General features: G+C 39.7%; 1 protein-coding gene and 1 pseudogene across 2 annotated transcripts; one reads left to right on the forward strand and one right to left on the reverse strand.

Moving 5' to 3' along the window:
* The first annotated feature begins 59,778 nt into the window (after window positions 1-59,778).
* On the forward strand, window positions 59,779-197,332 carry PREP (prolyl endopeptidase). Of its 2 annotated transcripts, XM_012753164.3 has the most exons (15): window positions 59,779-60,075; window positions 70,014-70,088; window positions 99,098-99,231; window positions 100,367-100,497; window positions 103,618-103,827; window positions 107,832-107,953; window positions 122,505-122,610; window positions 138,298-138,489; window positions 142,438-142,635; window positions 148,689-148,792; window positions 183,930-184,066; window positions 187,460-187,554; window positions 190,374-190,505; window positions 193,191-193,347; window positions 196,603-197,332. In XM_012753164.3, exons 1-15 carry the CDS (start codon window positions 60,031-60,033, stop codon window positions 196,895-196,897), a joined length of 2,133 nt encoding a protein of 710 aa, XP_012608618.2. In that variant the 5' UTR covers window positions 59,779-60,030; the 3' UTR covers window positions 196,898-197,332. The 2 variants fall into 2 exon arrangements, with proteins under 2 accessions (XP_012608618.2, XP_075859206.1); XM_076003091.1 differs by lacking the exons at window positions 59,779-60,075; window positions 70,014-70,088 and having other exon boundaries at window positions 100,367-100,499; window positions 103,622-103,827.
* On the reverse strand, window positions 172,515-174,062 carry LOC105864881 (large ribosomal subunit protein eL8 pseudogene; annotated as a pseudogene).
* Window positions 197,333-260,310: the final 62,978 nt, after the last annotated feature.

Here is a 260,310-nt window from a genome sequence, read left to right on the forward strand (position 1 = left end):
ATAACATATGCAACTTCTGTGTGTGTGTGCATTTTTCTGGATTTTATAGCTCTTATCAGATTCTCAAAGGGGCCTATAACCCAAAAGAAGAATAAGGAATATAACTACATTGAAATCTGCACGTAGACAAAAAACAGTCACATTTTAATGGATGCCCTTCAGAGTGATCTCTGCATGAAATTCTGTTCTTAGAGAAGCCAAGCAGAGATATCAAAGTATTTCAGTACGTCATAAAGCAGATTGTAGCCTTCTCATTTTTCATGCACTGACTCCTTGGACAGAGCTACAAGAAGTTTCCTATTGCATGTTGCACAGCTGTGATGGCACAGGGCACCCTTACTCGAACCCCGACATAATGTACATGCTGCCCCTGAGTAGTTTCTGAGATGATTAACTTCCATTAAGCAGTTTTCTTTGGTATGTGTTAGCAAATACGGTAATTTATGCTCAAAAATCTGAAAGCGGTAGCAATCTTTTTTTTTTCAATAGATTAAGCAGTGGAAAACAGAAAAAAAAAACATTTAACTTTAGGACTTGACTTACTCAGCACATTTGGTTGTTATCAAAATCAAATCATGAAAGCAGAGTTTTTATACCACTTACTTAATGTTTGCTGTCATTATTAAATAAACTCTCCAGTCCTTCATTGCATTTGAAAGGAGATTTGTTTAAGTACTACTTATTTGAAGATCATTAAGTCTCTGGAGTTCAAGGATAACAAGGGCAATAATGCCATGGTGATACTATCTAACTTCTTTTATGGCATCAGCTTTCCCATAGATTTTATTTAACAAATGACTTCGTTGTGAAGAAAAGCTGTTATATTAATCTGTCTGTCCTAGCCTTCACCTCCCAACCAGACAGTTAATCGTACAAGGGGAGTTTGAGGGATAACTAGAGAGCACACATCATCTATAAGTAATCCCTCTGTCAGATGGCATGTGGTTCAGTGTCACTACGATTTTCCTTCTGAGCTGTTAACTCCCTGTTCTTTCCACCTCAGAAAGGCATAACTGTGTTTTTTAAATTCATGAAAAACAAGATGTGTAGCTAATCTAGGAAATAATGCAAAACTTGCTTGCATTTGGCAGGGTGTGGGGGATTTGAGAGGGTTTATTTTGCTCTGAGACTATCAGGAACTTACATGATTGGACTAAGTCTTTGTGTCCTTATTGGAACAATTAAGCAGAGGTCTTCAGGGAAAAGGTTTTCAAAAATTGAGGTTTGGCGTTTTCTGGTTTTTTAATTTTACTACCTACACAAGACCATTTCAAAAACCATTTAAAATATTATAACCACAAACTGTTCAACCAAACGAAAATGAAAGTAGGCCATTTAGAGGTTTTTTGTCTGAACTAAAGCAAAATGTCTTCGGCTAATAATTTTAACCTTTGGGAGTTTACTGGTTTCCAAAAGTAGTTACTTAAAATTAAGAAAGAAGCATTTTCAATATTATATCTGAATTTGTAATTTTTCTTTTGCAGGATATATGGAGTATAGTGGGGTTTTTTTCTTTGTTTGTTTGTTTTGTTTTGTTTCGTTTGCTTCTCCTTAGGACTAATCTGACCTTCCTGAGCAGTGAAACCCCAGATTAGACTAGTGCCAACTGCCTTTCAGGCCCATATTAGGAACTCTGGGAGGTGCTGTTTAAATGTGAATTTTCCAGCACTCTTTCATGAGACAGATAGGCAATGCTAAAGTGATTTGGGCATATTTGATACATCCAATCCCAAAAAGAAAGAAAACAGGAAAAGCTTTCAAAAATATGTACATCAAAGTGAAAGTTAGTGGCAAATGGGTCCATCCATCTAACTTAAAGGTGTCAAAGAGCCAGAGACACATCACACTTTACTAGACTTCCTAGATAATGGCACATCTGCAAGTCAATTTAAAGAAGGGTGAACAAGCCTTCAAATGAAGACGTTTTTCATGCTTTCTAAAGAAAGCAAGTATCCCAGAAATAAACAGAGGCCACTTACACCCCGTATATTCTGAGGATTCCCTCAGGCATTGTCGAGGTCCAGTATGGGACCTGATTAGTCCAAAGAGAATTATAACATGTATGCATACCAAAAAGAGAAAAGAAAGAACGAAAGAAAAGGAGAAAGGAAAAAAAGAAAAACATGTATTTTCATTAGATCGATATTCACATTTTAAGCCCACTATAAGTTGAAACTCGCAGATGAAAATAACGAAGCCAGCTCATGAGCTATGTTTTGGAGGTGAGCCACACCACCACCCAAGTGAATGCTGAGCTGCATGCTGGCCAGCGGGCCTAGACTTCACCACGTAACATCAGCTCCCCTCTATCACAATTTGCCATGGCAATTGAATTGCCAACTGTAAAATAAAGCAGAGGCAGCCAGGTAATTTGAAGACTTCTTCCTCGCTTCACAGAATTATATCAACATGTACAAAAATGTAAGTGTATAAGCACATATACATAGTCAATTCTCAATTACCTGTAATAATATTCTTACCTCCACCGAACACAAAACTAATTTCTAATTGAGTTTGGAAGGCATTTCAAATTGCTATATGTTCTAGTATGCATTTTGCTTAGTTTCATTTTACTATTATAGCACATTCTGATGGAATCAGAGTGCTAAGTGATAATTAATAAGAATGACTGAAGGAGTGGCCTGAAATGTTTAGAGTATTTACAAAATAGATGGTCAATAGGAAGACAATGAGACTATGCAAACATTTTCTTTTTACTGTCTTCTTTACTCTTAATTAATTCTTTTCTAATGGCAATTTAACCTTATATGCATTTTCAAATAACTTTCCACTGTGATTTTTCCATAGTGATTTCCACAATGACCAAATGTGCTAAGTAAAATATTAATTTTTAATTTCTTCATGGCAGAAGTAGATGCCTTGGAGTATTAGTGTTTCTGTTTATAATTGATAGCTTTTCCTACTTACAAACCAGGGTTGAGTTGGTGACAATTTTTAAAGAAATTGACTTTTGACATATTATAAGTTTTCTTAAGATGAATTAACTTATAAACATATTTGGCCTTTAGGATTTTCCTTCAAAGAAAAATATGGTTAGATCAAACACACACACAAAAAGAATAGACGGATAACACTAATAACAATTACTTTTATGTATTTAAAAATGTTTCTCCATATTTCAATAGAATTAATAAGCTAATAATAAGGTAGGGCTTGGTGCCTCACACCTATAATGCTGGCACTTTAGGAGGTCAAGGCAGGATTGCTTGTGGTAGAGAGTTCAAGAGCAGCCTGAGCAACACAGTGAGACTCGGTCTCTACAAAAAACACAAACATTAGCTGGGTGTGGTGGTGTGCATCTGTAGTTCCAGCTGCTTGGGAGGCTGAGGCAGAAGGATCACTGAGCCGAGGAGTTTGAGGTTGCAGTGAGCTATGATCATGCCACGTCCCTCATACCCCTCCACTCCACAACAAAGTAAGATCCTATCTCTAAAAAAACAAAACAATTATTAAGATAATAATAAGATAATTTCATGTCTCCTTTCTTACAACTTGTATAAAATCTTGATAAAAGAACATAAAAATTGCATCTGAATAAGTCCCATATGCTTGAAAATTTTGAGTTTTAGCTTACTCTTTTGTAATCAGTAGATAACTTTTAGCAAATCAATTCAAACATACAAAGAAAACAAAGGATTAGTTTAAACAAGTTGTTTACAATAATAAGTATAAAGGCAAATTGCTTCTCCATGAATAAATGGATGTTGCCGTTGGTAAATCTGTATGACAAGTCTACAGTAGGTAGAAGTATAAGAATATTAGCTATATTCAGTAAGGGCAAGATTCCAATTTTAGGGTTTTGATCCCTGTTTTTACTCTTTCTACCTATTTTTAAAGGAATATGCCATTATTATCTGGTCACCAGACTACATATTTTTTAAATTTACATTTTTATTGATGTATTTTTGCAGTACACTCGGGAAGGATGCCAAAATGTTGACATTGTCATCAATAAAATATAATGTGAATGCTTTAAAGGAAAGAGTGAGAGAAATAAAGGAAGAGAAACTATTTCATGTCTGTACCCATATCATTGCCATCATTAAAGTTGAGTTACAATAAAAGTCGGAATAGATAAAAGAATAGTACACACGTGTATCCAATCATATTTATCTCAAAAATATGTCAAATTTCCATCTAAAATGTCATGGTATTTATTATTTTGAACCCAACTAAAATTGCTTCTTACTGAAGATTTTGGACTAGGCTCATGTAATTTGAGTGGTTATAGACATTTATTGGTCTAATATGAAGTTTTCAGGCATTAGTATACTTATGATGTAATTTCTCTTAATTTTCACTAAAACTTATTAAATTTTATACTTTTCTGCAACCTAAAACTACAATCTATGTCTATCATGATGTGAGATATCTTTAAAATGCTTTTTTTATTACTAAAATATTTCTTATACATTGCAAGTTATTTAAATATGTATGGGGCTAAAATTGGTGTTATGAAATCAGTGTTCCACTTTTTCTAGGAGACATATCATAACTGTGAATAGAGTTTCCAAAAAGAGTAATTGGTCATTAGAACTCTATATTCCTTCAAATAATATTGTAAAGAACATTTTCTTGTGGGGACTAAACAAGAGGGATTTTTCTATCTATTCCTACTCCTTCAATTTCTGGAGACAGAAAAAACGTGTTACTTAATAATATCACTCTTTTATTTGAGAGCAAGTAAACCATTGCAAAGTCATGTGCCAATAGTTGGTGTACAGTGTCCGTTTCCTAATATTACCATAACAAATACCAAAAATTAAGTGGACTCAACCAACAGAAATTTATTCTCTCACAGTTTTGAGGGCTAAAAGTCTGAAATTAAGGTGTTGTCAGTGCCATGTTCTCTCTGACAGCTCTAGGAGAGCTGTCCCTGCCTCTTTTGGCTTCTGGTGGTGTTTGACAGTGATCCTTTGCATTCACTGGCTTCTACATCCTTCCCTACTGTCACACAGCCACCTTCTCCTTGGGCATCTTCACATGGTCTTCCACTGTTCTTGCCTCATGTCCAAATTTCCCCTTTAAATAAGAACACCAGTCATATTGGATTAAGGTCTACCCTAATGACTTCATAAAATGAGGTACTTATTGTACTTATGAGAATCAATGGCCTCTTTCAAGACCCCATCTCTAAATAAGATCACATTTTGAGGTACTAAAGGTTGAGACTTCAACATATCTTTCGGGAGGTTCAGGGTTCAGACCATTAACTTGTTGGTTAATTTTTTGTCCTAGACAAGAGAGAGTCCTGTTGCAATATGGATAAAAATAGAAACCATTTATAAATATTATGGCAGCAAGGAGAACTCAAAAGTTAAAAATTAAAAACTATGAAATTTCCTGAAGAAAGTAAGTAGTATTAGATTGAACTATATGAAATTACTGAAATATTCAACCATTTTTGATGTATAAAATGGTAAATTCATATGCTCCAACTTAATAAATAATTGAAAGAGAATAAAGAAGTATCACAGAAGCTGGGGAACAAAGTAAAGATAGGCAAGGAAGTTATGGAGGAGCTAGACATGGATAGAGGAAATAAAATTTTAAATAAAATAATTCTCTCACCAACATTAACTATTAACTGGGAAAGGTGGCTTATGCCTGTAACCTTAGCAATCTGGGAGGCTGAGGTGGGAGGATCACTTGAGCTCAGAAGTTCAAGACCAGCCTGAGCAAGAGAAGACCCCATCTCTACTAAATATAGAAAAAAGTCATCTAGGCATGGTGGCATGCACCTGTAGTCCCAGCTATTGGGGAGGCTGAGGGAGGAGGATCACTTGAGCCCAGGAGTTTGAGGTTGCTGTGAGCTAGGCTGATGCCATAGCACACTAGCTCGGGCAACAGAGCAAGACTCTGTCTCAAAAAAAAAAAAAAAAGGGCCAGGCATGGTGGCTCATGCCTGTAATCCTAGCACTCTGGGAGGCCAAGGCAGGTGGAAAGTGCCTGTAGTCCCAGCTACCTGGGAGGCTGAGGCAGGAAAATCACTTGAGCCCAGGAGTCTGAGGTTGCTGTGAGCTAGGCTGATGCCATGGCACTCTAGCCCAGGCGAGAGAGTGAGACTCTGTCTCAAAAAAAAAAAATTAACTATCATTTTAATTTCTGGAATTTGTTAACAAAGGGTATTATATATCAATCAGTGTCTAAAAAGATATTATAACAGAACAATTATAATATTATTTGTTGTTATTCATTTGATTTTTAAGTCACTTTATCCACTAGAATTTTTTTAATCTAAGAAGTCATAACTGTTTTTTAACAAATGAACTTAGGTCCTTATCTCACCCCCTATACCAACTCAAAATAAAGACTTAAATGTAGGACCTGAAACTATAGAACTACTAGAAGAAAATATAGGGGAAAAGCTTCGTGACATTGGTATGAGCAATGATTTCTTAGATATAGCCCTAAAAGCACAGGTGACAAGAGTAAAAATAGACAAAAGGGATTGTATCAAACTAAAAAGTTTCTGCATAGCAAAGGAAAACCTAATAAAGAGAAAACTGACAGATTAGGGGAAAATATTTGCAAATCATACATTGGATAAAGGTTGTTAATTTCCAAAATATATAAGGAACTAAAACAACTCAATTGTAAAATAAATATCTCTATTAAAAATGACCGAAGGACCTGAATGGACTTTTCTCAAAAGAAGACATACAAATAGCCAACAGGTATATGAAAAAATGCTTAACATCACCAATCATCAGGGCAATGCAAATCAAAAACACAATTAGATATCACCTAATATCTGTTAGGAGAGCTGTTATCAAAAAGATGAAAGATAACAAATGTCAGCTAAGATGTGGAGAAAAAGGATCCCTTGTACACTGTTGATTAGAGTGTAAATTAGTGCAGCCATTTTGGAAAACAATAAGGAGATGCCTCAAAAAATGAAAACTAGAACTACCATGTGATTCAGCAATCCCACTTTAGGTATATATCCAAAGGAATTGAAATTAGTTATGTCAAAGATAGCTGCAACCCTATATTCATTGCAGCACTATCCACAATAGCCAAGATAAAAGAACCAACCAAAGTGCCTATCTATGGATAAATGGATTTTGAAAATGTGGTATATATATATGTATACAGTAGAACTTGTGTAAAGTTAGTCAGCCTTAAAGTCAGCCTTAAAAAGAAGGAAATTCTGTCATTTGTGACAACATGGATGAATCTAGAGACTTTATGCTAAGTAAAATGAGCCAAGGACAGAAAAGACAAATAAAGAAAAATGCTGCATGATCTCACCTATATGTGGAATCTAAAAATGTCAAACTCATAGAAGTAGAGAGTAGGGTGGTAGTTACCAGAGGCTGGATGGATAGGGGTGGTAGATAGTGAAAGAGGAGATGTTGATGAAAGTGTACAATTCAGTTAGACAGGAGGAATAAATTCTGGTCATATAGTGCACAGCATTATAGTTAATAATAATGTATTGTACATTTCAAAATTGCTAAAAAAGTTCATTTTAATGTTCTCACTAGAAAGAAATAATAAGCATGTGAAGTGATGAATATGTTAATTACCCTGATTTGATCATTCTGCAATGTATATGTATATCAAAATATCACATTGTATCCTATAAATACATACAATTATTATTTCTCAGTTAAAAATAAAATAAAATAATTTATAAAAGCAACATCAGTAGAAGCCAGAAGATGGTGGAATGATTAAAAAATAAACGATGCTTGCCAGAAGAAGGAATGCAGTGTGGCAAGGCAGACTTTGACCATTGATATGTTTAAAATGCAAACCAAATAGATAAAAAATTATAGGAATATCTGTCAGAAAGAAAAATTGCATTCAACTCAGTTTTGTTTTTTAACCTAAATAATACTTTTATTGATTGATTGATTGATTGATTGTGAAGAAGGTAAAATCTGTCAAAACTGAAAGGAGCTATTTCAGGAATCCTAAAAGTTTCACCTTCAAACTATTTTGGAGCTGTTGCCTAAACGCAGTTGCAAAATATCTCAGATATCATTTGAAGGCATTGTCTGCACAGCCTTCCCACACCTTCAGACCACATGGGAAGAGATTTCTAGCACAGCCAGGGCCCAAGAGAGACCCGTAAATGAGGTTATTGATGCAAAACTCTATGGATTAAGTTCAATACCTTGAATTACATGGGAAATGGACAGGAGCTGGGGGCAACTAAGAGAACACAGGTGTGGCATGTCCAGAGAAGCCCACATTCTTAAGTCTACAGGCAGCCATATTCTATTCAAGCTTCTTTCCCTGGGTGGTCCAACTAACAAAGCTTCCTGTCATAAAGCTATCGCTCAGTACAAGGCAAGTGTATTGTGAATGCCAGGTTCAAAACAGTTCATTGAAAACTTCTTGGTGAAGTAATTAAAGCAGTCTGAGCTTTGGGAAATCCTCCAGGAGGGAGCTGATTTTGAGAACAGCTTTCCAATTCACATGTTTCATGAGCCAAGGCTTAGCTTAATTCAGATGAATAATACACACGTATGCACACACATACATACCCCACAAATTGTGGGATTAAAAAATAGAATTGAGGTCAGGGCTAGACCACAGCAGAGGTCAAATGGTTAAAGAAAACTAGATATTATGTCTCCAGATCCATCTGTTTATTGGATTGTTTTGCTTGATTGCTGCTACTTGTATCTCCAGATATAAATCTATATTAGAAAAATTGCAGGTAAAGTTGCCTGCCTACCAACCATACAGCTCAGCCTTTTTTCTCCTTTGGGCAAAAACTAAAAAATAAATTATCTTTTTTAAGTAAATGAAAAGCAAGAAGAATTTTATCTTCTGCCAGTCTAAAAGAACAAAACAAAATAAAATGAAATCATTGTTCCTAGAGACCTTTGAAACCAGAATGGACAAACATCTACCATCTCTCTTACAAACTATCCTTTGCTTCAGGTCAGGTGACAAGAAAGATAATATTTCAAAGTCCCTTCCATTCTATCATTCAATATTTTTGTCATTTATGTGGTTGTATGTTTTACTGTTTTTTAGTTTGTAAAAGTTACCTTTATGGTACTTACATCAGACTCCTATAATTCTGCTGTAACAAAGTACCACAAATTTAGTGGCTTAAAACAACACAAATTTATTCTCATACTGTTCTGGAGGTCACAAGTCCAAAATTATTTGATTAGGCTAAAGTCAAGGTGTCAGCAAAGCTGGTACCTTCTGGTGGCTCTGAGAGAAAAATCTGTCCCATTGCCTTTTTCAGCTTCCCATGGCCACCTGTGTTACTTCGTTTGTGTCCCCTACCTCCATCTTCAAAACACGTCACTCCTGTCTCTCCTTCCATGATCACATCACCTTCTCCACTGATCTGACTACTCCTGCATTCCTCTTATAAGTACTGTTAGGATTACAATGGGCCCACCTGATTAATCCAAGATAATCTCCCCATCTCAAGATCCTTAAATTAATCACACCTGCAAGGTCCCTTTTTCCATATAAGGTGGCATTCATAGATTCCAAGAATTAGGATATGAGTATCATTGGGATCTCATTATTCATCCTACAACAGTATTTTTTCATAAAATGGGTTGATGTCATTCTATGACATTGTTCTCTGCTTTCAAATTAAAAAAAAAAAAAATCCTACATGTGCTAAACACTGCTAGGTACTACTATTGCTTCAAAATAGCAGGAATACCAGGGCATAGTTTATGCCTTTGAAGAGTTTGTAATCAAGCTGGGGAGACATATTCATGAGCATAGTAAGCACATAGTAAGCACAATGTTACTGAGTATCCACTCTGTGAGATGCTGGGTGTGAAAGATGGATGAGTTATGGTCCCTACTCTGAGGGGAATAGTAGTACAGAGAGTGGAGAATTAACTGTGGGAAGAAAGTCTATGTTTATAGAGAAAGACTGCAGTTGTACACTCACAATTAATTTACAGATTGGATTAGTGTGATGGAAAAAGCAGTGGATTGGCAGAGTCCAGAAATCTGGGCTTTTCCAACCACTTGGCAGAAATTAGTTGTGTATCCTTGTTAAGATCATGTCTCTTCTCTGATTTCTCTGAATCTTAGCAACTTCCTGGTTTTAATAGTCTGTGAGTTTTCTGACTACCTTTCAGAATTTTAATGAAGAACTGCTGTCAGTACTGGAATTGATGAAAAGCACAACCCTAGGAATTGAAAAGATAGAGAAAAGAATTCAAGATTGCCCCCCCCCAAAAAAGAAGGCAACAGGAATTGTTATAGATACTGGGATAGTAAAGAATAGAGTGGATTAATAAAGGCTGAGCTACATTGCCTCTCTACCCATTATAGAACTTTCTAGAACAGCCAACATATGTCCAGTTTGGCTTTGCTTTGCTACTACCATAATCTACAGTGTGAGACATACCTTAATTAAACTTAACACTCCTGACTGTTGAGATGTCTAAAGAAGTTAAGAAGTCAAATTATTCCCTGGAGATAAACATTAATTCCTGTCTAAAAACTAGGACTTCCTGGCAATGGGCACAAAGTTTTCTAGATAAAGCCTGAATATTCCAGAACATTCATGAGAAAAATAATTTTAATTTATATATTTGATGTATATATTTAAATTTATTTTTAAAATAATTTCCCAATCAAGGGGGCTGTGAGCAAATATATCTTGATCTAGTTTGGTGGGAAAGGCTTTACTTGAAGTATCTAATGCTTACTCAACAACTTAATGCTTTTACCTTTCCAATAGCCCAACATTAAAGTGTCCCTGAGCCCTTTTTATTCTCACTGAAGTAGGGTTAGTGGGTAAATATCAATGAATGGAAAAGAAATCCTAAAAGAAAAAAAGAAAACTCTTTCTCACAAATAGCCTGAAGGGGAATTGTTATCACACTGGGAGATTTGTGACTGCCTCCCTGTAGTCTTGCAGTGTGAGTTTTAAAGACTGCTGCTGGTGATTGGTGGCATTAATGTGCTTCAGGAGAAAAATAAACAACTTTGCACTGATTTGTTGATATTTGTGGAAAAGGTAGAGGGGCTTTCTTTTCAGCCCTTAGAGTAAAAGGAGGAAAAAAAAAATTGGCTCATTTGAGTGAAATGATATAACTTATAAATGGTGTTTTCAGGAAGTTTCTGATTTGGCCAACAGAAATTGTGTGTCAGCTTACAGGTTTTATTTTTTCCACAGTTGTAGAAATGATGAAAGTACAGATTTTACTGGAAAAATAAAATAAAAATTAGATTGAAATGGCTGTCCTGGGGAGCATGTCTTTTTTTGCTAATCTCCTGGGAACAAGCTACTCCACATTTGGTGAGATACAAACACACAAAGAAGCACAGTTCCTAGTGTGAAGAGAGGTGGAATACATACGCATACACTTTGTTGGTTTCTTAAAATGCCCGTTGCAAATCTGGAATGGACAATCCTCAAACACAAGGCTATTTTTTGTTCTTGTACAGTTGAGGTCTGTTTAAATGCACAGCCTTAGAGTACAATAAATTCCACCAAGTTCCCTAATGGATTTATTTTTCTTAAGTTCTTTATATGAGGAACATTACACCATTTGAACCAATGACATGAAACTGTTGAAGAGAAGATTTAGTCACTTAACAGGTTAATTCATAAAAGTGTGGCTCTACAATAATTGTTGCATTGAGCAAGTGGAAATACAACATCTGATTAGTACTACTCATTTCCTTTCTTAACAGCAGGTTAAAATAGATTGACATTTTGCAGCTCCACTGCAGGATTTACACCCTGTTACTAAAGCAATCAACAGCCTTTGATTGATGAATTAATTGGCTGATGCCAATTAATTCAAGGGATCTTTACCTAAGATTTCATGGAATTTATCATTGCTGCTCATAAAATTTACCTTTATACTCCAGACTTTTTTCCTCCATTTCTTCCATAGACTTGTCTTAGAGCCAGGCACTGGCTACCTAATGGTTAGTCGCTATCTTTGGATGTTTAGTAAAATTGATATCGTCCTACTTACAGACACTAAAAATATATTCCATTTTAATATTTTCATGTGTATTCTACCTCAGTGCTATGAGAGCCACAAAAGTGTTCAAAGGAAACATCTTTAGTTATTTTTCTGTTTCCTAGATTACAAAGTTCTGTCTACTTCAACAAATATTTATCAATACCTAAGCACAATGAGATATTTTCCATGTTTACAGTAATTTTTGCCATGCATAAAGCACTTTTTTATCCATTATGTCATTTGATACTCACAACCACCTAGAAATTAGAAAGGTCAAGTATAATTTTATCACTGGAAAAAGACAGAGGTTAAATGTTTTGCTGAAGATTGTGCAACTCATTCATTACTAGCAGAACCAGATCTTCAACAACAGTCTTCTGGTTTCCAGCGCAGGGTCCTCCCACTCCATCAGGAGTGTTCAAATTCTATAGTGAGGAACCTCCTCTGAGCCTACCTAAAAGAAGCATTGCAAGGAAGTAAAACAGGGGCACTGGGCACCATTCTGAATTCTCTCAGAAAAAAATAAAAGCCTTGTTTTTATCTATTTTACATGTTGGGAAACTGGATAAATTTTTGTTTGAACAAGGAGATCATTGGCAAAAAAAGGAAAAAGAAGAAAAAAGTGGAAAACCACTGCAATTACCCTACATACTATACTGCCTCAAATTGCCTAGGAAATACTGGCACAGTGATAATGTTAGTTCAATCATTTTTTTTCCTGGTACTATAACTGATTTAATCAGTTTTGGAGGGGAAAAAAAGGCAATTACAACAAAGAAAAATATCATCAATCAATGCCTTAAGGCATTAAGAACCTGGTTGTCTGTTAACACAAGATTGGATCATTTTTTTAAAAATTGTATGTCTGCCTTCTGCAATCCTATCTATTAATAATGGCAAAATGGTGATTTGGGTGAACACAGAGATCTGGCCATAGACGTAAGCAGTGTTGGATGAAGACAGGGAGGATGTAATAGACCTTCACCTTCACCTTTTTAAGGTCCCAGGTTGGCCTTTCATCACCCAGGCCAGCCTGTGCCTCTTTAGGATGCTGTATTCTAAAACCATGTGAATAGTTTGCCTTTCTGTCTCCAGAGAGATTTATTGTGAGGCACATTAAAATCAGTTGATAAATGAGACTTTAAGAAATAATACATGCCTGGAGGCCTCTTGAGTCCTGAAGCAAGAAAGATTTGAGTCTGAGGCTACTATGGTCCTCGTGCCTCTCTCTCCCCTGCCTCCTCCCAGCACATGGCGAGAAGAGCCCTCTTCAGGAAGACAGACTGGAGCCCAGCAGAGATGGATCTAGCCTGGCAGCCTCTTCTCAGTACCCATCACTGATGTTCTCAGAACAACTCTGGCTTCCGTAGACCTTCTTGTTATTCTGTAAATCTTCCAATAAAAACCCTCTCCTAGCCCAAGCTGATATGAGTTGGTTTTTAATCACCTGTGCTTAGAAAAAAGCCCTGACTAACATTGCAGTAGTTTAACGTGGTAAAGACAGCAAAGATTTTAGACACAAGCAACTCTGAATTTGAGTCATGACCATTCCAGCCATGTAAACTTGGGCAAGTTATTTAATTTCTCGAAGCTTCAGTTTCTTCTTCTATTGAGTGGTAATATTACTAATACCTCTGTCATAGAGTTACAGTGATGACAAAATGAAATTACATGGGTGAAAATGCAGCTGTTCTTTCCTGATGCTATCTTCACTAGGAATATTTCCAAGGCCCCCAATTTATTAATTATTCATTCATTCAACACTTATTTATTAGATAAGTGTCAACTATATTGTATCTGGCATTGTCAGAGGAAAGTTAAAAAAAAAATAAAGGAAGAATATAGGGTCTCTGACCTTAAGATGTTTGTGGTTTCATTGGAGAAGCATACAAATTATGGGGTTAACTGGTATTAAAAAATTTTTGGCATAAATATGAATTAACAAAACATGAGGGAGTGGTCAGGGAAGTCTCTTAGAGGAAGCAGAATTTGAGCCAAGGCATCCTAGTAAATACAGTTTTGCAATAGATTTCCAGAGAGACACTTACAAAATGTAATGTCCTTCGTTATCTGTCAAAACTGTTAGATTCTTGGTCCTTCTGAATGAAAATTTTAATATCAAATGGCACTCCTGGGTTGTGCTTTGAGTGACTACAGTCTTTGGGGAATCAGCTATTTGTGCATGTCAAATTTCATTCATACCCAAGCATCTGCCACAGTTCTTACTTTTCTGTTCTAAATTTCTGTCCAGTATTTTATTTCCTAAAATGCCTTACATAGGTGATTCTAAATGAGTAAAATGTAAATAGATATGCACAAAATATTTTTTTAGATTTCCTCTAATAGCATTTGGACTATGTGAGCGCCCCCAGAATCCCTTCTGTCTAATTGGGTAGAGACCACATCAGATTTGAACTAATAAGAAAGTGACATCAGCTGATCATAAAGCTAATTTTGTCTAAAGAAATAATAATATATGGTCAATATACATAAACACTTGCTCAAGAAGCAGACATTAAATGTATTTCTAAGATTTTTTTTTACCTCTATTCATCCCAAAGTCAACACATTTTTTGGAGAAAAGAAATTAGGTGGTGGTGGTCCAGCATATGTCTTTGGTAGACTTGATAACCTCTCTGAGCCTGAGTCTCCTCACCCGTGAAATGTAGACAGCAATAGTATGCATCTCACAGAATTTAGTGAGCACGAAGTGAGAGAATGTAATAGAGATTTAGGGTAATGCTTGGCATACACTCTGGTGGGTATTTTGTAAATGACTCATTTATGATAAGCAGTCCTCAGCCCTATATATATGCTAGAATCACCTGGCAAGCTTTTAAAAAAATGGACTTTTCAGACCCACCACAGAGATTCTGATTTTGTTGGTCTGAGGGGAAGCCCAGACACTGGTAGTTTTTAAAAGCTCTTGAGATGGTGGTAATGGATAGCCAGGGCTGAGAACCACTGCCTTAGACTTTGGCATCTCCTACAGCTCCTCCATAATTTTTTTTCCAGAGGAAAAAATAATTTTATTTTATTATTTTTATTTTTAATTGACAAATAAAAACTGTATATATTTACAGAATATAACATGTTTTGAAATATGTATATGTTGTGGAATAGCTAACTCAAGCTAATTGACATATGCATTACCTCACATCCTTATCATTTTTTGTGGTGAAAACACTTAAAACCTACTCTCTTTGCACTTTTCAAGTATGTAATATACTGTTACTATAATCACCATATTATACACTGGATCTCTTGAACGTACTCCTTTTGTATAATTGAAACTTTGTATTCTTTGACCAATACCTTCCCAACCTTCCCTCCTGTCCCCAGCCCCTGGCATAGTTTGATTTTGAGCATGCCACTCCCCATGTACTACCCCCTAACTTACCAGTTCACTCTCTCTCCTGTCTTAATAAGAGACTTTTTAACCCACAAGTACCCAGTAATTCTATCACCTTTACACTGACTCTCACCCAACCCTTTCTCTCCTTATTCAGCTTAAATTTCATGGTTTGTCATTAATATCACTCCCTTGCATATCTTCTCAGCTCCTTTGCCCCCTCCACTTCACCCACCTTCTCTGATGTAGTATCTGATCTTCAAAGATAGCACCCAGTGAAACATGCTTCACACCATTCAGGCTCTTTTGTAGTCACTTGTCATGCTGAATCTGGCTGACGCATGACTCACTTTAACCAGTTGAATGCAATAGAAATAATACTGTGCCAGTCTATGGCTACGACATAAAAAGGTCTGGCCAGCTTCTGTATTTGGATTAGGGGGAGCCCTAAGCTACTGTGTAGAAATTCAGGTACCCTGATGGAGGAACCACATCGAGACACTCTATGAAGAGGCTTTCATGGAGAAAAGATGCCCAGTCATCCCATATTTCTGGCTGAGCCCAGCCTTTCAGCTGTTTCTGCCAAGGCACCGGATCAGTTAAGCCCAGATAGCTGCAGTCCCAGCCAATATCACATGTTGCAAAAGAACAGCTTGGTCAACTCACATAATTGGGAGAAATAATACATTGCTATTGTTTTAAGTCATTAAGTTTTTGGAATCCTTATAATGCAGCAATGACAAATGTAACAGAAATTGGTTCCTACAAGTTTGGTGCCAATATAATAAAAACCCAAATCTTTGACATTGGCTTTGGGACCAGACAAAAGCTAGGAGAGCCTCAAGAAGTCTATTAGTGAAGACTGTAAGGGCAGTGAAGAGGTTGCTACTGGAGGCTGGAAAACAAGGGGAACTAGAATACTGGCCCAAATATTAGGAAAAACTGTTATGTCATCAGAAAAAGGGTACCTAATGAAGGCTAGATCTGGCTACAGAGTTTTTCAGGGAGAATGAGGCTTTTGTCTAATGGAGTATATCATAATTTTGAAACACAGGAACCCACAAAATTGCTAAAGGAATTATATCTACTTGGACTGAAAGGAACAGAAACAGTTCAAAAAAAAAAAAAAAAAAAAGAGCCTATTAGCCCCCAAATTCCTACAGGCAAAAATAAGGCTGAGAATGGTATTCAAATAGAAATATTTACCATTTCTTATGAAAAAGAGGGTGATCTCTGTGGAGCCAAGAGCCCAAAGAAGAGAATGAAGAGCCAAGGAGAACTACTCTCAGAGAGCAAAATTCTACTCTAATAGATGTATCTCCCTTGTCTCTAGGAGACGAGCAATTTGTGGCATGTGCCCAGCTGAATTTCAGAACTGCTATGGACCAGTAACTATTATGTGCTTCCTGCTGTACCTCAAAATGAGTGTCTCTTGTAGTTCTCCTGTTCCTGAATCACTACTGTGTGTTGGATATGTTGGGAGGGTCAGATATTGTCTCTTTACTTCATAGGTGTTCAGATTAAGAGGAGATGTACCCAAGGAGCCTCATCTAAACCACATGAAAACATCCTGGACTTTAAAGCCTGAGCCTGTTGCTGTAATGAGATGAAAGTTTTGGAGTGTTTGGAAGGGGGTGAATATGTTTTACATGTAGAAGAGAAATGAATCAATGAAAGCCAGAGGGTGGATTCTGGTAGCTAATGTCCAGAAAAATCTTGTGGTCCTCTCCCACCTTGAATCAGCAGGGTGTGGCAGAAGTGATGCTGTACCAGTCACCTGGTCTCCGTATTCCTGAAGTCTTTGTTCAATAAAAAGTGATCAAATACTTTTAAAAGTGATTCTTTTAAAATGTGGGTCAGACCATGTCACTCCACTACTCAAAACCCCCAATGGCTCCCATCTCAATCAAAATTAGAACACTTTTACTGCTTGCAGGGACCTCCCACACTGATCTCTCTGGTCTCCCTTTCACTCTGCTCTAGCTACTCTGGCTTTCTTAGGCCTTCCAGGTGGGCACCAGGGCTTTTGTACCTACTTCTGCCTAGAATGTTCTTCTAAATATCTTTCTGCTTTCTCCTTCAATACTCAAAAACACACTTTCAGGCCGGGTGCAGTGGCTCACGCCTGTAATCCTGGCACTCTGGGAGGCTGAGGTGGGCAGATTGCTCGAGGTCAGGAGTTCGAAAAACACACTTTCAGTGGCATTTTCCCAGAAAACTTTTTCTAAAGTTGCCCAAGAAGTCCCTAATACCCATTTCCTATAGCAATTACACTATTGTGTATACATACAGGAAGGTCTCCCTTCCTGTCTCCACTGATATGCAAGCTCCATGAGAGCAGTGATTTGTCTCTTTTTTTTTATTCATACTTGTTACATTGTCAAGAACAGTGCCTAGCACATAGTGGGTAATCAGTTTGTATTTCTTGAATAAATGAATGTGTAGCCCTAATAAAAATTCAAATTCTAGAGTTGCTGATACGCACAACAACATGGATGAATCTCAAAAACACATTTATGCTGAGCTCAAGAAACCAGACACAAAAGAGTACATGTTTTATGAATCCATTTATATAAAACCCTAGAAAAGACAAAGCTAATCTATAAATATAGAAAGCAAATTAATGATTATCAGAGCCTGCCAATGGGTGAGGAAATTAACTGTGAAGAGGTACAAGGGAACTTGTGAGGGTAGTGAAGATATTCTTTAGCTTGGTTGTGCTTTCACATATGGTAAGTTATACCTCAGTAAATTTTATTTTCTACATTTGTATTTATAAAAATATAAATTCTGTAGTTAGGACCATGGGTCACCAGGTTATGTGAGCAAGTGCCAGAAACATGAGAGTTAATTTATGTCTTTGGGGTAAAAAGATTCACAGTTATTTTGAAGGGAAAAAAGGACAAATCTCACGAATTGTTATCTATAATAAACACAATATTTAGAGAGCATGATATAAATTATCCTTCTCTTCCCACCTATGTGAGGAATAAATTGTGTCTTTAGATGTTAACCAAATATGTCCTGTCTCAGGTTTAGTTCTTCAAATATTTTTCTTCTTTCAACAGGATTCATTCATTTCTCTTTCTTAATAAATAGAATGTGTAATGAAATTTCAATTAAAATAAAGCCAAGGTGGTAAGATGTTAATTTACAGGGAGGAGGACAGAGTACAATATCCTGTGTCTCACTCCAGGTTCTAACAGGAAATTCAAAAAGGGGAATTTAATATAGGAAACCAGTGTGAGCCAATACTAGAGGAACAGTGAACTTAAATGTTTCAGAATACCTGAGAAAAATGACACTTTTTTAATCCAAGAGTTTTTGAGGACTATGCTCAACAGCTAATGAATCACTAAGTTTTATTCACGTCCTTCTTTGCTTCTCTGATCTCTGTCCTTTCCTTCCGATCCCCAGATCCAGGCCCTGGTTATCCTTTGCCTAGAAGATTGTGGCTGTCTCTGACTTGCTTCTGGACTGCCTGTCAATTTTATCAATTTTAAAAGTGATTCTTTTAAAATGTGGGTCAGATCATGTCACTCCACTACTCAAAACCCCCAATGGCTCCCATCTCAATCAAAATTAGAACACTTTTACTGCTTGCAGGGACCTCCCACACTGATCTCTCTGGTCTCCCTTTCTAATCAATTTTAAAAGTTAGATAGATCCATAATACATATATTTGAATACATTACATAAAAATAAATTTTAAAAAAATGTACAGGAACTAAATTTTTTAAATGGTAAAACATTTCCATGAGACTCAAAAAGAGACTAATTAATGGAAACTGACTTCTCCTAAATGGGCCTCTATCCTCGCTAAATTAATCTATAAAGGCAAAAATTGTTGATACAGCAACAGACCAAATTAATCTCCAGAGAGATATGCTAAGTTAGAAAAGCCAATCAAAAAAGACTGTATACTATATGATTGCATGTCTGTAATATTCTTGAAATGGCAAAATTATAGAAATGTAGAACAGGCTACTGGTTGCACAGGATTCAGGAGGTAGGTGGGAGCAGGAGGGAATTAGGTGTGGCTATAAACAGCAACAGGAGGGATCCTTGTAGTTGAAAATTTCTGCATCTTGACTGCATCAATGTCAATATCCTGGTTGATATTGTTCTATAGTTTTGCAAGATATTACTACTGGGAGATACTGGGTAAATAACATACAGATCTCTCTATGTAATTTATTACAACTACATGTGAATCTACAATTATCTCAAATTTAATTTTGAAAAGTGAACCAATTACTTAACCACTGGAGGGGAAAAATCAAGTCATTCCCCTATTTCATACTTGATATCAAAACTACTTTCAGGAAATTGAAGAGTTGAATGTAAAAACAGCTCATAGCTACCATTTATTGAGCAATTACTATGTGCCAGATATATTCATGTATATTCTCATTTTATCCTTCCAACAAACTTTTACTAGACCTATTATTATCCACATTTTACCAAAGAGGAATATTAGCTATTTTCCCAAATTCACACATTAAAAAAAGAAAAATCTATACATAGAAGAGAAATAGTACACAAGTACGTTAACCTTGATTTGGATGAATAAGAATCTAAGTGTTTTAATTTTTTCTTCTGTAATTATTAATATATGCCCTGGGTTTTCTGTAATGAACATGATTTGTATTTTCTTTTTAATTTAAGATTGGCCAAAAATAAAGTAAGGAATTTTGTCAGGTTCAAGTAACAAATCAGAAGGGAATATGGCTTACAGAGCACAACACAAAAACTCCAGATTAATATAAACTAGTTCTAATTATTGCATCTAATTACAAGAGAGGGCTGAGCATTAATAATGCTTAAAGATGTTTTAATAATAACAATTAGCAATTACAAAGGAGAAATTTGGCAACATTTGGAAAATGACTGAATAGACACGACTATTTTTGAAAGGTGGATTTTATAATTACTAATTACTTTTTTTTCAATTTCAACCCTTTTGAAGAAGAAGTGACAGGCAGTCCAGAAGCAAGTCAGAGACAGCCACAATCTTCTAGGCAAAGGATAACCAGGGCCTGGATCTGGGGATCGGAAGGAAAGGACAGAGATCAGAGAAGCAAAGAAGGACGTGAATAAAACTTAGTGATTCATTAGCAGTAAAGAACAATGGGCAGAGAAAAGCCAAAGCATGATGTAATAGAAAAAAATAACATTGGCTATGGTCTTGGTTTTGCCACAATCCAGATGTAGATCTTTGGACATCATTTAACATTCTCTTGGCTTTGCTTTCCTTATCCCTATGATGAATGGGTTGCTCTATAACTTCTAAGGTTCCTCCCAGATCCAACATTTGGGGCTGGGTGTCCAGAATGATAAACAGAAGTCCTGGGGAGGAATTTGATCCCAACTTCTGGGATTTAGATGATTCTATTCAAGCTGTGTGACCTTGAACAAATTACTTAATCTCTCTGTGGCAGTTTCTATTGCAAAATGGTAGTAATAATAATAACTGTGCCTATCTCGTGGAGTTGTACTGCTACATAAACCTGGAGGGCAGTGCCTGGCATGTTGTCTCAATATATGTGAGCAATTAAAGTGCCATCTATTCTTAGAATTAAGAATTAAGCAAAGAGACTCTCTAGACACTAAAACGTTCATCATAAAATTCAACTTTTACTACGTCTCCTCCTATATATTATTGGAGCAATTGTTAGATGATTATAGAAAAACGACATGTAGTTATCTAGGATTTTGAGTGGCTGAGTCACCAGACTTTCAGAGTTACAGCCTTCAGATACTACTTCCTAAAGTGAGTGCTCACTGTCACGTCCACTCTTCCTAGCGCAGCATTGTCACATCCTAATATTTGTCATAGGTATTACCCCAAAACAACAGAACATAACGATCTGAGTCATTTTGCAAAAAAAAAAAGTGTTGATCCAGCAGCTATAACTGTCAGAAACAAACAATTCTGAGCACAACGATGACTGTGCACCAGACTGAGAGAGGCGTAGCTGTCCTGCCAGTGCTCAGGCCCATTGTCATCACTTGCTTCAGAGCGTATGTATTAATAGCAAGAATGGAGCGAGATGACAAATGTATACACATATGTGACTTCCCTCACTGCCCAAGCCTGTCCTCACCTGAATCTTGGAATAGGGAGGGCACTTCGAATAATGTCTGCCAAACAAACAAACAACAAAAAAAAAATAGTCATTGTTTGCCTGGGGCTACAAGAGGAAAAGTACAAGGGTGTCAAGCTCTGGGAGAGGGCACCAGTGAGGAATCATTATTAGAACATATGCCTTGATATTTAATTGTAGGAGACATCTATATAAAAAACTTAGAGAAACTTTTATCATTCAAGATTCAATTGACTGGATTTTGTAAAATTTGTGATTTCAGAGCCAGCTTTCCATCTCACCTCCTGTGAGGTTGCATGCATTGGGCACCCTTCCAAACCGTCACCCAGACCCCCACCAAGGGGACTTTCCAGCCCAAAGTCAGGGTCATTCTCTTCTGTCCAGTGCCTTCAACTTCACTTTCACGGCCAAAAAAAATGCTGATTTGGAAATTTCTATAATGTAAGGGATAAATGGCAGCTACATGATTATTTCTTTGTTTCTCTCTCTAGTGGCAAAGAATATTTTGGCTCTATCACTGCTTTTAAAGCTGTTTCCATAGTTGTTAACATTACCCACTGACTAGGCAGAATATTTATATCAAATCTGAACATCTCTTTTTTAAAAGGCTCAGAAATGAAGAAAGCGACTCAGTGTTTGTTCTTTCCTGACCACCTAGAACACAAAACACCACTGTCAACCTCAGGTGTTAAAACTCGACTGTCATGAGCATCCTGCCTTATATGAAATACCTTGAACATTTGCTCTTGGTAACACATTGAAATTTCTCATCATCTATCTTTTTGTTTACGGACATTAGTAGATATGATCTGTAGTTTTGATGGTTTTTTTTCTTTTCTTTTTTTTCCCCCTCCGGCTGACAAGCGAAGCTGCTGAGGAGAGGGCGGGTGTTGGAGAAGCCACTGAGGCAGCATTGGCAGTCTGTTCCTAAGCTCAGTCATTGCAGTGATGGCAGCAGCCCTTCCGGTCATTTAAAAAGTGCCTATTTTCCTGTAGTAAATTCCTTTCTTCTTAAATTACCTGGAGATATTTCTCTTTCCAGCTCTGAAACTAGACTAATAATTAACACAATTTTTTAGGACAACGACCCCTAGGGATGGGCCTGACACAGCATTTACAAAGTGAATTACTTTGAGGTATAAAAACACTCATTGGAACTGGTTTTCTGGCTGCCTTACGTTTTCTAAGTTGAGTTCTTTTTATTGGTATTTCCATTATTCCTGTTCTCTCCCAATTTTGTTTTAAGAGATGGGGTCTCTCCCACAAGGAGGAGGCGCAGCAGAAAAAAAAAAAGATGGGGTCTCTCTCTGTTGCCCAGGGTGGAGTGCAGTGGCATCATCATAGCTCACTGCAACCTCAAACCCCTGGGCTCAAGCCATCCTCTTGCCTCAGCCTCCTGAATAGCTGGGATTACAGGCATTGTTCTCCAATTATTGGGGGGAAAAAATCAGTGAATAAATATAAACAGCTCAGTCAGGAATTCTTATCTCAAGAAAAGGAATTTTTCTTCATGCTCATTTTCTTACCTACTAAATAGTTGAAAGAATGATGATATTCATGAATCTTGGTGGGATCATGGAAGTATTTGGTTAAGCCAGTGATAAAATGTTTATTAGTAACACACAATTTGCCTAGACTTTACAGAGCATGACATGTTGTCACTTCTCTATTATTATGCCAGTTTCAAATGTGAGGAAATTGAAACTCAGACAATTTTAATCAAGGTAAAACAGCAAGTGGCCAAGCAAGAACTCAAACCTCAGACATTTTGGCTCCGAACACCATGCCCTGTTCCCTATTCACACTGTTCCTCTCTGCATCAGAGATCAGTACTTTAGTGATCAGATCTGAAAGTTTTAGGAAGTATTTTACAGTATTTTTTATATAGTCACATATATATGTATATATGTATGTGTATGTGTATATATGCAGGAGGCACAAAACTCTTAACCCCAACAGTGCAGGGCCATTAGGTTTTCAGCCATGTTTCTTACTAAAGTTTCTACAATATCAGGATATATTTTAATCCTGATCCTTTATACATACATTTATATGATATATATTTATGTGTGTGTATGTATCTATATGTATATATGCATGCATGTTTGTGTGTATGTGTACATGTTCCTTGACTGACACTTGGTTTTATTAAATACTTATCTTCACCTTTGGATTGCAAAGAAGGTAGGGCATTTGGGGCTGAATGCTCCAATTTTATTTTTAAATTATCCGTATATCTTTAAGCTTGATGCTCATCCTCATAGGCATCCCTGTTTAAATAATCAGTTTCTTCTCTTTCTCTTCTTGTCTGCCCTACCCTTGGGCATTGCTCTTTCATATCAAAAGCCTTCCTGAAATAATGAAGGTAAATCCTTTCTCCCTGAGGGATATCTCCAATCTCTCCAAGGGCTTCATTTCCTGCGTAGTGTGTACCATCCTTAATCACTTGAAGGATCTTTTGAAAGAGCTTTCTGTGACTTTTTTCTGCTTCCTTCCTTTATTGAATGTGCAGGCTTAGTGAAGGCATGAGTAGAACTGTGCCTATAAGTAGACCTGTGGCGGCAGAGCCAAAGATGGAAGGTAGTGAGGCAGATTCTTCACCTCAGTGCACCTTAAACTTGAGGGAAAGTGTATGAACAACAATAAAATATTAATTCTCTTGTTTCTTTATTTCTCTTCTGCTAGCTGAGAATTAATTGAAATACAAAATCTTCACTGTGTAACCAAAGACCAGCTATGGGGATTGTGTTCTCTTGTTTCAGCTCGCTACATTGGATTTTTTTTAAAAAGATTAAATGACATTTTAGAATGTTCTTAAACATGGGGTACTCTGCATTATACAGTGTGGAATAAGGTTGTATCTATCAGTGTAGGGTTTTAATCCAGGAATGTCTTATCTTTCTCTCTCTCATTCAGATTTGGACATGTGAAAAGGGAAGAAAATGCTGTCAAAAAGTCACTTAGCAAATCTGATGCACGCAAACCTGTAAAGAACAGCAAACATTAATACATTAATATTGGATGATGGAACCTGGACCAAAAGATCATGACAGGCTAAAACTATAGACCAGAACCAGTGGGGGAAAATTATAGTGATTCAGGCAAAAGCCTGCACCTTTGCACACTAAAGCACCTCCGGAGGTTAGGCAAGGTAAACATTTATTGAGTATTTTCTTGGGACTGGACCCTCTTCAATGTGCTTCTGTTTGAATTATCTTATAAATTATAGTAAAAATCTAGCCAGGTATGGTGGCTCTTACATATAATCCCAGCATTTTGGGAGGCTGAGGCAGGAGGATCACTTGAACCCAGGAGTTTGAGGTTGCAGTGATTTGTGATGACGCTATTGCACTCCAGCCCAGGCAGCAGAGTGAGACCATCTGATAAATAAATAAATGTAAAAATCATACTATAATACTACAGTGGGGTAAGTTAATGCAACATTAATGAGAACAGGGGCTATGTAGGTCCTAACTGTATTACATTTGTGTTCATGTTATGAATGGGTGCACTATTTTCTGGTTTTATCATAGTAAGTGTGAGGAAATGCAGTATTTATGGTTTTCAGTAACCCCTACGCTGCTGATATGCTACATATGTAGAACTACAGCATCTAGAACGAGTAAGATGGTAACCACACCACCTTCTGCTGAGACCACATGGGGAGTCCTGCTTCCACCTTTAGAGACAATTCTATAAGTGAAAGATGGAAAATAGGACCACCTTCAGAAGAAAATAGAGCAGTGTCTCATTTTAAGGGAGGCACAAATCCTAAAGTCACCACACTAAAAATCATGTCTGGTCAACTTTATCTTTGAAAATTTCCTAAATCAATTTTATATTTCCAGGACCAGGGTCAACGGTAAAAATTAACTCCTTTTGTTTCCCTGCATAAATTTCCTATAGGTTCCCTTTTCCTGGTTCGCTGTAACTCTGGTAAGGTTGGTGAGTCATAAGGGGATCAGAAAATGTCCCCTCAGAATATCTCATTATTTCCTATTGATTATTTTGAGATGAAGGCAACTGAGAAATAGTAGCTGTGAAAAAGGCTTTCTGCCCTTCCTCTTTCTGCTTAAAATCACCGTGTATATTTTCCATGAGAAAGGTACCCTCCTGTTACCAAGAAGAAGGGAACATTCCTGTCACCAGAGACAGGAAGGTGGGGGGTTCTTGTGGAGATGAGTCTGTACAAACAAGTCTTACTGAAATAATTCCTGTCTTCCATTAGTTTCCCTCATATATTTTCTACTCACTCTCCCACTAATTACTATCCCTAAGAGACCAAACCCCTTTCCTTTGTCCTGTCATATCTTTACAAATTTATTGCCCTTTGTTAAAATGGGATATAAGCCTTTGTGTCTAATTGCTTCTTTGAGGTTTTTACTTCTTTCCTATGAAGCCCCTCATGCTACATAAAAATATTTACATCAAATGAAATTTGCATTCTTTTTTCCTGTTAATGTGTCTTTTGTCCACTTAATTCACAGACTCCAGCTATAGAATCTAAGAGTTTAGAGAAAAAGTTTTTCCTCCCCTACAAGTGTAAATGGAGAGGGGAGAAAAAGAGGATTCTCTTCTTACCTTTGTTGTTGTTATTTGGTGCAACACAGATATCACTGAATTTCTATGTTAAATGAGTTTTTTATGCAACTCTGCTGTTACCAGGAGAGTAAGAGAGGCTCCAAACCATGTCATATAACTCAAGAAATTAGGAATATTGAGCTTTAGGATAATATAATCACAGTAGACCCCATAGGTACCTTAAACTATTTGAAGGATTATCCATTGAAAGAGGAATGAGAATAGAGATGGTCATTTTCAAACAACTAGTCATGGCTGTCTGGAGCTCTGTATTAAAAAGAATGTGAAACAGCATCCAAACTTGGTGGGAAAGAATTCTGCTTGACAATGATGTCTGTCAAATGCTTGAAAGAAAGCCAGTGCCTGTGTGTTGAGAACAGAATGGCTAGAGTTGACATATACTAGCACTTGAAAGAATTTATGTGGGGTTTGCAATGCCATTTTCTGTCACATACACTGAAAAATCTAGAAAGTTAAAAAAGAGAAAGAATTAGCAGATTTTCAGAAATGAGAGAATTGACAACACTAAAGAGCATTCTCTTTCATTCTTGGTAGGTTTCCACTTTCTTTTGCATTTCCTCATAAAGAAATGCATGCATCCTTCCATTAAATTTTCTTTTTTGGCTTTAGCTAGTCATCTAGATTTCTGGTTTTTGCAGCCAAGCAATCCCTAAGAGGTCTATGTCTCAGTAGGGGTATATTTCAATCCCATTTCATTCAATTCAACCAATGTTTACTGAATGAGTATTTTGCCTCTTATATTCAATAGTTTGGATCCAGTTTTGAATCTGGCCTGTGACTGGAATCTATGGAAAATGCAAAGGGAATGGCAGGCATAGATTATGATGAAACATAAATAAATGAAACAAGATAGAACATAATGTAGAGTTCTTAGTTCTTCCTACCCAGGCTGTATGTTTTGAGTTTTCTTTAACATTCTGTCCAGTTGGGTGCTGATGGGCACAAGACGTGAGTGGCAGTGCCGAGACCCTGCCCCCTCAAATTGTCTCATGTGCAAGCCCGAGGGGTAAGAGGAAGTTTGACACAGGAAATGACAGCCAGCAGCCGGGCTCTCTGATGATGAAGAACACTGTCCGGTGAAGCCCTTTAATTAAGCAAGATCTTTTTTTTTTTTTAATTTGTTTGGAAAAATACTGCCTTAATCTGTGAAGAAAATAAACCTCACTTAAAGTCCTGAGTTGATTCACTGTCCATAATGACTGAGATACAAGGAGAGCTTTTATCCCACAAAAACCATTACCAGGACACAACCAATTAATAAATTTACCAAAATCTCCATCCCAAATTAGAATGTGTACCTCTAAGCAAAGTCTGAGGGGAATAATAAACGCATGAACAGTTTTTATTTGTTTTCTATTAATAACTGCAACTTCCAAAACAAAGGAAACTCAAACCCCAAGTCAAAATTTGGGAAACTCTTTTAATTGGCCGTGAGCAGCCAGACTTTCTCTTCTGAGTTATGTGTGCTTAAATAATCCTATCAGCTTGACCTCATATGAGCAAGAGAACTCAAGGGCACATCTTTTGAAGTGGTCATTTTCAGGTATCTTGAAAAATCACAGTGTCAACCCTAAGAACATCTAAATGGCATTTCCTTCTGCATCCCTACCAGTTTAATCGAAATACCATCCCTAAGAGGTCTATGTCTCAGTGGGGGCATATTTCAATCCCATTTCATTCAATTCAACCAATGTTTACTGAATGCCTATTTTGCCTCTTATATTCAATAATTTGGGTTCAGTTTGAATCCAAATGTGTGGTGGGAGTAGAATAGTAGCTTTTCAGTATTCATTATCATAACTATGATATATATATGTACATATATACACACACACATACACTCACATATACACACACACACAAACACACATATACTCACATACACACACACACACACACACACACACTTCTACCCACATTATGGAATTACTGAAAACAATGTGTGGCTCAGACTAACCATTCCATGTTGTAAATATATCAAAATGGCTCTGAGAAGCAAAGATAGCCAAGCATGAGTGTCACATATGAGCTGCTGCTGCTGGCAAAGCCTTACTTTCCATACATGGACTGTATCACAAGAATCTAGCCTGGAGGTGCCAAAGTAATGGATGACTCTTTCTTCAGCAGATCATCTTGGCCATTTATAGCTGAAGGAATGTGCTAATGACAATGCCTGCTCTCTTTTGGAACAGGGTACAGCAATGGATCTAATTACCAGCTACTTTAGTGAAAAGCAGTAATAATAAATAAAAGACAATGCAGTGATTTATCCTCATCAACGACTCTTCTATCTTTTCATCAGGATAGTAATGGTCCAAAGTCTAGTGTTTTGCTTTAAGCATTGGAATCGAGGATGACTAAAAGTATAAGTGAGTAACCCTGAAGAATAATTCCTCTCTGTTTCTTAGAAAGATTGGTCCACTGCACACATGGCTTTCTTTTTGCTCTTCACAAAAAGAAAGCTTTTTGTAGAAAGCTCTACAGCTTAGGACTCATCTACTGATTACATACTTACTGCCAGGCCTGTCCCTAATATTTTCAGGCCTGGGGCAAGAATACAAATAAAGGGCCATATCACAAATGTCTAGATATTTAAAAGTTATAAATCAAGCTAACAAACTGCTAAATGAAACAGATTCTATCCTTCTACCTTGATAAGTTTACCTAAGTGACTTGAGGGCCTGGGTCAAGATTAGAATTTTTTTGATTCTTTGGAATTTTGTGCCAAAACATTCTACCTATACCCTATTACCTCTTTATTTCCACTCCTAATACTGTACCACAGAGAGGAGTCCTACATCCACGCATGTGGACACCCTGGCCCATATGTCCACACTCCACCTGACCCACTCCACCCCCCCATAGCCATTGCTCAGTCATCCCTCAGGCTCTGAGGTCAGGCCACTTAATGTTGCTCTCCACCTTTGGAGGAACAGCCACGGGAGGAGCCTTGCACAGGTCCTGAGAGCAGGCTTAGAGACCAGCAAAGGATGGCTGAACATGAGAGTGAATCTGGGTGATACAGGAGGAAGCAAAGAATGTCAATTACAGCCTTGAGGCCAATTGCAGCACTGGGGACTGTAGCTGGTCTTGATAACTCACTAACCCTCCTTATTATTTTTTAACACCACCATGAAGAATCTGTGACAGGATGGGGTAAACTTAATGTGGCCATGAGTGGATCTGAGCAGTGCAAGAGACAGACTGAAGCACATGCTGCCAGTATTTGCCCATATTCCCTTAGCACTGACTGTTTTCTTGCACATCAACCAGATTTCCAACTAACAATGCCTGTGACTCTGCTTCAACGGTTTCTTTGGCCATCAGCACCTCACTCTGCCCATGTGCCTAGCGAGCCACAAGTGCCAGGGAATTAATGCCTTCTGGGAACCACCCTCAACGGATGACTGGAGGGAGTAGCTGTAGAGACAGTCGAGCTTCCTTGATCCTTGGTTGGGGTGACTCTGGAGTTAGGTCTCGACAGCCTTTCAGAGCTCCCCAGCGGGATTAAGCTCCAGTGGTCCAAGGAATAACTTGCTTGATAGCGCACACTTTGCTATCTTACTGCCAAAGGAGCCTGTTGCAGTTCCTCAGAACCCTGGAATCCTATGTCCTCTGGTTACCAACTCTGGTTGCTGAAATAGCTCATTTATGATTACCAGCAGATATGGAAAGCACCAAGAATCATCCCAGCAGATTCTTGAGTTTTAGACATTCTCCTCCCTGCCCTCATTTTGTAGCAGCACCTCTATCTCCTAATAATAGTCAAGGTTAATTACTGCTTCCAATATAGAAACGTCTTTGTTTGCCTGCTTATCTACTGTCCAGAGGAGCCCAAAATGAGCATTCGCCACAGATGTATTGGAGACTTTGATGTGTCCCCTGTATGCAGCACTCCCACCTTGGGGACCAGAACTTCTAGTGCAGTAAGGGCAGAAGTTGCTGGGATGGGATACGCGAGTGCGTTACTGGGAGTGATGGTGAGTGGTACAACTTCTACTACCCCTCTTCCAATGTTGGATCCCAGATCCACATATTCTACACATCTGGGACAGCACCACACAATGGCTGATGACCAAAAGTATATAACACCTCTTATCCCCACCCTGTCTGATACCATCCCCAGGGACAAAAGTACAGAAGTAACACAAGGTGATCTTCAGCTTTATTAGAAGGATCCTTAGTTGCCACTAGCAAACGCATCTCTAATTCAAGCAACAATAACCAAAAACCATTAAAGAATATTAGGTGAGAATCTTCAGTAGGATGAGAGATTTAGGCTCAGAAATGGCACAGCCAGGGAAAATGCCCAATCCCCACCATGGGCCTCTCTGACTAGAAGCTTATATCGCTGACCCCAGGACCAGCACCACTGCTATCTCCAAACTAAATGCCTCTGCTGTTTCCTCTCCATAAAATGGATTCTGCAAAGCTCCTCATGTTGCTTGCCTCTAAATTAAAATGTTGTATAGTATATCAGATCAGCAGACCACATTCTTGGGCCATACCTGCAAGGAATGCTGGGAAAACAACTACTGCCTTACTCATGGGGAGCCAGGAGTTATAAAGTGGGAAATTCTCCACGCTCAAGAAAGTTGTTCAAAAGATTGTAGTCAGCAAAAAAACATGCAAGTGTCCCTTATATCACCCAGAGAGCTTATTCCCTAGGCCTAAAACCCAACCAATTAATAACCTAGTTTGACTAAAGATTGCCAGCCATTCCCCAGAAAGCATTCTCTTCTTCTTCTTAGTAATGTAACTTTCTCCGAGTTTATCTGGGCACATGGCCACCCAGCTTCTTGTGCAGGTGGGACATGTGACTAAATTCTTACCCATGGGATCTAAGAAAAACATGGTATCTGTAGCTCCTAGATCTTCTTCTTTTCTCCCTCACCCGATTTATTTTTTATTTGTATGTATTCGTGTGGTACGAGTACAGTATTGCACTGTGGTGAAGCCAGGGCCTTCAGTGCATCAATCACTGGAACAACACACACTGTACCCACCAAACAACTCCCAGCATCCAACCCCCTTTAACCCCCGACCTCTTGGAGTCCATGTCCATTATTCTGCACTCTGAATCCATGTGTGCACATTGTTTAGCTCTCACTTATGAGTGAGAACATGCAGTTTTTATCTTTCTGTGTCTGAGTTGTTTCATTTAAAATAATGGCCTCCAATTCCATCCATGTTGCTGCAAAATACATGATTTCATTCGTTTTTATGGTAGAGTAGTATTACATTTTCTTTAGCTCTTGGATCTTTCCTTAAAGATAAAGGTGCTTTAACCTGTACTTCCTCTTTTCTTCTCCCTCTGGCTTAGAAATAGCAGCAACTGGACCAGCTGCTTTGGACCCAGATATGGAAACAAACAGTGATGATGGCAGAACCAACCCACCAGCCTGGCTTCTGGATGACCTCACAGAGTAGTGGTGACCTGCAGGACAGGGTGCCTTTCCAGCCTTATTACAGCACCCTTGGACGATTACATGAACTAGAAATAACTTCTATATTATTTAAGTTGACATATTGTTATTGCAGCTTAGCCTTCATCATTTGGTCTGATATGCTTGGTCATTCCAAAGATAACACAGATTTTTTTTAGCGCTTGAGCTACCTGAAGTACTGGAGGGAAGCTAAAAGGTAAGAGGTATTCTGGTTGCCTTCCCAAGTAATGCATTACAAACAGGACCCTGTGGTAGACCTCGGTGTTATCATGTATCTCCAAGTCAGTGCTGGAATATAGTAGACACTTAATGGTTGCTACCGAGTTCTCTGACCCTTGTTTCTCAGGAATCATAGCAGCTGAATGTCCTGAAGGAATATTATTGTCCTTAATCAGGCTTCAGGATGTTTTTAAAAAAAACTCTCACAGAGAAGATGGTAAAATTGTTGTCACAGGTGGATTCCAGCTTAAATTTACTCAGATAAGAACTGAGCAAAAAGGAGGGAACTAGGTTTGAGTCTGATCCTATATAGTCTCCAAAATATATAACTTATTTAGGCGGAATTCTTATAAAGATGAGGTGCCTGGTTTATATTTGAAACCTTTAGGAAAGAAACTTTTCTACAATATTTCAATGGATGCTAACCAAAAAGACTGTGGAGTTCTCCATCCACGGGGGCTGGCAAGAAGGGAAGCACCTTGCTTAGATAAGGTGAGTGGTGGAAGGAAGTTTCACAAGTTCCACAGCATCACAGGGAGCACATGGTGCTGAATGAGCGGGGAAGTAGGAAGGTTTGGGGTTAAGGAGAATAAAGGAACTATCAAAGGACAAAAGATGAGACTTTTAGCGGTGACTCTACTATAATGTCTGTGACTCTGTCCAGCTCCCCTTACGTCAAACACCCATCCATCCATTCATTCATTAGGTTAGTGATGTTTATTGAGCACCAACCATGTGCCAGACACTATACAAGGCACTGAGGACATAGCTCTGAATTAAACCGTAGTAGAGGCAGAAGATGTAAGTGACAGAGGATGTTCTCATAGATAGGATGGTTGGGGAGGCTCTCTGAGGAGGGGAAATCTGAACAGAGACCCAAATGAAGAGAGGAAGGGAGCCTTATCGGTGTATATCTGGGAGCTCCAGGCAGAGGGAGCACACAGGACAATGACTCTGAAGAGGAGTTTACTTGGCAAATTTGAGGATTAGAAAGGAAGCAGTGTGGCCAGAGTATGGCGTGGTAAGAGAAAAGTTATTGGAGAGGCAGGTAGGCCTGGGGCAAGGTGATACAGGCCTCAGAGTTTATGGTAAAGGACCTGGCTTGAATGTTTGCAGAACGTTCCCTGAGCACTGAGCACAGGAGTTGGGTCTCATTCACCCCAAGTCCCCCGTAGTGCCTAGCGCAGAGCTTTAATACTGTGCATACTGTGCAAAGAAACTGGAACAAACATCAAGTAAACTCTGGAATAAACTGTAAATGGGCACGTTAGGTATACCCAGCCATGGAAAATACTTACATAATGTTTACTCAGAGATTTTGGCAATTCTCTGCACAAATAAACTTGTCTTTAGCAATCAACCAATTAACTTTGCTACAATAAAAAAGTGATCATTTTTATTTCTATGTAACTACTGATCTTGGAACTTGCAAGGCAACTGCTCAAAATAATAAATGGCTGAAATGTCCTAACACCTGAGTAGCAATGGTACAAGTCAATTTTGCTCATTTTGGCAGATTCAATAGAAGCTGCCTTTGTTGGACAACCTGCTTCTGTATTTTAGGGAAATTGATTCATGAGACAATTACCCAGGAAATGCAAAGGAGCACTACCTGCAGAAAAGACTCCACATTTTGCTAGAAATATCTTTCATACCCAGGTTCTCTAAGGAAAATTATGAAACGACATTGCTTAGTCTAGAAATTGTCTTCAATGTATATTAATTTATTGTTTATGTTACAACTTCTCCCTTTCCTTTTTTAAGGAAGATGTTTAAATGAGGAATTTTCTTTTTTCCTGAGGCAAGATTGGCCTTTGACTCAAAGTTAGATTAAGATAGTCTATAAAGGACATTGAGGGCTCTGTGATGGCAACAGGAAAGCCCAAGAAAAGAGAGAACCTTGCTGAAGGATCCAACCCCAAGAGGGAAGGGCGGGCTCTGGTGGGGGAGGAGGGAGGAAGGCAAAGAGTGATGAAGACGAAGGAGACCTGGAAGTGACTATTATTTCAAGAGATGGCCTTGATAAGCTTATTGTAGAGCATGGAGCTTGGTCAGTGACCTCTCACTGGACTCAGGTTACGCGTGCTGTCATCATTCAGTCGTCACAGAGCTAGTCCCGTCCTTTTGAAAGGCACGCATGTGGTATAGTTCAACTGAAACTAGGTCTGTAATAGCATTAGGGTTTTCACCTGTTCTGTGTAATGTCCATACAGCTATTTAAGGCAACTCTATTTTCTAGACACCTACCACCTGCTACACCAAGTAGGGTGTTGTGGTTCCCAATCTCAGCATAATAGTGGGGGATGCTCAAGCGTAGAGAGAGGGTGATTGTTGCAGGGACGGAGAAGGCATTATAAGGAGGACAAGAGAAGGGATATGCATGGGTGGTTTTTATTTCAGTAAGGCAATTTCTTAGAGGTTTTACTGTCTTTACAGAAGTTTTTATAATAGTTTACAAATATGTATCTTTGAATTGTTCTATTTTTAATAATTTCTTCATTTTGTTTTCTCTTTTTCCCCCAGAAGAGATGCCATCTCTTATTTTCAAAATCTCTTTAAAGAACTTAATTTTGTAGTGCCCTCACGACCAAAAATATGTCAATTTAGTGGGGCAAGATGTTTAATTGCTTCAGAACATTCACATTTTGAAAAATAAACATGTTTCTTTTTCTCCTTGGTCAATTTGGCACCACAAAGTAACTTATTTGTGGCTGTTATTTGTCTCTACAATTTCCCTTAATAGTAGGTTTCACAGTCTTTATTTTCATGAAGCATTTCCTTATGTCTGGACCAAATCCCTTTTTGCTCTAATTTGAGGCCAGTGACTCTGTGGAGTTGCTCACAATTGTCTATTGAATAGACAAACACTTGGAGTTTGTTTTGAAAACTCACTTCAGCCTTCTCTTTACTAGAATAAACAATCCCCAGCTTCCACGGCCCTCCTTAATGGCATCATAATGCACTCATGAAAATGTGCTTATGTACAAAATTGGACATAGTTCAACAATCTCAGGACTAGTTAAAAAAATGCAATACAAAATTGATTTAACTTAATTCTATTATCCCTTGTATTTGAATGGTATTTTAATTTACAAAGTATTTTTTATAAACAGTGGCTCATTTTACCTTGATAACAAATCTGTGAGATGAGTATTACTTATTTTTCTTTTCTCTTTTCTTTTTTTTTTTCAAATGAGGTCACCAACTCCTGGACCATACTGCCAGTAAGTGGGAAAACAGAGAGTCAAGTCCCACTTTTCTAAGACGTGGACTGGGGGGATTTTTACTACCCAGCAGCTGCCTACTACATGCAAAGCCCTGGGCTTAGTGTTGCAAAGGATATAATGACATCTTATATATCAAGAATATACAAGGGGTCTTCAAAAAGTTCATGAAAAATGTGTGTTATGAAAATACTATGCATGTATTCAAAATTATTTAGCACCAAAATAAATTCATACGATCTTGTTACAGCATGTGCTAACAGGAACTAGTTTGAGGCTCTAAAAAAGATAAGACAAGCATTTAAAAAGAATCCCTATCAGAGCAACATAAATTCTGCTAAAATCGGAGCAAGAATAAACATTTATGGTGAAGCGTGGGTGGAAGAATGGTGAAATCATTGATGCTTTACAAAAGTTTATGGGGATAGCGCCCCAAAGAAATCAGCAATTTACAAATGGATAACTCGTTTTAAGAAGGGATGACATGGGGAGGCACAGTGGCTCACACCTGTAATTCCAGCACTTTGGGAGGCTGAGGCAAGAAGATCACTTGAGCCCAGGAGTTGAGGACTAGCCTGGGCAACATAGAAAGATCCTGTCTCTACAAATAATTAATAGTAATAATAATAAAAGACGGGATGAGACAATGTTAAAGATAAAGCTCACAAGCGGCAGACCATCCACATCAATTTGCAAGGAAAAAATTAATCTTGTTTGTGCCCTAATTGATGAGGACCAACGATTAACAGCACAAACAATACCCAACACCACCACAGACATCTCAACTGGTTCAGCTTACACAATTCTGACTGAAAAATTAAAATTGAGCAAACTTTTTACTCCACAGGTGCCAATATCTTTGCACCCAGATCAGCTGCAGACAAGAGCAGAGTTTTCAATGGAAATTTAAACAAGTAGGTTCAAGATACTGAAGCAGTTCTTTGAAGAACTGTAACAGAAGATAAAACATAAGATAAAGCATAAAGCAATTGCCACCAAAAATTGCAAGTGGTCCAGTCAAAGCAAAAGTGGACCAGTCAAGAGCAAAGGTTAGCCTGGGCATTGTGGCTCATGCCTGTAATCCCAGCACTTTGGGAGGCAAAGGAGGGTGGATCTCTTGAAGTCAGGAGCTTAAGACCAGCCTGAGCAAGAGCGAGACTCCATCTCTACAAAAAATATAAAAATTAGCCAGGCTTGGTGGTGTGCGCCGGTAGTCCCAGCTCTGGGGAGGCCAAGGCAGAAGGATTTCTTGAACCCAACAGTTTGAGGTTGCAATTAGCTATGACGAGGCCACTGTACTCTAGCCTGGGAGACAGAGAGATCCTGTCTCAGAAAAGAAAAGAGAGAAGAGAAGAGAAGAGAAGAGAAGAGAAGAGAAGAGAAGAGAAGAGAAGAGAAGAGAAGAGAAGAGGAAAAGAAAAGAGAAAAGAAAAGAAAAGAAAAGAAAGAAAAGAGAAAAGAAAAGAAAAGAAAAGAAAAGAAAAGAAAAGAAAAGAAAAGAAAAGAAAAGAAAAGAAAAGAAAAGAAAAGAAAAAAGAAAAGAGAAAAGAGAAAAGAGCAAAGGTGATGGCAACAGTTTTGTGGGACGGTCAAGACATTTTGCTTGTTGCCTCTCTGGAGGGTCAAAGAACAATAACAGCTGCTTATTATGAGAGTGTTTTGAGACAGCTAATCAACTCGTTAGTAGAAAAACACCCAGGAAAGCTTCACCAGAGAGTCCTTCTCTACCATGGCAATGCTCTTGCTCATTCTTCTCATCAAAGGCAATTTTGTGAGAATTTCAATGGAAAATCATTAGACATCCACCTTAAAGTCCTGATTTGGGTCCTTCTGACTTCTTTTATTTCCTAATCTTTAAAAAAAATCTTTAAAGTGCTCCAATTTTTCTTCAGTTCATAATGTAAAAAAATACTGCATTGACATCATCAAATTCCCAGGGCTCTCAGTTCTTTAGGGTTGAACCAAATGGCGGGTATCATTGCTTACAAAAGTGTCTTGAGCTTGATGCAGCTTATGTTGAGAAACAAAGTTTTAATTTTTTAATTTTATCTTTTAAACTTTTTGAAGTCCCCTCATATGAATAATCAATTTCTGCAGACCAGCTTGTAGAGGTAAGGAAAAAGGTCTTGGGAAGGAAGTGGAATGAGTTGAGCTCTGAGTGTTAAGTAGGGTTTGAGCATGTGGAGAAGGAAGTTAAGAGCATTCCTGGTATGGGGGACCTGCCTATGCAAAACATGACCTTGCAAAGATCATTGCATGGTGAGTTTGTCTCTTCTCACAGTGGAGAGCATACTTTGAGAGGTGATAAAGTTTCATGATGAAGAACTGGAGCTGTAGAGTCCCAGAGGCCTGGATTTTAATCCAGGTTTCACCGTGTACTATCTATATGGTCCAGGGCAATTCCTTTGTCTCTTTTGCCTTCATTTTCTCATCTGTAGCATGAAGTATTAAATGTAATAATTGATGTAAACACACAATGAACTTTAGTTATCATAGCACTAAAGGTACTAATAATGTGCAGCATTGAGTAAGAATAAAGGGTACAGGTGTTCCTAGTTCATATCTCAGAGCATCTTACCTCTCAAGGATATGACATGATTCCAAAGCAGTCTTATCCTCACCACCCAGCTCCCCGTGCTAAAGCATAAGATCATTCTACTTTTTGCTCTCATTTAACAGGAAAGAAAACTGAAGAATGATTTGGTGAGTGAACCACTTATCCTTCCTACAGAACCTAAATTGCACACACACACAAAAACTAATAGGATACGAAAATAAATCAACTTCTTAATTATCCTAAACTGTCATTTACTTTCTGTCTTAGACTGCAAGTTTTGCATATTTGTTGTGCATGAGTTGAATTTTGTTTAAATAAGGTTGGCTATTTCTATAAAAATTCACCTCTCGTTTGTGTCCCCAATCCTAAATTAGAAATAAATGAATACAGTTGGAATTACAGCTCATTCACGGGGATTTGAGTCTTACCCTGAGGGCCACCAGCAAAATGTGTCATGTATGTGAAAGCTTTCTCTCATGTGTGCGTTGGACAAAAAGAAAAATGAAATAATCAATTTAGGGCTCAGTGGGGAGGGCTAGTGTTGGAGAAGTGAGAGAGGCAAGTGTATGTTGCTGTGAGGTTGCTCAGTGTCTCTATTTTGAGGTGGAAGAATGGAGTACCACAAGCAGTCTTCATTGCCATGGTGAATGGTACATGTATACAGGCTAGTAAATAATCATGGTTCCACTTTTCTTTCCCCAATGGACTAAGTGTGGCAAGAGGAATGTCATTTGGAATCATTGAGTTAGATTTATTAGTTTTCTATGGCTGCAGGAAAATTCTTGGTTGAAACAATGCAAATTTATCCTTTTACAGTTTTGTGGAATAAAAGTCCAACAAGGGTCTCATGGAGCTAAAATCCAGGGGTTGGCAAGGCTGCATTCCTTCTTGAAGGCTCTAGAGGAGAATCTGTTTCCTTGACTTTTCCAGCTTCCAGAGACTGCCCTCATTCCTTGGCGCCAGGTCTTCTGACTCTGTCCAAAGCTGGCAACAGCAAGTTGAGTCATTCTCATGTCACATCCCTCTGACCTACTTTACTGCCTCCCTCTTCCATTTTTTTTTTTTTTTTTATACACATCCAGGAAGAGAAATCCCTCTTCCATTTTTAAGGGCTCCTGTAGTAACATTGTGCTTACATGAATAATCTAGAATAATCTCCCTATTTTAAGGTCAGCATATCAGCAATTTTAATTCCATCTGCAACCTTAATTCTTCTTTGCCATGTAAAGTAACAAGTTTTAGGGATTAGTTCGTGGACATCTTTGGGGACTCATGATTTTGCCTAGACAGTGGTGCCAAAAGACATTCCCAAAACCATTTTATTCAACAGATATGATGCATTGAGCAGTTAAGTTATAAGACTCTCTTTTGCCTAAAAATACCTAGTAAAAATTGTTAAGCCTACCAGAAATGGACACCTTGGTGGTTAGTATGAATTGTTACATTTAATCCTTCATGTTATCTGGAATAGCAGCTCTGCCTACTAACTTGGAGAGAGGCAAAGAAGACAAAAACAGTCAATGTGATATGCGCTATGCTTTTCTTCTGCCATCCAGCCTTATGTTCTTTGTCTTTATCATGTGTACTAAGGGCTTCTCCCACCAAAAGGACCATCAGCCCACACTTGAGAAATACTGAGAGCTTAAGTACCAAGTTCTGATGAGCTCTGCCATATCCACTAGCAATCTCCTTACTGCAGCTAAAGTGGGCTCATAATGACCCCAGCTTTATCCTTTGTTGGCTTCTCCTCTTTTCTAGGTATTAAACTTTCATTTCCAAAATGCCTCAGGATAACAGAACCCAAACTCTGACCTGATTTAAAGAAAAGAGATACACCCAGGCATACTTTTAAAATTCAAGTCATGACTCAGTCTATCCAGGTGACCTGAGATCTTCAGAAAAGGAGTAGCTCCCTCCCTCCGCCACAAAAGAAACAGATATTAGAGATATTTTAAGAAAGAGAAATTCAATTATAAAATTACAAAATATAATACATTAAAAGTCCTGAGAGAACTTGAATGATTTTTCTTCATTCATTCCTCTTTTGTACCAGAGGAAGGACCAAATCACTTACATCAAAGAAAATTGTCATGTTTTGTTTTTAAGATTTTTCATTCCATCAGAGGATAAACTCCACAAATTTTCTTGGCAATTCATTCCAAAGTTTAATAATTCTTCTGTCTATGATGTATTCTGATTTAAACTAGTTTGAATGCACATACTCTTTTATTCTTAGTAGAAGTGTAGAAAAATCTGGTTTTAAACTTTATTCAGAGGATGTTTAGATATCTGAGGACCTTTATCACTATTTATCTTTGCTAGGTTTGCCAGATCTAAATTTAGAGAATATGGTACATATTTTGACAAGATTTGTGCTAACAGTAATGCCCTATTGGTGTCTAATCTGGACTCAGATAGTAGGTGTGTGGCGCATGTGCGTTGAGTGTGCGTGTGTGTGAGTATGTGTGCGCTGTTCTTTTAAAAACAGAATTACCACAGAACCCCGTCCATATGGGATATATGGAATCCCTGCCAAATTCCCTTTTTTTCCAAATCAAATAATCCCAGTCCCATTTACTTTTGTTTTGAAAGTTCAAATTTATAATCATCAAAATGAACCATTAAAGGAAGCAAGAACCACATGGACACTCATAGATAGCTGGGCATCTAGAGTGATTTAGAGTCAAGCTTTCCTAGAAACAGGAGAACAAATAAATGAGTTTTTGTTTATTTCCTTCTAGCATTACAACTCTGCAAGACAGAACCAAATATACCAACAGACATTTGAATACCCAGTAGATTCGTAGCACTGTGGACCAGACAAGTAATGAATTTTGTGACTTGCTTGAAACGTGCAGAGATAGGACCTATCTCAGGGGTGTCAGTGGTGTCATTGACTGACAATTTATGAGCTTCCCATTAACCCAGGTGGACTTCAAAGGTGGACTTTTGGTGATTTTTCTCCCTAATGAAGTCTTGAAAATACTCAGATATGATTGACAGAAGATAGTCATCATTCAAATATAAGCTTCTGTCCCCTTATAGGCATGCTGCCTATAATGCCCTTTAAATATTTTTTATAAATCCTGTAATTATTTTATGAAAAGCCCAATTATATTGCATTGCTTATGTATTAAAAGCATTAATTTATTAACCATAAATATTTAAAATATACTACACTTTTTATAGCCTTGTCATTAAATTGGGCAATGGCCTGGGTCCTCTCCCAACTTCTAGGAGGCTCGATACATATAAAATCCCATCTTGGCTCTGAGCCTTTCACTAAGCACCCACAAGCTCCCACTGGCACAATGCCAGTGTCCTAAAAAAGCAGGATCTGCCTTTATTGGCCTGATGCTTTGATGGCCTTTGATCAGGCCATTGTACCAGAGCAGCCAAGATGTAAAGCAAGATGTGGCCTTTCAGTAACCTTCCTTTCTTGTGTGAGAGTAAGACAAGTTAATTGGGCTTGACAGTACAGATGACCCTTTCAAGTCCGGTAAAATGAGACTGTTGTGCTTATCACAGGTAGATAACCATTAATATTGCTTGTACTGTCTTTGGGAAGAGAAAGGGGTTTGTTTGTTTTAAATGTTTTTCAAGGAAGGCAACAAAGATTCCCAGGAAGGGTTGCCTGCCCAGCTCCATCTAAGGAGACAATAGGGCCATTTGAAGGGTTCAAGACACATTGAAAGGTAGAGGACACACTTCCATTGATAAATTATTATTATTGATAACCCCTTCTTTGTTCTTTATTTCACATAATTGTCTAAGTTCAGCCTTCAGGACCTAGTGGACTCACTTTAGACTTGTCTTTAGAAAGCTACCTCTGAAAAGTGAGTCTTTTTGTGTTTTAGCAGCAATGGACTGTCCCAGGCAATCTGAGCTGATATTGTTTATACTTCACTCAGCAATTTGTTTTCCTTACAATATATTATCACGATGTATTTTTCCCCTTTGTATTAGTTTGATTCTTTTTATGATCAATACCAGTGACCATGCATGTGCTCCCCGAGGGAGAGGGAGATCTCTCCCATAGAAGGATCATTTACTCTTCTCATTAGGCAGAATTTCCAAGGTTGCAAGATGGCACCATCGTCTTCTCTGTACAACAACAAAAATATTATAGGCTGCTCTCTAGGAGTCAAAGGCCCTTTCGAGTCATGACTACCTCAAATGTAACTGACTATTCTGTTTTCACCAGTGTTGGTCCTGTTCCAGTCTCAGCAGTTCAGAATCTAATTGAGAAAGAAAGGGTGAAAGGGAGGAAGATAGTGGGATGATATGGAGTTCTTAGGCAGCCTGCAGTGGGTTTCTGCTCCCTGTGAACACAGCCCTGGAGTTAAGGACATGCTCTATGGATTGATGTCATGTGTCTCATGTCAGTAAGTGGAGATTTCCAAATGACTCTAAGATTTGCCAGTAAAATAAGAAATCTAAGTTTTGTTGCCTAGCACTAATGGAATTTCATCATTAATAGTGTTGGCAGGGCTTCAGAAAAAGAGGTTTGTCCATTTATCATACTAGGCTTTGTCAATCAGCAGCATTTTCTTTTGCAGAACAACTTAACATGAATATCAAATGCCAGGCAACATAGTAATGCTATTTTTGGAAATATTTCTTAAGAAAATAATTCAAGAGGAAAAAATTATATTATTGGAGAGTTTCTCTAAACAAAAAGATTTGCTTAGAGCAGCATTATACTACCCAAAACTGGAAAGAATCTAAATTTTCAATAGTAGAGAATAACTGAATAATGAAATACCAATGCTGTGGAATATTAAGCAACCATGAAAATAATAAGTGTGATGGGTGGACATGGAAAAATATTTATGAAACATAAAGAGAAAAATAATTTTTAATTCAATCTACATAAAATACTATTATTATGAAATAATTATATAAATTGAAAGGGACTATAAATACATATAAAATGCATTTTAAAGGGGTTTTTGTCTTTTTATAAGTTCTGATATAATACTGCAAAACTTATTTAATGAAAAATAATTTGTAATAAAATTAGTTCATATTTAGTGAATGAGTGATTGTTGGCAGGGGTACATTTTCTTATATTATCATAGATAAGGGGATATTAGGAGATTTGTTTAGGCACCAAACTTATTCCTGAGAAATTCTTTTGCCACCAAAGGTATTAAGTATGGTGTACTTGATATATTTGAAAAGATCAGGATGTTAAATTCCAAGTCTTCCCTTCTTGACATAATCAGTGGATAAAATCTTTTTTCATCATCTAAAAGACAAAAACCAGAATTACCATGTGCAGTTTTAGAAAAATAGTAAAAGTGTGTTATATAGTTAAACAGAACCAATTTGCACTCATTTTGAAAATTAGTTCAAGAGCTTTTAATATTGTTTCAACTTTAATAAACTAAATAAACTAAGAAAAATCTGAGTAGAGCATAATATTATCAGTAAAGCAAAAATTAGTTTTTTAAAGTTCTGCATGTGACAAATGTGCTTGGATGAATACACTTGTTTACTTCTTTGTTGTTTATGATAGTCTGTCCCTTGATATCATAAGCTCCTTTGAGGATAAATAATTTTCTTTTCCACCATTTATATATACTCCCCCATAGCTCCAGCACCTAGCCCAAATTGGTGCTTAATAAATATTTGCTTAAATAAGTAACAAATGAACAAGCCAAATTTCAAACAAATCTTTTTCCCCATTTAATTTCTATATATGTTATATTAGACTATGTTTAATAAAATAACATTACCATCTTCCATAGAAAGCCAAAAAGAATTCAACATTTTTTAATAGAGCCAATTCTACCACATGCAGAGCCAGGGAGGACCTCTACTTTTACATTTTATATACTTCTGACTTGTTTTAATTTTTATTATAAAAAAATACATTATTTCTATAATTTTTAAAAATAAGATTTAAAAAAAGACTGAAAATGTTTTGGTATGAACATTCACAGTGTAGGAATTTACTGTTCCCAAAAGGGTGGGGACCAAAGGAAGTTTCAAAGGTGCCGAAGCACAGAAACTGTTTAATGTAAATGTTAAGATTCACGTAACTAGAACTTAGAAAAATGCTGTTGATCCAGATCGCCCCAGTCCATTGCTAAAGCAATTTAAAAGATCCATGTTTTCTTCCTCCTTTAAAGCAACAGATAATTTTTACTAGTCTGTGGAGGTCAGGTTGGGGGAATCATGGTGTTTTGCACTGCCTAAGTATGAGCATATCTTATAACTCCCTTTAGAAGAAGGGAGAAAAAAATGTAAAGAAGTGGGAGCTCTTTTTCCCCCAGCAATTTTATTTCAGGTTAGTAAGAGCTTACGAGACAGTTTGCTGTCAAACTTTCCTAAGAGTCTCAAAGCTGTGGCTAAACAGTGAGGAGACTTGACTTCAAATTCAATTTATGGTGACTTGAAAATGAGCTAAATCTTCCCATACCTTATGAGTGGGTTGTGCAGAGTGATTAAAATGATTTTCTTTCAGAGGCTACAGAAAGAAGACGGAAATAGGAGTATCTTTACAGTAAGTAGTCACACCCAACGCTACCCCAGCCAAGTGATCAAGGTTACCAGCAACAGCGGTAAGTCTTGCTGATAGCATGTGCCCTTGAGATGCTGTGATAAGAAGGGCACTTCACTTCTGGGGTCTTTCTCCCAAACACTCATAACTCTGGTCTAATCATGAGAAAAACATCAGACAAATGCCAATTGAAGAACATTCTACAAAACACCTAACCAACTCTCCGCCAAACTGTCAAGCAAGTAGACACAAGTATGCAAGTTTTGATTGTCTGAGAAATATGCACTAGTCTTTGTGGATTAATATCACTCAAAATGTTCTTTTGTGACATGCTCTTACAATAAATTTTGATAAAACAAAAAAGAGCTATATCTTGAAGATCAGAAGAGACCTTGGAAATATACTCATCCAAACCCTTCATGAGTGAGGAAGGAGCTAAGAGAGCCAGAAGGCAAACTCCACACCCTCAAACTATGAAGATTCCCTATCACAAAATGCCAATTGAACAAAAAGACTCTATTTCTAAAGTATCTACCATTTTGCACGCCATCTACCCTTCCTTTGGATTGGTTAATTCCTAGGGAAGGATGAGACTCACAGCCAAAAATTAGGTATAATTGCCCAATATTTTCCAATGACTTAAAATTCAGCATAGCTGAATAAAATACTTTAAAAATCACTTATATTTCTTCATTCTTTGCTTTAAAGTTGCTATATAGCCTTGGAGTGTCAGAGCAGGTACATCTAGACTTCTACTGGCTCAAAGTTTGAGCAAGCTTTCAACTTATACCCAGGAGCATCTCAGAAAGAGAAAGTACTGACCACTACTTTTAGCTATGTCTGTCTGCCTCAGTGACCCACAAGGGGATGTCAGAAACAGTGCCAGCTTCAGGGAAAGAAGATTCTCTTTTACTTTCACATCACTTTTTGGAGTTACTGAGGATGCCTGATGATATAACTAAAATGTCTTAAATGAGGCTACCTTGTAGGCAAGATTACTAGATTTTTATAACAGCTCTGCTGAAGAGCCAAGTAAATCCATTCTAGAGACAAAAAAGCAGATTTCTTGATTTCCAATCCAGTACTCTGTAATTGTGGTAATTTGAAGTGTTGGAATAATTTCTTATTATTTAATTGAACATCTCAAGCAAATCATAAGTTCATCCAGACATTGTTAGATTTCATGAAAAAAAATGCACAATATCAAACACTGGATTCAAAGATTGTCTGGATATGTTCACCATGAGCTACATTCAAAATATTAGAACTGCCCTGCCATCTAGCAAAGATGTGTTCTTTCTTACTGAGAGTTTCTGTCTAAATTATTTTGGCCTGTGAAAGGGGATAATAGTGTTCTTAAATGTTATTCTAGAATATGACACCAACACAAAATACAGTGGTCCCTCAATATCCATGGGGGAATCTAAAGTCTGCAGGTGCTCAAATCACTTATATAAAATAGCATAGTATTTGCATATAACCTACACACATCCGCCTGTATATTTTAAATCATCTCCAAATTACTTGTAATACCTAATACAATGCAAATGCTATGTAAATAGCTGTTATACTGTATTTTTTTATTACTGTGTTGTTATTTTTTATTGGGTTTTTTTCCCAAATATTTTCAACCGAGAGTTGGTTGAATCAGTGAGTGTGGAACCCATGGATATGGAGGGCTGACTGTAACGTAGTAGATATTTTCACTGAGAAAAAAGCCCCTTCACTTTAACATGTTTCCACAACTCTAGGCCCTGAAAGGGAACAAGTAGCTACTTTGCGTTGGCTGACTCACCACAACTATTTTAAAGTATAAGAAATAGTCATATTAACTAGATTCACTCAGAAATCAAGGGCCAGATACACCACGGAATCCACTATGATTATATGTCCTGTGCCTGAGCTTCTTAAATACAGGCAGTCAAGACAATCCAGGATGTAGAGGGTCAAAGAGTAACCTACTGTACTGCTGCCTACCTTCTCTGTTTGATGGCACATCTGTCCAGCAATTATTAGATAGATAGATATAGTTAGCTTCAAAAGAGAATAATGAGCTCGTTCTAGGTGGAAGAAAAAGATTGTCCTAAATTAGGTGATGAAAGTTATCTTAGAAAAGGATTTCATCAATAGACATTTCCTTTCAAAACTATCACAATATTTTATTTCTTGTAATATACTCCAGCCTTTTAAATAATAATTAACATCATCAACTTTGCCACACAAAGAGAAATCATTGGTTGAGGAGAGCAATTTGGAAGCAGATATACAATTTCCTTTTAATGTGTATTTTCTATTTTTCCAGTTGTAAAAGTTGTAAAACTTTACAAGTTGTAAAACTTGTAAAAGTTGGGCATTATATACAGAAAAAATGACACCTGAACAGGTAGGCAGCCATAGTGTTCCACATTCTAGGCCTGTGTGGTCCTGCAGAATGTTTTGTAATGAGGAAAACATACTGTATCCATGCTGTCCAATCTGGTAGCCACTAGCCAGACGCAGTTACTGAGTTGTTGAAATGTGGCTATGTGATTGAGGAACTAATTTTATTTGTATTTGAATTACATTTACTAATAGCCATATCCATATGTGGCTAGTAGGTCCTCATTGGCCAGTGTAGTTCTAGACAACGTGTTATATCCTCTCTGGAAGAAGTGAGAGGAATACGATGCCTGGATGAGGGTAAGAGCTAGTTTAGGTACAAAATAATAAATGTGAAGTTTGGAGAGTATAAGGCTTTGTGCCAGTCATTTCACCATTCAATCTGTTCAACTGTAAAATGGGAGTTTTTGACCCATCTGAAAATGATGTACGTACTTATATAAAAGCTTAAGAGTATTTTTCAGATTTTTGTATGAAGCATATATTCCTGATCAACCAAGACTATATCTTTTTTTTTTTTTCAACCCTCCTTTGTCTATCAGTTGCTCTATAATCTTGATGATTACTTGATGATGATTGATTTAAACTAACGTGCTTTTTTTTTACCAGGCATGGTGGCACATGCCTGTAGTCCCAGCTACTGGGGAGGCTGAGGCAGTAGGATTGCTTGAGCCCAGGAGTTTGAGGTTGCTATGAACTAGGCTGACGCCACGGCACTCACTCTAGCCTGGGCAACAAAGCAAGACTCTGTCTCAAAATAAATAAATAAACTAATGTGCTTTTTTTTAATACAAAGAATTTTATAAAGATTCAAACATTGCCAATAAATAATTGAATCTCCTGATCAAGGGATCTGATTATCTTACTCACTTAAAGTTCCATGTTCACATCAACTTCTCTTGTGTCCACACTAAGCCTCTTTTGTTCATATGAAAGCCAAGTAGAGATGCCAAGGAGGCAGTTGAATGTATACAAGTCTGAAATTTGGGAAGAGCTCATACTCTCTCTTTAATTTTCATAGAGTAACATACTCTCTAAATATTCACTTTATTAAAATTGCAAATTGCTTTAAGAGACTCTGCCTGCAATATAGCTCCTATCTTCAAGAGTCTTGTCCACAGCATTTTACCCAGTTTCATACATCATTATTTTGTTAACAACATTAAATGAAATGGAATCAAGTGGCATAAATGCATTTGCACTGATATTTAAATTAATTATCCATATTTATTTTTAAGTTTGTGTTCTAGCACATTGCAACAAAACCTATGGATAGTAAACATTTCAGTTCCTAAAACAGCCCATTCATTTCAAACTGTTAAATATCAGAACAATTTTAATAAACAAATAAGGCTTTACATCTTTCAAAAGTTCTTTGTAATTCATTTTAATAAGATATGAGCTATGATAGAATGTCAAATGTAATGATATTATAATGTTGCTATATATATCAATTTTTTTCCAATACACTTAATATAAGAATATCAAACTTGTGCAACATTTAAAAAGAAACTCCTGAAGGTGTTAGTCTACCCTTCCACATCTAAGTTAAAAATAAAGATATAAAAGATCCATTCTGAATATTACTTAATATGGAAGTTTTAGTATCCTAAGACCTTTACTGGCATTGTAAATATGTAAGAAAACATTAAACATTTTAAAAGCCCTACTTTTCAGTTCATATTACAACATATATTGTACAGGTATTCTTTCCATCACAAAGTGTCTTTAAATGTGAAGATTTGTTTTCTCATCATGTTTAAAAAGAAGAAAATTAATTAAATGTTCTCTGAAATTTGAAGAACAGATCAAAACGCAACTAGCTTTCTCTTTTCGTTCCTCACTGAAAATTGAGTTTTTGCTGCCACCTGTTGGCAATAATTGCAAAGAATAAATCTTGTCTACACAAATCACAACCTTTCCATACCTGAAAAAGTCCTTGGAAACTCATCCATACTGCTCCCTTCATATTCTGCAGGGGCCTGGATGTGCCAAGGGACTTTCCCAGTCACTCGCAGGGAGACAGACTAGAGTATAGATTTGGGCCTTGGAGTTCAGTGTTTATTTTCCTATACCAGTTATCCTCAGACTTGGGTAGGTGGCAGAGCTGCTTGCGAGAATAACTGAAGGGCCTTTGGGAAAGAGCTCAACTCTGTCACAGAAGAGAGTCGAAGCCCACAAGACTGACCTAAGAGGACATGGGAGATCCTGAATGCGGGTTCATGTGTGTCAGAGTGGCTGAGGGTCCATGTCTGAGTCAGAAAGAGAAAGAGTTGAAGCAAAAGAGTCGATGAAAATTGCAAGAGCTCTTCACACTCTAGGGGACTAGGGGACACTGGATTGCTAAGTGGGAGGAGACAGCTCCTGAGAGGACTCAGCCTATTCACAGGCACCCTTATCGCCCTGGCAGGGGCATAAATTCCTGCAACACTGGCATCAAGGGCTTAGCGGGGACCATTGCCACAGTGGCGGTTTCTGTGACTCAGGAGCACAGATGTATGATTTTAAAATGTCTGAATCTGGACAAAAATGAGACAAACTCAAGGGACGTACACAAATAAAAACAAATTCTTCATCAGCAAATTCCCTGTCCCTCCTTGCCTCTGCCGAATGTCAGTGTTAAACTCTTGATGAGGAGAGTTATCTACAAATCTTGACTTTCCCACTTTCATCCACACCTTAACAGTGTTATGAAAGATGACCCAGAAGACACTGCTGAGTGAAAGGGTGCGTTAGCAGGGTGACACAAGCGAACAATGAGGCCTTTGATGGGGAGCCCCGGGATTTCCTAACAGCAAGTAGCTAATCAATGGTTATAAAAGTAGTAACCTCATCTCCCATTAAAAAAATATATATATGTATATATATATACACAGGCCTCTTTCTGTAACTCCCAGAAAGAAACCCTGAGAAGAGCGGCTCACGGCGCACTCCAATCCAGACATGTCGAACATCTTTGCCCTTCCTGAGTGCAATGTGAAGAAAGCATTGACACAGAGGAAATATTTTTGTTGGCAGTCAGTTCAGAGTATGTTGACATCCTTGTTTTTAACAATCCACTGGTCAGTCTGGGTGTGGTTACTCTTTTGATAGTTTAGTCTTGAGGAAGTAGGTCAAGTGAGCCAACGTTGTTGCGTTCTCCTGAGCGTGACTGAATCCTTGCTTTCATTATGCGTGTGTTGCTTTGGAATTGCAGTCTTGCTGACACAGAGTGCCACCTACTGAGTCACCAACCAGCATTTCTGGTTACCCCAACTGACCAACAGGGTTGGACTCTCTCCTCAAAACAGGCTGAGCCGGCCAACCACACAGCCTGTCGTGCTGAGAGTCATAGGGGGTGGGGGTGGGGTGATCAAAGCATGAATTAGTTGAGGAAAGACAGGTGGCTAGGGTTGAGATAAATAATCCAAGAGGTCCTATATACGATTGCATGAGGGAATTAGAAAATGAAAAAAGACCAGAACTGTGAGATAATCAGAGGCAAGCCGACAAAGGGCTCTGAGGGGAAGGTGTGAGCATTGGTTCTGATTCATAGCTCACCAGCTCTTCCCTCCATCACTGTGGCAGAGACTGCCAGCTGTCCCCCAAAATCCATTTCCTCTTCTTCCTGGGCACAAAACTGGGCTCCAATTTCCAGGTTCCCTTGTGAAGTTTGGTGTCGCTATGTGATGGGGTTCTGATTAATGGAATGCAAGAGGAAGCAATATGTGCTACTTTCAGATCTGGCCCTGAAAGCCACCTAGTCGCAATCTTCTTCTCCCCTCCTGAATGCCCGGGATAGTGACACTGGAAATTGTGTGTTAAAGGTAGCACAGCTGCAGGCAGCTAGGGTCTCTGCAAGGGGCAGAGCCCACCTTCTGCCTTTCCTGTCTCTAGTTGCTGACTTGGAACCACTCAGTCCCGTAAGGTGAGAAAGAAATGAACTTTCTGTTCTTTAAGTCATTGAATTTTTAGATCTTTGTTACAGCAGCAAAGCCTACCCTGATGCATAGTTTTTATCACATCCATGACATTATCTAATTCAGACACTACATGAGCTATTTACATAAAGCCAGTGTACAACTTTCCTAGTTCCCTATCAACAATGAATATAGGAGACTTGCATAATTGGACCAGTTTTCTTCTCCAGCTTCATCTCTGCTCACTCCCATACTGCTCTGTAGATTCCAACCATACCAAACTCTCCCATTTTCTCACATGCATCCCTTTCCCTCAGCTTCCATTATTTCCACAGGATGCTCCGTTAAACATCTGCACCTACCACCTCAGCCCTACCTCAAGATCTGTAGCCGGTAATTCTTACTAATTTTTCAAAATTCAGCTTAGACATTACTATCTTGGGGAAACCTTCTCTACTCCTCCAAGACTAAGCTAGGTGACCTCTGTGCTCCCACAGCACCCTGTCTTATAGGTCCTACTGCACTAAATTGTAGTTACCTCCTGCATCCAGGCTCTGTGAGTCTCCAGCTCCTAGCATAGTGCCTGTTATCTGGTAGGCACTCAATAAATATTTATTAAATGAAAGACTTGCTCCTGCAGTGGACATCAAAATCCTAATATGAGATAATATTTGAGAAAAAGTCAACATGTTTTATATCTTATACTTCCATTGTTTAATTCAGTGCCTGTGCATAGATGTTACATGTACATATCTGTTAAGTGACTATCTTTGAGAAGGACTTATATTTTGTTTATTAAAGGAAAAACTGGGTTGAATTTGGATACATGACCCAATATTTGTGTTTTATCTTTAAAATGGCTTTTTAAATCCATTTTCCTACATCTATTTCCATATACATAAGAAGCATAATTTTTCCTGAGTGATAATTGGAAAAATCCAGAAAGATCGGTGTAAATGAAACAAATACATGTGAGAAATGAATGTCCCTAAAAATGAACATATAATTTAAGCAAACAGGTTTAGAATTGAGGCTAAGATGTTAATCTGATGGGCAGGAGATTTTAGTAGGGCATCAAATCCTGGAGGCCAGCAAATAAAAATCTGATCAAGAATTCTTAAACTTGTAAAAAGCCTGTTAGAGAAAAGCAAATGTCAATGATGGAAAGGTATATGTGTATACCACACACACATAATCATATGTTCCGGAAAAAATTCTGAAGAACTAAGTCTAGGCAGGCAAAGAAGGAACTGAAAGCAAAGAAAATCCTATTCTTTTTAATATTTTTAAATATTATGGGAAATTTAGAGTTGCCAAGTAAATTCTCATTAGCACACTTTGTGTTTGTACTGTATTGTGATGAGATATTGCCTTATTAATAGATGATGTTTTTAAAATATTTGCATGTTCTTTCTAAAGCAGAGTGGAGACAGACAGTCTTGGGTTATATGCACAGGATGAATGAATGCTCTCAGCAGTTGTAGGTGGTATGCACATGCAATTTCATGTTATGACATGAGAACAGTCTTTTTTTATTTTTTGGAGACAGCGTCTCACTCTGTCACCCTGGGTAGAGTGCAGTGGCATCACTGTAGCTCACTGCAACCTCAAACACCTGGTCTCAAGCAGTCCTCTTTCAGCCTCCCAAGTAGCTGGGACTATAGCTGTGTGCCATGATGCCCAGATAATTTTTCTATATTTAGTAGAGATGTTTAGTCTCACTCTTGCTCAGGCTGGTCCGAACTCTTGAGCTCAAGCAATCCTCCCACCTTGGCCTCCCAGAATGCTAGGATTACAGTCATGAGCCACCACACCCGGCCCATCAGAACAGTCTTAATCAATTTGTATCATTGCAACTTTTAGGGCACCTCAGGGAAAGGTTTCCTAACTCCTTCTTAAGGATCTAGGTGACATACAGCTCAACATTCTTGAGGACCATCAAAGGATCCATGCTTAAAAAATAGAGTAAACCTGGCCGGGCGCTGTGGCTCACGCCTGTAATCCTAGCTCTTCGGAGGCCGAGGCGGGCGGATTGCTCAAGGTCAGGAGTTCAAAACCAGCCTGAGCAAGAGCGAGACTCCGTCTCTACTATAAATAGAAAGAAATTAATTGGCCAACTGATATATATATAAAAAAAATTAGCCGGGCATGGTGGCACATGCTTGTAGTCCCAGCTACTCGGGAGGCTGAGGCAGAAGGATCACTCGAGCCCAGGAGTTTGAGGTTGCTGTGAGCTAGGCTGACGCCATGGCACTCACTCTAGCCTGGACAACAAAGCGAGACTCTGTCTCAAAAAAAAAAAAAAAAAAAAATTAAAAAATAGAGTAAACCTCAGACTTTGGCCTTAGAAGAAAATGTCACTGAAGGGATTAAGCCATGAGCAAATGAGCAACCTTAAGAAGGGAGGTCACCATAGAAGAAAAAGGAACCCAGGCTGATAGGAATTGGTCAATCGATCCATCAAGGGTGAACTCATCAAAGTTCTAGTACTACTTGACAGTAGGAGCCACCCCAGCTTGGAGTAAGTCTGAGTCAGGCCAGCAGAGGGCAGTGCAGTAAACTTTGAAACACCAAAGGGCTCTAGGGCTTAAGAGAATATGAATTGCCACTCAAACTGTTAGTGAATAAGGAATGAGGGACTATCTGTGAGATCAGGGCTGCTTTGAGAAGATAAAGGAAATGACCAGAGGTGAGCCCACATTTCTGATGAGAAGGTTTTAGAAGTTGAACAATCAGGAATTAGTCTCCACTTCCAAGAAGATGGATCAGTAAGCAGCTGGTCCCTTTATCTGATTCCAGAGACAGGAAGAAAGTACCCCAACAAATCATGTTCCAGACACTCTCCCAGGAATCTGCAACTAGCACCCCAGATCATTCTGCTCTGGTTAGATCCCGACACTCGGCTCTGTCTCGCACACCCTTTCTTGACACAGGTTTGACAGGGAGCTCGCACGATGGTGCTGTGGATCATAGGAAGCCCTTGCCCACTGGATAAGGTTTAAACTTGTACTTAAGAGTACACAGACACATGTACACAGATAAGATCAACCCATAAAGACTATAACATTTGATTTTTATAAATACAATTAAGTATTTCTTCAACTGCTGCCTCTATACAAAGCAGGAGAAATGCAGTTCTGTTCATTTTTCATAGCATTGCCTCCTTAACTTCAAAGAGCACTTTCAAGAATATCTCTAGTTTTAAAGAAATATCTACCTGAAGTTTAGCAATCCCATCAGTTTTACTTTTTTTTTCTTCTGTTAAAGTCAAGCAAATATCCTTGACTTATTATGGGTTAAGACTCCTAATAAACCTGTCATAAGTTGAAAATACTGTAGACCAAAAATGCATTTAATATCCAGATAAACCCATCATAAAGTCAAAAAATCATAAGTCAAACCATCATAAATTAGAGACCATCTATAGTTATTATTTTAAAATAGTATGTATTATATGATCTTTTGCATACATACACCACAGTTTATTCAATCTACTATTGATGGATATAAGTTTTGTTTCTAATTTGGTGCTATTATGCACAAATAATGCTATAAACATTCTTGTGTGTGTATTTTGGTGCACATGTGTATAAGGTTCTCTTAAAAATACCTGAGTGAGGCCGGGCGCGGTGGCTCACGCCTGTAATCCTAGCACTTTGGGAGGCCGAGGCGGGCGGATTGCTCAAGGTCAGGAGTTCGAAACCAGCCTGAGCGAGACCCCGTCTCTACCAAAAATGGAAATAAATTAATTGACCAACTAAAAATATATATACAAAAAATTAGCCGGGCATGGTGGCGCATGCTTGTAGTCCCAGCTACTCGGGAGGCCGAGGCAGTAGGATCGCTGAGCCCTGGAGATTGAGGTTGCTGTGAGCCAGGCTGACGCCACGGCACTCACTCTAGCCTGGACAACAAAGTGAGACTCTGTCTCAAAAAAAAAAAAAAAAAAAAAAAAAAAAAAATACCTGAGTGAAATTACTGGTTGTGCCATTTGTGAATATTTAACTTTACTAGGTAAAGCAAAACTGTTTTTCAAAGTGGTTTTACCAATTTACATTCCCCAAAATAGCAATTGTTTTTGCCTAATCAGTTCTATTCCATTGGTCAATTTTTCTATCCCTGTTCATGTACCATATCATCTCAATTACTACAGCTTTATAGTAATTAAATATAAAGCTATATTAGAAAAAGAGCTTAATAGAAAATGACTCCTTCCTTCCTCAGAAGTGTCTTGACAGTTCTTAGCTTTTAATATAAATATAAATATATTTATATATTTCATATAAATCATAGAGTCAACTTGTCAAAAATAAATAAATAATTAAAAGTGTTGGAATGTTAAATGTGGTTATGTCTATAAATCAATTTATGAACAATTGGCATCTTTTCAGTATTAAATTAGTAATACATGAACATGGGATATTTCTCCATTTATTCAAGTTTCCTTTAATGTCTTTTGGACAGTATTCTAATTTTCTATGGTCTAGTTTTATACATTTTTTTAGATTTGTTCCCAAATACTTCATACCTTTTGTTGTTATTTAAGTATAGTCTTTTTAAAAATTAATTTTTCTCATTTTTTGTTGATGGATATCCAGAAATGCATTTGACTTTTGTATGCTGATTATCTATCAAGCCACAATGCACAACTCTTATTATTTTGAATATTTTTTATTAGGTTTTTTGTTCTCTAAGTAAACAATCATATCATATAAAAATCATGATGGCTTTATTTTCTTCTTCCAAATCCTCTACGTCAATGTGGAGTAGAAATGGTGATATTGGCATGTTTATTCTTCTTTTGAGACTATATAGGGAATGTTTCTAAAAATGACGTTAGTGATGAGTTGGAATTTTGTTTTTTGTAATTAATCAGAGTAAAGATGTTCTATTCCTACTTTTCATTGAGTTTTTCCCCCATGAGTGTGTATAGAATTTTGTCTTAATCTATAGAGATGACAAAATGGTTATCTACATTCTTGCATATTTCATATTTCTTTTTCTTCATATTTTCCACCTCCTTGACTCTGTGTTGCATTTAGAGTAATTTCTTCAGAGCTTACTTTTCAGTTCACGAATTCTCTATTAATTTGATATTTAACCTATCCATGACTTTCTAAATTTTTTTATCGATCTCTTTATATCTAAAACTTATATTTTAGTTTTGCCAAATCTACTTGGTCATTTCTGTACTTTCTTGCAACTTGCTACTTTGGAGATGACTTTTTCCCTTGAAACATTTCATATCTTGGCATTCTAGTGTCTGTATTTGATTTTTCCAGTACATAAAACCCTATGATGCTTGTTATTTCTTCTTTCTCATTTTCATGATAAAAGTCTAGGTAGAAAAAGGGAAAATACTTCAAACAGAAGGAATTTAATATAAGAAATTTGTTATACAAGATGGAGGTAGAGATAGAGACTAGGAACAATCAGAAGCCACTCTAGTGCCTAAGGTTGAAGGAGCAAAAGGTTAGGTGGTGTCGTGCAGACTCCATGAGTACAACGCCACTGATCCCACCAGCACCATCGTCACTGTTCTGATGACCACCTACTGCACGGCGAGCCCCAAACCTGTACTCCCACTCATTCTGCTGTCAGCAAGAGAGGGCTTAGAGATTTTAAATTGTCTTACGGATTGGGGCAATCCCCAGATGAGTAGGTACTAGACTCTCTGGGTTTTATAGGACACTGACTTTCCAAAAGTGCAGATAATAATGGACAGAAGACTGAAACTTCTCCTACACATACATATCACATAGCAGAGGCTATAAGGCTACATAGTGGCCTATAGTGAAATTGTTAAACCATAAATGTCAAATAACACCAGCACAGTGAACTTGAATGTAGGTTTAGCTCTTTAGACTTAACTAAATCAAGATTGATACTGGTGAGGACTGCACGAGAGAAGCATAAGTAAATGGAAAAAACAGGCTAGTCATGACCCAAGTAACTCCAGAGAAACTGGATGGATATTGAATGGGGTGAAGAACCTAGAGCATGTGGGTCCCATGTACCACTTAGTTTAAATTAATTAGAAAAACACCACGAGGTTACATCATTAATTATCCTAGAGTTTAAAAAATTCCAATAGAACTTTTAAAATTTGTAACATTAATATTCTAAAGGCTGTAAGATAAAATGTTGCTCCATGAAAGACTAAGTGTGTCCAATCCTGATCTCCAAGTTTTCATGTATTTAGTACTTGTCCACACACTATCTTTTAGTGCTTATCTTTACCTTTCTTGGTATTAGCAAATCTGTGATGCTATTTCTCCATCTTGCTTTATCTGTCTCATTTTTTTCTCTCTTTCTGTTCCTTCTATCTCTCTAACTTTATAGCCCATAATTTTGATCTGACACATTTTCCTATTACATATTGTATTTATTGAATAGTTTTAAGTTGTCAATTCTAAATATAAAACAGCAGATGAATAAATCATTGCATATTTCTCTACTTAAATAAAATACATCCATATTTCATGTGTGTGCCACACCTGATATTTCTCCTAATACCAGCATAAGAAAAAACATTCCTTTCTCCTGATGTAAAAACACTCCTACAACAGGAACTTCCTTAGAAATGGTATAAATAAGTTCCATGAACTGATGTAGAAAAATACTCCAGATTCATTCTTGATCTACTTTTCTCTGCCCACATTTTTTTACCTGCATTAAATTTAGACCTACCCTCACATTCCAGTAGTTAATTCAGCCAGATGCTAAATTGAGAAGGGGAGAAATGAGGTGAAGACCTAGATTTCCCAGCTGTAGTTGCAGACACTTTGCATACTCTTTTAACCATATGTCTATATTGAGAGAAGGGCATTAGAAGGGAACAGTTACAGTTTCTGAAAAGGCCAGATCTATGAATTACGGACAATAGGCTCAGTAATAGTTCCCAGAACCAAATCTGAACCTTGTAAATGGTTTGAAAACAGAAGAAACTATGGAGACAGTCCTTTCAGAACATAGATAATCACTCCCCAATCTTACCTTCATCTGCCCATGAGGTATAGACCACCTCCCCTGGGGCAATTTCATTCTTAATTCAGAGTTAGTATTGAGATTCCTATATCTCCACTTTTAGTTCTCATTTAGAATCAAATAATTTTTAGAATTATTTGAAACCACCTGACCCAATTGTCTCAATTTCTAGATAAAAATACAGTTAATGTCAGGGCCTGAAAGAGAACTTTACTCTTATCCTAGATGCTAACACCCAAGGCATCAATCTCTAAGGGGTGTTAACAAGATGGCACCCTTGCATGAATTAGAGAAATATGCCTTACCCGAGAAGGTGCAGACCCTTGAAAATAAAAGATACCCCTTCCTCTAGGTGAATGCAGCCAGCAACTATCTGCTCTGTGGCAAGTGGAGAGAGAGAGTGAGCATCCTCGTGCATTTACTGGAAATCCTCTCTTGGAGACTACAATGTGTGTGGGGGAGTTGCTCAGATAAGCAACTTGAGGTGGAGTGGAGGCAGCCAGATAACAGTGAATGATCACTAGCCTGCCTCCTTTGGAGGGTGACTCTGCTTTACTGAGCAGGGTACAAAGTGTGAGGCCGGGCAATAGAGGAGAGGCTGAAGGCTGCTCTGGAGGTCCTTTCGTATCTCTGCTCATCCCCATCCCAAGGGACTAGGGTTCTTGGAACGGGTTGTTCTAGCTTAGGGTATGAGTTGTCAGTGTCAATTCTGTAATACCCCTGAAAACAGTCTGTAGTGTCAGAGGTCAAAGAGTGCTCTGGTATTTATTCTGGAGGTAGCATTGCATTTTCATTCTGAGATGGTTCAAATAGTTCCTTTCTCTTCATTTTCTATGGACAAGGTCAACTTTGCAATCAATTGAGGAATTTGAATTTGGGCTCTGCCTTTGCTGTGTGATGACTTCAAACAAATTCCTTTAAAGTTGCTGAGATTCTTTTTCCTAATATGTAAAATGAGCTTTGCATAAGGATTAAAGGAGATAATACATATCAAGTCCCTGGCATACACGGGAAGTGCAATCAGTGTGGCCAGTGGGAGGGGACTGGGTGCTCTCCCATTGTCCCTTCCATGCCACCTCACTCCAGCTGTAGACCCTCTACTGCTGGTAGCCCATTGCACTGTCTGTGCCACTACAAACCTTTAGCTTTCAGGGCCCAGAGGAGCTGGACACTAGGCTGGCTGACTGGAAGGAAACAGAGGATGATACCTGAGGCCTACTTTGTTCTTTGGGTGCCACAATTCCCATACATTCTACCTGGAGTGTCCTCCTATATTGAAGTCCCTCCTACTAATGGGTGCCCCTGTAGACTGTAGAGTACTTCTACTTATTTGTGAGCAAGAAGGCTATCAGAGTAGTTAAGAATGAGCACTGGCATCAGAGTGATCTAGGTTCGAATGGCTATATTTTTTACTATCTGTGAAGCCCTGGGAAAAGGTCAGCTGGCAGCTCATGGTTCAGGTGACAGCCAGGCAAGGCAGGGGTGAGAATGGGGACCAGAAATGCTGGGCTGCAGTGTGCTATATCCCTGTGTTTGTTTGCACTAAGTCTGGCATCAATAGTGTGAGCTGTCCCAGAATGGAGGCTTCTGAGGTTGCCCAAAGAGGGGGTGTCCGAGATCAGATGCAGAAAATGATAACTACACATCCCACCATGAGCAGAAACGGTGAACTAAAGGTGAGGCATGGAATTAGGATGATAACACTAAATAGAAGACACCCGTTTACAATAGTCGCCATGTCCACTTGGAATTCAGGACGCGAAGAACTTTCTAGTCACACCCACACCCTCTCCCAGAACTTTTAAGAAACCAGGGATAGAAAACACACTGGACACACATTCCAGCCTTGATGACTGGGCCTGTAATGCCTCTTCCGGCTGGTCCAGAAAGCAAGACCAGAAAACATCATCACTAGCCTGAGGATGATGTAATGTAACTCATAAATTTTCATACGTTTGAGGTCAAGCATCTTGTCTAATATCTTTTTCCCCACAGCGACAACAGCAGGAGCTCAATAAACAAACATATTAGCAGGAGGAGAACAGAGGAACCGGCGGGATGAATAAAATAGCCTTGATGATTTCAAGGCCTCCCTTCATTGGTCCCCTCAAATCTCAAGTAAGGGCTCATCCGTTGTCCCAACTCCTCAAAGCATCCCCATTATCCGGGTGCTGAACCATCCAGCGTCCGCCAGGAGTCGTGGCGTGAAGGGAGACGTGTTTCCTTCCCAATCACCGTGATCCATTATTTCTTCCCTTGCGAGACGAGAGTCGCAGGCAGTGGAGATTAAGCCACCTCAAGCCCCTTCCAAGACCAGGTCTCCCTTCGCCGCGCCTACCCTGCCTGAAACGGGAAGGCTGGAGAAGACGGGGAATCCACTCACAGATAAACCCCGTCCCGGGGAGGGACGCAGCCAGGGCGGCGCGGCGCGCGGGCCGGGGAGAGCCGGCGGCCGGCGCGCCTGCAGAGGGAGCTGTGCGCCCGGCCGGCCGCGCGCGGCGCAGCCCGCTCCCTCTTGCAGCCGCTGGGCCCGCCCGCCGGGGAGGAGCTCGCGGCCGCGTCAGCTTCGCCGTGCTGCGCGGAAGTTCTCGCGGGCAGCGCGGTAATATTTCCGCCCTAGCGATAGATAATCCCCGCGGTGCGCGTAAAAATTTCCGCGCTAGCCGTAGTTCTGCCGCGCCAGCGCTGCCGGAGACCGCCGAGTCGCGCGGACTCTGCCTGCACCCAGCCGTGCCCCGTGGTCAGCCCGGCCCGCTCTCCGCCGCTCCCGGAGCCCGTGCCCCCGCGCGCCCCCGGCCATGCTGTCTCTCCAGTACCCCGACGTGTACCGCGACGAGACCGCCGTGAGTACCCCCTCTCCGCCCACCCGGATCCCCGGCGCGCGCGGCTGGCCGCGGCCTCCTGCGGCTTCGACCCCCGCCCCCCCCACGAGCCTCCCCTCCCCCTCGGCCTTTGTTAGCGAGGAACCGGCCGGGGTCGCGCCTCCTTCCCAGCGCAGGGCGCCCCGCTCGTGCTCGCGGTCACTGTGCGTCCACTGGCAGCCGAGCCTGTGGTCAGTGATGCTTGGCCGCTTCCTAAAATCAATGGGGTCAAGGGCAGACGGCCGCGTAGGGATGGGCATCTTTAAGGAGGTGGGGAGACAAGAGGTGTCAACTGCTTTTTGACTGGCAAAACCTCTTGCCTACACGTGGTGGTAGGAGAAAGTGTGCGTTGGGGTGTGTGATGCAAGATTTAGAAATGAAAACAAACTTTTAAAACTTACAGTTTTAAAATCCTTAGAGTTGAAGCTTATTCATTCGATTTAAAAACGTGTATGGAGTGCCTGCTCTGCCCCAGGCCACTTTCTGGGTGGGCGTTGGGCACGAGGGGTGCAAGAGGCCAAGACAGCAGTGGGGAAGGCGGGGCAGTGAGCCCATAGTGTGGCCTTGCTGAGTCAGGTTTTATTAAAGAAGAAAAGGAGTTGAAAGAGGGTGAGAGGAGGCTCTAGAAGGAGCAGAGCAGTTGTTTTACACAGTGCCAGAGTTAACCACCATTTGCCTAAGCAGTAGGCGAACTCAAGGTTAACTGTTGAGATCCGGTGGTTGGAATGCTGGACAGACACCTTTTTTGTGTAAGAGTTAATTTGACATCTTAAGAACTTGATTAAATCCAAATGTTGTGGCCATCCATGATTCTCTTACTATAGCCAAATTTCTCAGATTACGTAAAGTGTACTCAGAATAAAAATATTTTTGTATAATAGAGTTGTGATTTTTTGTTGTGCGATTTCCCAATTTATGCCACAAATTCTGTACTTTATATTTTTTCCGTACTTTCTTTAATTTCAAAATATAAAGGGAGTACAAATCTTCTTGTTACATGGATAGCTTTTCTGATGCTTCAGTCAGGGCTAAACTGTGCCCATCACCTGAATAGTGTTTATTGTACCCATTAGGTAGGTTTTTATCCCTGCCTCCCTCCTCCTACCGACTGCTTGATTGCCAATGACTTTTACTACCCTCTGTGCACATGTGTGCCCCTTGGTTAGTTCCATTTTATTAGCGAGCACATGTGGTGTTTATTTTTTCATTCTTGGAATACTTTGCTTAGGAAATGGACTCCATTCCATCCAAAAGGCTCCAAAATGCATTGATCCATCCTTCTTTATGGCTGAGTAGTACTCCATGGTATACATATATCACATTTGTTAAGCCACTCATGAATTGGTGGGCACTTGGGTTGATTCCAGATCTTTGTGATTGTGAATTGTGCTACAGTAAACATTCCAATGCGGGTGTCTTTGTGTTAAACTGACTTATTTTACTTTGGGTACATACCAGTAGTGGGATTCCTGGAATGAGTAGTAGCTCTGCTTTCAGTTCTTTGAGAAATCTCCCTACTATTTTCCACAGAGGCTGTACTAATTTGCAGTCCCACCGAGAGTTTATAAGTGTTCCTTCCTGTCTGCATCCACACCAGCATCTATTGTTTATGTACTTTATAATAAAAGCCATTCTAACAGGGATAAGGTGATACCACATTGTGCTTTTAATTTAGATTTCCCTCATGAATGGTGACATTGAGCTTTTCTTCATGTTTGTTGGCCATTTGTCTGTCTTTATAAAAACTTCTATTCATGTCTTCTGCCCACTTTTTGATGGGGTAGTTTGTTTTTAATTGCTAATTTGCTTGAGTTCTTTGTAGGTTCTAGATAGTACCCCTTTATCCGATGTGTAGTTTGCAAATGTTTTCTCCCATTCTATAGGTTGTCTATTTGCTCTGTTGATTATTTCCCTAGCTGTGCAGAGCCTTTTAATTTAATCAAGTCCCATTTATTTATTTTTGTTGTTTCTGCAGTTACCACTGGGGTCTTCTTCATAAATTCTTTGCCTAGACCGATACTTAGGAGAGTTTTCCCTACATTTTCTTGTAGCACTCTTACGGTTTCATGCCTTACATTTAAGTCTTCTATCCATCTTGAATTAATTTTTGTGAGTGGTGAGAGATAGAAGTCCTGTTTCATTCTTCTGCATGTCTCTATCCAATTTTCCCAGCACCGTTTATTGAATAGGGCTTCGTTTCCCCAGTGTTATGTTGCCTGCTTTGTCAAAGATCACTTGACTGTGTAGATGGTTTCATATCTGGATTCTGTGTTCTGTTCCATTGGTCTGTGTCTCTGTTTTGTGCCAGTGCCATGTTGTTTTGGTTACTATAGCCTTGTGGAATAGTTTGAAGTCTGGTAATGTGATGCCTCCAGATTTGTTCTTTTTGCTTAAGATTGCTTTGGCTATTCATGCTCTTTTCTGGTTTCAAACAAAGCATAGAATTATTTTTCCTGTATCTGTGAAATATGCCATTGTTGTTTTGGTGGAGATTGCATTGAATCTGTAAATCACTTTGGGTAGCATGAACATTTTGAAAATGTTGATTATACTGATCCATGAGCTAGATATGTTTTTCCATTATTTGTGTCATCTGTGATTTCTTTTCTCAGTGTTTCATAGTTCTCCTTGTAGAAATCTTTTACCTCCAGGGTAAAGTATGTTCCCAAGCATTTGATTTTCCTTGTAGCTATTGTGAATGGTACTGTGTCTTTGATTTGAGTCTCAGTTTTACTGTCATTGGTGTATAGAACTGCTATTGATTTCTGTACATTAATTTTGTAATCTGAGACTTTGATGAATTTATTTATCAATTCCAAGAATGTCTTGGTGGAGTCCTTGGGATTTTTCTAAATAGAAGATCATGTTGTTAGCTAAAAGGGATAGTTTGACCTCCTCTTTCCTGACTTGGATAACCTGTTTTTCTTTCTCTTCCTTATTGCTCTGGCTAGGATTTCCAGCACTATGTTGAATAAGAGTGATGACAGTGGGCACCCTTATCTTGCTCTAGTTCTTAGGGGCAATGCTTTCATCTTTTCCCCATTCAGTATGATGTTCTGTTGGTTTGTCATATATGACTTTTATAATTTTGAGATATATTCCTTCTATGCCTAGATTGTGGAGGGTTTTTATCATGAAAGGGTGTTGGATTCTGTCAAATGCTTTTTCTGCATCTATTGAGATGATCATATGGTCTTTATTATTGCTTCCTTGTATGTGGCGAATCACATTTATTGATTTACGTATGTTGAACCATCCCTGCATTCCTAGGATGAAGCCCACTTGATCATGGTGGATTATTTCTTTGTTGTGCTGTTGGATTTGGTTTGCTAGTATTTTATTGAGTATTTTTGCATTTATATACATAGGGGATATTGGTCTCTAGTTTTCTTTTTTTATTGTGTTCTTTTCTTACTTTGGTGTCAAGGTGATATGGACTTCACAGAATGAGATGGTGTGGAATTTCTTCTTTCTCAGTGTTATGGAGTAATTTCTGCAGTACAGGTACCAGCTCTTTCTTATAGGTCTAGTAGAATTTGTCTGTGAATCCATCTGGTCCAGGGGTTTTTTTTTTTTGTTTGTTTTGTTTTTTCGGTTGGAGGATTTTTTGTTGTTATTCTTTCAATCTCACTGCTCATCATTCAGGTGATCTATTTTTTCTGATTGAGTTTTGGGAGATTGAGTGTTTTCAGGAATTTGTCCATTTTCTGAACTTTTTCTAGTTTATGTGCATAGGGATTTTTGTAGTATTCATGGATGATATATTTTGAATTTCTATGGAATGAGTTATAATATCTCCTTTTTTATTTCTGATTAAGCTTATTTGGGTCCCTTCTCTTCTATTCCTGGTTAATTTAGCAAGAGATCTTTCAATTTTATTTATCTTTTTGAAGACCCAAATTTTCATTTTGTTGATCTTTTGTTTTGTTTTATTTTTTTCTATTTCCTTTAGTTCTGTTCTGACTTTGGTTATTTCTTTTCTTCTATTGGCTTTGGGTTTGATTTGCTCTTCCTTTTCTAGTTCCTTGAAATGTGTCATTAGGTTGTTAATCTGTGATCTTTCTGTCTTTTTGGCATAGGCATTTAAAACTGAATTTTAGGACTGCTTTTGCTGATCCCATAGATTTTAATACCTCGTGTCCCATTCTTCATTCAGTTTGAGGAAATTTTTGATTTCCATCCTTATTTCGTTATTGACCCAATAATAATTGACCAGCAGGTTGCTTAATTTCCATGACTTTATGTAGGTTTGAGTGTTTCTCCTGTGATTTATTTCTAGTGTTATTTTACTGTGGTCTGAGAAAATACATGGTATGATTTCAATTTTTTTAATTTGTTGAGACCTATTTTGTGGCCTAAGATATGATCAATCTTGGAAAATGTTGCATCTACTGATAAGAAGAATGTATATTCAGTAGTTCTTGGGTAGAATGTTCTGTAATTATCTGTTAGGTAAATTTGGTTTAGAGTCCAGTTTAAATCCATTGTTTATTTATTTTTTTTCTTTGATGATTTGTTCAACTCTGACAGTGGGGTGTTGAGGTCCCCAGCTATTAGGATTGCACTATTTATTTCTTTGCTTCGCTTTAGTGAAATTTGCTCTATGTATGTGGGAGTGCTTGTGTTAGGAACATATATATTTAGGATTATTATGTGTTGTTTTTCAGTTATTCTCTTTACTATTATATAATGACTCTCTGTGTTTCTTTACCATTGTTGGTTTAAAGTCAGTTTTATCTAATATGTTACTGGCTATACTTGCACTCCTTTGATTTCCATTTTCATGGAATATTTTTTCCATCCTTTCATGTTAAGTCTGTGTGCATCTTTGTGGGTTAGATGTGTTTCCTGGAGACAGCAGAGACTTCTGTTGTGTTTTTTCATCCATCTAGCCAGCCTGTGTCTTTTGAGAGGAACATACAGACCATTAACATTTAGTGATAGAATTGATGTGTGGGATGTTGATCTGTTCATCATGTTGGGGAGTACCTTATTCCTTTTTTCCTCCTTTTGTGCTATTGTTTTATTTATAAGAGTTGTGAGTTTGAGGGGTTTTTTGGGTGACTTTACACTGGTGGGCATCCGTTGTGCTGATTCATGTATAATACAGTTCTAAGTATTTTCTTCAGGGAAGCTCTGGTCATGGCAAATTCCCTCAGTGTTTGCTTGTCTGGAAAATACTTAATTTCTCCATCAATTGTGAAACTTACTTTTGCAGGATTAAAAATTCTAGGCTGGCAGTTCTGTTTCAGAATATTAAGGATGGGGCTCCAATTTCTTCTGGCCTGCAAGATTTCCACTGAGAAGTCTTGAATTTGCCTGATTGTTTTTCCTTTATAGGTTATTTGTTGCTTTCATCTGGTTGCTTGTAGAATTTTTCTTTCATTTGACTGGCCAGGTTGACTCCTGTGTATCTTGAGGATGTCTTATTTGTTCTGCATCTTCTTGGTGTTTGATGACTATCTTATATCTATGTGTGTGAATCTCTGGCAATACCACATAAATTTTCCTCAATAATTCCTTCAAATAGGTTTTCCATACCTTTAGCTCTTCTTCTTCTCCCTCCAGAATACTTACGATTCAAATGTTTGTTAGCTGTACATAGTCTCATATCTCTCTCAATGATTGCTCAGACTTTTTTATTCTCTTCTCTGTCTCTTTGAATGACTGAATAATCTCAAGCTTGTCTTCAAGCTCTGAGATTCTTTCTTCTGCTTGGTTTAGTTTGTTGTTGATGCTTTCTACTGTGTTTTAAAATTCTCTAAATGACTCTTTCATTTCTTTAAGTTCTGTTATGTCCTTATGTTGTCTACGTCTTTACTGAGTTTTTCATTGATTTCCTAAAATATTTCTTTTTGGCTTCTTTTTCTTGGTTTTCAACTTTCTTTTCAATTCCATTCATCTTATTTGCCATCAATTTACTGAAGTGTATTTCTGTCATTTCAGCAATTTCCTTGTGGGTGGAGTCCACTACTATAGATCCATTGTGATCCATTGTGGTTGTCAAACTATTTTGTTTTTTCATGTTGCCAGGATTCCTCTGCTGGTTTCTTCTCATCTGGTCCTCTTCTCTCTCCTTGGAGTTAATATGATTGCAAGGCATCTATTTTCCTTTGGTAGGAACTTTCATTTAGTTAGGGGAAGTGGGGAACGGTAGATGGAACTTTTGAGTCCTGCTGTGGAATGTTGACCTGTTAGGTGGGGCGGTGCACTGAAAGCTGTAGAACAGCTGTTTGGTTTTGACCCATTTCCCTGTGATTGGCTCAGTTGAAGCCTGTGCTGGATGGTCGTGTGGGATTTGGGGTCATTCCCCAGATCGTTGTTGGAAGTCTGAGTGGGGGCTGGATGTGACCCTCTCCATGATGGGTGTTGCTGTGAGGGATTGCTCTGCCCAGTGGAGGGGACAGTGGCAGCTGAGTGAGTCTATTTAGGCAGTTGACATAGATGACCAGGCTATGGGCATTCACACGAATCAGGTCCAGAAGTAATGGCTGCTCAAGGCTGGGGGGTCCCAGGTGAAGTATTGGATCTTGGGGAGGTTCTGTTGGCCCAGTGGCAGCGGTGGTTACTCAGGGGTGGGGTCTTGGGGTCAGGCACAACCCTGGAATCAAGAGGATGGTGTCATATCCCTGTGGGGGCCCTGGAGCTACAGGGTGCAGCAAGAGCTTCAGAGCTGGCTCTGGGATTTACAGGGCAGAGCCGCGTAGATGGAGTGTTGTTCTTCCAATGCGGAGACTGCTCTTGCCCAGTTGTGTAGGCAGGTGTTTGTCTCAGTGGCCCGGGGACCACGTATGTGGGCCAGAGCTGCTGGATGCCCAAGGTTCTCCCACCCCATCCCTCTACCTAGGACCTGCTTAGGCTTCCTAGTGGTGCCTGTGGCATCTGATTATCCTCCTATCCTTAGACTCCATGCAGGGGTAGGCATGCCGAACCCCCAGTCACAGTCACAGCACTGGGGAGCGTCGGTTCTGTCTGCTCCCTCCCCAGCCCAGCGGGGGCGATGCAAAGGCTATTGCTGGAAAACTGAGTCCCAAGCAGACCTGGTGCTGTGCACAGAGTGGTCAGGATGATGTCAGCTGCAGACACTCAGAATTGGCAGCCACCAGATATCTGCTACACCTGTTCTCTGGTGCAGTGTCTCTGTGCAAACTCTGAGCAGAGGTCTGCAGTGGAGGAGGTCACAGGTTGAGCTGCCTGCGACTTTTATTCCTCTCCTACATAGTGGTGCCCCCCTCTATTCTGTTGTCTTCCCCTCCCCTCAGCAGTGTAAATTGTACTGGGACATCCAGCTTAATCTCTGAGATGGTAGGTGGTGCTGGTGAGTAAGAATCAGCAGTGCCCTGTTTGATTGAGTCAGTAGATGCTGTAATGGGCCATACAGTTCTGCCTGTCAGTAGTTGATGCTTGCAGGAAAGAGCCAACATGCTGTGATGTTCTTCTGTGTCTGTAATAGGCTGTAGCCCCTCCAGAGAAGCACTTGAATGCCCCAGGCAGTGGGAGGGGTCCTGTAGCTCCCAGAGGATTGCTTGTTCTCCACCACAGCAGAGATGGGTAGAGGGGCAAGGGTGGGTGGGGTTAGGTGGGTTGAGCCTGCCTTCAGGCTCTGCAGAGATAGGTACTAGAATAGTCTGGCCAGAGACCAAAGGTTGGAGCCCAAGGCACTGGGGAAAGCCTCTGGGAAGGGGGCCAAAGCACCCTCACCAAACCAGAAAGTCTGCTTGAGGGAAGGGGGCCATCTGCAATTCACTGACTAACTATCAAGAGTGAGCTCCACCTCTCTCATTCTTCCGCTGCCCCAAGGGTATACCACCATTGCAAATGGGCATCTGAACTCACGGAGCTCAGCAGCATTGGCGCCATAGGTTAGGAACTTCCCAGCCCAAGGAGCTGCCCCAGTCTCAAAGTGCAGCTTTCCTATGGGGGGATGGGTGCTCCGCCAGTTTGCTGCAGCTCAGACTCATGCAGCACCCTCCCATCTGTTCTGCCCACGTGGGCTCCCTCACCTCCCAAGTTCAATTCTCAAATCTCCCCTCTGTGCCCCCAAGCAACCCGATTGAGTCCTGAGCATACGGGATCTGGCCTGTGTGTCTGACTCGTGGGCAGGTATCTCCAGGCAGTGCTGGTGGGCAGGGCAGTCCCAGATCAAGCCCCCCCCAAGTCCACTGGAGGTACTCAAGGAGAAGGGTGTGGGCCCCACTCTCTGTGGAAACTTAAGACTGGAGGGTGCACCAGCAGAGGGGAGGCAGCCACTTTTGAAAGTCTCAGCTCAACTGACCCTCTTAGCTGCAGTGGGCAGAGGAAGAAAAGAGTATGAATGGAAGAGAGCTGGCTCTCCAGCTCTTCTGGTTCCTGTCCCTGGAAGGAAGCCCTGTGGAATGTCCAAGCCATGGGATTACACAGGTTGTCCAGAGCCCACTGCACTCTGGGCAGGTGTTGGGAACTGTATGTGTGGGAACAGGTGATGCGAAAACTGAAGGGCTGGAGCTCCCTTGGTTGATTGAAGGGATGCTACAGGCGGAGAAGCAATATGGGATCCGCCTTCTCTGCTCTGGGCCGTGGTTACAGGGTGGGGGTACCTCGAAGGGGCTGGAAGTCCAATGCTTTATTTTCAAGAAGGTCCCAGTTCAGTGGTTGCAGCAGCACTTGGGCTTCCAAAGAACTGGGCAGCCCGCCGACTACTGGGGATATGTGGGAAGGAAGAATGAAACCCTCACCTGCCCCCTTCACTAGGCTCTGAGCTTCTCTGGGGTTGATCTTTGCTGATATCTTGTTTTTATTCCTGTTGTGCTTCACAGTTTCTTTCTGTGAAGTCCCTGGCAGGCTCTGGCACCTTTCCCTCTGGACTACACCTGAGCTGTGCCCCTTCCGTCCTCTCCTTTATCTGAAACGCTTTCTTCCCGCCAGGACGATCTGGCAGCCCATGTCTCTAGTCAGCCATCTTGGGCCCCCCACACACACCAGGCTAATTTTTCACAGAGACAGGGTCTCACTATGTTGCTCAGGCTAGTCTTGAACTACTGGTCCCAAGCGATCCTCCCACCTAGGCCTCCCAAAGTGCCAGGATTATAGGAGTGAGCCATTGCACCTGGCCTAGATCATTTCTTTAGGCATAATCACCTGGGGAGTGGTGAAGAACTGGTCCCGCTTGTTCCTTGGAACTCCCCCCATGGGTCTGTGAGGCCAGGCCCAGGAATTTGGGGTGGGAATTCCAGAAGGCCTCCCATCAGCCAGGCTCTGCCCACACTAAGCAATTTTATTCCTTCAAATATCAGGGTAGTCTGAATGAGTGATGCTTTTGTGCCTGCTTTTTGTAAACAATGAAAGAAAACACTCCATAACAATAAAAAGGAAAGAAGGCTTTAGTTTTAAAATGTTCTTTCATTGCATTTAAATCAGCTTCTATAGCTGGTGTCAGAATCATGCACTACATGCATATCAGTAACTTGCTTTTTGGCAGTTTAGACTTAAAAGCAAAACTGATCCTATAGGGAGAGATTCTAATCATTGGGGAGCTCAGCAGGAACAGTAAACCGAGCACACGTGTGATAGCTCCCTCACAGACGTGCCCTTCCTGCGTGCCCACTGCATTGTGTCATTCTGTGCTGGCCGCTGACAGCACATTTTCAAGTTTCTTTGGCACAGTGGCAGGTCTTTGTTTTGTGTTGTACAGACAGAGCAGTTTCCTGTTCTGACCTTTCATCTTTCTTCTCTCTCCAGCTAAAACATTCTTTTCAAGAAGGGTAGCTTGACACCTTTGAGAACTTGCCAACTTTGGTTCATGTGGTAATTTGGGCAGATACGTTGCCAGTGAGCCAATTAGTTTTTTTGTCTGTCCCTTTACTATTTCTCTGTCACATTCAGAAAATACCAATTTTAATTGGGGTTAGACACTGATTAATACTACATTTTATCTTTTGCAGGTACAGGATTATCATGGCCATAAAATTTGTGACCCTTACACTTGGCTCGAAGACCCAGACAGTGAGCAGACTAAGGTAATTTTGACTCATAATTAAAGATACAGTAGCCATAGTCACTAACACCAAACTTCAGATGTCAGTAACTGTAGTTTTTCCTTTCTGGTGTGTTTTTCCTGTGTTTTCTGCCATGGGATGGTGAGTATACCTGTTGGTATCACCACTTTTTGTCAAATGATTCACAGGGAAAAGATGAAAGCTACTTAGTCCCAGAGAAAATTACATACCTCTTTTGAACAATGTTTATAGTTTATAGAGACACCAATGAACCAACTATTGGAAATGTAAATATCAGAAGGAAGGAAAACTGATTTTGACCAAAGAAAAATGAAAGCTTAGAGAAAAATATGAAAGAAAGAATTGCCTCATATATATTTTTCCAAGAAAAGAAAATCTTACATATCAAACAAATATCAGATCTTGAAAACTGAATGCTGGCCTTACATTGCGTATTGATATTAACATAACAACTATAAAAAAAGCTAAATTATAAATATGAAAACATTCTTATATTTTCTAGAAGTAAGGGGGTAGAGAGGAGAATTTTCTGCTATGTCTAAAAATATAAAGCTTTCATATTCTTTTGGAGAAACACACAGTATTTTGAGGGCCCAGCAGAAATCTCATTAATGAACCTGGCCCCAGATGCTATGCCCCACAGATATTTTTCCCTCCTTGGGGTGCCTGGGACTTGTCATTTATATATACTTTATGTGATTAATTATGTTTGCTTAGGTGGGGGAATAGTGTTTCTCAAGTTCACCTTAAGTTCTTTGACTCTTTGCCATAGTACATATCGCTTAGTATGTATTACAGGTTCTAATGTGCTCATCATGCCAGAAATTTATTTGAGCTTCTTTAGAATTCCAGAGTACACGTCCCATTTTAAAAAAAAACTGTTAAATGCACGCTGGGTAGGTTTCTAGGCCGGCCTCGAGAGCCTGTGTCTTAGGGCTGTGTGTGTCTCATGGTCCCTTACCACCGTGTATTCCAGGGTACTTTGGAGGTGTGAATTCAGATTTGCCAGAAAAGTGTCCCCTCCTGGTGTGGACCTGGCTAGTGGAATTGGGATTCTCCCCTTGCTCGTCTCCCCACCGTGACAAGCAAAGGAGTGGGGTGAAGAGAGAAGCTGAGGCATGGTGATCTACGGGAGAGGAGCAAGTAGAGGCAGGAGCGCATCTCACGATCATCTCTTGTCTTCTTCATTTGATCTCATGCACTGGCTTGCCTGCTCTCCTTTCTACCTTTCTCACCTGTCCTTTGTGACTAGCGTCTCTCTCCTCCTTTGCCCACTGCCAAGCTCTTACAGCTTCTCTTTCATCCTTTGTGCCTGAAGTGAACACACTACCATTTTGAGATTTTCTATTGGTTTTTGGTTCTGTCTGTAAACCTACATTCTCTCCCTTCTCTAATTCCCTTCAAGAAAGACAGAAGTCTCATGAGTGGGAATGATAATTGGGTTTTAATTTCTCTTTTATGAAGTACTGGATTGTAGATGTGGTTGGGTAGAAATTCCAAAGGGAGAAACAGAAGAGTGTCTTTAGGAATGGTGAAGGCGCTAGCTGTGCAGATAAGATTTAGGGCAGTGGGGAGCAGGTGTGGGGTCACCTCCTCACTGCCTGTCTACTGTGGGTCACCGTGACCATCCAGCATGGGCCTCGCTGAGACAGGGGTTGGTCTCAGGAGTGGAGAGTCACAGGCGGCTGCATAGCCTGTAGTGGATTGGAAGCACCAGGGAAGAGAATGAACTTCTGTGTGTCTCTTGGCAAACTGTCCCCAAGGACACGGTTTCTTTGCCAGAGGTATGGGGTACAATCTGGATTTCTTCAGCCTTTGATGGTGACTGAGTGATTCAGCACTGCTGAAATGACCCAGGTTTTATGTGTTAATGAATGGACACTTTGCTGTTCCTCAGTTGATAATGACTGGTCATCTGTGGATGATGACAAGCCGCGTATTAGTGATGTCAAGCTTCCAATTAGTGGATGAAGCTTTGCTAATTAGTGATCTTACAGTCAGCCCTTGACAGAAGATGATGTTGGAGTATGCATTGTCATTTTTGTGGTATCCATTGATTGGATGTATACATGTATTGGATCCCAGGAACTTTACTGGGAACTTTGCATACCCTATCTTGTTTAATTCTCAAACTCTGAAATAGATCTTTTTATTCTCCTCATTTTATAGATGAAGAAATTGAGGTATGAGTGTTAACTTGTCCATGATCACTCAGCTAGTAAGTGTGTAGTCGGGAGTGGAACCCAGGTAGCCCAGGTGGGTATTACACAGTAAAAAACAAATAAAAGGAAAAAGACTCTGGGAGTAATAGCTTTATGGATGCAAGCTATAGGAATGTATTCATGTCTGTGCTTGCCATGCAATTCTGCAGGCACCCGTGCCTGGACCTTGGGCCAGCCCGTTCCCACGCTGACCTGTATGGACAGTATACCCCAGGGCACCTGAGGCTTTCCCTTTGCATCTTCCATACATACCTTTCTCACTCCTCTCTCAATAGGCGTGTTACCGATAAGGGCTAGTATATCCCTGGGATCTGATGAGTTAAATTTTGGTCTCAGACTGAAAAGGTAGGGTGGGTTTTACAAACAAGCAGAAAAGCAGCACAAACGTTTTCTACTCATAGTTGTTAGCACATACTCAAAGGTGTATTAGCCATACCTTGGTGTAAGGAGGAGAATCTTAACAGACTCTAAAACAAAGTAAAAGCTGCTTATTACATTTTCCATAAAAAACAGTCAGAAAGTAAGAAGCATTTGTTAATCTTTTATAAGATCTGAAATGCTATTGGTAGGACTTTGTTTTCATCTAGTGTTGAATGTAGGTTAGCCAATTCTGACAGTGCCTGGCAGTTAATAGCTATGTCCTCTATAAAAGAATATCAGAGCAGACTTGTAACTTAGAATTAATGTCAATAATGTATATTACTTAATCCACTATACTCAAATCATTTCAACATGTCATCGTAAAATACCTTAATATTTTTCAAATTAAGTTTTCGAAATCTGGTGTGCATTAAAATGTGTTTACAGCACATCTCAACTCAGACTAGCCACATTTCAGTGCTCAGGAGCCACTCATGGCTATTGTATTGGACAACAAAGACATGGACCAACCTTTCTTAGAGATGTAAGGAATATAAATAAATGCAGAGTTTATCACAGGAATTTAAGAATAGTTTAAATTAATTAATAATAGTTAAAATAATTAATAGATTAAATAAAGCTATATAATTATCCTAATTGATATTAAAAAGAAATTAAAATCCAAAACTAAAAGTAGGAATAAATGCTTGAATAAGATGGCAAATATTATTCAAAATAACAACTTAAACACTAGGCTAGAATGTTCCCTGGCACTACTATTTTTATATGTTTTGCATAGCTTTGACCAATGCGATAAAAGATGAACCAAAATTTGGTAGGGAAGAAAATGAAATTATCATTAATTATAGATTATACGCTTATGTATCTAGAAAATAAGGGAAATAATTAAAAACTTATTATAATTAGTGAGTTCTATAAAGTGACTAGGTACAAAATAAATAAGATCAGTAGCAGTCATTTATATTATCAATAATAAAAAAAGATCCCATTTGATAGCAACAACAAAAAGTAAATACCTGAGAATGACGAGGAGATTTCAAGCCTATTGGGACAGCAGTCATGTCACCGTCAGAAATGTGGAGATACAGATAAGGGTCAGTTTAGGGCATTATTTGTAATAGTGAAAAATTGAAAAGAATCATTTTCAACAATAGTGAATCATAATACAGTGCATCTGCTTGATGAAATAGTATGAATCTATTAAAGTGTTGGGCTGTAAAGATTGCTTACTCATATGAAAAAGTGCTTATGGTAGAATTTTAAGTGAGAGGAGGATATAAGATTGGGGTGCTCTGAATTATTACAACTTAAAAATACCTTTGTAAAAACTGTTCTGAGAAGATCTATTTGGAAATACAAACTAAACACCAACCGTAAAAGAAAAGCTCTGGGTTAAATATACTTTAGATACCTAGAGAGCGTGATAATGCTCTCGAAGTGCATGAACCATAGTGAAATCTCACTGGTATGAACGGGATGTTACAGTAACCATGGAAGGTCCAGCATGAAGGGCCAGAGAAGGAGGTTTGCAGTCCTTAAAAATGATTTGAAGGCTAGACTGTTTCAGCAGTCAGTCAGCCCATGCTTTGCATTCCCTAGGCATTTCCAGGCTGTCCTCTGCAGCTTGTGGAAGGAAGTTTGCAGCAGTCTTGCTGCACCCTGGTGTTTTGCTAACTTGAGCTTCCTCTACTAATAACAAGGCTCTGCTTCCCCACCGCCACTCCCTGACATTAATGTGCACGTGGATGGCTTCCTAATCATTACCTTCCTGAATTTCCCTCTGCTATACATACTTACCCATGGCAAACAAGCAAGCAGACCCCAAACCCCACACTTTGCCTTCACTCTTCCCAAGTGCATGCTTCCTCTTAGTCTCATGGCCCCTTCAGATGTGCCCCATTCCGATCTGACTGTATCATGGGCCCTCTACAAGCCACTCTCCACGCCTCTTGACGCAGTTGAAACTCCCCTTTTCTTTGTCAGCACTCTCTGCAACATCTCCCATCAATATCAAGTGTTTTCGTGAAGATCAGTGGGGGTCCAGTTGCCAAATCCACTGATGTTTTCAAACATCAGTGTATATCCTTTACCAGGGAGATGGACTTCACGTCTGGCGGAATGGCAGAGACTTGGGGAACACTGGCAAGGGGAATGTTCTTCCTCCTCAGCCCTGTTTTGCTGATATTGCTTTCGCCATCAAGGAAGGCAGTGTCTCTTAGATCACTGGGGGATGCTAAATTAGTATTGATTCTTCCTGGCCTCTTTACCCTAGTGCAGCATTTGCTTCCTAATAGGGATGAATTCTACTCTTTACTTCTCTGGCTTAGTTTTGCAATCCCAAGGTCCGGATTAAACCAATGTCCTTGAAACCTCAATCTCTCTCTCTTATTGTGTCTTCAGCCTTTTAGCTGAATGTTTTAGAAGTTACTAAGTTGCTGGAGGATAGATACACAGAGAAAGGAAAAATTTATACTTTTCAAGGCATAGCAGCTGCCTTAACTGTAATTGATTGTCAAGTCTGGCTTTAATAGAACTGTGTCCTGGGGCTGGGGCACATGAGTTAACAAAATGTAGACTATTGGCTGCATATGTCTAATGACTAAAATTTTTTTTTTCCCCGAGAGCTGCCCTGGGCAAAATGAGAGTAACAACAATACCATTTAGTTTGTGTATGTTGAAAAGAGAACTCTTAACAGGAATTTTTTAAAAGGGCGTTTTTGTGTACATTCATTTTTTCTAAAAATAAGAGAACCATTTGTTTCAGAGAAATATACAACATAGATTTTCTTTTCATGCATGCTCCCCTCCCATCTGCTCACTGACTGAATAGTTAGAGGTAGCCCCATTAGACCTGCTGATAAGGAGCTGTGGACAGTAGGGGAAAGAAACTCTTCAGGATTGCAGGATAACAAATCTGGAAATGTCACCTTCTTTTTCCCTGTCCCAGGACTGTTCTTTCCTTGGCAGGAAAGATTTAAACCTAAAGGACTTCTGATCATCTCTAGAGTATTTAAATATCCTAGGATTTCTGTGTGGAAATTTTAATGTCACACAGGTCAGTAGGGAACAGTTTAGGGAGGTAAACACCTACTTTCTCTGGTGTCCTTCCTTGTCTATCCTCAAGTCATGTTTTTTGTTTGTCTGCTTTTGTTTTCATTCTTTAAGGTTAACCCTGAAAGTGTGTAGTATGAGGAGTTTCTGCTCTGTTCTGGTATCAGTGGGGCCCACCTGGACCGTGTGTTTTCCCTAGCCTGGATGCAGAGCCAGCCTCTGGAAGACCTGGTGCCAAGCTAGTCATGCAGGGACTCATCTGTCCCATGTCATTGCCCCTCTGGTCACTGCATTGTCAGGCTGAAGGGAAGCCGGTGGAGTGGAAGGTGGCTCTCAGGACGTTTAGTGCATGAGGGGCGAGTTGAATGTCTCTAAGACAAAAACAGCAGTTGAAGCTTACTGTTTGTTGGAGCTGATGAACACCAGAAATTAAAGGTGTAGAAGGCTGGTTTGGGTGCGGAGTGTTCTTTGAAGACTTCAGGAAAGAACTGGGAATATCTTCTGTGTGGAGACTCCCTTCATCCTGTGAGTCTGGAGGCATTTCAATCAGTGTTGTTTTCTGTTGTGAAGCAGTGTGGAGGAGTGGGCTGTTCACAGAGGGAACCAGAAGTCAGAAGATACAAACTGTAACTCCTGTTCTTCTATTTTCTTATTCTGTGGCCCTCACAAGCTGCCTAATCTGGGATTCATTTTCTTAATCCATAGAAAGACTAAAATCACGTTCATTCATTTAGCTCCAAGGTATAACGGCACCCAGGTGAGAAGATGTATGTGAAAATTCATTTTATGTACACAGCAAAGCTCCAAACGAGGGTGGTGCTGCTTGGGCAGTGCAGGTTGGGCACTGCTGCTTAAATGTGTGGGACACAGTCGTGACTCCAGTTCCCTACTTGCTTAGTCAGAATGTTGAATTATAAGGACTCTTATCTCTCTATTTTCATCCACACCACTAAGCCAATTTTCCTTTTGAATTCTAGGTTTTTCACAAAAAGATACATTCTGAGCATTGATTTTTCTATGGAACCGTGACTTGTAAGTGTGGTTTCATTGTTCTAAAATGTAGTGATTAAACTAGGCCAAAGATTACTTCAAAGCTATTTGGTAGCATCCCTTTTAATTGGTACCTTGTGAACCCCACTGGCAAAACTGGCCTGTAAAATGCTTTCCATCCATTCATTAATGTTTCATGTAAGGGCCTGGATTGAAAATTACTGCTATTATGTCACCACTTCTTTATTGGAGACAGGAAACGCTTTCAATAAATATATTACCACATATTATCTCAATCTCCAAGATTTTTAAGGTCTTAAATATCTTATTACCTCCAGTGGGAATGTTTAGCCTTATTACAGTTTGTAGACATACTTCTCCTAAGTCCACAATTGAAATATGTTTTTGGGTAACAACTTCCTTCTGACCTCTGGATGGGATAATTGTCAAAAGTATGAGGAAGTTGCTGATACTGGGCCACTCTTCTCTTTTAAGCACTGCTTTCCCTTTTTTTCCCCCCCTTTCTCCTTTTTCTTGCTTTCTGTACTAGGGTTTTGGTTTTGTTTGTTTGTTTGTTTTTAATTTCAAAATGTTAAGGGGGTACAAATGTTTTTATTACATAGATAGCTTTTATGATGATTAAGAGATATTAGTGTGCCCATCACCCACATAGAGTGTCCATTGTACCTACTGGGCAAGTTTTTACCTCTCCTCTCCCCCCCTCTGCCTCCTTAATTTCCAATGACTTTTACATCTCTCTCTGTGTCCATGTGTACCATCAATTCATTCCCAGTTATTAGAGGTACAAATAGTGTTTGTTTTTTCATTCCTCACATAGTTCACTTAGGATAATGATCTCCAATTCTATCCAAGTTGCTGCAAAAGACATTATTTCATTCCTTTTTATAGCTGAGTAGTACTCCATGGTAGAATATATACATACTCCATATATATATATATATATATATATATATGCATGCCACATTTTGTTACTCTACTCATGAATTGGTGGACACTTAGGTTGATTCCACATCTTTGTGATTATGAATTGTGCTGCAATAAACATTAAAGTGTGGGTTTTTTGGTTTTTTTTTTTTTTTTTTTTTGTGAGACAGGGTCTCACTTTGTTGCCCAGGCTAGAGTGAGTGCCATGGCGTCAGCGTAGCTCACAGCAACATCAAACTCCTGGGTTCAAGCGATCCTCCTGTCTCAGCCTCCCGAGTAGCTGGGACTACAGGCATGTACCACCATGCCCGGCTAATTTTTTCTATGTATATTAGTTGGCCAATTAATTTCTTTTTTATTTATAGTAGAGACGAGGTCTCACTCTTGCTCAGGCTGGTTTCAAACTCCTGACCTTGAGCAATCTGCCCACCTCGGCCTCCCAGAGTGCTAGGATTACAGGCGTGAGCCACCGTGCCCGGCCATAGAGTGTGTTTTTATTAAAATAACTTATTTTTCTTTGGGTGGATACCCAGTAGTGGGATTGCTGGGTAGAATGGTAAGTCTATATTTATTTCTTTGAGGAATCTCCATACTGTTTTCCACAGAGGTTGTACTAATTTGCAGTCCCATCAGTCCCAACAGTATATAAACATTCCTTTTTCTCTGCATCCACACCAGCATCCATTGTTTTTGACTTTTTAATAATGGCCATTGAGACAGGGGTAAGATGATATCTCATTGCGGTTTTAATGTACATTTCCCTGATGATTAGTGATGTTGAGCATTTTTTCATATGCTTGTTGGCCGTTTGTCTAACTTCTTTTGAAAAATTTCTCTTCATGTCTTTTGCCCATTTTTTAATGTAGCTGTTTATTTTTTTTTCTTGCTGATTTGTTTGACTTCTTTGTAGATTCTGGATATTAGCCTTTTATTGGATATATAGTGTGAAAATATTTTCTTTCATTCTGTAGGCTGTTTACTCTGTTGATTATTTTCCTTGCTGTCTAAAAGCTTTTTAATTTAATGAAGTCTCATTTATTCATTTTTGTTTTGGCCATAATTGCCTTTGGGGTCTTAGTCATAAATTCTTTGCCTAGCAGATGTCTAGAAGAGTTTTTCTTACATATTCTAGTATTCTTATGGTTTCATGCCTTACCTTTAAGTCTTTTGTGCATCTTGAACTAATTTTTGTGAGTGGTGAGAGATAGGGATCCTGTTACATTCTTCTGCATGTAACCGTCCAGTTTTCTCAGCACCATTTATTGAAGAGGGCTTCCTCTTGCCAGTGTATATTGTTATCTGCTTTGTCAAAGATCAGTTGGTTGTAGGTAGATAGTTTTATATCTGGGTTCTCTGTTCTGTTCCATTGTTCTGTGTCTCTACTTTTATGCCAGTACAATGCTGTTTTGCTACTATAGTCATGTAGTGTAATTTAACATTTATCGGGTGTCAGGCGGGTGGGAGGGGCAGGCGTGGGCAATATATGTAACCTTAACATTTGTACCCCCATAATATGCTGAAAAAACAACACAAAACAAAACTTCAAAACACATGCACACACACAAAAGACATATTAAAAGACCACACCCCATGTAGGTGTCCTTAATATTTAAGTCTGGTATTAACATGTGTTAATCTTTGAAGAGGAAACAAGGAATAAAGCTAAGGAGCTCTTTAGCATTTTTTTTTAGTGTCTGTTTTTGAAATATGAATGCATGGAATTTTAAATTAACAAGAGTGTTTTTAGTTAAACTGCACAATCAGTAATGGTTTGGAAAGACATTTGATTATAAACATTAAATATACTGAATAAATTAAGATGTAATCCAAAAAAAATCTTGTAATATGAAGCCTTCAGATTTGTTCTTTTTCCTTTAGATTGCTTTGGATTCTGAGGCTCTTTTTTGGTTCTAAGTGAAATATAGAATTATTTTTCCTAGATCTGTGAAATATGAGATTGGCATTTTGAAGGGGATTATGTTGAATCTTTAAATCATTTTGGGCAGTATGGACATTTTAACAACATTGATTCTACCAATTCACAAACAGATGTTTTCCCATTTGTTTGTGTCATCTGTGATTGCTTTCATCAGTGTTTCAAAGTTCTCCTTGTAGAGGTCTTTCACCGCGTTAGTTAAGTATATTCTTAAGTATTTTATTTTCTTTGTAGCTGCTGTGAATGATATTGAGTTTTTGATTTTATTCTTTGCTTGACTGTTATTAGTATATAGAAATGCTACAGATTTCTGTGCATTGACTTTGTAACTTGAGACTTTGCTGAATTTATCAATTCTAGGAGTTTGTTGGTGGCGTTTTGGGGGTTTTCTAGATACAAGATTATATCATCAGCAAAAAGAAGTAGTTTGACCTCCTTTTTCCTGGTCTGGATATGCTTTATTTACTTCTCTTGCCTGATTGCTCTGGCTAGGACTTCCAGCAATATCTTGAGTAGAAGTGGTGATAGTGGGCACTCTTGTCTTGTTCCATTTCTTATCAACAATACTTTCAACTTCAGCCATTCAGTATGATGTTGCCTGTTGGTTTGTCATACATGGCCTTTATAATTTTGAGGTATGACCCTTACATGCCTAGTTTGTTGAGGGTTTTTATCATGAAAGGGTGCTGGATTTTGATGTATGCTTTTTCTTCATCTATTGAGATGATCATATGGTCCTTGTTTTTTGCTTTTGTGTAATCACATTGATTGATTTACATATGTTGAACTATCCTTGCATTCCTATGATGAAGCCCACTTGATCATGGTGAATTATTTCTTTAATGTGCTGTTGAATTTGGTTTCCTGGCATTTTGTTGAGGATTTTTCATCTATTTTCCAAAACGATATTGCTCTACAGTTTTCTTTTTTCATCATTGTGCCCTTTCCCAGCTTTGTTATCAAGGTGATACTGGCTTCATACAATGAGTTAGGGAGAATTCCCTCCTTATTGACGTTGTGGAATAATTTTTGTAGGATAGGTACCAGTTCTTTGTAGGTCTGGTAGAATTTGGCTGTCAATCCATCTGGTCTGGGGCTTTTTGTTTTGTTGGGAAATTTTTAATTACTGCTTCAATCTCTCTGCTCATTATTGGTCTATTTAGGGTTTCTGTTTCTTCTTAGGGTCTTGGGAAGTTGTTTGTTTCTAGGAATTTGTCCATTTTCTCTACATTTTATATTTTATGTTCATAGAGATTTTTGTAGTATTCATGGATGGTATTTTGTATTTCTGTGGAATGAGTTACAATATCTCCTTTCTCATTTCTGATTGAGCTTATTTGGGTCCTTTCTCTTCTATTTCTAATTAATCTAGCAATAAATCTATTGATTTTGTTTATCTTTTCAAAAACTAACTTTTTGTTTCATTGATGCTTTGTATTGTTTTCTTGATTTTAATTTCATTTAGTTTTGCTTTCAGTATTATTTCTTGTCTTCTGCTGGCTTTGGGTTTGGTTTGCTCTTCCTTTTCTAGTTCCTTGAGGTGTGACATTAGGTTGTTTATTAGTGATTTTTATGTCTTTTTGATGTAGACATTCAAGGCTATGAATTTTCCTATTAGGACTGTTTTTTTTCTGCATCCCAAAGATTTTGATAACTTGTGTCCTATTTATCTTTCAGATCGAGGAATTTGTTAGGTTTCCATCTTAATTTTATCATTGACCCAAAGGTTGCTCAAAAGCACGTTGTTTAGTTTCCATGACTTTGTATAGATCTGAGTGTTTCTCCTGGAATTGGTTTCTAGTTTTATTCCAGTGTGGTCTGAGAAGATACATGGCATGATTTTGATTTTTTGAATTTACTGAAACATGTTTTGTGGCCTAAGATATGCTCTGTCATGGAAAATGTTCCATGTGCTGATGAGAAGAATGCATATTCAATAGTTTTGGGGTAGAATGTTCTATAATTGTCTGTTAGGCCATTTTTCCTAGAGTCCTGTTTAAGTCCATTGTTTATTTATTTTCTGCTTCAATGATCTGTCCAGCTCCCTCAGTGGGGTGTTGAAGTCCCCAGCAATTTTGATGGCACTGCTAATCTCTCTGATTCAATCAAATAGGATTTACTTTATGAATCTGTGAGCTCCTGTGTTAGGTTCATATATATTTAGGATTGTTATGTCTTCTTATTAAATTGCTCCCTTTACCATTATATAATGACCATTTTTGTCTTCCTTTACCATTGTTGATTTAAAGTCAGTTTTGTCTGATATGAGAATGGCTACACCTGCTCTCTTTTTGTGTCTGTTTGCATGGAATATTTTTTCCATCCCTTCATCTTGAGTCTGTGTGAGTCCTTGTGGGTTAGATGTGTTTCTTGGAGATAGTAAATACTTGGGTTTTATTTTTGCGTCCATTAAGCCAGCCTGTGTCTTTTTAGTGGGGCATTCAGACCGTTTACGTTGAGTGTTCATATTGACATGGGATGTTGTTCTTTTCATCATGTTGGGTGGTACCTTCTTGCTTTGTTTTCCCTCTTGTACTATTGTTTTATAAGATCTGTGAGCTTTAGCTTTGGGGTGATTTTACACTGGTAGGTATCTATTGTGCTGATCCAGGTATAATGCAGTTTTGGGCCTACAGGAGTAGGGCAGATCTAGTAGTGATAAATTCCCTTAGCATTGGCTTGTTTGGAAAAGTCTTCATTTCTCTGTTGTTGTATTTTTTTGTTTTTTGTTTTTTTAAGAAACGTAGTTTTGCAAGATATGAGGCTATCTCTGTGGTTTGGGGGGTCTATGCTGTGGGCATTTGCCTAAACTGGGTTCAGGTGTGAGGGCAGCTAGAGGCCAGAGGGTTCCTGGTGGATGTTGGGCTTTGGGACAGTTCTGTCAGCCCAATAGCACTAGTAGAGACTTGGGGTGGAGTCTGGAGGTTCAGACAGAGCAGAGTTGCAGACACAGCAGGAGCACTGGAGCTGCTGCGGGAGCCTGGGGTCCCAGGGGCAGTGCTAGAGCCTCAGTGGAAGGATCCATAGACTCAGTGACAGTGATGGGGCCTGGGGCAGAGTTTCCAGGCCCTGTGGTGAAGCCTCGGGGGTGGAATTAAGAGAGACTAGGAGCCACATGGGTGGCCCACAGGGTCATACCTCAGAGTAGGAACAGCAGAGGTGGAGCTGTGCAGGGACCTAGGAGGTTGAGCAATGCCAGCCGTGGCAGCTCCAGCGGCGCGGGAACCATGGAGATGGAGCCGCGCAGGGCAGCTGTCATGGGCAGTTTGGGTGTCATGTGGGGTGGGGCTGCAGTTGGACTGCCAGGTGGCTGGGGTTCTCCCCCGACCCAGGTACCTTGGAGGCAGTCACTATAAGGGCTCTCAGGTGGGGTCTGTAGTGTCTGAGGTGCCACCTCTGCTCAGATCCTGCCTTGGGGAGGGGTGCTCAGCTGCCAGTCGCAGTGCACAGTACGTGGGAGCATGTGCTGTGCCCTCTCCCTCTCTGCCATGGCTCCCTCCTTTCCCAGTGGGGGCGATGGGAAAGGCGGCTGTTGCAAAGCTGAGCCCCACGCAGACCTGGGCCCTGTACCTGAGAGCTCAGAATGGCATCAGTGGCGGTGCCCGGGTATCGGTTACCGCCAGATCCCTGCCGCCTGCTCTTCAGTGTGATGTTGCCGCACCGGCCCCTAGGAGCTCCCAGATCAGTCCAGAGGTCTGAGGTGGTGGAGGGGTGAGGGTCCCCCTCACTACTAGGGCCAAAGGGCCTGTGGGGTGAACGAGGAGGCCAGGGCTCTCTCCTCCTGACTTTCCCCGCGTGTGGATGCCTCCCCACGGTTCCCCTCCATCTTGCGGAATGAATCATGCTGTCACCTTCTCCTTCACTCTGAATGTCCCCTATTGCTTCTCCGGTGTTTTCACAATGCCCTTTCTAAGAAGAGCCATTCACCTGTAAGTTTTGATCCTCTCCTTTTTTTCTTATAGAGTCTCGCTCTGTCACCCTGGCTAGAGTGCAGTGGTGTCTTCATGGCTCACAGCAACCTCAAACTTCTATCCTCAAGTGACCCTCCTGCCTCAGACTCCCAAGTAGCTGGCACCACAGGCATGTGCCACCATGCCTGGCTAATTTTCCCTTATTTTTTATAGAGATGAGGGTCTCATTTTTGCTCAGGCTGGTCTCCAACTCCTGGCCTCAAGCAATCTTCCTGCCTTAGCCTCCCAAAGTGCTAGGGTTACAGGTGTGAGCCATCCTACCCAGCCTAAAAATTTTTTAAAAACTAAAAAAAAAGGCTGGGTGTGGGTGGCTCACACCTATAATCCTAGCACTCTGGGTGGCTGAGGCAGGAGGATCGCTCAAGGTTAGGAGTTCAGAGCCAGCCTGAGCAAGAGTAAGACCCCGTCTCTACTATAAATAGAAAAAAATTAGCCAAAACAACCAAAAATATATATGAAAAATTAGCCGGGCATGGTGGCGCATGCCTGTAGTCCCAGCTCCTCGGGAGGCTGAGGCAGGAGGATTGCTTGCTTGAGCCCAGGAGTTGGAGGTTTCTGTGAGCTAAGCTGATGCCATGGCACTCTAGCACAGGCAACAGAGTGAGACTCTGTGTCAATAAAGAAAAAAAAAAAAGCTGAGAGGCTCACATTATTGGAGTTCAGAGTATATGTACCTGTAGGCACAGCCTGATCTAGGAGTGCACATAGAATCTCTGGGAACCTGTCTTTATTTTTGTTAGTGATCTGCTTTTCTTTGCTTGTTTTGTTTTCCCACAGCCTCTCCTATGTGGTAGAGAAAGATGGGTCTTGTCTCTTTAGGTTTCATACAATCCTTACAGCCAAATCTCTTAAGATGAAGTGACGTCCGTCTTCCACTCTATCTCTGTCCTTGAAAAAGGATTCTGATTGCTTTGCCTGGGTTCACTGCTGCTATTATTTTGACTGTTGCCTGTAGATAAGAATTGATAGAAAGACTCTGCTCGTGAAAAAGAACAGAGTTTACTTATATAAAGAATGTAGAAGGGAGTTGGTGTAGTTAGAATACAGACAGAGGTATCAGTAACATTGTCTTTGACAGATGAAGGTGTGAGCTGCTGGTACCCAGAATCCTCACTGAGAATGCTCAGTTGCAGGTGATAGGATCCGATGGAGAAAGAGGGTAACCCTCAAACTGTCTGAAAGCATGACTGTCACTTTCCAGATTCAGTGTTTTTATTTGAGTATAAAGCAGCACCTCCCCCTGGACCAGATGTTCCTCATCAGTCTCGGTGTGGTCACTGCCTTCAGTGCATGGCATAACCAGGCAAGAGCACTCAGTCTCCCAAGCCTGTTCCCGACACACTCCTGCATTCAGTACAGCGGGACTGGGAGAGGCCGGCTCCCTGATGTGTGTGTGTCATGCGAACGAGCCAGCTGCAGACTCATCCTGCATGGATGTTGTGCCAGCCCTGGTCTACTGAGGAGAGGGCACGCACCCTTCCCCAACTCTGTGAGTGGCGCCTCCCAAAGGCACCAAAAAGAAATAGACGTCAACTCTGACAGTTTTTGCCATATCCCATGAACTTTAATGTGTAGTAGTCTTGCTTTTCTGATTTTCTGAATATTCTTGTTGTAGTTTGGATTGCCTCATCTATACAAAAATTATTCAAGAGAGGGTATATGTGTTTAATTTCTTCATGATCACGTATTTAGTTAGGTTTGGATTTGAGGTGGAAATCACCTCTCCCTGTCAGATTTGTGGTCAGCAGAGTTTACAGCAAAGAACTGAGCCAAATGGGGTTAAAATGTCAGCTTGGAGTGGGCTCTTGGTTATGACTAGTATCGAGAATAAGGCTTGAGTCTTAGGTCAGAGTGAGAGTTCCATTCCCTTGCCCTGATTGGCAGCAACTGGCCCTAGGGAAAGAACAGGTTGATTTACCCATGGGGGACAGGCTGAAAAGGTAGAAAGTGACCTGGCTGGGCTTCTAGAAGGCCTCGCCTGGTTTGTTGATCATATGCGTACCTAGCTGGAAGCTGAGAGCAGATGGTCCCAGAGAGAAGAGAGGGGCCTACTCTGGATTTTTGACATGAAAAGACAATTCCAAACAATTTGGGGTTCTCACTGACTGAACTAGCTGTTTCTCCATCTTGGGAATGAGTAGGGAGCTTGTGGGGCCAGGAAGAGAAAAGCACTGAACTTAGTTGAGGTTAGTGGCATTGTGGTCACAACTGTGTCCTGAATAACCTTTTCTTCTTGGGGTTTCAGGTTTCCTTTGTTTTGTAAGCATTCAGTGAGTTCTGGAAAATATGGGACACTCTGCGTGTGTGGGGGGGGTATAGATTCTTTGGTATAGATATTAGCCTTCGAAAGTACGTTATTCCTGTTCTTTATAGTTTCCGTTTCTAGACATGTTTCCTGAAAGGCAGCTGCATCTAATTCTCTGGTTGGCATGACCTGCCTCCAGTTTTCTGTGTGACTGTCCTGCCCTCCTGGCCCTAATCCTGCGGCCTCACACATGTGCTTTAACACCTCTCTTGGCTTCTTGTTGATGGGGATATCCTTGCACTTGAAGAGTCACTTCTGTATTCTACTAAAGTGATGGAGGTCCCAGTGTGTCACCCCCTCTGGCCTCCTGGATGCTATCAGCCCCTCATTAGGTTGGGATCATGGTTTTCTGCTGTGCCTTGTGGACACAAAGCACTTTTTCCTAAAGCCCGTGACAATTGCTTTAACCCCGTCCTATGTACATTATTTGGAGCAGAAACTCCTCAAAGTCTGTGGGGTGTAGACCCTCCCTGGTTTTCATTGGTATTTCAGAAGAGGGGAGGATGATACATGCCCAAGCTGATCTCCTACCTGAAAATCCCTCCTGGTCATCTTGACTGTCTGCAGTCCACACTTCCCCCAGCCCACCTGCCCCATGCTGGAAGTAGCTTCCCCTCCATTTATTCTTCTGTAGTACTTACCTTTATCCCCAATTCATGTTGTTAATCACTGTGGTGCACATCGTGGTACTTTGCATAAGTATTTAATAAGTAACCATAGCCATCATTTTTATTCATTTATGTAAAACTTATACTTGTGAAAAGATCTGAGTATTTCTTTTTTAGTTAACTGTATTTCTTATTTATATTTCCATTTAAAAAGGCAAGAGTTAAAATTATATATTAAGATGTGGAACAGTCAGTGAGCCTACATCTGCATTATATAAGGATACTTTTTTTTAAATTGACAGGTGAGAATGGTATATATTTATAGTGTGCAACATGATATTTTGATATATGTATAAATTGTAGAATAGCTAAATCAAGCTATTTAACAAAAGCATTACCTCACATATTTACCATTTGTTTGGGATGAGAACACTTAAAAATCTCTATTAGCAGTTTTCTTTTTTATTAATAGATGTTTTATTTGGGAATAATTAGATTTTTAGAAAAGTTGCAAAGATGATACAGAGAGTCTTTGTATACCCTTCACCCAGTTTTCTCTAGTGTTAACCTGTTACCATGGTAAATTTGTCAAAACTAAGAAACTAATACTGGTACATTCTATTTATTAAACTCCATTTGTAATTTGTAATTCTGGCATTTTTTTTTAAGAGAAGGATCTTGTTCTGTCACCCATGCTGGAATGCAGCGGCCTAATCATAGTTCACTATGATTTTGAACTCCTGGGCCATCCTCCCACCTTAGCCTCCCAGTGGCTGGGACTCCAGGTGCTGCGTGCCACCACATCCAGCTAACGCAGTTCAATTTGGATTTCACCAGTTTTTTCAACTACAGTTGACCCGTGAACAACACAGGTTTGAACTACACAGGTCCACTTAAACATACAGATTTTTTCCAACAAGATGTGGGTCGAAAATACAGAATTCATGGGATATGAAACCCAACTGTACAGAGGGCTGACTTTTCTTATATGCAAGTTCTACAGGGCCAACTGCGGCCTTGAGTCTATGCAGAATTTGGCATGTGCAGAAGTCCTGGAACCAATCCCCCAAATATACCAACGAATGACTTTGTCCTTTTTCCATTCCAGGATTCAATCCAAAATACCTCATTGTATTTAGGATAAAACACTTTCTAATAGTGAAAGGTTTCTATTATAGAGACAAAACAGATACTTGATAAAAAGAGCATCATATACATTTGAGGCTCTTAGTGAACCCTCTTCCCATTTCTATGTCCTTTCCTCCCTAAGATAAGCACCATCACTGTTTAGCATGTTTGTACGGATACATAAAAAGACAGTGTAAATATAAACACTACATAAGTTGTTCTCCAGACTCTAAAAGTCATCTAAACACTCCTCTTTTCATAGCCTTCTGTAACTTGCTTCTTTCATTTAGCATTGTTTTTGAGATTGATCTCTTAAGAAATACAGTACCTTTTACTACTATATATAGTATTTCATTCTGTGATTACATCACTATTATTAATTCTTCTGCTGATAGAAACTTAGACTGTTTCCTATTTTTTTGCTGCAGTATTTTATTTTATTTTTTATTTCAGCATATTATGAGGGTACAAATGTTTAGGTTACAAATATTGCCTTTGTCCCACCTGAGTCAGAATTTCAAGCATGTTCATCCTGCAGACAGTGCATACCACACTTATTAGGTGTGAATATACCCATCCCCTTCTCCCCCCTCCCACTTGCCCGACATCTGATGAATGTTACTACTATATGTGCACATAAGTGTTGATCAGTTAATACCAATTTGATGGTGAGTACATGTGGTGCTTATTTTTCCATTCTTGTGATACTTCACTTAGTAGAATGGGCTCCAGTTCTATCCAGAATAATACAAGAGCTGCTAGATCACCATTGTTTTTTGTAGCTGAGTAGAATGCCATAATGTATATATATATACTACATTTTATAAACCCACTCATATATTGATGGGCGCTTAAGTTGTTTCTACCTCTTTGCAATTGTGAATTGTGCTTCTATAAACATTCTAGTGAAGATGTCTTTTTTATAGAATGCCTTTTGTTCCTTTGGGTAGATGCCCAGTAATGGGATTGCTGGATCAAATGGTAGTTCTACTTGTAGCTCTTTGAGGTATCTCCATATTACTTTCCACAGAGGTTGTACTAGTTTGCAGTCCCACCAGCAGTGTATGAATATTCCTATTTTTCTGCATCCACGCCAATATTTTTTGTTTTGAAACTTTTTGATAAAGACCATTCTTAATGGAGATAAGTGATATCTCATTGTGATTTTGATTTGCATTTCCCTGATGATTAGAGATTTTGAGCATTTTTTCATATATTTGTTGGCCATTATCCTATCTCCTTTTGAAGTTTCTTTTCACGTCCTTTGCCCACTTTTTGATAGGGTTGTTTGATTTTTTTCTTTCTGATTTTTCTTAGTTCTCTGTGGATTCTGGTTATCAGCCCTTTATCGGATATGTAATATGCATATATTTTCTCCTATTCTGTACGCTGTTTGCTCTTGTGATAGTTTCCTCAGCTGTGCAGAAGCTTTTTAATTTGATCAGGTCCCATTTATTTATTTTTATTGTTGCTTTGATTGCCTTTGGGGTCTTCTTCATAAATTCTTTGCCTAGGCTAATGTCTAGAAGATTTTTCCAACATTTTCTTCTAGAATTCTTCTAGAATTCTTCATGACTTAGGTTTAAGTCTGTTATCCACTGTGAGTTCATTGTTGTGAGAGGTGAAAATTGCAGATCCTGTTTCAGTCTTCTATGTGTGGCTATCCAGTTTGCCCAGCACCATTTATTGAATACGGATTATTTTCCTCATTGTATGTTTTTGTCTGCTTTGTCAAAGATTAGATGGCTGTATGAGGATGGTTTTATATTTGGGTTTTCAGTTGTGTTCCATTGGTCTATGTCTCTGTTTTTGTGCTTGTACCATGCTGTTTTAGTTACTATAGCTTCATAGTATAGCTTGAAGTCTGGTAACTTGAAGCCTCCCAATTTGTTCCTTTTGCTTAAGATTGCTTTTGCTATACGGGGTCTTCTCTTGTTCCTTATGAAACATAGAATTATTTTTTCTAGAAAAATGATGTTGGTGTTTTAATAGGGATTGCGTTGAATCTGTAGATCACTTTCATAGTATAGACATTTTAACAATGTTGATTCTGCCAACCTATCAGCACAGTATGGTTTTCCATCTGTTTATGTCCTCTGCTATTTCTTTCCTCAGTGTTTCATAGTTCTCTCTGTGGAGGTCTTTTGCCTCCTTAAATATATTCCAAGGTATTTTATTTGTTGTTTGTTGTATTTTTATTTGTTCTTTGTTGCTGTTGTGAAGGGTACTGACTCTTTGGTTCTCAGTTTGACTGTTGGCAATAGGAATGCTACTGATTTCTGTACATTGATTTTGTAATCTGAGTCTTTGCTGAATTTATCATTCCAGTAGTCTCATGGCAGAATTTTTGGGGTTTTCTAGATATAAGATCGTATCATCAGCAAAGAGTGATAGTTTGACCTCTTCTGCCCAGATTTGGATGCCCTTGATTTCCTTCTCTTGTTGGTTTGCTCTGGCTAGGACTTCGAGCACTATGTTGAATAGAAGCAGTGATAGAGGGCAACCTTGTCTGGTTCCAGTTCTAAGTGGTAATGCTTTCAATTTTTCCCTGTTCAGTATGATGTTGGCTGTGGGTTTATCATATGTGGCTTTTATCATTGTTAGGTAAGTCCTGCCTATGTCTGTTTTGTTAAGTTTTCTTATCATAAAAGGGTGCTAAATTTTGTCTAATGCTTTTTTTGCATCTATTGAGAGGGTCATATAGTCTTTGTTTTTGCTTCTGTTTATGTGGTGAATTATATTTACAGATTTGCATGTGTTGAACCATCCCTGCATCTCTGGGATGAAGCCCACTTGTTCATGATGGATTATTTTTTTGATAAGTTTTTTATCAAAAAAAACCCTTTTTTGATAGGATTTTTTTTTGAGAACTTTTGCATCTATATTCATAAAGGATATTGGTATATAGTTTTCTTTTTTGTTGCATCCTTTTCCTGGTTTTGGTATCAGGGTGATGTTGGCTTCATAAAACATGTTGGGGAGGATTCCTTCCTTCCTGATGTTGTGGAATAATTTTTGCAGGATAGGCATCAGTTCTTCTTTGCAGATCTGCTAAAATTCAAGTGTGAAACCATCTGGTATGGAACTTCTCCTTTTAGGAAGGTTTTTTTTTTTTTATTGCTGCTTCAATTTTGGTAGTTGATATTTGTCTGTTCAGGAATTCTATTTCTTCATGATTTAGCCTAGGGAGGCTATGTCCCTAAGAATTTGTCCATTTCCCCCACATGTTCCAGTTTATGTGCATAGAGGTTTTTATAGTATATTCATAGATGATATTTTGTATTTCTGTGGTATCAGTTATAATTTCTCATTTTTCATTCCTGATGGAGCTTGTTGGAGTCCTTTCTTTTCTGCTTCTGGTTAATCTAGCAAGAGGTATGTCAGTTTTGTTTATTTTTTCAAAGAACCAAGTTTTTGTTTTATTAATCTTCTATGTGGTTTTGTTGTTGTTGTTGTTGTTACAAATTTCATTTAGTTCTGCTTTGATCTTTGTTATTTTTTTCTTCTGCTAGGTTTGGCACTGGTTTGCTCATCCTTTTCCAGGTCTTTGAGATGATTCATTAGCTTGTTGATTTGTGATCTTTCTGTCTTTTGGATGTAGGCATTTATGGATATAAATTTTCCTTTCAGGACTGGTATAACTGTGTCTCACAGATTTTTATAACTTGTGTCTCCTTTATCATTTAATTCAAAGAGTCTTTTGATTTCCATCTTAATTTCCTCCTTAATGCAATAATTGTTCAGCAGGAAGTTGTTTAGTCGCCATGACTTTATATGGAGATGAGAGTTTCTGTAGGAATTGATTTCTAATTTTATTACATCGTGGTCTGAGAAGATGCAATGGTATAATTTCCATTTTTTTAAATTTATTGAGACTTGCTTTGTGGCCTCAGATGTGGTCAATCTTAGAGAATGTCCCATGAGCTGATGAAAATAAATGTATATTCAGTGGGTTTGGGGTAGAATGTTCTGTAAATGTCAGTCAGGCCCATTTGTGCTAGAGTTCTGTTTACGCCCATTGTTTCTTTGTTGATTTTCTGTTTGGAGGATCTGTCCTGTTCTGTCAGAGGGGTTGTTTATGTCCCCTGCTATTACGACGTTGCTGTTTATCAATTTGTTTAGATCAAGTAGGATTTGCTTTATGAATCTGGGTGCACCTGAGTTAGGTGTGTGAATATTTGGAATTGTTACATTTTCTTGTTGAATTGTACCCTTCACCATTATATAGTGACCATCTTTGTCTTTCATTACTTTTGTTGGTTTGAAGACTAAGTTATCTGAAATCACAACTGCTGTGCCAGATTTCTTTTGTCTTTCATTTGCGTGAAATATTGTTATCCATCCTTTCACTTTGAGGCTGAATGCATCCTTGTGGGTTAGGTGTGTTTCCTGAAGACAGAAAATACTTGGCTTGTGTACATTTACCCATTCAGCCAGCCTATGTTTCTTTAGTGGGCAGTTCAAGCCATTCACATTTATTGAAAGAATTGATAAGTTGGATAGATTATTGTTCATCCTGTTGAGTTGAACTTGGTTGTTTTGTTTTCTTTCTTGAGCCATTGCAGTATATGGCCTTTGACTTTTAGCTTTTGGGTGATTTTACATGGGTGCGTGCTTATTGTGCTGATCTGTATGTAACACTGTTCTGAGTACTTCCTGGAGGGCAGTTCCTGTCTTGATGAATTCCCTCAGTCTTTCCTTGTCTGAAAAGGTCTTTATTTCTCCTTCGTATAAGAAACTGAGTTTTGTAGGGTATAAGATTCTAGACTAGGCATTATTCTATTTGAGAAGAGTGAGAATGGGATCCCAGTCTCTTCTCACTTGCAAGGTCTCAGATGAAAAGTCTGCAGTTAGTCTCATGGATTTTCCTTTGTAGGTTACCTGCTTCTTTCACCTTACAGCTCTTAGAAGGGCCTCTTTTATGGTTGTTTTGGCTGGTCTGATGACTGTGTGTCATGATGTCTTCCTGTTTGCAATCTCCCAGGAGTACTTAGCCTCTGGTACATGGATATCTAGGTTTTTAGTAAGGCCTGGGATATTTTCCTCCATTATATCCTCAAATAGTTTATCCAACTCTTGTGTGTTTTCTTCTTCACCCTCAGGGTTGCCTATAATTCTCATGTGAGGCCTCTTTACATAATCCCACATTGCTTGTAGGCATTTCTCTTTTCTCTTATTTCTCTGTTCTGTCTCTGCATCTGACTTATTGAACTTAAAGGTATTATCTTCAGTCCCTGAGAATCTTTCTTCTGTTTGATCTACTGTATTCTTGAGGCTTTCCACTGTGTTTTGTAATTCCTTGAATAAATTCTTCATTTCCAGAAGTTCTGTTTGATTTTTCTTTAATGTTTCAATTTCTTGATGAATTTTTCTTCCAAGACCTGAATTGTTTTTTATGGTTTCTTTGTGTTGGATATCCCTTTTCTCTTACATATCATTGGGTTTTCTTATAATTCATGTTCAAAATTCTTCTGTCATTTTAGTGTTCTGAATTTGGTTGATATCCATCACTAGCGAGCTGGTGTTCCCCTTTGGGGGTGTGCTTTCAGTTTGATTCTTTATACTTCCAGAGTTCTTTTGCTGATTCCTTCCCATGTGGAGCAGCTGTTGCTTCTTACCTTTAGATTTTCCTTTAGGTAATGACACTCCCAATTTAGTCTCTGAGCCAGTAGGTGATGTTTGTGGGTAAGATTCAACCACACCCTGTATGAGTCAGTAAATGTAGATAAAGGATGTGTAAACTGACCTCCCTGTCAGTAGGTGACACTTGCTGGTAGGAGCAGGTTGCAGTGTTGTTTGTGGGTCCTGTAACCAGCTCTGTTTCCTCTGGAGAGGCACTCTAGTGCCTCAGGTGGTAGTGGGGCCCTGGGGCTTCCAGATGTGTCCTTATTCTCCACCTCAGCAGGGGCAGGTGGGGAAGTGAGTCTGGGCAGGGCTGAGTTGGTTGAGCCTGCCCTCAAGCTCCACAAATGTTCTCAGCAGGGGTCAAAGGTCTGTTCTCTGCTTCTTGGCAAAGCTTCTAGTGGGGCCAAAATGGCCCCACTCAGCTAATAAATCTGCATGTAGGGGTGGGGCTGTCTGACACCTGCAATCTCGGGCAGGCCTCGTTCCTTTCCACCCTTCCTTATTCCCCAGTTAGGCCTCTGCCAGCAGCCAGGACTTCACACCAGTGATCTCCCCTGGCTGTGATGGAAATCAGGACGTTCCTTGCCCAGGATTGCAGCATGAGCTGGGAGCGTGGCCCTCCCTGGGAGAGGGTTGCCCCTCAAGAAGGGTGCTTCTGGGACCCACTCTGATCTGCCCCTGAAGGCATATACACCTCAGTAGACTAGTTCACAAATATCCCTTCTGTGGCCCTGGGCAATGGTATCTGGCCCACAGGCCTGTTCCCTGGCCAGGAAATCAATCCCTGACCCTGCCAGGGAGAAGAGTACTGGTCTGAGGTCACCCACAGGGTGCCCAAGCTGCCTGGGGATTTACCCCACTCTGCTGGAGTCACCAGGCAAGCAGCACCTGGGGGGACCGGTGGGTAGGGAGCTCACAGTCTGAGTGCCCTTCAGTCCGCTGCAGGGCCCCAATAGGAAAGGTCCAGTTCCCTATAGATGCCTCCAAGTGGTGGCTAAATTGTCTCTCTTGGCAGCTGCAGGTAGTACAGGGGAAGGGGAGAATGAAGCTGTATGGCACCTGCCAATGGGCTCAGGTCTGTGGGGCGGAAGGTGCCCCAAGGGAGCTGGGAGCCTGGTGCCCTGTCCGCAAGAGGCTCACTGCTCCCTGGCGGTGGCCATCTCTGAGCTGATGTTGGCAGATTTCTCCGGCAGCTCAGGAGTCCACTGGCTGTCTGAGAAGCAAGGGAGGGGAAATTTAACCGTTCCACCTGCCATTGTCGCTGGTCTCCAAGCCTCTCAGGGTTTAGACCTTTCTCTTTCCAGTTCTGCTCTGCAACTTCTTCCCATGATGTCTCCTGTAGTTTCAGGCACCTTTCCTTCCAACAGTCATCCAATCTATGTCTGCCTGTTTGTTTTTTTCACTTTCATCTAAAAATCTGTCTCTTACAAAGAGACTCTGGCTGGTGGTTTTTCTCATCCACCATCTTGCCTCCCTCCCCTGCAATGTGTGTTAGCAGTTTTCCAGAGTACAATTAACTGTAGTCACCATGTTTGTTCAATAGATCTCTTGAACTTATTCTTCCTAACTGAAATTTTATGTCCTTTGACCACTATTTCTCCAATCCTCTGGTAACCATTATACTTTTTGTTTCTGTGAGTTCAACTCTTTTAGATAACACATATCAGTGAGATCACAAGATAGTTGCCTCTCTGTGTCTGGCTTATTTTGTAGGACTTGAGAATTTTGTATATTAAAATACAGTACATGTGAGGACAATTTGAAAAAAATTCTTTCTGAAGACAGTAGGCTTCCAAAATGAGCTACCGTTTGCCAGGTAGCTTTACTTTTTTTATAGTATTGTTAAATTTAGGCACAATGTTGTAAAGCAGATCTCTAGAACTTAATGATCTTGCATAACTGAAACCTTGCTTTGCTTTTAAGCTTTCTAATAGTCAGGGCAAATGAGATATGGGTAGGGATTTCTTAGTTTTAAGCAGCTAGTCTTTTCTGGGAAAATGTGTTTAGATTCATCAGTAGGTATAAAATCTAAACTGTTGATCCTCTTTAGAGGCTCAGCTGTACGTATCATTAATGGGCTTTCATGTTTCAGTTATTTTAATAAGTCCTGGGGTGTGACTGTGGATGCTCAAACTCCTGGAGGAGCAAAGATTTTGTATTCCCCTCGCTCTGCTAATTTATCATTTTGTAATTCTTCCATCTTTTTTTCTTCATCCATACTTTTTTCTCTCTCTACCCCAAATTTTTTCACCAAGAAACCAGAACTTTAAATACATAAATGACCAAAAAGGTATTTTCTTGGTTAAAATATCAAATGTTATTGGCATTTCTACCACCCTCATGAAAAGGATTTGCCCAAGTTATGAAGATGTGTTATAAAAGAACTTAAAACTTTTAGAAATTTAGACATTGTTTGGTTTTGCATCTAGATATTTGACTTGGATGAGCACAGTCCTTAAATATTGTTCTATTTAAAGTAATTGGCTCACATCTGTGACTTGGAGGTGACAGACAAAATTGGATACACTAACCTGAGAATTATTTGATGGTATTATTATGGCTGGCATAAAATTTTTCATCTGCATTAGAGTGAGGTGAATTCTGTTGTAGTGGTTGTGATTCTACCATGAGGCATGTAAAATAAGCAAAGCAAAATAGAGAAACAGTTAGAAAATACAGTTCTTCCTTTTTAAGGAAAATTAACTGAGCAATCTATTGAGCAACTCATAACCCTTGGACGTACCATGGACCTAAGTGCAGCCTAACCCCAAAATAAATAAGAAAGATTAGGGAAGTGAGGTCTTCAGAGTGCCTTTCTCAGAAGATCCCCCAGTGGAAGGGCAGGGGCCAGCCAAGACCCTCAGCCTGCTGGGGTGTCCTGTAAGGAGCCCTACTTAGGATTCTGACTACTTAAGTTAGAATGTTCTGGCGGGGCCCTTCCTGGAAAACAGCCATCAAAACTGCAAACTAATGTGCACTGTGCCCCTTTCTCTGTCTCCACTACCATTACAGTGGTTATTGCTACCCCTTTTAGTGACAGTGACCAGCCATTCCTCCTGCCCTTGCTTCTCCCCCGGGCCACTGCCGCAGCCTCCTGACTGGCCTTGCAGTCTCCACTTTTCCTCCCCTAGAGTCTATTCACCTAAAGCAGAGTAGTCTTTGTAAAGGATAAACCAGGTTAGCGAACTGTCTCCTTACCCAATCATGGTTTGTTTACACTTTGATCAAGACTGAAAGGTCCTATGTGCCCAGCAGGTGTCACATGCTCACCTCCTTACTCTTCTTCATGCCTGCCAAACGCCTTCCCCTGCCAGGGCCCTGCACCTGCTGCGTCCTCTGCCTGGAACCTTCTGTCCCCCTCTCACAAGGCTGCTCCCTCTCAGACCTCAGTTCGAGACCTCCTTAGAAGGGTTTTCCTGACCACTCTGCTTAAGTGCCCTCTTTCCCAGTGTTTTCCAAGCTCTGTGGTCAGTGACTGATTTGTTATTTTCCAAACCTTTGTAGATTGAGGTGTTTGTAAGATATAGCAAAGATGCCGCAGCAGTGTCAAATTGCCGTCAAGGTTTTCAGCGCTCACTCTTGGTTTGTGTACTTACCTCGTCATGGGCTGGGAGCAAATGGTGCAGGAACCAGCACCGATCCGTGGATGATACTTTGGGTAGCAGCACCACTCCACTAATTACCCCGTGTGTATCCTTAGAACCAACCACTCTGCCACCCTCTGGCTTGTTTTTTTGTGTTCCCAGCAGAATATGAGCTCCCTGGTGATGGGGATTTTATCTTGGTCTAATCACCCATCCATCCACAACTCCAGGATCGGTGCTAACACACACTAGTTCTTGTTAAATCCATGTGGATGCCCCAGCTCCCTGAAGTGCCTGCCCGGCCCAGATTGTACCTCCCTCTTCTCCCAGGTGGATCTGCTTCATCTCCACATCCAGCATCAGTCCCTAAGTGATAATGTGAACTCATCGCATGACCCTGCCCTGGCAGCTTTCATGCCAGGTGCCCTGTTTCCTTATCTGTAAAGCAGGCAAGGTGCTTCCTCCCACCATAAAAAGAGGTCATGCTCTTGGACACCCTGAGTGGCTTCTCAGATAATGCATCAATTTTATAATTAAAATACAAAAGCCAGTTTCCTCGTTGACACTCCTTAATGAGTGGGGTCAGCAAACGTTTCTGTAAGTGTTAATATTTTAGACATCGTAAGCCACATAGGTCTCTGTTGGTACCCCCATCCCCCGCCCCGGCCACCAACTCTTTAAAAATATAAAAACTATTCTTAGCTCAAGGGCTTTGGGAAAGCAGGCCAGGGCAAAGTTTGCCAATCCCTAGTGATGGTTGGAATTGTATTTCTGTGGGACTCAGTAAATTTTATTTTCTGTTTGAATGAGGTAAGAAATGCGACCCATAACAGTTTTATTTTTCTTGAATTGGTTCTCTTGTAAAAATGTTAATTACTATATTCATACCTGACACCCTTTTTCTCCTGCTTTCAAGCCCCTCATAAACATCAATGAGTTTTGAAGCAGCTTCTCTCAGCACAAAATGATGGTTCTCCAGAGCAGGCTTGGTGGTTTGTGTAGGGGAGCTTAAAGCATATTTGCCCATTTAACCCTTTGCACTCGGATGTCGAGTGTGACTCGACATGGTTAGCAAAAATTATAGAGATTAAAATTAGTGTTTGAATGTATCAATAATTTGAAATATAAAAAAATTCAAACAAATACGTTTGTATGAAAAGAAACTCCAGTTTTTTATTCTACTGCCGTGCTTTGTAAAATCTGGGGTATTTAAAAAATGAAATCCCAAGTAGAATAAAGGAATCAAGAAAAAAGCAAGCGAGTGCAAAGGGTTTTAAAGACCTTTTTGAGGATAGAAATAGACACTGATAATCATGCATTTTTGTCTGCCATTCAAAATATATTATGTTCTTAATGTCCTAAAGTTTTCCCCTAATGATTCACCTACGTATAGACATCTGATAAAACCTTGTATTGAATTTAAAACTGATATAATTATTCTTGTTTCACTTCTTAGTAATAGCCAGATATGAATTGTTGAGGCCAAGCTTCTATAGTATTGTAAACTTTCTAACTGCGTAGTTATAAATGAAGTGTGCTTTGGTACAGCTGATGTTTTGTAAAAACAGTCCTTTTCCCTGCCTTTGCAGCCAGCATCTCTTGCCCTTCTTATAATAAAACCAGTGTTATTGATGTTCTTATTCAATGCTACTCATTTCAAATTTTTTTTTTAATGTTCTTTGGTTTCAAATTTTAGCAAAGCTCTCTGATTGAAAGGTCTTAGTAAGTCAAAACCAGACTTGATCAAAACTGATAAAGTAGCACCGGGGTATCTCTAACTTTATCTCTTGAACTCTGACATCTCTTGGGATCGCCAGCTCCCAACTAAGAAGCTTGGATCCTTGGCACCGTGTCAGTGTAGGTTACGGGCAGTGCGTGATCTGAGCTGCAGTAGGGTGTGTTCAAGAGCACAGCTCTGCCACTTGCTCTATGATATTGGGCAGCTTCTTAACCACTCTGAGCCTCAGTTTCCCCATTTGGAAAGTTGGCCTACTAAAAGAACCTTTTCCGTAGGATTATTGTGAGTTAATACTTGCCCTGTAAGCATTAGTTATTATTTATTGCTAATTAATAAATCAGCCACTCTGCAGGAGCTCCGCAGAGAGGAAGAAGAGTAAGAAGGTAAGTGAAGCTGGGAGTGAGAGAGAGAGATGAGGCACCAGCTGAGAGGAAAATGTGCTTTTGCTGTTCCATATTAGTGGATAACATTCCACAGGGAAAATTTTACATTGAAGTTGCTTTGTCCATTTTAATTTCTCCACAGGCTTTCGTGGAGGCCCAGAACAAAATTACTGTGCCATTTCTTGAGCAGTGTCCTATCAGAGGTTTATACAAAGAGAGAATGACTGAACTGTATGACTATCCCAAGTATAGTTGCCACTTCAAGAAAGGAAAACGGTATGTGATGTTGCTCTTGTTGAATTTTCTTTTTACTTTCAAGTGACTACTTACTGAAATTATAGAATACAAATTCTAACTAACTTATCAGTTTATAAAATTAATTCATTTTAAAAAGGAATTAATCTGTGTGCTTGAATAAGAGAATAATATTTTTTGGTCTATTAGGTATTGTCCAGATTCTTGAAATAATGGTTAAGAAATTTAGTAGAGATATTTTATATGAAGAAATCTATCTAGATTATGGGAAATTATTATTGTCTTATGGCTGGTAATTGGTGAGATAGGATGATTCATAAACAGCAATGGAGGTTTCTTTGCCTCTAGAATTAATATCTTTGATGTCTACTACTTGAAAGCATTTCATTGTATGTATCTCTTCCATCCAGGAATGGTGAAATGGGCAGGAGGTGGCATCTGTGAATTCATCTCTCTTGTTTTACTCCCCTTAACATCTCCTAAACATACTCTCTCATTCTTTTTTTAAATCTCTTTGGAGCCACCATCACAAATTTACTTTAGAATTTCTTTGGCCCTTCTCTACCCTTACACAGAGATCAGCAAAGTAGAGTCTGAATGCCAAAGCCTGCCTGCCACCTGTTCTTATAAGTAAAATTTCATTGGAGCACAGCTGTGCCCATTTGCTTTTGTGCTGCAGCTACACAGTCAAGCAGTATAGCAACAGACTGTATGGCCCACAAAGCCTGAAATGTTTGCTGTCTTGCTCTTTACAGAAAAAGTGTGCCGACTTTCCACCCTAGCAGCCTTGCTAGGGAAGAGAACGAGAATTTTATTTTAGAAAATCTGTTTTCATCTTCATTTGAAAGAAAAAGTGACTGCTTTCTTTGAATATCAGTTTTAATTTTAACAAATAAAATAGTCTTCGTCTCTCCTTAGCTAATGTGCAGCATTACAATCAATTACTTGAATACAGAAAGCAATTCGGGTAACAAGCTTGTAGAAGCAGGAAGATGGTGGGACCTTTCACCCTAGTCCCTACGTCGCCATTATGGCCTGATTACAGTTGTACCTTTGTATGTTTTTGATTTTGTTTTCGTTTTTGTTTATATGCGTTTGGTTTTACTCCACAAATAGAAAACTCCACAGCTAAATCAAGACCACCTCTGTCCCCCAGGTATTTTTATTTTTACAATACGGGTTTGCAGAACCAACGAGTATTATATGTACAGGATTCCTTAGAGGGCGAAGCCAGAGTGTTCCTGGACCCCAACATACTCTCCGATGATGGCACGGTGGCACTCCGAGGTGAGTGCTATGCAGCCAGGCCTGTGAGAGTCCCAAGGCCCTCACTTGCAACTCTGAAGTTAGTGCAGTTGCCCCACCTCTGAAATACCAGGCAGGGTATGGACCATATTGTAGAACAGATTGCACATGCAATATCAGCAAAGCTAATTTTTGCACACATGTAAATTTAGAACACATGAATAGTCACGTTCTTCTTTTCCTCTCTGATGGCATGAAACAGAACTAGAGAATAGTTCACACTGGACCCAAATTAGCTTCTAGGCCTTCTGGGATCTTGAAGTGTCATCATCATTTCCTGTAACATCCCTAAGACCTATCTGCAATTGGAAAAAAAATAAATTCTCTACTATGAGAAATTTAAGCTGTACAAAGAATGTTCCAACTATAAACATTAAACAGGCAAGAATATTTGTTAGACCTATTTCCCTCTTGTAGGAGGAAGTGGTCAGAGTTTTAAAATCTGGTTAATTGGGCCGGGCACAGTGGCTCATGCTTATAATCCTAGCCCTCTGGGAGGCCGAGGCAGGAGGATTACGTGAGGCCAGGAGTTCGAGACTATCCTGAGCAACAACGAAACCCATCTCTACAAAAAATAGAAAAATTAGTAGAGCTGGTGGCACATGCCTGTAGTCCCAGCTACTAGGGGGGCTGAGGCTAAAGAACCACTTGAGCCCAGGAGTTTGAGGTTGCAGTCAGCTGTGATGATGCCACTGTACTCCAGCTGGGGTGACAGAATGAGAGATTGTCTCAGAAAAAGAAAAAAAAAACTAGTTAATTGTCAATATGCTAACATTAAAAGTAAAACAAATAATCTTGTAGAAATTGGACAACTTGGTACCTGTCCCCTGAAGATGAATAAGGAATACGTTTTGCCTGCAGTTGCTGCAAACCTGCTACATAACTCTGCTCCCCAAAATAACCTCCTCCAAGGGCCATAAAGAAGATTGCCCCAGCTTTGTGCCATAAGCAGAGTTCTAGTAAGGAAGTAGGTTATTCTCTACTTCTATGGTTTAATAATTGTACACTCTGAAATTATCTCTTGATGGCATCCTAAATGAAGTCGGCTTGGCATTCCCTGTGGTATCATCTACTTTGTAGAGCAAGCACAGGAGGAGTAGATTTGGCCCTCTAGAGTTGAGAAATTGGAACACTGAATTCCTTTGTAATCGATAAGATGGAATTTATAGAGCCCTGTTCCATCAAATCTGTGCAAAGATGCTTTTATTACAAGCATTTCTAACCATGATTCTGTCATTCAGTGGTCCACCTTCCCCTCTCTCCAGATAGGCTGTGTATATAAATGATGACCTTTTATCAAATCTGTATCAAATGTATTAAAGTATTGATGCCAGCCAGCTTAATAAGAGTGTTCTTCCATGAATCTGAGCCTATAGTTTTAAATGAATTTAATACACTGGTTCTGTTGAAGTAACGTATCCTGCGTAGGAATTTAATTTTCACAAAGATCTATGTTACAACCCATCCAGAAGGATTTCATTATAACAGAGTCTTACTTCTCACCCCAAGGATGCGTTCTTCCAGTAGTGACTTTTTTATGGAATGTTTGCCATGTACAAGGCCCTGATGGATGAGCAAGTGAATTAGGCATGAGAGCTGTCTCAGTCATTGAGTTGTTTGAGAAGAGTATTATAGGGAAGTTAGAATATTAACACACATTCAGATTTATTTTGATGGTGTATGATTTTTTTAAGATATATTTCAAGTCAGATGTTTTATTTAAATTTTTCCTGAAATTTTTCTAATTATGTATAAATAATTCCAAAACTACAGTGCTATATAGAATAAAAGGTGACTTTCTTTTTTCTCCCCATCACCTTTTAGACTCCTTTCTGCATTATGTACATAATAGCCTGGATACTTTATAGGTTTTCAAGTGATTAATGAATAGGTTTTGTGAAGTTTTAAACTAATTTCCCATTAATTGAAATTCCATGTAAAATACTAGAAAACCTCTCATAATAGCTGAGCTTCTTACAATTCCCAGCCCCTATTAATGTTTAAGAGGAACTCTCTGGTGTCAGAGTCTTTGATAGGAGGTGTGGTATTGAAGCTCGAATGCTATACATACTTCATAATTGTAAAAGCAAATATAAAACATATAAGTGTTTGTCAAGAAATATTCCAAGTGGTAAGAACATTCTGTCAGGGCTCTAAGTAATTGGACATGGCATAACAGTCTGTAGGCAGCGTTGCTTTTCTTTTTTATGATTGCTTTTGGAATGTGCATGCTGTGAGCCTTCATTGCAAACCCTCAGGCTTTATTTACCTAGGCCTGTGATGGTGAAATGTGTGGACTTCAATCCTTGAGTGCCAGTAGTGCTCTGAAGATGAGGTTACAAAGAGGAATTTCAGATAGTTTGGAATCCATCCCAAAAATTACCTAATGGCTACAATTGAGTTCTGTTATATGGTATGTGTCATAATTCAGTCATTACTCTAAAAGCAGTTTCTTTTTTCCTCTTATTCCCTTTAGAGTATAAATAAAATATGCTGAAAGTCCCAGATGAGCTCTGCTTTCAACTGAACTGCCTATTGAATTATAAAAATTTCAAAATGCTAGCACTCTGGGAGGCCAAGGCAGGAGGATCGCTTGAGGTCAGGAGTTCGAGAAGTATGAGACCTCATCTCAACAAAAATAGAAAAATTAGCGAGGCATGGTGGTGTGCACCTGTAGTCCCAACTACTCAGGAGACTGAGGCATGAGGATCACTTGAGCCCAGGAGTTTGAGGTTTCAGTCAGCTATGATGACACCACTGAACTCTAGCCAGGGCCACAGAGCAAGACTCTGTCTTAAAAAGAAAAAAAAAAAAAAAATCAAGATGGAAGCATCTAGCAAGCATATAATACAATATTTCATTTTACAGATGAAGAAACTAAGACCTAGAGAGATTAGGAAGTTTGTCCAAGGTCATAAGGTTAATTCCTGAAAAACGTGGTCTGAGTCCCCAGGATTCCCCACTGCCAGTTTCCTGTTGCTTCTGTTAGCATATTCCACCTACATGCTATGACAGCTTTGTCAGACAGCATAGAGGGCAGTGGGCAAGGCTAGGAGTTGCATTTCGTGTTCATCATTTGACAAGTGCTCCTGTGTCCCATAGGTTATGCATTCAGTGAAGATGGGGAATACTTTGCCTATGGTCTGAGTGCCAGTGGCTCAGACTGGGTGACGATCAAGTTCATGAAAGTCGATGGTGCCAAAGAGCTTCCAGATGTGCTTGAAAGAGTCAAGTTCAGCTGTATGGCCTGGACCCATGATGGGAAGGGAATGTTCTACAACTCATACCCTCAGCAGGATGGAAAAAGTGATGGTAAGTACAGACTTCGCACTTTTTAAACAAAATGAGGTGTGACTTCACATGACTGAAAAGAGAAGCTAAACCCTATATAGAAGATTCTGGTCTAGAACCATGTTTCCTCAAAGAGTGTTGTATTAGCTAGCTTTGCTGTTTGACAGACCACACCAAAATTTAGTGGCTTAGAATAATAACCATTTATGTTTGTGAGTCTGTGGGTTGGCCAGGCAGTTCTTCTGGGCTTAGCTGAGTTTTAACATATATGTGTGGTCAGCTGCAGGTCGATTGGCTGATTTGGGCTTGGCTCTTGTCTAGGACATCAGCTGGGACAATTAGGCTGTCTGAAGTCTGATCCTTGTGGTGGTCTGTCAGCCTCTAGCAGGCTTGCCAGGCTTGTGCGCTTGGCAACTCAGCAGGGTTACAAGAGGGAGAGCTGAAAGACACAGCCTTCTTGCTCCTGGGACATCAACTTTGCTGCATTCTGTTGGCCAAAGCAAGTTTCAAGGCCAGCCCCTTACCAGTGGGGTGGAGGAGGGAGAAATTATGAAAAATTAGGGTCACTATTATAGTCAGTCCCTCATAGATGTGTTATATCTCCCAAGGGGATCATGGAGAAGATAGACTTTTTTTTTTTGTTGTTGTTAACAAATCAACCTATTTGATGATGATGAGTGATTATAAAACTTTCCTACTGCAGTAATTATTATATATGTCTTCCTCTGAAAGAACTCACAGGTCACCAGTTGGTTCCATTCATCTTGACACTTTTCTCCTTGTGACTTCCTGGGCACACCTTTGTTGTTCTCTTCAATTGCACCAAGATCCCATTGTGTTCAAGTGGTGCTGTCTTTCTTATCTTTATTTTCCTCCTTCATTCCTAATCTTCCCAGACAGGAAGGGCCATGTACCTTGGACCTTACTGGTAGAGGGTGTCAACCTCATATTCTTCCTTATGCCGTCCCACATTTCCACATGGTGTGTAATATTTTCTTCTTATCTTGGTTGTTCTTTACAGGTGGGTTTTATGATCCCTGTGTTATCGATTAGTAGCTTGGGTGCCGAGGCTCAGTAACTTGCTGCAGGGATAGGTGCTAGCAAGAAGCACAGCTACTCCCGTGCTTTCTACCGTACTTACTGTCCCCTTTTCATGACTTTCTGTAGCTTTGCCATCTTGAAATATGCTTGATTTCTTCTCTTCCCTCCCCACCCTGGTTGAATTGAGAATAAGGCTATAATACATTTCATCTCTTTTGGCTATATTTAGTTTTGCTGCCTTTTGATTAGCCTACAGCAAGATGTTTCTGTTAATTCACCAGTGAACTACAGGTGGAGGTAAGAGTAGGGTTTTATTCAAGACTGTTTGCTAAAGAAGGACAGCTGTGCCCTGTACACTGAATTCGCTGCCTATGTTAAGAGTGACCCAGAGTTAGAAAATGTTGGTCATTTCTAAGTTCTGGGAGACAAAATAAGTATAACTGACCAGTTTTTGTTTGATAACAGCGTTACTAAGTTAACTTGTAAAAAACAAGAAAGTTATTATTTACCCTTAGCTTTCATTGGCAAAATAATGATTAGTAATTGTGATTGCTTTAAGAAAGCCAGTGTCTTTTCCCAACAGTAATCTTGCTGCCCTCTGGTTGAGAGGATCTCAGTAACCTCTCAGACTGTGATGGGGGCCTTACAAATGAAGCTAAACAGTTCATACCATGTGCTTCTTACCAGTGTAAACTCAGTGAAAATTACTTAAGTACCATAAAGCTTTTTTTTTTTAACACTATGGTATTATCTTCTTTTCTTTCATTGCCATGAAAGCTTGGTACATTGTCATAATGAAAAAAAGAAAAGATCAGTCTCAAAGCAGTCTTCAAGATCAGCAAATATGAATGAATTACTTTCAGGGTAATATCCAACTAATATTTAACTTTTTAAAAATTAATTTTATATTTTAGAGCAGTTTTAAGTTCACAGCAAAATTGAGAGGAAAGTACAGAGCTTTGGTGTATGCCCTCGGCCCCCACACATGCATGGCTCATTATCAACATCCCCCACCAGAGTGGTACATTTAATATAATTGATAAATCTACGTTGACACATCATTATTACCCAAAGTCCGTAGTTTACATTAGGATTTTATCTTGGTGTTGCACATTCTGTGGGTTTGGACAAATGTATGGTGACAAGTATCCATCATTGTAGTGTCAACAGTTTCACTGCCCTAAAAATCCTCTGTGCTCTGCCTGTTCATTCCTTCCAACCCCCGACCCCTGGCAATCAATGATCTTTTTACTGTCTCCATAGTTTTTTGCCTTTTCTAGAATGTCCTCTTGTTGGAATTTACAGTATGTAGCCTTTTCAGATTGGCTTCTTTCACTTAGTAATAATACATTTAAGTTCCTACATGTCCTTTCATGGTTTGATGGTTCATTTCTTTTTAGTGCAGAATATTCCATTATCTGGATGTACCTCAGTTTATGCATTCTCCTACTGAAGGACATCTTGGGTGATTCCAGGTTTTGGCAATTACAAATAAAGTTGCTCTAAAAAAAAAAACCTGTGTGCAGGTTTTTGTGTGGGCATGTTTTCAACTCCTTTGGGTCAATACCAAGGAGCACAATTGCTATATCAGATGTTAAGACTATGTTTAGTTTTGTTAAGAAACCTCCAAAACTGCTTTCTGAAGTGGTTGTACCATCAGTGGCTGTACCATTTTGTGTTTCCAGCAGCAATGAATGAGGGTTCCTGCTGCTCCATATCCTGGCCAGCATCTGGTGCTATCAGTGTTCTAGATTTGGGCTATTTTAATAGGTGTGTAGTGGTATCACATTGTTTTAATGGGCATTTCCTTTATGACGTGTGATGTAGAGCATCTTTTCATATGCTTGTCTACCGAATATCCTCTTTGGTGGGATGTCTATTAAGATCTTTGGTTCAGTTGTTTGTTTTCTTATTGTTAGGTTTTTAAGAGCTCTTTGTGTATTTTTGATAACAGTCCTTTATCAGCTCTGTCTTTTGCAAATGTTTTCTCCCAGTCTGTGGCTTGTCTTTTCATTCTCCTGACTGTGTCTTTTGCCTAGCCAAAGTTTTTAATTTTAATAAAGTTCAGCTTATCAATCATTTCTTTCATGGATTGTGCCTTTTTTGTTGTATTTAAAAAAAAAATCATTGCCAAATCCAAGGTCATCTAGATTTTCTCCTCAGTTATCTTCTAGGAATTTTATAGTTTTATGTTTTACGTGTAGGTCTTTAACCGGTTTTGAGTTAGTTTTTGAGAAGGTCATGACTTTTTGCCCAGATTCATTTTTTTGCCTGTGGATGTCCATTTGTCTTAGCACCATGTGTTGAAAAGACTGTCTTTGCTCTATTGAATTGCCTTTGCTCCTCTGTCAAAGATCAGTTGTGAGTCTATTTCTGGGCTCCCTATTCTGTTCCATTGATTCTTTCACCAATACCACATCGTCCTTATTACCATAGCTATATAGTAAGTCTTAAAGTTGGGTGTGTCAGTCCTCCAACTTTGTTCTTCTCCCATATTGTGTTGCCTACTCTGTGTATTTTGCCTCTCTATATAAACTTTATAATTAGTTTGTCAATATCCACAAAACAAGTTTCTAAGATTTTGATTGGGATTGCATTGAATCTATAGATCAAGGTAGGAAGAACTGATATCTTGACAATATTGAGTCTTCCTATCCATAAGCATGGACTAGCTTCATTTATTTAGTTCTTATTTTATTTGTTTCATCAGAGTTTTGTAGTTTTGCCCATATCTATCTTGTACGTATTTTGTTAGGTTTATATCTAAGTATTTCAGTTAGAAGTGTTAACATATTGTGTTTTTAATTTCAAATTCCACTGTTCATTGCAAGTATATAGGGAAGCAGTTGATGTTTATATATTAACCCTGCATCCTGTAACCAGGTACTTAACTTTTAAATGTTTCTAGCATTATACAATGTAGATGGAATAGATTTTCTTAAAATTGCCAACTGCAATTCAGTCTACATTTTTAACTCCTTCAGGCACAGAAACATCCACCAATCTCCACCAAAAGCTCTGCTACCATGTCCTGGGGACCGATCAGTCAGAAGATATTTTGTGTGCTGAGTTTCCTGATGAACCTAAATGGATGGGCGGAGCTGAGGTATTGTATGGCTGAGAAATTTCACCCTCAAAGACCGTGCCTCATGGATGTGTATATAAATGTTATTACTATGTGATGATCATAATGGACATAGCCCTGTGAGTGAATATTCTTTTGTTAAAAATGCTGGTATTTAAATTGACTCTCAATAATGAAGGTTGTAAACCTTCATTATGACCTTATAATCATAAAAGTACACAGTGAAATAAAAGATGAACATTTCAAAACTCGGAATCCTACTTCTCAGAAGTGAGCAGAGTAGCCTTCCATAAATTTTCTTTTGACACATAAGTGAGAATGTCAGGGGAGAGACTTTGTGTGTGTTTTGCTTCTTTACACAACTGCGCTCTTACTGTGCATAGTGTTCACTTGTGTTTACATTAAAGTAAGTATCTTTTAGACATTTTCTTATACATATTCATATATTCCTTGGGGATTTTGACAGTAAGCAATCACTATTGAAGTAATGTGTTGGCCCAAAGTTGGTTCTTTATTTTGAGAATCAACTGTAAAGAAACTTAGGAGTGTGTGGAGTAAGATCTTGACTTTTGTTAGTTCATTTTTGTGTATTAAGTATTTTTTGTTAAAGAGAAATATGCTAAATGTTTTAATATGGGTGGGCTATTATCCCATTTTTAGTGGGAATGAAGAATCTACAAACTTTTTGGCTGATTGAACCACTTACCTCTTCGCTTGAAAGAACTGGAACTTTGACAGGAAAGGGACATTTAAAATTTTAACTTCTCAGAGGTCTGGTTCATTGACAGACAAAATAAGAATCTATGATATTGTAGTCCATGCACATTGGTATGCTGTAATTCAAATTATCTTTTCATTTATATATTTTGGTTTTCTAGACCAGAGTAAGCAAACTGCTGCCCTAAGGCCAAATCTGGCCTGCTGCATGTTTTTGTAAATAAAGTTTTATTGCAACACAGCCAAACACCGTTACAGCTTGCTTTTAAGCTGTAACAGCAGAGTTGGGTAATTGCCACAGAAATCCAAGTGGCTCACAAAGCTGAAAATATTTATTATCTGGACCTTTGTACAAAAGTTCATCAGATTTTAATGGAATATTTTAAATTTTAGGAATTTATAGGATTTATACTTTATTAACTTAAAATGTGTCCCTTTTTCAGGCTTTTTCTTTCCCACCCTCCCAGCTTTTCTGGTGCAGTTACTATTGTCATTTTTCTCACATATTTATTTTTAATGGCTTCCCTGATGTCTGTTGTAGATTGTTTCTGTCAAGCTTTTGCTTACTGCAGATATGGGTGATTATTTATAACATAATAGCATTTTTACTATCTTCTGAGTGGAACACAATTAAAGAGATAAATATAATACCAAATAATAATATATAATATTAAATAAAAAAGATAAATATAATACCAAATAAATAATACCAAAAAAAATTAGAATGTTAAGCCCTGTGTATTTCTCTTCCCATTTTTGGAAGGGGTGTTGATGGAGAAAACCTAAAATAGCATATTTTAATAATCAAATTTTATTCCCTCTGGAGTCTTCATAAAATGAAAGACATGCTCTCCTGGAGAAATCTTTATGCTTCAAAAATAATAGTGTCATTGTAGCAGAACAACTTTAATCAAGGCAAAATTATTTGGTTGATAGAATAACATGAATATTGAAAACAAATGCCTCAATATGTTTTAGCATGTGGGTCTAAAAGGAAACAAGGACAGCCTTATATGTGTAACTCTTAGATCTCTTTATAAGCATTTGGTTAAATCACCTAATTTCTCATGGCTTTTTATTTATTTATTTATTTATTTTTTGAATTGTAGTAAGATATACGTAACATAAAATTTACCATTTTATCCAGATTAAGCGTATAGTTCAGTGGCATTAAGTACATTTGCATTGTTGTGTAACCATTATTACCATCCATCTTCAGAACTTTTTTCATCTTGCAAAACTGAAATCTGTACCTGCTAAAGAATAACTCTCCAATGCCCCCTGCTGTACTACCTGGCAACCACCATTCTACTTTCTGTCCCTTTGTATTTGACTAGTCTAGGTACCTCATATAAATGTCATCATACAGTATGTGTCCTTTTGTGACTGGCTTACTTCCCTTAGCATAGTGTCCTTAAGGGTCATCCATCTTGTAGCATATGTCAGAATTTTCTCCTTTTTTAAGGCTGAACAATATTTCAGTGTTTGTATGTACCACAATTTGTTTACTTAGTCATCTGTGGACACTTGGGTTGCTTTCCATAGCATTATTATGAGTTATGCTGTGAGTAGCTAGTGTTTACACATACAGTGGAAACATTCATATATACATTTGACATATGTGTAGTTAGTTCTAATTAGATAGGCAAATGAAAAGCAGATTTGAATATTCAGGTGATCCTTCTATTCATTTAGTAGATGTACACTCGACGTAACTTGTCTAATATAACCTTTACCACAACTTTGAGGAGGAGGTGGTCATTCCACACATAAACAAATTAAAATACCTGCCAGTTAGGTATTAAAATACCTAACTACCTTGCAAGCCATGTCTGGAACCGCCTGCTGGGTGTTTTAGGCTCCATAGCCAAGTCTCCCCAACCACTGGACACTCTGCCTCCCTGGTTAAGGGGAAGGAGGGCACACAAAAATAGGAGCAATGACTGTTAAAGAATGGCAGAAAATGAAGGGATATATCTCTACTACACAGAAGGAATAAATGAAGTTGTTAAAAAAAAACAACTAAAAGGACATCTAAAGTGAGTTCTTTATGTTAAATCAGGTCCCTAATTAGTGACTTATGCAGAGGAAGTCTATAAGAAAACTAGTGGGCTCGGTAAACATAAACTGGGAGTAGACTTTCTTAAGCTGTGTTCCAGCTGCTTGCGTGGTCTTGTTGCCAAGGTTGGTTGGGCAGGTCTGGCTGGCTAGGTGAACATCCTTCCTTCCTAACTCAGCTATGTGTGATCTCATTCTGAGCAAGAAGGACCATCTTGCTACATGGAGTACTCTTTGTCACTTAAACATGAATTCTATAGTTCTGCCAATATGAAGTCTTCAGAAGCCTCAGGCCCATCCTGAATTGATGGTTCAATTCCAAGTCTTCAACTCAGAAAAATCTAGATCATGAAAAAAATCTTGAAGCGGGAATTTCTTGTGCCCTTCAATGAAGTGTGATAGAACCAGGGGAGTCTAAGAAGCTGGTGCACTGTAGACCTGGCTGGACCAGAAATACCCCTGGCTGGGGACAGAGTAGCACTCGAGCCATTCGCTGGACGTGAAACAAACAGTTTCCCCACAGCCTTTATGTAACAATTTGCATCTTAGAGAAAAGCAGCAGTCCCCTTTATAACTGCGCGCCAAAGGTATGTGCTACAATTGTTGCTTTCATTTTTAAAGCACTTGTTTTTAGGATTGTCATGGAGCCTGGTATTTTGTTAATGCATTCCACAAGGTCTGTGAATGGAGAGCCAGTGTTACAGTGATGGGAGTTTTGTTCTAATCCCATCTGTGTGGCCTTGGGCAAGTCACTTCATCTGTCCAAGTCTATTTCATTCGTTTCCTGCAGGGCTTTTTTAACTCTCAACGTCTGTGGACAGAGGATCCATCATAGCATCTCCCAGCCTTCAGGCTGAGAACGTAGCTGCTGGGTGTGAGAGAAGCGGGAGGGAACGCGGCTTTGTGGGCATGGCTGGAGAGGCCCGTGGGTGGAGACTGGGGCGTGTGGATTTCTCTGGCTTGCTGCCCTCCTCCTCCCTTTGGTTGCTGCAATCCAAGTTCACTGAGAACTTCCCTTTATATCTAGACACTATCTCCTCGTGACTCATCTCCTTCCTTCACTGACACTTCCGTCCTTCTGCTTGGACAGGTCTGTCTTGCCCTGATCAGGCAGAACTCACAAAGTTCCAGTCAGGAAGCAGCCTCGGCTTTCCCACTCCTGCCTGTGACGGCGTGTCTCCACAGGATGCCTGCCTCCTGTCCCGCAGAACCCGTAGCTTTCTGACACTTTTGGGTATTAGAACTGATATTAAAGGCCTGTTGCAGTCCACGACAAAATATGGCTCTCTCCCAAGTACATGTTGCCTCCCTCTCCCCAGCTCAAGTTAGGAGAGTCCGTCTCCTTGCTTAGTCATCCCGTCTTAGTTTGTCCAGTGGCCCCACAGGGAGGAGGCGTTAAACGATGGGAACCCAGTTTTTGCTCACAGGGAGCTGCTTTTTGGTCTCTCTCAGCTGCTCGCGCTCATTGCATGTGTCCAGGTGCCAACCCCCCTGTGGCATCTCTTTGCAGTGAGTCCCCTCAATTTTAGGAAGCTCTGTGCTTTGTTGTTCCCTGATGTGGGTTATAAACTCTCTGGCTGCCCTTTTGCACTGACCCACTCTGCCGTGCCCCTTTCCTGTGCCTCCTGACCCAGAGAAGCTACTCCCATAGGCTGTTCCATCCTGGAAGCACTGGCTGTGTTCCCCACTGTCCTCCTCACTGGTAGCCAGGGCCCGTGACCGCCCCCAGCCCCTCCCGTACACACCCAGACTGCTGAGCTTAGGAGTAAGGGCTCCCTTGAGCCCTCAGGGTGTAACCTGAAACAGGCTGGCATTTGGCTTGGCCAGACAGAAATGTCAATTATTATCTAATGTAGACTATCATGCCTTACTTAGTTGAAGGGCAAGATTGTGGGAGGATAGAAATTGTCAAGTTTAAAAGATTCTATTGGACCAAAAATAAATAAATAAAGTGAATTGTGAGCCTTTGGGAAAAGCAAACCCAAGGAAATCTAACATTTTGAGGCACTGTTCCCAGCAGAGGGTGCTCTAGAATGAAGAATGTGAAAATGCATTGATTCCCTTTACAAAGGATTAAAGAGAAAATGCCCAGCCTCTGTGATTATCTAGCTAAATCCTATATAGAGAACCTAATTCGCTTCTACCTAATTCTTACAAAAGGTTTTTTTCAAAAAATAATCCTAGTTCTTAATATTTGTCACATATCTCCATAAGCCATTTTATATGTTTACTCATATCCCTCAGTAATTAAAAAAATATATATTTATGTTACTCATATATTAACATGCAAAATGCTTTGGCTGATGCTTGACTCATAGTAGCCACGCAGTGATGTTAATTTCCTTGCTGTCACTTCCTCTGATGAAGTTCATGCACACGAAGACCCGCGAGGCGTCACCTTCCAGAACATTCGCAGAACAGCCCAGTGATCTTCCTGACATAGTGCGGCCTCCTCTGCCCCTGACTTGGGTATTTTTGACGTGGTTTAGTAGCCCTCTTCCTAGTTGGCACAGGTCATACATTAATTCCCCCAGTACTTAGTAAGCCCTTCTCTGGTGTCCACCACTGTTTTCTCCTTCATTAGCACTGCCGTGTAGAATACTCACCACGCTGATTAGTACCCAAGGGAAATCTCAGCAGCACAGTTGGGAAGGCAGAAAAGTCAGGGAGCCGAACTGGAGGCCTGGATATGGGTAAAGCAGGAAGGCGTGTTGCTCATTATACATAAGACAGCTCCTGACAGGAGCCAGCTGTTTTTGTAGTAGAGATGTCGGATTTGCTGATCAGTCACTTTTTTCACCTGAGCCCTGGTGTTGCTCAGTAAAGGAGAAAAGAAATCAGTAGATTTTTGAGTAACGAAGCTTGTTTGCCAGACAAACCATCAGGTAGATTAGAAACAGAATGCTATATCATGGTAAGACCTACATCATTATATTATTTTGCATGTTTCTTTTTCTTAGAATTTTCTATTTTATCTGTTTCTGGCATGCCAAGCAACATATCACATAGCATTTTGATTGATTTCTTTTTTCCCCCATTGCTATAGTACCACACTGTACTGGGAAAGCTGCATAATTTGATTAAATGCCTACCTATTAGAAATATTTATGTTAATGCACACTCACATGTCCTTATGGTACCCCTGCATTTCTGTTACTGATAGTTTCTTATTTTTATTATTAATACAGATCCATAAATGAGTCTTATATGAGCAGTCATCATTGCAGGTGGTTAATTGCACATTTAAAAATTTTCTTAAATTTAGTGTTGGAAGAATACTTAATGTTAAAGGGATGTTGTTATGGTTTGTAATTATTATGAAAGGAATCCAAAAGGGTCTATAAAATAAATGTGATGGTTTCCTGCTCTGAGAGTCACATGGTTAACTCTGAAAGCTATTAAAGTCCATTTTCACTCCTTTTGTTAATTTCCAGGACAATTTCAAGTGTCACTGCTTTTAGTATACTTTTTTAATACACAGTTAATTCTTGTATTATAACATATAAAAGAAAATACTTTCTTCAATTTGAAGAAGTTCATGTAGATTCAAATTATGAAAAATATTTTTCCACCCTATTTTTGTTAGATTCTAAGTAGAAAAAATTATATTAAAGAAATTTCATGTCCATAAAAATTGGTTATTAACACAAGACCACATGACTCTGGAGTTCAGTATTCCAGCATAAAATAGCTTATCAGTTTTTCTTTGAAAATGGTATGTTTGATGAAAGTCCACATAGTTTACATATAAAATAATATTGGTTTTTGTGTCCTGTTGTTTTGAAAGGCAAATAACTGTAGATAGTTAAAGGATTGAGAGTTTAAAACACTAAATGTTTTTCTGTTAATTTTCTTTTAACATAAGATGCATGAAGAAAGTCTTGCTTATTTAGGTCATTTGGAAAGCCCAGCTATCCTTGGCATTATTTAGTATTAAGACTGAGAATAGCCAAATTCATTGGCTTAAAAATTTTTATTATGCTAGTAATGATAAATAATATAGGTTTATTATTTAGAATATAATACCCATTCTCCAGACAAACTGTTATATGGACATGTTAGTATCTATTTCACACTTATTTCTGAAGATTTATGGATATGTTTATATATCATATAAATAATTTATAAATCATATATATGTGTTTATGGATATGTTTATATATATAAATAAAATCACCAAATGACCTGATGATCCAGCTGATGACCTCTTGTGAAAATGGAGTAGCTTGATCTACACTCAGGTCTGAATGAATCACCTTCACACCTATGTGAGGCATTAACTGAAGGTATTTTTAAGAAACATTTATTTGAGACTAGATTCCCCTGAAGGGTACTCTGGTTTCTGCTTCTCTCTCTAAACTCTATGGGTTTTCAGTTCTTGGGTTTGTAGGAGTTATATTCCTGAATATGCTAACTTGCCTAAATTATGTTTGTTGGACCAGCACATGTGAACCTAACAGAATAAAGTATAAAATACATATTCTAGTAGTTTGATGTCTAATCAAGAGCTTTCTTGGTAAATACTACTATCTCAGTGTAGCCTGATATCATAGCATGTGCAGTTAGAATTTATTAATGAATTAATGTAGCTTCTTTAATGAAAATATAAAGTACAGTACCCCCATACCTTTTGCCCTACCTTTTAATAAATGTAAATGTATGGGACAGGTGTTATTGGGTACCCTCTTCAAAAGTAGAAGCCAACACTTACAAATATTTCCTCAGGATAAAATGTGCCAAGGTAAGAAACCACAAAGGTTAGAGAGAAACACATCTGTCTCCATTCTTCTGACCCTGCAGAGGAATTTTTTTCATGTGGTGTTTCAATGGCGAGACATGAGAGAGGTTGGGATTTTGCATCTTAGCCAATTCACAGCCCTAAGCCACGTTCTTAAGTGTGCACTTTATCAGCAATGAAGTTGCTCGCTTGGTTCTCCATCGGTTGACTCTTGTTCCATTTCTAGTTGATTCGGACCTCAGGCAGGGGGAAGTGTACTGTTTGCTGGGCCTGCCCAGGACACAGGGGAGGACAGTAGCTGTGGGCTGTGCTCCTCTACACGCTGCATATTTAGAGGGCATCGTTGATGCCTTGCATGCTGTCACAGGTCAGGCTCCCTGAGAAGCAGACACCAAGATAGAAATTAGCATTCTGAAAGTTTAATGGGCATGCTTTTAAAATCTCTGCCTGTATGGAGAGTAAGGACAGCAGAAGGAGAAGTTGATCTATGATGTCATCATCACAAAAGTGTCAGCCAGTCTACAGGGAGCTCTCAAGCTAAGTGAGCCCTTCAGCATTGCCCTACCTGGAGGATGAGGGGTGTAGGCCTTAATCGCCCTATATCAACTAGTCACTGTATGTGGATAAATGCAAAGTCACCTTGGAATGGTGACTCTTCAACTTGAGGATGAATCCTAGAGAGGTTCTCAGGGGAAGGGCTGTCTGCTCCCAATACCTAGCAGCCGAGGCAATGAGTGTTTTCATCCTCGAGGGCGGCCACTACACATGCCAGCATCTGCTAGTGAGATGTATGCTTGAGAGCAAATCTGTGTAGCTTGAGTACATGTTATCTGTAGCTCTCTGTGCCCAATACCTATACCAAGTATAAGTTGAGTGGTAAGAATGGAAAATTTCAAGCAACCACTTTTAAGGGAATTCTACTTCTTTAATAATCAATTAGGAGCCATTCCTTCCTAAAAGGCTTCCAGATCTCTTCTTCCTCCTGGCTCTCCTCCCAGTTAGATGCCTCTCTGTGACACTCTGATCATACATTGTACTTCTTGCTATTAGTGCTCTGCAACATTTTTCTGTGTGTGTGTATCTGTATCTGTCAGTCTCTCTCTCCCACCTGAGCGTGAGTTCTTGAAGGCCCTATCCTGTAGATCTGTGTGTTCCAGAACCTAGTTTAGCAGCAGACATTTGGTAGACTCTCAGTAAATGTTGGTTGAACAGCCTTAGTTCTGATGCTAACCACCCCCACCCCTACCCGTAGTGGACAGCTATGTTTGATGACACGTGTTAAATCTTGTCTTTAGTAGAGGAGATGGAAAGTTGGCTGGAGATGGGAAGTTGGCCTAGATTCTCCTGTTAAGAATAGCCAGCTTTGTTAACAGTGGCTATGTTCAATCTTATCCACCTTAGGCAGCCAAGGAAAGAGGGAATTACTCCCTAAAGTCTGGAGACGAGAGCTCTGTACCTCCCACCTTCAGGAGACAGGCCTTTCTGCCTGCCACCTGGGGCGTTGCTTTTGGCTTTGTGTTGTTTTTTTTGTTAATCTCCCAAGTGTGTGTCTGGTTATAGAAAATGAAAAGTTAAGCACCAGTGAGTTACCAAATATTAATTAGCCCATTTGTAGAATACCATATTTTCTGTACATTTAGATTTTTTCCCTCTGTTGAAATACTTGTATCAATACAGATGTCAGTACGTTCTTTTTTAGTTAACATTTTCTAATTATATTTAATCAGTACTCTAAATGTAATTCAACGAATGACTTCGGAATTAGATTGTGAAAGTGACTGGCATATTAAAATTTGACAGTAACAAGAATGATAAAAAGTTTTAGCTTTGATCCCCATTAATATTGTTAGGAATGCAAGTAATGGATTTAATATCAGTAAATGTAAATGTTTCATTTATAGTAATTCTTAGAATTTTGTTTTTGTTGATGTTTCATTTACATAAATGATAGATTTTCATGAAATCATTTTGAGGTAAGGTAAATTTGCTTAATATGGACATAAAATAGAAGGAATCTATAAAAAGCATAGATTTAGGAATTACGTATTTCATAATTGGTCAGGTTAATTTTATTGCACCTCTGTTGCAAAAAGTCACTGTTTTTGCATCATAATAATTGATTCAGAGAACACAGCTATTCCAGCTGATGTCATGTTGCTTAAGGAAAAGCCAACAGTGTTTTATGAACTGGAATTTATACTGTTTTAGGAAGGCCTCATGGGCCCTTGGCTCTCCTGCTTTTCTGTTTTCCTTATATCTGACTTTCAGGAAGGTCACTTTATTCTGTTAGCATTCAATTGTCCTCCCCATCAACAGGATTTTTGTCTTTCCCTCCCAGTAATTTCCAAAATTCATCTTTAAAATGGCCTTGAAATAGTCTGAATGTGAGACTGTAAGTATGTGTTGCTATTGATTAAATTTTAGTGGAAGAAGATGTATTTCTTATCTATACACTTCAGGGTGACAGTGACTTTTAAATGGCTTTGAGGTTTGAGATCTTGAGCATTTGAAAATTCAGAGTTATTTCCAGTTAAGCAAATTTTAATGGCTATGGAACATCTCCAGATTGTGATCAAGAGAATTATAGTGAAGAAGACTGACTTAATTGGCATTCAGTGTACCTTGGGACTTCTTGCCTTAGATTAAATATAAATTGCTACAACTATTTAGTCCAACCAGAAATGCTGAGAAAAACTCATTAGATGTGCTCGAGACAGCTGTCATTGAAGGTTTGGTGTGGTTCTTGCAGTGAATTTTACTGCCCTGTCTTTCTGTTGACTGAATCACTACATCTGAATTAGCCATCATTTATGATTAATGTAGCATGACTTTAAGAACTAAACTATAAAGATTCTGTCTTTATTTAAAGGACAAGAGAGAAAAAGTATGAAGTATTGCTAATGAAACTGCTTTTAATTATATTTAATAAAATTATAATCATGAGGTTGCTGATGGTAGTATAAACTGGTTTAAAAATAAGATGGAAATAAAATTCTGAACATTGGTTTATTAGCCATGTATATTAAAAGCTTAAGGAAAATAGAATATAACTCCCAAATCACAGAATAAAAAGTACAATAAAAAGAGGAAAGATGGAAAAAAAAAAGTAAATAAAATATTCCAACTTATGAATGTAGAAGCCAGTAAATCAATAGTAACAAATAATGAATATAGAATATAGAATACAGAATTTTAGATTGAGTTTTAAAAACTAAATCAAGTTGTGTTCATTTGTAAGAGACCCTCTTAAAACATAACAGATTTTTGTTTCTGGGCATGATATTATAGCTGGTCCTGGACTAGCTAGCCTTCCTGCTGGATACAGATAGAAAACTGCAAAACAGACAAAGCAGCTGATTTTAGATATTGGTCAATAGGCAGCACAGGGCTGATCCATGAGAGAGGTAAGTCCTACAGGTGCCCTTCTGCCTGGAGGTATTCTTTGGACTCCAGAGGAAAGAGGAAGAACTCAAAGTATTACAGTCTCAATGAACTAAGGATCCAAAGGTTGGAATTCAGGGAGACAGAATCCACTGGAAGTTGCAGGGCACAGTACCAAAAGGAGGGAACTACTCACTAAGAGTCTCAGAAATCTGCCTTGGAATCCCCTTATATTTTGAGCCATTAAGTGATGTGTACATTAAATAAGACTCCATGATTCAAGTTACGAATAACCATCAGGAAGCTGTAAACTGGCAACTACCAAAGGCTTAAGAAGGCTGGAGGACTTTCATATTTTGACCAGTCAGAGTGGAAAGATGTTATGAACACTAGGGCTATTCAGTAGAGACCCCAGAGAGGCCATGCCTTAGGAGTAGAGTTGTAGACCTTACCCAACAGAGATTGGAAACAAGCCTTGAATGGATCAAGCTGAACCACCAGCAAATTGACTGCCTCAAACATTTTACAGGCAGACCAGGAAAAAAAAAATCCAGACAACATTCAAAAGTCCAGAATCCAATAAAAAAAAGTTACTAGATATGTAAAGAAGCAAAAAACTGTGACTTACAACCAGGAAAAAAAATAGCCAATAGAAACAGGTCCAGAACTAACAGTAGAATTAACATACAAGAACTTATTAAATGCTGTTATAAAAATAATTTTTAAAGATTTTTAGAAGATATTGTAATGAGCAAAGAAATAGAAAATATAAAAAAACTGCATATTCTTCTAGATACAAAATAAACTTTAAAAAGAAAAATTCTCTGGATGGGCTCAATAGCATTTTAGACACAATAAAAAATATCAGTGAGTTTGAAGACAGGACAATTGAAACTAAATCACAAAGAAAAAAAAACTATAACAAAAATATACACAGTCTCATTGACCTCAGTCAGTTGACAGCAGTCTCATTGACAATACCAAGTGACGTAATATTTGGAGTCCTAGCATAGGAGTAAGGGGACAGAAAAATATACATGTGGAAAAAGTAGCCAAAAATGTCATAAATTTAATAAAATACACAAACCCACTGATCCACATGTGGAAAAAGTAGCCAAAAATGTTACAAATTTAATAAAATACACAAACCCACAGATCCAAGAAGCTCCATAAATCTCAAGCTGACTACTATAGCAAAGCCCATTATAGTATAATCAATTTTTGGAAAACCAAAAATAACGAGAAAATATTAAAAGCCAAGGAAGACAACACATTACATATAGAGAAACAAAGAGAAGAAATGACACTGACTTCCCATCTGAAACAGTGCAAGTCAGAAAACAATGGCAAGATACTTTCTTAGTAAGGCTTACCTTCACTGCCATGTTTAATACTATGGTCCCCCAACACATCCTATCTCCCTTACCCAGACCTGTTCATGTTCTCTGTGGCACTTATCATTTTATAATATACTGCATAATTCCTTATTTACGTGTTTGTCTCCCTTATTAGAGTAACATTTTTCCTGATTGACTGTGATGTATCTTTAACACATAGAAAAGTGTTTTACACATAATAGCTGCATAGCAAATGCTTATTGAATGAGCCAAGAATAATATTTGTTGATAAGCATATTAAGGAAGGCAGAGAAAAACAAGCAACAGGACTCGTGTGTGTGTGTGTGTGTGTGTGTGTGTGTGTACACATAGAGAAGATTTTAAGGAATTGGCTCCCCTGATTATGAAGGCTTGGCAAGTCCTAAGTCTGCATGGTAGGATGGCAGGCTGGAGACTCAGGGAAGAGTGCAGTTAAGATCAAGGTGTCTGCTGGCTGAATCCCTTCTTACTCAGAGGAAGTCAGTCTTTGTTCTCTTAAGGCCTTCGACTGATTGGATGAGGCCCACCCACATTATGAAGAGCAATCTGCTTTGCTCCAGTTCTACTCATTTAAATGTAATCTTATCTAAAAAATAACTTTCACAGAAATATCTAGAATAACATTTGATCAAATACCTGGGCACTGTGTTCTAGCCAAGTTGGTATACAAAATTAACCATCATAATAAGGATGTGGAAAAACAGGAACTCTCACATATACTGCCACCAGGTAAGAGTATAAGTTGGTACCACTACTTCGGAGAATAATTTGGCAGCATCTAATAAAGGTGAAATATGTGTGCATCTCCCACCACTGAACAATTTTGCTTCCAGTTATATACCCTGAGAAACATTTTAGGTCATAAACATGTTCAAAAAGTTTTCTAAAGAATTGTTTGTAGTAGTAAGAAAATGGAAATAATCTTTTTTGGGGAGGAGGAGGTGTTTGCTTTTATTTATATAAATGTATGGAGTACAAGTATAATTTTGTAACATGGATATATTGCTTAATGGTGCAATCAGGGCTATGTGTGTACCTATCACCTGAATAATATACATTGTACCCATGAAGTAATTTCTCATCCACACTCCTTCTGGCCCCTCACCCTTCTGAGTTTCCATTGTCTGTAATTGCACACTCTGTGTCCATGTGGATACATTATTTAGCTCCCACTTACAAGTAAGAACATGTGGTATTTGTCTTTATGTGTGAGTTGTTTCACTTAAGATAATGGCCTCCGGTTCTATCCATGTTGCTGCAAAAGACAAGATATCGTTCTTTTTTTTTTTTCCATGGGTGAATAGTATTCATATGTGTGTGTGTGACATTTTCTTTATCTAGTCATCTGTTGATGGGCACTTAGGTTGTTGATTCTATCTTTGCTATTGTGAACTGTGCTGTGATAAACATATAAGTGCAGGTATCTTTCTGTTATAATGGTTTTTTTTCCTCTGGGATTGCTGGATCAAATGGAAGTTCTAAAGAAAATGGAAATAATCTGAATATTGGTAGGAAGAAGGATCAATAAATTATGGTATATTATAATACTGTACAGCAGTTAAAATGAATGAAGTAGATTTATATATATCAACATAGATTAATTGTAAAAATTATATTAAATGAAAAAAATTAGTTGCCAAAGGATGTATATAATTTGATATCAATATTGTCAGCTCAAAACAATATATTGTTTATTGTATTAGATTTTTATCTAGACACTCTTTACTACCTAAGAGTTTGCTGTTTTATACTAAAAAAGAAATTCCCAGAAACATAGGCCTTTTTCATCTCTTAGATCTTATGGTAGAAGTGACTAAAAATAAAGTGTTGTTCAGTAGAAACTTAATGCGACCCACAGTGAATTTCTTGGATCTATACCCATTTTGCTAATTTTTATTTGAAACAACAACTTTTAAGTTATGTCACCCATGAAGAATCCTTAAAGTCAAGGATATTATATTCAAAATGACAGATGCACATATTTTTGATTTAGAGAATAGATTAGAAATTTAAATAAAAATTTCATTGAAGTCATGCTTCAATGAAATTTACATTCAATTATATCTACTAATATTTTCTACTTAAATAATCCACTATGTTTTGTTAACTGTGATTAAAAGTGAAGTAAGTTAAATTGATGTTCATTTTTTTATTTCAAATAACTTTCTTATCAGTTCATAAGTTTGGGGTAAAGTCACTGCATTTGAAATTAAATGTTATTTTTTTACTTAACATTTAACAATGTTCTCACAAAAAAATATATGCTAATTAGTCCCTTGCACTATTTTTGTTTCCTTCATAGTTATCTGATGACGGCCGCTATGTCTTATTATCAATACGGGAAGGGTGTGACCCAGTAAACAGACTCTGGTACTGTGACCTACAGCAGGAATCCAACGGCATCACTGGTAAGTTATTTTTCAGATGCTGATAACTATTGCAATAAATTCTATTAAAAAACAATTATTTTGGTCTTCTAATTGATTTCCCAAGGAACTGTCCATTCTACCACATCATGTCAGTTAATATTTTTTTCTTTCAATATTATTCCATAAAATGAGGAAAAATTGATTGAAACTGTTGGCTTTAGCATTTTCTCTGTAGATTGGGATTAACCATATTTTCTGCACATGAGTGAAAATATCCTGTGAGTATTGCAGATGAAGAGTGGTAAGGCCTTTTGGTCTGTCAAATATTATATGAACAACTATTTAGATGTTATGGTACAAATAGTCACAGGCAAGGGTTATTAGACCAGTGAGAATTTGTTAGATTGACAGTTACTCAGTACAGTTGTTCCTCACTACTGAGCCACGTGCAAAAGAACAGCTTGCTTTTGCTCCCTAAAGCCTTATGTGTTGTAAGGGTAAGCTAGAACCAGCCAGTTACAAGTTCTGGAGATGGCTCATTTTCAGTGATGTTCTCTTCCAACATCTCTTATCACTCCAGCACTATCATCACGCATTAAAGTTTTTTACCTACACAGTTCACTATGCTGAAAATTCTCAAACCCAGAAATTCTAACAGATACATTGGTCCCAGATAATGACACTAAACTATTTACACCATGTTCTAGTTAATGTAAAATACATATATTTTAGAGATGGTCGACATAGATTTTCAAAAGATACCATACAGAGTGCATTTCTATAATAATTATCTTATTATTAGTATCTAGTCTTTATTATATTATGATATAAAAATATTTATGTCTGATTAGACATTACATCACCCATTTTGGTCACAAGAAAGCGGCATCAACCACATCAGTGTTCACATAGGAACAGGAACAAAGTACCACCCTAGACTTGAGTTGCAAGTCTAGGTCTACACAGAACTGAGCCAAGCTTTCAAGATTGAACCTAAATGAAATAGTGACAGTAGACATCACAGTGCCATTATCCTGTATTCATGTTCCTTTCTGATTCTGAGATGGTAGAAAAGATTTTACCTTTCTCCATTTTATTAAAAATTCTGATTATAGTGTTCTTCCTCAAGGGAGTGCTGTTTTTATTGTCTGTGTATAATTTTGTTAGATCTTTAAATTATTGTCCTACCTTGTGTTTTTAAAAGGTATAAGTTAAATTAAAAAACATACAAATTGCTGTCCATCTACATACTCATGTACAGAACTGCTATTGCTATATGCACATCAATAAGAGATAATAATACTTTGGATGAAATTTGCAAGTGCTGGCAAAATTCTTGGAAACTCTTTGTTTTCTCCCTGACCTCTGGGTTCTTGTCTTTCTCTCCCCCTCCTCCCGCGTTGTGATTGCCGTGTTAGTGAGGTGTTAGAGAAGAGGGTGTGCAAAAGGAAGTACGGGGAATTCCAAAAGGAAGACAGTGCAGAGGTGCGCTGGGCTCTCAAAACCTAAATTCTAGACAGTGCAGCCATAAATAAATGTGAAGGAGAAAAAAGGGAATTATCTAAGAAATCCTTAATAGCTATGATACATTCAGAGTATAAGACCTACTTTCAGAATAAGCCTGGTCCTGGCTTGCCTTCCAGCTTGATCTCTCCTTAAGTTACTAGACAGTTGCCTTCTTTGCTTCCTGGGGTGGTTTTTGTGCAGCTTAAATGAAGAGGCCAGCATGCAGCAAGCACTCAGTTAATGTCAGCAATGGTTATTTTCCAAAGTGTCCTCTTTTTTCTTAAGTCTTCCAGAGGAATTTTAAGATTATTGCATGGTTGATGATTTGAAATAAATCCAGCTGTGAGGACTGTGTGGAAACCTAAATTTATTTGAGACTGTATCTCTTGGAGTCATGCAGGACTCACACATTTCTTATTAAAGCTATTTATGGATATTTTATGTTTGTGAGGAATTGAGGGTTTCTGAATGTATCGGGGTTTAAAGAAGCAGAATGAGTAGGAGATACAAAGAGATTTATTACAAAAAATGAGCTTACATGACTGTGGGAGCCATTTAAGTAAGTCTGAAATTCACAAGGCAGGGATCAGACAGGGCAGACAGACTGACACTGCTGTCCATAGGTAGAATTTCTTCTCTGTGGAAGCCTTAGCTCTTCCCCTAAGGCCTTTCAACTGAGATTATCAGGATTATCTAAAGTCAACTGATTATGGACTTTAATCACAACTACAAAATTCTATTATGGTTAACACTTAGATTAGTATTTGATTGATTAACTAGGGACATTACCTAGCCAAGTTAATTACAAAAAGACTATCATAGCAGCTTCATGGAAAACCACGTGGAGGGTAATAGAGCAAACAAATCTTATGATACGAACCTAACTTCATTTATTCTAAGGTTACTAAACTAATCAGTGTTTGGACTTCATTGAGACATTTAGAAAATTCTGTCATATTCTGTGGTCAAGAAAGCAAAATTCAGCCAGCACAGTGGCTCACGCCTGTAATCCTAGCACTCTGGGAGGCTGAGGCAAGCGGATCGTTGGGGCTCAGGAGTTTGAGACCACTCTGAGCAAGAGCAAGACCTTATCTCTACTAAAAACAGAAAGAAATTAGCTGGACAACTAAAAATATATAGAAAAAATTAGCCCGGCATTGTGGTCCCAGCTACTCGGGAGGCTGAGGCAGAAGGATAGCTTGAGCCCAGGAGTTTGAGGTTGCTGTGAGCTAGGCTGACACCACAGCACTCTAGCCCGGGCAATAGAGTGAGATGAAGGAAGGAAGGGAGGGAGGGAGAGGGAAAGAGAGGGAAGGATGGGGGAAGGAGGGGGAAGGAAGAAAGGAAGGATTCAAGGTGAATAATAAAATAGGATTTAAAGCTGTTGAACTGCATGGTTATAAATTGGATCATCTTGGAGAACATTCTGCAGTGGCTAGCTTCCAAGTGTAGCATTAAATAAGCCTATCATCTTTTTCTAATTATTGCTTTACTAGCATTAGATTTGTGAATAGCATAAACTTCAGAGTAGTTATTCTTTTGAATGGCGGTTGTGGGATTCCAAAAGCTCTTGACAGTTGCAAATGGATTGACCAAATAGATATCAGTTTTCTCCCCTTAGGTTCAAAAGTCAGTTGTGCAGGACAAGATTAGAGAAATTCTGTTTGTTTGTTTTTTAATTGATTGGTGGTTCATTGTGAGTCAGATGCAATTATGACTAAAGAAACAAGTCGCATGTGTGAGTGCAACTATTGAAGAGATTAAGTAAATTTAGTCTATAAAAGGTTAGATAGCAGATTGAGATAGTAACCATTAAATTTTTTTTTCCATTAAATTTTTTAAAATAGTTTCTGTTAATTACAGTTGGATATATTGGGACAATAACCATAGCCTTTCAAATCAGATTTGGATTTCAGTCTCAGCTCTACCGCTAAATAACTGGTGACACTAGGAAAGTTTTTTTCTCTCTCTTAGTATTTCTTTGCTAATAGGGAAATAATATTTACTGCACAGGGAATTGTGAGGAATAATGAAAATGCAAAGCAAAGGTTAGCAGAGTTCCTAGCATGCAGTGGCTTCTCAAGTATTCTTTCTTTGTTTTTTTTCTTTGTTTCTGGACTAAAAGGGGAATATTTAGAATCACCACACTTTAATTTTAGGTAGCTTAGAAAACTAGATTGAGGATACCCTGAAAAAAAGAAAAAACTGTCTTCATTTGAAAGCTTTTCTAAATGTAGATTTTTGAATTAACTTGTTTTCTACAAAACCAGATTCATAATCAAAAGAGTCCTTTCATCAAAGGAAACTTAAATAGATGTGCCTCTAGTGGGAGACTGAGAGACAATGTATAGTTCTGCAGGTTGGTAATTGAAAATTCAGGGAGTTACATACCCAGTTGGTGACTGTGACTGCCTCCCAGAATTTGGGGTTTTTTGCCATTTCTTTACCTGCACCCCCATTTTTGTTATCCTTTTTAAATTAAGGGGAAGAATAATTAACATTTAACTTAAATACTAAATGCCCTAGTTAACTTAGATGACTTAGACCTGAGTAACTGGTGACTCGGGTGAAAACTAAATCCAATGTTATAAAATTTCTAATTTTATATTATTAAAATCTATACCCCTTTTGATAACCCTAAAGCCTTTCAGGTATGATTTTAATCTTTTTCTTCCCCCTTAAAAGCAAGGGAAATTATCAGCATTTTTCATATAAATTAATTTTATATATATTAGAACACCACGAAATTGCCTTTCTTGAGAAGTAAATAATTTCACTTAGGTGGCTCTTGTGTCACATTTCTGTCATCTTTGTCTCCCAAGAAAACCTTCTGCCCCTGTGCATTTTGAAATGAGAAGCACACAAAAAAAGTGGCCCTTGGCAATTTAATATCATATTAATAGAGAAAGACAGTACATAGAACAAAACTGCGTAAATGCAGGATAGAAAAAAATCTAGAGAGTTAAATGAGATCTCTGTGAAACTGCATTCATTTTGTCGTGTAAATTTGAATTTCTGGTCTCGCACTTGCTGGCTATCTTCCTGCCCTCTGCCTTGTAAGGGCAATCTCTTTCCTATCATCCTTGCCTCTCTTTGAAGAGCTTCATTTCCACTATTTATATTTGTGCTATTTTGCTTAAGAATAATATGAACACGTTTGTTACAAACTGTAGATTACATCCTTTCCCCAGTAACTGTAGTTGAAGCTGGTGGCTGCTGCTTGTCTTTACCTTTTCTTAACAGGTCATTCCCATGACTCACCTGATGCACCACTGTGTGGAAAGGGCGTTAAGCCTATCATCTGGGCGTTAGAAGTTTATGTAATTTTACAACTCTTCAAAACAGCTAAAGGGGTCTTCTGCAAGGAGTATCGCACCCTTTTCTCTGGTACCCACACTGGCTACCAGAGAAACGTGTGGAGTCATTATCTTTTTGCTTTGGGAGAAGAGAGATTTTTGCCACAGAGGTTACCAGGCTTCCTTGTGATTTTGGTGGATGCTGTCTCACTACCGTCACCCCTTCTGTTTTCCTTTTCTCTTTGTACAAAAGCACTTTGTGTGGAGGTCCGTGGGCTGCCTGAGATCAGGGACCTTACCTGACTTGTTCCCCATGGAGTCCCCAGCCCCTAGAACAGTCCCTGTTGGACCCATAGTAGGTGTGCACCAGCTTGTCTCCAACGATGTCACTCGTCCCTTTAGGGTTCCTTATGCTAAGGTGAGCCTGCTTGATAAGCATCCTTTCTCTGTAACTCTTAATTTGCTCTCAGGCGTTTTGAATATGTTACTCCTGTGGCCTCCTAATTTTTTTTTAATTAAATTTTTCTTCTTTATTAAACCCTGAGGATGATGGGATACAGATCATATTTTTTCAGTCCTGTATATTATATAAGCAGAAGATTTCTGTTTCTCTTAATTCTGTTGCATGTTTAAAACCAAAAGTGAAGCAATATCAAGGTATTATTAAAGGACATCAGGCTAGCATGACATTTCATTAGTTCTGCAACAGAAAAGACAGCTGAGTCTTGACTCCTATAATTTTTAATGTGATTCATGCCTGCATGTTAGTTGAAAGTAATCATTCTGAGCCTTACAAGCAAATAATTTTTCTGGATTTTCTTAGTTATATTTTCTATACTCTCCTAATCAAGACTATTTCTTTTGAAGTATGTGTATATATACACATACATACACTTTGTTTCCTAAGTTTGCTATGAATAATCCTATTTTGAATATATATAAAGTTGCTTCATATACTTAGGCAAATTTAGAATAAATTTTCACATGTATTCTGCATTATGTTTAAATATCAAGACTCAAAGCTGTCTCTTTTTCTCTCAAATATGTGGACCTTTAAAAATTTATATGAAAACTTAAGTGAATTTGTACCTTAAAAATATATTTAACTTAGGGATATATTTCTAAATAGTTTAATGAGAAATGTGGAAGATACTAATAACTTCTTTAAAATTTAAATTTGGTGACTTTTGTTGTGACTTTTGTTGTCTTTACATTATACCCAACTATATGTAAGGTTCAGTCTAAAATGTAGGAATATATACATTTGATATTTAGTCATGAAGTAGACATGTATCAGTGCACCCCTCTGTGCCAGGCATTGTGTTGGGTAATTGAGGTCACAACACCTATTGGTCCCTGCCCTTCACATGCCCCCCCCTACCTGATGGTAGACGTGGAGATTGTCAGCGCTCAGTTCCAGTGGGTGTCAGGTGCTGTGAAGAAGTGCGCAGACTCACTCTCTCTCCTTTCAGTTTTCTTCCTTTGTTCTCTGTCTCTTTGTTTCTTTCGAAAAGTCAGATACCTTATAGCCTGCTTTATAGGATAATTAGCAGCAAAAAAGGAGCTGACCATTTGTCCCTGTTCTAAATATACTTAAAATCACATCAGAGATTTTTAAATCTAATCCTTAAGAAGCAGTTGTCAGGAAAAAAACTATAAATAAATCTGAAATCCTTGCTGTTAGTAATTCAACACCCTTCTTCTGTGTAGGTATCTTTAAAACAGTCCTGGAATGGTTTTTGCTCATATCCCAGCATTTATGAAGGGCGTTGGGAGGAAAGGTGGATGGTGCTATAACATACTGATTTTTGTAAAGAAATATCAGCTTACCCTGAACTTTGCACAGGCTTTCACTGACTTGCCTATCTGTTTTTGCCTTTTTTGCTTACCATGTCTTTATTTTAATGCTTTCAGGCCACTAAAAATTGCCTTTTTCCTGCAAAAGAAATTAATCTATGCTACATACTAACACGTAACCATAAAAGGAAATTTGGTATTTGTTAGACACGTTAGTTGTTCATTTAGCCATCTCTGGCTAATGCATCTCTTGTTTTTAGGTAGCAGAGACAATGTTGACTCTGTTGTTCATGCCTGGTTGGGCTGGGCATCATTTGGGGGTAGAGTGAAAAGGGGAGATAAACACTGGAGAAGCTTTAAGCAGATAAGTTATCTAAAACTTAGCAAAGTCATTTGAGTGCTAAAAGCCAGACTAATGGGAGGAGGGCATCAGCAATAAGACAGGGAGTTGGTAGAAAATATTAAGTGTGTCAGAATGGAAATGCAAAAAAGCCAAAAAGAATTAGGATATCAAAAAACAGTATAAAAATAAGAAGGAAAATACGAAATTTGACATAAAAGACAAAATACCAGTGATAAAATGAGTATTTATACTAATTTTAAAACCAGTGATTGTAAGGACTTTTTCTTAGAAAATGGCTGTGTGCCATGAGGGAAGGAAATTAGATTTTAAACGTTCACTGTTAGCAAATCGTAACTATTCAGAGGCCATGATCAGTTTATTTTTGTCACTTAAAGAATGTTGGGATTATTTGGAATAATATTAATAGTGTTGTTTATGTAGCATTTCCTGTGTGCCAGGTTCTGAACTATGAATGTAGGTAACTCATTCATTCTTCCCAACAAATTATTATCCCCATGAAACTGAGGCTGGTGTGGCCAAATAGCTTTCCTAATGCTGTTTAAAGATTTGGATCCAGGTCAGTTTAATTCCCAGACTTGTGTTGTAACCATTATCATGTGGCAGAGTGAGACAGAAGGAAGTCATTCAGGCCAAAGAGAATAGCAGCCTTTGCCCTTTCAGCCTGAGAGCCTGACCACACCTTGTATTTGTTATCTTTATGATATGTCAAGCCCTTAGAATTTTTGTAAAGTATAAAAGCACTTAAGTTCCTTTTATTAGATAGCTTGTACAACATTTTTTATAAAATGTAGTTAATATCATTGATGTTTTTCAAAGAAAGTAATGAAAGTGTGACTTTGCTCTAAAAAAAGCATGAAATTATTTATTAGAAGCTAATCTTCACACAGTAAATGAATCAGTACCCACCAAGAAGGTTTATAAAAAGTAATTTTAACTTTTTAATGTGGAGAGTTTCAGGAATTGAATACTGTTGGCTTCAGAGTGCATAATGCCACTTACAGACAAAAGAACCTCAGAAGAGGTGGCCAAATAGTGAAATGGTTAAAGAGCTCAGTCATGTCTCTTTTTTAAAAGTAATTTTCCTATTTTCCATTTAAATCAACAGTGTTCTAACTTGTGAGTTGCAAAAATGAATGAGCTCCATTGTTCAACTGTAATACCCTTTCTCTTAATTTATTTCTCTACCAAAGCCCCGAGGAGCAAGGTTTAAGGAGAGCAAAAACGATTTCATGAGCACTCTTTTAAAACACCCTGCCCTGTGAGGGCCTATACTTTGGGCTGTTTTTCAGATTTTATAGCTGGGTTTTTGTAAATCCAGCCACATTCCTTATTTTAGATGAGCTTAGGTTTGTATTTATTTTTGGCTAAGGGGTTAATGCGTCAGAATTTGGTAGCAGATAATGACCACAAACTTTTTTGCTGTTTTGTTGTTCACTGGAGCTTGTTAGTTTAAATAAATGTGCCTCATCTTCAGGCTTACCTGATTATACAGCAGTACCGAAGGACATTTCTATTGTCTTTTGCCTTTAGTGGATACTTTAGTGACTTTGGGTTGGGAGGGGTCATGATAAATACCACTGGCTACAAGACCTTTTCAGGCAGAAACCATAAGATGGTTACTTTGTGAAATAAAGGTTTCACATCAGGAAATGCTTTATTGTTAGGGGAACATTTAAGGAATCTGACATTTCACTGAACTAAGATTTTGCGTCTACAAATGTCATGGTCCAGAAAATTGTTTCATCATTCTTATTATAAACAAATGTACATTTCTCGTTATCTTCAACTTTTGTATTGCCAGCTAATTATTTTACTTAAATTGTTTTTCTGTTAAAGAATGAGTTTTTTTTAAGCCATGTTTTATGTAAACTAAGATGCAGTTACCTTTGAGTGGATCACCTGCTGAGGAGTCTTTTGAGGTTAGCAGTTTGTCACTGGAAAAAACATAATTGCAACTCAGATGCAGAGTTTAACCTTTTATGGAAATTAACTCTAGGTACTTATGTTTCTGGGAGTTTGGCAGATTGTATACTTTGAGTAACTTCCCAATTAAAACAATTGAAATGTATAATATTTATAAAGCATCTTTCCAAATACATTGATAAATTGACACAGTAAAAGGGAAACCACAAAGACCAAAGACAGAATGAAAACAGCCTCCTGGAATGTGAGCTGGATTATCGCTGAATGTTTCTTCTGGGGTTAGGAGGATAAAAGATAAAGACTGTAGTTCTCCATAATTGGGATTCTAATGAGAGAGATCATCAATGTAAGGGTGATTGATACATAAACCTGCCAGTGGTGGGGCTGAGGGTGAGGAGTACACAGTATGGAAACCTGCCTGTCTTTGCCTTGGCACTAGTGAGGGGTAGGATAAGGCAGGATATGAATTATTCTAGAAGATGAGGAAGACTGACCTTCACATGAGTGCAGGTTGATCGGTTGTACCTGTGAGGTCCAAAATCCTCATGCCAAGAATGTAATTTAAAGTGCTCTCGGGTTGCTTGCATCCCAAGAGGCAAGCAGAAGCAAATACGGATCTTCTCTGGGAGAATGCCACTTCAACCCAGGCCTCCAAGAATTCCCACAGATGTTTCAAGGAAAATTAGCAGTTCACAGTCAAATATCATAAATCAAATAAAGAAATTCACCAGCATAAGAAATAGAGCCAGCAGAAACACCAGGGTGAAATTATCAGATTCCTTAATAAAGAATAATTATGTTAATACACTTAAAAATAAACAGTCATTATGATGTGGCTTTAAAAAAAATAAATGAGAAACTGGAACGTAAGGAAGAAATAAGATGCTGAAAGAATGTCCAGACAGATTTTTAAAAGGACTAAGTAGAACTTCTAGAAATAAAAAATTATCAGTGGCACATGCCTGTATTCTCCATTACTTGGGAAGCTGAGGTAGGAGAATTGCTTGAGCCCAGGAGTGTGAGGTTGCTGTGAGCCATGATGCTGCCACTGATTCTAGCTCAAGCAGCAAAGCAAGACCCTGTCTCCAAAAAAAAGTGCAGTTATTTGTTCAAAGAGGAGATTAGACACAGCTGAAGAGAGAATTAGTGGAATAGAATGTAAATGTAAAGGAACTACCTAGAATGTAACCCACCAAGAGGTAGAGAAACATGAGTTCATAGACATGGAGAAGAGCAAACTCTTTCCAAAAATGATAAACTAGAGATTGGAACAAACCATTCCGCAGAAGACAACTGGAAAAGCTGGAGGGGAAAATGTCTATTTGAAGGTATCACAGAACTAATGAGAAAGTGAATAATAACTGGTCTAACATACTACCATGAAAATGGTGCAGCTATTTTAATATGAAAGTAGACTTTAAAGCAAAAAATAAACAATACTTCATAATCATAAAAAGGTTCAGTTCTACTTGGAAATGATAATTGTATATATCTAACAACATGATTTCAATATATAGGGAGCAGCCATTAATAGCAATACAAGTAAAAATGCACAAATCCACAATCATAAAGGAACATTTTTTAACAGGCCTATTCTGTGACTGATAGACCAGATGGCCAAAAGAAATAAGCAAATATACAGAAAATTTAAACTATATGATTAACAAATGATCTAATAGGCATATTTAGCTTATCATACCAACAACTATAGGATATACATTATTTTCAATTACATACAGGAACATTTATAAAACATTTTAAAAATTTAGGTCACAAAGTTTTCTCCACAAATTTAAAAGGATTGAAGTCACACAGTGTATGTTCTTTGAGCACAATAGGATTTAGCCAAAAGTCAAAAACAATAACCAAAGGAGGAACAATCTCACAAGTATAATGTCATGAAAGTCAAATGCAAAAGAATGTGTGTTATATGTTTTCATTATTTATAAAGTCCAAAAATGAGACAAAACTAGACTAATGCTATGGATGCATATGAAGGCAGAAAAAGTACAAAGGAAAGCAAGAAGGAGATTAGCATAAAAGTCAAAGTGATAATTGCCTTGGGGCAGAGGGGACTTGTTTACAGCATCATAGAACACTAATTATCCTATTACCAAAACTGTATCGACTGTTCTTATGTGTTTATTCTTCAAGATGAATTTTAAAATAATACCATATTTCCCAAAAGTCTCATTGGAATTTTGATTGGAATTGTGTTAAATCTATAGATTTCCTGTGGGATTATTTACACCTTTGAAGTATTGAGTCTTCCCATGTAGGGACATGTTGTGTGTTACCAGCTATTCGGTTTTATTTGTTTTTTATTTTTAAGTTTTCTTAGACAAATTTTAGAGGTGTCTTCGTATAGACTCCACATTTCATGTTAATGCATTCCTACGTATTTTATTAATTTTGCTTCTATTGTGAATGAGATTCCCCCACATTTTCTAACTGATATTTTTTAACTGCTTACCTTATTACTAGTCTTAATCTCAGTCACTTATTTTTAGATAATAATTGTTGAGTTTTTATTGGGTAGATACTAGTAGTTACTTTTATAATAATTTTCACATTTCCTTATTATTCCTAGTTTATAGTTGAGAAAATGTGGGTTAGTAGGGATTAAAGAGATTGCTCACAGTCACCCAACTAAGTAGTGTTAGAGCTGGGGTCTTAATCCAAATATATCTGACCACAAACTCTCTTTCTGTGGTGGAATTTACATTCCCTGATAAGCTTAATTCAATAACGAATTATATAAAGATAAGATATGCAAATGAATGAGATAATGTATGTAAAATTGCTGTGAAAGATTCAAGGAATATAAATGAACTATCCAAAATTAATGTAGCAATCTCACTGTGAAATTAAAAGTAGATAATTAGAGAATAACTAAGATCTGGCATTGCCTTTTAGTAGTTTAGAAGTCATAGAACATTTTTGTTTATAAAACTTTTGAGATGTTCTCTGAACATCTGTGTCAGATACATTGCAAAGCAGATGTCTTTCCAGTGGGCTTGGGGGATTATTTTTTTAAATATTAAAAGCAGCATTTAGGAGCCATTTAATTGATGATGATAGTGAACATGTTTAAGGTTTTTTAGTAATGACCATTTCCAGACTAGTTCTTAGGACTGAAGGACCTAAAAAGTGTCCCATCTTTAGTTCAATGCAAAATTTTTTTTATTTTGTACCTTTGAAGTTACCTGCCACTCTGCTTCGGTGCTAAGTATGCAATAGTAAATAAAAAAGACAAATAACAAACAAGCAAATAAATGTATAATTATATCTTGAGAAAAGTCCCATGCAGAAATGAACTGAGTGCTGATTCTAAGTGGCTAGGTATTTGAGAGTGGGCCAGGTAGAGGAAAGCGCCTGTGACAAGGCCCGGAAGCTCATTTTAAGGACTCTGACAAAGCCAGTGGCACTAGAAGGCAGGAGGTGAGGCAAGAGTTGGAGCTACTAGACATTGGCCAGATGGGAAAGGACCACAGCATGCAAGACCATGGAGAACTTGAGGAGGAATTTGGAATTTATTCAAAGGGTAATGAGGGACTCATTGAATGTGTCTAAAAGCATTAACATAGACCAGTTGAGGATATTAAGACATTGTGGTGGCTGCTATACCCAGAAAATCAAGAGCAGCAATGGGAAAGCCAGTGCCTGTTGACCAAGGTTTCTCAGACTCAGCACTGTTGACCTCTTGAGCTGGCTGCTGCCTTGTTGTGGGGTTGTCCTGTGCATTGTAGCATGTGGAGCAGCATCTCTGGCCTCTACCCAGTAGCTGCCAATAGCAGCCCCACCCTCAAGTTGTGACAACTAAAAATGTCTCCAAACATTTCCAGATGTCCCCTGGGGGTGAAACGTCCCTGGTTGAGAGCCACTGCTGAAGACCGGGAGGGAAAAGACATTAGAGTGGTGTGATAGCAGGATAGGTGGAGAGAAGTGCACAGATTTGAGACTGGGTTGGGTGAAAGAGGATTTACCAGATTATATCAGATGGTTGGCTGGGAGGAGAGGTCCTTCCTTGTCACCTCCTTGCCAGGTTTTTCAGGTTTTCATTAGCATTTCTTATAAACCTTATTATTCACCCACAACTCGTCCTTGCTCTTTTTCGTGCTTTAGATCAGGGGTAGGGAACCTTTTCATGTTGGAAGGCCACATTAATTTAGCTGTAATTAAATAAGGCCACATTCAAGAAACTTAAATTAGATATGTTTAAAAATGTACATTATTTTTATAAACATCTAACTAGTATGTACTTAATAATTTCAAAAAATGAAAACTAGTTGTTAATTTTAAAGTTAAATAACCTTTTAATGACTTTGTTATATCTGCTTTTTCTTGGAAAGCATTTGAAAATTTGGTTGCAACATGGAGGTCTACAGTTTCAGTTGATCCTCTAAGTCAGGCGTCCTCAAACTACAGCCCACAGGCCACACGCCACCCGCCTAGGACATTTATCCCGCCCAACGAGTGTTTTTGCTGCTGCTGCCTGTCCTTCTTAGCAGCCAACTTGTCCCGGGCCCACAGTGAACACTCTCCAACAGTCTGAGGGACAGTGAACTGGCCCCCTGTTTAAAAAGTTTGAAGACCCCTGCTCCAAATTTTTATCAGTCAGTCTTAAGTGTGTCCTGATTTGGATTAGATAGGAAAATGTCAATTCACAGCAATAAGTGATTGAAAAACAAGAAAGCATTTTGGGGACATGTTGCCTAAGGCATGGGTATTCTGCATTGCTCCATATTTCATTTGTATCTTTCTTAGCATAAAACAATGACTTTAAATTGTCATCTACTGAGAGTTCAGCCAATTCCATCTGTAGTTCTTTAGGTGTCTTGATGATATCAACTAGGTGAGGCTGAAATGCTAATTTGAGTGTGATGTCATGATTCTCAAAGTTAGTGAACCTTTCATTATATTCTCCAATTAATAGGTCTGTAACAGCTGCATATTCTTTAGATGATTCCCATACATCATCCTCATCAGTGACGTTTGCTAACTGAGAAAAATGTTCATCCAAAATTTCCTTTCAAAGAAGTGTTTTGAAAAAAGAGCTTTTTTTCGAAATGCTTAGATTTTTTGCTGCATATCATACTTAGACTTAGTTTTACCTTGCAAAGAAATATTCAAGTTAACATGATACCACACAGAAATGCTACATTCCTATAGAAATCTTTCAGTAATTCACATTGCTGATTCTGTTCTTCATAAAATTTAACTATCTGTTCTTGCAGAGATAAAATTTTGGCTAACACATATCCCTGTGATAGCCAGTGAACTTTAGAATGATACAGCAAATCCACACTGAATACCTTATGGTTCAACTTTAGCATGTTACGAAACTGATGATGCCATATTGCATTTGCATGGATATAGTTAACAATACTTATAGCTTGTTGCAAAGTGTCATTTAAAATAGTAGCTTTAGGCACATAGATTTTGCTGATGCAAGATGCAGTGAAAAGAAATGAGAGCATCTGGATCTGTTAATACTTTTTTTTTTTTATCTGTGTAATAAACTCTTCATGTTTTCCTGTCATGGAAGCTGTAAATTTACCAAATTCAGTCCAACTGAATTATCTTGAAAATTGTTGAAGATAACCTATCTATTCCCCGTGTTCTGTTCACCAGAGTGCCCAAAATGAGTAACTCTTCGTAGCAAAGAAAATCTTCTGTTATAACCCGAATGAAGTATAACATCTGGGCTGAGTCAGTAGTATTAGATGATTCATCCAAAGCAATTGAATAATATGTATTTTCCTCTTGAAGTATTGCATGAAGTTCTGTTAAGTTGAAGGCTAATTCATGCTGCAGATCAGTTATGGTTCTTAAAAGAGGCAGTTGTTTGTACTTTGAAACATTATTGGGGTCTAAGCATCCTACAACTTCAACAATGCCTCTTCAGTAATTTTTACATCACTGAATGGCTTCCCTTTTTTCCCAAGTATATAAGCTACTTTATAAATTGCTTCAGTGGCATTATTTCCAGGTCTTAATGCTGCTTAAAAGAATTGTCTTTGCTTTTACTTTTCATCTTTTAATTTCTGCAATACAAACTTTCACGCCTCTCCTTCTAATTTAAAATATTTGTGGTCCTTGGGAGTGTTACAATGCTGATGAGCATTGAATTTATTTAATGTTGATATTGCAGTATCACAAAGCAAGCAAATCATCTTATCTTTAGCAGAACAAGATAATATTGCACGTCCCAGTCCTCATTAAAAAATCTGTTTTCCTCCTTCATCTTTCTCTTGGTCTTTGACATGATGGGCTGTTAAGCTGACAGAATTAAAAAATACTGTTGAGCTGTGCAACTATTCAAAAATATTACTTCAAACAGAAACACAGTGCACCATCGTTAACAGCTGATAACAGACTGGTGTACTTGACCCCCATAAACTCTCCCCAACCATCCTCGTGCGGTAGTGGCACTAGTCAGGTGGGGGAAGTTAGAACTAAATCATGAGCATAGCAGCCATCCAGTTAGCCCTCATGGCTTACTAATGTTCTAATTATGCCAGTCAATCTGGGGTGATTATTTCACTTAAACTTATTTTATTCTTTGGTATTTTGAAGATAAAATAAAAATATAAAAGACAAACAAAAGTATATTAATAAAAATAAAAGGATTTGTTCTGTAAAATTTGGACTCAGTCCAAAGGCCGCACATAAGGACCTAGAAGGCTGCAGGTTCCCCACCCCTGCCTTAGATCTTCCAAATGTCATCTCTGCTTTGTGTTCCATAGATAGGGAAGATCTACCCTCCCCTCCCTACACCCAGACCAACACCATTTTTAAACATTGGAGAGTTGACGGGAATGCTTGGTCTCTTGCCAGGAATCCTGAAGTGGGTAAAACTGATCGACAACTTTGAAGGAGAGTACGACTATGTAACCAATGAGGGGACAGTGTTCACGTTCAAGACGAATCGCCATTCTCCCAATTATCGCCTGATCAACATCGATTTTACGGATCCTGATGAGTCTAAGTGGAAAGTGCTTATTCCTGAGCACGAGAAAGATGTCTTAGGTAAGAGTACATGTTACTTAAAAATCAGTGCTTTTGGTTTTGGTGAGAATGTCAACAAGTTAGCATATCTCTCATTCTCTGGTGAGCAGGTACTAAGGTAAAAAACCTTCAACCTGTAATCAGCCTTTAACCTTCCTTAGGAATGAAGAGCCTCAGTAGCATACACAGGTCTTTACTGTGTGAAATCTCTGTAGCTTAGTCTGACATCCTACAGAAATGCAGGGTATTCATAAAAATCGTGAAGGTGTGAATTCTGACTTTTAAAGATACTTTTTAAAAATAACAGTTGTCTTTGTGTAATTAAATATCTGATAATCACAAACATTTAATTTTTTAAACTATTTAAATTTAGAACTTTTAGCTTTAAGCTTTGGAATAAACTTTGGCTATTTGTGTTATACCTGTCATAGATCTTAGAATGGATTTAAAGCCCTCTTATTAGAAAAAAGAGTAGACTATTGTCAGATTTACTTGAAACCCATTGCAGTTGCTGCTTTGTACAGTGAACTACATTAACCTCTTGAGCACCTCCCTTCCTTATCAGTTGTGTCTCACGGTGCCTTTCAGTTCCCTTTTATTCATTCTTTCTGTGATTTTTCCAAAAATGATATGCTGCTGTATAAATTATTTATTGTGTGAAAGCTGAATTTTATTAGAAGAAGACTCACTAATTTTGGGACAAGTTTTTACACAAAAGGAGTGTTCAGTACCTTCAGACCAATGAAGAGTTTACTTGTTGGAGGTGAACTTCTGCTGGGTTGAATGAGGATAAAACTTAGGGCCATTTAAAAATGTAAAGGTTTATGGCATATAATTAGGAAAATAATCTTTTTTGAGATCTGCAGAGTAGCCGTGTCTCAGACAAAACAGGCCTGAAATAATGTTTTTCAGTAAACTGATGCACAGGTGTTGGAGTCAGGCATATCTAGGTTCCTGTCCGGATCAATGAGGGACTCTTTCTCCCTGGCTCAAGGCAATATGCTCTCTGTGCCTGGCAGGTATTTAAACCTGACATTGCTTGGGGTATGGGGGTGGCAGATGATTCCAGCTGACTCTTCCAGGGCCACAGTTTCCTATGAGCGCTTCCTTCTGGGCCATTGTTGCTGCAGCGCCTTTGGCCCTAGAGAAAGTATTACTATCTATTGCTTGAGACTCTCAGCCCCTGGGCATCTGGCTGCACCTCTCCACACTATTGTGCTGAAATCTCCACGGGCAGTTCTATTGGACAGGACCCAAGACAGCCCCATGCCTACTCTTTCCTGCAAAGTCCACATCTGCAGCCCCACAGCAGCAACCCCTCCCAGCCTCCTCTTCCAGAGCAGTTGGCCCTTCTGCCTTCTCAGTTTCCCGACACAGTCCCTTTGGCTTCTCAGGTTAGATCAGGTGCCAGTACTCGCTCTTTCTCTCAGGCTGGGGTTACTAGAAGGTAGTAACCCTGACACCCTTACTCCAGTCGGGAGGGGGACTTACAGCGTGGCAGGGCTTCTTTCCAAGGAAATCTCATCACTTTTCTTCTCAGAACCTTCTCTTTACTCTCTGACCCTTATTTATATTTGGATAAGGGATCCATGAGTAGTGGAACAGGTTTTTTTTTTTTTTTTTTTTACCATTTCCTTTAACGTCTTAATGCAATGAATCTGTTTCATTGTCATTTTGATAGCCTGATGGCTTCTGTCTAAACTGAAGCTAGAATGTCCCCCATAAGCGTGGTTACAGCCAGTGATCAGTGCTTCCCAAGTGCCAGATTCAGCACTCTATGCCACGAGCATCCGCCTGAGATGAGACGTGCTGGCATAGGTCTTCATGTAGGTGCCCTAGGTATTTTTCAGGTGCAAGTCAGGTTGGAACAGAGATTCTTGTATGCGGAGCCATCATGGATGTTGTAAATGGTTCCCAGGGCATCTGAGCTTTCTGCTATTAAAGCCAAAAAAGGGGTATTAACTGTGCCTTATGGTGACATCCCACCTTATAGATCTAATGAAATGCAAATTAATGCTCGGAGATTTGGGAGGATAATATATTTTTATAGCCTTCCTTCTAAAAAGGTTATAAGTTCTTTAAACTGGAAAGGGGAAACCTTCAGTATTCACTAGAACTCATCAATTCAAAAGAAGCACGGTTGAATTTGCTATGTATCATTAGCACAGAATGCCCTATTGAGAATGAAAACTAGGGATGAGTCATAAAGTACAGCTATAAAGTCAGAGCTTTTATTAATGACAGTCTACAAATCACCTTGTCCTTTTCTTATTCACTTTTGTCTGTTTTATAATTCTGATGTACTCATAGTTAACACGGACTGATTATTCTTTGACAGCTATAATCTATTTCATTTTTTTCCCATACTTTTCTCTCTTTAAAGCATTAGGCCATGTGAATGATATTGCTCAACTGAGGTGCTTTAAAAAAATTGTATTGGAGAATGAGCAACTTACTTTTGAATGTAAGAGTTCTTTACATCCTCACTTGGGGAAAAGTTAGCCGTAGTTATCTTAACAAGCCAAGACTGGGGCCCCTGCTGATCTCATAGTTCCCTCTGGGTGTTGTCTTGTTGTTCATGTGGATAAATTCTGACATCACAAGTGTGAAGTGCTAGTTTCGCGGGTTATAAAAATAAGCAGTGTCAAGAACCCAGCACATTCCACCACGAAACCCAAGAAAGGCATCTTTTTAGCTTGTTTGCCTGCCGCCTGAGGCCCTGTCCTTACTTCCGTGTGCCGCAGCATCTCTCCCTGCGGGTGACCCTGCGGGTGACCTCAGGCTGACTCTGTGCCTGCCCTTGGTTCTCCCCGCTCCCCATGGCCTGGCTCACACGTGCTGTCGCAGCCCTGTGACTGGGCACCGTTCCTGCAAGCTGCAGCCCTGGGACTTGAGAACTCTACCTCACTCTCCATATCCCTGCAGTCATCAAGTCCTGGTGATTCTTCTTCATTTCTTTTCTTTCCTGCCTAGTCTTTATCTCCTGCTTGATCTGGTGTTCTACTGGCTTATGTAGTAGTGTCCGTACTTGTCTCCCCTCCATCCTTATACACACTTCCATTGTTCTGCATTCAGCTGTCAGATACAGGCTTTCTTAATGCCATCTTTATTTATGTCACCTTCTGTTCAAATAGTGGCCTTTCAGTAAACTAGCCTCCCTTCTACCTGCCTCACTGAATGCCCCATTAGGCCACCACCAGCAGGGCCACCCACCCCTGAACTGAACAACTTTTTCTTCTTGCGAATGGATTCCTCACTTGTTCTCTTTACCAGTCTTCCTCCTTTCCTGCTGTTCATGCATTCATAAACCTTTCCTCTCCTCATTCCTAGCTCTGGCCTCTATTCCTTAAGTCACCTATCTGCCCACCACCTCATCCCTGGGAAGCTGTCCTTTCCCTGATGGCCCCCCATCACCTAACCCCGTCTCCATATGCCTGTACTCAAGGGCTCTCACTCACTGTGGCTCCTCAACCAACCAATCACTTACCTTTGTTTACATCTTGCTGCTTGTATTTTTTTATGATCATGTCTCAAGAGCAGAATTGACCTCATCTTTCCACTTGTCTCTCCAGGACCTTGCAGGAAACCCGGTGCATACCCCAAGGGCTTAACATATTTTTGTCAAATAAACAACCTTGTCAGACATGAGTCATGATTTGGTTTTTGTTGGTTTTTTTAAATAGCTCCTGTAGTGTGATATTGGACACAAAATAGGAAGGATTATTTGTATTCTACATTATCTAGGTCATCATAAGCTCCTGGCTCAAGGTGAAGAATATTTTATTTTCTCTGGATATAACAGCAATAATCATTTAGTAAAGGAATATACTAAAAACTAGGTGAATAATTAAAACCAATTATAAAATGATTTTGCTGCATAACACAATGTATATCTCTAGAACTGTTCAATTAAATAAATAGCATGTTTTCCATTCATTTTCAAAAAGTTTTATCTCTTCTTCTTTTCAGAATGGGTAGCTTGCGTCAGGTCCAACTTTTTGGTCTTATGCTACCTCCACGACGTGAAGAACATTCTGCAGCTTCACGACCTGGCTACTGGTGCTCTCCTCAAGACCTTCCCACTCGAGGTCGGCAGCATTGTGGGATACAGCGGGCAGAAGAAGGACACCGAAATCTTCTATCAGTTTACTTCCTTTTTATCTCCAGGTAAGTGTCTTTGCACCATTGCTGCTCACTTTAAAAATCAGACTGATGGATGTTTGGGTTTCTTTGGGGGAAATAGAAATAATGTTATGTTATTGAAAATCGCATATGCTGTACTACAGCCAAACTTACCTAGTGGGAATAAAACCGTAAAACATATGCTCAGAAGAAAGGGAACTGTAAATGCCTAAAACTGCACTCTCATCAGTCTTATATGCTGAAGCTCTATTCTTCTGGGAACAGGAACAGCTATTGTTCAGGTTGATTAAAAATTAGTGCTAGCAGATAAAACGTTCAATTCAGCCTTTGATCTATATATACAAGAACACACAGTGCAGATAACAAAAACAAAATAAAACCTATAGCCACATCTGGCGTTAAAAAATGTTTTCTCAATAAACTGAGAATCAGTTCTGCTGTTAAATTAAAATGTAATTTTGAAAGTCTAGTCTTCCATCATAATAAAACAATGTGTGTGACTTGGTTCTAGTAGAAAAGGGAAAATGCTTGTTAGTTGTGATTTTACATTTCGTGGTATGGGTTAATTTTCTCCAAAGTAAACATAGCTCTCTCTTTAACTTTTTAAAAAAATTGGTCACATTCATTTTGCTTTGTTTTGATTTTTCCTCTGCTTCTCCATTTGGCTGCACTGTCTCTGTGGAGTTGTAGCCATACCCATACTGTGATTTGTCCCAGGAGGCTGGCGCAGCTGGCAGTTGGCAGTTGGCCAGGCAGACCTTGTCCTAAAAACAATCTGGCTGAAAAAAATTTCTGCACTTTTCTTGTTCATTTATTGAGCTCCTCCAGAGTGCTTTTTTTCCCCACCTGGTTTTGTCACGATCCTTAGATCTTTAGAAAATAGAGCTAGTCTTAGGGGAGAGCTCAGCAGGTACTGACATGGCTCTGTCCTGCTCATGGGATTTGGCCAGTCAACAGTGATGTCTCCTCCTCCTTTATTTTGAGCCTCTGAGTCACAGAGCAGACAGTCCTTAAGGAATCCTGTTGTGGTGACAGATTGCTGCCAGGGTTATTAAAACCAAAAGAATGATGTTCTGTGAGTCTGATGGTGTACCTGGAAAACCTAGCCAGCTTTACCTTCCCAAGCATCTTGCAGAGGATCGAGGGGGGCTAGGAAAACCACCCACAAGAATGTGGAGGCCAGGGCCAGGAGTAGGAAGTGACCGTGCAAGAACTCCACTTCAAGGTGCCCTGTGTGTCCCCTCACCCCACTTTCCCCTGGAGCCTGGAGCACAGCAGCAGCCAGTGGACAGACCAGGACAAATCCGTTTCTTCCAGACAGCCATCCTTAATCTACTGCTGCAGGGTCCACAATTTGTTTCCTCCAACTTATGCTGGTTCCAGAAATTTTACTTTGGAAAATCTCCTGTCTTAAACAGTTTACATGGACAAAGGACAATGAGGACGACAGAGTGGGGGTGACTCTCCTGCTCTTGCTAAAAGCAGAGTCCCCAAAGGCCCATCAACTTCCTTCAATGACCGCATGTGACCATTTATTTCAGGAACAAGCTCATCATTACTTAGGGAAGAAAGGGCTCATTGTCCTAGTGTAAAATGTTGGGTTCTATTCCAAGCAAAGAAATATTATCTGTGACTATGGCTGTGATATTTGAAAAGACAAGTGTGTTCCTAGTTCTGTACTGCCTGGCAGCTCTCACCAAGCTTTAATTTGTTCCTGTGATGCTTTGTCTGTCTCCTTTGTCTCCTCTTACTCATTTTGCCTCCATCTTTCTCTTTTCTCTCCTGAATGCAAGTTGATCTCTAAAGCCAGAGAACAGGGCTCCCAGACCCGGGCCTTCTGAGGCCAAATGCAAAAATAGCCATCAGATAATTAAGCTAGATCTCATGAAAGCAAGAACTGTCAATGTGTGTGCATACACACATCTATACACACATACCTCAGCTAGCTTTTCACTACTGCAGTAAACAACAGAAGTACTCAATTTTGAGTAAAGCCCCAGGGTCACAGATGACTACAGCTCCCACTTCCTGCCGTGGATGTGGTACATCTGGCAGGTGCACACCAGCTGATTTTGTTTCCCATGGGGGTACATAGTGAAGACACATCTTTAACCCAAGCCATTTATGAAGTTTGCACCTTGAGTCACACTTGGGAGAAAACAGGCAGCCAGGGCAGCTTGGAGCACAATGCACTTATTCCCTGTGGCTCAAACCACTTAGTGGTTGAGCTGATTAATTTTGTACTTGTGGAACGTTGGAGGGTTGCCTAAGGTTAGCTCCAGATAGACTTGCATGTTAATAATTCGGTATAGCAGTCCCGTATGCATGGCACTAGGAGGCAGGGATGAGAAATTAAAGAAGCCTTTCACATTCTTTGGGAAAGATGAAAATTTTTTATGAGATTTGCTTTTGTTTTTTCCTACCAAAAACATTGAAACTCAACCTGTAATCAGATAAAACAATATCTTCATGGGTTACAAAGTTTACCTTTTTACATATCCAATTTTTAGATCCCTCTGATTCTTCATTTGCAGTTTCTCCTTTAATCATTCTCCTGACTCACAATTCTACCTCTTTTCATTTGTTAATCTGGGAATGTACCACCTGCTCTCCCTGCCTCCTTCCTGTTGCTAGAATACACTTCTTTTTTTTTTTTTTTTTTTTTTTGAGACAGAGTCTCGCTTTGTTGTCCAGGCTAGAGTGAGTGCCGTGGCGTCAGCCTAGCTCACAGCAACCTCAAACTCCTGGGCTCAAGCGATCCTCCTCCCTCAGCCTCCCGAGTAGCTGGGACTACAGGCATGTGCCACCATGCCCGGCTAATTTTTTATATATATATCAGTTGGCCAATTAATTTCTTTCTATTTTTATAGTAGAGACGGGGTCTCGCTCTTGCTCAGGCTGGTTTTGAACTCCTGACCTTGAGCAATCCGCCCGCCTCGGCCTCCCAAGAGCTAGGATTACAGGCGTGAGCCACAGCGCCCGGCCAAGAATACACTTCTTAAAGCACTGTTTTCATCAGGGGCATCTTCTCAAATCCAGACATCTCTGTTGGCCTTACGGTTCTTCCATAGTCCAATTCTCTTTTACCCTTAAACTTTGAAATTTATTTCCTAGAGATTATGAAACCAATCCTTTCTGGTTTGTGATTCTAGGATGTTTTCTTCAAATGCCACCTTCATTATTCTTATGCCGTATGAGCCAAATCAGCCAACACGAAGCATTGTTAGGTTATAGGGATTCACACTATGGTGTGAATGTGTAACGGGCTAACCTGGGCAAACCCAGGAGGACCTATAAACAGAAAGTATTGATAAGATACATAAAGCACCGATACCTTCAGCTTTAACACAGCCTCTTCAAGGTATCATTTCTGGTGCACAGAACAATAGAGGTCAGGCATTTAACACCTTTTCTCTGAACAGTAACCAGCCCCTGTTGTATATTTATTTCATTCTGCTGTTAGATTTGATGTCTGAACCTTTCTAGATAAAGAGGCATTTTGAGTATAGTTCTTACTTAATGTCTTTCACTGGAAAGTTTGCTTTCTAGTAATTCAGTTACTTATCTAAGACACTAAGCTAGTAACTGCCAGGGCTGGGAATTCTGGCTCCCGAGGCCTTGAGCATTCGCAATGCTACAGGTCGCAGGGATGCAAGGGTGATGTTAGAAACTTCAGTGGCACATTCTTGGGCTGCATGCTCTTTTTTTTGTTTGATTGTTTGGAGTTTTTTTCAAAGGTTCAGATGCATTTTGTGCTTGGAGGGGCCACCAGATACTAATCAAGAAGCAATTGAAAATTTAAATATATCATAAATAGCCTTTTACTGTCAAGATGACATCCATATAGGCAAGAGCAGTATTCAGTATATCTGGTAAATTAGAATGCATGCTCACAGAGTATAGTTTGGAAGTACAGGTGGTCTCCGGTCAAGGGCAGGATATGTTACTGAGAACGTCTTTAGGTCAGATTTGTATATAACTGGGAGCACATATATGGTGGTAATAATAATAATACTATAATGGCTCATAGGTGGTAATAATAATGCAGTATAATACTATAATAATACTACCCCTGTACTGTAAGTTACAGAAACTATTGTGCTCTTTTAATTCAAACAAACTGAACATAAAAACTCATACAAGAAGTTTAGATAGGAGATAGGAGAAATTTCAAGAAAGAATATTAAAGTTTTACACTCACCTAACGTTGCGTCAGCGTCTGGCTTACTGAAAGGGGACTTTTGAGGCAAGAAGCCAGGCTCACACTAATCAGGCGATGATGGTGGTGGAGATGTACAGGAGAGGATGGGGTGGGTGCTGGAGAATCAGGATTTGGTTCTGTTGCTGAAGGAGGGCAGCTGACCACTGAGGTTGCTTTCTTGAACAAAGTTTGCACAGCCTTTTTCTTTTTTTCATCATAAATGGCCTTAGAGCAGCTGGTCCCACTAACCTTTGTAAACCACTCAATGTTAGGATCTTTCTCCTCAAGCTTAGTAGATCCTGCAGTGAGGAAAAGGCTTCAGCAAATTCCTTTGTCATAAACTTTCTTGGCTCTGGATCTTCTGATTCTTCATGTTCTTGTGTTTCTATCAGCTGCTTCTCTGTACCAATGAGAGTAGCTGCTAGTGTAAAGATGCTGCACCAACGAATGAACCACTTACCCCATGCTGGTCTGTTTACGTACACAGGAGAAACTAGTTCCCAAATTACTAATTTAATTATTTAACTATAAATTATCCTTATGGGGAACCTTGGGAGCCTGAAAGTACGGAACGCCTTAAGTTGGCTCATCCATAACTCGGGGACTACCTGTAGATTATATATAAAGATATATTCCAGCAAATATCCAAGCATAACTGGAACAAAGAAAGTCAACACTTAAGTAATATTACACATCTTCTTTCTGTCAGTGTTAATCATGCACCCTAGTATAGCAGCCTTAAAATATTAATAGTTTTCTGTAGGTAGGAGAACTGAAATAATATTTGTAAAGATTAGCAGTCATGCTATTAACGGATCTCAGTGTATTTACTCTTTGCCAGTGGGGGTCAGAGTGTTGTTTCTCAGCTGTTAGTGAATTACGTACACAGAGGAGTTGAGAGGAAGGGGCTGCCATTTTAATACATGATTCTTCCATTTAAATGTGCCCTGTGGGAGCACCATTGGGTTTTGGTTTTCCAGCAAGTACTGGTGGAATCGATTTTTCATATACTTAGTATATGTTTAAAGTATTAGGTGGGGAAGTGCTGTTTCCACACCAGCCACTCTGTGAATGACTAATTAATTCTGTTTCATAAACCACAGCAGTGTCATTGTTTGCAAACATTAATGACTCATCTTGCTTATTGTTTCTTTGATTTAGTTTGTAAATGTTAAAAAGTAGTAGCATTAAATTCAAGAAATGGAATTTTAATTAGTGTTAAATAAGCTGGAATTCTTGGTGTATATTAATCATTTTCTGTTGTGCATAATTACTGGGATAGTCAGAATTATAAAAGCAGTTTTGAAATAACTACCAATCACCTTGGTCCCTGATTGCTGTCCCCATGTGTGTCCACAGATGGGTAGATGTTAGGTGTCAGGAGCCCCAGAGATACCTGTCAAAAGACCCCTGAATGGCTGTTGACCTTGGGCAAGTCACTTGAGTTTTCTGTCAATTGCTTCCCAGGTAACATGGCCCTAAACGAAGTCTGCTGTTTTCTTTGACCTGTCCTCCTAAGTGGACCTCGCTTGGGGAAGACCTGTTAAGTTTCCGTAATTAGGTTTTTCACTTTTTCTCATACTCAGAATGCATTTGAGTCTTCTAAAATGTATATCTACACAGGTGAGTATTGTAAGAAGGAAAGCCGCATGAGCTGGTGATGGTGAAGAGAGCGTTCACGTAGCACTCCCTGTGCCAGAGGAGCATGTTCCAAGCACATAGCATGTGGTGACCCTCCACTGTGATGGTGATTAGCCAGGTCCCTGACTCTATTCCTGTCTTGCCATTCCTGGCATCTGATTATGCTCTGTGATCCTTGCCTTCCTTGCCTCTAGTGAGTCTTGCGGACTAAACTAAGACTTCCTGTCCTTTTTAGGTATCATTTATCACTGTGATCTTACCAAAGAAGAACTGGAGCCGAGAGTTTTTCGAGAGGTGACCGTGAAAGGAATCGATGCTTCTGATTACCAGACAATCCAGGTATGGAGAACTTGATCTCATTAACATGGGAGTTAGGATATCTCGCTTTCAGGCTGGACCATTCACACTCCAGCTTGTCAGGAGCCCTGGAGGTAATCTATGGTAATACAAACGACAACTATTTTTGGAGTCCTTGCCATCGAGGAGCATTTAGGACTCAGCAGTGAGCCTGACATAGTCCTTGTCCTCCCATAGCTTGCAGGGTCTGCTCCCTTGTTTGTTATTCTGGAAAGGAAACAAAAAACCTGAGTTCTTTGTCTTAGGGCTGTTATTACAGTAGCTGTCAAAGTAACGCCATTGGTCTGTGTCAGTCTGCTTACTTGAAAATGGGTTATGTTCCAGCTCAGGTCTTTGGGTTTCATAAATAACAACAGAGATTCGCTCTATGTAAAGTATTGACACAAGTGCTGTGAGTCAGTCTTTTTAGTCTGAAGATCATAGGTACTTCTGCCTGGCCCAGAGCAGGCACTCAGTACAATATTTTAGTGAATGAATTAACTGATTCATTGTCATGTCACCACAAGCTCAGTTTTGGGTCGTCATCTCTTCAGGTTAAGAATCTCCTTTTTGTTTTTTAAGCTCCCCAGGGGTACTGAATCTTCCAGAAACTGAATCCCTGATTGATTGATGATGACGAAGAATGTCTCTGTTCCTTTGCAGTGAGAGGTCACCGATAGGGCACCAGGTGTTTATCAAGGCTCTCCACCGAGGGGGCTGCATTAGGAATCAGAACATTGTGAAGGAAGATTAGAACAGAGAGCACTGGATGTTCCTAAGAGCATTTCTGTGAAAGTAGGGCATTGTTATATCTTGGTGCATTACCCTCCAACTGTCTAGAAATAGTCTAGATGGTAGGCTAGATCTGGATCATAAATAAAGGTCTGTTTACACAAACAGGTGGTGGGCTGGATTTGGTGCATGGCTGCAGTTTACCAACCTCTGTTCTAGATTGTTCTAAATCAGAAGTTGGCAAACCAGCCTCCTATTTTATTGGCCCACTTGTGTACATACTGCCTGGGGCTACTTCAGCACTTTAACAGAATAGTTGTAACAGGGACTGTGTGCCCCACAAGGCCTGAAATAATTTTGTATTTGGTCCTTTAAGGAAAAGTTTGCTGAATCCTCATCTATGTAAATAGCATTTAAAATCACAGGGCACGGGGCCTTTGTCAAGAATCCCTGCCAAACAGGCCTGAAATCTGCCATAGACTTATTGTTTGACACTGGGCAAGTCACTTAATCTTTCTGCCATAGTTTTTATAGCTGTAAAATAGAGATATTATCTATTTTTCAGGATTTCTATAGGATTTATCATGAGGTAATATATATTAAGGGTCTGGCACACAGAATATAATGTATTTTTTCAATCAACATTTAAAATATTAGAAATATAACAAACTTAGTTTTCCTTATCTATTTGGCTTATTTCTTGTTAGTTTCATTTTTAAGGTAAGCCATGGCCTGGAGAGGGACCCTGGAAGGACAGCAGCTGCTGTCTGGTGTTTACATGGTCCATGAATTCATCCTAGTCCTATATTAGACTTTTTAAATCTGTTCACTTTTAGGCTGGCATTCTTTGCTGTTTTCCCTTTTCTCTGTGTGTAGGAAATTTGTCCCTATCAGCTGTTACCTTTGGCTTTCTCACGGCCTAATTCTGGTCCTTGCGTGGGCATCCCCAGCAAGGATCGGTGTGCCTCTCCTGTCAGTAATGCCAGGACACCCAGGCACCCCCAGCCAGTGCCCTCCTGCTCTCAAGAGCAGTCTCGGCTGCCCGGGGATTGGGCAGAGTCGCCCAAGAGAGACCCCAATCTTCTCCTTATCTCTGCTACGTAGTCCTCTTGGCTCTGTATTAAAAAGACATATTTCTCCTCTGTTTTCCACCTTCCCACAAGCAATCAGTACCCAGGTATACAGTTGCCTTAGAGTTCGGGGGAGGGAGGGAACCCCGTAATAATGACAGCTGCCAGGGAGGTGGCTGCTTGCAGGGAAGTACCTCTTACTACTTAGGATGATTGGGGTTGTTTCTCCTATCAGACGGCTTTTTCCCCGATTCTCATAGCGGTAATATTCTTTATAGATGGTAAACTAGTTACCACCTAAAATGTATTTTCATTTATAAATGAAAAGATGAAACTTTACAGCTGAGCGAGTGCTTGTGTGGAGTAGAGATCTTCCCGCCGTGTACGTAGCAGCCTGAAATTTCCAGATCAAACCGAGGAGAAAATGTGCCTGGGTGCCGTCAATTGCCTGTGTCATTGGAAAACTCACAGACTTTCTCTGTGTCTGGCTCTCTACTTCCCAAAGAAAACTTTCCTGGCATTAAACTGTTCAAATACTTATAGCTTTTTATTTGTACTTCTGCTGCAGTTGGAGGAAGAAAAAGATTCATGGTAAATATTTAAAGAGCTAGTAACCAGACAGACATGCTGGCTCACAGATCTTAATACACTACTCTTCATTTCAATGTTTAGGAGATAGAACTAGGCCTATTAGCAGAGTGTAGCCTCTGTGTGTAGTGCCAATAGAAGATCTTGTATCTACTGATTATACACATCAGATATAGTGTACTGTTATTACAGTAGAATTCTTTGTGGGTATAAATGTGCCTTTGGAACACACTATGATGTCATGACACCATTGACTTGTGTCACTTAAAATCCATTTTGCACTGGTGTAGATTGAAGTGTACGCAGCAGAGCTTTGACGTGAGAGCACGACAGATGCTCTCACATTTTGATTAGGCTCTTGGCAGTGTTGCCAACAATGACAGCCATTACAATGCCACCATCGTAAAATGCAGGCTCTAGAGAGGAAGGGATGTTTGCATGAATGGAAAGCATCCTAACGGTGTGTAATACACAGCATTTTGGAAAAAACAGTACTCTGTTTTTGTTTTCAGTTACTTTAGGGCAGGCGTCCTCAAACTACAGCCCGCAGGCCACATGCAGGTGTTTTTGCCCTTTTGTTTTTTTTACTTCAAAATAAGATATGTGCAGTGTGCATAGAAATTTGTTCATAGTTTTTTTAAAACTACAATCTGGCCCTCCAATGGTCTGAGGGACAGTGAACTGGCCCCCTGTTCAAAAAGTTTGAGGACCCCTGCCTTAGGGTAATGTTACTTTTGACTCCTCTTGACCCTGGAGTTTATATTTATTCCATATATATGATTTAAAAAAGAATATCTCCCAGGCTATTTGTCATTCCTTCTGCCATTCTGTGAGGCATATTAGCATTTTGATGCAAATAATGCGGCAGAGTTTACTCTGCATGGTTGGTCCACACTAATTAATGGTGGCCATGGGCATGCACACCTTTTAATGGTAACATCTACCCGGTGGTGTAGGTGGCAAAATAGACCAATGCAAGGAGAAAGAGAAAGGTCGAAGAAACATATGGCTAAATGAGCCACCGAGGGCTGTTCTTTGTGTGATCCACATTCCCTCAAGACCCTGAGTATCTTGAGTGGGAAAGTGAAGGATCTGGTAACAGATTTTGCTGACAGACACAGAGCAGAGCTGCTATCTATATAGCCTTTATTCATTCCTGATTATAGCTATGAATAGAAAATTGATCTATACCAAAAATATAATTCTGAAAATCAGATCCTGGAAAAACTGTCAATTTCTCTTCCAGTCTGGGGTACATACACAAATTTAGTTTTAAATAGGTCTATCAAATCTGCAGTTGATTAATCTTTTATTTTTCCTTCTTTTTATTGTGAATGACACAGTCAGGTAATACTGATTAGAACCTCCATGTCTTTGTCTTTTAAAAAGAAGTTGAAACGCTGAGCATTAGAAATTAACATTTGTAAAACTGGTTTGCTGATGAGTGAAGTTACTTGAAAAATATATCTACATTTGTAATCAGTAGTGTTTCATTTTAAACAAAGTGAAGTAATAGGGAAATGGTAGTTAAATTTAGTCTATCAGTAAATATTTATAACTATGATATGTAGGGATATGCACTATTTTAATACAAAGAAATTCCAGACATTGGCTCTGCCCCTGGGTAATTTACAGTCAGACTGGGAAGTTGAAACGTATAGATCTGAAAGATCAAACAACCCAAGGCTGTTATCACAGCGGTCAATGGAAAGGTGCAGGCTTCGGTCCATGCATACATGGAGTTCTGAGGCCATCCTGGCTGGAGGAGAGGCGGGGTCTTCACAGGAGTGGAAGTTGGGCAGAGCTCCGAGGGGTGGGTGTTTCTGTGATTCCCAGTTCCTCCCTGAGATTACTGAAAGATTTTATCACTGCCCTTTGCTCAAAGATTGCCTCTGCCTCGTTGTTACAGTGTAATTCCATAATTTCACAGCCGAGTCCCGTCCTGTGGGATGGGGTTGCCCGTGGCACTTGCTGTCTGTGGGTAGAATAGTGCACGGTGGTTGAACGTGACCTCACAAAGCAATGTAGTGTAGCGAAAATACACTTTCTAACTTCTAAATGTCTGATTTTTGTTCAGCCAGCTGAGAGATTGGCTTTTCTTCTTTCACAATGAAAGACAAAATTTATAGAGCTGAAAAAGAACAGTTAACTGAGTATACTGTGAATAAACTTCAGTAACAACAGTTCCCACATTTTATAAAAGACAAATTTGGAGACTCCAAGGACTCATGTTTTAAGGGAGGAAGTGAAACAGTAAGGATTTTATAAGTATTTAACATAGTTTTATTATCTTTATTCCTCTTAGTAGGAATTTTACTTTTCTGAGAATTACCTACTATAGTACATATGAAATATCAAGAACATCCCTAAAATGGTTCACTTTGTAGCTGAACAGAAATATTAAAATTAGATATTTGTTTCAGTTTACCAACATGCCTTGGGGTAGAGGGTGTGGGATTGTTTTATTTCTTTAATTTAGATTTTTCTAATCTTGGTGAGAACTAATTTGTGATTGCTAGCATACTGGCTTTGCTATTCAAAGAATGTATTCTGGAAACATTAATTAGTGTCTTAATAATTAACTTCTGCACTGAGCTCCTGGCACGTGCAGTTTTTGAGGGTTGACTCATCCACTTCCTTGGTGAGCTGACTATTGAACTAGTGATAATGTTTTCCATAGCACTATGTTCTTGTAATTTGGTAAAGGTCAGAAATATTCAGAACATACTAGTGAAGAGGGAATGGAGGAATGTTTTCAAAAAGAAAATTTTTGAAAGAGCACTGTGCTTACATATGATTAGGAAACTGCTTGAAATGGAATCAGTCATTCTTGACAATCTATCGGATGTTTGTGTTGTTTTTTATATTATGCTTCACAGTGACATATTCTTGTATAAACAGATTCCTGCCCTGCTTTAGAATTTTCTGTGTTATGCAGGAATTCAAGATTGAATGCCTCTTTCCCCTTGTCTAGATATCAACTGTGTTAAAATAATTTGGCTCTGGAAGATAAGAGTCTTTTCTTGCTGTTTTATAATACAGAAATAAGTCTTGTGGCCCAAGTCCGTAGTTGCTGCAGTCTCCGTACCACTGTACATAAATTCTCTCCCGTGTCTAAAAACAGCATGACTTTGAAGCAACCTGAGGCCCTATAACCCATAATATGTAAAAATCACAAGGCAGTTTTGAGCCTTGAGCAGCCGCTGGTCAGGTAGCTGTGTAAAATCCCCGTAATGAAGGCCTGGGAAGATTTCTTGAGCCTTCCGTGGGGGCCCTCCCTGTGGCAAGGTAGATGAGCGTCCAAGGTTGACTTGTGCTGATCTTCCTCTGAGTTTCTCTGAAATTTGCTCTGAGGAAACGGTCCTGTTTGGATTATGAATGTGGTCTGCATTGAAATGGCAACCAGGAAAGTATCTGAGCCCACGCCTGGTGATTTACAGTAGCATGGGGAAAATGCCAGCGAAGGAAGCTCTCTCGGTTGGCTCTTGAGGGGAATGTGGAACAGGGCCTGGCATCACAGGGATTTTTGCCTTGCAAGCTTGCTTTTCTGCCATGTTAATGAGGCAAATGGGTGTTGATTAAATATCAATGGCTCAGATTCAGTTCTAGGCGTCCATCTAGGTTTATTCCTTAATAATGTTGTTGTGTTAGACACATCACAGTTAGACACTATTACAGATCAGGCTAGTAACCCAAGTGACAGCCATACTCATTATAGAATTATTCACTCTTAGTATATATATAAATTTTTAATATTTTAGGAATTTACAGACATTACTGGGTTTCATGTTACATGTAATAAAACCACTTAAGTAGGTTTAAATTCCTTTTAAATGATTCTGAGAGTCATGGCTTTGAGACCCATAAGAGTTGTTGTTGCTGAGCTTTTACTCATATGGAGGTGGATAGATTTCAGGTTACCCACAGCTAACAATTTGCTCCAGCTGCTTACTGGATCTTGAGAAAAAGAGTGATATTATTTCATTGTCCTTTAAAAACAAAGTAGTCAGTCTCTTCCTTCTTATTAAAACTGAATCAAATGGCATAATATGTTTGTTAATGATGCTTGTCTTTTGCCATTTTAATAAATATTTCTGCTTTCAAAAATGAATCTGAAACTCAAGATGTGTTGTTCAGTGTAGGTTCAGCTGTGAGCCACAGGAAAAATAAAATCAAAAGAACCATGGCTTAAAGATGATAGAAGTTTACTCCCCTCTCACATAATAGCACAGGGAGAATCAGTCCAGGGCCGACTTGGTCCACGGAGTAAGGAATCCCAGCTCCTCCTTTTGCTGCTTCGTCACATGTGGCTCTTGTTCCTAAAATCACATCATGGGCCTAGGTGGCTGCTGGGGTTCCAGCCATATGATGTCTACTTTCCAGCCAGCAGGAAGGTGACAGTAGGGAAGGAATAGGAATGAGTGCTGCCAACTATTAATAGCTTATGTTTGCCAGAAGGTGGCATGCATTGTATCTGCTTGCATCCTATTGGTAAAAATGTACTCACACTTTGTTATAAGAAGGCTTGAGATATAGTTTTATTCCCCCTGCCCCAAAATGTGCCCAGCTAAAAATCAGAGCCATATTATCAAGGAAACAGGGGAAATGGATATTGGGGGATAGCTGACAATCTGCCAAAACAGGCCTTAGGCCGGGCGCGGTGGCTCACGCCTGTAATCCTAGCACTATGGGAGGCGGAGGTGGGCGGATTGCTCAAGGTCAGGAGTTCGAAAACAGCCTGAGCGAGAGCAAGACCCCATCTCTACTATAAATAGAAAGAAATTAATTGGCCAACTAATATATATAGAAAAAATTAGCCAGGCATGGTGGTGCATGCCTGTAGTCCCAGCTACTTGGGAGGCAGGAGGAGCACTTGAGCCCAGGAGTTGGAGGTTGCTGTGAGCTAGGTTGACACCATGGCACTCTAGCTTGGGCAACAAAGCGAGACTCTGTCTCAAAAAAAAAAAAAACAGGCCTTCACCAAAAGCTTTTTGGTGTGGAGACCAAGAAACCCAAATGCCACCTGCTGACCAGGTACCTGAATCTCAGGATCAGGGTTGGAAAAATGAAGACTCCTAAAAAATTGAATTTTCAGATATAATTATTGACAGCAGAAATGATACACTACAAAGACAGAGCACCTATTAAGGAGGCACTTCTTCCATGGACTCTTGATGCCAGACCCTTCACCAACAAAAAAATTGACTCATTGAATGAATGATCAGATAATTGTTAGTATTTTTTAGCAATATATTTTTAATTAAGTTATGTACATTGGGTTTTTTAGACATAATACTATTGCACACTTAATAGAATACAATATAGTGTAACTTTTATATGCACTGAGAAATAAAAAAAATTGCATGGCTTGCTTAACTTTATTGGAGTAGTCTGGGATCAAATCCACAATATCTCTGTGGTATGCCTGTGTATGCACTTGTACATTTATGTTTTTATCTGAGGAGCTTTATTTAAGTCTTAAATGTTGGCCACTGTGTGAAAGCTTGAAACCAAAATTTGAAATATATTCAGAAATAAAATGAAACTTAAGTGTTTGTTTTTGCTTTTGTCATCTTGTCTCTGGTGGGCTTATTCAGATCGTATTCAGGGCTTGGCATTAATGTCCACACTGGTACCAGTTTCTAAACTCAAATTCAGAATAACATTCACAGACAGAATAACATTCACTACAGAAACTGTAGTCTGAGACCTCTACTTCTTATTCAGTAAATCTGGATCACAACTTCTGTACCCAAAGCAAGCGACCTTGTCTCCTGTGTTTCCTGCAGGGGCACGTCAATTCCAGTGTCTGTCCGTGTATTTCCGCCTTCTAAGTGGGTGAAAGTGGACAAAGAAGTGACAGGATTAGGAAGACATCTAGAAACTGGAATCTGATAATTGGCTAGATTTTCTCCACCTCAGGAAGGCTCAGCTGGAAAGAATTGGGGGCAATTTTTTCCTGCTTTTCTGTGATAAACCCCAGGGGCAACATTGTAGGTTGCCAGCTACACAACTGTTTTTGGCTTCCTGCTCTACTCTGTCTTTTAGAGCAAAAGAGAGAAGAATCAATAGGAGCCTTGGTGTTGGCTCTCCACCTACTGCATACCCCTCCCCTCCCCTCTGCTTGGAGTAACATTGATGGTGGACAATGGGACGAGTAAAAATAGACCCAGTGCTGGAGATATTCCAGTATCTCCCTAGAGGAAAAAACATTACTGGCATGACTGTCATTGGTCTGTGAAGAAGGGAGGAAAAATTTTCCATCTCCACAAGTATAACCTTTTGATTTGGATTAAGTGTACCCTGACCTGAGTTTAGAGAAGTAGACTTGATTATTCTATATTCACACTCTAGGTTGATTGTAATATGTAGATCAGAAATGTTGTCCTAGTTATAAGAAAGAGGGTAAAATATTGTCACATGGAAGGCATTGTGAGGGTACCACACGGGGACACACACGCGTTCCTCGTCACTGTCTGTGTCCAGTGTGTGCTCCTCTACACAACTCTCTTTACCTTGCTTTATCCCTGCCCAGGTGCACCCCAGTGCCGCGGAGTCCCCACCCCAAATACTCCAGTCTCACTCCCACCCGAACCCAGGGACCACGGTACTCAGACTCCCCTCTGCCATCTCTCCTTCTTCCGTACTCCATCCTGGTTCTGCTCATTTTTCTTTACTCTGGGAGATTCTACACATTTTTCAGTATTCACCCAAATCCCAACTCCTCTGTAGAAACTTCTCTTCTTGTCCCTGCCCTTGGGAGCTCAGTCTGAAGCAGAAGGCAGGGAAAGGGGACATTCGGCTTAAAAACACAACGTGGGTGTGTGCCAGGCCCCGTGCCGTGTTCCTGGTGTTGGTTCATCTCTCCAGAGGTAGATTGGAGGTGAACCGCCCTGAGAACCTGTGTCAGCTTCTTTGATCAGGTGATCACAACTAAACAGTTGAGTACCCTGAGGTAGGTAGTTCTGGGTCTTCATGTAGAAATTAACATAAATCATTGAGGCTTTATTAAGACACTAGAGAAAGCCTCATTGTTTACCTTGGTTAATGTCTCAAAAGAAAGAAATGTAAATCAACCACTCAGGCTAAATTGATAAATGCAGTCCGTTTTAATTCTGTGTTGAAGATCATTTACTAGTCAGTTCTGCTGTGAATAGGTGACACCCGTGTCCTCCCAGCACCACCTATGTACGTTTGTATACATGTGTCTGTAGAATAGTCGTAAGCATTAATATGCATACAAACATGTTTTTAAACAGAATATACCCTTCGGTCCCCTTTCAGGTGGTGGGTGAGTCTGAAATTGGATTTCAAACAGAAAATCATTTAAGGTCTAGTAAAAAAAATCATTATGTGTATCATGTTGCCTGCATCTGGAACCTCACATTTTCTGTGTTTGCATGGGATATAGCTAGTTCAACCCCAGAGTTTAATATGCATATGGCTAATTTAAGTATTGGGAAGAGATTGGGGAAAAATAATAAAAAATCTAAATTGTGGATAGCATCTTGTTTGAGAATCTGGATTTGATCATGTTGGCCGTGCTGACTTTGACACCATTGCTCAGAATCCTCAGAGACAGGAGGGACAAAGGAGCGTTCTGTGGAGCTGCATCTGCTCCCGTCTGGGCTTTACAACTCATTCTTGTCTATGTGCGGCTGCCAGTGGGTCTCCTCCTCGCCTTCCATCAGAAGTTCCCGGTCAGCATTGATGAGCGGGGGTGGAATGGGGAAGAACCACTTTCATTCATCCCACAAGTGTGTTTTTATTAAGAACTTACCATGTGCCACCCATTGTGCTAAACACCAGGAGTGTAGCAGTGACCTAGAGAAATGTGGTCTTTGCCCTTGTGAGGAATGTAGGCAAAAGCAAGCAAACAGAGATAAATGTCAACATTGCAAGTTAGGAGGAAAGCTGTGAATGAAATAAACAGGGACTGCAGCCAAGAGTGATAGGGGGCCCTGCAGTGGATCCAGTGGTCATGGAAAGCTCCCCTGAATTTTCATTTAAACGTAAACCTAAAGGTTCAGAGGGAACCAACTATGTGGAATTAGGACCAAGCAGCCCAGAATGTTAGAGCAAAGGCCCTGAGCACAACGTGTTTGGCCTCAGGACCTGAGAGAGGACCAGGCCGATGAGGTGAGGGGGAAATGGACAGCGGGCATGGGGGAAGGCAGAGCTTCATGGCCATGGCCGGGATTTCATATTTATTCCAAGTGTGATGGGAGTCACTGCAGGGTTTTGTACTGGAAAATGGTTCTGATTTGAGAAAATCATTTTCCATTTTGTGGAGAACAGATTGGAAGGGCTGATGAGAGAGCAGTGAGACATCGTAGCAGTAGACCTGGTAAGAGATAAGGCGACAGCACTAGAGCAGGGCGTGTGCACATGGGAAGGGGGTTTGGAGCATGCCTGGAAGGCAGAGTCAGCAGCACACACACTGAGGGGTTGCGTGCCGGAGGGTGAGGGAAACGGATGCATCGAGGATGACTCCGAGATGGTGCATCTGAGCCGCTGGTACAACTTATCAATGAGTTGGCAACAGGTTGGGCAGGATGGGTTTGGGAACAAACATATTTTGAACATGTTAAGTTTTCAGTGTACATGTTATATTGTCAAGTATGGAGTTAGATACTTGGTCTCATGCTCAAAGGAGAGCTCTGAGTTAGAATTGTAAGTGTGGGCATCTTCAGAGAAATGTGTTGCTTAAATCCAGGGACAAGGACAAAGTCACATGAGGAGCACGGAAAGAGTGGAAAAGGCTCAGGAGGGAGCCCCGAGGAGCCCCACATCTAGGGCTCAGTTGGAGGAGGAAGAGCCAGCAAAGAAACCTGAAAAGAGAGCAGCCAGAGAGGGGAGAGGAAAATCAACCACAGACCAGGTGGACCAGGAAGCTGAGGAAAGGGTATTTGAAGGGAGGGAGCAGCGGGTGGCTCTCAGTGCTATTGGTTGGTCAAGTGAGGAAGGAAGAGGAGTTCTTAGATTTGACAAGGTGGGTCTGTTGGTGAGCTCGGCCAGAGCACTTCGGGGGTGGAGGCGGCAGGCAGGTGGCTGACGAGGGTGTGTTGTGTATTGAGGGAGACAGGAGTTGTGTATTGAGGAGCACCGGGTGCCCCTGATACTGGCGTCTTTATGGGTGACTGCGATGGAGGGACGGGGAGGATTACCTCTGCTTTTATACATTTTGTATTGCATTTTTTCCTAGTTACAACAACCTTGTCTTACTGCCGTAATGTGAAAAGCTTAAATTAAAAATATTTGTTTTTTTAGGAAAAAAATTATCCCTGGTAGGTTAATTGAGCATCTCTGATTTTTAACAGCTGTGGTTCATATCTTCTTCCCACTCTCCCCACTCTCTTTCACCTTCAGATTACTCTTCAAGTTTGTCGTTTTCTTCCTGTTGAATAACTTGCACAGCTGTGCTAAGAAAACCTGTCCATCAAAAAGAAATCAAATTTTGATTTCATAAACTTATTTGATAAACATGGCTTTCCATAGCTTTTGTGGCATTAAGTTCAGGATCGGGGAGAAGGTATGAGAAGGGAAGAAAACAGATCCGTTACTGATACAACAGTTGGACAAGGTGTACAAGGTCAGTGTCGTGTAAGATGAGAGAAAACAGGTTATTTTGGTGCATTGAAGGGTTGGTACCTGTAGGCAGGGAACCACCACAGGAGCCACAGTCCTCGAGAAGAAGTGAGGGGATGCGAGCCCCGGTGGGAGGATTGGCCGTCACAGGGGGAGGGACACTTCCTCCACTCTGCCAGGAGGAAGAAAGGAACAAGCGTGCAAGAGTGCCTGGGTCCCTCGGAGCTGTGAATCCCCTTGCCAGCTCCTTGCCTTCCTTCTGTGAGACCTCTTAGGCCCCGAATTCTCTATCCAGTTGCCTATTTTTCCTTCTAAACAATTTTTGAGTTTCAACTAAAAACCAAAAAGTAGTTTTAAAATTTTGAAACATTTGTGGGTTTTGTTACATTTCACTTTAGGAATGGGAAGACACTTGAGCATTAGAATGTTCTGCTACTTATGATTGGATTCCTACCTGGTTATTTTTTCCTGTATCAGTTAGGATAGGCAACGTCATTGTGGTTAACACACAACTCCAAAATCTCAGGAACGTAAAGCCAGAAAAGTTCATGTCTTGTTCCCACATCCTGTCTGTAGGATGTCAGCCCGGACTCTCCTCCATGTCCCCCGTTCCAGGACCCACCTGAGGAGCCTCTCCACTCAAGCATCGCTTGACCTGTGGCTGAGAGGGAAAGCACATAGCATCCCATGGTGGCCCTCAGGCCTTCTGTCTAGAAGTAGCACCTCCCACCCCCAGCCACCTGTCGCTGGCCGACACCGTGTCATGAGGACAGACCAACTTAAGGGTGGGCAGGGAGTGTCATGGCTAGTCCTCTGTGTGCTGGAAGGAGAGGGGACAGAGCACAGGGGACTAGCCTTGCCAACACCACACTTCCCTCCCGAGAGCAGACAGGCTAGGCCTGGGTGGGATTTGGGGTCACTTCTGTACCCTCACCCATCTTTTTACCACAGCACCTAAAATTCTGTCAAGAGAAGTTCATTCTGTTTAAGCTTTCTTTTTTTCTGAGCATTTTCTTTAAAAATATAAACAGCTCTAGAAAATCTAGTGAATAATCTTGTTTTTTCCCTTCAAGGGTCTTATTACTTTCTCTGCCACACTCAGAGTCGTGTCCTGAGCACCCGGGTTTTTTAGGAAGTAACGTCCGTTTTCCAGTTTTACTTAACGAGGAACATACAGGACTGCCGATCAGCGCGAGCTGAGCTGGTGATTAACCCCGGGCTTATCTGCGTGGCCCCCTCTTACAGGTCAGCTTCCTCTCCTCTGGGGACCCAGCTGGATGCAGGAGCCTTGGATTGGGCCCACACTTCTTCACAGGCCTGGGGTCTGAGAGGAGGACAGGAGCTGCGGGGGCCAGGGAGGCACCTTGGGGCGTGGTGGCCACTCGTGACCTCACTGCGTGACAGCGTGCCAGGCACAGCCCTTATTCTTGATTTTTGCATCTACCTGCTCCAGCCCCTCCTTGCCCACCTGCCTTTTTGTCCCCACCCCCAAGTAAAGCTCTTCCTGGAGCACTATGGCCCCTTCTTGGGCTACTGCCCCCCCACAGCCACTGGGTTTGCCCTGAGCTACAAGGGCCAGTGTAGCAGGGCTGGTTTATATGGCCGAGAGGAGACGAGCTCTCCCTGCCAGACTGGCTTTAACATGGGGCCCTTTCGTCAGTGGAAAAACCTAAGTGTGGTCCAGCCAGGCTTTTTCTTGGGGGTGACATTGGTGAATTAGTCTCCTGTAAACACATTACCGCCCCGGTATTGAGGGTTTGTGGTGGTGGTGTCAGCTTGGGTGAATGATTTATGTCATTCTCAATGCTTCAGCAGGCTGACTTCCTGGCTGGGGCCAGTGTTAGCAGGCAGGGCAGCCAGTTCTGAGATCATGGCTAAAAAGGAAGTGATTCTTCCCATTGTTCCATAGGATAATGCAGCTTCTTAGTAAATAGCACATCCCTTGCAATTATGCTGGTCGGCTGGTTTGACCAGCCTTAAGTAATGCCCTCAAGACCCCCACTGTGTGCCCCTTCCCTGTCCCTGACTTCATCTCCTGCCACTTGCCCCATGGCTGTAGCCGTACTGGCCTCCTTGCCTCGCTTGTGCACATGCGAGGGCTACAACTCCTCCCCCCTCCCCTCTTCCTGGAATGGCCACCCCACCCCTGGCCCACTGCTTCACTTATTTGCACGGATCAGAGACTCCCTCCTTCCCCGTGCTGTGTAATACAGCGGTCCTTCTCCACGTCCAGCCTCATTGTTCCTCCATTGCACGTATCACCAGCGTTTGTCTGTGTGTTCACCTGTCTCCCCTTTAGAATGTGGCTTTGCCCGCCGCTTTGTCCTCAGAGCCCAGAACGCAGAGTAGATGCATATCGATACTTGACAAAGGAATGAAAGGCTGTGATAGATGATGGACTCTGAAATAATCTCGTTGTTGCCAGAAACCTATAAAAATAGACCATTTGCTTTACGTAATAGTTCTATGTTGGACCATCTGCCTCTCCCCTTGTAGGGTACTTGGTCCTGTCCACTCAAAGTGGACAAATATTGTCATAAAACGAATGTTTGCTAGCATGTTTACTTCTGTGGAATTTTTTGTGTGATCCAGTCTTTAAGAGTTATTTTGGATCATTGTTCATGACCAAAGCAGAAATAATACTGTCTCTCCCTTTTAGAGCATCAAAGTGAATTTTTCTTTATATTTTCCTAGCACATATTTATTGCATTGTAGTCCTCCAACTCTAGGTCTCTTGGTTGTTGCTTGCTTACAGATGTTTGGGAGCCTTTTAGGCAAGTTGAGCAATCAAACAACTCTACTGACATGTAAATTCAATTGCTGGGTCCCTTATTATGTTTTATGAGAATTTGTGATAATTACTTTGTATTTATTTTTTTAAGACTCTAGACATATGGCTTCATCCTTGTAAGTGGCTTTTGCCTTTTCTAGCATCATGTTTTTCAAAGCAGCCTCTTATTTCATGCATTCAGTTTTCTTTTCCTTCTTCATTTTTCAATAGTTTTATCGATTCGTGTATATGACACATGTCTTCTTCATTGTTTGCTTTTCTTGTAATGTCTTAGATGCGTGTTAGTCTAAGTGAGGTCCCAGAAGTAATTGTTCTCCCTTCCACCATCAAAAAGCCAAAGGATGCTAAAGACAATGGTGTCTATACTGACTAATCCTAATGTAAATAAAATAGAATTTTCAAGTGAGAAAACAAATGAGTATTTTGGAATGACTGGGTGAAAAGGTTCTTAAGCAAATGAACATAATTACTTCACAGACATTTATGAAGCACTGTGTCCTGGCAGTGTTGACAGTGCTGAGAATGTAAGGCAGGGTAGTGATTACTAATGGGAATGGGGACGCAATCAAACATTTCCAGCAATGTAATGTGAGGGAAACGATGTTTAAGTTAATCACAGGTCCTGTGGGAACCTAGAGAAGGAGAAGCATCTAAGACTGCTGCTGGAAAGAAAGCTTCCTGCCTGGAGAGCTTTGGGCAGACAGGAAGGGCACGGGAGGAAGAGCTTGTGCCAAAGCAAAGGCACGGCCAGCGCGGCAGAGACACTGGCTGCCTGGCTGGAGTTCACATAGCCCGAGACTAGCCTGGGAAGAGAGACAGGTCCAGAGACTTGCAAGGGGCTGTGTAGGATGCACATGGGGCCATCTGCCTACCAGGTGCTCAGAGCGTCAGGCTGAGGAGCCAGGGGCAGTTGTGAAAACTGGCAGTGGTGGTAGTCAGTGAACCTACGGGCACAGCTGGAAACTCCAACAGTGTGTGTAGAGGGAGAAGAGGGCCAAAGTCTTAAGGAACACTAACATTTGAAGGAACAGGGAGGAAGAGGAGCCAGGATGGCTTGCATCAGAGAAGCCAGAGGAGGAGCGTTTCAAGGAGAACGGCATGGAATTGCAAAGAAGTCACAGGGGACACAGCCTGGGCAGGGTTGGGACTGGCCATGAGCATTTGGCCGCGAGAGGAGCCAGTGAGCATCACATAGCAATGGATTGAAGAGGGAGTGTGAGTGGGGCCAGTGAGCCCAGCTGCTTCTGATGGGTTGAGGGGTCTCCTTACAGCCCAGGGCTTTGTGTGCTAGTATATGACATATTCCTACTATATAGTTACTAGGAAAAAATATCACTGCAAATGCGCTAAGTGAAGGTTTTTGCACTTAGTGTAGTGACTTTGTTGCCAGCTTTTCTGCACAAACCCGGACGCTTCATAATTGTCACAGGTTCCCCGTTCACAGTCCTGAGTGCCATCTGTGCTCAGTGGCGGTATGCGATGTTCTTTTCCGGATCTTCCTTGAACGTGATCAGTTATTCACCTTCAGCATTCATCTTTCTTAACTACTGGTGATAATCAAAAGGTATATATGTGATTAAAAGCATATTATTCTGTGTTTGAAAACATTTCAAAGGAATACACAAGACCTTCCTGTCATGGTAGTGCTTGGGCTAAAATGAGGTTGTAGCATGCATCTAACCACCATCCAAAAAGATAACATTATATAGGGTTTCACTGTTAAGATTTCTGCTACTGTCACACTACTACACAAACATAAAACAACATTTTGCACTGCCAAGTTTAGAATATAAGTCAAAAAGGATTTGTTCTTGTACCTTCACAGCAGGATTTCTCAACTTTGTGATTTGCCCTCATTTTTTCCTCCTCTTTCTCCTCTTTTTCTGCCCCCTGGCGAGTTGCTTCCCAGTAGGTGTTGCCTCTAAGTCTCTAGTCCAGCCTCTTCTAATTGACCGCCTCTTTGCAGGCTGCTTCATCCCCAGCGTGAGTCCACTCTGGCCCCACGTTTCCCAGTGGGGGGCCGAAATGCACTGGTGCTCATGGATTTCTTTCTGAAAGTTCTTTAAGTAACTTGAAATCATCTATGATGGATTTCTGTTTTGCCTCTTAGTCACCTGAAGGATTTATTTTAGTGATTTGCATTTGCATTGTCTGAGACACTCTAAATAGAAGTGGATCAGAGTATAATAGCATTAGATGTGTCCAACAGAAACTTGCATAAATGTGTTTGTGCTGGAGAATTTTGTTTCCAAATTCCCCTTTTCAACATTTCAGTCAGTCATTTTTGTGAAAAGATTATTTTGTGTGCATTTGCTTGTGACAGTGTTTTGCTGCATCTCGGTTTCCCTTGGATATACAAACAAAAAGTGTTAATTGGCCAGTTATGCCAGCTTCCTAGTTCTGAGACCTTCCTCGATGTCCTCAATTCAGGGCCACACTCAGCTTTGCACAGTCCTGTTTAATCTCCTCACTGCCATGACCAGCTTGATTGCACAAACACCTCTCCGCTTTCTCCTCACTAACAGCTGTCTCTCTTTAATAGTTCACCCTGTTAAGGAGCAAATAACTACCAGCCTCAAATTTGTAAAGTGTGCAGTTCTCTTCTGTTAATGAACATTCTGACCGGAGTTTATCTTTTCAGCATTTTGGTTATTAATGCTGTTTTTCTAAGGCAATAAAATAAATAAGTGATCTGCCCTGTAGTTTTGAGTTAATGAGGATTTGAAATGGATTTCAAATGTCCTCTGGGTTTTTATCATGCAGGTGCAGTCTCCTGCAGTAAATTAGCACAGCTAAACAGTTTAGGAGCCATAAAGGTCTTTGCCCTGGCATTGCTAAATTAATAGATTAACAGCTACACATAAAGAAAATGTCAGGTGTTAAATATTTTTCATTAGTAATAAGTTGAAAATTTGTGATCCTGAAAAGCTTATATAATCTCTTAAGTGCCTCAATCAGAGTTAATTTTTATTTTATGACTTTTCAACTTACAAGTGTTTTTGAGGCCAGACTCTAGGCTGTTCTATTTGTATGGAATTTTTTTAATGAAATGCCATTTAAAATACTTTTTCTTATATTGTTCAATGGAAATATAGGGTCCAGTTTGAGCATTAATGTATACATTTTTCTAGCCTGTGTTTTCTAAGTACCTGCTGTCTTCTAGGTGCCATCCTAGATGCAGAGGCAAATAGGTGCACAGCCCTAGAAGGGAGACACAAGGCTACAGTGTCGTGGAGGGGAGGGGCCCCCAGAGGAGAGCCTAGGGGATTGGCTGATCCCTTGTTTACAGTGGCTAAGAGCATGGTGTCTGGAGCCAGAAGGCCTGGGTTCAAGTCATGACTCTATCATTTATGAGATGTATGATTTGGGCTAGTTATTTAACTTCTCTGGGTCAGAATAACTGCATCTGACAAGTGGGGGTATTCATAGTGCAGGTGTCCCATATCCACAGGGGATCGGTTCCAGAACCCCCTGCAGATACCAAAGTCCAAGAATGCTCAAGTCCCCCATAGAAGATGGTATAGTATTTGCATGTAACCTATGCAATGCACATCCTTCCACATACTTTAAATCTCTAGATTATTTGTTACTTAATACAGTGTAAATGCTATGTAAATAGTTGTTATACTGTAGTGTCTTTTCAACCTTGTTGCCAATACAACCTTGTATTTTTTTATTGTTGGATTGTTTGGTGGAGGTGTTCCTCCCCCCCAAATATTTTCAACCATAGTTGGTTGAACGTGCAGATGCAGAACTTGTGGGTATAGAAGGCCAGCTGTATTTGAATATTTCCAAAACTCTTAGAATAGTGCTTGGTACATATAAGAACTAGATAAATGTTTTAAACAAACCAAGTAAAATAAATAACATGATTTTTGACCAAAGTAAGAACTAAGGAAAACTCTACTGTGAAAATTGTATTAACAGAAACTGACAGGCATTTTAACACTTGTTGTTAACTATATGGAAACTTTAGTTGATAATTAGCTTGCATAGGAATTTACTATTACTAGATTCTGTCTCCAGAGCCTTGGCTAACTTTTATTTTCTGTGTTTTGGGGTATTTTAACATTTTCAGGTAAAGAATAACTTTCTAGCAGTCTCCAAAATGAAATGAATGGTCATTTGTGCTATTTTAAGTTTCTTTATCATTACTAGAAATATTCAAGCAAAGGTAAACCTGCCTAAAATGTAGCTTTGGGGGTGCCTGCATTGGCTAGGGGTGGAGGAGGTCAAACCGGTAAACTCCCAAGAGCCAATGGATTTTTTTTCAGTTGTGATTTAGTCTATAAAGGCTTGTGACATTGGGATTGGAGCTCTGGAGGTGTGAAATGGCAATATTAGTAGAGAGGACAGTTGAAGTTGGGATGGATTCACGAAAGTTGAAGGCAGAGAGTGGAGAGTTTTAGTTGCTGGACTTCATTTTGTAGAAAATGGAGAGGTATTACATGTTTTCAATACGAAGTGACCTAGACTAACAGGAAGATTTCAGGGGAATTAATCTGGTAATAGGTGCTGAAAGATCAGAAGCAGGGGCTCATGAAGTCTAGGCCACCATGCAGACAGGCAGGGATAAGATGATGTGAGAGAGGTGGCCAAGATGTCATTGAGCCTCAGGAACTGAGGCGGGCTGGTATAGGTATTTGGGGATCAAAAAGAGAGTGTATAATATGCAATTCTTATTTATTCATTCAGTAAATATTTATTGAATGTAAACCATCCAGAGCTCCTAGCCCCCTGATGATGGATTCATCATGTTTTCATGCAGGAGCAAAACACACACATGCATTCCATGTGTAGTCTAAATCCCATTGTAGATTTCTGGGGGCACTGTATGAGGTTCATTATCGTGGCAGTCTCTGCTGACCCTCCCAGCTGATCCGTTGAACCCACAGGAAGATGTCAAGTTTCAAAAAGAAGTGGTGCCAGGGCACTAGTGCATAACCCGGTGACAAAAGCAAGAAAAACTTAAGCCTAGGGTCGTCTATGTGGACCATTTACCTAACACAGGTTACGAAACCCAGGTCCAAGAATATTTCTCTCAGTTTGGCACTTTTACAAAACTCAGACTGTCCAGAAGTGAAAGGATTGGAAATAGAGGGGGTGCCTTTGTGGAGTTTGAGTCTGATGATGTTGCCAAGATAGTTGCTAAAACAATGAACAACTACCTTTTTGGTGAAGGACTCTTGCAGTGTTGTTTTGTAACACCTGAAAAAGTACATAAAGAACTTTTTAACAAGTGGAATACTCAATTTAAACAGACTTCATAACCAGTAGTGACAGTACAATCAGAGACAGACACTTACGCAAAGGCTACAGATGGAGAGATGACTTAAAAAGAAAGAAAAATTACTCAGGAAGAAATTAGCTAAAAAAAGAATTGATTATAATTTTCCTCCACTGGTTTTACCTAAGAAAATGAAACAACAGGTTTCAGGCATTCCTGCCACTCCTGAGAAGACTGTGGCTAGCCGGGTGCCACACCAGTTTGTACACCAACATTGTTAGAGAAACGAATATCTGAAGTGGCTGAAATGAGTGATGATGATAAAGACAATAAAATAGTTTTCAAACAGCCCAAATCCAGTGTGAAAGAAGAAATACAAGAGACTCAAACACCTACATGTTCACAGAAAAAAGACAAAGAAAAAGCAGTCAGTGATTCTGACTGTATCATGTATAATATTTATTCCGAAAAATCTGATTTTGTTATGAGGGCTGATTCTGTACTAGGTACGAAATGCAACCCTTGACGAGGTTTTTGGAGGAAAAATGTACTCTTTGGTCAATTCAGTAAGGAAAGCAATTTGTAATTTTGGCTTGCCTGCCCTTTCTGAAACACAGGGGTACATGCCAGCTTGCAGTGGCTGGGCTCACACTGGCTCTTTTTCCTGATCTCCTCTAGTTTTCTTTTCAGTTTCATAGCTCTTCTTAATTACTTTGCCTGGATAGAAGGGTTACCATTAACTGCAAGTTTGGGTACTAAACTGCAGCCTTTTTTGTCACCACCAAATAAAGACCACAGTCCTGTTTGACCATCTACATGGTTGTCATGCACTTTTCACCCACGAGGATACTCTAGACTTTAACATCAGATGGTTGCAAGTGGAATTGTGTGATGAGTGAGAAGGAGGTTCAAGTGTTAATGCAGATTCATTTATGTATTAGTTCAACTGTTAATAGAGATTCAAAAATGACTCATTTTTACCAATATACCAATAATGTTAAATTAGTTTTTGGTGGGCTAGCATGGATTAACAACTAATATTTTGTATCAGTATCATTAATGGGGAATTCCAGGATTCAAACAATGACCAGCAAACTGTTTCCTACAATTTGAAAATAAGTAAATAAATATTACAAACAAAGAAATAAATAAATCCCATTGTAGTACACCTTACTACAGGGCAGTAGTAGTACAGCAGCTGCTTTCTCTGGGCCCCTGCATGGAGTGGGGTCCCTTGGCTTTAATGAAACTATCTGATTATGTGCTTTATCGACCACAAAGAAATCAGAGCAGTAGAACTGAAGGCAGCTTTTATGTTCACAAATCAAATTTATCCATTGCAGCCCTACGTGTGTTTCTATCTCAAAATACCTAAATACCTCTAAAACCCAAATAAACTCATCAAAGTGCCACGGCATGAGATCTCACTGTGCCTCTACTGCTACTCTTCTTTCCTTGAGTTCAGAACTTCACTTCTTGCTTCACAGTTTGAGGCTGGGAAAAAAAGCATATTATTCTAAAGAACAGGTCGCTGAGCCTTAGAGAGCTGATAAATTTCAGCAAAGACTATCAGTATGGCACTTAGCACATTGTTGGTGCTCAAGAAATGTACGAAAAATTAAAATAGATTTTTAAATAGACTGACTTTGCTGTTATTAAGGTGCGCCGTGGGAGCTTTTAAATCTCCACTTTGCAAAATTGTCCAGCCATCCTTGGAAAAATTAACTGATACAGTCTGGAATAGATTTTCCTTTTATATTTTCTGCCCAAGGGTGACTCTTAAACTCCTCCCCGCTTCCCCAAAGTTAAACGCCTGGAAAATAGCATTACAACCTTCTAATGCCAGACTAGTATTTTTAACCTTAGCACAGCACAGAAATGTGTAGTGCTTTCCTTTAAGTCCTAGGAGACTCTTCATATACATGTTTTACGAGGTAACTGAGGCACAGAGGTTGCCTTCTGCCCAGCTCTTTGGGAAATGGAATGTCTTGTTCCCTCCTTGCATGGACTGTGGAATCTCAGAGCAGTTCTGCTTCTCGTCAGATTTACTTGGCACACTTTGCCCAGGCCACACAAGTGGCCCCCGTCAACTGATAAAAAGGAGGCGCTCAACACCCTTTTATGAACATTCTCCTCTCAACCTGTCAGGCTCTAAAATTAGGCAGGAGTGTGTCAGCAGACGTTCTCTGTGAAGGCTTGCCCTTTGCAGTTTACCTTCATCTTTCATGTGTGAGCACGGCCCGTTCCTGGTGATAATGGGAGGCCTGGTGTTTCCCTCAGCCCCAAATCTGAACTACGTCAAAAGATTGTTTTGGGGGAACTTAAATGGTTGCATATATTTGAGCGTCTTAACGAAACTGATTTTGTTACTAACTGTATTCATCTCAAGGAGAGTAATCGTTTCGGGGGAGGCAGTTGATCCTTCCACAACTGTCATTCACTAGAAAGAACACTGATGTTCCCTTGATTTGTTATGTTTACTTGTTCCTCTGTTTCCTTTAAAGGCATGTGTTTTTATTTCTTTTGTTTGAAACCGTCTTCACATGTCAAGGCAGCTGGACGTGTATTCCATGACTGCCATCTTGTGCCTGAGCACACTTGCAAAGTTAAACTGCTTTATGTTTGGTGGTGTTTCCGGAAAGTCACACTTAACAGTAGGAATGGGTCATTTCTGAAATTTTAGATTATGTACTTTATATAAATTTAAACCTTTTCTTCAGTAGTTTTAGTTTTGTTTTTAATTTAAAGGATTCAGCTCAGGATCTGCGAGCCCTTATCTGTTAAATGATCATTCATTAGAATATGGTTTTAAATGTGCAAAATTAGAAGCTGGTTTAAATTTAATTGATTACTTAGAAAGTTGGAATTGCTTTCTTTATGATTCTCTCAAGCATTTTTTATTTCATTTATGCAGTGAATTGTATCTGTTAAGCCTTTTACAAATACTATTGATATCAAAATTTTTAGTAGAGTGGCATGGCAAGACATAGTGAGATTTTTATCATTTCAGTAATCTATCTTCAAGATGATAACGCTAATGACTATGTGGAGAAGGATCACCTTTCTATGCAGACTCATTTTGCTAAAATAATAATAACAGCAACCCCTGTATCTGGAACATGGCTTTTTGCAATTCTTGAATGAGTCTTCTTTTTAAGAGCATGACAAAAACAGAAGAGCAAATAAGGCATACCATCTCCAGCAGAATGATATTCGTCCCCCGGATTTTCTAGAGACAGGCAGTCATTGTCTTGGGGAGAAAAAAATGAATGTTTTAAATCCATGCCAAAGATTCTAACAACATTTTGCATCATTGCATCCAATAAAAGCATATATGAGGAAGTAATGGTTTGAAGTGAATTATTTTGTGATACAGTAGAAAAAACTCTGGACTGGGGACTTGGGAGACCATGGTGGCAATATTCCATAAGCTGACAGTGTTACCTTCTCTTATCTTCTTGGGTCTTATTTTGTCATTTGTCAGATAAGAGAGGACTGCTAGGTGGATAAGGTCCTAGAGTGACAACCTCTCCTTGTATCTAAAACAAGAATTTGAGACTATCGTCTTATTTTCTTAGGGCTGAAAAAAAAACTGACAGCCTTGTTTACCAGGTGGCACAATCTGGTGACTGCTCAGAAAATACTCTTCTCTGTCCTTTCTCAAGAAACTGCATGGGCTTCACCGAGAGTGTGGTTCCTTACAGCCTTGTTGTGCTTCTGTTCTTGGTTTTAGATGTGAAGTAACATTGTTATGCTATTGTGAGTCTCCAAAATGAAGAATTTAAGCTTTTTGTTTGTTTGACCTCTGTTTTTTTCCAGGTTGGCAATGCAAGCCACAGATTTTGGAGCCAGGGCATTGCCTCGCCAGTGACAATGGATCTTGTCACATCTGTCATTATAATTGGTCCTGATAGCTTCCACCACCTTAGCCAGAGCTCCTTTGTCTCCTGAGCTAACCTGTGGAAGGCGATGGTGGTACAAGTCTTCCTGTGGGCTAGATGCCCCTGCCCGGCCTTCCCCTCGATAATGCAGTAGGGAACCCCCATCTCCTGACACAGGGCAGGAACACAGCCAGCTGGATGGTATCCACATGTTGTGTGATCACCACTAGCTGAGCCTTCTTGTCCACCAAGGTGGTGACAGCATTAACCCCTGCTCTAAGGACAGGTGGTCTCTCAGTGGGGACATCCCCTTTGCCAGCAGCTTTCTTTTCCACCTGGGTCAACAGTCTCTGTCTCTCTTTGCCTCTGGTCTGTGCTTGTGGACCAGCTTAAGCAGCCGAATAGCTAGCTCTTTGGTGGTCCAAGGCCTGGGAGAACTGGTTAGTCGTGGGAGGCACTCTCAGCCTCTTACACAGGATAGCCCTTTGTCACTGCAGCCAGATGTGGTGGGGCCATTCGACAAGGCAGGTGCGATCCCTTTGGGGCTGGATGTCCTGTCTGATGCCAGAATTCTTGGGCCTTTCTTAGACTGGGGATTGACTACCCTCTTGGCCTCCTGCTTCTTCACAACATCAGGGGCCAGGGATACCTTTGTTCCCCCTAGCCACGCAAGATGCCAAAAGAATCCAAGTTTTAAAGGAAAGGAAAATGAAATTATGGAAAGAAGTGTTCTTAATTTTGTGTTTACCTTGGCCCAACCAACTGTGGCTTTGAATCACTGTTGTAATGTTTGTTTTTTATTTATTGTTTTTTATTTACTGTGTCCCTGATGAACACATCATATCAATAGTCCCTCTTATGAGATCTTAGGAGCGCTTCCAAAGACCACCTGTCCATTGTGGGTTTTCCCGTGGTGCTTGTCATATGTTAAGGCGAAAGGGGATGCCAGGTCACAGGCTCCTTGCTGTAGTGGATCTGTTGCACGACCCATTTGCCCTGTCGCTGACAGGAAGAAGCAAGACAGGGCCCTGTCAGACTCATGCTATGAGCCATTAGCTCTGGATGACAGACAGACCTTTTCTATTACTCAAGTGGGCGCCTATTAGATACCATGTGAGCACTTTGTTTTCCTCTCTGGGAAGGATCCCATAAAAGCTTTGGCATCGCATTACAGGGCCATGTCTACAGTGGACACTCAGAAAAAACAGTCGTGTATTGTCAGCTCTCATTGGTTACAAGAAAGAGAAAAAGGGAAAGGAAGTCTTTGGCTTTTTAACTTGAACCCTGAGTATTGTGGTAGCAAAAAACTATTGAATAATGGAAAAACAACACATAGATTTAAAGCTTTGGCAACTGTTTACTCACCAAGCACCAAGGGCTCTTGTATCATATACATGTATGAAAGGCATAATTTTTATACATTACTAATAATAGTTTAAGGTTCTAGTATTCCTACCACAACTCCACTTCAGCGAGTGAGAGGGATCAGGAGACTGTTGGTTAGAGACTAGTGGAGTAGAGAACTCTGAGCAGGTTTGCCAATACAAGTGGGAGAGAAAAGACCTGGTTGTAAAAACCAAAACAATGACATGGATGTGGGGGTCCTTGGCACAGGAGATAATCCTGAGGAATGACAATCGGGTGGCTAAGAAGTGAGTGCTGCTGTTAGTCCAGGTAAGAGTCCCAAGGAGGGGCATGTGCACAGGGGTATCGGGGCGTGCTGACCTGGAGCTGCAGACAGCCCATCCACCACGTGAGCTCACACACCCCCGGAGCTGAGGTAACCTTAGGGGCTTCCTAACCAGCCCCTCAAAGGTGACCTTCAGGAACCACAGGTCTGGCCAGGGGCCTGCAAACATGGCCGTGGAGGTCCTTCGCATAGAGTAGCTTAATGGCGCTCTTTGAGATAGCAGAGAGAAAAGACCAAGTATAGAAATTTGCAAAACAGAAGGGAGAGGAGCCAGTAATGGATCAATTAGGAAGGCTGAAAAAGAATTAGAGAAATAAAAAAGAAGCAGAGAAATATTCCATCCAGGAAGCCAGGATACCAAAGAAGTGATTGCTGCCATATAGGGATTGAGAAGGATGAGGCCTGGAAAGAAACCAATTCCAAAATGGCATTTCTGAACAGTGAGGGCAAGAATAAGAACAAGAATAATAAAGAATAAGAACATTCTTTATTAAATGGTGTATAATAGTTGGCCATTTGGAGAAAAGTAGTTAGACCCCAGACTATATGTAAAAATAAAATAAATGTGAAGGTGGGTAAAGAATGAAAAATTACCAGTTGGATACAATGTATACTGTTTGGGCAATGGGTACACTAAAAGCCCAGATTTCACCACTATATTAATGTAACAAAAAAATTTATAAAAATTTTAAAAAGAAAAGGCAAGTATAAGCATACACATATATATAAATGTAAAAATTCAAGATAAAAAATATAGACAAATATTTTTATAACGTTAGGAAGAGAGTCCTATAAGGGAAAACTAGATATTTGGATACATAAATATTAACAACTTATTGTAGCTCAAGATACCACAAAGACAGTTAAAACACAGATGGTATACTGGGAGGAAACATAAACAAAGCATGACAGGAAATAGGTTACTCTTAACGTAAGATGAGTTTCTATAAACCAATCAGAAAGGGAACATAACACAATAAAAATCAGGCATACTTTGTTTTCTGAGGACAGAATATAAAATGACTAATAAATAGATGAAAATGTTTGCAAATAAAAAAACAAAGCAATAATGAAATGGCAGTGTTTGCCTATTAGACTAGCAAAAATTAAAATCCATTTTAATGTCCACTGCTGTTGAGAAATGGACACTTACTTAAACATTGTCATTAGGAGCTTAAGGTGATAAGCCCTTTTTGGAGAATTGTCAGAATCTATTGAATTTTTAAATGCATATACACTTTGACCTAGCATTCTTATGTCTAAGAATATATCCTACAGAAATCATAGAATTAGTATACCAGATTTATCTAAAAGGGATTTATTCCATCATTGATAACAGAAAAATAAAGAATAGTCTAAATACGTGTCAGTGAGCAATGGTTAGATAGATGTGTGCACATCCATACAATGAAATACTAGGCAGCATTGTTTTAATGTGTTAAATCTGAGTGTTTTCAAGGTGGGGGGCATGGGCAATATATGTAACCTTAACATTTGTACACCCATAATATGCTCAAATAAAAAAAGAAAAAAGAAAAGAAAATATATGATATATACAGATTGGCCCTTTCTATAAAACAACATGAAAAAGTGATTGGATATTATACAAAATTCTTTTACTAAGTCCCATTACTTTTCATAGGGATGCAGTTTTTAACATAGATTTACTCGATCCTTCTTAAAACAAGCAAGGCTTTTTATTTTTTCACAACTATATCATTAAAACAGATCAAGTTGAACAAAAGATAAAATTTGAAATATTCTTTTATAAAATATCTTTCCAGGGTCTGATTATATTTGATAAAATTCTTAGTCTTGGTTTCCTGACATTTTGAAATATTCATTTCTTGTACTACTTGAGACTGTTCAGTTCTGCTAGAAAAATGTAATAGTTGAAACTTATGTGTTCGGTATATACAGTAAGTAGAGCAAGTGTGATTAAATATATAAAGGTATAAAGGACCAAGAGATAGATAGTATTCATGAGGCACTATTCATATATGATAAATCTGGATACTAAATATGCATGAGGTACATGAGACACTAAATATTCATAGTATATTAAATATACTTGATCCATGTGGTACCTTAATTCAGTCTTTCTGATGATATCCATTCTGGCCCCATATATCCTTTGTTCAAGAAACACAGAAAACTCCATGGCTATTCAGAAGGCTATATGGCGAGCAACCAGGCATGTTTGTCTCTCCTCTTCACTGGAGTAAGTGCTTGCCACTGACCCAGAATATTTAGCATTCGTGGGCCTCCCTTCCCAGACCTGGACTCTGGTCGTCATAACCATAAGCATATCATCAGTGAAGAAGGCTGGTGCAGCAGTGAAACAGATAAGATATATGCACATTGTATAACCCGCGATTCAGCTACTGTAGTCCACCTCCTTGCACCCTCATCCTAAATGTTAACTTACCTCATTTCTTTCCCCTTGCTGCATATTTAAATTGATTTACTAAACCATCCCCCACATTTAAAAAATTAAGAAATAAATCTGAGTGTTTTACCCTGCAAAGAATTCCATGGTATCTTACTAAGTAAGGAGTGAGAGGTAGTAAAGTATAGCCCAGTATTAGCCTGATCCTGTATATCAATATATGATAATAATAGTGGAGATTTAGTTTGTGGGGCAGACAGGGCCATATAAAAGATTTTGTTTTGTCACACAGGACAGGAGAAATTTGTGTCTGTTATGCCAAAGAAAGGGACAAAATGCAAAAACAAAATGTGAGAATTGGAAGCGTGCAGTAGTGGTGGAGGCAGTAAAGAATGGAACAAGGCCGGGTGATCCTTTCTCTGGAGTTGCAGAGGTTGAGTGATGTGGGCAGAAGGTTTTTCAAGAGCTCCAGGCAGATGGGCTCCCTGAAGCTGGGTAAAGCCACGTGCAAACAGTAGGGGATGCAAATGGGTGGTGTTGGGAATGGAAGAAAATGGAAAACATTGGAAGCAGCTACTCTGGAATTGATTTAGAGAGGAAAAAGATGTAAGGAAGATTTAGGAAAGGTATAGGAAGGAAAAGAGATAAGGACTTCATTTGTGGGGGTTGGGGGAGAGACGTAAGTTCGGAGCCAATCTGAGTTCAAATGTTACTGATCTGTAATGAAGTGAGTTGGCATTTCCCAAGTGTCCAGCAGCTCAGGCGAGGAGAAGGAATCCAGTGGGTTAGGGTCAGAATTAGAGGAGCTCTGGCATTAGTGACATTTAAAGGGCTGTGAAAGGGTCCCAAGCTGAGCAAGAGACCCAAGGGAGGCTGGCAGCCAGAGAGAATATAAGAAACTAAATGTCATAATAAGCGTTTCAACAAAATATAAAAATGAAAGCAGATACCCCAGGAGAAAGGAAACGAAAATGGTAGTGAAAGAACAGATTGAGTCAGAAGGGGACTGTCATTGTTGCTTACAGAAGAATTTCAAACTCCAAGGTATAGCCAAGGTGAATGGGTGTGTGTCATGCTTTTGGTCTGTCTCAGTAAACTTTAAGTCCCATGAGGACAGGGATTATGTAAGTCATCTTCATCTTTACATCTCCAGGGCTGAGTGTGTTCCGGCACATAGTAGACACACAGCAAACATCTGAAGGAACCAGTGGTTGGGCAGGGGTGGGGGTTGACACTAAGGTCTTGACATTGAGACTTTCGAGCATGTGTAAGGGGGGAGACACTGGACAGGTCATTGATCCCATTGTTAAAGTCACTGAGGGAAATCACAAGAGACATGGGTAGAGAGAAGTATAGAATCACATATTAAATTTGTCAAGGATTGTGGGGAAATGTCTGGTTTAAGTTGATTTTACTTGGTAAGGATAGAGAGGGAGTGATAAAAGCAAATGGTGTGACTAGTTTTATGAGCCCAGATCCAGGGAATCCAGATCTCTGAGGATGCAGCCTGAGAAACTGGATTTTTAACAGGTTCTTCATGGATGCACAGGCCTAGCCAGTAAGGGCCAAGAACCACCAGTGCAGACTCTGATGTGGAGCTTTTTGGCCAGCTGTGGGGAGCACATGGAAGGAAGGGGTTCACTAACTTCTCCACCTAACCTAACAAATCCAGGTCAGTGGGATAGGAAACAGCCCCAAAGCCTCTTAAAAGTTTTTAAAAGAAGAAGCTTCAAGAGGAAGCTTTGGTTAAGTCAAGGCAGTAGAAAGTGCATGATGCAAATGCCTGGGCTATTTTTAGTGACTATTTCTAAAATGTCCACTTGGATTCATTCCATGGTTATCAAAAGACTCAGGGTTCAATTTGCCCTATTATTGAAGACTCAGGTTTAGGTTTAGTATCAGTTGCCATTCCATAAATGGGATGGTAGAAGATACTGCTATGTTTGTGTGCAAGTATACACCCATAGAGAGATTTAATAAAATATATATGTGCATTCATACATTGCATGTACAGGCAAACCTTGTTTTATTGCACTTCGCTTTATTATACTTTGCAAATATTGTGGTTTTTACAAATTGAAGGCTTGTGACATGGAACAAGTCTAACAGCACATGCTCACTCCATGTTTCTGTGTCATATTTTGGTAATTCTCACAATAGTGAAACTTTCTCATTATTATACCATGTTTCCCCAAAAATAAGACAGGGTCTTATATTTTTCCTCTAGAAGACACCCTAGGGCTTATTTTCAGGGGATGTGTTATTTTTAAGTATGGTACAACAATCTACATTTATTCAAATACAGGTAAGTCGTCGTCTCCTGGAACATCACCATAACCCTCCAAACCCACAAGAAATTCCATCCTGAATTTCTTGTGACTCTATTTCCTTTAGAACCATTGGCCCTAATTTCTCATGTCGAGCAATAGAGCTCTCATGGGGCAGATGGGAAGGGCTGCTTGTCTTCTTTACTGCTCCGTGACGAAATGCATGGGTTGTGCAGATACGCTGCGTAGCCATGCCCATCACTAGGTCTTATTTTCGGGGTAGGGCTTATATTGCGCAAATGCTTAGAAATCCTGCTAGGGCTTATTTTATGGGTAGGTCTTATTTTTGGGGAAACACAGTGTCTGTTATAGAGATCTCTGATCAGTGATCTTTGATGTTACTATTGTAATTGTTTGGGGCTGCCACTAACCACGCCCATTATAAGACAGTAAACTTAATGTGTTCTGACTGCTCCACCGACTGGCTGTTCCTCTGTCTGTCTCCCTTTCCTCGCGTCTTTCTATTCCCTGAGACACAATATTGAAATTGTGGTCAATCAATAACCTACAATGCCGTCTAAGTGTTCAAGTGAAAGGAAGACTCCCATGTATCCCAATTTAAATCAAAAGCTAGACATGGTTAAGCTTAGTGAGAAAGGCATGTCAACAGCCGAGACTGGACAAAAGCCAGACCTCTGATGCCAGTTAGCCAAATTGTGAATTCACAGGAAGAGTTCTTGAAGGAAATGAAAGTGCTGCTCTAGTGAACACACAAAAGATAAGAAAATGAAACACCCTTATTGCTGATACAGAGAAAGTTTTGAGTGGTTTGGATAAAAGATCAAACCAGCTACAACATTCCCTTAAACCAAAGCCTAATCCACAGCAAGGCCCTAATTCTCTTCAGTTCTATGAAGCCTGAGAGGTGAGGAAGCTGCAGAAGGAAAGTGTGAAGCTAGCAGAGGTTTGTTCATGAGGTTTAAAGGAAGAAGTCATCTCCATAGCATCAAAGTACAAGGTGAAGCAGCAAGTGCAGATGGACATGCTGTAGCAAGTTATACAGAAGATCTAGCTAAACTCAGTGATGAAGGTGGCCACACTAAACAGCAAATTTTCAGTGAATATAAAAGCCTTCTATTGGAAAAGATGCCATCCAAGACTTTCATAGCTAGAGAGGAGAAGTTGATGCCTTGGCTTCACAGATGTAAAGTATAGGCTGACTGTGACTCTCTTTTTTGGGGCTAATGTACCTGGTGACTTTAAGTTGAAGCCAATCCTCATGTACTATTTCAAAAATCCTAGGGCCCTTAAGAATTACAAATCTATTCTGCCTATGTTCTATACATGGAACAGCAAAGTCTGCATGACAGCACATCTATTTACAGCATTATTTACTGAATATTTTAAGCCCACAGTTGAGATCAACTGCTTAGGAAAAAAAGGATTCCTTTCAAAAGATTACTGCTTGTTGACAATGCACCTGGTCACCCAAGAGCTCTGATGGAGATGTACAAGGTGGTTAATGCTGTTTTTGTGCAACTAACACAACATCCATTCTACAGCCTGTGAATCCAAGAGTAGTTTTGACTTTCAAGTCTTATTGTTTAAGAAATACATTTTGTAAGGCAATTGCTGCCATATGTAGTGATTCCACTGATGTATCTGGGCAAAGTAAATTAGAAACCTTCTGGAAAAGATTCACCATTCTAAATACCATTAAGAACATCCATGATTCATGGGAAGAAGTCAACATATCCACACTAACAGGAGTTTGGAAGAAGATGATTCCAACCTTCTTGGATGACTTTGAGTGGTTCAAGACTTCAGTGGCGGAAGGAATTGTAAATATGACGGAAATAGCAGGAGAACTAGAATTAGAAGTGCAGCCTGAAAATGTGACTGAATTGCTGCAGTTTCATGATAAACTTGAATGGATGTCAGAGTTGCTCCTTGTGGCTGAGCAAAGGAAGTGGTTTCTTGAGATGGAATCTACTGCTGGTGAAGATGCTGTGAACATTGTTGAAATGACAACAGGATTTGGAATATTCCATAAATTTAGTTGATAAAGCAGTGGAGGGTTTGGGAGGATCGAATCCAGTTTTGAAAGAAGTTCTGCTGTGGGTAAAATGCTACCAAACAGCATTGCATGCTACAGAGAAATCTTTCATGAAAGGTAGAGTCAATCAATGTGGCAGTCATATTTTGAGAGATTCATTGTCGTATTTTATGAAATTGCCCCAGCCTCCCCATCCTTCAGCAGTCAACACCCTGATCAAGCAGTAGCCGTCAACCTCAAGGCAAAATCCTCCACTGGCAAAAACAATTATGACTTGCTACAGGGTCAGATAACCATTAGTAGTTTTTAGCAATAAAGCATTAATTAAGGCATATACATTGTTATTTTAGACATAATGCTATTGCAGACTTAATAGACTTTAGTATAATATCACTGTAACTTTTATATGCATTGGGAAACCAAAAAATTTACATGACTCACTTTATTACAATATTTGCTTTGTCACGATGGTCTGGAACCAAACCCACAGTATCTCTAAGGTATGCCTGCATGTTTATTTCAAGAGTAACGTAGCCTTCCTGAACCCTTGCCCACAATAAAACCGTCTTTACAGTGCCCCTTCACTTTTGGACAGTGTTATTGTTACTGTTCTAATGTTAAAATACCAACTTAATGTGGCTCACACCTGTAATCCTAGCACTGTGGGAGGCCGAGGCAGGTGGATCCTTTGAGCTCAGGAGTTTGAGACCAGCCTGAGCAAGAGCGAGACGCCCATCTCTACTAAAAAAAATAGAAATAAATTAGCTGGACAACTAAAAAATATACATATAAAAAAAAATTAGCCAGGCATGTTGGCACATGCCTGTAGTCCCAGCTACTCAGGGAGGCTGAGGCAGAAGGATCACTCGAACCCAGGCGTTTGAGGTTGCTGTGAGCTATGCTGATACCACGGCACTAACAGAGTAAGACTCGGTCTCAAAAAAAAAAAAAAATACCAACTTAAAGCATGGATATATTTTTACAACTACTGGCGTAAAGGGGACATTATGCTTTTGGTGGTATTCTATTAATAAAAGGATGCCTTTGTCCTGGAGCTGGAGGAGGGAGTTGCAGCGTGGCTCGCAGGGATTGGAAATCTTACAGGTATTACCAAGAAAAGCGGTATCAGAGGAGGATGTTGAATTGTCATGAAGCATCGAGAGGGCATTTTGGGAACAGATGGGGGGTCTGAGAGTCAGTGGTGGGAAGAGGTACATCAGTCCAGCTGGCTGGGTGAAAAGCAGGATGCACAAGGAGGGGTCAGCCTGGGGAGGGTTGAGCTAGACAGGGATTTCAGACTAGGTGGGAAGTTGGGGGTAGCTGGAGGGAACGCCATTTTTTGAAAAGACAATTCAATGAAGGTAGTATCATATTGAGACAGTTTGCTCATTTGCTCCTTTGATGCTTTTGCCTCTGTGGTTATAGTGTTCTGAATTCTTTCCAACTCTTGAGTTGAAAGCCTTGTATTTTAGCTCATCAGTCCCAGCAATTCCTTGAAAGTTGTTCTCTTAGTCTGCATTAACTGGTACCCACCCACACAGTTACACTTATTAGTGGGTGCTAACTGGCACTAACAACTTTAAATAAAATTATATGCCCTCTGATAATTTTGAACTTGGCAGAGTATTCACATGATTCCTAAACTGCCAAATGTATATATCTCTCTCTGTCTTTCTCCCCAAAGTCAGAAACCAAAGCTTTTTACACTACTATTTTTTGGCAGGTTTCAAAATACTATAGACTTGCAGGGTCCCATGATGCCCATTTCTAAATCTGCATCCCTGCCCCCTCTCCCCTACTTGCCCCCCATTGTTTAACTCAAGGGGAGTTTTTGGAACATCTCTGCAACAGAACTATTAAATACTACCTTAAAAAGCTTTGGATATAACCTGGCTCCGGGTCACAGTAAGTGTAAAGACTTGTAACTTCACATGTGGGTCAATGAGCACATCTAAACTGGGGCACTGTCCAGGTGTCAGTTGGGGTAAGGACACCAGGTTTGCCCAAAGTGGAAGCTATTTACAGCTTGTCTGTCTGGGAGAAGGTATTACCAGCTTTTTGTGACTTATCACTTATTCTGTGGCTTATCACTTGAATAGCACTTAATGTTCCTTTCCCCATCCTTTTTCTCGTAATCCTTTATCCAAAAAGTAATGGCTATGGAAATGTTGACTGTGAACTTGACTGAGGTTACCCAGATTCAGGAAGGTTTTGTGAGCATTAAGGATCAATACAGGAGAAAGTGTCTTTGACCAAGAATAACAGGATTTCTGTGTTGTTCCTCATCAACTCTCTGTTTTTGTTGTAGCTAACATTTAATGGTTGATCATAGACAAATGATGTATTGAGTATCTTAATTAGAGAGGAAGTTGAGTGTAAAATTTGTTTTCTAGAAAAGAAGCCTCCCTAAGTGGAGTTGCTTGGCAGGATGGCCCAATCTGACATTTCCAGTGCTGAAAGGGATGAGAAGGAGCAGAGAAGGGAAAACCTGTTCTCTGTGTGCCTCGGGAGGGTGCTGAGAGGTGGCACGATGGCTGCATTTGGGGACAAAGCGCTGAGGCCAAGGGCAGATAATCAACCTGCCAAGGTCGCCCAGCTAGATGTGAACTAAGATTCCGGTTCAAGTCTGTGTTCAGACCCAGGCTCATTTCCCTGTACCACATCGTCTCTGCCAAAACCGAAAGGTGCTTCACTATCACATTTATAGGTACTGGGTTTTCACTCTGCTGCTGTGCGTCTTCAAGAAAGTATTTACTCTTTATTTTTAAATAAAGAGTAAATTTATTTACTCCCATTTAAAAGCATGTAAATATTCACTAAGTAATGCTTAAATCTAAGTGTTCTACTTTCTTTTGTTCTAGATTTTCTACCCTAGCAAGGATGGTACAAAGATTCCAATGTTCATTGTGCATAAAAAAGGCATAAAATTGGATGGTTCTCATCCTGCTTTCTTGTACGGCTACGGTGGCTTCAACATATCTATCACACCCAACTACAGGTGAGCACAGAACACTCTTGGAAAGGCGGAGTGTATTTGATCTTCTCCACATGGTGGGAAGAAGCCAGAGACTGGTCTACTAAGTCATGTTTTTCTGATACACGTAACTATGTATTTCTGATTTGTTGTTTTTGTAGAGGGGCAGGATATGCGTTGACTACTTGAATTTTTTATCAGAATTGTAGGATCATCACAAGCTAATCTTGGAGGAAATGTCCTCAGTGGAATAGGTGGTTTGAGAACTAGATGTTGAGGCTATAGCTGCCTGGCTACAGAAGATTAGTATCAGTCGAGGTCTTGAAGAAAGGGAGCTCCTGCCACCCCACTATCCTCAGTGTTACCGGAGGGAGTGATTTTTTAGCTAATGATTATGTTTTTCTTACTAGCACAGAGCCTTAAAATAGACTGTCTTAACATGCAGCCATAATTATGTTTTCTGTATACTCAGTTCATCCTTTTTAAACTATCCGATGCTCGTTGTATCTGCGATTATTTCCCAGATAACTTAGGTTTAGGGAGAAAAATCTACATTTATACATTTGCTATTGTTCAGATAAATATCATCTCTGTTATTTGTAAACTGGATTTTAATATCCTATTCCTAGTATAAAATGGAATTTTCTTTGAGCATTTTTAGTTAAAAACAAGGAGTTTCTGTGTTTTTAGACCCAGGCTTATTTCACTGTTTCACCAGCAAGACTAACTTTAAGCCAGCTTCAAACAGAGCACTGTAAGAAGTCTGATTCACAGATTCATCCAGGATCTTTCCTATTTAGGAAGAGCGGCATGGTCTGGTGACTACCAGGACATAAAATCAGAGTAGATGCAACCAGCTATCCCAAGGTTGAATTGAATATAAGAAAACTGGTGCTTTGAGCACTCAGTATCCATGCAGGGTCTGAGTGAAGCGTGAAATGTGGTCCCTGCCCTCAAGTAACCAAATTGTGGGCTACCTTGACCATCTGGCTAAAGAGTTTGATTTTATCCTTTTGTTAATGAGGAGCTGATGAAGGCTTTTGTGTAAAACCACAATGTAGAATATCTTCAGATTTGTGTGGCATCACTGTATGAGTAAATTGAAGGGAAGTAGAAGAGTGCCGTTAATGGTTGCTGTTCACTCATCCTTCATTGGCAGAGCCATATCCCAGGCATGACCCCACAGGTGGACTTCCTATCTCTTTCCACAGTTTGCCAGGTAATGAGATTTCTCCTCTCATTAGTGTAGCTAAATCTGTGTGTAAAACCATACACCATATGTATTCCTTGAGGTTATTAGTCTAAAAAATGCAAGCCTCAGGTAGAGTGACTTTGGGCCCTGAAAAAAATAGAAATAGAAATAATAAATATGGCTCACGCCTGTAATCCTAGCTCTCTGGGAGGCCGAGGCGGGCGGATTGCTCGAGGTCAGGAGTTCGAAACCAGCCTGAGCAAGAGCGAGACCCCGTCTCTACTATAAATAGAAAGAAACTAATTGGCCAACTAATATATATAGAAAAAATTAGCCGGGCATGGTGGCGCATGCCTGTAGTCCCAGCTACTCGGGAGGCTGAGGCAGGAGGATTGCTTGAGCCAGGAGTTTGAGGTTGCTGTGAGCTAGGCTGACGCCACGGCACTCACTCTAGCCTGGGCAACAAAGTGAGACTCTGTCTCAAAAAAAAGAAAAAAAAAAAAAAGAAAAAAAAAATAATAATAAATAAAAATATTAATAATATTTTAATATTAAAAATATTAATAATAAAAATAATAAAATGCATGCCAGTACATATTGTTTTATTAGATTAACCCAGTCCTTACAATAAAAATAAAATGTGTCATTTGCTACTCTTTATCACTAGAAGTGCTAAAATTACAGACTTGAGTTTCAGGTCACACTGATGCTTGAGTATAGGGGCAGTGAACACATCCTTCATCAGTGAGCAATGCTGACCTGCACCTTGAACCCCGATCCCATGGTCCCAGCAGTTGGGCTGGGCTCAAGACAACACTATCTCCCAGGTGGATCTACTGTACCTAAATCCATTTGTGCAACAAGTATTTATTAAGCCTGCTCTGTTGAGAATTAAGAGATGAGTGCCCACACCATTTTCATCCCAGAACCCACTAGATTTAGTAGTAGTTTCAGGAGAGACCATGAGAGATGCATGCAAGTGTTGAAGAGAAGTCCAAGTATTGGAAAATCAATTTGGCCCATACCAATCGGATCGGTATGGTTGTATGATCTGGTGCATCTACACCACCTCTTCTTAGCTTTTCTATTCATCCTCAATATCCAGGAGGTTAGCACCCAAACCATCTAGAGCCTCATGTTTGCAGAAGCCTTGGGTTTCCCCAGTCACTAAAAGAAAGAATGGTAAAATTCTCAGAAATAGTTCTCAAAGCAAAATTAATTTTAACAGCATGTCACTCAGCACTTTTAGGGTCACAGTGGAAAGAGGAAGAGAAAACCAAAATCTAGATTTTCCAAAGAATTTAACACTTTTTCCTAGAAGGTTTGTGCTAGTTCCTTCTGTTTATTTCTACAAAATATTCATCAGGCCTGAGAACTCTACTCTTGACCTCCTTTACCTCTCACATACCCTGTGTTATCTGGTTTAACATCTAAATTTCTTTAGAACTGGAAAACATGTTTAAACCTAGAAAGAGCTTTCTTTTTTCTAACCTGAATAATTTGGCGAGAACTACCGGAAAAAAATGCTAAATGGGGCCATTGTCAGGTGCACCTGCGAGCCCAGCACACTCATGCCTGTGTTGCCAGTGTTTTGTTTGCCAAGATAGTTGTTAAAAAAAAATAGATTCAGTGTGCAGCAGGGCCTCTCATTTTTTCTCCATTTGCATTATGAATTTCATAGTGAAATACTTAACCAGTGTAAAAAATGAGGCCGAGCTTGGTGGCTCACACCTGTAATCCTAGTTCTGTGGGAGGCTGAGGCAGGAGGATTGCTAGAGCCCAGGAGTTCCAGACCAGCCTGGGCACTGGCAAGACCCCCTCTCTACAAAAAAAAATTTAAAAATTAGCCGGGCATGGTGAGGCATGCCTGTAGTCCCAGCTACTGGGGAGGCTGAGGCAGAAGAATCGCTTGAGCGTAGAAGTTTGAGGTTGCTGTGAGCTATGATGATGCCACTGCACTCTAGCCTGGGCAACAGAGCAAGACTCAGTCTCAAAAAAAAAAAAGAAAAGAAAAGAAAAAGAAAAAATGAGACATACTGAATGTTCATAAAAATGTATAAGGTTTTTTTCACTTTAACCAAGCAACATAAAAACACTGGGCTCCTATTTAGATAATGCTACTCATAGAGTATTCTTGGGGATACTTCTTTTCTTTAGATGGAAGGAAATAACGTGATCCTTACTAGGCAGTTAATGGAGACTTAACTGTTTTTACTATTTCTCAGTGTTTCCAGGCTTATTTTTGTGAGACACATGGGTGGTGTCCTTGCGGTGGCCAACATCAGAGGGGGTGGCGAGTACGGAGAGACGTGGCATAAAGGTGAGTAATTTCCTCCGCATAAACACACCTCTGACACCGTCAAAGCTGAGGGTGTGCCAGTGCTTCCTGTTTGAATGAGCGGGGTTAGGAGCAGGAGCATTGCGGCTAGACAAGTGGATAAGGATATTTTCAAACACATTGCAGGCATCACTCCCCCTTTAAAAACTGCTCGCTTTTTTCACATTTTCCTTCATCGTCTGATTGTTATAATGTATGTATTTTTCAGAAATATTCCTCATAGAGCATAATCAAAATTATTTTGTTTTTTTTAACAGTGCATGGGGTGCGTTTTTAATTATCACTGTCAGAAGTGAGTCTTGGGAGCTTTTTGGTATTTGTCTCCTGTTAGCCAGGTGATGCTACACTGTAAAAGGCTATCTTCAGACAGACTTCAAAGCGGGTCATTTCCTCTTGAGAGAAAAGAGCAATCTCAGAGCTTTCTGTTCGCAGCCTGGGCAGCCTCCTAGCGTCGCTGCTGTGACCCTGTCGGGTGGAGGTTGTAGACACAGGAACACAGTCGTTTTCTTTTCTGGTTTTATTCAGTCTCTTTTCTCTCTAAAGCATGCATTCTAATTGACTGATGCTCAACTCTGTACTCTAGATGGTCACAATTTTTTTGAAATGATCATCTTTGTTTTAAAGCCCTTTCCCTCCCATTTCTTTCCACGTGGAGTTACCCCCTCGCCCAGGTTTTGTGTATGTAGAATTGAATTCACAGACTAAGCAGTGCTCTGGGGAGGGTGTTCTTCACTCGCCCTGGTCCTGTGTCCTGGGGAGGACGTGGGAAAGCACCTGCACCTCCCCCAGCGCCCGTATTTGACAAGACCTTCTGGGACGCAGGCAGCCACCAGTGCTGGGGGTTGTTCAGTGGCTGCAGGCAAGAGGCATTCTGCAATAGGAACACCGGAGACCACCCTTCAGATCTGTACCTCCACTTAGTCTCCACCCTCCCAAACCTGAGGCCTAAGGCTCTGATTTTCTATATCAAATCAGATCAGCAAAGATGAGGGCAAACGTGTAAAGAGATTCTCAAAGTACCTGTTAGGTATCAAGGTGCAGGAAAGGCCTAGGCGACCTGACACCAGGGCATCGGGCATGCACCACAAGGCCTGACCCCAGACTATTCAAAGTGCACCTTAGCGAGAGTGAGTGTTCCTGGCCTGCCTGCCACCGGGGGCAACCTGCCAGATGTCATCCATAGAAACTATTGTCACTGTATTTGAAATTGCATAGAATTCATTGTATAATTCTGACCTGATATTGGTTTAATTACACTGAAATCATACTGTACAACCATGATATTGAAAGATAACTGATAAAATTTCTACATATCTTACGTTTGATTTACATCCCAAATTCATACACCAAGTCTCAACCACTCGACTAACCTAATTTCCTATTCAAATTACAAGCAGCCTATATACTCAAACACGTACCCATATGCACTGACCTCTGATCCTGTGGCCCTCTCCTCAAAGATCTAAATTCTTTGCCATAAAACCTTTCTGGTGATTAGGCACCTACCATGCTCTGACAGGGAAGAGTGCATTTGGTACCAGTCTGCTGTCTCTTTCTCATCTTTTTATTAATTATAGAACCAACCTATTGTTCAGAGCCTTGGGAGTAGGCTTGTTGGAGCGTAACTAAGGCTAACAGGTGACTAACTTGTGTTTAGACTGATTAATAAACTTTTTCAAAATTTAAGCCGTGAGAGGACCAGAAATAGACCTTTTCCAGTAATAGCCTAGAATATGGAATATTGATAAATCTGAATTCTATTATGTTAATTGAGTTTAAAATTTAACTCTTTTAAAAATATAGTCATATACCCAAAATATCATTATTCCTGGAAATTAAGTAATCCTAGCTATTCTAATTCACAGATAATTTCTTATTAACATCTTAATAACATTTGTTGTGATATGAAAAAATTTCTTCAGTAGCACTGCTTTATCTTTAATTGAATTTCTGCAGAAGTGGTTAATCTCAAATATCTAATTAGATCTGTGTCTGCTCTTTGTTCGTTTCAGAGGCAGTTATTTAAAGCATCTGTTCCTTTGAGGACTTGCTTTTGGCCTTTACTTTTCAACATTCCAAGGCCCTGAAAATCTCTCTGTCTTCAAGAACTTTCTTTGGTTTAGTACATTGGAATTACTTACACATGTTAAAACCAAGATTCTCCAGGGAGACATTTGAGATCTTTCATTCAAGAATTGAGAAACCTAGTGTAGTGCTCTGCTAGAACACTGCCTCACCACCCAATTCCTACTGACTCTCTAAGTTAATAACCCTGGGCAAAACTGGGGAAGTAGTTCCTCTCCATCACTTGCCCATTTCAGACTCCTGCAAAGAGGCAGGGCGGGCAGCGCACCTCTGGGGAGCCCGTCCGTCTTCACAGGGAGAAGTACTGGCACCAGCTCAGGACCAAACCTTGCTGGAGGTCTTGCCTTATTTAAGTTCAGCTTCCCAAAATACAGTTCCTTTTGATGACATGCTTTCATCCTTTCATCATCACTCTCTCTCACATAACACATCATCTGTTCCCTTTGGGGCATTTCCCATTGAAGTTTAAGGATCTTTTAGAAAAGTACAAATCCAGCATATGGATTAGCAATTGTGGTATTGGTACATTTCCACAGTGCATAACAGAACTTACATCAAGGCATTTCTTTAAATACAGCATTAGCCCACTGTTTTTAAGTGGTTTAAGTTAGTAAGTAGTTGAAACTATGCCTTAACATCATATGAATTCCCTTTAGGTTAAACTTATTTATATTTTGTTTTGTTAATTAACCATCTTTCACTTTGGCACATTGTAGGTGGTATCTTGGCCAACAAACAGAACTGCTTTGATGACTTCCAGTGTGGTGCTGAATACCTGATCAAGGAAGGCTACACATCTCCCAAGAGGCTGACTATTAACGGAGGTTCAAACGGGGGCCTCTTAGTGGGTAAGAACTGGATTTTATTCATCGTACTTACTAGTTAACACTCTTGGGTTTTCAGATATGCTCTGTAGGCAGCTCTTGATTTACTTTGTGGATGGGAGCAGTGGTACAAAGAGAGCAAAACCCATTTGTATTTGGGCATCTGAAAAATGACATCATGAGACAGCTGAACCCTCATCACACTGCCTCGACACATGATAGCATGAAAAGTGTCTCTCCCCGCTGCTCGCCCTTCTCCCGGCTGCACTGTGGGCTGGGCGGAGATCCCCCCACCACAAACTGGACCCACAGGCTCCTAGGGTTCAGCTGGCACAGGACGGAGCCTGACAACCCCTCTGATTATATTGGTCAGAATTCGTGTGATGTGATCCTAGCTAAACATTTGTTGGATGCCTGTGCTGCTAAATGCTGTAGGTACAGAGAGGGAGGTCATGAAAGAAAATGAGGTACACACAAAGATGGACCCACAGTTTTAGGGTAACAAAATAGTTAACACTTGCTGAGTACCTTGTGTCCCAGGTCCTTGATGTGCCCTCAGCCTTGTAAGCTGCGTACTTCTAACATCCCCATTTCACAGTTGACAAGTGTAGGGCACTGAGAAGTTGAGTCACTTGCCCAGTGTCACACAGCTGGAAAATGGTGGTGCTGGGGTTTCAGCACTGCGATTTTGGATTCTGCTCTTGTGACTTACGTGTGTGTCACTGCCTCTAAGTAACTTCCTAATTTTTGATTCTTAATGAAATGTTACTTTGGCTTTTTTCCTCCGCAGAGCATTTAACATTGTAATAAACATTTAGGGTGAGCCTGAACTTTGCTTGCTGAGTCCTACGTCCAATGTCATTAGGATGTGAGGGGCCATTGTACGTGTGTAGAATAGCACACACAGACTCAACTTAAAAAACACACATGCCAGTTTGCAGGAGGTATGTGGGGTGGATCCCCTGGGGGCAGCATATTCATGCATTTGTCTTTGTCTTCGAAACATACTGAGGCATGTCAAAACCTGAAATCCTCTTTTTACTCTTTATCTCCAATAGAATATTGCCTAAAAATATTTTTTTTTCCCATGAAGGTAAAATATAGATGTCCAAAATAATTCATTTAAATTCGGGTAGGTATTGACAAAATTCTTAAAAAATTTCATCTATTCATTCAACTATTTTTTGAACACCAAGAAGTGCTAGGCATTTTTTCAGATACAGTAAATAAAACAGACAACATTCCTAACTTATGGAGCTTTTGTTCTGGTTGGAGAAGGCAGAGGACAGGCCAGCGTGGGCTTGGGGTGCTCAGCAAGAGTGAGGAGACCCACATCTGTGGTGGGGCACAGTGGGTGAGGCGGGTATGGGGAGATGGGCAAGGGGTGGGGAAGAAACCCAGGTAGGACCTCACGGCCAGTCTAGAGGACTTGTTTCACTGTGTGAAATGAGAAGCCTTTGGGGAGTTTAGAGCAGAGAAGTGTTATAATTTGACATCTCTCTCAGCAGGATCACGCTGGCTGTCATGTCGTGTAGATAGAAGTGGGGAGGCGAGGGCAGGAATAGAGGAGACCAGCTAGGAGGCATCTGTCCTGGCGAGAGAGCAGTGGCTTAGACCCAGGATGTGGCAGTAGAAATAGAAGAGGTCAGATTCTGGATATATGTTGAATTTGAGCCAACTGAATTTACATATGGATTATATATGAGATATAAGACAGAGAAGAACTAAAGGTGAATCCAAAACTCAGTGGGAAAGGATATTGAAAATACCATCTCATTTTATAATGGGAGAATTATGTTATAACTTACTGGTTCGCCCAATAACATCTTTTGGTAGTTTTATAGTTAGGAATTGATTTATGCCTGTTGATACACCAGGTGCCTTAAGAAACCCGCAGTGTTGTAGTTTCCCCATCAAGATGCTGGGATGTTTATTTTATAAGTACAGATTCCAGAATCCTACCCCTCCCTCACCTGAGTAGGAGAGTCAGGGATTCCAAGGGTAGGGCTCAATATTATTAATAAGCACTGAAATCAAAAATCAAAATTGGGAGTAGGAACTATGATTTTTGGCAGAGGCAGGAAATGTCAGGGTCTCTTGACTAACTCCTAGTCATGCCAGCTGTACACTGGGTAGACACCCCACTCCTGTAGCATCTAAACTTTCTCAATAACTGTGATTTCCACACTGTATTTTAATTGCTTGTTCACTGCTTTATCTTTAGCCCTAAACTTCGTTTTATTCACTGATATATCCCCAGGCCTAGTGCCAGGTACATGATAAATATTCAATAAATATTTTTGAATAAGCAAATTTATCTATATATATTGCAAAACAGGACAAGAAGATGTGCCAGTATTTGCTGGAGCCCTCAGCTGTTCTTTCAGGCCCTATTCTGCCTTGGGCTGGTTCTAAGATCCTGAGCAACCTCCCTCATCAGTGTAAAAGCAAGAGGGGGTAGTAGGAGGACACAGGTTTTCTAGAAAGTCCTCAAGCTTATCAAGTTACTCCCCAAAGTGAATCTCAATGGGGAGTGTTAAGTTCTGTTACAGATGAGAACATCCCTCGGGCATACTGGAAGAAGTCGGGAGTTTTTGGGCAATTGTGCTCTAAGAATAAAATGCTTCCACAACCCTGGCTGCCTTTAAGTGTTGCAGTGTAGATGCTCATTAATAGACAGTCTCCCTTTTCTTTCTACCTACCTTTTAGCTGCGTGTGCAAATCAGCGTCCTGACCTCTTTGGTTGTGTTATTGCCCAAGTCGGAGTAATGGACATGCTGAAGTTCCATAAATATACCATTGGTCACGCCTGGACCACCGATTACGGGTGCTCAGACAACAAAGAACACTTTGAATGGCTTATCAAGTAAGGTTTTGATTTATATTGACATATACATGCTAATGATTTGCTTTCATAATATTGAACGCAGTTATTCAACAGGATTAGTATTTGATGCTTTGTCCCCTTCAATATCTTGTATTTGTATAATTTACTGCAAAACTAGGAGAAGAGATGGGAATACCTACCTGTCTTAATCTGTTCTTTAACAGGCATAATTCTGAAGATGGTCCCCAAGATTCCTATGCCTGGTTATTCAGTTCAAACACTAATCTGGGTATTACTCAACTGACCTTAAAATGAGCTTATTCTAGATTATCTGAGTAGTCCCAATCTAATCACATAAGCCCTTAAAGGCCAAGCACATTCTCTGGCTGGAGTCAGGGATGCAGCAGGAAGGGAGACCTCTAGAACCTGAGAAAACCCCCAACCAACAGCCATCAAAGAAATGGGAACCTCAGTCCTACAGCCGCATGAAATTCCACCCACAGTGTGAATGTGGAGGTACATTTTTTCCAGAGTTTCCCAGTAAGAGCCCAGCTAGCCAACACCTTGAATTTGGCCTTGAGAGGCCCAAGAGAGCAGAGAACCCAGCCAAGGCAACACAGACTGCTGACTTGTAGAGAACTAAGAAACCTGTGTTGTTTTAAGCCACTAAATTTGTGGTTGTTACTGCAGCAATCAAAAACTAACACAAAAAGATATTATACCTTATCAATATATGGGATTGCCTTTTCTAAATCAAGAAATAAGGAAATTCTAGAAAAATATATGCAAATACAATTAAACTTATTGTGTGCTCTCAATATAAGTGCATATGCTTGAAACTACAAGTTGCAATATTGAAACATCATACAGCATCCTGTCAGGTCTGTGTTCCCTGGTTCCCAGTACTGAACAATGGTTACTGGTACCAAGTTGATGGAACAGATGAGCAGACCAAGCAGATGCAAAGCAAAGTGCTAAAGTTTATTAAAGCATAGTACATCCTGGAGAAGGAAGGGGTCAACCCCTGCAAGTGGAGGAGACCCTGAGTTTAACAAGATTTCTCCCCTTCATGCTGATTCCCTAATTCTATATTAATGATTTTTTTCTTGGAAAAAGTTGGAAAATTCTCAGAATGTTGAATCCTCCTCTTTTCTATCCTTGCATGGCAATTTCCGAGGGTTGTCATGGCACAGGTGGGTGTGATTTTTACTGTGTTAATGAGGGTAGGTCATTTGAGGATCGTGTCACCTTACTTGTACACATGCTCCAAAGACCCTCTTTTGTGGCCTTGTTCATATAATCTACTTTGTGTCCTTTCTACCTCTGGTTGGTCAGTCCTTAGAGACACCCTCTGATCACTTTGTTCCCCTAGTAGACAAAACATCTCCTAGTGCCATCTGTTTCTCAGTGGAAACCCCCTAAGACAGAGCATCTTGTGTTCCCTTTCCTCCTTGTCCCAGCCTAACATTCCCTCAGCCACTTTGGCAGTAACAGTGAGTGGCAGACATTTAAATCCTCTTCTTGGCTCTTTATTCAACAGCGTGTAGGAACAGCCAAGAAGCCAGTTTACATCCTCCCAGTAAACTACAAATTTTGATAAAAACAACTAATTTCTCAAGTCTTTTCATTTTATGGCTAGCTCTCTACTTTGAAAGTATTCAATTAAAAAATTCATTTTAACTGCATTTCAAACTATTAAATTCTGTTCTCTAAGGGGGAAAAAGTTCACTCTAAAAGCTATTACTTTTAAATGCTCAAATAGCCTCATTGATACATACTGGCAAAAGCTATATATTGAAGAAGCTATATATTTGAAAGCTATATATTGAAGAAGCTATAGTCCAAGTTAACCTAGAGAAAATACATGCCTAGGGAAATAAGTCCTATTTAAACTCATTTGAAAATACTGAGTTAGTTGTATATCAAGGGCAACAAAATATTAGATGAAACCTAATATTTCCAAAATCAATTCAAAAGCAAAAAAAAAAGTTCTAAATATTTTTCTCTGATATTCCTCCATCAGTTTTCAAATCTTGCTGTCACAGGGCTGTGTTCTTTTTACCTTCTGCTAATAAAATGAGCGTGGAGCTCAAGCCACAAGTTAACCAGAAAGAGCCTTCCAGAGAGCTCTCAGCCCACCCCTGCCCCACGTATGTCCCATGGAGCACATCCAGATTAAAAGGTCTTCCAAGTTTGGGAATGGCTGGTATAAATAAAGCCTAACAGATTTTTTTTTTTCTACAGAACTTCTCAGAATCTTTAGTGTATAAATGTGAATCTCCAGGGGGCAATATTGTTAATGGGCAGGGTCTTCCAAACTTGTTTTCCCGTAGAACTAGGTCAAAAACCTCTCAAATGAGATCAGAACACAGATCCATTCTCATTCCCCATCTTACCTACTGGGAAACAAAGCCCCAGAATATTTTAGCCTGGACTTGGTGAACAGAACAGAATTTTCACTATTTACCTTTCAAAATAAAACACTACTAAAACAGCTGATGATTATATTCATCAATGTTGAACACTTTGAAAAACATGACACCCATATTGGAAAAATGTAAAGAAAAAATATCCTGATATTTTTCTCACTTAAGTATTATAAGTCTCTGTTTCATTCAACATTACTTTTATTCTTAAAACGATTTTTGTTAACTTACCCTAGAAACACGCCTTGTACTTCAGAAAGTGCCTCCTCCACTTTCTCTCCATTGGCCAAAAGCAGTTTCTTCCTGCTGGTCTGAGAACCGCAGCAGGGCTCGGCAGCCAGTCCCAGCTCCTCAGTTTACAGACGATGGACATGCACTCTTCCTAAGATTGCAAAACTGAGCCTGAAATAAAGGCTTTGTAGATATTAAAGGGGCAGAAAGCTGCTGTAGATTTCAAATTCAAAAAGACTTGCAGTTAATTACATCCACACTCAGTGGTTTATAAAAACAGTCGTTAGTCCACTGTGTAGCAGTGAAAAAGTCTAGAGAATATAAAAATGTCCAACTCAAGACAGTGTGCATATAGTTTGAGTGATTTCAACAACCTGTGAGTTTGTTTCTTACACAGTCTTCCAAAGTTGGAACCAAATAGCACAACTCAACCAGTTTCTAGGAGCTATTGCCAGTCACGGCCTAAGTGGCGATGAAAGCATAATCTGGGATGGTCACTCACGTGCTACTTAGCTGCAGTCCTCATTGCTCCTTAGGTAATAAACTACTTAGGTCCCTGTGCCACACCAGTTCACTTATTTTACCAAACAATTCTGCTCTTGCTATCTGGCCTCACGAAAGCACCTCTGCCTTTCAGATATTCTCCGTTGCACAACGTGAAGTTACCGGAGACAGATGACATCCAGTACCCATCCATGCTCCTCCTCACTGCTGACCACGATGACCGTGTGGTCCCACTTCACTCCCTGAAGTTCATTGCCACTCTTCAGTCCGTCGTGGGCCGCAGCAGGAAGCAGAGCAACCCCCTGCTCATCCATGTGGACACCAAGGCGGGCCACGGGGCAGGGAAGCCCACAGCCAAAGTGATAGAAGAAGTCTCAGACATGTTTGCATTCATAGCACGGTGCCTGAACATCGACTGGATTCAGTAAATGGAGCTTCCTCCTCCCTCCTGACAACTACAGAAAACCTCAAGGGCTTTTCACACCATTCAAACCGAGAAACCACTGGATATATTGCTTCCCCACAGGAACACTATTCCTGCACTCTCAGACTACAGTTGATCAGAACTGCCGTGGGAATTTTATCTTTTTTAGGCTTTTCCTTTTTAGCACCCCCTTGGCATTTCTTTTTCCACCTTTCCAGGCACTTTTTAAAAAAAAAAAAAAGCATGTTTGGATAAATAACTAAATGGCAGCAAACATGGTGTGAATATTAGATTACCGAATTAAGGGTTGTACTTCATGTATAGCACCTCAATGAAATTTGCTCATATAATCAGAACCTATATATCTTTAAATAAACGTGAGATATGTTCTCATGAAAAAGACTTCTTTGCAACAATAATAAATGTTATTTAAGAATGAGCCTTTATTTCTGGTTTCTTTGTGTTGAGGGGCAATTCCCGAAGTACGGTTTTCTATAAGAATGAAGCATTTCAACTTTCTGCAGAAAGTTAGTTTCCAAACAGTTAAATCATAGAATGTTAGCACTGAAAAGAAGTCGTGTTCATCTATTCCAGCTCCCCTGTCTATGAGTGATGAAGCTATTAGCGGTGGCTCACTGTCTTCAATATTAACCACTCAGTCAGTTGATAATCTAATTGGAGGCTTGGTTTGGATGCCTATTAAAATTCAGTGGATTGGAAAATTCAGATTATTCACCTATTTGTATATTGGTTTTGGTTACCTGGAAATCAGAGTTCCTTGGATATGAAGCTAAGAGACCACATAAATAAATTATCCAAACAGATGCATTTATCCAAAGCTTATCTTATAGTCAGAAATTTCAGCATTTCCCAAGCTTTTTCTCCCCATGGACCACTCCAGGAAATAGAAATAGGTATACTTTAAAGAAAAAAAAAACATTTTGGCGTTTTGGTTTGTTCCTCCTCTCCCCAAGAATCTTTTTTTTTTTTCCGGCATATTATGGGGGTACAGATTTGAAGGTTTCAATAAATGCCCATTCCTCCCCTCCCCCACAAGTCTGAGTCTCCAGCATGACCATCCCCCAGATGGTGCACATCTCACTCATTATATATGTATATACCCGCCCCCCTCCCCCCTGCCCAATACCCTATTACTATAGTACCTATGTGTCCACTTAGGTACTGCTCAGTTAATACCAATTTGCTGGTGAGTATATGTGGTGCTTGTTTTTCCATTCTCGGGAAACTTCACTTAATAGTATGGGTTCCAGCTCTAACCAGGAAAATATAAGATGTGCTATATCACTGTTGTTTCTTAGAGCTGAATAGTACTCCATGGTATACATATACCACATTTTATTAATCCATTCTTGGATTGATTCTCCCCAAGAATCTTTAAGAAAAAGATATATCATTCCTCAAACTTTTGTCCATACAATTTTTTTTCAAGGTATATGTTTTAACATCTCATCAAACAGTGTTCCTTTGGGTATCAGTTTGGGAAATGCTGATCTAATTTTTTTTTAAGTCTTATCTTGTTTTATCAGATGTGATGAAAATATCTATTTTGTTTGAAGTATCTGAACCTTGAATAAAATAGCTTAAAAGATTAGTTTATGGCCAGATGAGGTCTGAGAGGCCAAGACAAGGAGTTCAAGACCAGCCTGAACAAGAGCAAGACCCTGTCATTACGAAAAATAGAAAATTAGCCAGGCATGACAGCACGCACCTCTAGTCCCAGCTACTCAGGAAGCTGAAGCAGGAGGATCGCTTGAGCCCAGGAGTTTCAGGCTGCAGCGAGCTATGATGATGCCACTGCACTCTAACCAGAGCAACAGAGCAAGACTCTGTCTCAAAGAAGAAAAATTACTTCATTATTCCCATAACTTATACTTTTCCAAGTCAGTCCTATTTTCCAAATCATATATGTAATGTGCTTTTCTTTAAGAACTCACTCTCTTTCTCTGCTTTTCAAGTTGTGGTCAATAATTAAACTCACCATTTTCTATCAAGCAGTTGCTACATCCCAAGCACGAATGAAAAGTGGCTACATGGTTTGGTTTTACTCTTCTAGAATGTTTTCTATTACTGCTTAAATAAGTACAGTATATAATACAGCTGTCATTGAACTTATGATTCACTATAACCCCTCTGGAGACAAAGTGTGCCACTAGCTGGCAGTGCCCAGGTCATCATCTTCTACTCAGAGAGACACTAACGCTAGCCAATTACAATGTTACTGCTGTGCCAGCAGGGCAGGAAAAACATAAAATACATTTGCACAATTAAGCCGAAGGCAGCCTCTTTCCTACACCAGCGGGGTCGTGTGCAGTGCAAATAGCTGAGTTGTACCCACTGAGTCTGGAGCATCTTCAGGGTTGCACAGAATCCAACCATGCTTTCCTACTGAGGCCCCTACTTCACAGCAGAAAGTATACCATATAGGGTCTGAGCTTCAGAAGAAATCACTCAGGCCCGGGTTCAAATCTTAGTTGAGGAATAAACAAAGTAATACATTATAAGCACCTACCAGGTAATTGGCCTCCAATGATGAGTTCTCTTTCAACCTAATTTTCATATCTAGATTTTAGTGGGACAACTGATCTCACAAAATGAAGGTATTATGATGTATTTTTTGAGGCTTTAAACGGTAGAAGTAAAACTTGAGATTGGCTCCTTCCCAGAACTCTCAGGTAGTCCTCTCTATTCAATGCCCACCTTTGTGTCCTGTGTTCTGCTGTTTGGCTCTTAGGTTGGTCTATTTTTGTTATTATTTTTATTGATGCATAATAGGTGTACATAGTTTCGGGATACATGTGATATTTTAACACACTCATAATTTATCAAGATCAAAACTATATTTGGGGTATCCATCACCTTACATATTTGTCTTTATGCTAGAAACATTCAAATTATTCTCTTCTAGCTCTTTTGAAACGTACAATAATAGACTATTGTCAGTAGTCACCCCACTGATTTATCTAACACTAGGTCTTATTTTTTATGAAACCGTATATTTGCACCCACTAATTAGCTTCTCTTCATCCCCCACTCTTCCCTACCCTTTCTGACCTCTAGCATCCACCAATCTACTGTCTTCATGAGATCCTCTTTTTTAGCTCCCACATATGAGTATGAATATGTGATATTTGTCTTTCTGCGCTTGGCGTATTTCACCTAACATAATGACCTCCAGTTCTATCCATGTTACTGCAAATGACATGATTTCCTTTTTGATGGCTGAATAATATTCCACTGTATATATATATATATATACGCCAATTATTTTTAAAGCCATTTATCTGTTGATGGGCATTTGGGTTGATTCTATATTTTGGCTGTTGTAATGAGTACTGCAATAAATATGGGAGTGCAGATATTTTTTTGATACATTGATTTCCTTTCTTTTGTATATATACTCAGTAATGGAATCTTATGGTTAGTTCTACTTTTAGTTTTCTTTAGGAATATGTTGTTTTGGGAAAAAAAAGTCATGCATGTTACACAGATGGGCTCTCTGCCTTGTCACAGGGCCTTGCTGAGCACACCAGAGCATTTGTTACCTTAGTAAGGTAAAGTCACATTTATGACATTTAATATGTACACACCTGGAATATTGTAAAACTTTTCAATTAATCCTGTTTCTTAATACTTCCACTAGAGCTTAAGCAGCTACACACAGCAGTGCTACTAATTAAAAAGGATAAATTTCAACTAAGGAAGCCTGTCACCAATCTCTCAACTTTTGTCAGTTTGACCAGCCTCGGGGAGTTCCCCAGGGCAGACCACATAGCTAGTGCCCAGAAGGAGCTGCAAAGACTCAAAGGTGTAAGGACAGGCGAGACCTGTGGGGTTGGGAGCAGGAATGAGGCAAATGTCCCATTGTCAGGGGTGGTCACACCAGTGGGGTGGATACTGAGGCCAGTGAATGAAGAACACTGAGCCACATCCATCCATTCACAGTCGTGGGGCTGGGGGTGCAGAGAGAAAAAGGCCTGCCCCCACCATGTTGACACTCCAGGGGAGGGGACAGATGATAAATACTCTTGCTGAGCGTTTGCCCTGTGCCACCCTAAGTACTCCGTGTACAAACCTTTGTTCTCATACAACCTTATGAAGCGTGTGCTACCCTTTCCCCATTTGGCAAGGGCCCAAATTTCCTTAACCAGGAAGTGGGCAGGTACAGTGGTCACCCTAGCAGCTGGGCCCTAGAGACAGCACTCTTCCTGCTATAGTCTGAATGTTTGTGTCACCCAAAGTCCATATGTTGAAATGCTAAACTCTAAAGCAGTGGTATTAGGAGGTAAGACCTTTAGGAGGCAATTAGGTCCTAAGGGCAGATCCCTCATAATTGGGATTAGTGTGCCCTTACAGAAGAGGACTGAGAGAGACCTTCCATAATGTGAGGACACGGCAAGAAGGTAGCATCTGTGAACCAGGAAACCGTCCCTCAACCAGACACCAGATCTGCCAGCACCTTGATGTTGGACTTCCCAGCCTCCAGCAATGAGAACTGTGAGAAATAAATTTCTATTGTGTATAAGCTACCTAGTTTGTGGTACTTTGTTATAGTGTCCAAAACAGACTAAAATACCTGCTAGCCTTTTTTTTTTCCTGAGATAGGTTCTCTATCACCTGGACTGTGACACAATCATAGCTCCCCTGCAGCCTCCAACTCCTGGGCTTAAGTGATCCTCCAGCCTCAGCCTCCTGAGTAGTTGGGACTATACTCATGTGCCACCATGCCTGGCTAATTTTTCTTTTTTTAAAATATTTTTGTAGAAACAGGGTGTATTTTGCTCAGGCTGGATGCGGTGAGCATTGTGGAGGGGAAGGGCATACCTCTAACCCTTGCCAGGGAGAGGCAAAGATATAAAATGTAACCAAAATGTTAAAAAAAATTTATTGGGTGTCGGGCAGGTGGGAGGGGGGAGGAGGGGATGGGTATATAAATACATAATGAGTGTGATGTGCACCATCTGGGGGATGGACACGCTTGAAGCTCTGACTCTAGGGGGAGGGGAGGCAAAGGCAATATATGTAACCTTAGCATTTGTACCCCCATAATATGCTGAAATATATATATTTTTGTAGAGACAGGGTCTCACTATTTTGCTCAGGCTGGTCTTGAACTCCTGGCAATCAAGCAATCCTCTCACCTAGGCCTCCCAAAGTGCTAGGATTACAGGCGTGGGCCGCTGTGCCCAGCCGCCACTAGTCTACTAACAAGATAATAAACTGAAAATATAATTTCAGAATTAACAGTTGGGAAGAAACAAAGCAGAGCAAATGAACAGTCTGTGACAAAGACTATTTGGGCGGAGGTCAGAGAGCACCACTTTAAGGAAGTAACATTCAAACAAAGACCCAAACACAATGAGGGAACAAACAGTGGGCAAAGATGTGGGGGTTAGGAGTGGGAGTAATAGGCAGGGAACCAGCCAGGCCATTGGAGGAAGAACAGGAAACCAGTGTGGGGGACAATGGGAAGCCAGGTGGGACCTGGGGGTCAGGCTGGAGAGAGCAGGTGCTCAGCCAGGTGAAGCCACTCAGAGATAGGATCATCAGCCCTGTGGAGAACTAATGACAGAAAGCCCAGGGTGCAGCAGGAGGGCCACTGAAAGGGCAGGTGGTTTTAGCACCTTTAAGGAACTTCAGAGCCCCATGGGGCTAGCAGGAACCCACCATCACAAAAGTAACTCTTGACATGCTGTATCATAAATGAACCTCAAAATCATAGCCAGACACAAATGACATGGAAAGTATGATTCTATTTCAGTGAAATGTTCAGATAAGGCAATCCTATAAAGACAGAATGTAGATTAGCAGGTACCTAGACTTGGGGGTGAAAATGGTGATTAACGAATTAGGCATAAAGGATCTTACTAGGGTGATGAAAATGTTCTAAATCCAAATCACAGTGATGGTTGCACAACCTGGTAAATTTTTTCAAAGTCATTGAATTGCACTCTTAAAATGGGTGAATTTCATGGTTTATAAATTACACTCTAATAAAGTTGTCAAAATAAACTCTGATAGTGAAACAGAAAAAGGAGCAATAAGTCTCTCTGGATAAGCACCCTCCAGGAATAGCCACCTGGATAACTGCAATGTCAAGTAAGAAAGGCAGGTGACAGGGAGCAATTGAGATAAAAAGCTTGCATATCAGGCTTGGGCAAAGAGGATGAGGGCTATTTTGAGCAGCCATCCTTAGGTCAGAGTTCACCTCTGTCCCTCTCCCCCTCTACTGAGTTTGCTCCCGTAGATCAAACGTCAGGCCTGCTGATACAGCGTCCTGAGAATGTGCCCTTGAACCAGCTCGCTGGCTCCTCTCTGCTCAAGAGTGTGCGCAGTCGTGGAGAGGCACTGGCAGGGAGGCCCATTTGATGTTGAGTAAATGACTAAATAGCTCTTGTGCTCTCTACTGTGCAAAAGAAAATGTCTTGGTAGCCATTTATGGAGCTTATAATGCCAAATAAAATAAATAAAATACCTTAATGGTAATATATGATTTAGAAAGTGATTTACATCACTAGTTGACAATGAAAATATTATACTGTCATCTAGTTCCAAAGTATTAAAGGCTTTGATAAATATCACAGGGAAGAGCTTCCAGACACTTTCAAAAGAAACTCGAACTGAGGTTGACCTGAAAACAAGGTCAGCATCAGAACATGACGACCCTAAAATTCCAGAGAAAATAATGGAAAACATTGTAGGTAGCAGTGTTTATTTCCACCAAGACATTTAGGCATGGGTGTTGGGGTTGGCATTTTTCCAGAGGACTGGGTCCCTGCAGTCTCAAACCCCAGAAGATGCGAGAACCTGAATACCAGGAACCCCCCAGCTCTGTCAGTACTCTGGTCTCAACCTGGAGTGTAAATTAGCTCTGATTCATCCAAGACACAGTCATGAGCTGCATAACAACATTTCTGCCTATGACAGACTGCATGTACAACAATGGTTTCGAGATAATAATGGAGCTAAAAACTTGCTATTACCTAGTGATGTCATAGCCACCATAACATCACAGTGCAGAACATTACTCGTGTGTTTGTAGTGATGGGGGTAAACAAGCCTACCATGCTGACCGTTGTATAAAAGTCTAGCACAATACATAATACCTGATAATGATAAATAACAAATGATTATTGGTTTATTTACTATAATTTTCTTCATTCTTTTAGCATATACTTCTATATATATATTTTTTTAAGTTGACTGTAAAACAGCCTCAGGCAGGTCCTTCAGGAGGTATTCCAGAAATCTGCATCCTTAATCAAAGGGGATGACAGCTCCATGCGGATTACTGCCCCTGAAGACCTTTCCCTGGGACAAGATGTGGAGGTGGAGACAGTGACACTGATGCCTGACCCTGGGTAGGCCTGGGCTAATGTGTGCGAGTGTTTGTGTCTTACATTTTAACAACAAAAAGAAAGTTTAAAAGTAAAAAAAAAAAATTCTAAATTTTAAGAATAGAAAAAAAGCTTATAGAATAAGGATATAAAGAAAATAGTTCTGTATAGCTGTACAATGTGTTTGTTTTAAGCTAAGTGTCATTATAAAAGTCAAAGTTTTGAAAAATTTATAAGTTCATGAAGTGAAAATGTTACAGTAAGCAAACATTTATTATTTAAGAAAAATGTTTTTCTATGAATTTAGTATAGCCTAAGCGTACAGTGTTTATAAGTTCCGCAGTAGTGTGCAATAATATCCTAGGCCTTCACATTCACTCACCACTCTGTGACGCACCCAGATTAGCTTCCAGTCCTGCAAGTTCCATTCCTGGTAAGTGCCCTATACAGGTATATCATGTTTTATTTTTATACTGTATCTTTACTGTACCTTTTCTATGTTTAGATACACAAATACTCACTATTGACCTCCATTTACCTACAGTACTCAGTACAGTAACATGATGTACAGGTCTGTGGTCCGTGAGCAATAAGCTATCTCCATATAGCCTAGGTGTGTAGTAGGCCCTGCCATCTAGGTTTGTGCAAGTACTCTATGATGTTTACACAAAATCACCTAGGGACACATTTTTTTCAGAATGTAACCCTATGTTTAAGGGACATGACTGTAGTTGCTAAATCCAAATGTCTTTTACAGGGGATGATAATAGGAGGAGCTTCATCATTTGTGAAGACTTACGCTTTTGAGTTGATTGTGCTATATTTCCTAGTGATAGTAGGGCTTTGAGGGATGGCATTTGGGTGATGTGGGTTTAAGGTTTACTGGGAGTGGGAGAGAACAGTCACAGTAGGGAGATAGGTGCTGGGAAGGTATGATTCCAGAGGGAAATTAGGGAATCAATATTGCAAAATAGTTTGCCTACCTCTCACTCCTGCTGTCAGTACCTCAGCACAGGATGTGGTTGTATCGCCTCACCTGTCACTCAGCGACCCACAGCAATCCCACAATGTTAAGAGCTCCAGCTGAAAGCTCTGATGAAGGTGGTGAAGAAACAGAGGTTTTGCCACCTGAGTCAGTTCTAACTGAGGGGGAAATTATTATTACTGAGGGGGAAATTATTATTACTGAGGGCGAAATTATCTAACTGAAGGAAAATTATTAGTGTACAGAAACCAGAACTAACACATATGTTTATACTAACCACCTTAAAGACATATTATTTCAAGCACTCTGCATTTATCCCAGAAGATGTATCTCTTTAGAAAAAGTATCTTTTACTGATATTTTTAAATTGTTGCAAAATAATTTTGCTTGTCATTTTTTAACTTTGGAATTTAGACATACAGAAAAATTGCTAAAGTGGTACAGAGAATACCTTTATGCCCTTCACTCAGATTTCCCTAATGCTGACATCTTTCATAATCATAGTACAATTTACAAAACCTGAAGACATCACTGATATTTTATAGTTAATGTACTATTAACTAACCTACATGCCTTATTTCTGCCCTAGGATCCCACACTGCACTTAGTTGTTTTGTCCCCTTAGTTTCCTCTAATGTGTGACAGTGACTCCATCTTTCCTTGATTTTCAATGACCCTGACACTGCTGAAGAAGAATGGTCAGTTACTTTATAGAATGCCCCTCATTTACACAGCCAATATCATACTGAATGGGGAAAAATTGAAAGCATTCCCACTTAGAACTGGAACAAGGTTGCCCACTATCTCCACTTCTATTCAACATAGTGCTGGAAGTCCTCGCTACAGCAATCAGACAAGAGAGCGGAATTAAGGGCATCCAAATGGGAGCAGAAGAGAGCAAACTCTCACTCTTCACTGATGACATGATATTATACCTAGAAAACCCCCAGGGATTCAACCAAGAGACTCCTTGATCTGATAAATGAATTCAGTAAAGTCTCAGGATACAAAATCAATACACAGAAATCAGAGGCATTCATATACGCCAACAACAGTAAAAGTGAGAACCAAATCAAAGACTCAATTCCCTTCAAAATAGCAACAAAGAAAATAAAGTACCTTGGAATATATTTAACTAAGGAGGTAAAAGACCTCTCCAGGGAGAACTATGAAACACTGAAGAAGGAAATAGCAGAGGACGTAAACAGATGGAAGAATATACCATGCTCATGGGTCGGCAGAATCAACATTGTTAAAATGTCTATACTACCCAAAGTGGCCTACAGAGTCAACACAATCCTATCAAAATACCATCATCATTTTTCACAGATATAGAAAAAATAATTTTATGCTTCATATGGAACCAGAGAAGATCCCGTATAGCAAAATCAATCCTAGCCAATAAAAACAAAATAGGAGGTATCAATTTACCAAACTTCAAACTATACTACAAGTCTATAGTTATTAAAATAGCTTTTTACTGGCACAAGAACAGGGACATTGACCAGTAGAACAGAACAGAGAACCCAGATATAAAACCATCCTCATATAGCCAACTAATCTTTGACAAAGCAGACAAAAACATACACTAGGGAAAAGAATCCTTATTCAATAAATGGTGCTGGGAAAACTGGATAGCCACATGTAGAAGACTGAAACAAGACCGACACCTTTCACCTCTCACAAAAATCAACTCACGCTGGGTAACAGACTTGAACCTTAGGTGTGAAACTATTAGAATTCTAGAGGAAAATGTTGGAAATACCTAGAAGAGGAAATACCTCTTCTAGACATTGGCCTAGGCAAAGAATTTATGAAGAAGACCCCAAAGGCAATCACAACAGCAACAAAAATAAACAAATGGGACCTAATGAAATTAAAAAGCTTCTGCACAGCCAAAGAAACTGTCAAGAGAGCAAACAGACAACCCACAGAATGGGAGAAAATTTTTGCAACCTACAGATCTGATAAAGGGCTGATAACTAGAATCTATCTAGAACTCAGGAAAATCAGCAAGAAAAAATCAAACAACCCTATCAAAAAATGGGCAAAGGACATGAATAGTAACTTCTCAAAAGAAGACAGAATAATGGCCAACAAGCATGTGAAAAAGTGTTCAAAATCTTTAATCATCAGGGAAATGCAAATCAAAACCACAATGAGATATCACTTAACTCCAGTGAGAATGGCCTTTATCAAAAAGTCCCCAAACAACAAATGCTGGTGTGGATGCGGAGAGAGAGGAACATTCCTACACTGCTGGTGGGACTGCAAAGTAGTTCAACCCCTGTGGAAAGCAATATGGAGATACCTCAAAGCGATATAAGTAGATCTACCATTTGATCTAGCAATTCCACTACTGGGCATCTACCTAAAAAATCAAAAGTCGCTTTATGAAAAAGACCCCTGCACTCGAATGTTTATAGCAGCACAATTTACAATTGCAAAACTATGGAAACAACCCAAGTGCCCATCAATTCATAAGTGGACTAATAAAATGTGGTATATGTATACCATGGAGTACTACTCAGCTTTAAGAAACAACGGTGATATAGCACCTCTTGTATATTTCTGGATAAAGATGGAACCCATTCTACTAAGTGAAGTATCTCAAGAATGGAAAAACCAGCACCACATGTACTCACCAGCAAATTGGTATTAACGGATCAACACCTCAGTGGACATATAGGAGTAACATTTATCGGGAGTCGGGAGGGTGGGAGGGGGCAGGAGGGGATGGGTGTATACAACCACGAGTAAGATGTGCAACGTTTGGGGGATGGACATGCTTGAAGCACTTACTCGAGGGGGGAGGGGGGCATGGGCAATATAAGTAACATTAACACTTGTACCCTCATAATATGCTAAAATAAAAAAAATAAATAAATAAATACCTTAAAAAAAAAAAGAATGCCCCTCATTTTGAGTTTGTCTGATGTTTTCTCTTAACTAGATTGAAATTACACATTTCTGGCAAGAATACCCCAGAGATGGTGGTGTGCCCTCCTCAGTGCAACGTACCGGGGCATATCATGTTGATATGCCTTATTCCTGGTGATATCAATTTGGTTCACTTGGTTAAGGTGATGTCTGCCAAGTTTCTCCACTGCAAAGTGACTGTCTTGCCCTCTTGAAGATTACCTTATAACTTAGCTATAGTTTGCCTTAATTAAGATACATATTTAAATGCCACATTTTGAAAAGTATTTAAGATAAAATAAAAATTATATATTAATAAGGTTCCTGTGTGCCCTATCTCAACAAATGGTTACCATCTTTCCTGTTCCCTAAGCCTGGAAAATGTCTTGAATTTTCCTTCTTAAATCCAGGCATCACCAAGTTCTACCAACCTTCTATATGTGCCTCAAATGTGTCAACCTCTCACTATCCTCACCATGCTTCATAATTTGTCTGCCTGACTCCAGGTCTTGCTCCCTTCAAATCCTATCTTCTCACTGACTCCAGAGTTTTTTTTTTTTTCTTTTCTCTTTTTTTTTTTTTTTCTCAACACCTGCTGTGTGATGACTCCAGAGTTTTTAAATGCAAATAGGACGAGGTGACCTCCCCCTGTGAGCCTTTGGTGGCTTCCTTTAAACAGAGAGGACCTCTGGAGCAAAGCCTGGATTGGGCCCTCCAGGCAGAGCTGGTGCTAACATGATCCCCTGGGTGGGTGAACAAGTTAATCTCTGGGGAATTCATTAAAACTACAAATCCACAGCATCCTAGCCATAGAGATTCCAATCAATAGGAAGAACCCAGGATTCGCACTTTAACAGGTTCCCAGGTGATTCTGATGTGGAGGTTAGCTAAGGAATCACTAACCTAGCAAAATGCCTTGGTCCTTAGAGGAACACTGAAAAATCTTGTCCTCCATTTTCTAACTTTCGCTATTGCTGTTACAATCTTGCTGTAATTTTTAAATGTGTCTAAATGCACAATTTAAAATTGTAATAAAGGTCTTGTTAAAAGTCGGCAAAATATGAACTCTTGGCACATTCTAACTTCTGTTGAATTTGCACGTCATAAGAATGTTATTTTTTAAGAAAACTGTTCATTTCCTCATGTTTGAAAGAGAGCCAGTTCACCTAATGCTAAATGTCTTTTTAGTCACTCTCAATATTTTCAAATTTAAATAAAAATAAAGCAATTTCAAAAATCTTAGCAATTATTTTCTGTCCATTTCATTATACTTTTATAGGGGTCGAGTCATTCCAAAACCCCTATGTCAGACTTAGGAAAGCCTCAGCACAATTCCCAACACAGTAACCCTCAGCCTCAGTTCTAAGCTGGCAAAATATATGTTCCACCAATGAATTTTAAAGTTCAAATTAAATATATAATATGAACAAATATTTTATCTCCCACCAAAAGGAGTGGCATCTAATCATAATTTTTTCTTTCTTCCTTTCTTCCTTTCTTCCTTTCTTCCTTTCCTTTCTTTCCTTTCTTTCCTTTCTTTCCTTTCTTTCCTTTCTTTCCTTTCTTTCCTTTCTTTCTTTCTTTTTTTTAAAACAGTCAACATGTAGCTCCTTCTATTCCTCCTGGTCTTGCAGTTGAATGTGCTGGGGAATTGCTGGCAGAGAGAGGGGAGGGGGGCAGAGGAGTCTCAGTACATATTGGTCTGTGATAGTCTAACTACCCAGTTCCCTAAATCCTCTGAGTCAGAACTGCTGTAGAATGTGACTCCTTCTCAGGCCTACAGGTAACTTTTTCACCAACTCTTCCTTTGTTATTTTTGTCTTGTGGAAAATTTGTGTGTGTACACACATTCACATAGGCTCACACATACATATTTTTAAGACTGTTTTTTTAAAGCATATTGCGTTCCCAGCCAAATTAAGAGGAATGTACAGAGATTTCCCATATACCATCAGCCCCGACGCACACAGTCTCTCCCGTTGTCGACATCCCCCACTGGGGGATGTTACAGCTGACGAACCTACATTGACACGTCATAATCACCCAAGTCCACAGTTTACATCAGGGTTCACTGCTGGTGCATTCTGTGGGTGCAGACAAATGTATAATGACATGTATCTATCATTACAGTATCATTCAGTGTATTTGCACCACCCTGAAAATTCTCTGTATTCCATATATTCATCCCCCTCAACCCCTGGCAACCACTGATCTTTTTACTGTCTTCATAGTTTTGCACCTTTTCCAAAATGTCATAAAGTAGAGGTTATATAGAATGTAGCATTTTCAAATTGGCTTCTTTCCCGCTTAGTAATATACATCTAAGTTTCCTCCTCTTTTCTTGGCTTGATAATTTTTTTTTTTACATGCTGAAAAACATTTCATTGTCTCTGTGTTCCACAGTTTATCCATCCACCTACTTTGGGACATCTTAGTTGTTTCAAAGCTTTGGCAGTTATGAATAAAACTCCTATAAACATCCATGTGCAGGTTTTTGGGTGGACATAAGTTTTTGAACCCTTTGAGTAAATATCAAGGAACACAATTGCTGAATCCTATGATAAAAGTATGTTTAGTTTTGTAAGAACTGCCCCCCCAAAACTGTCTTCTATAGTAGCTATATCATTTTGCTTTCCCACCAACAATGAGAGTTCCTGTTGCCCCATATCCTGGCCACCATTTGGCATTGTGTTCCAGATTTTGGCCATTCTGATAAGAGTGTAGGGTATCTGTTTTTTTCTCTTTTTTCTCTTGCGGATATTTTCACCTAGTCAGTGGCTTGTCTTCTCATTTTCTCAACATTGTCTTTCACAGAGCAGTTTTTTAACTTTCATGAAGTCCAATTTATCAATTATTTATTTCATGAATCATGCTTTTGACATTGTATCTATATAGTCAGCCATAAGGTCATCTAGATTTCTCCTATACTACCTTCTAGGACTTTTATGGTTTTCCATTTTACATTTATGTCTATAGTCCTTTTTGAGTTCATTTTTGTGAAGCATGTAAGGTCTCTGTCTAGATTTTTTTTGCATGTGAAAGTCCAGTTGTTCAGCATCATTTGTTGATAAGACTGTATTTGCTCCATTGCATTGCCTTTGCTCCTTTGTCAAAGATTAGTTGACTAGATTTATGTGGGCATATTTCAGGGTTCTCTATCCTGTTCCATTGATTAACTTTTTGTATGTTCTTTTGCCAATACCACACTGTCCTGATTACTATGGTTTATAGTAAGTCTTGAAGTCAGGGAGTGTCAGTCCTCAAACATTTTTCTTCTCCTTCAATTAATTGTTGGCTATCCTGGGTATTTTGTTTCTTCATATAAACTTTAGAATCTGTTTGTCATATCCACAAATTGAGTTTCTGGGATTTTGATTGGATTGCATTGAAATATAAATCAAGTTGAGAAGAACGTCACATGACATCTTATCTATACTGAGGCTTCCTTTCCATGACCATGGAATATCCCTCTATTCATTTCATTCTTCAATTTTGTTCAGAGTTTTATATTTTTCCTAATATAGGTCTTGTATGTATTTTGCTACATTTATATCTAAGTGTTTCATTTTGGGGGATGTTAATATAAATGGTATTGTGTTCATTTCAAATTTCACTTGTTCATTGCTAGCATATAGGAAAGCAATTGACTTTTGTACACTAGCCTTGTAGTCTGCAGCCTTGCTATGCCCACTTATTAGTTCCAAGACTTTGTTTTTTGTTGATTCTTTTGGATATTCTGCACAGATGATCATGACATCTGCAAACAAAGATAGTTTTATTTCTTGGGAATATATATACTGTTTATTTCCTTTTCTTTTCTTATTGCATAAGTTAGTGCTTCAAGTATAATGTTGAGAAGGAATGATGAGAGAGGACATACTTGCCTTATTCCTGATCTTAGTGGGTAAGCTGACTTTCTTACCATTAAGTATGATGTTAGCTGTCAGTTTTTCATAAATATTCTTTATTAAAGAAGTTCCCCACTATTCCTGGTTCACTGAGAATTTTTATATTGAATGAATGCTGGATTTTGTCAAATGCTTTTCTGCATTTATTGATATGATCATGTGATCTTTTTTTTTTAGCCTGTCGATTGTGATGGGTTTCATTGACTGATTTTCAAATGTTGAGCCAGTCTTGAATAACTAGGATAAATCCCAGCTGGTCATGGTATATAACTCTTTTTACACATTGTTGGATTTGACTTTATAATTTTTTGAGGATTTTTGCATCTATGTTCATGAGAGATATTGGTCTGTAGTTTTCTTATATCTTTGTCTGGTTTTGGTATTAAGGTAATGTTGACCTCCAAAGAATGAGTCAGAAAGAATTCCCTCTGCTTCTATCTTCTGAAAGAGAATGTAGAGAACTGGTATCATTTATTCCTTAACATTTTAGAATTCACCAATAAACCCATCTGGGCCTGGTATTTTCTGTTTTGGAAGTTTATTACTGATTCAATTTCTTTAATAAAGGCCTATACTGATTATCTACTTCTTGTTTGAGTTTTGACTGCTTGTATCTTTTAAGGAATTGGTCCATTTCCTCTAGGTTATCAAATTTGTGAGCATAGAGTTGTCCATAGTATTCCTTTGTTATCTTTTTAATGTCCATGGGCTCTATAGTGATGACTCATCTTTCTGATATTAGTAATTTGTGTTTACTAATTAGTAATTTCTTTTTTTCTTACCTGGCTAGAGACGTTAATTTTATTGATCTTTTTAGAGGACATGCTTTTAGTTTATTTTCTATATCTATTTCCTATTTTTAACTTCATTGGCTTCTGCTCTATTTCTTATTATTTCATTTCTTTTGCTTGCTTTGAATTTGCTCTTATTTTTCTATTATAGTTTCCTAAGGTGGAAATTTAGATAACTGATTTTAGATCTTTCTTCTTTTATAATATATGCATTCAATACTATAAATTTCCCTCTAAGCACTGCTTTCAACGCATCCCACAAAGTTTGATAAGTTGTATTTTCATTTTCATTTAGTTTAAGATATTTTTTTAATTTATCTGTGATTCTTTCTTTGACCCATATGTTGTTTATAAATGTGTTATTTTGAGATTTTTCCAATATCTTTCTGTTACTGATTTCTAAATTAATCCCATTATGGTCTGAAAGCAGACATTGAATGATTTACATTCTTTTAACTTTGGTAAGGTGTTTTATGGCCCAGAATGTGGTCTATCTTGGTGAATGTTCCATGTGATCTTGAAAAGAATGTGTATGCTGCTGTTGGATGAAGAAGTCTATAGATGTCAATTATATCCAACTGATTGATGATGTTGTTGAGTTCACCTATGTCCTTACTGTGTGTATATACACACACATACACACAAACATGTGCATATATATGATATATACACAAGCATACATAATTGAATACATTATTGCTATTACTTTGAGCAAACTTATCTATTATATCAATTAAAAAGAATAAAGTATTTTACATTCACTTATTCATTCTTTGATGTTCTTCCTTTCTTTATGTAGATCCAAGTTTCTGACAAATATTTTCTGTCTCTTAAAGAACTTCTTTTACCATTTTGTTGTAAGTCAGGTCTACTGGCAACAAATTTCCTCAACTTTTGTCTGTCTGAAAAAAGTAATTCTCCTTCACTTTTGAAGGATGATTTTTTGCAGGGTACAGAATTCTGGGTTGGTGATTTTTTTCTTTCAACACTTTAAATATTTCACTCCCCTCTTCTTGTTTGCATGATTTCTAGGGAGATGTTGGATATAATTCTTATCTTTGTTCCTCTATAAATAAGATGTTCTTTTCCTCTGGTTCATTTCAGGATTTTTTATCTTTGATTTTCTATAGTTTGAAAATGATATGTTTAGGTGAAGGGTTTTTTGGTATTTATCCTACTTGGTGTTCTCTGAGTTTCCTGGATCTATGATTTGGTGTCTGATGTTAATATGGGGAAATTTTCAGTCATTATTTCAAATATTTATTCTGTTCTTTTCTTTCTTCTCCTTCTGGTATTCCCATTGTGTATTCTTTTTGTGGTTGTCCCATAGTCCTTGGATACTCTGTTTCATTTTTTTCAATCTTTGTCTTTGCTATTCAAAGTTTCTGTTGGTATCTCAAGCTCAGATGCTTTCCTCAGCCATGTCCAGTCTACTAATGAACCCATTAAAGACATTCACACTGTTGTCAGTTTTTGATCTCTAGTAGTTCTTTTTCATTCTTTCTTAGGATTTCCATTGCTGTTTACATTGCTTATATGTTTTTGCAAGCTGTCTACTTTATCCATTAAAGTAACATGTTAATTGATTAACACATTAATTATAATTGGTTCAAATTTCTGATAATTGTAACATCACTGTCATGTCTGGGTCTGATGCTTGCTCTGTCTCTTCCAATTTTTTTTTTTTTTTTGCCTTTTAGTATGCCTTTTGATTTTTTTCTTGATAATTAGACATGATGTATTAGATAAAAGAAACTGCTATAAATACTCCTTTTGTAATGTGGTAGCAAGGTGTGAGTGAGGGCAGTAGTATTCTATAATTCTATGATTAGGTCTCAGTCTTTTAAGTGAGCCTATGCCTTTGGGCTAAACTTCATAAGAGCTTCTCAGTTTTTTTCTCCTCTCTTGGGTAATACAGGATAATGACTAGAGTAGGCTGCAGTTGGTCATTTCCCTTCTTCCACATGAAAGAAGGTATTTCTTTTCCTCCAGGTCAGTTAGGTTCTGGTTAACTAGTTTCTCCTGAGGACGAGCATTGTTAAGAAGAAATGGACTTCAGCATATTTCAAACATGGTTCCTTTTCTCCTCTCTCTGCCAATAGCACAAGGAGATGCTTCTCTGATATGTACTGTGGGAACCTGGCAAGACCCTTGGAGATAACTCTCACAAAGTATTGTGGTGGGGGCCCTATAACTGGGTCCCCTTGTGTGTGTGTGGGGGGGGTTAACTGTCAGAGTTGTCCACGTGGAACCTCCAGCAATTCATCAATTAACAGTTCGGGTTTTCCTACCCTGGCACTAGTTCCCATGGTGATTTCCACTTGTGTATATATCTCTGCTCCAGTAGGTTGTGACTTCCTGTATTTGCCTCTTCCAATCTTGGAGAAAGCAGTTTGCCCTGTGTCCTCCCCGCTAACAGGGGTGGAATTCTCACAGAGAATTCTTGATTTTTTTCATTCTCAGTTTTTCACTTGTTGCTAGGATAAAGGGTAACATCTAAGCTCTTTCCATGTAGAAGAGAAACTAGAAGTATACAGATGTATATATTTAACTGTCAAAAAAAACCTAGGAGACACAAGCTGTGACAAAATCTTAATTAAAAAATGAAGTTCTTATAGGTAATACTTTTTTGTTTTGGTTAATGAATGAGAAAAAATATAGATATTGGGATAATATTTTTATCACAGACTCTGACCATATGCAAAAAGAAAAACATTGAAAATAAATGAAAGACTATGAATTTGAAAAGTCAATATTCTGCTATGTTTATTACCTTTTGATTTTGGAGTCTAAAACATAAATCCCATAAGCTCTAAATGAATGAGTGATAAAATCAACTGGGAGAACTAATCAGAGGTTTCCCCAATAGCCAGTTTTATACTGTGTGGAATTTTCCATTTGGGATTACTATAGCATTTTTATTAAAAGTGATTGATTGCATCATTACCATGGGGCCAAACCACACTGCATTTTATTTGTCTAGAGTATGTATCTTGGAAGAATTATGAGCACCTTTTAAAATGAAATGAGACATCTAAAAGTAGAAACCAGAAAAAAATTTAAAACTTCAAAGAAGTAGAGAAACTTAAGCACCTGGGATGAACTGCTGAAGCTGAGAGCCAAATTTAGCCCCGAGTCTACCAGTCCCTGGATGAACTTGGGTAAATTACCCTAAACTTCAGGGGCCTCAGCTTCTTCAGCCACAAATAAAAATTCTATTTACTTCAAAGGGTTATTATACAAAACATGGATTAAGTAAGCAAGTGAGTTCCCTGACCAAAGACATCTCTTTCCACTAGCTAGTCTCTCTCTCTCCATCTTCCTTCTAGGGTTCAGCCCTCTGTTGTGGAGTCATAGTCTGGTCTGTGCCCTCCCCGTGTGACTGCTGAGGTTCACCAGGCCCACCCAGCTGCCCCCTGGGGACAGCATTCTGTCGTCCGCCAACCCGCCTCCAGCATGCCAGCCACTCCTCTTACAGCTTCTTCATCCTGACCTCAGGCTCTAGCTAATCCTATGTCCTCCCAGAATTCCTGAATTTCTTCAGTGAGACACTTAAGGGCTTCTGGTCCCCTGCACACCTCCCACAGGCTGTGGAGAGCCAGGAGCTGCTTCAGGCCCATCTGTCATGCCAACTTCTCCCTCAGGGATGCACCATGGCCAATATGCAGATACTGCTGTCCTCCTGGGGAATCCAGATCTGTGCGGGCACAAACCCCTTTGCTTTTATGTCCACCTACTCACCATGGCTCCTTTCTCTGGCCATCAGCCCAAACAAGAGTGGTCAGGACCCGTCTCTCTGTCTGCTTCCCCTCTGTGCATGCCCCTTCTTTCTCACACCCCACCTACCCTGCATCATACACTGACTTCTCTTATCCCTGCATTTATTACCATCTAGTCCACCAGGACAGCCCTTGACAGGTGCCAAAGAAATTCTCCCTCCACAAAGCTTTGCTTTCAAAACTAATGCTTTTCTGCAGGCCCAGACATCCTACTCTAGAAGTCTAGGACCAAATGTGGAATCTTTCTTTTTGTATTCCTGCCATGGCAATCCTCAAGGATACTCCCTCCTCAAGGCAAACCAGGTATTTCTGGTCAGAAAATGCAAGTCTACTTTAATATATTTCAAAGAACATGCACATTCTTCAGAACGCCACACCTCTCCCTGTGACAGCTTCTCTACTTCCCATTTCCACTCTCCTAATGAAACAGAGTTGAAGTCTTCCCCTAAGAGGAATAACCTGAATTAGAAACTCTGGAAAAACTAAGATGGAAAAAGGGATAGTTGATGAAGCAAGTGGCTCTTTCTCTTCACCCCACCAGCTACTGCCTTTAGGTCACGTACATGTCCTAAGACAAGTGAATGTGTATCGAAACACTCAGTCTCCTTTCCTCTAAATACCATTCCAAAAGCCAATGTATCACTTGCTGTGAGAACTTCAGAACAGAGTCTCAAACCTCTCACAGCTGCAGAAAGTTCTTTGCCACCCTAGTAGTTCTCCACCACTCCTGAAAAGAGTGCTCATGCTCAGTCACAGCTCTATAAAGTATTTTGTGAAATTCCACATGTAGGCTCTTTACTCAACTCCTTCTAGGGGACAGTGCTGTAGGCAATGTCAAGATAAGTCAGGGCCCTGCACCCACGGAAGTCCCACTACTGAGGGAGCAGACAGAAGGATGAGCAACTATATTATTAGCTGAAAAAACAACAGAAAAAATGTCTGAGGTACAAAATGCCATGGAAGCACTAACAGTGGATTCTAAGGGGCACTTCTCATATGTGATCTAGTATCAGTGACACTGAAACATGTGCTGGAAAATTCCTTGACAGCTGTTTCACAGCCAGTGCAGAAATAGAATTTACAGGGCTGAGTTCTCCTAACAATTACTCATAAAACTACTTTGAACGAAACCATCATAGTCAAAGTCCACTGGCTTCTAATCAAGTGGAGGAGGTTGAAGTGCTAGCAAGACCCTCAGACTAAATGACATGTTCCTAAGCCAAGCTTTATTAGAAGCTGGATGGAGGACAGGAGCCAGGCATAGAATACAATGGCCAGCAGAGAAATCTCCCTCAGTTCTATGTGGTGCCCCAAGTTGTTGATTGAGAGTAGACACATGCTCTGGAAACCAGATAAGTGGGGGATCAGGTTGCTATTGTACCGTGAAACTTTAGACCACAGGATTTTCATCCAGATGGAAGGCAGAGAGGGGCCTATGGAGAACAGTAATCGAAAGAAGAGCAAAATGAAACAAGGAAGTGGCAAAGGCTAACTGTAAAAGCAAATAGGGCGAACACAGTCGTGCATCACTTAATGACAGGAAAACATTCTGAGAAGCGTGCCATTAGGCAAGTTTGTCATCGTGCAAACATCAGAGTGTACCTACACAAACCTAGATGGCATAGCCTACTACATACCTAGGCCATACAGTATACCCTGTTGCTCCTGGGCTACAAAGCTGTACAGCATGTTACACTGTACTGTGGTACTTTAGGCAACTATAATATAATGGTAAGTATTTGTGTATCTAAACATATCTAAATATAGAAAAGGTACAGTAAAAATACAGTATTATAATCTGATGGGACCACTGTTGTATATGTGGTTTGCCATTGACCAAAATGTCGTTATGACTATTAAAAACTGGAGACCACTGACATTAGTAAATGTTGGAGCCAGAAATAGTTGTATATTTGATAAACCTGGAATAAATCCTTGAAAGAAGGGGATGAGGGGGCCAAGAATTAGAAAAGACCCCTTTGAAGGGAAGCTAACAAATATAATGAGAGAAATCAAGCAAAATTTAGAATAAGCAACCAAAATATTTATTGGAAAAATGTTGCTAAGAACTTGGAAATTAAAATAAATCCACTTAAATAAATACATAAGGGTCTCTTATTTCACATCATGTGTTGGGTGCTGGCAAAGCCCTATCAGCGTGACCAGGGTCACACTCAAAGAATAATGTGCTTTACTCCATTGTACCATCATCTGACAGCAAGGAGTAACATGGTTAGCAAACTGTTGTTCAGCTCAAAGTCTAGAAAAAAGAGAGTTAAGGGACCAGGTGTGTGAGGTTTAGCCCGGCCTGTCCAGGGAAGGGAATACTGACACATATTTTATGTCTTCCATGCAAATGAATACATTGATGCTTTGGCTTGCTATGAATGTCTGGTAACCCAGAGAATCTGAGGCAAGAATCAGCAAAGCAAAATGCAAAACCACAAAAAAAAAAAAGTGGAGAAATGGGATTTTATTGAAGATGTTTTCATGGGAGCTGAGCCAGTGATAATTCTTATTACACAATTTGAAAAGAAAGAATATGGGCAAAAAATTGAGACAAAAATAAAGTAGAAAGGATAAAATGTAAATGGTGAATTTGGACATTAACAGAAAGCAGTTTCGTGGTGTCGGCTCTCTGTGTTAGTTCTACATGGCTCACAGTGACAAGATACAGAGATTGGATAGAGGGAAGACCAATGACATGAGGACAAAGCCTCAGAAAACATTTCTTGATGCTACCATCAGAGGGTGGGTTATTATCTAGACATGATTACCTCTCAGTTTAAAAAAATTGTTTATGGCAGAAAATGACAAGATCTTGATGTCAAGGGTTGAACCACCCCCTACATAAAATGATGGGGCTAAAGAGATACTATGGAGGGGGAGGAAGATGTGTACAACCCAGAAAAGATGTGTCCTGGAAAAGGTCGTGGTACGTGAAACAAAGTAGAATGTTATAAAGGCCTAGGGTCTGGGGACAAGTAGGAAAACCTTATCCTATGGGATAGAAAATTGAGAACATCGAAAAGGATTTGCTATAACCCTTAGGCAGTGCATGACATCTGTCTAGACCTCAGTATCAGATCTATAAAATAAGGAAGTTAGATTAGATAATCTCTGAGGTCAGATTCAGCTTGAAATTTTCATTATAAAATGATATTTAGAAAAAAAATGATATTTAGGAACCAAAGAATGCAGAAGAATTAGGCCAAAGAGTGATCCATTGAAATGTCTTATCTGACAAATTACATTAAAACCAGTAAATAAAGCTCCTGACCCAAAATAGAGTTTAAACAAAAAATGGAGCAGCATGTGATCTTTGCACAAAAGACTTTTTGGAGTTGGTTCCATGAGATCATGAGGAAGAGGCTATAATGCAAGGAAAGACTGATGGAGGGAAGGGAGAGAAAGTAAAGGGGAAAAAAATAATTTAAGACCTTATATTTAAAATGAATTCATACCTAATCTCTTAAATTTTCATTGGTGTTATGGGTAGAAGAAGAAATGCAAAGTTGTCTTTTATAAATGAAAAAAAAAAAATGAGTGCAAGTTCAAAACACTTTACAAATATATAGTAGTTCGTGGTTTTGATATCATTGAACTAGCTCATTTGAGCACAAATTCTTTGAATTTCCAGTGCTCTCAGCTCTTTCTTGGGGATGTTTGAATATATACAATAAAAGCAGAAGTTGATGATCCAAATCATGAGTGGACACTTAAAACAATGTGACAAATCATAATCTTTAAATAATGATGGTAAAAATTTAAGAGGGTGAAACAGTTCCCAATGTAAAGAAACAAGATACAAGAAGAGCTTACATTGTTAGTGTCTTTTAGGTCATTAGTATGAATATTAGTATAAATTTATGAATGGCTTTAGCTAAGCTCTTAGAAATCTCTCATTCTTTCATCAAGACTACATAGCGAGAATGTATTTCATAACTGAAATAAATGGTCATAATGCTATTGTCAAGCACCCTACATATCTGAAAGCTCTAACACTTGTTTCCTGAGAACCCATGCCACTTTTCTGGGAATTGACGCTCCCATCCCCTTCCTGTCACCTTTGCCAAGATCATCAATAAAAATGGAAGTTTTCCTGCACTAAAAAGGGAGTCTATGCCACTGTACTCTATTTGCTGTCATGATGACAAGCAGCTGCGCCGAGCCACGAAGTAGCCTAAATGTTTAATGAAGCAGGAAAGTCATTCTTCAGTTGCAATACAGACCCACTAGACAGTCTGAAAAGATCACCTCTGTTTGTTTTAAACTGGGAATAAGTTGCTGAATATTTAATACATGCCAAAGTACTCAGCTCTGTGAGGGGCCAACCAAGGGTCAGGTCATGGCTGCCTGCTGTTCCTGCAATTTCAGATTCCCTCTGGTTTACTGAAGGTGGGAGATACCACGATTGAACCAAGACAGTCCTCAGCAGCACCCTTTGTAGCACTGTATAATTGGAAATAAAAATGGGCAGTCACATACCTGTCCTGGTGAAGCATTGTTAAGAATTAGGAGCAATCATTCAGGAAAAATTAGGAGTAGGCCTACCTTTTATTGCTGTTATTCACGGAGGTGGCGAAGAACAATGGTGTTAGGAAAGAGAAGCAATCAATAATCTTGTGATTATGCTAGGAGAGAGCTCTTACAGGCAGTTGATTCTATTATTCATTTGTAGTATTAGACAAACTTTACTAACTCAATAATCCTGGTTCAAGAAAGGAGTACTTTCATGAACAATGTCCTCATGGCCAAATTTAACATTTAACTGACTTAGATTCTGTTGCAATAATACGGGTGAGAGTTGGACAAGGATGGTAGCAGAAGTAGAACCAAGAGGCATCTGCTGATTAAAAATTCATCAGGATGACTCCAAGATTTCTGGCCAGAACATTTGGAATAGTGGAGGTGCCATTTACTGAGAATGAAAAGGAATCAGAAAAGCAGATTTAAGAGGAAAATAAAAACTATACTTTTAGACAATGTTAAATTTGAGATGCTCATTAGATAACTAAACCTACATGTATACTAGAGAGTTGCATTTACTGAGCTGTAACTCTGGGTGGAGATATTTGGAACTCAAGTATTTTGGGAGGTGGAATTAAATTAAACTTAATTTAATCACCTGGGGAATACAGATAGGGAACAGAAGAGTTCTGAAGATTGAGACCTGAGGCACCCCAACATTTAGTGGTCAGGAAGTTGAAAACAGCTGACAAAGGACATGGAGAGGAGCCCTGCTATGCAGGAAGACAAATGAGAGAGAAGGATATAATGGGGATCAAGTGAATAATGTTTCAATGAGACAGTAACAATTATGTCAAATGCTCCTGATGGGTTAAAATAAATGTGGACTGAGAACTGGCCACTGATTTGGTAACATGGAAGTCACTGGTGACTTTGATAAGTGTCTCTTAAGAGTAGCAGAGACAAAGGCCTGAATGCAGGGTGGTCAAGAGAGACGAGGAGGAGGGTAAGTGGAGAATGTGAAGTACAGAGAAATATTTCAAAAATTGTGGTGTGATGTCAAGCAAGCAAATGGGGTGTTGATGGGACTGGGAGATGGAATCAAGATTTTTGTTTTGTTCTGTTTTGAATGGGAGGCATTGTATTCTATTTGTATGCTGATGGGAATAATCCAGAGAGGGAAAATTTGACGAGGAGGAAAGAGACTGATGTCCTTGGTTAAGCACAAGAGGATGGAATCTGTGCACCAGTGGAGGGGTTGTCCCTGTGTAGGAGCTCGGACAGTTCATCCACTAGAACAAGAAGGGAGTGGGGTATAGGTACCCAGGAGATCACTAGATTTAATGATGGTCTGTTTAAGTTGTATTTAAATTGCTTCTATTTTATAAGGTTACTTATATTCTTCAGGAAGTGGGCTGTATCTAGAATACTTTTGGCTAGAAAAAGCAGCATATCCAACCAAAAATGGCTTAAATAACGGGACCACTACAAGAAGTTCCATGGTTTGACAGTTTCAGGTTTTGTTTAGTAATTTAGAGATGACTCCAAGGATCCAGGTACTTTCCAGATTCCAATTTGCAGTCTTCAGGGTATTGACTTCGTTCTTTTGACTCATTCCTTCATGGTTGCAAGGTGGCTGCTACAGACATACTAGTATCTGACTGAAGAAGAATTGCATAGATGAGCGTATTAGGGTTCTTAAGAGAAGAACCACCAATAGGAGATATATATATTTAAATGAAGAGATATATTATAAGGAATTGGCTTGCACAATCACAGAGGCTGAGAAGCCCCATGATCTGCCATCCACAAGCTGGAGACCTAGGAAAGCTTGTGGTATGATTCAGTCTGGGTCTGAAGGCCTGAGAACTCAGAGCGCCAAGGGAAAGAGAAGATAGACCTTCCAGCTCAAGCAATCAATGGGAAGAAGAGATTCCTCCTTCTTCTGCCTTTTGTTCTTTCCAGCCCCAGTGGAGCTGATGATGCTCACCCACGCTGGGGAGGGCCATCGACTGAATCCCCAATTCAAATGCTAATCTCATCCAGAAACACCTTCACAGATACACCAGTAAGGTTTAATCCAAACACCTCATGGCCAGTCAAGTTGACAATTAACCATCACAATGAGGAATAGCAACATCGCCCCTCACATGTCTCTCATTTCCAGGTGGGAAACCTTTCCCATTCAGCAGATGTCCCCTGAGTCCCATGGGTGAGGATTCAGTCACATGCTTATGTTCCTGACAGAAGGCAGGCTGTTGGCAAAGTGAGCCTCTGGCATTTTCACCACCATCGTGGGAGGCAAACTCTATGGCAAGTGAAAGGTGAAGACTGGCCTCTGGGTTGGCTATCAACAATGGCAGCACCAAAGGCAGAGATACTAATTTTAGCAAACTTCATGAATTTAAAACCTTAAGGATAACTTCTGAAGAGAAATAAAGTGAATCACTTCTTTATTTTTAGATTAAAATGAAGGAAAATTTTAAAAACTGAGACTCAGGGAGGGGAAGTGACCTGTCCAAGTTCAAGCAATTAAGGCAAAGAGAACAGGAACTCATAGATCTGATGCCTAATACAGTATTTTTTCCACAAAAATAGCTAGTCCTTTAACTTATTATTCATAGAGTTATACTCATGGTTTTATTCCTACCATAAATAGTTTGTTACAGGCCAATTTCCTGACTCACTGTCATAGGCACATTTTTCCAGGAGCATTGATAAAGTTGCATTGTTCATCAGTGCTCCCTGTTCCATGGGCCCACACTGTCATTCACACAGAATGAACATCGTTCAACCAGGGGTAATAGAGTGGTCAGTTTCCACGCACTAGAGAAAGGTGACAGGTCCACAGAGTATCACCTTGGTACCAGCTTTACCAATCATCAAATTACCATCACCCATTTTGTTTTCCATGTTATCTCAGAGTCACTATTCGACTGTCATTCATTTAAAAAAATATTTTTATTGATATAAAATATATATAACCTAAAATTTACCACTCTAGCCATTTTAAATGTACAATTCAGTGGCACTAAGCACATTCACAATGTTGTGTGACCATCATTACTCTCTATCTCCAGAACTTCTGCATCATCCCAAATGGAAACTCTGTACCCATTTGAAAATACCTCCCATTCCTTTCTCCCCACCAGCCTCTGGTAACACTATTCTGTTTTCTGTTTCTATGAATTTGCTTTTTCTAGGCACCTCATATAAGTGGCATCATATCATGTTTGTCCTTTCATGTTTGGCTTATTTAACATAATGTCTTTAAAGTTTATCCATGTTGTAGCACGTGTCAGCAAGTTCATTCTTTTTATGGCCAAATAATATTCCATTGTATCTACAGACCCCATTTTGATTATCCTCTCATCTGTTGATGGACACTTCCACTGTTACATCCAGCCCCTATTTGCTCCTGCCTTGTTTCCCTAGGAGCCTTTTTGCTGATCTTTCTTCCTACACACCACCCTTAGGCTTCTTAATCATCCTCATTCTCTCACTCTTGGAAAACAAGACTTCTTTCTCACATACGATTTTGAACATATCATCTTCCAAATCATAAGATACCTCCCAGTTGCTTCTAAATCCACACATCTAAGAACAAACCAGTGACAAACCCCCCATGTCCCTTACCCTATTTCAGTCTATACTCAGGTTTATCCAAATCAAATAATTAACTAATTTCCCATGACTTACACAGTCTTATAAAATAGATATTTCTATGCAGTTAAAATTCCTGTTTCTTTGTTTCCAATCATTTTTCAAATGTTTCCAAAATACGTCCTTGAATGTTCATAAATGATTTTCCTTAGGAGGCTATGACAAGTCCCAGCTGTCACTAATTGTATCAACCATGCTCTTGGGTCTTTGTGGGTGGATCTGCCTATTTGTGGAAATCTGATCAGTGGAGATAGACGAGAATGAGTGGAAATGGCCACATGTATTTGTACAGTAAGAACTCAATTAAAGGTGTAATAATCATGTTTTGACATCTTGGGGCTTTGCTGGCTAGAGAAAGACTACCCCTCCTGAGGACTAGCTAATTCCTAGAGAAAATAAATAACCTGCCTGCAAATGTGCTTTTCATTTACAACCAATCCCGAGTTCCTATCCCCAGCCACCTCCTTTATCTAACTCTCACACACCAAGCCAATATTTCCCTTTCCCTTAATCAACCCAGGGCTAGGTACCAGACAACCATCAACCACCCAGAGCCCACCAGCATTATTCAAACCAGCTAATTCCAAGCTGTTTCCCACGCCCTGCCTTGCCTCTCCAACGAAAAGCACAACAAAGACCCTGGGCTGTGCTTTCCTTTTACTTCTGCCTCCTGACCAAACCTGGTGTTTTCCATGTGGCTCTGTGACACAGCATGCTTGCCTTCTTTTGGGAATTGAAGAAATTCTTCTTTCAGTGGCATTAGCCTCTCCATGTTGTCACTCAGTCACCTCCATAAACTAAAAATTCTGCAGGTACAGTTGAGGTAACAAGCCAGTCAAGACCACCAGTGGTGCCCGCACTTTCTGAAGGGGAGTGAGAGTGGTGGGGTGGTCAAATGCTCCTCTGTCAATCAGTTTGTCTTTTCTAAAGGGAATCCAAAACCATGCCGAGCAGAAAGAGTTAACATAGCAGGCCTGATGCTATCTCGCAAAAGGTCTACTTACAAAGTTGGCTTTTGGCTGGTGTCTGGGAACTTAGTGGTGGGAACTTAGATTTTGGGAGAATTCCCACCACTAACTGATAAGAATGGCTCACTGTGTCTCAACTATTTGTACAAAGAATGGTGGTTTATGATGAACACATCGTTTCCTTATAGGAGTCTGCAATTTGGGTATATGTCATGTAGAGGGCGCCTACATGATCAGCCCCCAATAAAAACCCTAGACACTGAGTCTCTAATGTTTGCAACATTTCACATGTGGTGTTACAAATTATTGCAAGGAATTAAGTGCATCCTATGTGTCTCCACTTGGAGAGGATCCTTGGAAGTTTGCACCTGGTCTCCCTGGACTTTTTGCCTTTGTGGACTGTGGTTGGTGTCCTTTCACTGTAATCAATCATAGCTATGAGTACAACTATATGCTGAGTCCTAGGAATCATGATAGTCATTCATTCAGCTCAGATGCTATAATTTTTCTGTATTTTTTTAATCACCGCAATTCTGGTCCACATCCATCATTCACCAAGGGTGATATATACTGCCATTTTCAAGGTTCCTTCCCCTCCCTAGAATTATGGAAGTGTCCTGCAAGAGGCTTTCGGTCTGTGGCTGCTGATATTTCACGATTGCTTCCTTTACCAAGCAATGGTGCCCCTCACAGTGGGCTGTCCAGCTGTCCACAGGCTGACATACGGACATCCTATTCGCCCACTCCCTCTGGCAAAGTCCAGATAATTCCAGGATAAAGTAGTTTCTAGGGATTCCACCTCAGGCACTTCATTTCTTCAAATTTGTTGTTGTTGTTGTTGTTGTTGTTGTTGTTGTTAAGAGACAGGGTCTCAGTCTGTCACCCAGGCTGGAGTGCAATGGTGAGATCATAATTTGCTATAGCCTTGAACTTCCTGAGCTCAAGTGATTCTCCTGCCTCGGCCTCCCAAGCAACTGGAACTACAGGCACGTATCACCACGCCTGGCTGACTTTTTAAATGTTTTGTAGGGATGGGGGTCTCGCTGTGTTGCTCAGGGTGATCTTGACCTCCCAGCCTCAAGTAATCCTCCTGCCTTGGCCTCCCAAAGTGCTGGGACTGACTACAGGCATGTGCCACTGCACCTGGCCTACCCCTCCCCTTCCTATCCTGAAGGGTATAGCTTTCTCCTCACCCCCCACCCTCAGACAACCAGTTTACATCCTTGTTCCTCAGAATTTGGTCCCTAGTCACTGATAATTTAATTCCCTCCAGGGACCAGGAATCCCAGAAATAAAAAACAAAAATCAAATACCTGGTGTATGGAAGTGAGGATGTGAGTGAGTGTGTGTGTGAGTGTGTCTATGTTAAGAAAGCAGAGGAAAGAGAAGGTAGAAGGATGGGTAGGAATTAACCCTTTATCCTCTGAATCTTCTACAACAGTAAGAGAAAAATATAAAAATAGTATTTCAACAGGTTATCTTGCTACAGATATACCAAACTTACCTTTTTTTTTCTCTCTTTAGGAACATTCTAACCAAAGTCATCTACTTCATAATACCAGTCAGCAACTTTTCTCCAATATTCTCTCTCTGTTACTAACAGCAATTCACTAGTACTCAACCTTTCTCTAGTATATAATCTCCAGAGGGCATCTCCAGTCTACTCTTTGTTCAGAACATTCACAAACAGCAACTTCCAACAATGATTTATGACTCAGAAAAGAGATTTCTAACTTGGCAGAGAGGCATTACATTAATTCTGGGAGATTAACAATCACAGATAACAACCACAAAAGCATATTTGACTCAGATATATTTGACTTAATCATCCCGATTCCTGTTCAGAGACAGAGCAAAGGATTTATGTTCTTCCACATCAATTCTGAAAGACCAAGAAGTGGAACCCCATCACTCCACACACAACGTCAAATACCCTGGATCTGCACCCTGAAGTTCCTTTAGGGCCATTTAATACTATTGTCATTTAATTCCTTCAGTCTGGGCCCAAGGTGGATCTGCTCTGCGCCCAAGTTTTCTTGACAAAGAACACTGCTAAGGCTTCCAGAGTAGTATTAAATATAAGGTTCAGATCGCCAATAAAACAACCAAGGCTTCTTGAATAAATGGCTGATTGTAAGGCAACAAAAGTACAAGATAAGCCCAAAACATTTCTTAGTGCCAGAGAGGAAGTGCTCAAAAAATAAATGAATAAAAAATAAAAAAGAGCAAACCTGAAAGAGCTTTCAATGAACAAAGCTGGAATAATTTGAGCGATGAAATAGCATAGCATTGGATTACAACCCAAAATATAACACAAATATCCATGAGTCCACGCTGATATAAATGAATGAAGAAATACATGTGGGAGAAGAGACAGTTCTCCTTACAAAGAACTCCAAATAATTTATGTAGACACTCCACTTTCAGATAGGCTAAGCCTAATCCTTTTCCCCCATGACTTGGTAACTTGCTTCCAAAGTATAGACTATGGCAACCGGGGGATGGTAACAGCAACTTCACAGTGGAGAAACCTCGAAAACACTGCCTGAACCAGGTGATCAAGGTTAATATCAGCGATAAGCCATGTGCATTGTATATACTCCTGATGCAACGTGATAAGAATGGCCCTTTACCTCTGTGGTACTCATCTCCAAAACCATTAACCCATGAGGAAACATCAGACACACCAAAAGCTGAGGGGCAATCTATAAAATATCTGAGCAGTAGTCTTCAAAACTGTCAAGGTCATGAAAAAAAAGAAAGACTAAGAAACTACAGACCAGAAGAGAATGAGGAGACTTTATAACTACATGCAGTGGAACATCCTGGATAGAATCTCGGAACAGAAGAAATACAGTACTGGGAAGCTAATGAAATCTGAATAAAGTCTGTAGTTAATAGAATCCCAATGTTAATTTCTTAGTTTCGACAAATATAGTTATGTAAGATGTTAACATTAGGAGAAGCTGATGAAGAATATGTAGGAACTCTGTATACTATATTTGCAATTTTCTATAAATCTAAAATTATTGCAGGCCAAGCACAGTGGCTCATGCCTGTAATCCCAGCACTTTGGGAAGGTGAGGTGGGAGGATCACTTGAGGCCAGGAGTTCAAGATTAGCCTGGGCAACAGAGTGAGACCCTGTCTCAAGAAAGAGCTTTTTTTAAAAAAAAAAAATTAGCTAGGCATGGTGGCACATGCCTGTAGTCCCAGCTACTCAGGACACTGAGGTGGGAGGATGACTTGAGCCCAGGAGTTTGAGGTTACAAGGGAACTACGATTGTGCCAATGCACTCCAGCCTGGGTGACAGAGTGAGACCCTGTTGCTAGAATAAAAAAATAAAAAATAAATAAATAAAAAATAAAAAAAAGAAATTATTGCAAAATAACTTTAAATACATATAATATGCATATACCTATATATAGGTATATATATGAATTTACCTATATGCATAAGTGCCCATTGTAAAATATATAATAATATACATATTACAATGGACACTTATTCAAGCAGACAAAAGTGTTCTCTCTATCCTGGTGATTCTATTTTATTTATTATGAATTTTCATTGCCTGAAAGCTGAAACCTGATTCCTTAAAATCAACTAGGATAAGTGGATCTGGAAGAAAACCTTCTCATGAACTAAAACAAGTATTACAGAAACACTTTCAACCCCGTGGGCAGAGTGCCTGATGCCCTGAGAGAGCATCTGCCAAAGATGAGCAAAGACGAGCTGTAGGCCAACATTAAGGAGGCTCCATCCCTGCCTTTGGCAATTAACAGTTTGCTTCAGCACCATAATTCAGCATAAAAGAAACCACAAAGGAATCAGCAGCCTCTGCCATTAAGAATTGCTTGTAAATGTGTTATTTGCAGCTATTAACACTTCTCAATTGTGATCTTTGGTAATTACTTCTATACTCCAGCACCACCTTCATTTTTCACTGCAGTTCTTTTTAAAGCTCTCTTAAGACATACAGAAAATTTGGATTAATTTTACTTGCAAGATCAAATTTTTTAAATATTATTTTAAAAACATTGGAGTGATTTCTTAACTTATATTTGAACAAAATAAAATTCTCCCTTTCACTTGAGAATTAAAGATTTAAACATGTTGATAATATCTGATTTTGTACAGTTCATTTGCAACACACTTTTATACACCTAAATCCATCCTTACAGCACCAACACTTTAAAGTAGGCAGGGCAGATACTATCAGGGTGGAAAGTTAGGCAGGTTGGCCTAAGTCACCATGGGACCTCAGCAGTAGGCAGGTGGGAAACGGAAGCAAGCTGGAGCGGCAGGCACTGAAGTCAGGAGAACTGATGCTGCCATAGAGCAAACTCCAGAGGAAAAGCAGCTCGTGCTACAGATGAGGGATGGGCCAGGCCATGGCATCTGGACAGAGAGAACAGCAGAAAGTGCCCCAGGGAGCCTGCAAAGCCCTGGCTGATGACTAAGGTCCCAGGAGAGAAGACCCTAGTCCTAGCTATGGCAAGCCTCATCACAGGTGGAATATTAATCAAAACAAAAGCAAAACACCTTACCTAGGAGACTTCTTACTTTGTCCCAGCTTGGTCAGGAACAACACAGAACTCAATTTTCTTCTGGAGACCTTAAGAACACCAGTTTAAAAGCCTGGAGAGACAGACTATAATGATCACTCCCATTTTTTTTTTTTACTGAAGAAATTATTTTATGAAGGTGGGCTGTGCAGCCAGACCGCCTGGTTTCACGTGAAGATTCCACCATGCACTGGGGTGTGTTATCTGAAGCAGGCTACACACGGTAATAAGTAGCCCCTCAAAGGTCCAGAGTAGAAGTTTGTTTTTCACCTAAGTGACACTCCAAGAAAGGTGTTCCTGGTTGGTAGGAGAGATTCGGGGACCCTGCCTTCTTCCACCTGTAGCTTGGCATCCAGTTGGCAGGAGGTGAAGGCGTATGTATGGTCATTCCTGCTTCTTAGAAGCTTTGGTCTAGCAATGGCACACTCTCTCACATTCCATCAGCCGGTAATTAGTCCTTGAGCTACTCCTTGCTGTAAAGGAACTGGTAAATGCCAGCTGGTTATGTGCCCAGAAAGAAGAAACTTTTTTTTTTTTTTTTTTTGAGACAGGATCTTGCTCTGTTGCCCAGGATAGAATGCAGTGGCATCATCATAGCTCACTGCAACCTCCAACTCCTGAGTTCAAGCGATCCTCCTGCCTCAGCCTCCCCAGCAGCTGGGACTACATGTGCACAACACCACTCCCAGCTAATTTTTCTTTTAGTTTAGTTTTGTTTTTTTTGGTACAGAAGGGGTCTCACTATGTTGCCCGGGCTGCTTTCAAACTGGACTCAAACAATCCTCCAACCTCAGCCTCACAAAGTGCTAGGATTACAGGCGTGAGCCACCACACCCGGCCTAGAAGCATGTTAAGGCCAACAGTGTCTGGTACATTAGCTGTATAACCTTGGGAAAGTTGCATTTTGCGCCTCATTTTTCCTCCACTATAAAATGGAGCTAAAGAGTTTTATGTGGCTCCTGTGAGTTAACACATGGAATGCATTTGAATAGTCCCACATTCTCAGTGAGCTCTGCATTCTGCTGCCTGTTATCATCACCATTGTTATCTTGGTCCTCACTACTGTTGTCATCGTGACTATGTGAAAACCAAGTAACAGGGATTAAAGTATACATCTTTTGACTCAGAATCCAAGGAGAACTTTTCCTACTTTTCTATGTTGCTGCTACAGTCGGAACATCTAAATAAAATGACTCCATTATCAGCTATCCTCCTGGAATACAAATATTGTTTCTCTAAAAAGCACAAAGAAAATCTGGCCCCAATCATTGGAAGCAACTACTGGGGCTTATGGAAGGACATAGTAGCCTTATTTGATTTTAAGTTATATTTCAGGGTTTTTTTTCTTATATTAGACTTTTTCATTTCAATGAAAGACAGCATAAAAATGCCATGCTGGGGAGAAAATCCAACTAAAAGCTCATTGTACCCTAGGCCTATATTTTGAGGGGAGAATATACATATTTAATTTTTTTTTCAGAGAACAGCCTAGTATCTCTCCCCTCACATCCATTTATTAAAAACATATTAAAGCAGCCATGGAGTGCTTACTTGATTATTCCTTGCCCTTCTAGCCTTTTAGCTAAAGCAGATTAGATCATTCCATTTTTAGCTAATTCTATTTCATTTGCTTGAGTATAAAGAAGAATATTAGAAAATGAAAATTTCCTTCAGCAAATAAGCTGGACACTTTGAATCAGATAAATAAAAATAGAAGGGCAGATCTCACCACTCATGAACCATAAGGTTTTCATGCAATATCCTTGAGCTATTTGACCATCTAATGTTGCCATTTGTCTGCAAACCGGGCCCTTTATTGTAAATGTACTGCAATTGTAATCCAGCTCTCAGGCTGCTTGTGCATCTTGCTAACTGCCTGCACTCGTTTATTGTCCTATCTCACTCGACAGGGAAATGCCGTACGGCGGATCCTGCCCAGCAAGACTGTCTTTGCTGGAATGATGAGAGACTGGGTTTGAAGCACCAATTTATTCTCACCAGAATGGGAGGCACTGAACAAGTAGATTTTTGAAGAGGCATAATCTGCTCCTCTTGTTCACTTCCAAAGTCATGAAAGTGGAAAGAGAAAGTCTACTCCTGCTTTTCTCTCCTAAATAGGCCACCTCTGTACCCAGGAAATTCTGGGAGTAGAATTTTTCAAGTATGTGCTGACAGAAAGAATGCTGTGGAGTCCAGGTCTGGAAAGCCTCCTGGGCACTTCTGAGTACACTTCACCTGATTGGGTGATCGCTAGAGGGCTCTGGGAGGTGCACGAGGGGATTTCAGATAGAGTAACGTAGCAGGGCCTGTAATTTATCTGCCGTCATCTGCTCCCAGCTCTTTGAAAGTAATAGAATTGTAGCCGTGCACATGGCTGCCCAGCAAGATGACATTTCCCAGACATCCTTACAGTTAGGTGTAGCCATATAACTTAAGTTTTCATCCAAGGAACATTAGCAGAGTGATGTGGCACCTCCAGTCTGGTATTTAAGACATCAAGGGGGTGCCACCCACCCTGCTTTTCCCTTCCCTGCAGGTTAGAACCTAAATATGGCAGTCACAGCTTTGACAGGGCAGATGATCGTAACACCCTAGGTCACGCTACTCCAGTCCGGTCAGAGAAGAGCAGCATTGTGTCACCTGGGAACTGTTAGAAATGCAGAATCACAGGTGAGTCCCCCCCAAGGCCTACTAAAACAGGATCTGCATTTTAATAAGAACTCTGGGGGAGTCAAGCACACAAAGTTTGAGACACCCTGGCCAACGGATGGCAGAACCCAGACCTAGAACAAACCGGTGTCCTCGTGTGAGCAGAGCTGTCCCACCAACCTGCAGTGCTCACTTTGGAACGAATTATGTGCGAGCTGTAATTTACTTATCACTTAAGTTATGGTATTTTGGAGTTTGTTACTGACACTTAGATTTATCCTAATGCAAATAGTGTGACACTATTCACAGGGTCTCATTTATCAGACCCAATTTTAAACTTGCCATGGACGTTCCTATCCCAAAGCAGGCCAGTCTTAAAAAACTGCCCCAAAGCCTGCACTCTGCTTATCTTGAAGATCTACCAGGTATGACTCCAGGGCCAAAAGATGCTCCCACTACTAATTAGGAATCCTTATCCTAGAAGATTCAGCCCTTCAGAAGTCATCAGCAAAGTCAGGAACTAGGAAAGAGGAAATGAGTTCCTTATGAATGGTCACCAACAGAACCAAGACTAGAAAACGAGAGAAGAACTGCGGTTGATGAAATGGGAGCTGCGGTTCTGAGAACTCACGGGCCCTCATGGCTGCTTGGAGCAGCCTCCTTACAAAGGTGCTCTCTCCACCCCAGCCTGAGCCCCTGCCTTCCCCCGTGTCCACTGGCCTATTCAGAACCCTGCACTCTTTTCCCTGCCCCCTAAGCCCCAAAATTGTTTTTAGGTCAGCATTTTATCTATAAAGAAAATGACAAAATTATATTCCCAAATAATACTTCCCACATGAATGTAATCATGGTAAGTATGTAGAACCACAAATGGGTCAAGTGCAGCCCATAACCCCATACACTACCATACACATCTCCTGACTCAGTTTCTTCCACTCTCCTCATCCCAGCTCTGCGCCACGTACCCTTTCTTTGTATTCACCACAAAAAACATTTGGTCATTCCCTTCAGAAGCTCTCAAAGACTTCTGGAGTCACGTCAGTAGGAATCAGGAAACAACTTGTAACGGCTCCCACTGGACAAAGAAGGGACAAATTAGAGATCCATAAAAGTATGACTTTTATGTGAAATATGAATTTCTGTGGATTTAAATAAATCAGTTAAGTTTTTTAAAAAACAAATCCATGGATTTGTAATGATATGCCCACTCCTCTACAAAACAATAAAAAACTCTCATTGGTTACTTTTGGAGGATCTATGGAACCAACTTACTGAAAAACCGTTTAAAAGAGATAAAGTCAAGCATTTATCCTGCCTTTCTTGTATGAAGCATACCGCAGGGCACACAAAATGTGGTTTATGCACCTCCCCATATTTGCACAGTCCCACTTGTCCCCGATTCTTGGCCACTTGTTTAATGGACATCCCATCACCAGCACTGCCAACTCTCTCAGCAGCCCTTGAAGTAACGACTGGACTCTTAGCATGGTAGCTGTCATACCTGCCGCCATGGGAACAGCAACAGCAGGTGCCCAGTTCTAAGCTGAGAGGGTGGGCACAATGGCGCTGGCCCCTCCCATCTTTTCTAGACCCAGATAAAGTGCTCAACATGGTGCAATCGATCTGGCTTCTCCAGATGCTGCCCTGGGCAGTCTGATAGCTCAACCCAGAAGGCTAGAGGAGTTAACACCTCTTGCAGTGAACTTTGCACTTTGACCACTGAGAGACAGGAAGTGAGAAAGTATCAGCAGGTGAGTTTGCCTCCCCTCCTCCCCTATGGACTATAGTGGTTCCCACTGACCCTCTGGGAGATGTCCTGTGTAACCAAACCACCAGGTGCGTATCTTTGTGAGGCTATACCAGCTTAGCAACACAACACCTTGCCTTTGCTTTTCCTCCTTCCCTGCCTCGCTAACTTTTCCCTTCACTCATGTTGCTCTTACATTGCATCTCCCAATAAAACTTTAGTATTTAAACTTTGCCTCAAGCTTTGGGTTCTAGGGAACTAGTTCATTCATGGTAACCAAATGGTTGAAGCAGCAAAAAATTGTCATTATTTTAGTATGTGAAGAAATTATAGGCTGGACGCAGTGGCTCATGCCCATAATCTTAGCACTCTGGGAGGCCGAGGCAGGCAGATTGCTCAAGGTCAGTTCAAAACCAGCCTGAGCGAGAGTGAGACCCCATCTCTACTATAAAGAAATAAATTGGACAACTAAAAATATATAGAAAAAATTAGCTGGGCATAGTGGCGCACGCCTGTAGTCCCAGCTACTCAGGAGGCTGAGGCAGTAGGATTGCTTGAGCCCAGGAGTTTGAGGTTGCTGTGAGCTAGGCTCACAGAGAGAGACGCCACAGCACTCACTTTAGCCTGGCCAACAAAGTGAGACTCTGTTTCAAAACAAAGAAAAAGAAATTATAGAACTAGAATATCACCATTTTGCAATCTCTTATAATGGATTATTTTATACCTATCAATGTTTGATGATATTACAAGTAGATATTTGTATTCCCCCTAATAGAAGCAGGCAGAGAAAGAATGTTTGCACTCTGTGGTGAGAAAAAATGTCTTTTTCCTTTTCCTATTTCATTTTCTAATCCACTTACTTGCCCATTGCCCTAAACACAACCACCATCCCTAGTTAACCACAGGCGACAGATGGACAGAAAGATATGTATGTATATGTGTAAATATACACATACCCTGCATTCTTACGTGCTTCTCATTTAATCCTAATTAAAATTTACATTCCTTGGGGGCAGAAGCCTCCTCCAGTGTTTCCTCTCCTAATCCTCCTGGGCACATAAAACAGGCTGTGGATGGACACTTGATGAAATTTATGAACTGGTGAAGTTACCGTTGGGAATGTCATTATTTGCTTGGCTCTTCCAGGAAATAAGGATTTGGTTTTTATGAATAAGTGTCCTAATAAAAAACTGCCTCACTGGGTTTTGTAGTGTCATTTTCTTCACTAACACATTCATAATCCCAAAACATAATTCTTCACATTTAATGATAAGAAACCAATGGTAAAAGATAAGAAGTTATGTTTTATTGCATGAGACAATTCTTTTATTCAAGAATTCAATTTAGTTATGAGCTGGAAAGGATCTTAGTTTATGTCAACACAAACCCGTGTACAATTTAGTGTTTTTTGTGTAGACAGGGGCATTATCAGAATTCAAGGCGTGCCTTAATTTCCTTGGAGCACAAAGGTGCAGAAATGGGAAGCTAGATGTGTCTTGTCAGAGAATAAAGAAACACATACATGCACATATTTTATAATGGGCTTGTCCAGGAAAATTGTTGCTTTAGGTAGCATAGTCTCTCACTGCATAGCAACCTCTCTCCTGTCCAGTGTTCAAAGAATCACATGCTTGTGCCAAAACATTTTGTTTCATGAAGCACTTTGGACTTTTGCCATGAGGAGGATCTGTGAATCTTACAAGGTCAGGAAAGGTTATCAATAAAGACCCAGAGTCTGCATTCAACTCCAGCAAACTGAGTTGTAAGATGGTTATTATAAGAGCACCAGCATCAGCAGAATTATAACAAAGAAAAATAATGATTTTCTCAGTCTGAGTGCAAAAGGTGACTGGCTTGTTAACAGGCCACACAGAATCAGCTAGCATGGATTGTGATTTCCAGAACTTCTCAGAAATGCCAAGTTTGTTTTATTCTTTGTTGACTGTGAATATGAGATTCACAGTATAAACAACTTCATTTGGACTTTTTCTATTTTTCCCTTGTTAGCTCTATTTTATTAATGTAATTCCAATTCCTAGCTGTAATAAGAGAAAAGAACTTAGGTTCAAAAAGTTATTTGCAATAATAACTAATCAATGAGACTAATATGGAAATCATAGTGCCCTACTCCTATAATGCACATTTAAATATATATATTTATAAAATTATGAAACCTATCACATCTCTGTATTATTAGCACATAAGAATAAACCAATGAGAAAGTGTTACATATTACTGAAAACCTTCAAATATTTAGGTCTGGACACTCATATGAGGCAAATCCTAAAGAACATATTTACTAAATAACATGAATAGCACTTTCATTAAATATGGCTAATATTATTGTTGGAAGTTGTTAACACCCAGTAAATAAGAACACATTTTTAATAGATAATGCAATAATCACCATTACATTTCATGAGGTTTGGAATCATTTTGATGAGAAAAGTAGGTAGAATAATAAAAGTTTTGGGGAAGATGGACTTAATAACTTTTTAAAATCAACCTTAAGGTATAATTTACAATAAAATGTGCCCATTTTAACTGTCGAGTTTGATAAGTTTGATAAATATGTATACCCATGAGACCATCACCATAATTAAGATATAAAACATTTTCATCACCTCAGAAAGATTCCTCATGACTCTTGCATTTAGTCTACTTCCCCCCAGCAACCCATAATTTGATTTCAGCCATTTTTTCCTTTTCTAGGATCTCATGTAATTGATATTATACAAATATACAGAATATGACTGCCTTCTTTTTGTTCATTTTTTGCAATTATCCATGTTTTGGCATAAAAAGTAATATATTCTTTTTTATTGCTATCATCTCTCTGTCTATTCTTTTTTTACCCATTAGGCATAATATCTTTCAAATCTATTTGAAAGTTGTTTTGACTTGTAATACAAGCTAGTGAACTTAGTATTTCTTACTTTATTAACATGTTAGTCACTTAGCTGAATTTTGATTAGATGCATCCAGTGTCATCACTATGAAAATGTCCAGAGAGTTGAACTGACCACAATTTTGGTTAAATTGATATAAGAAAACATTCAAAAGCTTTAAAGAATTGGGTAAAGACTAAGCATGGTATGATTATATAGGCCAGTATTACATTACCACTATTATGGTAGATACATTGCTTAACAAATTTTTTTTCATTTCGTAAAAGTCATTCCTTATTTCCCCTACCAGATAAGCTTGCTTTTATATTTAAGCAATTTTCAGGCTCATTAAATATGGTAAATAAAAAACCATCATTGTATCAACTTCTGGCTTATTTCCTGCCCTTTGCAAGTTGGTGTAGTCCTTTCACGTTTCTTAGGGACACTGGATTTGATCTTATTTTAAAGTTAAAACATTGAATATTTTTACCATTTAAAAGGTTTAAAGGTTTAAATATTTAAAACATAAAACAAAAGAACTATGAAAAAAAAATCACCCCAAATCCCTACTCTAAGGGACTCTGATATATGTCATATATATTTGTCAATTAGTAGATCTCTGAACTAATTAGTTTTTGACTTGCAAATCGAAGTTCTTCCATATATGTATGAATTGGACCAACGCAGGCAAAAATAAAAGCTAATGAGTTAGACTAGTGTACTGTGAAATATTTTTTTCATTTGAATTTTTTATATTACCAATAAGTTTGTGCAATAAGCACAATGTTTAAAAATACACTTAGAGACAAAAAGAATTATCAGCCAAAAAAATTAATACAAAAACATGAGCTAGAAGAAAGTTTTCTTGAATTTCTCCTCATGAAAGCAAAACTGAAAAGCAGTTTGTGCTACCAAATCATTAGCGTTAGATCTTGCAGAAAATGGGGCAAAACAGTTAAATTGCAAGAGCAGGGACTCAGTGATGACGTGGTGAGCAAAGCAGACGGATTCCTAGCTCCCACTGGGCTCATGTTCTAGTGCATGGCAAGGTGGAGGAAGTGGACAATTGGAATAAAAGACAAATATATACATTTTATAGAAAAGCATTTTATAAACAAAGCAGGCTCAGAGGCTAGAGAATGACAGAGGCCATTTGAGACAGGGTGGTCAGGAAACTTAGGAGAGACCTAAGGAAGTGACACAACGAACTATGTGAAGATCTGGGAGAGAAAATACCAGGCAGAGGGGCAAAGGTGGTTTATCTCCTCAGTGTAGCTTACAAGATTCTAGCAATTATGGTCCTGTCAGGTCTGGATTATGTATCCTCCATACAAATGAAAATAACGTAATCAGACTACAGTCACACACATACACACACACTCACTTTCTCCACCCCAAACTCATGAGCAACCAGGAACAGGAATTAGCTAAATGGTTCTCAAACTGTCATGGCTATGAGAATAACCTGGTGAGAATTTCAAGCTAACCGGCAGTCTGCCAGGCATTTCATTCTCACTTTTCACTGGAGTGATCAGGCTTCAGCTTTTCCAGGGCTCAGTGTAAATGTTTTCAGTAAAGGATAGTTGCCTGGTGTGCATTTAGGAAGTGGAGAGATGTCAGAGAGAGAGCAAAGGCTGACTTCCTGCTGGAATAGGAGATGAAGTCATTCGGACCAATTCTTCTACTGAAGACAACTATAAAATCTGAATGAAAAGTTATTTTAAAATCTTAAAAGCATTACAGAGATGATAGTAAGGATGTACAGGCCAAAATTTTGAAGAAGAATGTAATATAGAGCCTATTCTATCCTGAGGATGCTTGCCAGTCTAAAAAAGCATCTAAAAATGATCTTGTGAGAACAAGGAGGTTGTGGGATAGAGCATCAAAAATTAGAGTCTAGTACCTCCCAGAGATGAGAAGCTGTAGAACTCCACCCCCTTCCCAGGTCCTGGGCTACAATTCCCAAGGGTGACACCATGGAAGTGACTCTGCAGACTGCAGTCCAGTCTGAATGGTCCAATTAACCTCAAACTTTGGCCTCAGACTACTATCACCCATCGGGCTGGCAGAAGGAAAGCCTTTCTAGAGAAAGAATCATCAGAGTTCCCAATTATTTCTATAAGTATTTTTTTTTCAAATACAATGTCCAGCAAGAATTTTTAAATGAGATACATGAAAAGACAAGACAACATGAACCAGAACAATAAGAAACAAAAAACATAAAGATATCCACAGGAATGCCAAATATTGGAATTATTAGTCACAAAGTGTAATAACTTGCTTACCATGTTCATGGTAATAAAGGCCAAGCATGGAAACTTTAGCAAGAAACTGGAAATTTAAAAAGTGATATTTCAGATTGGAGAAATAATCACATAGAAAGTATAGAGTTAAAAAATACAATAATTGAAATTGAGAAGACAATAGATGGGTAGCTGAAGAGAGAATCAGTGAAATGGAAACTACTTTTTGAAAGTCTAGAATGAAGACAGAAACATGAGCAAAAAACAAAAGGGACGGTCAGAGGCATAGAAGGTACAGCGCAAAGATTTACACTTAGAGCCACAGAAGGAGAGGAAAAAGGAACAGCAGTACTGAAAGAAACAAAGGTGGAGAGTTTCACAGAACTTTTTAAAACATTAACCCTCAGACTTAAGTCTCACAAAATAGAATTTAAATCCAAGTAGGATTAAAAAAAACCAAAAACCTACAGGTAGACAAATCAGAGTGACCCTGTAGAAAACCAAAGGGAAAAAGATTCTTGAAAGAACACAGAGTCAGATAGAAACTAGGTTTAAATTCCAGCTCTAACGATAAAGCCATGTGACCTCAACCAAATTACCTTTCCCCAGGCCCTGTCTTCTGTACTATATAATAATAATAATGGCTGGGTCACATAGTTGAGAAGGTTCAACAAAATCACTTATGAGAAATGCCTAGTACAGTATCTGACACATAAAAAATGGTTTCCTCCTCAGAGTGCTCTTTGAGCCTCACTATTGCTATCAATTTCCAGGCCCTGCCTTGTGAACAGAGATAATTTTAAACATCTAGCATAGATTTTTCCTTAAGTTATTTGGAGGCATAACAATGAACCCAGAAATACAGTCAAACCATTCATGGTAAATGGCATCAATGTGAGGAGCTTTCTTTTAACCTTTAAGCTAAAAGGGGAATAGGGAATAAATAGCCATAAATTAAATGAGACCTTCACTAAGCACCAAATCCTTTGCAAATCATTTCTCTCAACTTTCCTAAAAGCTGGTTTTGTTTTTGTTAAGTTTTGTAATATATCATGACAGGACGCTTCAAGTTCTTATTCAAAATTTCTCTTATTAGCCTTAATCATAAAAACCTGAAGGGTAAAGGCTATATACTAACAAAAAGAGAAAAAAAAAAAAATAGGCCAGGTGTGGTGGCTCATGCCTATAATCCTAGCACTCTGGGAGGTCCAGACAGAAGATTGTCTGAGCTCAAGAGTTCAAGATCAGCCTGAGCAAGAGCAAGGCCCATTTCTACTGCTGCGGCTCATGCTTATAGGCTCAGCTACTCAGGAGGCTGAGGCAGAAGGATCGCTGGAGCCCAGCAGTTTGAGGTTGCAGTGAGCTATGATGACACCACTGAACTCTACCCAAGGCAATAGGGTAAGACTGTCTCAAAAAATAAAAGAGAGAAAATAATGTATATTTATCTACAGATACTGTCCAATCAGATTCTTTAACATCCTCCACTTTGGTAGCTATTAATAATTCCATTTGTAATTCTTTTAGTAAAAGGGTTCCCCTCTCAAGGAAAGACTGTATCTTTAATTTGTACATGCTGAAAATTTCTTTTATTCTAAATGTGATATGGGAACTTCTGCAAAGAAATTATTACATGTATGCACCTGCTGAAAAAATCTTGCATGAATATGGAAATGGTGCATAGTGAATCAACAATGTTAACACAATGCTCCTTACTGTATAAGGGGAAACAAGGATGTATACTTTTCATATTGATCCCACGTTCCTTTTATCTTTAAACTTTTACTTTTGAATTACTAGAACCTATCTTGCTAGTAGTAGTTGAATAAGGCCCTGACATTTGCTTTTTTTCCCCCTCCCAAAAGGAGAGCCCTGCAGGTTTTGTGTGTTTCATGCTTCCTGAATATTGGCCTCATTTTACAGATCTCAAATCCACATGTATCTAATTTAATTTTACTTGAAAGTCATAAAGTCCTTGCTTCAATACTAGAGTACAACCAAGGCAAGTTAATACTTTGCTCTGAACCTTAGCTGATGAAGGTATTAGCCCCTCATAACCAACAGAACTTCATGCCCTGTGTTCTAATGATTAAAAAGCTTAGCCAACAACGTGATGTTTAAGAGTACATCCCCCAGAATAAGCACTATAACCCCATGGATCACCAATGTGTAAAAGCACTGTGGACTCAGTTGGTTACTAGTCTTCCTGTCAAATGGTTTTTGAAGTTTGCTGACTTAATACCAGGAGGACTTCCTTCCCCTCCCCTTCTGAGGAAACAAGATGGGAGACCACCTCCCCACCTCCTGGGTTTCAGGAGGTTCCTTCTCTTTGTTGACTAAAGTCAATTTTCAGAGGGAATGTTATGTTACTCATAAGAAAAACTTCAGACAAACTCCAACAAAGGGACATTCTACATAGTACCTGATCAGTAATCCTCAAAATGTCAAGGTCATTAAAACCAAGGGAAGTCTGACAGACAGTCACAGCCAAGAGAAGCGAGCCAGCCACAGTGGCTCATGCCTATAATATCAGTACCTTTGGAGGCCAAGGCAGGAAGGAGATTGCTTGAGGCCAGGAGTTTGAGACCAGCCTGGGCAACATAGTGAGACTCTGTCTCTCAAAAAATAAAAAAAATTAGCCAGGCGTGGTGACACATACCTGTCATCCCAGCTGCTCAGGAGGCTGAGGCAGGAGGATCACTTGTGCCCAGGAAGTTCAAGGTTGCAGTGAGCTATGATCACACTACTGCACTTCAACCTGGGTGACAGACCCTGTCTCAGCCACAACAAAAAAAGAAACTGAGTGTTATGATCTCAAGCCTCAGGCTGTTAAGCACTCCCCTCCTTCCTTCCTATATTAGTGTTTATAAATGGAACTCCTGGCTTTTATTTGATTTAATGTATTATTTTTAATTCTGAGTCGGTGGTCTACTTTTCCTGAAATTCAGTTTCTCCACCTATGAAATTGAAGTGTTGACAGATGGCAGTATGGAAAGACACCCTAGGCAACAGTGCAAAGGCAATCCTATATTTATTTGGGGACGTTAACTTGTAAGATTGAGTTCTTACCAACAAACCGCAAACATCTCCAACAGTGATAGGCAAATTGGGGGCCCCTAGTCATCATGTGAAAGTCAACCTGCCTCTGGATCCCTCCTTCAAAATGTCTCATTAACTTTTTTTTTTAAATAACCACCCTATCATACTGGCAAATTTGAGTCTTCCAAAGACTGTTGGTATTTTATGAGACAGCCTACCAGCAATGCTTACAAAATCCTGTCAGGGTATCATCAGCCTATTTTGGAGGACCTTTTCATCTTTGATGCTGTCAGAAAAGGTGAGTGGAAAGATCCATCAAGTGACAATAAGAAAAAAAAAAAGCAGAAAACATTACACTAGAACTAAGAATTCTTTAAAAAGAGTCTATTGTTTTTGTCTTGATATAGCTTTACATGGGGATTTATCTGCCATAAAAGAGGAGACATACACACAATTAATCAATGACAAAAATGAAGTCATGCGGTCTAGCTTTTAGTTAGGAAACTATTTTCTGCATTGTTTATTTTAACACTGTCAACACATGTTGAAATGGATTACCATAATAAAGGTAAGCTCTCTAGGGGACATACAACTATTTTCATCCTGAGGAAGTAAACATAGTAACTATGTATAGTGGTTCCAGGGTATGAGTTTGGGTATGTGTCTATACAAAGTAAACAGCCATTATGATAGAGTCAGAAATCGATGAATTAATCTGAGATAATATACTAGAAATATACAGAGAACCACACAATTCCAAGCTTTTGCCATTGGAGATAGTTAAAATCAAGTGGCCTGCAGTGTGCACATATGTCAGAAGGAATTAACACTTTTTCATCTAAAGATTGTCACTATGTTGCTCTCTGGCATCTAAACACTTTCCTGTCTGAGGAATTCCCCACCTTATGAGTTTTGATTAGAGGTAAAGCTCACCTTCTGCCATGCAAGCTGAAATACCAGGTGCCCTCACAGCATTATTTGCAGTTATCAACCTGGGCCTCATCACAGAGATGCAGCCACTGCAGACTTTGGCGCAGAGGAAGGAGCGGAGCAGGGGTGGCAGGGCAACCTCTGCAGCAGCAGCAGTGCCCAGTGTTGAGGACTACAGTGGCATAGTGCCACAATGCAGTGTCCTGTCCAGTGCATAAACTATAGAATTTCATGTTTGGGATGCCAGTCGCATTGTCCTCAGACCAACTTTGTGGTACAGTTTTATTTATTGTTTTATCTAGACACTAGGGTTTCATTACGTTGCCCTGGCTGGTCTCAAACTCCTGGGCTCAAGCCATCCTCCTGCCTTGACCTCTCAAAGTGCTGGAATTATAGGCATGGGCCACCACACCTGGACAAATGTTAGATGTCTAGGATCCAGATGAATTGGGCTACTTGATTTCAGTGGGGATACCACTCCCCAGCCCTCCTGGAGTTTCTGTGAGCTACTCAATATGTCTGCAGCAAACCTCTTTTCTGTTTAAATCAAAGTGGCTTTAGTTTATTTTTCTCGCAACAGCATCTTAACTGATACAGGAATGGCTGCAGGCAATAAACCCCCAGAGAAATAGAAGGGATTTTGGGATTGATTACCCAGCCTGGTTGAGGGAAAAGACAATGAAAATCCAGCTATTGTTGAAACACTGGAAAGGGGAGGGACTCTGGCCCTCTCTAGACCGGCAGAGGTGAACGATTTCATTATTTCCCCATGGTCATATAGGATGGGGCAGTGCCCACTGAGTGGTTGTAGCTGTAACGTGGGGTTTCTCAACCTCAACTCTATTGACACTTTGGGCTGGATCTTTGTTGTGGTGGCTGCTGTCCTACATATTATAGGATATTTAGCAACATCCCTGGCCCCTTCCCATAAGATGACAATAGTGCTCCCTACACACAGTTATGACAACCACTAATTTCTTCAGACATTGCCAAATGTCCCCTGAGGGGCAAAACTGTCCCCAGTCGAGAAGCACTGCCATAAAGAAGCCAATGACTATAGGGCAGGTAGCTTAATAAAGGATAACAATCCCTGCTTCTTAAATTCTTAGTCCAAAGAATGGAGAGAATAACCAGGGACTACGTTTGGCTTTGCTAAAAGCCTCCTTTATCTCTTACAGCTACCAGGCTATGAGGGACAAAGGCCAATTTCACAAACTGAACCTTGCTCCCAACCCAGCAGGGCCAGTGGCACTCAAGATCTGCAATGGGAGGCCATATGGAAGCTGTGGCAAGCCTTCCTTGAAAGACTTACTGCCCTGGGTGCTGAGTGGTGCCTGCAGACAATCTTCAGCTGTCCACCCTCTTTGGGATTGCCTCAGCTGAAGACAGTTACCTTGCACAAGGTCACATCTCCTTCAAAAGGAAGCCTACAGCCAGTGGCTGATGACATGGATGCCTGGTCCTTTCATTTCCAACCCAGGACAATTCTGAAGGGCTCTCCCAGCTTCTGAATTCTCTGGTTTCAGCTGAAGACTGAGATTGCACTGCCAGTTTCCATGCAAGCTGGCTCCAGCATATACCACGTGTCATAGCCCAACTTCCCCCTCAGCCCTTTTCTGCTTTCTCCCTTCTCTTCTACAGATGCTCATCCAAAGAGCACACCTTGATAAAACTCCTCTCCAATCCCAGAGTCTGCCTCCAAGGGAATCCAACCTGTAACCAATGTGACTGGAGAGTGGTGAACACCTAGAAAGGAGGATAAGCTCCCATTATTGAGAGGATAGATTTCACTGTTCAAATCATGAAGAGTCCTACTCATCATACAAATAGTTTGGAATTTATCTTGTAGGCAATGGGGAGACAGTGAAGGGTTCAAAGTAGGACACTAACGAGATCAAACATACATTTCAGGAAGGTTGTCTGGAAGCAGAACACAGAACTGAAGTGGCAAGAGGCTGTTCTAAATTCTCTAACTAGGACAGCGAGGGTGGGGCTGGAGAGGAAAACTCACAATAAATTGAGAGGATTTGGTGACTAAGTAGATGTGAGATTGGGGGAGGAAGAGAGAAGAGTTAAAGATTACTTCCTAGTTTGGGAGATTGGTTGGATTAGTCCATGACAGAGAATTTAGGAGGAAGATAAATTTCCAACATGCTGAATTTAAGGTATACCACAAGGGTCACCAAGGTGGAGATATCCAACAGGGGTGCATGTGTACAGTCACATGCACATAACGTTTCCATCAATGATGGGCCACGTGTACAAGTACGGTGCCATCAGATTTATGATGGAGCTGAAAAGTTACTTTCACTTAGCATTTACTATACTTTTTATCATTATAGTATACTCCTTCTACTTATTTAAAAAGATTACCTGTAAAACATCCTTGGGCAGGTCCTTCAGGAGATATTTCAGAAAGCATTGTCATCATGAGAGATGACAGACCCATGCCTGTTACTGCCCCTGAAGACCTTCCAGTGGGATGAGATGTGGAGGTGGGAGACAGTGATACTGATGACATGACCCTGGGTAGGCTAGGCTAATGTGTATTTGTGTCTTAGTTTTTAACAAAAAAAGTTTAAAAAATAAAAATAAAAAAATAGAAATAGAAAAAAGCTTATAGAAGATATAAAGTAGTTTTGTGTTTTAAGCTAACTGGTGTCACAAAAGAGTAAAAAAGTTTTTAAAATTTAAAAGTTTATAAAGAGTTACAGCAAGGTAAGGTTAATTGAGGAAAGAACTTTTTGTATAAATTTAGTGTAGTTAAGTGTGCACTATTTATAAAGTCTACAGTAGTGTACAGTAATGTTCTAGGCCTTCACATTCACTCACCACTCAATGACTCACCCACAGCAACTTCTAGTCCTGCAAGTTCCATTCATGCTAAGTACCCTGTACAGGTGTACTGCTTTTTATCTTTTACATCATATTTTTACTATACCTTTTCTCTGTTTAGATACACAAATACACCATTGTGGTATAGCTGCCTGCAGTAACGTGCTGAACAGGTTTGTAGCTTAGGAGTAATAGGCTATACCACACAGCCTAGGTGTGTAGTAAGCTATACCCACCCTAGGTTTATGTAAATATATTCTGATGGTTGCACAATGACAAAAATCTCCTAATGACACATTCCCCAGAATGTATTCCTGTCATTAAGCGATGCATAACTGTATTTATATGTACAACAAGCCCTCCATATCTGTGGGTTCCACATCTGTGGATTCAATCAACCACAGATGGAAAATATTCAGAAAAAAACGGAGGGTTGCATCTGTAGTGAGCACATACAGACCTTTTTCTTGTCATTACTCCCCCAACAACACAGTATAACAACTATTTACATAGCATTTACATTGTATTAAGAATTATAAGTAATCTAGAGATGATTCAAAGTATATGGAAGCTGTGCATAAGTTATACGCAAACATTACCCCATTTCCTATCAGGGACTTGAACATCCATGGATTTTGATATCTTTAAGGCATCCTGAAGCCAACCCCCCATGGATACCAAGAGGTGACTATGTATAAAAAAATATATAAAGTCTGTCTATATAAAATGTATTACACCATATATTACTTATATTCACACCCTCACTGGTTCCAAAGCAAGGCTATGCAAATACATACAACAGGATTAAAAAATAAACATGAAAAACTGAGGTAAAGGGAATTAAGGTGAGTTTTATACACAAAAGGCAGGCCTTAAACAGTTACAGATGGGCCACCAAATTGTTTCTGAACCTCCTAGTAGCAAAGCAGAGGGAAACTTGTCATTTTTATTGTTATAGTTTCTCTGTAATCTGGTCTGAAGGTCTCTGTGAAAAGTGGCCATAGGCAAAGATAGCCACTCTCTAGGAGTGTCTTGACCTAAGGAAAGTCAGGCTCCATTGTGTGGGGCAGGCGAGACACAGTGAAGAGGTAAAACCAAAATGCATGAAACAGAAGAAACTTACTACTTACGGACCCAGAGAGGTTGGGGAGGCCAACGCGAAGTCTGGAGGCAGCAGGGAGCAAGGTTGGGTGGGGAGTGAGAGAGAACCTGGGGGACCCGCCTTCAGTAAAGCCCGTGGGCGTCGCCCCTCACATTTTGCCGAGGAACTGTGGAGTGGCTAATTCAAAGAAAACATGGGCGAACGGGGAGCTTACTTAGATGACTCTGGTGTTGAGCATTAGGTTTAATCAAGGTTAGCAGCTGTGGAGTATATCGTATTGGGTTTGGGATCAGTGGGATGAGGAGCAAGTGGACTACATCATAAATAACCACATAGGAAGGGCAAGTTTTAGCCAGGCCAAAGGCGACAGGGTACCACCGGTTTTTCAACAACTTGTGTCAGGCCTAAATATGGATGCTAAGGCAGCAACTATATTAAATTTATGACAGAAACACAATCAAGCACATGGTTCATCGAGACTCTAGGTTAAAAGCAAGTCAGTCAGTGGCTTCAGAGAATCACCCATCTTTGGGTAATGAGATGTGAGGGGAAACATACGCAGGGCTAACCAGTGGCTGCAGATAGAGGAAAGGAGGCTGGGAAGGGAGGCTTACAGCAGAGATAGAGCTGTGGGTGGGAGCCCGGGGATGTAGGGGTAGTGACACCACAGGCACAAGGAGGGTGTGTAACAGAGGAAAAAGGCCCAAAGGAGGGAACAATGGAGCACACTGGCATTTAAGAGGAAAGCTGGAGAACTGAGGAAAGAGAAAGAGCAGGGAAAATTAAGCTGCCCAAGGTATCACAGCTGTAGGATTCGCAGCTCTGCTATTTGGGAGTACCTGCCAGTGTGTTTTATAATGCCATTGTCTACCTCAGTGATTGCAGAAACCATAGTCTTGAAACACACCAGCAATAGCCTTCCAATGCTTGTCTGGGGGGAAAAAACCTCAGCAATCTCTTATCTATCTTTTCAAACACACAGACAAAGGTCACTGTCATTAACATAACCCAAAATGCAAAGGAATATTAGATTAAATCCATGATACCATGGTTATTACATGACTAAAGCAGCGTAACTGGCAGTAGCAGAATGTCTATAAAAGATAATAATTTGTCTTAACTCTAATTTTAAAGTAAAAATTAGGTTTTATGTTTACAGGAATGCCTGAGTCTTCAGAAAAATAACATTTTTGAAGAAATTTGTTCCATTATCTTAAGAGTATAAAAATGTTGTTCAGTGTTTTATTTACCTTGCAAATAAATTCCTTTTCATATCCTACCACAACAGAAGAATCACCAGCTTTATCTAAGGATTAGCTGATAAATGGAATCAGGTAATCTCTGCCCTGAAGAAATTTGAGACCTGCCTGCTCTCTCGGAGGAAGGCTTGAGAAAATCCTTTCAAGAGGTCACTGCAGGTGCTGCTTTCCCTAAGCAGGTGGGGAGGAGATGAGATATCATAAAATGCAAAGAAATAATGCAAATAAAAACGATAAAGTCTCCCTAATCCAAACAGTTTTTGATACATTTTCAACCAATGGAAATGTCATAAAGAAAAATACACTATTTTACATCAGATTTTAAAAGAAAATAGCAGTAGGCTGTGCATCTTGTATGAGAAAGGGATGAACAGATGTAAAACGGGCAACCATGTGAAAAGCCCATTGAAGAGAACTGGATGATTAATACACTGCAAACATGTTGGGACAGCATGATTTATCTCCATCTCAGAATGGAAACCTACGATGCAGAAAATGAGGTTAAAATGAAAAATGTAGGAATCCTGACAAACAACAGAATAATGGGTAATCTATGTTTAAAGTGAGGGCATAGATTAAAATGAAGACCCAAACTTCTTGTAAAGAATTTGAGAATTGCCTGACGTGGTGGCTCACGCCTGTAATCCTAGCACTCTGGGAGGCCGAGGCGGGCGGATTGCTCGAGGTCAGGAGTTCAAAACCAGCCTGAGCAAGAGCGAGACCCATCTCTACTATAAATAGAAAGAAATTAATTGGCCAGCTAATATATATATAGAAAAAATTAGCTGGGCATGGTGGCGCATGCCTGTAGTCCCAGCTACTTGGGAGGCTGAGGCAGAAGGATTGCTTGAGCCCAGGAGTTTGAGGTTGCTGTGAGCTAGGCTGACGCCACAGCACTTACTCTAGCCTGGGCAACAAAGCGAGACTCTGTCTCAAGAAAAAAAAAAAAGAATTTAAGAATTTACCAACAAGTGTTGGTGAGTAAGCAGAGTCAGAATACTCACTTTCTTAGAGAACTTGGAATTTTTTTTCTAGCACAAGACAAACCATAGATCTAGAGCGAAATGACCTGGTGCATTTCTTAGTAAGGTGATGATGCTTTACTAGGAACAAAGAAAACTTTGCAGAGAGATCAAGAGCAAGGAGAGGAAGCCACCTAGATTTCTCTCTGTGGTAGATGCAGAGGAATGATTCAGGGTTTCCAGGAAAATAGTTGCACTCAGATGATGAGTCATTGCAGAAATTAAATAAAAACAAACTATTAAAGGAACCAAATTTACTATCTGATAATATTCTAATAACATTATTGATAATCAAAAGATCACTTATCAGCTGCCAGATAGGGTGGCCGGTATGTATTCCTTTCCTACAGATGAAGAAATAGGCTTAGAGTAGATCGTCATGAGGACAGCTGTCAAAGAATAAGATTAACACCTGGGTCAGACTTCTGAGGCCAAGCAAGAAGTTCCCTTGTGCCCATTCCCTGTCACTAAACTTCTCCCAAGGGTAAAAATCCTCTTGACTTCTAACACAATTGTTTTAGTCTGTTTTCTGTTGCTATAACAGAATATAATAGACTTGGTAATTTATAAAGGAAAAAAAGTTTATTTCTTACAGTTCTGGAAGCTAGGAAGTCTAAGAGCATGGCACCGGCATCTGGCAAGGGTCATCCTTGGCACGACAGCAAGAGCAAGAGAGCCAGAGAGAGCTCACTTTTATAACAGAGCCACTCCCACAATAAGAAGCTCACTCCCGTGATAGCCACATTAATCCATTCATGAGGGCAGAGGGATTAAGTTTCCAACACATGAACCTTAGGGGGACACATTTAAACCATAGCAATAATAAATTAGTTGTGTTTGCTTCTGAACTTCATATAAATGGAATCACACAAATTTATTAATATATATTATTGTATTGAATGAGCTGCTCTCATTCAATAATGTGAGAGTCATTCATATATTGTATGTGGTTGTAGTTTGCTCGTTTTTGTTGTATGGTATTCCATATTTTAGCCTACCATTGATAGATATTGATGTATTACCATCGATGTATTGCCTACCATTGATGTATCGTTTTTAAAAAATTTTTGACAGGAAAATGCTGCTATGAATACTTCCATGTCTCTTTTTGGTGAATATGCATGGGTCATTTTGCAATCATTCAGATTTATTGGCTGTACTTCTACCTTGAATGGAACTTAACAATATAGCATCTCTCTCTTTTCAATGTGTATTCCTCGTATGTACCTAGACAATATATCTTGTACATGTTCCAAGTGCATATGTGCAAGATTTTATCTAGGGCATAAATCTAGGGATAGAATTACTAATACATACTCTGATCAACAATGTAGAAAAGTTGTTTTTTTTTTTTTTTTTTTTTTTTGAGACAGAGTCTCACTTTGTTGCCCAGGCTAGAGAGAGTGCCATGGCATCAGCCTAGCTCACAGCAACCTCAAACTCCTGGGCTCAAGCTATCCTCCTGCCTCAGCCTCCCGAGTAGCTAGGACTACAGGCATGCGCCACCATGCCCGGCTAATTTTTTCTATATATATTAGTTGGCCAATTAATTTCTCTCTATTTGTAGTAGAGACGGGGTCTCACTCTTGCTCAGGCTGGTTTTGAACTTCTGACCTCAAGCAATCCTCCCGCCTCGGCCTCCCAGAGTGCTAGGATTACAGGCGTGAGCCACCACGCCCGGCCTAGAAAAGTTTTTTTTTTTTTTTTTCTTTTTGAGACAGAGTCTCGCTTTCTTGCCTAGGCTAGAGTGAGTGCCATGGCGTCAGCCTAGCTCACAGCAACCTCAAACTCCTGGGCTCAAGCGATCCTCCTGCCTCAGCCTCCCGAGTAGCTGGGACTACAGGCACAAGCCACCATGCCCGGCTGATTTTTATATATATATATATTAGTTGGCCATTTAATTTCTTTCTATTTTTATGGTAGAGACGGGGTCTCGCTCAGGCTGGTTTTGAACTCCTGACCTTGAGCAATCCGCCCGCCTCGGCCTCCCAGAGTGCTAGGATTACAGGCGTGAGCCACCGCGCCCGGCCTAGAAAAGTTTTTAATTGTCAATTTCTTTAGGAGTGTTTGGGTATTTCATTTCTTTTTGACTCAGTTTGGTTAAGTTATGGACACATTTCTAGAAAACTACAACTATAATTTCAACAAGACTGGCTATAATTGATGGAGCTGAGTGAGAGGTATAAGGGTTCATTATATCATTCTCCTTATTTTTGTGTTTTTGAAATTTTCATAACAGAATTTTTTTAAGTTCCCAGGGATGAGAATCACAACCTACATATATTTTATAAATAGCCTTTTTATTTACTCAATTGTTAATTCAAAAAATTTTAAAGTGAATTCATCATTGCTAATATAAACTTGATACAACTTCTTAATTTGGATACTTTCTAAATCTATGTTTTAGGGGAAATAGATGATAATTTTTTTGAGACAGGTTATTGCTCTGCTGCCCAGGCTGGAGCACACTGGCATGATCATAGCTGACTGCAGCCTTGAACTCCAGGTCTCAAGCATTCCTCCTGCCTCAGCCTCCCAAGTAGCTGGGACTATGGGTGCACACCACCATGTTCAGCTAATTTTATTATATTTTGTAGAGATGGGTATCTCACTATGTTGCTCAGGCTGGTCTCGAATTCCTGGCCTCAAGCAATCCCCCCACCTTGGCCTCCCAAATCATAGAGATCACAGGCATAAGCCACTATTCCTGGCCAGCATGGTAATCTTATCTTGGAAGATACTTCCAAGACTTTTCAGAATGAAGTAGACATGTAGAAAAAAAAATTTATACTAATTGTTAAAACATCAGATAGCAAAGAATTTTAATGGTATGAAAAATGTCAGAATTCCTCATCTTCTTGACCGAATCCTTAAGTCTATTTGTCCAAATTCAGCCTCTTCCAAAAACAGACACCTGGCCGGGCGCGGTGGCTCACGCCTGTAATCCTAGCTCTCTGGGAGGCCGAGGCGGGCGGATTGCTTGAGGTCAGGAGTTCAAAACCAGCCTGAGCAAGAGTGAGACCCTGTCTCTACTAAAAATAGAAAGAAATTAATTGGCCAACTAATATATATATAGAAAAAATTAGCCGGGCATGGTGGTGCATGCCTGTAATCCCAGCTAATCAGGAGGCTGAGGCAAAAGGATTGCTGGAGCCCAGAAGTTTGAGGTTGCTGTGAGCTAGGCTGATGCCACGGCATTCACTCTAGCCTAGGCAACAAAGTGAGACTCTGTCTCAAAAAAAAAAAAAAGACACCTGCACTAACAGCAATTACATGTACAATTTTCTATCTCCATTTCCCTGCTACATACCCACTAGATGCATGTCACTCCCTTCTGAACAGGGACCTCATAGTATTTATCTCTGTATTCATGATCCTAGCAGAGTATCTGGCCCATGGTTCATGCTTGATAAATAGAAGGGTTATGTATTGCACTATGCCAGCTCCCACCTCCCTCGCTGGCTTCAGGTGAGGCTGAAGGAGATGATGAAAGTAAAAGCCTTGTAAATTGAATGTCTAATTGTGCTTGATCCTCTGCCCCTGGTAGAAAGCAGGCAGTTCTCTTCTTTTGAAAGAAGCTTCTCTGAGTGGAGGAGGCAGCTCTTCTCTCACCCAGTCCACCACCACACACAGATGAAGAGGCTCTTCGTTTTGCTTCTGTTCATTTGCTCCAGGCTAGTCGGGTATATGCAGAATGGAATAAAGAGGCTGGAGTCAAGAGGGCACAGGAAAAGCTCCGGCTTGCTGCCACTCATCCCACGGCTGTCTCTGCAGGGACATGTCACTCAGAGAATATTTTGACATAAATGTCACTTTGGTTAATTCAAGAGAAGCATGGCGGGAGCACATGGGCAGGTAATACATCATAACTAAAGGGCACATAATGGGAATTATTCTCTGTGGCCTTACCCAGTTTAAGGTATAGGCAACCTCAGAGATATTGTAGGTTTGGTTCCAGACTACCCTAATAGAGCAAATATCATAATAAAGTGAGTCACACACATTTTTTGGCTTCCCAGTGTAAATAAAAGTGACATTTACATTATACTATAGTCTATCAAGTGTACAATAGCATTATGTCTCAAAAGATACATTCCTTAATACAAAATGTTATTGCTAAAAATTGTTAATGATCATCTGAGCCTTCAGCGAGTCATAATCTTTTGCTGCTGGAGGGTCTTGACTGCTGACTGATCAGGGTGATGGTTACTAAAGGTGGGGAGTATATGGCAATTTCATAAAATAAGACAACAATGAAGTTTACCACTCAGTTGACTTTTCTGTTCATGAGAGATTTCTCTGTAGCATACAATGCTGTTTGATAGCATTTCACTCACAAGTAGAACTTCTTTCAAAATTGGATTCTATCCTCTCAAACCCTGCTGCTGCTTTATCAACTAAATTTGTGGGAATATTCTAAATCATTTGTTGCCATTCAACAAAATGTTTACAGAATTTTCATCAGGATTAGATTCCATCTCAAGAAACCACTTTCTTTGCCCATAAGAAGCATAAGAAGCAACTCCTCATAATGTTCAAGTTTTGTCATGAGATTGCAGCAATTCAGTCACATCTTGAGGCTCCACTTCTAATTCTAGTTCTCTTGCTATTTCTACCACATCTGCAATGACTTCCTCCACTGAAGTTTTGAAATCCTCAAAGTCATCTGTGAGGGTTGAAATCAACTTCTTTCAAACTCCTATGAATAGTGATATTTTGACCTTGCTCCCATGAATCATGGATGTTCTTAATGGTATCCAAAATGGTGAATCCTTTCCAGAAGGTTTTCAATTTACTTTGCTCAGAATTATCAGAGGAATCGCTATGGCAACCATAGCCTCAAGACTTAAATAATAAGATTTGAAAATTGAAATTACTCCTTGATCAATGGATTGCAGAATGAATGTTGTGCTACTGGCATGATGACAACATGAATCTTCTTGTACATCTCCATCAGAGCTCTTAGGTGACCAGATACATTGTTAACAAGCATTGTTAACAACCAAGTAATCTTTTAAAGGAATCTTTTTTTTCTGAGCAGTAGGTCTCAACACTGGGCTTAAAATATTCAGTAAACAATACTGTAAACAGCTGTGCTGCCATCCAGGCTTTGTTTTTCCATTTCTGGAGCACCGAGAAAAATACATTTAGCATAATTCTTAAAGACCCTAGGATTTTCAGAATGGTGCATGAGCACTGGCTTCAACTTAAAATCACCAGCTGCATTAGCCCAAAACAAGAGAGTCAGCCTGTCCTTTGCATCTGTGAAGCCAGGCATTGACTTCTCTCTAACTTTGAATGTCCTAAATGACATCTTGTTCCAATAGAAAGCTGTTTCATTTACATTGAATCTGTTGTTTAGTGTTGCCACACTGATCTTAGCTAGATCTTGTGCATAACTTGCTACAGCATCTCCATCTGCACTTGCTGCTTCATCTTGTATACTTCATCTTAATACTTTTCTGTTATGGAGATGGCTTCTTTCCTTAAACCTCATGAACCAGCATCGGCTAGCTTCAAACATTTCTTCTGCAGCTTCCTCACCTCTCTCACCCTTCATAGAATTGAAGAGTTAGGGTCTTGCTGTGAATTAGGCTTTGGATTAAGGGAATGTTGTGGCTGCTTTGATCTTCTATCTGGACCATTCATTCTTTCTTTTTTTCTTTTTCTTTTTTTTGAGATAGAGTCTCACTGTGTTGCCCAGGCTAGAGAAAGTGCCATGGCGTCAGCCTAGCTCACAGCAACCTCAAACTCCTGGGCTCAAGCGATCCTCCTGCCTCAGCCTCCTGAGTAGCTGGGACTACAGACATGCGCCACCATGCCCGGCTAGTGTTTTCTATATGTATTAGTTAGCCAATTAATTTCTTTCTGTTTTTAGTAGAGACAGGGTCTCACTCTTGCTCAGGCTGGTTTTGAACTCCTGACCTCAAGCAATCCGCCCGCCTCGGCCTCCCAGAGTGCTAGGATTACAGGCGTGAGCCACTGCAGCCAAACTTTCTTCATATGAGCAATAAGGCTGTTTCACTTCCTTATCATTCATGTGTTCACTGGAGCAGCACTTTCATTTCCTTCAAGAACTTTTCATTTGCATTCACAACTTGGCTAATAGGTACCAGAGGCCCAGCTTTTGGTCTGGCTCAGCTTTTGACCTGCCTTTCTCACTAAGCTTAGTAGTTTCTAGCTCTTGATTTAAAGTGAGAGATGTTGACTTTTCCTTTCACTTGAACACTTAGAGGCCATTGTAGTGTTATTAATTGACTTTATTTCAATATTGTTGTGTCTCAGGGAGTAGGGAGGCTCAAGGAGAGGGAGAAAGACAGGGGAACAACTGGTTGGTGGAGTAGTCAGGTCATACACAACATGTATTATGTTGGCCATCTTACATAGGCATGCTTATGGCACCCCAAAACAACTGCAATAGTAACATTAAAGATCACAGATCACAGATCACCATAGCAGATATTAATAATAACAAAAAAGTTTGATTGACCCAGAGACACAAAGTGAGCATGTGCTCATAGAAAGTGACTCTGATAGACTTGATCTATATAGGGCTGCCACAAACCTTCAATTTTTAAAAAGAAAATGCAATGTCTGTGAAGCATAATAAAGAGAAGCACAAGAAAACAAGGCATGCTTACATCTTCTTAAGTAGCTCATATACTAAATGTAAATACTACAACTCTCAACCTCTTTCATCCCTTTGCTCTTGACAAGGTAAAGGAATTTGAGAGATTGCTTTCCATTTCTTCTGCTTTTGCCTTTCCATAGTCAAGACAAAAGAAAATAATGAATTAATATATTTCACAGGGGCATGGGATTATTGCAGTTAAATTTGAGGTTGGTATTTAACATGCCAGTTTGTCATTTAAATTGATTTCTCTGTGAAGATGGAGAAACAAAAGAGGTTTTGGGAATGAATTCCAATGGAGCTCAATAACCAGCCATACTGGGCAGATCACGAAAAGCCCCAATAAAGAACTAGTGTACAGATACTGTTTTTGAGGTGTTCAGATGAATTTTTATGACTTCTCCTTTGTCTGGTAGATATTTCATTTCTACAAGATATAAAATGGATTAATTCAAGAGTTTCATGCCCAGGACCAGTAGGAACCTGGAATTGATGTCCTGTAACTTGGTGTCCTGTTGCATTAAACATTGATGACAGTCACAGACTTGTCAGTGGCCAACTGCATTCAAAACCATAACATGCACAGCACAGGCTAATATAGTCCTTTCCCAGATTCCTGAGAACAGCTTGTGGTAGCTCTGTTTCATCAAAGGAAGCCTGGCTCTGATGCAAGAATGGCTTGCTCACTCTGCTGATGAATTAGTTGTATTAACGTGCCAGAAACAAAACAGCAATCTGGGGATGATTTCTATAAAACTTGATGTTTCATTCAAATGTGATGATCACAGCCAAGAATTTTTGCCCTTGCTACTGTGAAATAACTCAGAGTCAGAGATAGAGTTAACGAGGGCTAATCTTTTGTCCACATGTGAAGAACTGTCAGTTGATTTTTCTTCCTTTCTGGATAACATTTTTTGGCAGAATCATAAATAAACCTCTTGTTTTTCCAGTGTGAAGATTTTTCAGTGAGGTTCAGAGTATGGAATCTGCCAGGCTAGAGATTAATCTAGGGCTGCAGGCTGCTCAGGGGATCAACCACCATGTACATTTGGTAACAAAATAGCTATTAAAGACTGACTTTTAAAGCTGTAATGTTGCAGATCAGAAGCTATCCATATAGCCTGTCTTTATCTATATTTTGAGAATCAGTAGAGGATTGTGGATAAATACTCACACATGTGCCTCAGAATGATTCAAAATTGTAACATTACCTCCATCACTTTAGGGTATTCTGGGAACTGAAGCTAGTTGCTCTATGCCTCCATTTCCCATCAACCAACCTCGCTGAGATATTGAGTGAGATTGTTTAAGTAAAGAGCCTAACTCAAACTCAGTGCTCAACAAATGGCAGCTATTTCTACTAACTGCTTAACTATTAAATGGATATGATAATTATATTTTAGATGACAATAAAGATTATGCATTGAATCAGAGAAAACAGTGAGAATTTATTTTACTTATATTAGTGTTAACTCAAAGTGTTAATATACTAATTTCTTCATAATTCCCACTGCTTTATTCATGTACACTTAGTAGGTTATATTTAAAAAAACAAAACACCAATTAGTGATCTGAGACAGCTGATGTACAGGAAGCTTTCTGAATGTATGATGATTTGACGGCAGCAAGCTGACTCAGAAGGTGGCAAAACAACTCAGTGTTTGGGTACAGAACATGATTTCTATTTTAAATATCTTAATTCTCTAGACCTCAGTTTCTTTACCAGCCAGGGTTTGAGATGGAAGGAGCAGGGAAGATAATCAAATTGCCCTTCCCCAATTCTCTATTAAGCTGTGAGGCCAGGATTAAAAGATAAATCATTTAGATACCAAAATATCTGCATTTAACTACTATGCTACATTGCTTCCCAAGTGAAGGAAAAAGACAGGGCTGTGCTAGAAACTCCCACCCAGCGACGCTAGAGAAGCAACGTCATGCAGGGGTGAAAGATGTGGCCTCTTGGAGCCCATGGCCTGAGTTAGAATTCTGCTTTGCCACGTGTGCAATAAAACCTCGGGGAAATTCATCTTTCTATGCTTGAGCTTCCTCATCTAGAAAAGAAAAATGGAAAGAATACCTGCTTATAAGTTCAAAGGAGGATTAAATGCCTTAATACATGTAACCTGCTTAGAATAGTGCCTGACCTATTATAAACAGCTGTTACCTGTAATTTACCTTGCTGAACATATGGGAAACATCCTTAGGTTTTGAGGTTTTGTTCTTCATTTGTTTGTTATTAGATCTAAAGAAATTTGCCTCCTTTGCAATACATATTTTATTTTGTCCTAAACATCTAGGGATTTACCTTTTATCTCTTATGCATTGACTACTTCAAACGCTGCTCATCTGTAAGTTTTTGTATTGTTTTGTTTTTTATATTTCATAGGGATTTCTAGGGATTAAAGGAGATCTTACTAAATCAAGTTCTCTCTCTTTGAAGCCTATAAATGTTAACTTATTTATCTTTAAGGCAATGGTTCCAAAATCACTAAACTTAAAAAATGGGTTATAGAACTACTTTGTAAATTGAGAACTGTAAAACAGTAAGGGAAGCTCTTACTTAGAGAAGTTGGAGCTTATTATGGAGCTAGGTTCAGCATTCAAGGCAAAAATCAAAGACAGTCAAAACTGCCCTTGAAAATTCCTTAGAATGATGAAGTATTACTATTGTTCTCTTTCAACCTGTGAAGGATGGAGGCAAAGCAAAGTCAACTACTTGCCAGTGGTCACCAACAGGCCAACTGTGAAGCAGAATTTTGATTTCAGTTCTCTTGGACACCAAAGCCCCTCCTTCCCTTTACAACCTGGCCCCCTCTGCCTGGAATTACTGTTATAAGGCACTAAGGGATACAAATTGTCTTTTACTCTGCTCAAGTCTGGTTAGTGTCTATTAGAGGAAATGTTGAGTTTAGAGCTCCTCAACTTCAATTGAATAAGCAGAAATTGGAGACAGTCCAGAGAAGACTAAGGAACTGGTTTGAAAGAAGTCCCAAGAGGGATTCAGTTTAAGAGTGGAAAGATTAGAGAGAAATAGAAAGGACATTACTGACTCTGCTGGGTTTCAGAGCCATAAATAAGTGATGCCAGAAAGCCGGGGAAGAAGCCGCCCTGGCAGGCTTCTTCGCTTGGTTGCAGCTCTCCTTAAAGGAGGGTTGGGGGTAGGGTGGCCTTCCAAGGCACCGCCCCATCTTACCATTCCAGGAATCCAGCCCTGGGCATCGTGAACGAATATAGCAAAGCCAGAGAGATCAGACACCACTCAGCTGATTCCTGGAATGCCTCTGTAAAGGGAGAACAGACATTACTGTCTTCCTCTCACTTAATGATGGGGAAATGAGACCCAAAGACCCAATTCACAGGAAGAATGACTGTTGAACAGGCAATTCTGATGGCCAGACAGGCCAAAAGTGCCACTTTACCTATCAGTTTTCCATGCAGGAACATTGCTGAGAGAGAGAGGACACTACCACCTACATGCCAAGTGTCTAGGCCTACCCTCCTGGTCTGGAGGAAGAAGAGCATGGATAGTACTTAGAGACCCTAATCAGTGGGTTGGTGTGATGGGGGGAGAGAAGGCTGTCAGATGGTTCTGATGGCCGCAACCTACCTATGGCCAACTGAGCAGCCTGTCTCCTCTATATAAACAGGCCTGTGAAGAGACAACTC

Source organism: Microcebus murinus, chromosome 5 (assembly GCF_040939455.1).
Source record: "Microcebus murinus isolate Inina chromosome 5, M.murinus_Inina_mat1.0, whole genome shotgun sequence".
NCBI classification, from domain to species: Eukaryota; Metazoa; Chordata; class Mammalia; order Primates; family Cheirogaleidae; genus Microcebus; species Microcebus murinus.

Coding starts and splice junctions, on each gene's coding strand:
- PREP (XM_012753164.3), top strand. CDS start 60,031: ATGCTGTCTCTCCAGTACCCCGACGTGTACCGCGACGAGACCGCC. Junction 107,954..122,504: donor AATGGATGGGCGGAGCTGAG/GTATTGTATGGC, acceptor TTTCCTTCATAG/TTATCTGATGACGGCCGCTA. Junction 122,611..138,297: donor GGAATCCAACGGCATCACTG/GTAAGTTATTTT, acceptor GTCTCTTGCCAG/GAATCCTGAAGTGGGTAAAA.